General features: G+C 41.7%; 6 protein-coding genes across 8 annotated transcripts; 2 read left to right on the forward strand and 4 right to left on the reverse strand.

Annotated features, from left to right (window-relative positions):
* Positions 1 to 56,457: 56,457 nt before the first annotated feature.
* LOC118237444 (kelch-like protein 29) lies at positions 56,458 to 193,117 on the reverse strand. 3 transcript variants are annotated; one of them, XM_035436157.1, is made up of 14 exons: positions 192,825 to 193,117; positions 182,441 to 182,504; positions 154,416 to 154,724; positions 123,821 to 123,968; positions 118,720 to 119,217; positions 102,943 to 103,081; positions 94,000 to 94,196; positions 90,245 to 90,504; positions 82,035 to 82,233; positions 76,787 to 76,969; positions 75,531 to 75,711; positions 69,117 to 69,310; positions 62,739 to 62,883; positions 56,458 to 57,744 (listed from the first exon to the last, which is right to left on the reverse strand). In XM_035436157.1, the coding sequence occupies exons 3-14, from the start codon at positions 154,680 to 154,682 to the stop codon at positions 57,561 to 57,563; spliced, it is 2,595 nt and encodes an 864-aa protein (XP_035292048.1). In that variant the 5' UTR covers positions 154,683 to 154,724; positions 182,441 to 182,504; positions 192,825 to 193,117; the 3' UTR covers positions 56,458 to 57,560. The 3 variants fall into 3 exon arrangements, with proteins under 3 accessions (XP_035292048.1, XP_035292058.1, XP_035292065.1); XM_035436167.1 differs by having other exon boundaries at positions 192,821 to 193,117; XM_035436174.1 differs by lacking the exons at positions 182,441 to 182,504; positions 192,825 to 193,117 and adding an exon at positions 177,743 to 177,860.
* Positions 193,118 to 200,359: 7,242 nt separating this feature from the next.
* On the reverse strand, positions 200,360 to 208,059 carry LOC118225639 (tribbles homolog 2-like). Its single transcript, XM_035414417.1, has 3 exons — positions 206,619 to 208,059; positions 205,622 to 205,914; positions 200,360 to 203,764 (listed from the first exon to the last, which is right to left on the reverse strand). The coding sequence occupies exons 1-3, from the start codon at positions 206,886 to 206,888 to the stop codon at positions 203,290 to 203,292; spliced, it is 1,038 nt and encodes a 345-aa protein (XP_035270308.1). The 5' UTR covers positions 206,889 to 208,059; the 3' UTR covers positions 200,360 to 203,289.
* Positions 208,060 to 208,607: 548 nt separating this feature from the next.
* Positions 208,608 to 216,995, reverse strand: napba (N-ethylmaleimide-sensitive factor attachment protein, beta a). The gene is made up of 11 exons (XM_035393148.1): positions 216,761 to 216,995; positions 215,410 to 215,489; positions 215,165 to 215,281; positions 214,505 to 214,551; positions 213,916 to 213,993; positions 212,931 to 212,986; positions 212,489 to 212,573; positions 212,295 to 212,399; positions 211,898 to 211,966; positions 211,021 to 211,071; positions 208,608 to 210,620 (listed from the first exon to the last, which is right to left on the reverse strand). Exons 1-11 carry the CDS (start codon positions 216,856 to 216,858, stop codon positions 210,519 to 210,521), a joined length of 888 nt encoding a protein of 295 aa, XP_035249039.1. The 5' UTR covers positions 216,859 to 216,995; the 3' UTR covers positions 208,608 to 210,518.
* A 254-nt stretch (positions 216,996 to 217,249) lies between these two features.
* Positions 217,250 to 231,346, forward strand: mcm8 (minichromosome maintenance 8 homologous recombination repair factor). The gene is made up of 19 exons (XM_035407210.1): positions 217,250 to 217,313; positions 218,059 to 218,353; positions 218,627 to 218,713; positions 219,198 to 219,280; positions 220,290 to 220,439; positions 220,608 to 220,711; positions 221,146 to 221,344; positions 221,987 to 222,072; positions 222,762 to 222,910; positions 224,481 to 224,679; positions 225,106 to 225,136; positions 225,373 to 225,513; positions 225,946 to 226,087; positions 226,886 to 227,081; positions 227,620 to 227,839; positions 227,965 to 228,174; positions 229,506 to 229,582; positions 229,845 to 230,034; positions 230,916 to 231,346. The coding sequence occupies exons 2-19, from the start codon at positions 218,080 to 218,082 to the stop codon at positions 231,006 to 231,008; spliced, it is 2,631 nt and encodes an 876-aa protein (XP_035263101.1). The 5' UTR covers positions 217,250 to 217,313; positions 218,059 to 218,079; the 3' UTR covers positions 231,009 to 231,346.
* Positions 231,347 to 231,867: 521 nt separating this feature from the next.
* crls1 (cardiolipin synthase 1) lies at positions 231,868 to 236,931 on the forward strand. Its single transcript, XM_035392009.1, has 7 exons — positions 231,868 to 233,010; positions 233,227 to 233,364; positions 233,831 to 233,960; positions 234,812 to 234,897; positions 235,305 to 235,373; positions 235,533 to 235,624; positions 236,298 to 236,931. Exons 1-7 carry the CDS (start codon positions 232,336 to 232,338, stop codon positions 236,386 to 236,388), a joined length of 1,281 nt encoding a protein of 426 aa, XP_035247900.1. The 5' UTR covers positions 231,868 to 232,335; the 3' UTR covers positions 236,389 to 236,931.
* A 1,537-nt stretch (positions 236,932 to 238,468) lies between these two features.
* LOC118213219 (leucine-rich repeat neuronal protein 4-like) lies at positions 238,469 to 242,445 on the reverse strand. Its single transcript, XM_035392018.1, has 5 exons — positions 242,271 to 242,445; positions 241,817 to 241,874; positions 240,757 to 240,904; positions 240,153 to 240,234; positions 238,469 to 239,815 (listed from the first exon to the last, which is right to left on the reverse strand). The coding sequence occupies exons 3-5, from the start codon at positions 240,887 to 240,889 to the stop codon at positions 238,750 to 238,752; spliced, it is 1,281 nt and encodes a 426-aa protein (XP_035247909.1). The 5' UTR covers positions 240,890 to 240,904; positions 241,817 to 241,874; positions 242,271 to 242,445; the 3' UTR covers positions 238,469 to 238,749.
* Positions 242,446 to 243,793: the final 1,348 nt, after the last annotated feature.

Raw genomic sequence — 243,793 nt, forward strand, 5'->3', positions numbered from 1 at the left:
GGTAATTTTAACTATATTGGGGTGAAATATAAGCCCATAACCATGTTAAGCCTAGGGGAAATGTAATGTACCTTTACATCACTGAGGGTTTGACTCATTCCTCATAGACATTTACATCTACACCCTCTGAACTCACAGAATTCAGATAAAATTACACATAAAGCTCCTCCTTCATAATTGTCCTGCCTACAGCCTATTATTAATTCTCTCCACTTTTAACAGAGTTAATATATTTTAAACTAAATCTATTTCAGCCAAAATAATAGATCTGTTTTTCATAGTGTACAGTAACTTCTTTAAAAGTAAAGATGTGCATGCCTGATGTTGCATGGAGGGCTGAACACGTCAAAATGAATCAAATAATTACATAAATAAATATGGAATTATGTAAATAAATACAGAAAATAAATAAACAAATAGGTAAATTAAGTCACCTAATGAATTTTCTTTTTCACAATTGCGTGATCATTTTTAATTTCATAATAATGTATTTTTGAGTGACTTCCTTTGTTTATAATGATGATTTTCAGAATGTTTTTTTTTACATTTTTGAACTCCCTTTTTCATTTCAGAATGAGACTTTTCAAAATGGTAAGACTCCCATCAATCGACATGAGCGGGGTCAGTGGTTGCGCACACATTCAGATAAAATCAACAGCACAGCAAATATGGATCTGCCTGTTTAGCAAGTTTAGTTCTTCATAATGTTGCGATGTCTCTTGTGGCTCTGAAGCGCAAAACCAGCACAAAAAAAGCAAAAACAAAAACTAGCAGCCCTGAAGTGCAGATCAATATACGAAAACAAACTTGCGGCCCTGAGGGGCGATGCACTAATGTACAAAAACCAGCAGATTCAGATTCAACATACAGAAACAAAACCCTGCAGCCGTAAGGCTCATGTGCAACATACAAAAACAAAAATATGCACCCCTAAAGTGCAAAACACAAAACATAAAACTAAATATTGTAGCCCTCAAGTGCAAAAAACAAGTATAAAAAAAGAAACCACAAAAGCAAAAACTTGTTTCCCTGAAGAGTGCCAGAAAGATTATTTAATTGTGGAAATGTCTCATATTGATTCCTGTACCATCAAACTTTTGGTGTAGTTTGCATCACTGAACTCCAAAGCAGTCTATACAGTGACATTAAGATAGTCCTAAAGCTTATTAGTTAAAGCCAGGGCAAAGAAACTCCAGTTTCATAGCACAAAAGTTGTTATCAGTTTTTTTTTGTAATGGACCCAAACTTCAACTTTTATATGCTACTGGTTTACTCTGACCATGACAGTCTTGGAATAAAATGGCTCCTATTGCTTGGTGACTCTCCACTTTTAGCAGAGTTAGGACGGAGTGTAGCACAGTGGGTAAGGAACTGGGCTTGTAACCGAAAGGTTGTAGGTTCAATTCCTGGGTAGGACACTGCCGTTGTACCCTTGAGCAAGGTACTTAACCGAAATTGCTTCAGTATATATCCAGCTGTATAAATGGATACAATATAAAAATGCTATGTAAAAGTTGTGTAAGTCGCTCTGGATAAGAGCGTCTGCTAAATGCCTGTAATGTAATGACTAGTATACATTTCAGGGAAAATTTATTTATTTATTTATTTATTTTTTGAGGTGCAAAATGTCACATAAACTTATAATAACTGGAAAAGCCTAAGAAAAATTTAAACTCATTTACATTTTGTGGATGTTTCCAATCAGGCACAGCACTGATCTTCTCTGGCTCAATTGAGACATACTCTGAGAAAATAACATTGCTAAGGTATGTTTTCTTTAAAGAAAGAGCACTTGCTCAACTTAACTTTAAGACCAAGCTTTTATGACATAACTGAAGTGCTGCAGGTGTTTTTCAAATGCAGGTGAAAATACTACCATGTCAAGATACTGTAAAAGAGACAGAAAATGCAATTCTCCAAAGATTTGTTCCATCAGTCATTGTAATGACTCAGGAGTATTACATGATATAATTGTGGTTAAATTCATACTGATAAAATTGTGTACAGAAGCAGTCTTCAGGCAGTCCTTCTCAGCAACAACCACCTGGTTGCAGCCACAGGCTAAATCCGAGGTAGAAACCAGTGGGCACAAGTCAGGGCAGCCCAGGCCTCTTCGGTCCTCAGGAGTGGGTACGCATTCTTACAGGTGTTTGCATTCAACTGCCTGTAGTCAACTGTAGTCGACACTGTAAATGTCCAATCTTACATTTTCACCAAAAACAACAGGGGAGCGTAAGAGCTGCTTTTCTCTCATTTCTTTAACCACTGTTTAACATGAGCCTCTACCACTTCATGTTAGCTAAATATCACTGGCAAACTTGGAGGAATCCTAAATATCGTCCGTTCCTGAGATTTTGTGCTGAATAAATATACCCTAAACCACTCTGTTCAGGCGAAAATATCCCTATATGTCAACAAAAATTTTGACTGCAGCTACTCTGTTGTCTGGTAAGGACTGGGAACTTAAGTTGACTTAATTAACCTCTAACCCCTGCTGAGGTAATCATTTAGAACGCTCTTTTATGATCCTCAACTAATCCCAGAGTCAGTTCTTTTCTTGCTCTAGTGTCATGTTTTTCACGGTCTTTCCCCAGCAGAGAACAAATCTGTTGAATTTTTCGATTTTCCTCGACATCTACCTCAATATATTCCAAATAAAGAATTGATAGTCCATTGACAGCTTTCAATGAAATTCAACCATAGCTTTTCAATACACCATGCTATTTGTCCTTGAAACTCTCCACGATGAAACTTTCGGTTATAGCAGTCGCCACTTACTTTGTATCCAAGAGGCATGGTACCAGCACACTGTCAAAATTAATTTAGACTACTGCACTTCACCTTCTAAACAGGAAGAGGTCTCCCTGTCCCTCAGTTTACCTGACATGGCAAGGTTCTTCACCACCTGATGCTGGGCCCCTCATCACAGGAAGTGATTGTTTCCCTGTTGCCCTGAAATTGGAGGGGCGTCGATATGGTTGCTATCTGGCTGAGTGGGTTGTGAATTAGCAGTAGTACTCTGTGAAGGATACTTCCGATATGGCCCTCACCCTGACATTTGAAGTACTTTGCCAGATAAATCATATCAAGGTTTTCTTTTTTGATAACCCCTTCTGTTAGCCCGTAGTCTCTGAAACCTCAACATTGCCTTTTGCCTTTGCCTTTTCATCAACCTGGAGCTGTTGTTTTGTTGAAGTTTCCAATATTTCAGATATAGATTCTCCTCCTGCCTCCTGCCTTCCGTCAAAACAAAAAAAAAAACTGTTGTGCAGTCCGTGATTGAGGGCAGCCATATGTGTTTTTTTGTTTTTCCAAAATATGTGCGGAGTCTCTATAGTGTCGGTGCAGGGACGATGCTCAATCCTCCCCTTGCCTCTCCCCAGGAGTCCATATATATGTAGTAGCTTTTACACCAGAGGGATCATGACAGCTCAAAGTGCTCTGTAAATCATCTAGTCATTCATAAAATGTCAAACCAGAGAGACCAGAGAAAGGCATGTCTTTCTTCTGGAATACAGATAACATATTAACTACCCCTCCCACTACACTAGACATTGCTTTGGCCTATACTCTCAAACACCCCACTAAACTGGATTGAAATGAAAAAGTCACTTTTTCATTTTCATCAGTTTTGACATTTCAGTATTTTCTACCTGCAATCTATCCGTAAGTGCATTGAACACTTCACGCAGCTCAACTGCTGATATCATATGAAGAGACAGGGAAAAGAAGTTTAAAAAAAATCAGTTTATAAAGTCTTGAGGCATAAAACTTTGATCCTCAGTAGGAGCCTTCCTGTTGCCAATCTTGACTCTTCCTGTATTTGCCACTGTTTTATTTATACCAAAGCAAAAAAATTAACTCCGTGCTCCCACTTACCCACTTAACACCCACTTAACACCTGATTGCTGGATCCCGCCATCAAACTGTAGCACCTTGAATCCGCATATATAGCAAGCGCCCGTCCAACTACAGAGGAAAAACTCAACAAAATCTGGATTTATTAACAAAAAGGATCACAAATAAAGCCGCAATGATTACAGCTCAGAATGTTTAGACAGCTCCATCAGGGTCATAAATCATGCGCAAATATGCATTCTATCCTCTGAAAAGGCACTATTGCATAAGACTAGTTTACACTGACAACGGTTGATTACATTACCATATTAAAGTGCACAGTGCATTCGCTTAAACATAGTATTAATCGCTGGCGCGACATACTGTAGGAACCGCTAAGGCATAAATAAAATAAATAAATAAAGGAAAATAATAAAACACTGTCAAATATGCTTCACCATAGCACAAAAGGCCTCTTACTTGTGCTTGTGGAGCCCTTTGTGCTTTCTGTCACTTAACCAGCTGCCCAGCTCTTTGTGTATAATCAGCTTGAACCAAACTTTATATGGCAAAGTCTAAATGGAGTGCTTGGCACCAAGCACTCATAATTCACATTGTTTCTTTTCAGTAATGCTCACTTGTTTGTTGTTTTTTTCTTCTTCTTTTGTTACCCCCTCACTTGGCCACATTTTGTTTTCCTGATTTCCTAAGTTACTGTAACTGGTCTTTGTTTCATCCAGTCACCTACAAAAGAGAATGGGGTCTTTTATGTGCATAATCAATATGTGGAGCCTTCGCTAATGTCAGCAGAAACCTCTATGGTAAATGTCGGATGGAGTATTTGGAAAAAATACAGACTTTTTTTCAAGTAATACAATATTTGTTTCAATTCTCAAAAATCTTGAGCATTTTCTACTCGCAACACATGTAGTATGTTCTTATTAATTGAAAAGAGGAAACAAGAACAGCACTTATCATTCCAATAACTGACTGTATATTAATGAGGGACCAGTACTTTTTGTGAATAGTAAGGCTATTAGAAATATCAATAGCAGACGAAATAGTACCCTACAATATTAAATGGTTTAGCATCAATACATGTATTGCTAACAGGAAAAAAAGACTCAAAAATACTTATTTCAGTAATCATTATTTGGCAAAAACCATTGTTCAGGATGCACACAGACATGCAATGCAGACAGATTTTCAGTAATTTTGTGTTTTATTTTTACCTATCAATGGCATGTGCATTCTTTGCGTATATGAGTAACCTGGCTTTTTATAACATTTTTGGGGGTTACATTTTCAGCAGTGAAGTGTCAGTTCTGTCCTTGTTATTCTGGGTTTTTACTATGGGCGCGAAGCACGCTGCAGGTGAGAAAATATTCCGGTCACTTGTGACCCGCGTGAATAGCCTCGCATTCCCTCCTCCTTCTGCATCGCTCCTGTCGTCTCTCATCGTGAAATTTCCCATCTCCATCCTCTTAATGCTGTCAGAGAGACAGCTTTGTCTCCATCGATTGAAACAGAGAGGCTGGCGAGAGATCAAAGCCGGAACTGAAAGCACAGTCGCTGCGTCTGTGCAGGGTACGCGTGTCCTTGTTTGTGCGCCCATTTCAGTGGAGTACATGTGTACAGTATCTGAGGTGGTAAAAAATTGCTTGACGGTGTGTGTGAGTGCACGTGCGTGTGTGTTTGAGGGAGTCTGTTGTGTGTGTGTGTGTGTGTGTGTGTGTGTGTATGTGCACATGTGCATGCATTCATGTGTGAGGCAGCATATTTTGTGCATGGTGTGTGTGTGTGTGCATGTGTGTGTTTTCAACACAAGTGTGTGGATTTGCACAGACTTTTTGCTTTTAAGTGTATCAGCGCACAGTTCCAAAAATGTCACAATTCTCAATGGACCCATCCGGTGACCTGACACACCCCACAGACAGGAACACACTCCCACTGAGAGAGAGAGAGAGACTCCATCACTGAGCATTTCCCAGCAGGTGTGTCCAGCCTCCCTCTGTAGTGTGAACTGTTGAGGTCACTTCCTTTACAAATTACCTGCAGCCTTCTAAAATGGTTCCCAGATGTTTTTTTTTTAAGATGACTGTATCATACACTTTTTACTGATTCCCAACAGTCAAATTAAACACTGTGGGCCAGTTTCCCAGACATGAACTAAGCCTAGTCCAAGACTAAAAAGAAAATGAAATTAAGATCTCCACTGAAAAATATTCTTTAGTCAAGGACTCGGCTTAATCGAAGTCAGGGAAACCAGCACTGTAGCAGTTAAATGCATAGTACATGCGTTTGTTGTCACATGTAAATGACTTTTTTTTTAAAAATTCCATATATGAACATACTGTACGTTAGTCTACATTGTTTTAGTTAGGCTACAGAAATTGTTTTTGCTGATTGGGCTCAGAGAGTTCTGCTCTATTCCGTGCTCTGATCAAGTGTAATTACAGTTTGACTTCTCGTATGAGAAAAATGAGAGCTACGGAGGGAGAGGCTGCCCTCCCTTCTTCCATTTCACCTCCAATTAGGCTGAAAGTGAAAGCTACTCCGTACCCCACACTGCTCTTCGTCTCATAATTGACAAGTGAAGCGTTGCTTATTTAATTTCCCCCCTCACATCTGCTGTTGATAAACACTTCACACTTGGGCCAAGGACGAACCCCGTTGACAGACAGTGACAGGAAGCCGACTGTAGAAGGCGGGAATGTCAGAACCGCGCAGAAGCAAGAAACCTGTGCAAACTCTTGGCTCTGCTCCTGTCATTTAAACAGCGTAACATAGGGTGCAAGAATCGCAGCTGTTCAAGGTTTAATATATGCATTTAGCCCTGGCTCAAATTAAGAAGTGAAATGCACGTACCATAACCCTGTTACTTCCTTTAACCTGTAGCAATGTGATCACCACATATTAAAATGTACCCATCACTTTCCTGTTTTGACAGCCTCAAAGCCTTGCAACCTTTAAGAGGTTTGGCATCCCAAACAGCTTCTGGTTTTCATTTGCCTTAATTTATTCAACTTAAAGCAGGGCGATAATCAATTTTGTGAAATTGCTACGCATATTCATATCTACACACACACACACGCACACACACACACACACACACACACACTCGAGCGCACAAACACGGTTGTTCCACGGGAGGATTCTGTCCACAGGGGCCTCTACTCAGATGATGTCATAGTCCACCGCTGTGTTTCGGTTCAGTCGCTGGGGAATGCTCATGTTTTAATTTCTCATCAGCTGCCGGATGAAGGCATAGAGAAACCATAATGGAGGAGGAGGTGACAATGAAGACGTAAAGACTAATTACACGACCATGTCACAGCAAATTTGCCTTGTAATGCTACAAGAATCACTTTTGTACACAAAACGACCACCAAGCCAGGTGTCTCCTAATTGATTTTGTCTGGAAAAGTGGCATAAAAGCAAATAATTAATTACTCAACTCACGGCATCGTGTAGGGCACGCTCAAATCAAGTAAAACCACTTTTCCTGCAAAAATCAATGCGTGTGTGCACGTGTGTCTCACTAAAGACTCGTTCATCCTTGTATAAACGGATACAGCAGAAGAGCTCTGTCCCTAGACTGGGTTCCCAAGGGCAGCTCAGAACAGGTCCTTCCCCCAGCAGGGGAATTGCTGCTGTTCACTGGCTGCGAAAAGTCCAGCACCTTATGAGCACAGTGTGAAGGGCAGCCAGATGGCTGCCAGAGGCTGAGAGGTTTCATAAGTGGAGCCACATAGTGTCACAGTGACTTTTATGTAGGCTTGGACACACACAGAAAGCTGCCATGGTGCCCTGTTTCTTATGTGTCAGGAAAGGAAAATGTCTTGAAGGAGGCCACCGGATAATGAGCCTACCTTGGCCCGGGGAGCAGATGGACAGGGGTTTTGGGAGTATGGAGAGACGGACTGTCAGAGTTTTGGGAAGTGGGGGGTACGAAGGGAACGAGGGATGGGGATTGTGTGGGCGTTTTGGAGGTTGGGGGTGAGGGGATTTTGGGGGTTGTAGGCAGTGTAAGAAAGGGTGGTTCTGCCTGTGACTGATGAGGTGTGCATTGCATAAAGGATCATAAGCATAGTTACTTTAAGCACAGTTGCAGACGTTAAGCACAGTGACTTTAAGCAGAGTCATGGGCTCTATAAATATAGTCATTTTATGGGAGCCCAGTAAGTTACTTCAAACACAATCATTTCTTGCACATAAGCACAGTACAGACAGTCACTGCAAACAGTCATTGTACCATCATAAAGAGCATCTCTACCTTAAATAAGTAAAAATCACAAAACCATGGTCTATGTTATTTGAAATGATTCTATTGAATCATTTCACACAACTAAATTGTTCTATTCAATCATTTCATATAATTTCATACAATGCTTACAAACATTTTCACATATGCAGTCTGCAATTACAAAAAAAAAAACAGTATATGCAAATGGGCAATATAATAAATATCACTAAAAGATGGTCAGTTTCGGTTTGGCAGAGCAGCTTATTCAAATGAATTACCAGTGACTCTCACAAGAAGGAGCCTGACAGTACTTACAATCAGGGGGCCACCTGCAGTGCACTATAATACCACCAGATGGCACACCACTCTCATGAGACTCTCACTCTGAAACGTTCCTTCCACGACGAGTGAAAGTGCGTGTACTGTGTGTGCACGTTGTGAAGATATATCACTGATGATGGATATTCTTTCTCTGGCTTAAGTGGCACGGATTGGGAGAGGAGATTAAATTTTGCTTTTCCTGTGTTAATCTTCTCTGTAGCTTAGGGCAAGTTAACTGAAGCACTGGTGTTCTAAGGGAAATGATCAAAACTATATTGAACTAAAACTCAGAAATCCCAGTGGAGTCACCAGAGCTGTTGAGCAGATGTGTATGTTATTGTTTGGCTTACATTTATTTTATGGAATTTTATGGTTTCATGGTTTTTTTTCCTGAAAGTTCTCATTCCCTGCAGCAAAAGGCCATAGGGGCAGCCTCCTTTTCCACTTTCCATTGGGTTGGTCTTTGGCTTTTCTTCTTCTGGAATGGAGGGAGTGTGGTAATCTCTGAAATGCAGAGCACCCCAGGGTCTGAGCTAATATTTGTTTTTTTACTCTTCTCATATGACTGAGACAATTTGTGTTTCTGTGGCAAAATCCAGTATAGTGCTGTCTGAGGGCTTAGAGTAAATAATCAGCTGTCCCCAAAGAGCGCACCTATTTTAATTACACGCTTTATCAAAAACTGTAACAATGAAAGTAGACTGAATGCATACATAAACACACTCACACACACACACACACACACACACTCACAAACCCCCCCACCCCACCCCACACACACACACGTATGCATGCACACACAAACACACAGACACACACAAGCAGAGCACACAACAGACACACACACACACCGCGCGCACACACACACATGCACACCTACAATTTACCTGAGAGCACAATAAGAAATAATATTGTTCAAAATGCCGACCTTGACAGGTATTTTCATAACACAAACATTTTTTGTAATGTTCCACATGGTTTCAGCAAGAACATTTGGTCTGATTTGCCAGCTTAGTAAAACTGGAACTCAAGCCTGCTAACAGCTTTCTCCTTCATTAGAGAGCACAGCTAACAAACATCCTCCGTGAACAGTACAGATCGCATTGATCAGTCTTTTAACACTCTAACACTATAAAGCACAGCCAGCAGGGTGAAAACCACGGGTTTTAAGCAGACTGCACACTAAAACAGCACATATGGCAGCCATGAGCAAAGAGAAGCAGTGGGCATTCAATCAGTCCACTGGTAAAAAATTATTATATAGTTATATATATACTTCATTGAACCCCATGAGGTAACTTGTCCTCTGCATTTAACCCCTCCTTGCTACTTAGGAGTAGACAGCCTCAGCGCAGTGTCCAGGGACCAAATCCAGTTCTGAGGCCAGTTCCCTGGTCAAGGGCAATGGCAGGAGTATACCTAACCTGAGGAACCCGGAGGAAACCCATGGGGAGAGTACAGGGAGAACATACAATCCCGCAGAAAGCATCCGGGCGGCCGGGACTCAAACTCGGGATCTCTTTCTTCAGAGTCTAACCACTGCGCCATCGTGCATAACTTATGACATTATAAATAGAACCTATTAAAAGTTAACAATTATGGCAATCTAGTCACCTGGAACAGATTTATCAACTAGAGAATAAATCGATGGAGAAGTGTGTTTTCGAGCAGCTGGCAATCTCAGAGCATAAAGACAGAATTTGAAGAAATATAAGTTCAGTATAAAAGCAGAACTGCTAAAGTGGAGATGAGTGTGGAAAAGGGAGGTCAGTGGTGTTGCTGCGTGAGAGGAAGGAGGAAGAGAGGGCAAGGCATGCAGCAGAATTCAACATTTGCTCAGAAGGATGTCGAAGATATCGCAGACAACCGAGATTCTGAAGTGCAAGAGAGCTTTTTGGTGTTTGTTCCAACTAGCTTGCTAGCACTGTTTGATTGATTATCATGACTCTGAACCTGAATATTCAACCTGAATGGTGAAATGCTGCATGCATTCATTAAGCCTGGTAATTCATCAGTTTGGGCTTGGAGGGAGAAAAAGAAATATATCTGGCACTCCGAGACAGGAATTAACAGCAATTGAGGTGAGAAAAGGCCATGGACTGGACAAGCACAGCTATAGACAACTATGCAGGACCTGTTGCTGAAAGAGGAGGAGTCAGGTAGATCATGCGAAAGAGTCATGCCACAGTGCATTGAAAGAACCCAGAAAGATGGAGCTTTGTAAGGAGTCATTTCAGGAGCCTCCATTGAAAATAAATCCTATTCCTCCCTGCAGCTTGTGTCTTGTTCTCTATTATGCCACTCTTAATGATATCCCTCTAAGCTTGCCTGGGAAATGATTATGCCAGCTAACAGCCAATCAGCTTCCAGATTAGTGGCCATTTTGTAGTCACAGGTGCCTCCTGAAGCACTGTGGTGCCAGCTGTGAAGTGAATGTAAAATCAAGCCTGCTACCAGCTTTTTTTTTTTTTTTTACATTATAGAACACAGCTAACCATCTTGCCTCTGTAATATTATCAAGCTTTCCCCCACTATCATGATAGAGCACAGCTAACTGTTTCCCTCCATTAAAATTACAGTGTGTACAGCTGGCGGATTTCCCTTGCTAACATTACAGAGCACTGCTAGCTGCATTCCCCAATTAAGAGAACACACCTATCACCAAGCCCCCAACCCCCCTTACCAAAAGAAAATTTCCTGTTTGTCGTCCTCCCCAAACTTGAAATATGACCTATGCCCTTGCCTACAGTCGATATTCATAATTATCATAAAAACATTACATAATATAATTAAAATAGCCGTGAATATTATATCCAAATTACTTATTAATACTTGGACAAAACATGGCGTGGTTAATTGTTAAACTGAGTACAGATATTCCCTTGGCTCTAAAGCCCAACTGGGCTCTGACTCTGTCACAGTCGACACTTCGTCTCTGATTAGGGCTGCTAAAACTCAGTTGGGTGTTCACAGTCACTTAAAATTACACCACTGTCATAGAAGCTGTCGTCCTATGTCATTTAAGTGATGTTCACTTTTATTGAAACTCCTGCAGACATTCTGCTTAGTGGCTGAGGCCCCTTTCTCTCCTCCAGATGACTCTCGAGGTTCTAGATTGAATCTGTTATTTATCATGATAACATGTTTGTTACAGTGCAGGGCAGCCATTTTTCCTCTTCACATGACAGACAGAGCTGACGGCTGACTCCTGGCATTTGGCCGTCTGCCTCAGGTGACTCCTCGATTGGAAGAGTTTGGTGATGTTCTGACTGTATGTGACACTGTGGAAAGGGCAGAAAATATCCCTCCTGCTCCCTGTGATGTGTGGAGTCCCTATACCAAAGCAACTTATATTCATCTCCCCCCCAGTTGCTTAGAAGACATTTCTCTGCGTGAAAGTGTTCATTCGTTTTCACTGTCCTGGTTCACGGTCAGGAATTTAGCTCTCACGTAGCTCTCTCCACATTTTACTCCGCAGTCAGATATTAGACTGGAATGTGTTGGTCACTCAGAGCCAGCTCAAGTTTGATCTTGTGATGGAAACAGACTGTGTGTGCGTAGAATGTATGCAGAATGCGTTAAGCCTGTCTGGGCAGCCATGTTGGCACGGGGAGCAGCTGTTATGTGCATGTGTTGCGTGTGTGTTTATCTCTCTCCCGCTCTCTCTCTCCCTCTCACTCGCTCTCTCACTCTCCCTCTCTCTTTATTTCTCTCTGTCAATCTCCGTGCATAGGATTTCTCTGTGCACTTTGTACATTTGCTGTCATTTTGTGCTCATTTACTGTTCCGCAATCATGAGAAGTATAGAAGATGGACACAGGCCAGAAATATCTGTCTTCTGTAGCTTTTCCTTAATGCTCGGGAAGAACCTGGAAAATGTATTGTCACATGTCACATTTGTATCGTAAGTTTACATGCATAAGCATCATAAGTCTGTATGAGAATTTTTAACAGCAATTTTCTGCAAATCACGATTCATGGCACACAATTCAATTCCAGAATGATTTTGGCCCATTTACAATGATTTGATTTGGTGTGCTACAATTTTATTCAGCAACTTATTTATCCAAAAATGCAATCTGTGTGAGATACATACCCAGATTAATGCAGAATCCCTCCAGCACTTTCTTGTAAGAGAGCTTAATAATCTTCTAGAATTCATATTTGCATGTCCCAAAAAAATATCAGACATGAGGCTCCCAAAGTTAACCAGTTAATTAACTTGTTAATCTAAAATATTTAACACTTTCTTTTAAACAATGCAGTTGGCACGCTTTCCCATTATTCCAATTTATACCAAGAGTGCAAACCTAAAAACATCTGTGAAAAGTGATGATGGAGACAAATGAGCAAGACCCTGATGAGAAAGAAAAGTTTCATTTACTTTATTATTTTGTTTACAAGCCTGATACTTGAATGGCAAATGACATACTGTATGTTGAAACAGTGAACAAGTCATAAATACATGTATTAGTTCTCTTAGTAACCAAGCAGGCAAATCCTGTAGTCCTGTTTTTGGTAGCCTAAATGTAGGCCTATATAGGTATTACTGTATGGCACCATTTGCACAGAAAACAATGCTACCAAAGTACTGCAGCCTCTATCCTATTTTTTATTTGCTGAGAATTGTACTGTATTAAAAATCACAAAAGCCAAGTGTACAAAAATGTACCTTTTGTTTTCTGAGCACTGTGTTAAAAAAACAAACAAAACATTTTTTTATTTAGTTTAAATTTCCTGCTGCTAGGGTCACTCGGTACTGTTCAAATGCGCACTTGGAGTAAATGATAAGTCTGCTGATTCAAACAGTACCTTTCATAGCCAGAATTTCCATCAACTTAAATCAACATGCATGGCAAGGTAGCCTGCTAAAGTGTTTGCAATCACAAGAGCAGTGGTAACTGAGATTCCAAAATAGACCTTTCTCTTGTTTCAAGGCTTGCATATTTTGTGATTAGTACTAGTGGTGTTAAACAATTTCTGGTTGTCAAATAGCCAATGCAGAAGGCATGGCAGCATTTGACACCTTGATAACTTTATAAATATAGAATACTATAACTTGGTGAAAAAATTACTTAAATACTTATACAGAAAGAATGTTGATTTTGTATGTCTAATCATTATCAGCCACCACTATTCAGTTTTTGCTCTGACCTCAATCGCTGCCTGACCTCAAAAATGGTTACTGTGTAGTATGACAGGCAGGGAACTGGGCTTGTACCCCTGAGGTTGCCGGTTGGATTCCCAGGTAGGGAAATGCAGTTGTAGATGTGAGCATGAAGTATAACGTGAATTGCTTCAGTATGGCGATGTATCAATGGATAATATGTTAAAAAAAAAGAGCTTAAGCGCCACTCAGGCCAATGTGACCTGTCAAGATTCTTATGAGCATACAAATAAAATTTAAAAATCACTTCAGGGAATTCCATTCAAATATGGAACATGGCTGTTTTGCAGTGCTGGAACAGTTTCACTGAATGGTACATTGGACAGCTCGTTTGCACAACGCACAGTGGCAATATAAATTGTAACTATATAACTAAATAACAAAACAAGCCAATTGCTTGGCCAGCTAGCTTTCAGCAGACATTACATAATGTCAGATACTTAGCTTGCCTAGCTAGCTAGAGAACAACCTTTCCTAGCAATGGGCCAGCTAATTACTGCTGGTCCACAATAATAAATTACAGCTCAACCTTAAATGTCACAATTTGCAACTTGCCACGTAATGTTACAATAAAGCCTTTCCAATTTGTTTCCGTGACATTAAAGCAGTATACATTATTCGTGTTCATTTTTAGCCACTGAAATGCTGACCACTTTTCATAACGTGCAAGTCCTTACTACAAGTAATCCATTTTAATTGACCATAGTAAGTTCTGCTAAAAGGGATGATCAATACTTAAGGAGAAAAGGAAGAACAAATCAGGGAAAGGCAAAGGCATGAGGTCTCTGGGGTCGGTGCTTGAAATAATAGCCTGCCAAATAATAGCCAGCGAACCAAATTAAGCAGCAGAGATCTTATGCCACCGATTACACCGATTAAATCAAGCCTGTGCCACAGAAGTTAACTACGTTTTCCAGGCACTCACAGATTTCACGTCTGGGTATCGAGACTATACATCAGCTGTCCTGGATTTCGGACGAGGTGCAAGACACTGTGGGTACCTGTGCTCCATCCCCACCTCAGCTGCAGATTCATCATGACATCCAAGCTAGCTGTGGCTACAGAAATTGCAGTCAGAATGAAAACAGAATATTGAAGGATAATGGTTTCGCACGGCTAATTCAAATCTCAGCAGTCTAATATGGTGGATAGGCAAAATGGTCTCTGACCATCACCCAGGTGTGTGTTGCACATGGAGGTGGATGAGTGTTCCTCCCTACACTTTGAGATAATTAAAGATGGTGTCTATCTATCTATTATTATTATCCATCCATCCATACATTATCTATACCCGCTTATCCTGGTCAGGGTCACGGGGGGTGCTAGAGCCTATTCCAGCGTTCATTGAGCGAGAGGCAGGAATACACCCTGGAAAAGCTGCCAATCTATCACAGGGCACACACACCGTTCACTCACACACTCATACCTATGATACCTACCTGCATGTCTTTGGACTGTGGGAGGAAACCGGAGTACCCGGAGGAAACCCACGTGGACACGAGGAGAACATACAAACTCCAGACAGAAAGGCCCCAAGCCGAGATTCGAACCCACATCCTTCTTACTGTGAGGTGACAGTACTACCCATTGCACCACCGTGCATCATTATTATTGTAACACTTTACAATAAGGTCACATAAATAGGCATTAACTAATGTAGTTGTTAACATGAATTCATGATGTACAGATTAATTAATTAGTTAGTAGTTAACAAATATATTAACTAATGTATTAGTTACAGGATTATTTAGACATTAGCAAAACATAGGATACACTTATAATTAGTTAACTACTAACAAATACATGACCTGTTTTTTAATCCCAACAAGAACTGGTATTAACTAAAGCCGCGTTTCCACCGAAATTACCCGGAACTTTCAGTCCCAGGAACTACTTTACCAGGAACTAAAAGGTTCCTTCAGCCAATGGTTGTCTGCGTTTCCACCGGGGTCTAAAGTACCGCGAAGATTAGGCAAATTAGCCCACTGACGTTGTCGTCGGTCCATCTGTCATATGATTTCTTCTGTAACCCCATACTACCACCGAAGTAGCCTACATTATTTTCTAATAACCGGGACAGCCCGGAGGGGTTTATTCCACTTATATACAACGGGTTACCAACAATGACTATATATGGTTACTTTTGTATTTATTGATTTTCATATATCCTCTCAAACACATTCATTAACAGCAGAAAACATGCACACGTTGTAAACAATTAGCTGTTTTATTACTTTCTCGTCGTCAATTCCATATAGGCTAATCGCAAAATGACAAGAATAGAACGAAAACTCGGACTTGCGTGAAAATGTAAATTAGTAGTGGTACAGCCACCGTTTGCTTTCCTTCGAAGTTACTGGTAGCCGAGCAGCGAAGTGTGCCCTCCAGATGCGAACCATGCACCATAAATGAGTCCATAGTCTTCCTGGTCTTTTCGTGGAATTGAAAAATGGCAGTAAAATTGAGTAAAATTACGGCAGTCTGAAAAAGCTAAAGGGAAGAATTAACCTGTTATTTTACCCGGATAAAAAGTGCGGAAGGTGATTTCCAGTTTGCTTGTACTGTATCACCAATGTTAATTATGCAGAACTACCGCATACCTCACATAACTGTATCAAACGTTTTGAGTCAATTACGACGGGCTAACAAAGAAAATCCGGAAGAAAATATTCAGCAACCGAATTAATCCGTTTGAATGTTTTGGTAGCCTACGTAATATGCTGTCCCAGCACGAATGCTTAGCATTTTATAAAACGAATACTAAAGCAAGAAAAGAACAGAAGAGCACACGTTATAATTCCAAGACGTTGATAGGCTATAACCAAAAGTAGGCTACTGCGCCGCATAACATACAAGTTTGATTTGAAGTTATTATGAAAATAAATTGGTTTGCCGCTGCATATTTTCAAACATGGCGGGTAATGGCGGAAAATAAATACAACACAAACGCTACGAGTACTCGACCAATCAGAAATGTTCAGCGCTGCAAGCTCCACCCAAAAGGTTCCTGTACTTTCGGAAAGTACTACCCCCCGAGCAGGAACGTTTTGGGGGGTAAAACAAAGCCCCCAGAACTAAATTTAGACCCTAGTTCCTGCGGTGGAAACGCACTGAGTTCCTCAAAAGGTTCCTAGTTCCGGGGTATAGTTCCTGCGGTGGAAACGCGGCTTAATATAGTTGTTAACATGAATTAATGATGTAAAAATACATTAGCAAAGCTGTACAGATTAACTTCAGTAGTTAACAACTACATTAGGTAATACCCATTCATTTGACCTTATTGCAAAGTACTACCATTATTATTATTATTATTATTATTATATTGTCCTGTTTTAATACACATTTTTTCCCATTTGAAAGATGATACAGCCAGGTCACCTGAAGCAAATACTTAAACATCCATCGGCGTTGCGGTTGGAAAACAGGTATAGCACTGATTTGGCTTTCACAGAGAAGCAGACTGCCTGCCCGTGGCTGATAACGCTGCTGCACTGTAGCACTCGTTCCTTCACGTCGGCAGTGAAGACCGCACAGCCTCTGTGCTCTGCACCTGCAGTCAGGGACACCTTTGCTTCTCTGTGAATTCAGAACTGCAGGAATGAAATGGCCTGTTATGACATTGCTACAAGATAAAGCCCCGCACAAAGCAACGGCATTAAGTTCTCCGACTTCAGCAAAAAATAAAAGCGTCAGCAAAAATAAAAAGGAGATGGGCCCAAGGACATTTGACATGCCATTATGAATAATGAAAATAATATGAACTTTTATATACAAAGCGTAACCCTGTTTCTTTTCATCTTTGCGGGGGATGGAATTCACATAACCTTTCTGTAAAACATGCATATATGCCCAGTCAGAAGCCATATTAGTGAAATTTTAGTGATGCTATATGGCATAAAGGTAAAACAATAATTATATATATATATACATATATATATATATATATAATTCATATTGGAAATTCTTGTGAATCCACTATTATCACATCTGTATTCTGAGCTCAGGCATTCACTGTAAGATTCTCAGTTTTTAATTATATGAGTCCAATAGGCATCAGAAGTATTCTATAGAGTAAAATACATTTCATTTAATTAGATTTAACACTGAAAATTTGACCATTCAATATCACATACCTGTATTTAATATCACACACCCAATGCACCGGCTCATTGCTTCTTTGTTTGTGGTATGAACTGTAAATTCACTTCGTATTTGACCTCTTTAGAAATCTCAGCCAAAGTGTGTCTGATGCTACAAAACATTAGGAAAATCTCAATAACCATTAATTGTCTACTGCTTTAAAAATGAGTGAATCATAGAAGTGATTCGCAGTCTTATGTTGCAGAGATGCACTGCAGGAACAAAGATTCCACGTTTCATCCAGTAACACTGAGCATGTAAATGACAATTTAAATTACTGAAATCAAAGTTGGACTGCAAGACCCTTTGATGAACACTCTACCGAGGAATTATCTCAAAAGTGCACAGCATCACAGCAACTGTTTTCATGTTGCTTCAAATGACAAATTACCTAATGGATGTTCAATCAATACGACACAAGGAGTCTTGCTCATTTGCATCAGAAAATCAATTGTTTTTCACCCACAACCTGCTTTAGACTACATGTTCCCAAGGGTTAGATTTTCAAAGTCATGTCTTTTCACTTTAATGTCATGCAAATCAGAAATGGGGGGAGACCAGCTTCAGCTACACCATGGGATTATAGCCTCGTGCCCTGGATACTTCTCCTGCCCAGTGAACCAATTATTCTCTTCTTACTAGAGCTCTGTACCGAATGAAACTTTAATTTCTTTATCACCACAGACACCCTCCAGGTATCTTAAGGTCAAAAAGATGAAACAACAAAAAAAAAAATCTTATGAGTGCTCTTTCTTTGCTTTCCTTGGAAATTACAACAAACACAGCCGCAAACAATATTGTCCTGAGAAGAGAAATGAAAAGCTGGAACTTCATAGTTCAACACTCTGTATATATTATTGAAGGGAATGTGAACTACTTTGAATTGAGCCGTGGAAGAATTAATGAGCAGAACAAGTGAATACCGTTTCCCTGCAAGGTGAATAATTGAGTGGTACACAATATATTATTTGATCAGAATTAAGTTCCTATCCGGGAGGCAGGAATAGTGGCAAATTACTCATTTAAACTGAACCAAGAGTTCAGCCCTTGACAGGGTCTCCCATATAAATATACCAAATGACCATGGGATCTATATGAATGTTTGACTTTGTATCACCTATCCCTTTGTATCATATAAACACAAAGAACACAAAAACACCTTTTGGAGCCAAGGTAGGGCTCATTGAACCATGAAATGGGTTCAGCTATTCTGTGCAACAAATTTCTCAAAGCCTTGCACAATTACAATGTTGTGCTGTGGAGAGAATAGTTTGCTGATTGATCAATATGGGCTATTGATCGACAGCACATGGGTGCACCATCCAGTGTGGGGTTCACTCTCACCACCAGACAAAGCTTTAGGGTGATTATATTATATGAGTTGCGGGCTCCTGATTGTTTTTCTCAGATTGGGACCAAATCGTAAGAAAAATGTTAGGTTGCAACGTCACAACTGGCAAGGAATGAGATACCATTACAAACCGATCCGACTGTTCTACGGGCTCCTGGTCATTTTATGATATGTCAAAAACATTTGGCCACAGTCGGTTTGAATTTGTTAGGTGTGAAAGGTCACGTGAGCCGATTCTGTGTTTCTATTTCCATTGACCAATGAGGCGGTGGCTCCGTGTATGACGTTTTGCCTGCTGTGCTTTGCCAACTGTAACGTCATCTGTCATATATATATATATATGCATGTTGAACTTACACAATAGACTGTTCATTAGCTGGTTTGAAATCTAAAAACTCAAGTGGCTAGAGCCTGCCATTAATGTTAATTCACTTTAGCTATCCTGCTTTCTGGGTGGTTGTGGGATCTGAAGGGGTCAATTAGGAGGTTGCATGGTGCCACTCTGAATAGTCGATAGACCACTGAACACATTGTCACTAGCCTTTCTCGCAAAGCTGCATTTATTTTGCATTTTAATTTGTTTTGGTCTCCTCATCTCATTCCTTATTTTGCTAAAAGGAGACGCCTGCCAAGCTAAGTGCAGTATGTGGCCTAAGTCACACCTTAGCTTCAGTGACTAAATCATGTATCACTAACTCAGAGTCTGGGGCATACAACAGGCAGACTCCCTTAAAGGTGATGCTACTGTAATTATTAGACTAAGCAGTCTGTTTCTAGAAAGGTTTGATGCAGCCTAAGGTAGCTTGTTATCACTGAAGGGCAAGCACTAAATGCATGTCAATAACATCCAATTAACTATTTGATACACTCTCCAAGCCTCTATAGCCCCCAGCCTTCCTTGCTTTATTTGGAATTGTAATAGAGAATCTTATTTTAAACAGCAATAAAGAAAATATTTGGCTTTGGCTTGCACCACTCCAGTAGCTAGAAGACAAATTCTCATCAGATGGAAGGATAGTTCTCTGACATTAACACAGTGGATTAAAGACATGATGCACTTCATAAAATTAGAGAAGATACATAGTTAGGGCTTCAGCTGACAAGTATATATCAACATGGCAGCCTATCCTCTCACGTGTTCACTGGATGGACTCTAATAACATTGTTGCTGGGTAGTGGGTTAGTGGTATATGCATGTGGCTCAGAGAAATATAGAAATCTAGACTCTATAGGATACTGTGTCTTTTTACCTGCTGGGTGCTATGCCCTGCCCTCCTCTTGCATTTGCTCATGAGTCATTATTGTCCTGGCCAGTGTGAAGTACTGTTTTAGACCCCTAATAAATGCAATCTAACCTCATTTATAGTCTCTGTTAGTCTTCATGTCTCATTTATTTAATGTTAATGCGGTATTATATGAGTAAATTTACAATCTATTTATTTCTTTTCTGTTTGCTTGGTTCAGGGTTTTTAAAAATGTATTTCCATTTTCATTATCATTTTTTCCTTTTAAATATATTCTATTGTTTTAGGCTGTACATGACCTGACTATGACCAAGGGTGGGGGGATGGGGCAGGGGTTATTCGCATTTACGTGGTTGTGTGGACATTGATGTGATGATGGACAGAAATCTATAGATAAACCTTGTACAAAAATAAAATTAATTCATCTGAGACTGGTGATGGGACCAAGTGGCCAAAACCCGGTTCAATTTTTAAAGCTCACCTCCTCATTTAATCTTGTTCTGATTTAAACGTTGCTCACTAGCACCAGTGGTGTTGGCCACAGCGTAGGTCAATGCTAAGAATAATTTTTTCCCCACAAGACAAAGTAGTCGCAATCAGTGTTTTTTATTCATCTAATGTCCTCCCATGCACCAGTTTGTTGTGTTATTTGGAGAAGATTTGTATATTTTGTGGACAAATCCGGGACAGTTTGTGCCACTGCCAAGTCACTGGATGTCATGCGCTTAGTGGATATAAGGGTCCCCCCTTTCCCTACTGCACAGTCTCTGGCTCCAATTTGTACAACATGTCGGTGCCCAAAAACTGTACTTTCGAGTTTCAAAACGCTTTTCAACAAGCCCACGGAAAGTCAATCGGTGAAGTCTAAATTTAGGAACGGCTAAGCATGTTCACTCAAGTTTCCTAAATATGCATCAATAGCCTAAATATTAATAAAACATACAAATTGAAAAACAAAAGGTATACAATCAATGCTCTACATTTGTCGAAAAATTAAACATTGCTACATGAAGGACATAGCCCGCGGAAGTCCCACCATGTACCCTGCTCCTACTGCCTGGTTGAAGCTAAGTGCAGTCTTGGTTAGTTCTTAGATAGGAAGCCTCTTGGGAAACTAAGGGCCAGATTTGCATACATAATATTTGAAGTGTAAAACGGTGCATATGCAGTCTGCATAAAATTAACATCTTATTTGCTAAGGCTACAGCTAATTAAGCAATCAGCAAATGGGACTGCCTACTAATCGCAATTTTGCATATGAAGCAGAGCTTAAATTGCACAGTTCAAAATACTTGGATGTGGGGAAATTGATATATCTTCTGGCATGCCGTAAGAGCATATCCAGCACTATGGTCAGTGCAGGACAAAATGCGGACTGTAATATTCCAGCTGTGGCTGCAATTGTCAATTTAAATTGTCAACTGAAATGATCCAGATGCGAGACAGTATAATGATGCAAGGCTTGACTATTGGTGGAATGAAATAGGAATGTTGTGTGGGAGATCTAAGTCATCTTTTCTTTCTTCCAGAAGCGTAATTATTTATATGGCTGGGTGTTTGTCACAGCTGGTGCAGGTGTCACTGATTCCATGCTTTTTGTCACTTTTTTGGCAGTTTTGGGTCTTTAGTGCTTTCATGATTCTTTGGCAGTTTTGGATGGTAACTATACCACAACCTCAAGCCTCGCAATGAACTATATCACACACCAAAACCTTACAATGAAGGCTTTCTAACAATATTCTGTTAAAGGCAATGCATTTATTTGTATTTTTTACAAGCGGCAACTGCCCACTGATTTTTTGAAACTTCAAACACTTTTTACTGTTGCAAGAGTTGCACATGCTATTTCAATCAGTTCCCACTGTTGCGCATGAGATCTCTAGATTAATTGAGTACATACAAGATTTCTGCCTCTATGTTCAGTTCTTCGTGATTTTAAACAAGTTTGCCTTGACTACTCAGTGACTTTTGCCAATATTTTCCTTGATAAACACCCAGCTGCATGGCTGCTCATTCTGTACCACTCACGGAGTTGTACTACTGTGATTCTGGTTGCAAAGACTCTCTATTTGTGTCTCCGTCTTACTTGAGCCTTGATTTAGGCCTGCTCTTTACAGGCGAATAAATTTCATGCAAAAATCGACCCTCATTAATTGCGCGAACTTTAGTAAAATCAACAGAATACATAATCAGTCAGACTTTCACTAATATATCTACCTGTTATTTGCGTGATCCTCCCTTAAAAGAATATGCATTAAGGAGAGAAGAGCATGTTGCAGGGACTGACACGCATATTGTGCTTCCAGCCTAAAGTGAAGTGGCTAAATTTTATCCCTTCTTGCCTCCTTGGTTCTTGAACTGACCCGGAAGTTGAATCGAGATCCATCATCTTTAGGGATATTCCAAACCTTTAAATGCTTCTTGAAGGAGCTAGGACAAGGTGCTAGGAGGCTCCTGAAGGATGCTTGAGCAAGGAAACACAAGTGAATCCTTTGCAGAAGTTTTTTTTTTTTTTTTTGGAATGCATGACGTACAAACGATTGACCTGTGGAACCACCACTCCCCATCTGCCATGTCTGTAATTGACATGTCTTCAAACTGACGCTTGATTGAACAAAGATGTTCCATTTGTGTAATACATGTTTACTTGATTCTTCCACCCTCATGTCCTTTCCTTGCATCCTTCCCTTGCTCCCCCAATGAATGAAAATGCAAGGGAAGGATGCATTTGGAAAGAGCCCCTCGTCAAAGTTTTCTATCACGGAAGTCTTCTCACATTTCTGAGTGACGTGTCACATCGGAATTCTGGAATTACAGTAAATTGTTATGTTTGCATACTATGAGATGTTTACTTTGGTCTAGTGTTGATTACATATTAATTAGAGTCTCAATGCAAACTGTAATGTTAGGTTCATATTTGTACAGGCTACTGTGGTTGAAGCGAGTTTCCCCTTGATCACTGCAAAGCGCTTTGAATCGCCAGCCGGCACTCTATAAGTACAAGGGATTATTATTATTATTATTATTATTATTATTATTATTGCATGTGCATCACAGAAAATAGGGGTAGTGTGTAAATGCAAAAAAGAGTAAGAATTAATAGTCCCAGTGCAGTCCATGAAAAGAATGGGCAAATGGCAGTGTTCACAAAAATAACAGCGTGGACAAATTGCTAGAGTGGTTCTCATAGCTATTTCTTCAAAAATGGCCAGAAAAATGTACAAAGCATGCACTCTTACATGCACACACAGCAGTGTTGCTTTGAAACATAATACATCCATTTATAGCACACAATCCAGGCCCAATTATTGTAACTCATACATCCTGGCAAGGTAATTAGTTTCAACTAATATTTTATATAACATAGCCCTATGGCCATTCACTGTACAGTTGTCAGTTTTCAGTTTGACCAGCTTTGATTTTGTCAAATAATATTTTTACAAATGAATCTAATCACGCCTTTTTTCCGCACACAATTTGATGGGTTTGCATTTGTAATGAATACATCTAAAAAAAATACATTTATTTATAGGGCACAGTTAAAGACAAATGTGGATAAATCCAGGTCCTGTTTTAGCAAGCGTATGCAGTGGTGCATGTATAATTATGATTTGCGCATATAAGTAAACTTTTTCTATGCACGAAAACCTTTCTGTTGCGATATTAAGATATATGAGCAGTAGTAAACCGCTTGAAGCAAAGACCCCGCTGCAGTCATCGAATAATTGTGTTAAATGACTCCTGGTACTGTTCTCTGTGGAAATAGAAACATAAACCCTGTTAGCAGAATGAACTGATCTTTATCAGCTTTGAAACGCTGGGAGTTCTCACTGTGGATGTGGAATATTATCAGAAGAAAACAGTAAATCTTTTGTCTCTCGGAAAGAAGGAGTAGGCCAGAGCGGAGAGGCAGAACAATCGAGTACAGAGCACTTTTCAGCAGAATGCCATCACATTGCCTCTAGCTGCATGCTCTCTTAACCCGCCTAGGCTGATTCCAGATAATACATCTCATCCAAAGGGTGATGTCTCCTGCAACACAGTGTCCCCATCACCGAAAAACCGCTTTTCTGCTCAAACCACAGAGAAAGCTGCTCGCTAAACGAAAGCTAATCAAACCCCATGCTACTTACTTTCCACACAGCAGGTGTTTTCTCAGTTTTCTGTTGTAGGCTTGGTTGCAAGGTGTAATGTGTACACATTTCATTTAGCATGATCTAATTATACAGAGCTGAACATTAATCATCTGTTAAGGACTAAAATATTTGAAGCAGTTTTTGTTTCTGGAGAGGACTGCAGAACATGGGTTTGTATGCTTTGTAGAGAGTTGTGTACACCACACCACCTGTCCTGCCACTCTAATTAAAATTCATTACCTGGACAGACATTACCTTATGACAACCACCTGTCAAATACATTTTAGGCTATTGTGCTTAAATAAACATAGCTTTGTTCTCAGAGTCTTTCGGAAAAAGACCCACAGAGGATTTGTCATGCTGTCTTTTTTTTTCCTGTACGCACCTGTTCAGAGTTAATCCCATTTGGGACAAATAATGGAAATGGTTTTTATCATTTCTGAAAGGTCTCGGTGAATAGCCCCATCACATGGCCAGCCTCGGTGAGGTGCATTAGCGGGGTAATGACGGCAGATGGGCTTTGTTATTTTGGCTGAAAGAAAAACTGTTTTTTTTTCCACGTGTTTATCTCAGTCAGCTCAGATGAACTCCTGGCCAGAAAAGTGAAGTATGCTCTATTTAGATTCTGGGAGTCTCGAAATAATGGAAAATGTGCATTTGGGTTATCAGTTTTGTGGAGCACAGACCTGCCCTCTCCTCCAGAGAGTGTACTGCCAACTGCAACTTATTCTTTCATTTTTTGCATAAATGCGATACTGAAATATTCAATGCCTCCCTAGAGCAAATATTTGAGTAATTGCCCCCACATCCCCTCCCCAAGCACTATATGAAACTCCAGTTCATGCTATGTAAATAATGACTCACTGCAATGAGTTCTGAATTCACTCTCACTCACTTTCAGGCAGGGGAATTATTAATTATTAATATTGACGAATTATGTTGTTTTATGCAGGGTTCTTAGGTGCTCCTTCAGTTGCATGATTGAATAATCAAATAATAAAATAACTGGCCTGGTCCCAGTAAATAATGAGAAACATGGTCCCAGTTTCACTGGGCACAAATACAGAGAAGTCAGCCTTGGTTGCAGTTGGCACCATTTCCAAAGAGCACAGCTGGCAAAATGTCTGCCAGTTGCAAGAATACTACTCTGTCCTGAGTAAACCAGAATGTTTTCGTATGTGGAGTGCAGAGGATGTGTCAGTGAGTGCAGGAGAAAGGGCAGGCGGAGGTTATTTTATTTTCATTTATTTTTTTTGGTTCAGGGCACGATAAATGTCAACTGCCCAGGGGAGATTTTGAACCAGTAGGCAAAGGCATGCGTGCACCTAAACACCTGGCAAGTAAAATGTGGTGTTTAAATTCGACAGAAGGTGTTTGTTAAGAAAGGGGAAATAATTGATGATGGTTGCGGGCCGGGCCCACTGTGAGATGCATGCGTAAAGCACGCACTGTTACGCGTGCGGACTCAGGGTTCCCGACTGGAGCTGCAGGAGGAACACCCCCACTGCAACTGGCAAAGGGAGAAGGGGGGGGGCGGATGAAAACACTGTTTAATATTTCCTCTGGCATCGTCGACCCCCCATAAATGTTATATTATCCCTGTGTATCATGCTGGGCAAATAAAGTATCGCTCTGTCTCCACATGCACCTGCCCACTGTGTTGTGTTCTTACAGCTTGTATCTGCGAGGGTCTGCAGGTGGAGACAGGTGTGGTCCTGGCATGGTACTGTTTCCTCTCTGACTGCACACAGAGGGGGCTGGCACAGAACTACTGCACTAACAAAAATGAAGGCCCCTGTGGATAAAAATGCTGCCAACTAACACCACCTTTTAAATTCAGTGTGGTAGACTGGATGTGGCATAGAGGCCAGACACAGACAGGGCACAGACAAGAACAGGCACAGACAGGGCACAGACAGTCACAGACAGGGCACAGACAAGGTACAGACAGGGCACAGACAGCTACAGGCACAGACAGGGCACAAACAGGCACAGACACAGACGGGGCACAGACAGGCACAGACACAGACAGGGCACAGACAGTCACAGGCACAGACATGGCACAGAAGGAGCCAGGCATGCCTATTTTCTGTAAAACCACAGCACAGGAGAATAAACAGTCACCACCGTGAAAAATAAGCTGTAATAAATCAATCCTACTTCCTGAGATTCCCCACAGAAGGAAAGCACACAGAGGAGAAAATCTTTACTGAACACTGACCATGCAGCTTTGCAGCAGTGGGAGGGTGTTTAATAATGGCTGTATCAGAGCACGGAGAGTTCAAATCACAGCCGGGATGTCACTCAATTATGAGGAAGCAAACTGTGTAAAGTTTTAACAGAATTTACTCCACATAAGAAATGTCTGCTAAAAAGTCTGCCTGGTCAACACTGGGGGAAGGCAATACAAGAGGTGCAGAACTGAGGGTTTATGCGGAAAATATGTTGTATCCCAATATACATTATATCAGTATATATAGTAATAGTAAATATTTAACACATTACTATGCTGTAATACATTATAAACAGTATGCATATTTTATATAATAGAAAACACAGTGTGTAGCTAGTATATACAGTACTACAGTATATGTACTACAGTATATGCACTAAATATTAAAATATAAATAATGCTTGCTTTATGCAGGCCCCTTGTTTTGAAAATAACTTGTGAATTGTGATAAAGGTATAATGGAAAATGGCCAGTTCTTGTCCATGAAAGCACACAATGAATCCTAATGCATCATGCATCCTTGGAGTATGTTCTCTCAATATGTTGCTATGTCTGCAATCGATTCTCACCGGAATGCTGATATTAAAGGAAGCAGACAAGCTGTTATGTCTGAATGGATTTTTTTAATGCTTCTTCTTAGTTTGCAGGTCAGTGAGTTGGATGAAAACCATCTCGTTCTTGGGCAGTGCTTGAGCCAATTGTGTATTGCCTGGCCACTTGTGCGTGCTGGCCTGCCAGACGCGCTTGGCACTGGCACGGTCCATATTCGATGCCCGACCATGGGGCTCGTCCATACACTTGAGTAGAACTACCCAGTGGCCTCTCATTAGACTGTTATTAGGCACGCTCTCTTACCTGACTGAATTATTACAGAGCCAGGGTCTCAGAACACTGGCCTATGGGTAACATTGATTGGCTGATTGGCCTTCAGTGTATTGTGCCACAGTTTGTGTGATTGGCAGATTCAGGGGAAACCAGGAGCATGCTAGCCCATATGCGAGGCTTGTGAAATCTCCCGCTGCATTTGGATTGGGTGGTGGGTTGATGACAACAGATGGGCCCAATGAACATGCCCTGCAGTATTTTCTTCATGCCCATATTTATATACAGATCATTCACTGAACTGAGTTTTCCCTCCCTCACAAGCTCCTCTCTTTCCATTGTGATTTGATGTGGTTCTCAACTTTTGGGTTATTTGACAAAAACAAGTAATTCAAACATATCGGGGAGGGGCTATTCCAGATTTATATGCGTACTTTTTAATTAAATGTAATGACCGAAAATAAAGAAATTAAATAGTTATGTAGGTTTATATAATTGCTTGTAAAATATCATAATCCATTGCAGTGATTTTCTGTTGTTTGCAGATTTACAAGCTGCCTTCCTGTTCGCCGCCGTCTCTCTGTCAGGCCTCTGGCCCAGGCAGATATTCTCTCGGGCTGTTAAGCTCCTGCGTTGTCTCTCTGCTGTGAGGTGGGCTGGTAGGAGCAGCTGTGGCTGTTTCGGAGGCGCTGCTTTTCCTCGGCCCAGCCCTGGCGTTTTTGCTGCTGCGGCTCATGTACGACATAATCGTTTCGGATGGGAAAGAGCCGCCTGACCGAACCGCCGCTTTGAAGCCAAACGAGCGGTAATTGGGGGGTGGCGCAGATAGACGCAGGCCCTCCCGCTGCTTCTGCTCTAACTACGCCCTCGGCTGCTCGTCCGTGTCAAATAATAATAATAAGCGTATTAATAAAAAGAGGTGTTGCAGGTACCACTGTTTATGGGGATGTCCTCTGGCAGTCCTCATTTGTTGGGAAAAAAAAACTGTGTTCATTAGCAGCATAAGGTGAAATGAGCGCAGCAGTTTTGTCTGAATGAGTACGACATGCTGTCCTAATTGCATTCATTAAAACCCCGGCAGTCGCTGGGAGTTTCCTGGGTTCGTCGTTCGAATTGCGCTCGCCTTCACGCTCGTTCGGGACTCTGTTGCTACGCGTCAGCCGGCTGAGGATGAGACTGAGCGTGCTCAGGGGCGACGCCACCAATGCTGCGGAATCCCGCATCGGGGGAAAGAGAAATTAAAGACATGACTGACGTGATGTCACCGCGCGTTCCACAGCACAAACCCCTACAGAAGACTCCGCCCTCACTGTTCCACAGCCCCGCCCTATCCATAAAACCCCGCCTTCCCTTGTTTCACAACCCCAACCTCTGCAAGAGACACTGCCCCCACATTTCTTGGTCCTCTGGCCTGACAGGTGTTGTGGGAGGTCTGGCTCGGTGAGCGGTGTGCGGGGGCATAGCCATGTTGCTAAGCGCCAAAGGCTGCGAGCTGTGGCCACTCCACCTGCCTTCTTCCATTAGTGTCCCAGCGGGCAACGTCCTGGCAGGCATCTTGGCTTGGAGTTTGGCAGCAGAAGCCACCATGTGTTGCCCAGCGAATGAACCTCCATCATCGACTCCCGCGTGTTGCCCTGGCCGACAGCCTTTCCCCCCAACCGTCCACCCCGCACCCCACCTTGGCTGACCCCACAGATGCGAGGAATGGACGCCCCCACCACGCTCGCATAAGGGGCGGCAGGTGAACCCATTTCGTTCGCTTTGTCTCTCCGGGGCTCTCTGCGGAATGCCTCGTGGTGAAAGCAGCGGTATCGATCTGGCGCGCTCGTTAAGCGAGTCGGTGGCGGCGGCGGCGGTGGCAGCGGGAGGAACGAGCGAGCAGTACGAATGTGTTTCTTTTCTCGTCCTTTTATAAGAGAAAGACGGCGCAACACAAAACCGCAGTCCGTCGTCCTGGCTGCGACCGCGAGACGCCGTCCTCGAACGAGACCCGTTTGAGGCCTTGCTCGTCTCCTCGCGACGAGAACGGGCCGCGTGCGCTCGCTCAACCAGAATCATCTGCTTCCTCCCGTTTGTTTTAAGAGTCCTGGCTGCATCCGAGGCCCAGACTGTCCGCGGCTTGCGGGGATTTTCACGGAAACAGTAATCCCTGCTCCCCACAGACGGCTCGACCCCAATAAAGTCGCCAAGCTGGCGGGGAAACGCAACTGTCAAGCCACAAGTCTCACAAGTTTCTGCCAGCTTGCACACGCATGGACCCCTGCAGCATTTCTTCGACTGTTCTGGGTGCTTTAAGTTTCCTTTGAGTGATGGGATCACAGAAAATCTTGTGGACCATCCTGGCATACATCCAAACCTATGGAGGCTTACGAGCTTGAAACAAAGGAGAATAAAAATGTGCTTTCAGTTCCAGCTGTGCTGTCTGTGCTTTTTGCTATGTCACAAATATTATCAAGAGTGGCATTTAAAGTGAGGATCAGTAACATTCCTTTATGAATTATATCCAGTGTGATGTAACTATGCACCTCACATATGCATAGAGTTAGCATACATTTAAAACCCACCTTTGGTCTCCCATTTATCAAAATGATTTCAATATGATGCAATCTGCCAGATCCTGCCCCGGTGATGAGCTTTTATGCTAACAGCTCCGCCTCACTACCCAGTTCCCAGCAGGTACAATGCATTAGCACTCAATCTTTCAATTAGACAGCCCTGAGCTCTGCTTCAGCAACCGTCTACAAATTTTGACTGGGGGAACCATGACAACTGCTGACAATGTCATATGCACAACACAAAAGACGTTTTTCCACCGCATGGTACCGGCTCAACTCGACTCGACTCTACTCGATTTTGGTACCAGGTACTTAGTTTTCCACTGCAGACAGTACCCCCGTCAATGTAGCTGGTCGTCATTAGAGACGCCGCATGAAACGCGTTGCTCTGACCAATCAGTGGTCTGCAGTGTTTTCATGTCACCTTTTGGTAAATCCGCAGCACGCTTGGAACCTCGAAGGAGGTGATACCAAAAAAGTACCAGGTACTAGGTACTATCCACAACTTTTGCCCGATGGAAAACCTAAAAAGTCGAGTAGAGTTGAGTCGAGTCGACTTGAGCAGGTACCATGTGGTGGAAAAGCGGCTCAAGATGATGGTACCACATCAAACAAAGAGCTAATTTAAAATGGGAAAGATCTGTCAGCGTGTGAACCTTAATTGGTACTGTTGTAGTATAGATAGAAGGTTCTGGACGACTTTAATAGCCTATAGGTAGGTTTTTAGCCCCTGCTGGTCAATGTTTATGTTAGAAGACTTTGCTTGAGACCAGATCTGGAAGGATCGTGGCGTCCTATCCATGCCAGGTGCTAGGGACAGGGATCCAGGAGACATGGAATGCACAAGTGGGCCTGCAGCCGAGCCTCTCATGACAAATGGCAGGTCTCGAACATGTTCAAGATACCTATGTAATACCCTAGCATGACATCATCAGTCTGCGACTGTAAAATGGTTCATTAATTTTCACGAATCCTAGAACATTCATTACTAATCACAGAATGACATCAAAAGTCAACGACTGTATGTGAAGCTAATTGCAAAATTTGCTCAATATTTAAGGTGCTTTGTATGTAACTACATATGTTTCCTAGAAACAGGACTATGCTTAATTCTGAAGCACCTGATTACATACCGGTTTTCTTACCATACCACTTTTTGAGTGGCTGCAAATGCAATCCTACTCCAGCTGTTATTTATTCATAACTGCCAGCCTCTGATATCAGCTCCTGATAACAAAAGTTGTATAACTTTCTGTTCTTGACACTGTGACTCATTAATAACTGACAATTCCCTAAAAGGTGAACTCATCATTTAATAAAGAGGGCAGCAGCTCAAGCAGAGACGCCCATTTTCATTTCCCAGGCGTATAAATAGTCTCCATTGGATTAGCTCTGTCAGAATCAACTGTCCCCGGCTGACACTGCATGCTCGGGCGAGATTTTGTTTCGAGACAAAAGCCACTTTTGATTCTTGGCTTAACTCGCAAGGGGACGCGTCCGGCCTTATGACATAACTCGCCTCGTCTGCGTTTGAATCTGTCTATTCTTCATCTCCCCAGAGCCTTTTAAGCATTAGGGGGAATCAATGCGCTGCTCGCAGTCACTTAGACTCCCTCGCGTATGAGACCTGGCCTTTCCTGTTAGAATGCTTAGCGGCCCACCGTGCAGGTGCCTGGCTTGCTCTTTACTCGGGAGAAGGACACTCTGCTTATTATTCATGCGGCGGTGCGAGGGGAGACTCAGCGGAGAGTATCCAAATAGCTGCATCTCAATGAGAGAAGCTTTTAAAACTTTATCTCAAATATTAAATATTGCTAAAATGGGTTTCAGTTGGATGAAACTATGTAAAAAAAAAAAAAAAAAAAAAAAAAAAAAGAACCTCAAACTAAAATCACGAAGCTCTGCTCTGGAATTTCGTAACCTTGGCAGTAGGATGTGGGCTGAAGACCCTGACTCTTCAACAGTAGGATGAAGATCCTATTCCTTTAACAGTAGAATATCAATCCTAACCCTTTAACAGTACGATGTAGATCCTAACCCTTTAATAGGGGGAGGTGGATCTTAAGATGGGGGTCTCGATCATAAGAGTGGGATGTGGAATATGTGAAGAGGGATACATATTACCCCTCCACATCATGACAGAGCATTAAACATAAATGCATTCTGTGCATTTAATTATTCCAAAGCACTTTCCCATTCCAAGCAGTGAAATCCCCTCTCTGTTACTATCAACCTGAAATGACTGGTGTTCTCCACATGCTTCAACAATTGCCATGAATTATTAAAGACCTGGTTATGACAGCTCATTTCCCCACCACTTTGGCCCCCCCACTCTATTCTGCAAAAAGACTCCTGATTAAACTTTAACATATCGTAACTCAATTGACCCCTGCTTTCAGGTTCTGAAATGTTAATGACCAAAGGCCTTTTAAAGGTTACCACGATGTATATATGTGCGAGTGCGTGCGTGTATGCTGTGTTTGTCTGCAGATGGATTCGCATGTGCGCACGTGTGCGTCTGAAAGTGCTGGTGTGAATGAAATTTGTTTTTCTGCTCGTGTGTCTATTGTGATTGCATGTTGTTTGTACGCTTGAAGGTGCATGCATGCAAGTGCGTGTGCATATCATATCACTGTGTGCAAGTGTGTGTCTTTGTGTTTATAGTGTGTGTGTATGTGTGTGTGCATGCATGGGTGACTGCATGCCTGCGTGTGTGCATGGGCATGTGTGTGTGTGTGTGTGTGTGTGCATGTGTGTATGTATGGGTGAGAGCATGCTTGCGTGTGTGCGTGTGTGCATGCATGGGTGAGTGCATGCGTGCGTGTGTGCATGGGCATGTTATGTGTGCGTGCGTGTGTGTGAGTGTACGCTTCGGTACTGTCCTGTTCTCCACTCTCAGTGCAGGTGAAAAGTTCACAGGGAAGAGAGGGAAACTTATCATGGCCCTTCATCATCACAGACTGAAAAGCACTCTGTGTTGTTATTGTTATATGCTGCCTCTCCAAGGCAAAGGAAAGGTTACATCAATGCTCAACAGCACCAGCCATAGAAGAGCGGTGATCAATTACTTTATTTTGCATGGTGACATTTAAAAATGAGATCTAATCCTTGAAGGGCACGCACAAGGTGATGATATAAAGAGGCATTTTGTACAGCTTAAAGAGTCAGAAAGGAGCCTGACAGTAAGTAGGCTGTCACAAACAGGACAGAGCACATCCATATTCAACTTTCAAACTCATTGGATTACAGAGCTGAATCCATGACCTGCGATCAAACAGTGAGGTAAGACAGATGAGGTAGTGATGAAAGAGATTAGAGGGGTGCGACAGAAATAGGCTGCACAGTCTTTGCATTGCATGGCTGAACTATGTATGCAGTTGCCATAGACAGACTGCACAATATGGTATCACATTAAATTACATTTATTTGGCAGGCGCTTTCATCCAAAGTGACGTACAATGCTGCATACCAAAGGTCACTGAAACAACTACGAAGCGGGTACTATAAGGCACAAAACTAATTATGTAACAGTTATTCATAGCCATGAACATCAAGTCCAGTTCACACAGTAAGCACAGGCAAGGTCAGAAAGTTATGGTAAGTCAAACTAAAATGTGGCAAGACGACGAGCTGCAACATCAAGAAAAACATACAAGTGCGATGTAAGTGCTGGATGGAGATACAAGTATAACATGAAAGGGCTAGAGGAAAAAGATATAATTGATAAGAGCAATCCTAATTTGGGAGTGCCCTGCAGAGCAGTGATAGTTAGCCCAGGCACAATCTGAAAAGATGAGTCTTAAGACCATGGCAAAAAATGGGCAGGGACCGAATGGTTCATAGAGGAATGGGGAGTACATGTCACCACTGGGTGTGCAGCCCGTGCTAACAGATTGCACCTGTAACACGGCTTATGCAGACCAAGTGCAGTGCTTACACAGCTGATGCAGACAGGGTCCACTACTTCTGCAGGTAGTGGACTTCAGAAAAGGCCACAGAGACCCATTCAAGGAGAGGAGCCACTTTAAAATGATAGGGTGAGGGAAACCCCACTAATCAAAACACTCCATTCCCATGGACAATATGGCTACCATGCACCACCCTTCAGGATTTGACATCTGATCACGGGGCGCATCATTGCACAGAACGAGGGCTTTAGGTAGATGCACCAACAGTTATCTCCATTTTTGGACAGATCAGCGCCTACGTGAGAGTGAAGTGGTCTGAAAGTTCACTCAGCTCTGGTAAGTCATCTGTCAGGTCTCTCCATCTTTTTATAGTTTTGTATTCTCCCGGTCATTTTGAGCCCTGCGGAGCTAGGCTTATCGCTTCATCCCCATCAGCTCTGCAAACATTTAAAGCTCCCGCTTTTAGCTCCGCATTTTTCTTGACCATTTAAAGGAACATTTAGGACATAAATCTGTCCTAAACCCTGTAATTCTGTCATCAAGGCAGCCTTTAATTTGCATCATAATTTGCATCTGAAATAAGGCTGACACTGTGTTTCCTGGAAGTGTCTGATCACAAGGGGCAGAAGTGTGTTGTATGGAGAAGTACTCAGAAAAACTCAGAACTCAGAACTGATAAGGGAAACAGGGATGTGCATTCATAGAGTGTATTAAGGGTCATTCTATAGCTTTGGTCTAATTAGCAACAAGGAGGATGTGCATTCATAGAGTGTATTAAGGGTCATTCTATAGCTTTGGTCTAATTAGCAACAAGGAGGATGTGCATTCATAGAGTGTATTAAGGGTCATTCTATAGCTTTGGTTTAATTAGCAACAAGGAGGGTGTGCATTAATAGATTGTATTAAGGGTCATTCTATAGCTTTGGTCTAATTAGCAACAAGGAGGATGTGCATTCATAGAGTGTATTAAGGGTCATTCTATAGCTTTGGTCTAATTAGCAACAAGAAGGGTGTGCATTAATAGAGTGTATTAAGGGTTATTCTATAGCTTTGGTCTAATTAGCAACAAGGAGGATGTGCATTCATAGAGTGTATTAAGGGTCATTCTATAGCCTTGGTCTAATTAGCAACAAGGAGGATGTGCATTAATAGATTGTATTAAGGGTCATTCTATAGCTTTGGTCTAATTAGCAACAAGGAGGATGTGCATTCATAGAGTGTATTGAGGGTCATTCTATAGCTTTGGTCTAATTAGCAACAAGGAGGATGTGCATTCATAGAGTGTATTAAGGGTCATTCTATAGCTTTGGTCTAATTAGCAACAAGGAGGATGTGCAATGCAACACCATGAATAGTCATAGTAATCTGGAGATGATCAGTCAATGCTGAAGTGTTATCGGTAGTTCTCTCAGTCAGCGGTGTGCTTTATTTGCACGTTATGTTATTAAACCATACATTTTTGTTTTTTTCTGCCATTATGTTCCTACTTGTAAGGATCAACACTGATAAAAAAATCTGTGAAATTTTGAAAACTGAGACTGATCTAGCAAGACAAATGTCATGCAACTTTAGCCATTATATCATGTCACGGCACTAAGTTGGCGTACTAATTCAGTGTGTACATGCAGATTTTTACCAGAAGTCATGTCAAACTCTTGGGAAACTGGTAAAGCTGAGCTAAAGGGCTAAAACTGTAGAGCCAAAGTATCACAGGTAATAAATACAGTTTATAGCAGATGACGCTTGCCTGCTAGCGACAAATCAAACAGCTGTTCTGATGAGCCACATGTCCTCTTATTGGGGTCATTTCACCAATCCCAAGTGTTCCACTGAATTAACTAGCACTCTTTCATAACTGTTGAAATGCACACTTTTAATAACAACGAGAATTACTAATTGACCTAGCGATTGATCGATTGATTGACTGATTGTCTTAATGATGTGTTGTATTGCTCTGTTTTATGGTGTATTTATTCTATTTAGCATTGTCTTTGATGTCTATTGTTTTGTGTTGCGGTAAGACAACCAAATTATCCCCTGGATATCAATAAAGTGTCTTTCTATCTATTTATTGTGAGCAAGAGTTGCCATCAGGGTTGTAATAAGAAGGAAATGATGTAAAAACCACGAAAACACAGTTATTGAATGTGATATCTTGTATTCTGTATGACACTTTCACCTGCTGTGAGGACAGCTGTTCAAAGATATTTAAGAATTTGTTCAAAAAAAGCCATTGCTAATGCACTGCGCCTTTTCCTCTTGTCTCTAGAGCTTCCTTTTATTCCCTGTTTTATAGACTTAGTTGTACAATTCTGAAAAATAAAAAAAAATTAATGCCATTAGGCACCCAAATTGAAAGAAAAGAAATTGTAAAAATGTAAATGGCAAGCCAGCATAATTGTGTTAAAATGCATATTTTGCATTTATTGTGAACAGCTATTTTAGGTGACACGTTACATTGTTAAATGGATATTTCTCACTGGCTGAGGGCAGTCCCTCGCTGATGAGGAAAGCCTACACTAAACAGGAATCTGGAAAGATCGTGAAACCTCTTGATCTCCAGGAGTAGATTGCTAATAGGATCTTAAACCTTGACGCACAAGCGAGAAATGGCTCCAAGAATGGTGCTAAACTCATGGTAGCAGTTTCAAAAGCAAAATTATTGGGGTAAAAATATTATGTGCGCACTTGCCATAACTACAGCTAGCTTAACAAATATCAATGATTATATGAGCAATACTGTCAGAAATTAGTTGGCAAACACTGCAGATGCAGTAAGCAGATACAGATAGTTTTCCAACATGTTGGTGAAGCCTTTAGAATATAGTTGAAATATAACCTGCCTCCCTTTAATAAATAGTTAATAAACAAAGATTTTGGGTGAGAAATTTTCAGACAGTCCCTAGCTCAATCATCTTAACCTGCTACACCAGTTTTCCCTATGGCCAAATCGCTCTTCTCCCTCACGTCAGCTGTTCCTGGGATCCCTCCCCCTCCCCCATCTCTACCTTTAATCCTGTGGCAAGTGGATATTAAAATCAATACAACAACATGGGTGAGCGGTTATGGTATTTGATATGGCTTTAGAATTTTGCATTATACCGCTTTGTAATACCCCTCCACCCTCCCCCCCACCCAACACCCATCTCTCCATCTCTGCAGGAGAGAGGAGCAGAACTCAAAGGCTCCGCTTTTTGTTCTATTCCTGTTTGCATCCATCTCGCTGCTCTGGAGAGCCTTATGATTACTTATGCTATGTGCGCATAAAACACACATCTCATTTCTCAAAGTGCTTGACAGCCACTTACGTGTAATTAAAGTGACATCTAAACTGCCGCATCTGAAGCCTTCCCTCTCCAGTCTCCCGTAATGGGTGAAACTATCATTCTTGCCCTGCTGCGAGGCCATTAATACAAATCTCTTTGCAAAGCACCTGCTGGTTTGACACAAATGGATGATTTTAACGATGGCCGTTCCTGGGCAATTGGTTTATGGCTTCCTAGTGTAAGTTATCATAACAGTCCAATATTCTCTGCAGCTGTAATTGTATTTATTTATTTATATATTTATTTATTTATTTATTTTACTGCCATTCACCATTCTTTGATTGGCAGATTAGCTATAAAATCAAAAGTGAATATTAATTCAGTTTTCAGTCTTAACCATCGATAAGATTTCATTATTTTTAGGACACAAGGACACAAGGAAGAAAACACTTTTTAAATCAACAATATTCCATTTTAAATGTATTACAAGACTTCCCCTCCAACAAACACAACTGAAGAGTTTGGTTATGTGATCAAACCTTTTGGTATCTAGGTGCAGCAATCATAGGCCTGCACATGTAACTAGAGAGGAAAGCATGCACTTGGCCAACCTAAGCCATGAAGCCCTGGAAGTACTGCGCTTGTGGACACAAAGCATTGGAGCTCCCATGAAAGTGAATGGGGAATATCACACTTTTGAAGGCAAAATAAAACTTCCCTGATGGTATTTCGAAGCTCAATTAATGAGCGTTACGTTTCAGATGAAAAGCAGATCGTGAAAATATGTTTATTTTTTAAGGCTAATGCACAGTAAGTAAATTTTAAGAAACATTTCCCCAAAACCTCTGGACCAAAACAACCACTGTTTCACAAACTGCTATGCATGATGAAATTTATGATTTAAAAAAATATACACAATTGACAGAGGTTTTCTTTGGTTGCTAAATCACTTGGTTTTTTTTTTTTTTTGAATTCAATGACCAGCAAGCTCTTTTGCACTAAACATGTGCAGTAGAGGCTGTTTCCCATTACTTCCCACTTCCTAGGCTTCACCACCTGGTCCCCCCTACTCTCTCAAGTTCCAAAGTTTGCTCTATGGAACAAATAAAAACAGTGGTATGCTTTGGGTCACACAGCAGAAATGTGTCACTGTAAATCAGTTTTGAAAGTGGATAAATTAATCTGATTCTATTTGAAATATTTAGATAGCTAAATATGTTCTTTAAAGCTTTTTACACATAGCACTGAAGACACCTTTTGACTGAAAAAGTGTACAGTATGTCAAGTATAAATGTCAAAGTCCCATAAGGGGATACATATGGAATATCGACATGGAACTATTCTGGCTAATGCTAAAACACATGAAGCAAACATTTTTATGTTTTAGATTGACGTCAGTAAGTTTTATGGAGGGAAGAAAGGCCGGACCGTTCTCGTTCCTGTGGGTAGTGAAGACTGTCAGGGCGGCAGCTCAGATGATGAGGTCATATTAAATGTGACAATGGTGCAGGATCAGATGGACAGTGATGAAAGTGAGGGAAGCGAGAAGGAAAATGAGAATTCTGTTCAGCCAGGGACATTAGGACGTGGGTCGCCGTGGAAGACTCTTATTCATGTCCACTATCCAGCCCCGGTCTGGAAAACAACAACCTCCCTCACTGGAGAAGATGGTCGCACCAATCAAATACTTCAGATGTTCACCCCTGAGCGTCTTTTTGAACAGTCAAATCTTCACGTTGTGCAAAAGGACGCAAACTCACCTCTGAATTTCTCTGTGAAGTGATGGAGCATTTTATTGGAACTGTTTAACATACGTACATCTATGGAGTTCCAGAAACACGCATGTGCTGACAGGCAGCCGCATGCATTGACAAGATAGCTGATGTAATGCCAATGAGAACATGGGAGCAAATCAAAGCTAACTTTCATGCACTGGCTCCAAATACAATTATTCTGTAATACATGGGAATCTGGTCACATCTATTCTAATGTTCTGGAGTTGTGCTTTCTTGTTAGGAGGGCAGTTTTGGTACAGATGGAGAATGTCTCCTGTCTATACAGCACTGACAGCCGGTGCCATTTCAGGAAAAGTACAGAGCCTGCTCAAATTTGTTTGTGTGTGCGTGTGCATTCGTGCATGTGTGCGTGTGCCTGTGTGTGTAGGTGTGCGCGCGCGTGCGCGTGTGTGTGTTTTCTTGATTTGAAACTACCCTCTTATATATGTAGTGCAATACAGTGTATGAATACATTTGCATAAGAGTATGCTCATTTATGTGCATGGTTGATTTGATATTGAACCAGTTATAATAATGTATTTAAGGAGCGGGATACTTACCTTCAGTCTCCAGATGCAGACACTGGTGATTACCACTCCAAACACACTGGCCAGAACACCATGAGGACTATATACCACCAACATTGCATCCAACTGCACAAGCACTGCATCCCAAACATTACTTGCAACCATGTGTGCTGTAAAAACAGCAGAAACCTTGTCTCTGGGATACACATGGTAACATCATCTCCCCCCATCTGACACCAGCACTTTGTCTATGAAAATATACAGATATACAAATATACTAACTAGTTTAAACATCAAATGGCTAAACACACAGATGGACAATTCTAGACTTCTCAGTTTGACGGCAGCTCTCTTTGTCATTAACTTTAAGCGTATTTGAAGAAGTTCTAGTAAATTACGCTTTCTGCTTTACAGTATACTCCACAAATTTTCAAGCAAACTTCGGTGGAGCTTGTGATGTATGGGGAATGTACAAAATGGCCTTGAAGGTGAGTTGCGTGTGCATCATGGCTGGCAATGAATATAGCTCTTTATGTTTGCACTGCACACTGCAGCATATGTTCACATGACCCCCATCACATCACATCAGAGAGCCCAGCAGAATGCAAAGATGAAGAGATGACGCATCTTCCAGATCACGACTGCATTATAAGCACCAGTGCGGCAACTAAAAAAAGATCCCAATTAGACATAATGGAGGGAAGTTTTATGAATACAGGAGGAATACAAGTGCTGAGTAGCCGTTACCTGCAATAATTTGCTTGCTTTGGTACAGATGTGCTTTGGTACAGAATGTCCTATGTCTATCTAGCACTGACAGCAGCCTCAATTTCAGGAAAAGCACAGAACCTGCTTGAGGTAGTGTGTGTGTGTGAGTGTGTGTGTGTGTGTCTGTGTGAGTGTGTGCGTGATATGGAGTACCTGAGCTTGGTCTGGGGACACAAAGTCATCTGGGTCTGGGATTCAGTGTATGGCCTTGGGGCAGGATCTGGGTCTTAGCCAAGTCCATGGTCTCAAACGAGCCTAAATTAAAACCAGGGCAATAGTGACCCACATTAAAATGTCAATGAAACACTGCCCTTTAGACTGACAGGAGTTTACTAATTAGGAAACATGAAAATAGAAGATCATTGCTAAGATACACAGTTTTTTGTTCGTTTGTTTACACTGAGCAGGGTGTCTGCCATGCCATGAGTAAGCTCATCTTTAAAAAGTTACATATTAATATGTCCAAAAATACCGGCTGTATAAACAAGGAGGAACTCGAAGAAACTGAGAATATAAATATTTAATCAATATTACTTCTCCACTGGAACCACTTATATTTGTTAAAACAGGTTCCCAAATTCTGCTAGGATAAAAACAGACACGGCAGCTTATCTTTAGATTCTGTTGATCTGCAATGGTATGAAAACACTTTTATAGACCACTAATCAGTGAGCCTGTGCAGGAGAGTGCAAAAGCAGCAGGGCTTTGTTTGCTCAGCGTACATAAAATAATGAAACTAGCTTATAGAGATATATCAGCAAACTCTGCCAACTTAAATGTACCCTCACCAGCTTTGGTAGTGCGCCAGCTTGAAACCATGTAACAATGAATGTATGTATTTTATCCAGCAGTAGCTAAGTTAATTAGCTAGCTAACTAGTCATGTTTTATTTACGCATATGCTGCATACTCAGTGTGGTTTAGCTAGTAGGCCTATTAGATAGCCTAGACAGAAATGAAATATGGATCGCCAGTTCTAGCTTTGTATCCGGTGCAAAGGCCCAATAAATAACTGAATGTACAGATACTTGCCTTAGTGAGTGCCATGTTAAAGTGTACAGATTTTGTGGCCAATGTCTCATGCTAACTACTTCCTTTTTTTCCCCCAGCAAAGATACCGATGCAATTAAAGTAATATTTCATTGTTTTTTGCAACCTTAAACATTTAAAAAAACCTACCACATGTTTACACAAGAGAGTGCAACATTAATGAAACATACCTATAGTAAACTAAAAATTGCAAGGTGGAACTACAGTAGCAAAGAAAACAGGGGAAAACATCACTTGCAGGGTAGTGTAGACAATTTGACTGAAGCAATAATATTCAAAATGCAAAATGGTCAAAGTCAAAAAAAGATAAACTAAAAGTCAAAAGGTTTTGGATCCTCTCCCTGAGAAGGTCCACTGTTTGCTCGGTTGACAATCCCCCACCGGAGCTAAATGGATTTACCACCTCCGGCTGGGCCACAGAAGACTCTCCGAACCCTTGGGGAGAGCCTTGGCAGTAACTTGTTGAGAGAGACAGAAGAGACGAGAAGGCCCCAGACCTATCTAACCACGGAGCGCTCCCGGAACAGATGGCGAATGTGTTCTGAGTCAGTGCGTCCGCCGGGGCAGCTCTCGGTCAAGGCAAAGTGCTGTTCATACATGAGTGACACGGAGGGGAGGCACACGTGGGCGGACATCCGCGCTATACCTTTCTGTTTGTTGTTCAATGATTTATGTAAGACATTTTTCCAGATGGTTTATGGGTCCAGGGTCAGGTTGCCCCTTGGGATGCGGACAGTTTGAGTAGATCTTAAGATGGCCATGATGTCTTTGTGTCTCCATAAGGGATAGACAAAGGGGGGTGGGGGTGGGTCCCAGCTGTATGAAATGCACAGGTACCAGCCACATAGGCCCCTAGTTCTCAAGCAGAGAGTAGCATAGAACCTGGAAAAGGAACCAGGGGCATTTTTTCTTAGGGCTTCTTAAAATAGTTCATTTGCATTCAGGATTTTGTGATGTTACATGTGTACATGTGTTCTGGCACTATTACTCATATAAATCAGGTGAATGCACTTATGTTCACCTACATTGAAATGTACTCCGGAGAAGAATGTAAGGTCGGGCATCATCTTTTGTATGTTGGTAAGGCAGACTCTAAGAAGTTTGAAAAACTATGTGGCAATGGACTAGTATCGGTGTTGAATGCTTCAGTGCACGAGTGCTATGTATCATTAAGTTCATTTATATATTGTGTCGCCATGCAGCCAATTCAATTGAAGGGTACTGTGGGTCCTTGGAAAATAGTGCCTTTGTGGAATATAGAATGTAATATTGCAGTTAGGCCAAAGAATGTTGCTTATCCACGGCTAAAGCAGTTCCCAGTGGAGGCGAATGTTATGGAATGTAAGAGGCGAATGGCGGTAGCTGGGTTATTGTGTTATTAAGGCTTTTCAATATGAATGCTGCTGGGGGTGTTTTGGAAAAATGGGACAAGATGCTCCAAATGCTGATATCCAGTTGGTGGTGAAAGTAACAATGGGGAACTTTAAGCAGGCAGCCATTCATGTTTTTGATGGAGAAGTCACATTTGCAAAACCTAACATACATACTGTAAGGTGGGGCCATTTGTAGACTTGTGCAGTTCACAGTTCAGATAATGTAGACTCAGGGTGTTGCCAGTGATGAAGGAAGTTATGGGTGGAGGTCATGAGCTAAGTATGGTCTATAACACCACAGTCCATACAATTATATTTTAAATATTGATGAGTTGCGCTGTGCAATTAAGGTAGGATCTAGCATGGCACCTGGAAAAAGATGATGTATGTCACATAAGAATGGCATCTTGAAGACGTTGCTCTTGAGTTGTTATTCTGTTTCAATATGATTTGGCTGGAGGGCCCCTTTCCCTCAGCTTCAAGGCATGCAGCTGTGTTTTCAATCAGGAAAATAGGTATAGGTCTTTCGCTCTATTTTCAACTCTGCATGGTCACTGTTGTACAGAGGCAAGAGCCTGTATTTATGTTTATATTACATTACATTTATTTGGCAGATGCTTTTGTCTAAAGCGACGTACAATAAATGCATACCAAAGGTTATTGGAACAACTACAAAACACAGGTCCGACAAGGTCTCGTGATGCTTTCTTTTTTCTTTTTCTTTCTTTTTTGATCGCCTTTAGGTTTATAGACACTAAGTAAATAATTGCAGTCGTGGTTTGAGGCATTAAAACCCTTTTTGTGTTTCTTAAACCGCCTCCTGTGTCTTCTATGCCTGGCACACCCTCACACCAATGTCACCATGGATCAGCACACAGCTGCTTCCATAATTTAGCCACCTTGTTACTGCATGTTGGTTCCACTAGTTTTTGTATGTTTGTGTGCTGCACCTCAGGGCTTTTCAGTTTTTGCACTCTCTATTTGAATATTTTTATGATGTCCTTCAGGGGCATAAGTGCTTTGATGCTGCATCTACAAACCAGGGCCGCAAGTTATCTTTTTTTTGTGTATTCTTTTTGTATTAGTGTTTAGTTACCATAGCATTAAGCTTGCTTACACTCTGCTATAATGATTGTTCTGCTGAACATCAGTGCCAGCAAGATTTTGGTGAGTTTGGACATGTGAGAACATTGGTCACTTGCAGTGATGTCAGTTATCATGATGATTTAGCGATATTTGATTGAAAAAAGTTGCATCCTGCATCTTTAATATGTTGCCCGTTGTCCTTGTTGTAGTGCAAATGAAATGGTATATACGGTATACTACATATTTTGATAGAGACAGTAACTATTCAAGCAAAAATAAAAATAAAAGCATCATCTCTGCAGTTTGGTCAACAGATTGGACAGAATGCAAACGGAAGTACTAAAATGGCAAAAAAAAAACCCCACTATTTTAGAATACTATTACATATGATATGCAAAAAAATGAAAACAGTTCAGTAGATGACAATTTTTTCAAATTCTTCAGACTGCTTTTTTTGTGGGCCAGGTCACATGTAGAGATTTCAAAAGCCTGTCTGAAGATGGAGGAACAATTTCTCATTGTTCTCTCTATTTCCCTCTCTCTGTCAATTGCCTCCAATTTTCTGTTGTTTCCTCGACTCTCCCTTGCTCTGAAACCTGCCTGTTAATTTAGAGGTGAGTGCGGAGCTGTCTGCTGGGCTCTGAGGCTCAGCTCCTGTGATTTATGACTGAATGGCCAAAATTACAGTGGGGCCAGCGGAGCAGGGATATGCCTATGCTGTTTACCCATGCCCGCGCAGGTAAAATTGCTTCCTAGGACCCGAAGTTTTCCCAGGGCTTTCTGGACGGGAGCTATTTTTCTATATAAATTGAATTGACAAAGGCCCCTCATTGACTGAAGATTTTAGAACGTATTACAGTTTATATTGCCTGGCATGCCACAAACTTTTACGACACAGAATTCCAAAAAAAAAAAAAGCCTATGCAAGGCTTCCATTGCCGTGCAATTTGTTACAGAACACAAAAATAACTTCAGGTTATCTGATTTTATCGATTGATAAAGTTTGGGGTCTTCAGTGTGGATGCTGGTCATTACAAAGATGAGAAACAGCAGGTGAATTCATGAAATTATGTCCGATTTACATGTGAAATGCTTGCCCTATTCAAGAATAAGGGTGGGTGTTCTGGCTCGGCACACAATGAGATGCTGTACTGGTGAGCTGAGCTGTTTGCTGAGCCATTCTGAGTGATTCTGACTGATTCTGAGTGATTTGCTAAATTAAAAAAACACATCCTAAACAAACAGACAGCGGAGAACGGGAGTGTGATTGAACTGTGTTTCGGAGCCAGCCGTCAGAACAAATTGGATTTCTGCTGATGCTAGCGAGAACCTCCGCTCACTCAAGGCACTCTGTCACCCATCTGCAACATCTGAATCGCATTAGGATGGATTTCATTCACATTGATCTGCGGGAGGATTTTTCTTTTTTTTTAGATCACAAAACAGTGTTTGAACTGGAGTCCCGGAATTCCTCTTTAATGAAATTGTGAAAAAATATTGTTTATTTAAGGCCTTTCAAATGAATGTCAACACTGGAAATTTGTTATTTGTTAAAAGGTCAGCGATCATAACTTGCTTCATTGGAGCCTGTGTGAGTTCACGGCAAACAGGCATACTCTGGAGGCAGGTCTGGAAGGGATGGACCTCAGTTTAGGTTTACAAATAAAGTGAATTTAAAATAACTCTGACAGGGAGAGAGCCCGGCTCACACAGACACAGTAATTTTAAGAAGAAAACTGTGGATGGTGTTGAATTTAGTAATGCATGAATCAGAAAACAGTAGATAAACAATAAAACAATAAATTGGTTGCCAGTACTGCTATTTGATACAGTAAATGTCATTTGGTCTTATGCATCCGTATTTCACATTAAGCCATACAATATAAAGCCTGTATGTTGTACCCTTTCTGTCAACATACACATGAAGAAACAACACAACAAAAAAATCTCTTTCCCGATGTATAATAATAGAGTGTACTTAATAAATAGCCTCCCGCAGTACAGCACCTCCTTGCAAAATATTTCATAAATCAGGAGTTTTCCAGTGTTTGCCATTAAAGACATAAAGACAAATCACTGCATAAACTCCGCGCTCCACTGTAATCTGATTTATCAGCACCCGGAGCAGCCGTTTCCCTCCTAGCACAGCTCCTCTGTGTGTTCTTAGTGCTCATTATTAACACCAGCTTCACACTTGCGGTTAAAAATGACGCCGCGCGGAAAACCTGGAGGGTGCACGTGCTCGGCCTGGGGGAGGTGCTGTGACTGGAACGGGGGTGGGGAAAATCTTTGGGGGGAAAAGTCTCATTTCTAAACTTATCAGCTAAGGTCATCGAGTTCAGCGCACGAGAACGTGCATGAGCATGTCTAGCCCAATGGTTCCCAAACCTTGACGGTTTCCATTGACAACAGCACCAACCGAACTGGACACTGGGCTAGTGAAATGCACCGTGGCAGATTAAGTGTACATGCAGTTTTTTTGTGCACATGATGGACTACATTTTTAAAAAGAGGTGGGTCACAGAAAATGCACGTGCTCATTAAGTTACATTTGGAATACAGGCTAACCCAATGCCATGACTTGAGAGTTGACAGAATCTGGACTGAACAGATGAGCATGTATGCCAAGGGATTACAATGAGGGCAAATCTATTTTGGGATTTTGTGCCAACTTCTGCTTGTAATTATTAAATTTGCCAAATTTAGAATTTGGCCTGACATTTTTGATAAAGTTGTGAGCTACATCTACACCTGGAGACTGTATCATTTGTCAGAAATGTTTTAGTATGGTCTGATATTGGCGCATGCAGCTGTTTGGAAAAGTAAGCCAGAGTTATTCCTTGGGAAAAAAAAAAACCCAGCACACAAACACTGAGCCCTCTGGGACTGGCGTTGTGTAATCCTGATGTATAGGGTGTGAAAGTGGTTAAGTCCGGCCTTATGACTGCAGGGTAGCAGGTTCGACTCCGAGCCAAAACTGCTGACTGGACAGTGGATAAAACATTGGCTGTGTGCTAGCCTGGATTTCGCAGCCTGCTAAGAGAATAAATAATGTAATGAGACACACTGGTTGCTTGGTGCAGGAAAGTTTACTCCAAGCTCTGGAGGAGAGGTGCTCTCCGGCTTCCACGAGACTGCGGTATCAGCCGTAACTCAGCCCTGTTCCCCAGGGCCAAAAACCTGACCACCAGAAACAAATCCCACACCTATTCATAATTCATAATTCATATTGTTTGTGAGGCCAGGGAAACTCTCTTCCCTGGTTTCGCTCCGGAATTTTCCAGTCAGAATCCGTCACAGAGTCATAATAATCGCACCGCGGCCAGGTAGAGCCGTGATTCTTTCAATGTGCGCGTCAACAGCTGTGATGGCTGGTGACGAATCAATCGAGAGCATGATGAGATTATGCGCATTATGTACTGTTACATGTTGATTTTTACATGGCCGCAGTCCCAGAAGCCATAAAAGATATATTCCACCCATGCTCCACACGATGATTCACAATGCTCAGCTCCTGAAACTTTAATGGTTCTGTGTGCAAACCGCTATTTTAGTGTCCCGTTTTATTGTTTTATTTTTTGTTATCATGTAATCCTCGGATTACAACCGTATCCTCTCGATGAATACATTTTGAATGGCTGAGTTATTTGGATTGTGAGGAGCAGCTGAAATGGAGACATACTGGCTGTATCTTGCTGCTGGGAATGAATTTGCCTTTACAGTAAGCCAAATCAATAGCCTGTCTGGCTAAAGCTTGTCAGACTGCATTTGATTGCTGCGTTGACGGGCCCAGACCCAAACAAGAGACCATAGATCAAGTTCAGCACTTGGGAATCTTGTTAGTTGGGCTGAGGTCATTTCCGTATTCAGGGATATATTTTCAAGAGGGATATACCGGAAAAGCCATGTGGCATGAGGATTTCACTGCCAAGAAGCCCGATGTAAATTACCAATTTCGCCAGATTTACTCGTGAAAAGGTGCAATTAACTGAAACATAATTTTCCTGGTTATGTCCTTGTCTATATCCTGTATAATGTACTGCATATAATACTTTGAGAGAGGTTTTGAAGTGCTGATGTAATCAATGTTGTTTTTTTCCCCTGATTTCATCTCTCAGAGGTCTAATTGGCCATTAAATTTAGGCAAAGATATATGCAATAAAGACCAGACACTCCCTGCAAGACTTCTCCCAATCCATGTATTTATTCAACTGTATTTAGTGCAGTTTAGTTTTGAAGTTCCTCTTCATCTTTTCTCACTAAATAAAAAAAAAGAAAGCATTTTGGCAAAGTCACTTGAGCTGTGTGTGTCCTACGTTCCTTTATGTTCTTAGAAAATGAATAATAATAACAAAAAGCCCCTGCCTGGAATTTTCAAACAACCCAACACAGTGTTTTCATTTATTTAATTGGTATTAGGTTGCCTTTCTGAACAGCTGGGTCAGTGTAAACGATCAGCACTTTCATCCGTTTTCAACAAAGACAACCTGCAGGAAAATAAGTGGCAGCCATTTACATCATTTCCCCAATATGGCATTTTCCCTTTCTTTCTTCTCGATTTTATTGCCGGAATTCCTGTGCGAGAAACTGCTGACCTCATACTTTTAAAAAGAACAACATTTGCACTTCCCTTCTCTTTGCTTTCCCTCTTCTTCAGCGTCTCAGGACAGAGAATGACAGGGCAATAGCCACGCCTTTCATCTTGCACCCTGGACCTCTCTTTTTGAACACACGGCTGTAGTGGGGGGTGCAGGCAACTCTCCTTCCTAAGGCACTGGTTATCAATGTGTGGATGTGCTGTGAGCCTGTATCCAGCCCTAACTGTGCTAATGTGTAATTAGCCTTGCGTTGCCCAGGGTGGCAGGGCTGCAGTTGGCTGCTGGGTGCTCTCCTGTAGCCCCGTGCCCCAGCCGCACAGTACAGCTGGAGCTACAAAGTGTTGCGTCTTTTTTTTTTGTACGAAATAACAACTTGTATTTTAAGGGGAATACATGATTTCTACTTGCAAAAAAATATGAATTCTATGAGCCTGCTAGAAATATGTCTACAGTCATGTCATTCTCTAAGTGCAAGGACAAATGGAATTTTTAAGCCTCTCGAAAATACAATACAGAGGAGTGCTGATAAGTGGACTGAGTAAGTGGTCTGGATGGCAATTTGAACCACTGACCACCTTTAGCAGTATGAAATGGTGTATGTTGCATCTGTCCTTACTAATTCTGCTCTGTGATTGACTATGGGATCCATTTCATCGCCCCTCGCCTTTGTTGTCTGACTGGAAGTACTCTTTTGAGAAACATTCTTTTCAGAAGCACTCCTTTCAGTAAAAAGATTTTTTGATTAACAAAAATATTGAAGGACTCTTTTGATTAACAAAAATATGCAAGTTGTGATTTTACGAGAAAAGTACAAGCGAAAGTACAAGAAGAATACAAACTGTTATTTACGAGGACAAAAAAATTACAATAGTTTTGGCATGAAACCATAACTCCATAGTGCTCTCTCAAGTTGATGGAAGACGATGCGGTTATGAGATACGCTTACAAAGAAAACTGGAAAATCCAAACAAGAAAAGAGATCTGGGTTAAAATTTGTTTAAAAATACGCAGCCTTTTTCAGGACAGTGGAGGGGAGGGAGTGACTGAGTTTCAACCTCAGAGGGCTTTCACACCAGCAAATAATTTATGTTGGCATAAAAAAAATAATAATAATTTTGAATATCAATTTGAGTCTTGAAATTCTGTGCATAATTTTATACAGGCATATTACTTTATAGACCATATCCATCTACCCATATCATTATATAATGGCCAATACCAATCTTCTTTCTTAATAGCCTATGTTTTAATTGACCTTCTGAGATACCATCATTACAATTAGGGCTGCATAGACATCTAGTGCTAGCTCGCTAAAATAATGAGTTGCAAGATTGTGTGCCACATTGTCCAACCTTGCTTCTAAAAACCAGATTTTGACTGATATTGTAGTGGCACTCACAATAGTGGCTAGCTATGCTTATGTGATTCATTGCTATACACAATTACTAACACAGAATTGAAAATTAATTGATATTAAATAATACTCTTTTCTGAACACAGGGTATCACGGTTATGCTTGAATATTCTAAAATTGAAATACAATTAACTAAATCTTACATTGTTGCAAGCATAGCATGTAACAACAAATAATCATAGCAATAGGTACCAGGGAAGCTCAATAAGTGTTTGTAAAATAACGGGAAGGAAGTATTTATTTCTGTAAAAAAGATAAATAATCTTGAACCAGGTTATTCATATAAAGAAACTCATTTGTAGTTCAAATAAAGCCTAAAGAAAAGTAAGTGCCAAACATTAACTCCTCTCTCATTATTATCCCTATTTAAACCTTTCCACATTACAATGGAATTCCCCATTTAAGTCCTTCCATATTACCCTGCATGGGCTGTCTACGATGTATCCAAATGCAAATACAGATCTATTACACTAGAAAGAGAATACTCTATTTATATAAATTATTGAATAGATGTCCATTCTTTGACATACATATTAAATTCAGTAAATATTTCTGCCTGATATTTGGGCATAGAAAGCTGCAAAGATGATCAAAACCCTAGTTCACATTACGATGTCTTGTATTAAAGGATGAAACATCTTTCAAGAGTCCATATGTTCAGCCAGGGTAGATTATTATTTTTGCATGCCTTGTCTATGCTCTCTGGCATACTGAAATGCCCGCAAATAAATAGCCTGTACTTGGCAGGCACACCTGCCACAGATACATAATTCTCTCTGGCATTGCTTTTTATAGTTGAGAGAATGTGAAGGTTTTTTTTATTTTTTCCCATTTTCAGAACTGTATTTAACTGACAACCTTGACTTCAGTAGAACTCCGAGGGACAGATTAACTTTGACCGGTCAAACCTTCGGGGTTAGGTTTTTCAGGAATAATAAAAGGATATGAGTGCAATTAACAAATGGCAAAACATACTCTCTCTTTTAAAATGCAATGTTTAATACAATATGCTTGTATCACAAGGTTGCTTCCAAAGAATGCCCATTATTTCTGTCTCACTGTAATATCGGTGAATCACCTTGAAGCGGTCACACATTATTTTATTATGCCGATACTTAAAAGCAAATATTCTCTGTCGCTTTTTTTGCACAGTGGTAAAGCCCTCAGTTTAAAAAGCAGGGACACCTTGGATGAGCTTCAGTGGAGCGTTATTTCCTCTGTACTGGCGAGGTACAAAAAGTGACATTAAAATGAAAGGGCAGGAAACAAACTGCTTTCCCCCTTTTGAAGCACATTTGATGCTTTTAACCTTTAAGAAGAGACTGGGGCATTCTGAAAGAGAACTGCTCCTCTGTCATTACTGCCTGCTCCCTCTATAGCCTTAGGACCCAACAGAATGGAGAACAGTTCGAGATCTGGGGAAAGAAAACACCGGCGACCAGTGACAGATATTTCTGTGGCGCGCTGACAAGTGAGGTAATAGAATAAAGGTCCCTCCGTGCGGTGTAAAACTGATCACGTTGAAGCGCTGTGCAACATTTGCAACATTTCTGTTTGAGGGCACTGGGAGTTGTGTTATCATTCCGTGGAATATCTGTGCCTGTGTGTGTGCGCGTGTGCATGCGTACGTGTGCATGTGTGTGCATGCATGTGTATGTGTGTGTGTGTGTGTGCGTGCACACTCATCTGTTGATAAAGGTGAGCTTTGGCTGTGCTCAGATGTACAGCACAGAGGATCGCAGGCTGCGAGGCACAAAGTGACTCGGCGTGAACCGAAACATAAAAAGCCATCCCCGCTGCTGCTCCAGGAAGAGCAGAATAATAAACCGCTGAGTAAACGGGCGTGGCCACACGTGTCAACCAGCCTCCAAGCTGGGAGATGGACAGGCGACAAAAATGTCTTTTACAGCAGGGAACAGCATTGCAAAGATAAATACTGTATTTATCATCCTTCAGGGGATCATTACATGAGAGCAAATCAAACCAAACAAAACACTGTGCCACATGCTAAATGACAAACAGAGGAATCAAAACCTGGACCACACAAACACAGGCCCACACAAGGTGGAAGATGTTGGCCACACACAATGGTTTTTCTTTTTGTAAATTAACAATTTTATATTATTAATAACCAATTAATTTCCTAAATAATCTACATCTAAATGTATCAAGTAAATGACATTACACATGACAACCCTTCACACATAACAAAAACTCCTCTGTGCCAAGATTGGATTGTTTGTGTCAAAAGGGCCAGTAACCCATGCAGTAACTACGCACGCATGCATGCACCCCACAATACCCGACTTACACAATACCTGATCAAAAAATTGGAACATTATATTAAACCACGCCGTTTGCACGTCTGTGGCGCACATTGTAAACCCAACAACTATATTAGTTGTCCCCCAAAGTCGACTGGTTTTAATTGCTGTTCAACACTTAATGGCTTCATAAAAACAATCGATGGAACATTTAATTCACCTCACATGGTTTTACGGGTCTAAATGGGCTGCTGGTTTTAAGTCAAAAATGAAAGCCAGCAGAACCGGCAGACCGCAAAGTTCTCCAGGAACCCTGGGGAACCCTAATGTAAAGGAATATGCCCCCACCCAAATATTACCCCTGACCTAGATAAACTGTTCTCTAGACATGATAACATGTTTCCCAGGACAGAACTACTGTCTTTTACTAGGCCAAGGTCCACTCTGTCAAACTCCACACCTGAACAATGTCCTACCACAGCACAGCTTGACACTCTCACACATAAGTGATGAGATTTCTGAGTACATTCGTAACTCACTGGGTAATTGCTAGTAATGGCAAATTTAAATGTCCTAGAAACTTATTCTATTTGAAATAATTTTTTCCACATGCATTCTAGGTTAGTAAAATAAAGGGCTTTAAAAAAATTTTCCTACCACCCTTTTTAATGGACTGTCAAGGGAACAATTTCCTGTCAGAAAAATGAATATTCCGTGAATAAGGAAGACTGTCCCTCTTTCAGTGCACTGTGCTCCTTCCTCCTCAGTGTCTCACGTCCCTGAGCACCCCCCCCGTCCCGGTCCCCGTCCCCGTCTACAGGACTCTCACTGTATGCTCGCAATCTCAGCTATAATCACCCCAATCAGGAGGAAAATCAAGGCCACATCAAAGTAAATCACAAAGAAATTGGTTTCAGAAGTATGAATTAAGGCACACAATAGCAGTGCCAAAACGTGGCTTTATTTGTGGATGGGTGGGGAGTAGGGAGTTGTAAAAGTAAAAGCTGAAAGACGGAGCTGCAATTTATTCTGAAGGCCCCATTTGAAGTGTCTAGTAGGAATTCACATCAATAAATATGTCTGAATGCAGCCAAAGAATTTGTCCCAATTATTGATGTCTGCAGAAGAGTTCATTCTGTCAATCTGAGGGAAGGTGGGGTGGGAGGAAGATTAACAAAAAGGTTGTGGTTCATTTCTCCTCGAAGAAAAACACATCATTTATCAAAGAAATGCACCCTCCTCTAATCCAATTCCTCTGCCCTTTTTGTCGAGGAGAGATCCCAGTAAGGAATGAAACCAGTAGTCCACATTCTCAACTAATTGTGAAGGTTCTGTTTAATTATAAAAAAATACAGTTGATAAACTAATAATGCTGCAATAAATTTTCAGAATTTTTACCACACAATCAATCAATGAAGATTTATTTAGCATGGGGAGGTTTTACAACAGAATTGTCCGGAAGTGCAGGATGCATTGTGACAATCAACAATTCCGGATTTTGCATTACAGACAGTAACATTGTATGAGAACCTTTGCTTCATGTTAACGGTCCCCTTTGTGAAGAGTGAAAATATTCTGGGGCCAGCACCTGTGGGAAGTGGGCTGGAATCTGCCTGTCCTTCAAAGTCATTTCTGTTCAGGAGGGCGTACAGCCTTGAATCAAAAGCCACACAGACATTTAATCACATTTAAGGAGTTCCATTCTCCCGCTTCCATCTACTACCCTTGGTTCTCTGAAGACAATTAAATCTGCTCGCAAATGTGTCGCCCCCTTTTTGAACAAACACGCACAGGCATGCATGCACGCATGACTAGACGCACAGAGACTCGCATACGTGCACACGGCAAGGGCGACTAATTTGCGTGAGTGTGGTATACAAGCAAGAACGAACTTGACAAGCTCCTCAAGCAGACGTCCTCACCTTGTGCTCCTGGCTGCTTTGGGGTGTGTTGCTGTTGCGAGGTAAGACACTGCAGGCAAAACTCACCAGAAACTTTGTTCTCTCCTCTGAAGGTGTGGGCACCTCAATCCATAACTGTGTGGGATGATGATATTTTTTTTGAAAGGACTGGTATTTATAAATCCAAAAAGGTTGTGCATTTGAAATATACTCTGAGTCATTGCCTGTCTGAAAGCTTGGTAAAAATGACTCCTTTACACAATATCATTAATTTCAACCTAATGAGTCTTAACTGTGACAGGGTAATACGGGAGAAGTCAATTTCTCAAAATGCATTTCTCTGGTTTTGAGAATACATTTTTAATTGTGTTTAATTATAACTGAATGAGCCGTGATTGCACCTGAAAAATCTCATTAGAACATGCTAGAATGTACATCCGTTAATTACAGACGAAATGCTGAAAAGATCTGAACAGAAAATGATTTTCTTTTTTACCTGATATGATCTCAGCCTGGAACCCCATAAAAATTCATTAGCTTCAACAGACATACCTGACTTTCGACAAATTGTCAAATCATCCCACAGGGACGACTAACAACACGACGACACAACAGGAAACTCAATTTTAGCACCTCTTAAACAGAGATTAAAAGATTGAAAGTAAAAAGCAAGCTGATCGAATGTTAGAAAAGAACCACCACGAGAGCTGTGAACTTTACAGCTGCAGTCACAGTGTGTACACCCATGGCTTTCCAGCTGCTCTGAATCCATACAGCTCCTGTCAGAGCCGGAATGGCTGGCAGTGTTCACTGTACAGGACATTCTGTTGAAGGGCCTACAGAGGCTGCTGTAGGTTTTACCAACACCCGTTAAGACATAACAGCCGGAGGTAAACGGCAGGCTGAATCCGCCGGGAGGAAACGAGCTGACCATCACCGAGGGATAAGTCTGTGCCTGTCAACCACTTCACATTCAACAGCTGCTGCCGAGTTGCTAAATTGGCTTAAAAAATAAGAATGATTCTTTGTCCACTACTGTGTAGAGATGATTGATAATTTCTGCGGCCAGTGTAATAAGGCTGACTCAAGTGCAGAGTAACTTGAGAACGGTGGCATTGTGCTACCTGCCAGGGCAAGCAGATTAGCCAACCAAAAGGAAGACTTGAAGTTGCAGCAAGTTTGGTTGCGAAGCCGTTATCTCACAAATACAGGAGTCCCTTCCTTTCAGAAGCCATGCAAATTACAGTGGATATCTGCCCGGGCGTCATAGAAAGCCACTCTTGCTGTGATAGATAAGAGCACACTTCTGCAGTGCTGTGTAAACTCGAAACAGCAGCGACTCTCACACTCCACCCGTGCTGCAAATTACTTCAGCCCCTGACAAGCATCTTCATTTTCAACGGCGCCCCTCCCCGAAAGAAGAAGCATCGCGGCTGCCACGCGCCGAACAGATGCTTTTGCTTTTCTGCCCGTAGGCATGGTAACCAGAAGAGGTTGCAGCACTGGCTTTGTCTCACCTCGCACTTGAGGGGGTTCAGACAGATAAACCCATTTGAATTTCTCTCACAGTAAACTCCCTCGCTGCAAGTTTCCAAAATGCACCTTCAAAAGCAACCTCTCCTTTAAATGAGCATTTAAAAAAAAATTAGGACTGAAATAGGGCCAGTGGTTAACACATTGCTCATAAAACAATAGAAGATCAACAAGTGGCAGGCAACAAACTATGGCAAGTGCATGATATCAGTGTTTTCACTGCTTCATTCCATGCCGGTATTTACTGTAACAACCTGATATAGTAAGTAGCTACCAAACCAAACGGAAAACATAAAATAAAATAGAAAAAGCACAGCCAGCATCAACTCATTAAAATTGTTGCTATACTTGGCATATTGTTATGTAATCGATATCTAATTTTAGCATCGTATTCTAGCTTACTAGCTAGCTTACATGTAGGTAACAATAGGTTCTTTAGTTTGGTGACTTAGCGACCAGGAAGCATGTTTGTGGCTAGTGAGAGCTCCGTGAGCTACACTGAAAGTGATAAACAACTTTCCAAAGTTTATCTTCTTGCCGTTAGGGAAGAGACCCAGTTACAAACCAAATTTTTATCAACAACAGCACACATCACACAGCCCCGATCCCCAACAGAGAAAAGAACAAGGAGGGCAGGTCGACTTCAAACCAAAGACACTGCACGAAAAAGAAGACAAACTCAGAGAGAAAGAAGAAATGCTTGTTTGAGAGGTATTATTATACAAGTCTGTCTAAAATTACATAGCATCTCACCCCAAGGATAGGACCAGGGAGGAATTTGCCTGCATGGCCATGCACACATATGCTGCTTTTAATCGAGTGTGTGCTATATGTTTACTGTATTGCGTATGCGTATGTGGGGGGGTGGGAGTACGCACCTGTGCATGAGTGCGTAAGCATATATGCATGCATCACAGGTCAAAGAAAGATGCCACACCTCTTCTAGATTATGCATTACTATTTATTTCACATTTGTCCTTTTTTAGACATTTATTTCTGAGTCTAACTATCAATTTACCTAAAAAAAACATTTATACAGCATCACAGTGAGTTTTTAAAATAAACATTTTCTCCTTCTGTAATTTACAAACTGTCCCCCCCACCCCAGACAAAAAACAAAAAAAACCCTGCAACCCCACTGCAGCCCCCCTCCACCCTTCTGGCCCATGGGGTCAGACATCAAAAATAAAAATAAAATAAACACAACAGACCCCTTTGAACCTCAGGGAATTTGTGCTTTGGCAAGGAGGGGGTGATCCATGTGTTCATGTCCAAATCGGGGGTGCCCCCATCCTGGCCCAAAATGGCCTCACCTGTTTGCTCGAGGTCATTTAATGGGATAAACCTGGTCTGGTCCGTGGCAGCGTCACCATTACGGCTCTCCAGCAGTACATAGAGGAAGCGGCTCCCATTTTGTCTGCAGAGGAGCCCTTACTGTGCGTAACAGGTACATCGAGATGGCTCTCAAACTCGTTTTTATAACCTGCCAACCAACCCCTCCATTTCAACTTGGAGCAGGTTAATTGGTACCTTTACGCTGTGTAACAACAGGCCTGTGATTCGTCTGCAGTCCGTCACTCATTAAGTGGGGAACTTCTACAGTACTTCTCCGTAGAATGCCCTCAACCCTGGAAACTCGGAACCAGCACTAAAGTGGGCTAAGCCAAATAAAAAAGCTGGAGTGTTTTAATGGTACTGACGGCTGGCTGTAAGCCTAGTGGCACTGCTCTGCTCGTAGGTCTGGTAGGAGAAGGTGCACTATATCATACAGCCGAGGCACAGGGAACGCCATAAGGAGACGAGAGGTAACACCCAAGTGTCTGCGTGTGGGAGGGCCCGGCCTGCGTGGGGAGGGGGAGTGGTCCAGTCGTGATAGGGGGCGGAGTCGTCCACTCTGGATGTACGATACGTGAAGCAGAGGGGGACTGAGTAAGCCTCTCGGGATGTCATTCATTTGATGGGGCAAAGTGAGCCACTCTGGACGTGGGTCATGTGACAGAGGCGGAGTCAGCTGCTCTGGATGGGGGTCACGCGACCGGGGCAGAGTCACCCGCTCTGGATGTATTTCTTGATGGTGACGCAGCCGTGGCGGAACAGCGGGCAGGGCATGCCCTGAAGCAGCGTCCACGCATTGCTGCTGGGGTCAAAGGTCTCCATGTTGCCTAGCGCCGGCCCCTCGCTGCTCACCACCCCTCCCGTCGCGTAGATCTTTCCGTCCAGGATCGCCGCGCTGGGTGGGGTGGGAAAAATGCAAGTCTAACATAGCTCATGTAATGTTACAGGTACATAGACATGACAGACATAGCCTTAATGCAGCCAGGAGCAGTAACGTTTACTAATTGATATTACCCTGGGCACTGCAAGAGGAAAAACTAAGTCACTATGCGTGATCGCTAGAACATTTAAACACAAGATATAGTATATTAATACACTATATATAAGATAAAGTCAGCATACTGACATACTATATACTACATTTAATGTATATACATTGACCCATTTAAACACTACTACTATTGGCGAAAGATCAGTGGCAGGTTATGCTGATAGTTACTATAGCCATGAGTAATTTCACTGCAGCAATTAGTCTTCTGCCTTTGTTGCAGACACGCTGGCTTTTCCATTCACACCCACTCAGTTCTACAAAGCAGTAACTGTTTTTTCAGATTTTCACTTTGTAGACCAACTGTAAAACACGGCTACCACAGGTGTGAACGTTCCAAAAATGCAAAACATGGAGATTACCCGAAAATGTAATTTTGAGATTCTGAAAATATTTTTGCGCTTGAAGATGATATCGACTGAATAAATAAGAGTTTGGTGACCCCTTGCACGGTTCTGCTTGAGTGATGGCAGATGAAAAACAATATAAGAAATTCTTCCCGCTATCGATGGAGGGCCTGCATATAAATTCACCAGTCCAGTAGGATGGTGTGGAGCCCTGGAGGGTAATTTTATGCCGCAAAGAGAGTAACACTCTAAAGCATGTGGGATTCGCACCCAGACCAAAGTAGCCTCAGGCCATACTTGGCAGAAAGTTCTGGACCAAATAAATCCCATAAGGGAGCGCAGCTACAAAAGGAAACAGCATGTGAGAAATGTAACACCTCAGAGAAGGGAGTGCAAATTCTCTAGAAAGAACACTTGAAGACTTCCTCTCCATATGCACTCTTGCACCTGGACTATTACAATGTCCTTCTCACTGGTCACCGTGCTTGTGCTGCTCAACCTATACAGTTCACAGAGAATGCAGCCTTGTCTAGGGTTGTCCCAAGCGTGCTCATCTCAAACCCCTACACATCTCACTACACTGGCACCTGGTACTGCTTGCAGCAAATATAAAATCTTGGCACAAGCCTATAGGGCAGTAAATGGAACAGGTCCACCATACTGCAACCAATGTTCAAACCCTACAGCCTAGGCAGATCTCTCCATTCCACAAGCTTCAGGTGATTGGCTCTCCCCTCAAGATGCCTGTCTGGACTGACCACCCAGTGGTGGAGTGAACTTCCCACGGTCGACTTTAGATGTAGACCCACCTCTTTAAACTGCATCTTTGTTTCCATCCCATCTCCACCCCAAGCATGTATACAATTCCTTAATTTAGGGTCTCTGTGTGGTTCCAAGTCACATTATTGTTTCTTCAGTCTTTCACTCAGTGTTATGGATACAATCTAAGTATTCATAATTTGCAATTTGGCTTTCAGTAAGCATAGGTAGCTTGCCCTTGTGCCTTTGTGATGCTGCCTCTATACTTGCTGCTCTGGGAATGTTGTTAGCTCCTATATTTTTAGTTGTTCAGGAAAGAGCATCTGCAACAAATGAATGACATAATGAAACAGCAAATTCCAGATTTTTCTTTTACTGATATGCTGGGTTCAGAGGAGAAAACTCCAAGTTTAGAAAGTAAAAGTACTCCCCAGTATTTTGTTTCAGTCACCTGGATTTGCTAATTAGCTCAATTTTAGAGCCAGGATGCAGCACCAATTAGTGAAATCAGCTGGCTGAGTTCATGGGTGAAAAAAAACACATGGCAGGACATTTACTTTCTGACCCCTGGACTTTCCACCTCCGGCTGGGTTTGAATAGGCCAGCGTTCCTCTGTTTACCACAGTCTTACAGTATTTCCTCCTAACAATGCAACAGCTGTCCAACGGCAACCACTTGCAACCTCTCCTCCAATTACCTTGGGCTCTCTCCCGTAAAACCTTTTGGCTGTTGTGTAAAATAACCACAGGCATACAGTTGAAAGTGTTGGAAGAATATGTGTGCTTCAGAAGCAGTGCGCCTGGTGTGTGGGTGGTTTAGTATTACTCGACAGGAGACACAATTGGTCATTTTCATTTTGGGGTGGAAAAAGAAAAGAAATGGGGGCAATAATTTAAAGAAAGCAAATACAAACACACACTGTATAAATATAAATGCATGCAAATACAAATATATATATATTAATGCAGATCTGAGTTCCTTCTCCCTTTTCTCAAGGCCGATTTGCTTGTTTACTGTTCAGGTTTCTGAGCCTCAGGGAAATTCCCAGACCTGATGATGAGCTTAATGATAACGCCTGCCATTGTGGCTCAGATTCATTGTAAGCCATGTAAAGCCCCTTCAGGAAAATCAGCTATTCTATGATTTTGTCCTGAGTGAACATCCAACACACTCAATTAACGCAAACAGCAGAAGGAGCCTTCTGATTAATAAGGAGAGACTCTGATGTATCTGAGTGTGCATGAATTCAATGCAGCAAGGCACTATGGGTGATGACAAAAGAAAAACGCAATAATAAACAATTACATGCAGGTGTTTTTTTTAAATATGGTTGTGCAGTAATGACAGTTAAGCTGGACAGCATATTTTTTTTAAGTTCATTGCAGCAGCTTCTGCTAAGACAGCAAACTTGTCACCCTGTGAACTGTGAATGTGTTTCCTGATCCTCAGAAAACCTTGAAAACGAACAAATGCTAATCATGGCCTGAATATTTAAAGACAGCATGTCATTTAAATTTTCATAAAAGATTAACCTCATTTATATTCACACTGGCCAATTTTTTTTGTTCATACATGGACTGTCCCTAGACTACAGTAAACTTATCTACCGACATTACATTCTCTCTCCTTATTTAAAAGGGAGCACCAGCTAAAAATATCGGTTAACATATAACATTAATATTTTTCATGTAATACTTTAGCCCATACCAAAAAAAATGTGAAGAAACGCACCCAAGCCCACCCCATGATGTCACCTTGTTCACCATTGTTGAGAATTTATTCAGAAAATATAGTGGAGGCCATCAGATCTGCAGCCTGGGTGAGGGTACTAAGTCAATGTACTTATTAAACCCACATCTTTTTTTGGATGTAAGTTACATTACATTACATTACAGGCATTTAGCAGACGCTCTTATCCAGAGCGACTTACACAACTTTTTACATAGCACTTTACATTGTATCCATTTATACAGCTGGATATATACTGAAGCAATGCAGGTTAAGTACCTTGCTCAAGGGTACAACGGCAGTGTCCTTACCCTGGAATCGAACCTGCGACCTTTCGGTTACAAGCGCAGTTCCTTACCCACTGTGCCACACTCCGTCCGTACTTAAATTTAAGTTAAGAAAACAATCTTGTATTTTGTGCCGTTCAATGTCTTGACTAATGAATAAACTAGTTATATCTATTGGGGGAAAGGGGGCTGGGGGATTAATAGATGAATCAATTCTTCATAAATACAGAGAAAACGAGGGTCTTTGCCATTACACAAGGCTGGCTCATTAAGACTCTTACCCACTATAGAGCCGGAACCAGGCTGGTTCATTAAATCTATTTCTCCCTCTGGAGCTGAAACCAGTCTGACTAGGGCTATGATGAGCCAACTCCATTCCTGCTTGAAAGGGTATTATGCCTTCTTTGGAAAAGCTGCAGAGAGAGCCCTGAAGACAAGTCTACTTTGCTAGGTGCATTTGAAGCCCCTGACATCCCTGACCCAAAACCTTCCATGATATTTTTCCGAAAGCTGCAATGCTGTGCATGTCAGAGGGCAGACAGAGTAGCACAACTTCAGAAAGAGTCTCTCATTTTCCAAGGTTCTAGAACCCAGGCTGGGTGAAATTCTGTGGAATCCCTACCATAACCATGATGAAAGCAGGAGAAGTAGTTTGGCCTGTAGAAACAGCTTTGCAGAGATTATACTGATGTTTATCCTACAACCGATGATCTCAATAGCTTAATTAATTGTATTATTCCTTTTAACATTTTGTTTTTATTTTTAAGCGGAAGTCACGTCATACAGTTGCTTTAGGTTATCACAGGGGTGTAGGAGTGATTCAGAGCCTGGGGTTTTTTTTTTTTAAATTTTTTAATTAAAAAATTTTAATTTTAAATTAAAATGTTTTAATTTAAAAAATGTAAAAAAATTTAAATAAAAAAAACTTAAAAGCTTATTTCTGGAGTTTTTTGAGAACAGAATATACTAATTACTGTAGTTGTAAGAAAGTCTCATGGTTCTCAGGTAAACTGCCATGCAAAAATGCAAAAACTTTTACGATACACCCTGAGAAGTAAACTCGAGTAACATATTTTCTTGACCAGTGTTATTTAATAGGACACCAGGTGAAAAAATGCATAGCTCAATCTGTATAATTGGAATTGATATAGTTAAATTTACCAGTGTAGAATTGTAGGAAAGTGGTGCAATCATTGTTGCAGCAAAGATATCTTTCATGCAGTGATTTTCTTAGAGAGCCAACAAACAACACTAAAAATGCAATAATTGCCTTAAAAATGCTATTATTGATAAGTCAATAACAATTCCCCCATCAGCTAGAATTATTTGATCATATACTGAATGATGCTGATAGCTCCTGCAACTTAGTTGTCTTTAAGGTTGTTTTTCTAAAGAAATGCCTAATGTCTTCCTTTTCACACCCGCTGCATTAGTTTAAGTGAATACAAACACAAGGAGATGAGAATGATGAAGATGAAGGCATTAGAATTGTGCTCTACATAATGTGCCATGTGTAGGATATCTGAAAGATCCACCACATACTGCATACATAGCAGCTCCAAATGACTATGTAAATGATACAGCACATACATACTGATTCAACTGTTCATATTTCATCAAGAAAATGGGTTTTCTTGGTTCTTCACAGAAATGAAAGAAAGACAAGCAGGCTTGTAGATTCTCTTTGCCCTAGTTTGATTCATGCTGCATCAGTTCTTACCTGCAGAACTGCCTAGAGTGGTTCATGTTGGGTCCAGCCTTGATGTTGCCTCTCTCGGGGTCGTAGATGGTGGTGGCTCGGGCGTAGGCTCCGCCCAGTATGTAGATAAGACCGTTAAGAGTCACAGCGGGGGCATATTTGTTATCTATTAACAAAAGAGGAAAAAAATTATAATAAAAAAAGTTCCATTTTAAATATAAAATTGTAATTGCCTTTTTTTTTCAAATAATACATTTTAAAAACACACTCCAAGTACATTTACATATAAACTCCCATATTCATACATGCAGTTATGAACTGCTGCATAGCGCATTCAGCCATTGTATCAAGAAAAGCAGTTACTGCTCAACAATTATGATGGCATGATGACAGAGAGGACAGAGGGTGTTCTATTCTGTGTATTCAGTATCTAAATGGTGGTTTTCACATAAACAGGAGCTGCATGAGTGTCTAAAACGAGGCTTCTTTGAGCGGCTTGGATTACTCCAAACCTTTCAGCTCATAATGAGACTCCGTAGACGTAGAAGGGCCTTTTCATTTAGGTGAGGAACAAACCTCAAAACACAAGATGTGCAGAGTACGAGGACAAAAAAAACAACATTTCAATTTCAAGTATCTCCATCCTGCAACAGACCTGCCAATTATCTCACTGCCTGAATTCAATAAAAAAACAACCCATCAAAGCTCTCTGAGCACTAATGGACACATTTCCTGGTCCTCCACTCTTTGCAAAAAGAGCTAGATGGAAAATTCTCATCTTATAAAAATGACAAAACTATGAGAACCGCTATTGCCTGTGATGTTTAATGAATAAAGTCAGAAATAATAGTAATCCTCGAATCAGAACACACTCACATTATAACTGAACAATTAAGCTCTCCGATACAAGCAAGGCTCTTATGTGCATGTATGTACTCTTCTTAGCATTAAAGCATCTTGGTAACCTTCTCTTGAGCTGTCCATCATACACATTTCCATGACAACTGCATTGCTTTGTAAAATGGCAAGTGTTTGTAATAAAATTCCATCAGCACCAAAAGCTGTAATCTTTTTCAAAATGTGCTCACATAATAACGGGTCAAGTGGACACAATTGCATATTCAATATTTTTGTTACCCTTTTTCATGAAATTAATAATTGCACCACAAGCTCCAATTTCGTCTGCATCATATTAACTTAATGACTTGGACCAGCTGAGGAGCTCTATTGTGGATTACCAATATCTAAGGATTACAATAATATATGCCTTGGACAGGTTGGAGTTCAATCTATTCTTTCTTGTATGAGTAATAACCAGGAAAAATAATTGAATAATTGATGAGACTAATACATAACTGAATGACAATAACTAGCGCTTACTAGTGATTTCACTCTGCAAAAAGAGATATATACTTGTGCATGCTAAATGAATCACAGCATGTTTCAGATTATGATAACCTTAAAACACGTCATCAATTATTCTCCCAGCAGTGGAACTGTCTCACAGATAATTATGATACAGTCCAAACGGGCTCTTTGCCAATATATTTTTTTTATACAGAATCAATCCTCTCGCTTGTTTTAGCCACAAAGAGGAAAGTGACTCTCTCCACATTGCCTTTACAGTTCCCCTGATAGCAGCATGCATACCAAATTTCAGCCATTCTGAGTGCATGGGATTTAAACATATATTTGCGAATGCAAAATAAAATGTGTCAATCCGATGCGTTTGCAATGGCCGTGTCAATCCGACGCACTGGAAATGTCCGTGCAAATCCGACGAATTTGAAATCGCTGTGAAAGGTTGCAGACACATTAACGTGCCGCAGCCAGCCAGGAGAGAATGAAAGGCTTTTCTGATTGTGATGTCATGCTGAAAAATAGATCTTTTTACCCAACACTTCCCCTCGAGATTACCCAAGACGAACTCTAGACAAAAAGCATTACAATATTCAAAACCAGTTTCTTTATTTCGTTTTTTTATTCAAGTGAGGACTTGCTTCAGGTATTTGAGCTGAGCAAATGTATACAACTGCATTATTTAAAACCTTGTTATACCACCAGCAACAAAAAGAAAAAAAATACTGAGGGAAAAAGTGCGACTTACAAACAGAGATACCCAATACCAGAAAAAAGCAAATAAATAAGCATCGGTGTATCTAACAACACCAAAACCTGTCAACAAGAGCTTCTGTGTGAAAGATAAGTGGCTTATCTTTCACAGAACTGATTAAAAGATACAGTGCCTCCCAAAGCATTCCAATTTAGAGAAATACTTTTTTTAATGTAGTCCTTGGTTTACCAATGAAATGTTCCAGTTACCAATAAAGGTTTTAAAAAAAAGGCTTGTAAGTTTGGCAATTTGTTTGTGATTAAGGAAAGAGTTTTTTTGGGCCCATCCTACCTGCAAAGCCAAGTATTTACCGGCAAAATATTTTTGTGGCAGGACTAATTCATGTTAATGTTTTAAGATATAGTGCACATCAATTTTATGAGAAATTTGTCCATTGTTGTTTTTCATCCTTGTTTTATCACCACCATGCTCATTGCCAATGTCAGCCCTTGGTTTTTAACTGGCTGTATAAAGGCAGAGTACAGTATTTTCCATGAATGTCCAAATCAGCAAACAATTGCCCTTGTTTGGTCTAGTAAACATAGTAAACTTTGGCCACATGGTGCTTTTAGGAAACACACACACACACACACACACACACACAGACACACACTCCATAGTTTGAACCCCTTGTATGCAATGCTGACAAGGACCCTAACCCTAACCGCCCCCCCCCCCCCCCCCCACCGCCCCCCCTTTCCCCAACTACACACAATGCCACATCAGCTGGGATCTCCAGCAAGGTGCAGTGTGGTACACAGGCATTGATATCAAGCCCTCAGGTATGCACGCACGCACGCACGCATGCACACACACACCTTACTCCAGCCCTGCTACACCATCAGATGTGCATCCCTTCACTCACTCTCACAGATGGGAGGATTTCTTTCTGAAGATTTTAAGAAAGTCTGAAGGACACACAGGAAGTCTTGCAATGCCACGCTCAGAAAGGTGTGTAATTAACTGAGAATAAGACTTGTAGAGCTTTTTCCCCAATGCAACAGACTGGCGTTAAGTCCTCCAAATACTAACACAAGTCTAGAGCCAAACATCCAAGAATCCAAAAAAATACCCATCAGCCACCCATGTAAACAGTTAAAGACTATATAAACCAGTAAGTAGATAGAGATGTCTTAAAATGCAGTCTTTTTGAGACAGGCACTCTCGTAGTCAACACACATCAGGTAAGAATAAAAAGAGGAAGTGTGAGTTCGAAGCACCCCAACATTAAACAGATCTCTGACCACCGCTCTTAGGCAGCATCAGTCAGCTGTAACCACCCTCAGCATTTGGCTTTATCTCTGCAGGACTGCTGCAGTTCCAGAACCTAAATAATTTTTCTTTTCCAACTCTCCAACAACACAATAAGATCGGGATGCTCCTTCACATCTTCATGGTTCGCTATGTTTATCTGTTTTCTCTAAAATGGAGTAGCCTTCAGAACCACTTTGTCACAGAATCCAAGAGATATCCAAAAGTTTCCATAACTCATTTTTGACCAAAAATGCAGTTACTGCAGTTTGCCTTTGTATGGCAGTATGCTTCATGAGAAATCCCTAGAAAAATTAATGTTGTTAATGATGTTTGTTTTATGATTTAGGAGACACTGTCAATGAGAAGCAGAACTTTATTCAGTGGCCATAGAAACATTCACTAAAATCTCCACAGGCACAGACCCCAGTGAAGCTCTCACATTATTATCAGCCTGGTGCAGTACATTGGTATGGCACACACAGTGCCTCATTTCCAATTAGAACTGAGATATTATTTGTTTACTTGGCAGATACCCTTATCCAGTATGACATACAGCACAGAGCTCTAACTCAGTATCTGTTTTAACAGCTGGATATTCAATTCACGTCACGTCCATCACTCAAGGATAAGAGAGCAGTTCCCCACATGGAAAATGAGCCCGCAGTCTTCTCAGTTTAGTTCTGTGAACATGACAACGCACCTACGTCTGAAAAACACTCCACTTCCTCAGCCTCTTTCAGCTAAGACAGACAGAATCCCTTACAGTAGGGATTTCTGGGTCTCCATAAAACACGTGGGGAGAAATTCAGACACACTCACCATGTAACACGCAGTCAGACTCAGAATTCTTAACAGTGAGGAGGGGCTAGGGTTGCCTGATTGGAGGCTAAGCTCACTTTTAGGTGTTTGCTTGTTTGGAGTATAAACTCACAATTAGCTAGAGGGTGGCTACAGGAGCGGTCAGTTATCCCCCCTTTGCACGGTGGGGGCAGGGTGAGTGCTTCTCGACCGCGAGTACCTCGGGGACCTGGGGAATATTACAGAACAGATACTTTTTAATTTGAGATCCTTCCTAGTCTCACAGGTCTTTTGTTTTTGAGAAGCATTAGCCTCGGTTAATCCTGTCCAAACTGCACCAGGGAAATCCTCGTTTAACATTCCCAAATCCGGGGATAAAGGCAGAGATGAAAAAAAAAAAAAAGCACAGTGATTCGAAATTCTGACCCGAGCTGACCGAAATATTCTTCATCGACTATCACAACACAATGAGATGAGCAGGTTACACACATCCTCCCTCTTCCCTACCCCCTTTCCTCAGGCAACAATACATTATAGTGTTCACATGTTTTCACATATTAACACCATACCATTAATATTTGATGTTTCCCATGTTGATTACACACAAATCTGCATTACAAACAGTGCTTATGGGCCTCTGTATCAGCACGACACATTCAAAGTGTGCGTGTGTGTGTGTGGTAAGTATTTATGTTTAGTATGTGTAAAGCTTGTCCGCTTCTAAGTACGTGCATTTGTAAGTGTGCAGGAATCTGTTTGAGTGTATTCCACCATGTAACATTATCTCAGAAACAAAGAAAGATATTGTCATGTAGAGCCGGATATTACTTTTACCTGCATGTAAAGAATACAGTTTCCACAGTGTACAGCTTCAGAAGTGATTCAATAATGCATTATTGTTTTTCGCTAATAATTCTATTGTCACCTTTTTTAAACATCATTCCCCCCTCTTATTCCCCATTTTTATTTTCTCTCAATTTGGAAATACTGTAGAAAAACCAATCCCATTGGCATTAAAAAACATTCAATCAGCAATTCAGAATACAGGAAACACAAGCACGCGCTCAGACGGAAACACGTGCACCTGGCGGTTCATTCCGAGTTCAGAGGAATGCAGGTGGGAGTTTGCTAACAAGGGCACTGGCGCATAATGAGGCAGCTGATATCCTGCTGACTGAAACCCTCCCTCGCTGTGAGACAAAGAGCAATTATGGACCGCCCCGTGGGGTTGCCGGCCACAGTTGGTGCTGGCTCAGTCAGGATTTGTGTTTGACAAATTTAGACTAATTTGGAAAATGTGTAATATGTCACACGGCACTGCAGTTGGACTTCTAAGATTTAGGTAAAGATTGTCAATGATGTTGGTCCTTCCGTGCGCAGAAGGATGAGACGTACATGTGCATAAATACACTAACCTTCCAATGGGAATAAAAAGCATGGATCCGGAGTTTATTTCGAAGCTCAGGAGCGTGTAGGTGTGGAGTAATGAGCCTTTCATTTTGACATTTTTAAATCAAACTGTAATCAAGATTCTCCACGGGAGGTTGATGCAACCGGCTGATTGCATGTGCGTATGTGTCCTCTAGCTTAGACAGAAGTAAAGTGTACGTGTGTCTAGTTCAGACACAAATGCATGTGTCTATGCGCATGACAGACACAAGCTTGTATTTGCAAGCTTCTAGGTCACACAAACATAAGTGCCCGTTTTACACTTTCAAAGCTTTAGCATCCTGAAAGAAGACCAAGAGAGGAGCACATTTTCAATCGCAGTAAAATTAATTCTCTCAATGCATGTAACAATGAAAGTGGGGCATGGCAAATAGGCCAGCCAAATGTCTCCAAGGACACTCTGAACTGCCAGCTCTGCGCCCTACCCAAAGGACTGGACCCCAAAACCTTACTTTGGACCAATCCTCGGCCTCCCCAACTGTGCTCGAGGCCTCAGCAGTCAATCCATACAACCACACTTAATATTTCAAACTTTTATAGAACGTTTGAGTAAATGGACTGGACTGCATTTATATAGCGCTTTTATCCAAAGCGCTTTACAATTGATGCCTCTCATTTGCCAGAGCAGTTAGGAGTTAGGGGTTAGGTGTCTTGCTCAAGGACACTTCGACATGCCCAGGGCGGGGTTTGAACCAGCAACCCTCCGACTGCCAGACAATCGGTCTTACCTCCTGAGCTATATCGCCCTGAGTAAAAATCAACACTGACCAACGTTTCAACCTTACCGATCATGGGCGACTCGATGAAGCTCCAGGTGTTGGTCTGGGGTTCAAAGGACTGGAGGACGCCGGCGGAGCGCCCCGCCTCATTCACCCCCCCGAACACGTAGATCTTCCCGCCGCACACCGTGGCAGCCGCCGAGTGAACCGGCTTGGGCAGCGGCGAGACCGTCTCCCATTGGTTCGTGATGGTGTCGTACCTGGAACAACCAGCAGACCGTCAGTCAATGCAAGTCAGTTACCTCAATGGCAGCCATTGACCGTGAACTACAGATCATTAGCCGATCACTTACCGTCAGCCAATTACACACAGACAGTCAATGGCAGCCAGGGTAAGCAGGCATATTGATGTTGACATTTACACAATTATAACTGTACCTAGAGCTTGTGGTGCAGGCTTTCCATGCATCACGTGGCTAAAAAGAGACTAAATGGAAAAACCGTAAATTATAAATTGAGAGGTAGAGAGTAAAAAATACTATATTGGGCAACAGAAAATATTTTGTGCAAGTTATTACATCACATAGAATTTTACTAGTGTATTTGTAAATAAGTGAATAAGCAACCAGCACACCCTGGAGCAGCTACATGAATATGAATATTTTATACATCATAGAAACGATTCAAAACACCACTGAAAGGAATCCTTGGCCTGATAAATAGGAGTACAAATGCATACAGGGTTTGAATGATTCACAGTCAAATCAGAGGGGAATCTCCCCCCTCGTTGTCCTACAGAAAAAGCATGAAGGTCAGAACTCCGGCGACTGTGTGATACATCAGATGTGTTTGTGATTACGGGTTGGATAGTGACCCAGATTCCAAACCCAGTTTCAGAAGGAATTAAACCGTGGCACAGTCCCACACAGAGAGCGTGTGACTGGGGAGAGAACTGGGAGGGGTTGATTGTGGAGCAGGCTTACACAGCAGGAGCCTGGTATTACTGCCATATGTCAAATTCCCATACAAACTAGTGTGTTTACCACAGTAAACAATGAGAATAATTGAAATAGCGCAAGATTATGTATCCCAGCATCACTATGATACGCACCATACATAGCTAGCTATAGTATAATTACATTCAAACTATCAAATCAAATCTTATAATTTTTCTCTAAAGGCTGAATTAACAGTCTCAATAATAAATAAATAATAAACAGTCTCCTCAACGGAAAATTCAAGAACTTGTAGGAACTTGTAAGAACTCCCAGAAGTCCTATTTTCACAGGAATCTGGTTAGCTACCCGACTCTCCAGAGTGGACATGAGGCAGGCTGCCATTGAGACAGGAGGCAGTATCATGCCCAGGCAGGGCTGAGGGCACAAGTATCCCAGCATGCTCCACCTGCAAACCTCTGAAAACAGGCCGCGTAAGTAGCCAAAGCGTAAAAGTAAGGACGGGCATTTAAGAGGTCAGCACAATAACAGAGGACTTGACTAGAGGGGGTTTTTGAAGAGAGAATGGTCAATTTAATATTTATTTTTCTATAGATTTATTTATGAGGCAGATGATCCGTTAAATCAATGCAGAAGCGCTGTCAGCATTTGTCGTGAGAATGTGAGCATTCGCACATGGATTTCACACCTACAGCAGCCATGCAGAGTGCAGATTGAGGAATCAACACATCATTATCATAATCATAAAGACTAGCAAATGTACCTGTATTCAATAGGCATGCATATATACTTCTTTGAATGCATACAGTATGTACATACAGGTATGTTCCTGCGTATGTGTGCATATTTGTGTTTCTATGTGTGAATAGTGTGGGAATTGTCACTTTATAGTCCATTTCCTAATAAGTTTTTAATTATGACATGTCAATAGCAGAAATGCTAATAGCTTTTTAATGAATTATTGTCACGTATGTGTGCTGAGGCCAGGCACAAACCTGTATTTAATCAACTAACAAACAGATGAGGAGCGTTTAGTTAAAGAGAAGCAAATTGCTTTCTGGCCGCATTGTTTCTGTAAACACTGCAGAGATACTCACCTTTCAAACCCAAGGCAAACACTAGGGAAAAAACAGTCTACCGTGTTTACTTTCTACTGAATTAAACAAAGGAGATGTGTGTGTGTGTGTGTGCATGTGTGTGTGTGTGTGTATGTACGTGTGTGCATGTGTTTTTGCGTGTGAATCAGAGGTGTGTGTAACTACGCACACATCTAACTATCCAACTGGGGACCAAGGCATTATTTCACATCCACGGTAGAGGACTAGGTAACCAAGTCCCCACTTGAAAAATTGTGTGTGTGCGTTCGTGTGTGTGTGTATATGTGTGTGTGTGTGTGTGTGTGTGTGTGAGAGCTTCTGCGTATGTTGGCTAAGGAGAAAATTCAAAACAATTTAAAAAATGGAATATATGCAATGAGTGCGTTCAGTCACATTCTATGAAATCGTTATTTCCCACTCTTTCTCCATGGCACCTTCAGCTGCTGGGCAATCCTGCATTCCTTGCATGCGTTTGTTTTCCCTGGCTGTACTGGGGCTGCCAGCCATGCGTCTAATTCAATCATGAAGCTACTCTGCCGGCGAGACCACGCCGTTGTTCCTCGCCCGCCCCTGAACGCCTCTCTCTCTCCCGCCTTCACACAAGCCGCTGAACCTGCCCCCAGCACGCTAACCCACCCCCCCGGAAACCTTCTAAGCCCAGCCCCGGCCAGCACAGAACCGGCTAAACCAAGGCGCCCAACGCTCTTTATCCTTCCAGCGACCAACCGAAGACCAGGCAGGGGAAGGATGAGCTGGAGGTGTTGGCTCAGGGGGAGCTGGATTAGCGCAGCGGGGAGCCCTCATGGTGGGTTGTTGGCATAAGAACTTGCTTCGCCAAACCACAGGGGTGCAGAGAAACACAGTGATTAATCCGCAAATAGAAATATTTTCCTCCTTAGCATGCACACCATGTTCTCCTGCAAAACTTCAGAGACTGACTTCGCAGGCCTGCCGTTACCCCGGGTTTCATGGGAGTTCTGTAGCCCCACACAGCCTTTCTTATCAGCAAACACAGAGCAAGACCCCAGTCAGGGTATCTCCTCGCATAGAAACGCTAAGGATCGTCCTAACTTACTCTACAGTCCACGTGCATGAAGGTCCAGGGGGGGCACCCTTTGCATCGTGATGCAAATATGTAAATGGTCTAACCTCTAAGAGGTAACTGGACCTCAGCCATCCTTTGCCCAGGGCCTTTACTGAATGCCTACAACATAGCCTCCACATACAAAAGTGAGCCAGAAGAAACATGAGCCAATGGGAAAAGGTGCAGACTAGGCTTGTGTGCAACTGAAGGGTTTCCATCTGTGCTCCCATCTGGCCGTGCGCTGACCACCCCGTCTAAAAGCCCAGCGCATATGTCCCTCAACCTCATTGCCATGGAAATGGAGCAGACCCTGGTCCAGTGCACCCTCTTGGATATTCTGCGCACAGGAAGTCTGTCTGATCATTTTTTTTTTGTACAGGAAATGTGTTTATGTTCCCTATTGGTGGTTATAAATTCTGTCATTTCTGTTCGCTTTTCTGGAAGTGTGTACCTATTCACTTTTTAGAAAGCAGAAAGTGTGTGTCTGTTCACTTTTCTTTGCACAGGAAAAGCGTGTGCGCTCACTTTTCTGTGTACAGGAAATGCGTGTGCGCTCACTTTTCTGTGTACAGGAAATGTGTGTCCGTCGGATGATTATAAATACAGCTCCGGCTGTAACGGAGCGGGCTGCAGTCCAGAGAGGAGCGCTGATTGGGTGATTTCATGGTCCGGAGCGTGAAACCGACGGAGGAATGGAGGGAGCATGAAATGGAGAGAGGGATGGACGGCGGGCTGTAAATCATGAGTCTGAGGAGGAGGTCAGAGCTGCGGGAGCTGCCAACTGCTTGAATGCGCAGGCACGCCGCAAATCTAACTCTGCCTGAACGTGCATATGGACTGCGCAGCTCCTAATCGCGCTCAGCTATATAACTAATGCTCAGCGCTCCAGCCGACAGGACGAAAGCTATCTGTATCCAAGGTCCTACCAACGCTGCATAAACCAACCGCGCATTTCAGAGACACGGCACTAACGATGCAGACACACACACACTATGAAATAGACACTGTAGCAACCTCTACGTTTGAAAAAAAGAACAAAAAAGTTTTATAGCACCATCACATACCTAAGACTGTGAGCGGGTGATTTTGCATTTAGACTGAGGATATAACACCAGAACAGCCTTTTAAGGGTAAATCCTTCAGCACAGTAAATCATATTATTGTGAGGCTGTATAGAACAGGGAGGAAACGTTAGGAAACCCTACCAAAAGCGCCGTCCTATCTCAGCACTGCGAGGGAGAGAAGCACGATTATAAGACACGCTTTCTCACACGTCTGCGCTTCTGAAAATCTCAATAATTTTTATTTAAAGACGCGAGCGTGCGCCTTATTGTGGAACGATACCAAAAGCTCAGCACTTTCCTTAAAAAAAAAAAAAAATCTATTGAGATGTGCTGAATTACTGCATGTGGGAGGAAGTGTGCAGGACACGCCAGAATATCCATCATAAAATCAGGAGGGGGAAGAATGCGGAGAGCTCAGCACTTTATATTAAAAATAAATAAAAACAAAAAGCACGTTTTCCAGGAGCAGCTCGAGAGCGGATGAGGGAAAGAAGCGGTGCCCCCCCGGGGGAGGGCTCTGACAGTTGTGCGATGTTCAGTCAGCCAGACCGAGCGTCTGATTGGTGCTGACACCGGACATAACAGCATTCGAATGCAGCGAATGGAAAATACCTGGCAAATATATGTCTCTATTTTGACACATAAAAAAAAAAAAAAAACTTCAGTTTTTTTTTTTTTGAGGTATAAATTGTGGCGCTAAAAGTGCTTTCTCATGCAGCGTGAAATATTTTCCAAACGGGCTCACGTCTTGCACAGAAAATATGGGCCCCCGGCAGGAACTGCGAGAGACACACACTGAGCCCGGTGCCCGTTTTTTTTTAAAAAGTTCCTCCTGCGGTACGGTTCTCACTGATTACGACTATTGGATTCACGATGAGAGCACTGAAGGAATGTCACATTCGCTCAAGTTCATTACCCAAAGTTAAGAACAGAGTGCAGTGTGGGTAGAATCTAGGCCACATTATCGTAATGATATAAGGCTATGAAGAGCCTTCGCTGATAGTGGCTCTGCCGTCACAGTGCTTCGCAGAGATGAGCTGAGTGGGGGAGAGATTAGGCTAACAGGGCTAAACAAGAGGGTCACAAGTTCAAATCCCATGTGTGACAATGCTGTGAAATCCGTGAGAAAAGAAGTTTGCTTCAGTAAGAAACCTACCTACATAAATGATGTGTGTACTGGCCAAGTCGTAAAGCACAAAGGTGTTCGTTGAACAAATAAATCAAGGGTGCTGGGTTGATACATCCACACTGTTTGGAGGATGAGCCCCAAGATCTTATATCAAATCCAGACCATGCCAGTGCTGACTGTGCATGGCAGCCAATGAAGGCAACGCACAACTGATGCTTGTATTGCCCAGGAAGGGAGGGTTTCGGTTGGCAGGGATGACAGCGCCTCATCGCTCACAGCTGATCCCTGCGGGTCGAGTGAGCGCCTGCAAGTCTGCATGTTGAGCTTCGCGTTAAGGGCCTGATTTAGTGAGACCTTTAAGCATATCCAATACCTTTTAGCACACCCAAAACTAATAACACAACCAGTGATTGGTGCATGGTAAAAGGTTTAGCACCTTTTGCTTAATGTCTTAGTAAACTGGGCCCGAATAGTCTTGCTCCATCTTATATTGTGCAAGCCTGACTTGTGAACTGTGGTGTGAAAGGAAGTGTTGTGAAAGGAAGCCAATGTCATGAAAAATAAGTACCCCCTTAAAAATAAGTTCCATTCTTCGATCGCCATTGTCATTTTTTGTGTACGTGGTCACAATTTGTTGTTTACTTAAGAAACATTTTCAGTTGGCAGACGTGCTTATTCTGCATGAAAGCATATATTTCAAATGCCGCTTGTCTAATGCTGTTAAACTATTAATAAGCACATTGTCAGTTTGTTAGCTGGATGAGTAGTTGTTATAAGTAAGGTATCCCCTTAATTAAATATAGTCAGCTTTAAATAGGACCATTTTGAATTGGCGCATATACACAGCTAACAAATATACATGCAGGTCTAACATAAGCTAATGATCGCATGGTTGATACTACCAATGCTTTATCAATTGAGCTAACCTACTTACATGATCTAAGAAGGTTAGCTAAATAAACCATTGGTATCATCCTTGCAATCATTAGTTAATAAGCTATCTTTTTGCAAGCTTGGTCAGCCGAATACAGATAGTAGCTGAATACAGATTTGCAGAGTTACGTGAGCTAAAAATGTAACAAACAGTATGGACTTTCGGTCCAGCAGATACGATAAATCGATACTAAATGTATAAATAAACGACGAAGACCTCTCCACGTGGTCCAGACTTCCTGCCACCCCGAGGCCAGCGATGGCGTAGAGTTTCCCGTCATACACCAGGCTGTTGTGGCGACACCGGGGGACGGTCATGCGGGACACCAAGTTCCAGTTGTCCAGCAGCGACATGTAGCACCACACGTCCGACACGGTGACTCCGGACTCCATCCCGCCTGGGGAAGACGGCAACGCAAAACACCGGTCACAGCTCCCTCATTCAAAAGCCCTCCTCACCCACTCAAAAAAGCACTTAAGGTACTTTTCCAATACGCATCACCCATCTGGTTTCCCAATCAAAAATTTAAGTAATTTGCATTTACTAATCCCATAGCACACCCACTCTGTTTACCGATCCAAAATAACACTTAGAACACGCAGCAGTGTACGTGTTAAGAAGCAACGGGAGGGAAACAATGCGTTGTTGTGCGTGCAATCCTTTCCAAATTTATTGCTCTAAAATAATAAAATCTAATTTGGGTCGCAAGCATGTTTATAACGCATCACATATGAAAAAAGACTTTCTTCAGAAGGCTGTCCCAGGTCTGCAGACACTACCTACAGCTACATAAAAATAAACTTAAACTCCAGATGTTGTTATTCAGCGTGGGTGGTTATCTGGCTGCAGAGGCATACATATATAGGTCCCTGAGATATCATAATTAGTCTTGTCTGGGGGACAGGAGAGGGAGGTTACTGGTACCATATAATTTGGCTGACAAAGAAATTAATATTTTAGATCTTACTATAGACAAAACAATGTTGATCAGTGTGCCCCCAACGTTTCTGGTGACCGTGATCAATTACTTTCCTGCATCCCAGAAGCCGTTTCATTTTTCAAAATTTACCTTAAGGTTATCGCGCCGTTGCTGTTTAAAGCCACATCCGCATACGTTATTCAAAACTATTTGCATTTTAATTTGTCGTAATAATTAAAATTGTGTCAACTGTGCACCCCCCCCAAGGGCTTTGTGCTCTTAAAGCGGAATTAACAGTATTCAAAACTATAAGAAGAACAGCGCGTGATTTATGTTCCGTTATCTCTTTATCAAAGCGCATTCGGGAAAGCCTGGGTGAGACGCGGCACTGATGGGGAGCTCTGAGCATAGAGCCTCAGGAGGCGACCGCGCCTCAGGGGGGTTCTGGGAACCGCGGTAGCGGACGGTTCCTCCTGCCGCTCAGCGGGCAGCCTTCCCCCGTCGCTGCACTATAAATAAAAAAGGCCGCGTGTCAAAGGGCGGGTCCGCGCACCTGACAGGTAGATGTTGTCACCGGCGGAGACCACGCTGAAGAGCTCGCGGTCGTAGAAGGGCAGGCTGGCCAGAGGGTACCACTTGTTGTTCTGCGGGTTGAAGCACGTGACGGCCGTCAGGGACCGCTGGTTCATCCCGATCACCTGTCGGCCCCCCACCAGCACGATCACCTCCGCCACACCTGGGGAGAGGCGAGAGGACAAGGGCATTATGGGAAACGGGAGGGGGGAGAAGAGCGGCATTTGGCACAGACACGGTCGAACGACGGAGCTAAAAAGGGATCAAAACAAACACGCTTTTCCACCGGATTGAACAATTTCTTTTCATCACTATTTTTCCATCAATTTCTGAGGACGATAATGAGTAATTCAGACGTGAAGGGGATCCAGGTCAAGGGTTCTCAAACCGTTATCAGTGAAGGAGACTCAGGGGGGCAGTAAGCAAAAAAATGGAATAAGTTCCCCTTCATGAAGGTTTTATTTTCATTTCCATATTTCACAGGTTACACATTTTCGGGCGTTCAGTTAAAATAAATATGGAAATGCGTGTCAGCCCTTCATTTTGTTTTCCTTTGGCACATGAAAACACATGTGCGCTTTAAAGTTTATTTTTCATTTCTAAATAAATTGAAACCCGAAAGGCGCCAAACTGGGTAGAAAATGTGCGCCGCCGGAGACGGAGCTCAGCGGGGGGGCCGCGCGCGTTTTCCGAGTCGCAGCGACAGAGACCCGAAAACCGGGGAACTCTGGAAGCTCCGGGCCTCTCTCTCTCTCCGTCCCTGGAGCCCAGTCAGGCCGCGCCACGCCACGCGGGGGTTAGCTCTTTATCACTTCAGCTTCCGCTGTTTTATTTTTTTCCACACGTACAGTGTCATCCTTTCATTTCTAAATTTACACTTTAAAGAGGTGAAATTTGACCTTTTATACAAGAATATAGGAATGCCAAAAGAAGTAAAAAAAATTTTTTTTTTTTTTTTTTTAAAAGACTCGGTACAGACAATACCCAGGGGAGTCATTAGGAAACCGTGGCCGGTACGCGCTAAAAATCGTCTGGAGATGAAAGGACGGTTTTCCCTGGGCTCAGACACGCGGCACAAACGGGCTGAAATGCCCTCCCACCTTCCCTGGAGCAACCTTCCAAGAACAATGTTCTCCGGAAACAAGGGAAGGCTTCAACGGATTTAAAAAAAACAGCTACAATTGAGGCTTAGCTGAATACACAGCATACATTGAAGTTAAAAAAACAAAAAAACAAATGACCCAGCTTCAAGGAGAGAATGCCACTAGTGTTCTCGAAGAGAGGTTCTCAAAACCAAGAAAGAAATAAAAAAAAATTCCTTTGAGGGATATTTTGTTTACATTAGCAAATTTTATATAATTTCAAATAAAATAAACATGCTCTGGTTTATTCATCCTCTGTAATATTGTTATTAAATATTTATATTGAAGTTAATGGTAACAGTGCATGTCTCGCATAAATCAATGATACGATGACATCACAATTTAGGCACGCTTCCATGTTAGAATGTATTAAATAGCTGCGGCATTGCATGGGCACACAAGCTCACGTTCTCTGTGAGGCACACGCATTCTCTATCTCCCCCTGAATGTGTCTACCACACACATTATATCCCTCTCTCAGCCCACACACGCTGTGTGTGTGTGTGGTCATGTACATACACACATACACACAAACTCCGCTGAAATCCAGGCAAACAGGCACTTCCACTGCCCCTAATGCTACAGACAGAGCAGAGGCTGAGCAGACGGCAGTCACTGCAATGTGAGGGCGCGAGCAGCAGAGAGCAGCTCCAGCTTTCAGTCTCTTCAGGAGGTCAGGACACCTACTGGGAGAGAGGACTTCCATTTCAGCATCTCCGAGCGACAAACACAACCAGACGAGGAATTAGTGCCACCAGGCAGAGAGCCAGAATTACGCCCCCCCCCCCCCCCCCACCATATCCCTGCACTCATCTCTGCAGTAACATCACTGAGACTCCTGCGCGAAGAACCCCCCCCCCCCCCCCACCACCCCTCAGCGAGCCCCTGCTGTGACATCACTAAGACGCCTGCATTAATCCACCCTCTCCCCCCGCGTGCCACCCCTTGCTGTGACATCACCGTGACTCCCGTGCAAATCCATTTAGCTGAAACTCAAAACACTTCACGGCCAGCAAATCACACAGCCACTAATCCTGCAAAAGTTAACCTTGCGTTTTGTGTACCGCACATGCACGGGTGTTTATATCTGTTTCTGTATATGTGTATGTATATATTTACACTACATTGCCCCTTCCTGATTTCCTCTATTATTGTAAATTTGTACCGCCGAATGGTTTCAGATCTTTAGACAAAATAAATTAAATAAATATTACATATTGTATAAACATCCGAAACCATTCAATGTGACAAATATGCAATAATACAGGAAATCGGGAAGGAGGCAAATACTTTTTCACGGCACTGTATGTATGTATGTGTACAACGTCAATGCGAAGGAAATGTATATAATGTGAATATGTATGTTTGAACAGTATGTGTACACAGCAGAAGTGCTCCCTCACTTCTATTTGCCTCACTTTACCTCTCTCTTCTCACCTCTCTCTCCATTTTATTTCCTCTCTCCCCTCCAGCTACGTCTAACTGATGCCAGGGAGACCCCACCATGCGCTCTCAACAGAACAGCAGAAATTCATATTCACAGCTTCTGTATTGAGTTTAACAGGGTGCTCGGTGCACCATTCCCGAGGAGAGTTTAGAGAACACGAGGGTCAGCTCAGCTGAGAGCGTGTGCATGTGCGTGCGTGCATGTGTGATATAGACAGAAGGAGAGAGAATGTGTGTGCTAAGCAGAGAACATATCAGTTTGTGTGGCCATGAGAGAGCAAAACAGAGAAAAAGAGAGTATACGAGTATGTGTCTGTTGATATGTGTATGTGTGCGTGTGTGTGTGTGCGTACGTGTGTGCCTGTACGTGTGTGTGTGCATGTGTGTTTTTCTGAGCGACTATCACAACAAATGAACTAATCTTTATGGCAGGATGTGCTGAATATCAACTGGCCCTCTCTAATAATCTCCCACTTTGTTGTTTGCGGTCCTCGCAGTTAAGAGTCTTGGTTTGTTTGGTAGCGGCTTTCAGTCATTCAGGGAGATTATGTGGATTAGAAGGACATGCTGTTTATGTTTAGCACATAATATATTTTTTATGGCTGATGGTTAAACACATTTTATTGCGGAATTGCTCTGACAGGAATGTCTGAGCAGCAAAAAAAAAGGGACATCAAAAATAGATTTACTTTACACGTGGCGTGAGCCATTACTGCTAAGAGTCTAATTTAGCATGGCCAAACAAGCACACGCAAGACAATGACCGGTGACTGGAGATTACAGCTCTTGCCCCTATTTGCCAAAATGTAACGTTCATTTTCATTTATTATTATCAGTTTCGCTGCAGTCCTCTGCTTAATGTCAATGAGTATTAGACAATGGGGCTGAAGAGTAGTCATTTAGGTAGTGACAGGCTCATAAGGCAAGTCCCTCAATAAAATATGCAGCATATGCTTCACGATATTAATATATGGGAAGATCCTGTACGGGAATTGCATTAATGATACGATGGGGCTATCTGGCCTAGACAAGTGAGCACCAGGTGCACAGGTGAATTCATATTCCCATCACATTCCATTAATAAAGGAATGAATTCATTAATAAGCAAGCATAATGTTACAATATCAGTACCATCCGCATTCTCATCACTTAAATGAATACTGCTGAGTTACGCACATAAGTATGAATACTGATGGGAGAGCACAGAGTACAATGTGAAAATTCATTAATCTAAGAATGAGAACCACCAGCAAGACACAGCAGGAAAATGACACCTGTATTCGTACAAACACGGGCACACACACACACAGGCATCCGCGCACACGCACGCGCACACACATTACTGACAGATATCATGCTGGTTAATGACATGTTAATGACTGCTGTAGCGCACACTTACCCAGTCTTATGCCCGTGCATTCAAATTTCTCAGTGAATACAAGCTATGCCTTATTAAAACTGCGGGTGAGCCTAAGCACTCAAATGCTCCAGCAATGCACAAAGAACGTGTGCGACGGCTATCAAATTCTGCCCCACTGACAGAAATATTTCAACAAGCTATTTAAATAAACATTCAGTTGTGCACTTACGCACAATTATATTTTATCATGTTCATGATCAATTTCCCTTTAGCTGCCCTAAATGCAGAACACAGAGGCATAACACAATTCCCAACTAGCTGCTTTGTTTCACCAATATCTATCCACCAGTAGGTCATGAGTATTCATCACAAATAGTGTGTGAGTGCAGAATAGAGTGTACTGAATCAATGGGATAAATTAAAGGTCCCTGTAAGTCATGATCAATTAGCACCAGGATAGGCTTGGTTTTAAATCCACTGTGCCTTTAACAACAACCAAATACCATCAAAAATAGTTACACTTAAACTACAAATTAAAAAAAATATATACAATTAGATACAATTACAAATGTTTTCATGTAAAACTTGTCGAATCTAAGCAGTTTTATCTATAAATATGTGAGTTATTATGGTTTAATTCTGTCAAAATACATTTATCAACATTTGCTGCCACAGATGTCAACTGTGATGAAGGGCATGGGGAAATATTGTTAAGACTTAAGACATAAAGCACGTTAGATTGAGTGGCAAGAATTGCACTAATGCTCGATAAAAACTCATGTTTCATTTTAATATGTCAATTATGATTTGACAGCAACAGCTTTAATTATTTCAGTATTGCAGTTATTCTTTGATGTCTACAGCGTGTACTCAAGAACTGCAGTAAGGACCTGGGCTCAAGGCCGATTCTGTCCACAAGTGCAGCCTCTTCATTCACCTACAGCAGTGGTAACCAACCCTGTTCCTGGAGATCTACCGTCCTGTTGGTTTTCATTTCAACCCTAATTTGGCACATCTGACTCTACTAATTAGTAGCTCAACAAGTTATGGTTGGAGTGAAAATCTACAGGATGGTAGATCTCCAGGAGCAAGGTTGGTTACTACTGTCCTACAGCAAACAGTTCCAATAGAAGAGCCATCTCATGTAGGTAGGTGAGTGCTTTCATGAAAATGTCCGCAGCTAATTTTCGGCCAGGTTGGAGGAGCGTGTGTGCGTACGGGCAAGTGCAGGTACGTATGCGCGTGTACTTTTGATGCAAATATGCTCGGGCGTGGCGCACCTGCAGAGAGTCTGGGCCGGGTGCGGGGCGTCTGCATCTCTTGGCGGGCGTGCGGCAGCATGTGGTAGCGTTTGGCTTCGTTGACCAGGTCCCTGCAGGCCTCCGAAGACTTTATCAGGTCCTCATTATCCACAACATTCAGCAAGTAACTGGGGTGGATGAAGGGCAACCGTACCACCGCTAACAACTCAGACACGTGCTGGAGAGAGAGAGTGAGGAGGAGTGGAAGACAGAGAAAAGGGAGGGGAGAAGAAAATGAATGGCAGGGAGAAAGAAAGGAGAAGGTAAAACTTGCTCAATCTCCTTTATTTATTTATTTCTTCATTTATTTATCCTTTATTTTCCAGGACAATAGCCCCATTGAGATTGACAGCACCTTTCAAGAGGAACCTGGCAAAGAAAGCAGCATACCAGAATACAAATACAGGGGAATACACAAGACTATTAAAACTGGCAATACAGAAAAACAGTGGCAATACATTAAAACAAATGAAATAGACCTCAGGCTGCCACATGTGAGAACTGATGTTCCTCAGTTTGGTCCAGGAATTAAGCCTTTGAAAGTAGCAAAAGGTAACAGCAGGTTCAATTTACCTGGTTCAATTTTACCTGATGACTTAAAATGTTCCAACACCAAAGGGCATAATACTTAATAGCACTAAGTTCAGAACACACAGGCAAGGCAAGACTTGAAAGCAGCTTGTTAGAGCAAAGCTTATATATTTTTCGAACACTGTGGAGCGAAAGAGAGTGAAAGATAAGGAGTTTTCCTATAATGGTTTTGTAGATGAAAAGATACCATTAAATGAATTTGTGAGGACTTAATAAAGTCTTTGCAGCCCATTCTGAAAACAGCGGTGGATTAGTGACTTGGCAATTTCTAATCAGTAGCAGGATCACCCAGAAATACATTTTTCAGTTCAGTTCAGAATTTATATTTTTAAAATAATAATTAAATAAACTGCTAAATTATACTTATTATACCCTTAACGTTTACACAATAAGGGGTTGGCGGGTGGCAGTTTGGTGCAGAGAATAGCACGGTTGCTCGCAGCATAAAGGCACAGAGTTTGAATACCGGGGCCTTTCTGTGTGGAGCTCTCTTGTCTGGGTGGGTTTCTACCAGGTACTCTGGTATCCTCCCACAGGTTGCCCGTAGGTATGAACGTGCAAGTGAATGATGTGTGACCCTAACCCTAACCCTAACCCCTCCCCCCACCCCCCAATCCTAACCAGGAACAAGTGGTTTAAGAAAATGGATGGATGTCTCAATTAGTCAAAGCATTGGCACACAGACACTCTGATGCACAGGCCATATTCATAACCATATGTTACTGGCTCTATAACATACACATACTGTACTGCAGATAAAGCGTATAATTCTGCAGCAAAAGTTGCGATTCTATTGCCCCGACCAACAGAGGCTTCACAGGCCCATATTTAGACCTGGAGAAACTAACCTTGTTGGTTTTTTGGTAGGCAGAGAGTAATTCAAACACATTCTGTTCAGCCGAGTTTGCAGTTAACATTTGAACAGCCTCCCCTGGTGAGCACAAAGTTTGGGGACTGGATCAGATAGAATAAACTTGAAGGCTTTAAAACTGCAGGAGCAGGACGAGCTCTGCGGAACAGCTGAAGCACTCTCAGATACGATCTACTCAGTAGGATTCTTGAAAAGGATATCTCACCACATGTTCAGCATGGCCCTAAAAGGTAAATCAATATCATTCCAGAAAGAAAGAAAGAAAGACAGAACAATTACAACAGGGGCCCTAAAGACCTTAAGCTTTTCCCCCCAATACAGATAGCACTCAGGAACTCCTCATGGATTTGAGTACACGATATAGGTAAACGTAGATGCTACCGGTGCTTTCTTCTGTTATGAAGCAAGTGAAAATGGCTACTTCCCTCTACAGAGTCCTAGTCTAAGGGACAGTGTCCCAGAGTCCTGTCTCCATTCGGCCTGTTAGATACCAGCGCTTTTCCCTGTTTCCATCTCATTGTGGTTCCCTTGGAAACCCTAGCGGGCATTTACTTTGGTTTGTTGTCACACTGTTGCCTTGGCATTCCCATTATGCTCATAAAGTTCACCAAGGCCTCTTGGCATTCCTACACGTGACACTTGACAGTCGGACAGGCAACGCTATTGAACGTTACACTTCCACGGAAAAAATATAATCCTTCTGGCATCATCTACTGCAGGGGAGGGCAAAAATGGCTTTTATGCCAACTTCTAGCCTTAATTACTTAATTAGCCCTAACGTTTACGCCATCTAACATTTTTATATTTCTTGATGAGCGCATGAATGACAGCCATAGACTGTTCTTGTGTCCCTATATGGAACACATTGCTGTGATGTAATCTATGAGTGAACCGGCGTTTTTGTATACAGCCAATTAGCTCATTTAGCCAGGGTAGCTGGGGGAAACAAAAACCTGCATACACACTGGCCCTCTAGGACCAGAATTTCCCACCCAGATCTACAGTGAACACGAGTAACAGAGCTTTCCCAACGCCCAGGAAACAGGGGCATGCCATTACAGACCAATTCACAGTATGAACACCGTTAATCTGTATCAGAGCAGCACTTTACACAAAGCGAAAAGCCATGCTGCTGGTCATTTCTGAATAAGCTTAGCGGCTAATAATGCATTTTTTTTCAAAAGCTATTCGAAAAGCAAATTATTTAAGTTAGTTCCAGAACCTTGAATCAGCCTTACTAAGGACACCAACTGTGTGTGTGTGTGTGTGTGTGTGTGTGCCTGCCTATTTTTTCATATTGAGAGTGTTGCAGAACTTAGAGTATTCAGTAGTAATATCTGATATCATAGCTGGATATGGTCGCTGCACCTGTATTATTACAGAGAGAGGCCGTTAATAAGGGCTGTTCCACTGGGGGCTCATACAGCAAGCAGCAGCTCAGAGCACCATTTATTCTACGAAACACTCAAGTGTGAGAATTCATCACATCCTCCTTTTTGATTGGTGCAGGTCCGGGTAATTCAAGGATGAATGTCTGCTGTTTAAAGTGGTGCAATCTTCTTATTTAATGGGTACAGGGCTGGGCATTTTAGAGGTGCTAGTCTCTGCATTTCAGGAGTCCAGCTCTACTTATTTAAAGTATTCAATTCTCTAAGGCGTTTATCAGCGACCCATACAGGCAATATAGGTTGATATGATTTACTAAAATGGACTTGCTACAAAAGTAAATAGCAAGAAATACACTGTCATTTGGTAGGGGTATATCCAAACCCAAATACACAATTCATAAAAGCACAGTTAATACATTGTATAGATACTTTTCTTCCCAAGTTGACAAATGATATTCAGAAGATTTTATTTTTTCATTTGTGATTAAATCATGGCAATCCTGTGGAAAAGAACTTAAAAAAGCATTAAATAGAAATGATACAGATGTAGTGCAGATATGAATAGTACCATCTCTGTATATACTATACCAACTGCTTATATGAATACATTATTTGTTGTGCTTGCATCCTTTGTTATCTAGCTAAAGTATTAGTAATTTGTAAGCTAATGGTAGTTTGCTTGCTAGTTATCAAGCAGCTATCTACCCATCTTGGCTTAGATAATTAGCATGCTAACTAATGGCAGTGCACTCTAAAGCCCATACAGTTTTGATGTATTTATTCAAGTTAAAAATCAAAAAGGGGCAGCTGTCACAAAAAAAGTATCTAATTCACACATATCTAGTGTGTACCCTCCTAAATTGCCTTGGGTGCACATTACGGCAATGGGACTGTCACCACACAGGTTTCCAGACTGGTAGAAAAACGGAAATAAAACTTGTTCAAAGAAACCACAAAAATCTTCAGTTCTGACACCTCTAAGCCAACAAAGTGCGGGCATGAGCCTGGCCTGGTCGATCTGCACCAGTGCTGTGCTGAGAAACGGGTATATTAAATCTGTCCATCAAGTGCCTTTTCCTGTGGTGTTAGAGAAGATCAGGACTGTGTGTCTGGGGAGCATTGGCTGCCCTGGCTGGAGTTACACTTTCTTTTAAATGTTAACTCCATCTTCACCTTCACATTAAAAACACATTTCCCCCTCAATTCAGACTGGCAAGCTCCACCGCCATCGTTCACGACAGAATTTTCTAGAAAAGCTGACCCACATGTGGGTCAAGCATGACCCGTTCAGCCTGGTCTCTTTGACTCGGTTTGTTTTGGCTGGGTAATTGCTGCTTTGGTAGCAACAATATGTTCTTCTTAAAAAGCAGGACAGCACTCTTGTGGTGTTTGTGCTGTATGAGTCACATGGGCGATATTAATAGGTGGACAGTGTTTCCTCATAGAGAGGTGTTTCCCGTAGAGAAATCAAAGGAAGTGGATACAGAGGGAAGATGGGAGAGGACCAAAGAGAAAGAGCTGAAATGCACCAATCAAGGTTCAATAATTTATATTCCTGCAGGAGAGCGGCACTCTCTGAGCTTGTTATCTCTGATTGCATGCAGGCACTGTTTGGAAAAGATTTGTTTGATAGGTTGTCTGACTTGGCGTGATTCTATCGTACAAAAATGAGAACGCTTCAAGTGAGGAGCCAGTAGACAAACAAAATTAAGCCTGAAAGACTAAATTCTGGCAATGATACCAGTTTCAAAACCATCTGCAAAACATGAAGGGACATGTATACATGTCTGGAATTCATTTTCTAAATGAAACACTTTTCATGATTACATTTGAATGGAATACAATCGCTGTCCTTCAAGAGTTGCCAAAATCGATTTACACTTGCTTTTGAGATACTTAGAAACATTCACCAGAATATAAACACCCATCCATTTTTTTATGTCATAAAATAACAGGTCGGGGATGTCTGCTTCCTTTAATAATGCAGCATTTGTGATACCGAACAATGTAATCATATTTACTGTAGCCTGTTTACAGCCTTTTGTTTAAACGGGGCTTACTGTCTTTCATTTAAACAATATCTACGGTAGTCTATGTAAAAGGTTTATGTAAAAATGGTCTTGTGTAATATATTTGAACCGTCCACAGTAATCTGTTTAAACAGGTTAATTGGGTCCACTGTACTCTAACAAGAGTTTTCTGTAGTTTAAAAAAGTGCGCTCATCTGAACAACTTCAGTGAATAATTAGATCTGTGATGATGACAAAGTAATTTGAGCCTTCAGTGCTGTGTTAAATGAGACATTGAGACTATGAGGTAGGAAGGCTGTGCTGCCAGTAACAACCCCTCTACTAAAGACAACCAGTAAAATCAATCAAATAAGGGGTATGTTTGGAACTCTGACATTTCAAGGACATGGATCTGCACATATCTCCAAGTATGGTCACTCCAACAGCTAGACACACCTCTCCATTACACTATGGGGACACTTTCTTGGATTCGCTAAAATGCACTTAACGGCATATGCAATTCCATACAACCAGAGGTTTTAAACCCTAAAGCTCTAAAAGAAGGAAAAATCTGGAAAACAGAAAAAGGCGTGGCCTGAAATTGTGGTTCCAGGGCTGGTGGCAGGACCTTTTTTTAAAAAAAACAAAATCTTACAAAAGCTTACAAAATCTTTGCAAAGAATATGTCTGCCTGTTCCCAGATTCGCAATCCCCAGTGCTTTAACAAAATGAATATACAATAAAACATAATGAAGGACAAAAGCTTGCAAATAATTAATAATATAACCAATAACATATAGCATAATCAACAACAGAAGCTTACAAATAATTTAATGAACTGAGGAATATCATCACCATTTAATTTAGAGCTTGCAACATCTTATGAATACAGTGCTTAACTTCAGTCTCTCCACTTTTCTCTGTAGTATTTGGGGCATATGTTATACAGATTTTTTTTTTTTTTTAATAATGGAGGGAAATAAATGTTTGGAAGCCAAATATGTTTTTCCAGAGTAGAAGCTAACAGTATCATTCACCATTAAATGTTCTGTGTTATGTTATTGCGTTCAGTATTCCACACAATAATTTAACAGTTCAGGTATTCTGGTAAAGTGTATTCTAATGTTTGATGGTTATTAAGGAGTTCAGTTTGAGCAGATGCCACACATACATGTAGGTACTGAAGCCTGCACCTGGATAAGTCACTTAGCTATAGCAGTGTCTCTGAAGAAGGGATTCTGAGTAGACCGCATGGTGGGCACATGGGCTGAAATGCATTGCTGCACAGACTTCTTAACCACCCTGGGTGCAAGTTGTTTTGCCGTTCTGGCTCAGGCTTTTCGTCTGGTTTAGTCTTTCATGAACAAAATGGCTTTCTGTTGTGAGTAAATTAAATCATTTTACAAAACAGCTGCGAGTTGTAGCAATATAATCCCAACATAAAGAAGTTAAATATTAGGCTATTTCTGTTACAACATGTTTTACATAACCAAATGAAACCAAGGAAATAAAGCAAATTCATTAACTACTTTATTTTCTATTGCATTACCAGGATGGTAAAAGCCATCTTGAAGTAGCAACAGTCTGTTTTCCCATGGTTTGATATCTTCCTAATGCTGCGCTATGGAGAACATTAGCACACTATAAATTTGCAATTCAAACAAACATATTTAAGCATGAAAACGCAGCTATGATTGATATTACCTGAACACTTAGACACAAGCTACAGTGTCTAATTTTCCTTGACAATAACTATTTCCTTTGTTCTGTGCCATATTGAAATACAGTGAGTAAAGCAGACTATACAGAGATATGGCACCTGTTCTATCTGATAAGGCTTGGTTTGCTTTGATTTAACCACATATCCCTTTAAACACAGTATGTCTGATCGAATCCCGTTGACTGTCTGAGGTACAACATAGTCCAAACCAGAGACTCAGTCAATTTACACAGCCATAATCAGGGAGATGGAGCTACATAAAGAGATAGCCTAATGACACTTCCTGCCATGAACAAATACATTTCCTCTCAAATCCTTTCCTCCTCTTAGTACACACTGCCCAGTAAAGGTTAACACTTCAATCTCCACGGTTACTCTCTCATCCAATCAGGAGTCATTCAGTTTCTCTCTCATCCAATTAAGAGGCATTTGACTACTTTCCCATTAAATCAAGATTCACCCAGCCTCTCATCCTGTCAGGAGTTATTGGGCAGTCCCAGTAGTACCAGCACGGATGGTGCTGCTTCATGAAGCCAAAACACTTCATGAATCATTCATGATAGGGATTATTCAGCCATGCCATCTCTGTTATACCACTCAGCCCGTGATTAAACAGCTCCTGTACGTGACAACAGGAATGCGTGTTTACCAACTGGCAGAATAAGGGCATCAGGATAACAGTACGTGCTACAGCAATTTAGCTTTTAAACAAAAGGCTGTACATTCCAATAGCAAGAGAGAGCCATTGTTCTTGTACCAACAAAAATCGACCAAAGTACTTCACCTTCAGCATATACAGTACCCAGCCGTACAGAAGAAAATAATGTACACTATTACACTATTCAAGCAAACTTGGGTGAGAAGTGTCAGACAATTAAACAATGCAACACCGTGCTCTTGAATCAGTGAGTTCAGTGAAATGATGGTGTTGCAAGAGCAAGCAAGGGTTAGATAAAGGTCAGACAAGCATTACCAAAATTATGAAGTCAAGAAAGATGCAAAGATCATAAATAAGCTTCCCAAAATAAGAAATATAATACAGTACTGCTCTGCTGAAAGAAAGCCCGCAGGAGATGGGGATTTGGTTTTACTGTTTAAATGGAGGATTAAATATTTCATTTCATAGGGGCTTCGCAGCTGTGAAGCTATTCCATCTTCGTGCTGCTCGTCTAACCCGCATATCCCTCCACTGTTCAGAAAAGAGACGTATTCACAGACATGCTCATCATGAGGATTAAAGACCTAGAATTTTTCCCGCAATAACAATGGCTTACGTACGTGATTTTTAAAAAGCCACGTTCATTCAAAGAACCTGCATTGCTGCAGGGAATGTAGTGTTGATGTAGTGTTGAGTGCAGTGACAAGGCAGTCAGAGATGTAGCGCAATGGTAAATGAAGTGACACTGTTCAATGTAGTGATGTAGTGCTCAGAGCAGGGATCCAGTGGTGTTCACTTCAGTGACAGATACAAGGAAGAAGTTTTCAGCCACTCAAATACAGCGGGATGGCATGTACATCAGTGGAAAAAATGGCACAGGTATACACAAATATAAGCGTCACAGCCAATCAGACCACGCAAAAGCGAACCCCCCCCCCCCCCCGTAGCTCACCTGGCCTCGGTTGGTGGGGTCCTTCTTGATCCACTTGATGACGGTCTCGTACACCAGCTCCTCGGCCTTGGTGTTGAGGCTGTCGTTGGACAGGTAGCTGATGAAGTCGTCCTTGGAGATGCGGAGGATCTCGTCCTGGCCGGCCACCTCGGGGAAGTTCTGCAGGGCGTAGGCCTTGGCCATGCTGTGCAGCTCGGTGCACTGCATGGCCTCCGCCATGGCCAGCACCCCCAAGCAGTTCCCCGCCGTCAGCTGCTTCTCTGCATGACACAAGAGCAGGGCGGGCCACTCAAACACTGACACACCCATCCGTACTGTGTGTGCCTGTGCCTGTGCCTGTGCACGAGATAATGTGGTTTGTATGTGTTGTATAAGCGTGTGTGTGTGTGTGTGTGTGTGTGAGTATGTGACAGGGACAGAGATAATGTGTGCTCCTCTGCACGTGCATGTGCCCATGTGCGTATGTGAAAACGTGAGTGTGTGTTTGATGGTGTGTGCACACACCTGCGAGTGTGTGTGTGTGTGCGTGTGTGTGTGAGAGAGAGAGAGGGAGAGCAAGAGGGAGAGTGAGAGAGCGAGCTAGAGCGAGAGAGAGAGAGACAGTTTATTTTGCTCTGACACGGATGTTTGCAGACTGTGCCAGAGCCCAAAGATGGCTGCATTCTGACTCTTCCGCAGAAAGAAAACATTTTCTCCTTTCTTCCCTGCGACTTCTCACCTCCACTGACTGAATCTGCCATGCAGACGGAGCTCACAGCTCACACAGCCCACAGTTTAATAAACACTCAGGACTCGCTGAGGACAGCACACTGCAGGTGCTGAAACATGGTGGCCATTATTCCACATCAGTCGTCACTCCATTAAGAGTCACTTAGGTCACGCGGCTCAGTTCAGGTTTTAATATGGTGATTTGTGAGTGCTTCCGGGTCAAAGTTCCCCAGGCTGAGAGGGGCAGAGGTGCAAAGAAAAACCATGGAGACGAAGAAGAGGGAGACAAACACAGTCCTCACAGCAACATGCTCACTGCTTTTACTGCACACAACGGGCACAGTCCACATACAGGAAGCAAACCGACATGGGCAACGATCAAACACAGGCAATACTGGTTCAACATTCTGGAATTATGGCATTTGAGGAAGAAAGAAAATAGCACCAAGGTTTTCATAACTTCAGCTACTCTGTTCAGAAGCTTTAGGTCAATTGACAAACAGCAAGAAATAATTTTTACAAAACTTTGGCCGCACTCAAAAAAAAAAAAAAAAAAAGTCTAAAAAATATATCATGCTGTTATCAGCGAGAGTGAGGCCATCTTCACAACGATGCCCAGTATTTGCTTGCCAGTGCAGTTAGTTAACAAAATAATTCTGGATTTGGATTTGGATCTATTTATGAACGCTTAACAACTAAATGACGTGCTGTAATATATAATCACTTAACATTCAAGATTTGAACATTCCTTGGATTGTCAGTTATTTGAATTATGTGCTGTAAAAATGGCTTTTTATCAATGATTTTTATACTAATAGTACTAATTATACAAAGCTAATGGCAGAAGAAAATGGCAGGTCAATTTCCAAGCCTGAAATATTCACTAACAAGGGCTTGATGCCCTTTGTTATCTCTGTCACATGGCCTCTGTGTTAATAAAACCGATTAAGTACAATATACTTCAGAGGTTTTTCACTGAGTGTAGATAGCATCTCATGAATATTAGTTGGTACCACTTAAAGAATATTAGGAACTGTGTTTACACAAAGATTATATCCGGTTTTCAAATGTCCCAAACAAATTATATGCAATCATGACCCATGACTTACGTAGGAGAAATCTTTGATAAATCTCATTATATCTCCTTGGTTTTTATGTGCATTGATAATGATGACATTGCATTGCAATTTACTTCCATATTTTGCTGATTCTCTGTCAGAATGCATGAAGGTAGGGGCACAGACTGGGAAAGAAAATCCACACTGCTGTCTTTGACAGCGATAATTGACTGCACGCTCTTAGCAAACATTCCAATTAGTGCTTCTGCAGTGGTTTTGCAAGTGCAAGACTGACCACAAGCTTTTGGTAAACGTGAGTCTCAAAGTCCTCTCAGCTCTCTCAGTTAACGTGACGGTTTGATTGAATTTGACACCGGCTTGTGTTCGGGAATGTGGCCGTGTCATTTTGTGGAAACGGGTAGCCCTAAAGGAACACGTAGCCTTTCAGACCCACTCAAGCGTTGCACATGTGAGGCCCTGGGCTGAAAATGTGACAGAAAGCGTATTCATAAAAGATCCCTTCTTAAAATAAACACGAGGTTAAAAGATTCAGCGCGCTACTATCTCTGGCGAAACAGTATTTTACTCGGTCGGTATTATTCATATACCGATTTTTTAAAAATCACAATAGGTATGCAAGTTAATTGGAGAAGAATTGTCAATCCATGGCTCAGCGATTAATACTGTTTTAATTGAGCTTGCTGCACACGGCAGAAAATACCAGAAGTGAACGGTAAAACGATCAAACAATTTCAGCATATGGCTGTGTTCACTGAAATGCACTGGATTAACAGACATGCAGAGGGTGATTTATAATTACAGCATGTAGCACTAAAAGTGTGGCACCCTATTTTATTGCCATTTCCCCCCTTTGTTTTTTTACTATTTTTTGTTGCTTTTATTTTCTTTTAATTTCAAAATCAACACAGATGTTTTTTAACTCGAGAAAACTGAGCATTCAGCTGCATGAATCACTGCTTTGCTATTTCCAATTATGGGCATTTCACAAAAATCTTCAGTTCTGTTCACAAGGAACAAGGTGTACTTTTACCTCAAGGACCAATAAGGGCTATTTTGTGCCTGACCTCTGGTTCGTTGTTGTTTGACATATTCTATGATTGTTAATGCATTATCCTTATATGCCTAATATTATATGTAACTTTATTATCCCAAAATAGGGAAGCTTGTATTGCACAAAAATAGAGTCATTCAGCAAACATATATAGTCTAATTAAAAATAATATACTATATATAACATACTAATTTCCCTCCCAACCCTCTACTACACACACTACTACCTACACATACATACCACACATGCACTTGCTCATAATAAAAGCAGAAAATGACAATGGTACAATTGGTTACATAACCTTAGTAACTTGTTCCCCATCATCATCATCATCATCATCATCACCTATCAAGCAGTAGCATTAAATTGTTACACTGCATATTACACTGAGTAAATATATATTGCACATAGCCCTAAAAAACCAACTGCATGCATTCATTCAAGCACCTGCTTTGCAGGGGGGTGAGAAGTATCACTGTGGATGCAATTAGCTTTTTTCAGGATGAGGTCTTTACACAGCTGAACAGCTGACATCTAGTCACACCCAATGACCCTGCTCACCATCTTTATCAAGAGCTGCAGCCTAGCTTGGTCTTGGGTACACACGTTAACAAACACACAGATCAGGGCATAGGACAGGATGTTCTGTAAAACAAGAGTTTCTTGAGGAGGTGCTTTTTTGTTAACCACTTTCAATAAAATATTCCTGTTCTTATGCCAAACCAGTCATTCGAATTTGAATACAAGCAAGAATGAGATGGGGAAGGAGAGGGAGAACCAGTGAAAATAGGGAAGAAAGACACACAGAAGGACAGACACAGAGAATGAGAAGGGTGGGGGTTGGACCGAGAGCGAATGAAAAGAGAAAGGAAGACGTGAGCATCTGTTCCAGTGCAATGGCCGCTTTGCGCTCCTACCTAAGAAGGACACGCAGACCTTGCAGAAGGTGTTGAACTGGAACTTGTTGGCGGCCTCCAGGAGAGTTTTGGCATTGGCCGAGTCGATGATGAGCGAGCCCGTGTACACAAACTCCAGCAGCAGCTCCAGAACGTCCGCGCCGATGTTGGTCATTGAGAGCTCCAGCTTCTCTCCCCCTCTCTTCTCCCCCGACAACCTGCCGACAGTGGACAGACAGTCAGACATGCACCTGCTCGCCCACTGCGGCTCCTCTCAAATCAGAGAGAGAGAGAGAGAGAGAGAGAGAGAGAGAGAGAAAGGGAGAGAAGGAGAAAAAGGGGAGAAAAAGAAAGACGGAGAAAATGAGAAAATGAGAAAGAGAGAGAGAGAGAGGGAGAGACAGAACAAACAAAGAAGAAAAATAAAAGCAGGGGGTAGAGTGGAAGAGGAGATAATCACAAACTTCTTTTAGATATATGGGCTAAAAAGACTAAAAGCACAAATGCAAAAAAGCTCCATCTGGAATAAAAGGTTCTCTAAATCAGAAGTTGTGGTAGGTTTGCTCGTGAGCACAGTGGATTAAGGAATAAATTCACACAGAAAATAAAATTCTAATAAAGACAAAGCGGTAAAAAACAAGTGTATTATAGGGAATTGGTTTCTGAGCAGCTTGTGATGCATTTGGCCAGAACTAATCCATATATGACCATTATCCATGAATATCGATGCTAATGCATTAATACTCTCCATAGCACAGAGCCAGGTATTACGGGAAGATTTAAAGTGTAACTTAGTATAATAATATGCTAAATGTAAACTATGAGACTTGGCTGTATGTATATATATATATATATATATATATACATACATATATTTTTTTTTCCCGTACATGACAATGATTGAATCAGTACAGAAGGATAATTCAAAAGGACACAATACTATTTGAGTGTAGATGAGTGTAGAAAGAGGGACAGGAATAAATTAACAAGTGTTGACAAATTGCCTGTGCATAGCATTTGTTTCAGCATTTTCTCCATTGTTTTACCCATCTCCTGACTATTAGATAAAACTCCATCAGCCCTGAGTGGTACAGCTGTACAAATAACCAGGCAGGATGAACGGACACAGACAGACAGACAGACAGACAGACAAACAGGCATATGGTCAGGGAGGGGAGGGGTGGGGCGGGACGGTGGATGTGGGGAGAAAGGGGTCAGTTCTGCCACAGGAAGCCAGCAGCCATCCTTCTGAGGTTTCCATGAGTGGGAGCTGGGTATTTTCTACAAGAGATTCCCGGAACAAAGCACACCAGCCCCTGCTGCCAACCACCCCCCCCCCCCACCAGAGTCTGCATACCAACCCTCATCACCCACCCACCTCCCCCCCCTCCCCCCAGCCTGTGTATGAACAGATATTAGTCATCCAGACTGAGGCGGGGCAAAGGTACAAAAGTAGGAGGAGCTCTCTGGAGGCAGCTGTGAAATCAAGAGTTTCTCCTGAAAAGAAGAAAGAGCCAGATTGTTACTGTCAGACGTGGAGGCCCGACCGACCGACCGACCGACACGGCCCAGAAACAGGACAGAGACGTGAGCTTGGATTAAAGAAGAGGGCAGAAGAAATTTGAATAGCAAAAAATAAAACTGAATATTAAAAGAAAAGAGAAAAATAAGGCAATATACGCTTTTTCTCTGCAGTCAATTAACGGAACTCGAGCCTGGTACAGCAGCAGCAGCTGGCTTTGGCTCACAGCGTGCGCGGAAGAAATTGCTTTTCTGCTTCTAAGAGAGGTGCACAATTATTTTGCATTTGATTTCAGGGTTTCGTTTAAGACTAATAAATAATTTTAAAATGTATGTCCTCGTCAACATGTACAGTATTTTATCAAAAAAACATCAGCATTATTTAAATGATACTGGCTTTCAGTTTCCTTTGGCCTTTCGATGTAAATAATATTTAGATTTAAGCGCATTTAGTCTGCATTCTTACTGCATTCTCAGACTGACAGGTTAATCATAAATGTAAAAAGCTGAAATGGAGTGAAATGGAGTACAGAATATATAACCAGGTATGTGTCCGGTTATATACTGTTTTGGCCGTAAGCAAAAAGCATGCATATTCTCCTCTGCATGCAAATACAGACACACATACACACAAATGCAAGCTCGGGTGCACAAGCGCACATGCTCACACAAAACATGCGATCTCACGCATGCACTTTCACGCAGCCGCACTAGCACAAATGAGCTACTTTCAAGGCCGGTCTCTACCGGCTAGTCCGCCAAGGATCACAAATGTAATATTCAGTATATGCTGGAAACTCTCATAGACAACATTAAGGGCTTCTTCGTGTCTTACAATAAGCCAGAATGCCAGACTAATTCCTGACAAACAGCAATTATATGAGGGTCCCTTACAAAGAGTTCCTGTTCCTGACACGCATTTTGCTCTGAGTGATAAGATGGAAAGCATCTGCAGTGCTTGAAATCAATGGAAAGAGCTCCTTTAAAACTGATGGCACCACATTACCCAACAATTACTCGCCACTACTGGAAATCAATGCACTGATCAATATCAATTAAAAACGAACAAAAACCACCACGCTGACATCCTGCGGTGATATCCTGCTTCGCTTTAAATAGGCAAAATATGATTGCCATATTAGGCATAAATTAAGATGATTTCGAGGCACGGGGTGGAAGGGGGGATTTTAAATTACGGCTCCGTCATGTGGAAAATGAATTTCATTTCTGTGTATCAGACAAGCACCAAGTCGTACAGCCCTATTGTGTTAAAAAATGAGCCTTCTGCAAGTAGAGCGGCCATCTTTCAACAATAAGCAAGACGCAGCCAGAATCCATGTCCTTCCAAAGAATCTCCCGACTGTAAAAATATTAATGTCAGATATTTTTTTTCAGTATTTCATGTCATTGTATATGGTATTTCTAACATAGGAGAAGAGGATTACTCTTCAAGTCTCAATAAATGGTATACGAGATAAACATTTTCCAATATATTGAGAAAAATGAACAAAGAGGCCTGTAAGGCCTTTTACTTGGAGAAATAAACAACTGCCACCATTTAAAATGAGCTATTCAATATATGTTGATGAAGAGCGAGCTTGTTAAAAAAACGGTTAGAATTTGTGAAATAACAACCTGAAAACAATTTAACACATCAGTCGATTAAATCACATTCCCATCAGATGACAGAGTCAAGAACTTTCCTTTCAGAGTGTTCCTATTAAGCGTTAAATATGAATAACTAAAAATCAATACATAGGTTTTGCTTTAAGTTGTAAGCTAGTCACCTACCTCATGGTCTGAAACAAAACCTAATTTACAATACTACCTTTACATAGCTTGCTATTTTAGATTAAAATTACAGTCATGGAAACTGATCTTGGAGTCCAGAATCTGTGAATCATTCTGACACCAGTAAAAACCCTGATATTAAAGAGTCCAGAATCTATGAATGAGTTTAATATAATGAGGGAAAATGTATCTAGACCAGTAGTACTAAAGGGAAGAGAAGATTTAATCTTTTAGCCCTAACATTTGAAACATGGACAAAAATACAAGTCAGCAATCATCTGTCTTTCAGTCTTCCACCTGACAGAATTAAATAACAGCTTGACTTTACTGTAGCTAGTGAAATTACCTGCAAAATCAGTAAAGGAAGGGATCTTGTGTTACGAACCAAAAAAAGCACATTTAGACTGAGAATACATATTAAACTTAAATCCTAAGAGTTGAAATAAATCTACGCCCATAAAAAATGTATAGGGACCATTTATTTTGGGCACATCTCATGCATAGACAGTGCGCTTGATGGCACATTCATCTTCACTTTCAGAAAAGTAACTAGCTGGCTAATGGTGAGATGAATTCAGGTCCTGAACGAATAAAACTGTTTCTCATCAGTGCCTCTCATCAAGGGCAATCCCAGGTCATTCAGGAGGCTCTCAACTTCATTCTGAAAAACAAACTGGCTGAAAGTTTTGGGGAGAATTGGAACAAGCCACTGGTTATCTATAGCTTATTGGTTACACCACAGTGAAAGGCTAACGTAGCGGTCCAAACAAGAGCAGACTTATCAGGTCCAGTTCTCTGAATTATAAAATTTAGAGAAATGCCTTCATCTAGACCAGATAATTGTTTTTTTAATTTTTAATTTTGCAAAGGGGTGCTAAACTTTTATAATAATAAAAAACACCAAATGTTTAAATGTTTCAGACAGCTTTGAACATGAGAGGGAGCCTGATGATTAAAAAAACATCACATTCCTTGGAATTTGAAATTTAACGATGTTTATTACATTTTTCTAATTGACTGCTTTGGTTTGAAAAGGACACAATTAGTTGATGCTATCAAAGTGTAACAGCGTATTCTCTGCAACAGGGATTAGTAACCAGTCATGTGGCAAGCACTACACTACCCCGTTTCAGAGGGAAGTTCATTATAAACAGCCTCATTAAGCTTTTATAATAAAAAGAAATCATTCATTCAAACTTGTAATGCATTTTCTGAGCAAACAAAGAAAGAGCCTTCCTCTGGGATGCAGCCAATATTGATGTGAAATCCACTACAATTCTGATGTGCACCTGTTCATCCGCAGACTCAATTAACCAGATGGTCAGCCACATACTCTTAACACTAAATGTTCTTTTTCTGTCATTGCTGGCACAAAGCTTTCCGATTTCATTGTTTATTTGGAAGATTCCTGAAGAGACATGCGGAAAGACAGAAGATTCATAGCTATCACGGCAAGACAGGGAGATAGCACCAATAATACCAAGGTACCAAGTACTGGGGCTATATAAATATTTTGAATCATATATATAAATCTGTGTACAACACAGAAGTAGAAAAGACAAATGGAATGTTGGAGCCTAACATCTGGTCCATAGAACATCTGTGGTTCAACCATGCTGAACAAGCACAGCAGCGGCTTCCCAGGGCTAAAGCCCTTTGGGTCTCCGAGCAAGTTGCTATTAGCAACACATTTTTGCACAGCTGACAGAAACTCATGTATACCCTTTAATGGTCACGGTACAACACTGCAAGTATATTGCTTCTGACATCTATTTTACAGCATATTTTGTTCATATTTTAGGTTATTGGCACCATTGCAGGGTACCAATTAAGCCCATGTGTCTATTAAGCCCAATTCAAAATTTGGATTTGAATTAAGAAGAAGAAAAAAAAAACTACTTTGTGCTGTTACTTTAATATCTCAACCAATTCACCATCTTGTTATACCCATGACAGTCTTTATTCTAAGCCCATCACACTTATCGTGATTGAATTATCGATGGTCGTGTTCAAATACCTCCTGACAGGCATTCAGAAAGTTGTGAAAAAACTACTTTGAAGATGAACTTTAGAAAATACATCTTGAAGAATTATTATTATTTCATTTTTTTCATATTCACACATACAAGAAATATTGTCTTTTACCTGGTAGACGGTGTTTTCTGTTGGCAGTCACACCTCATGTCACAGTAACAACACAAGGAGCATAATAATTTGTTGTGGTGCAACAACATCATAGAAATCATTTAAATCTTTTTCACATATTTTAATGTACCGGTTTAATTAATACAAAATGTTCACACATTGTATATGTGCAATATAAAAAAAGGCATTTAATGCAGGTGGGCTTAATTGGTACAATCTCACAATAAGCACCCCTCCCACGTAGAATGTATACATAATGAATTCCAGCCTTGCATAGTACTGTAGCCTACTTTTTATTTTAATAGCTTAATTTATTTCAATATATCTTTTAATTAGAATTTATTATTCCCAATTCTTAACCATGAAACAGGTGTTCCAGTTAAGCCCACGATGCTCCTGTTAAGGCCTGTTGATGATATAAATTTATTGAAATGCATGGTAGCATACAATTAACTCATAACAAACACAAGTAAACACAATAAACAATGAACAGAAGTGCTGAGAAGATATGTGATTTATAAAATGGATGAAGATTATAGTTTGAGTCCAGGCATGCTTAATCAAGAGAGCACAATGAGAAACCACTATCTGAGTATTTTGAAGTAGACAGGAAATCACAAACAGTCATGAATAGTCAGGAAGGATGTAAGATGCAAGTTGTAAACTATCTGAAGTGTTAGCTGCAGTAAGTCGGCAGTGTTTTTACTGTACTATGAGGCGTGACTGCCAATAAATAAAATAAAAAGACATATTTTTATCTGAAAATTACTATGTTTTATGATCTAGTATCATGTAGACAAATTAAGACAAAGGAAAATGTCTGCAAATGTGATTTAAAAATCCCCTCCGAAGCAAAGTTTTGATACCTCCACCATGAGATTAAATTTGGAGTACATTATGTAGATACAATTAAATGCTGTTGAACCCCTGGTCAAAGTTTACGTCACAATGAATCTCTGAAGAGATGCTGACCCGATCTCTACATGGCATAAAGTTATACATGACATCTTTCTGCAAATTTCTACACACGATCGCAAAACCTTGGCTGTAACTGGGTCTTTCCGTAAGCCACTGATCCCAAGAAAACCTCAAATTCAGCCACAGAGTATGTAGGAAAGAGAGCTGAAGGTTTTGGAATTGTCGTCACAGTCCACAGACGCATATTACTGAGAAATCTATGCACTAGGACACCTATTTCTGAGCCAGAGGAGTTATGCAAAGTGGAGTAGAGCAAAAAATCTAAAAGCAAGAATAGAAAGACTGTTAGTTGGCTGCAGGGAATGTTTGGAAGCTGTTACAGATATGGCAGAAGAGGTGTTACTAAATACTAACTGAAAGTGTGCCCAAACCTTTGCCTTGCCATGTTCACTTCAGATTATTATCTTAAATCTGTAACACATGCGGATGAATAGTGATCATGACTTAACATTTGCCGTAATCATATTGTGTTTAACTTTGTATTTTGCAGAGGTCTGGCAGCTTCTGTTCACTAAGAGTTTCATTGTAACACACTTTGGTCAGGGGTGCCCAACATTTTGCAATTGCTGATAGAAAAAAAATTCTGCAAAATGTGGAAAAGGTTTGAGGAGATACAGAGTCATTGGCTCTATATTAGTATTATTTGATATAAAAAATTTTCTTTAAAGATGTTATTGTTTTTTATATATAATTTAAGAATAATTCTTTTTTGGGCTTCTTTGACACATCTAGGAGTTTAGCTATTATTAAGGCCAGTATAAACTTTTCACATCTTTCATCACATTTATTCATTTAAAATATTTAGAAAAGTTTCTCAATCATACAAAAGATGGTTTGTATGAAAACATTGTAACAATATGTAGAAAATATCTAAACCTACATTTGCATGGGCTTAACAGACCCAATTACCCTCCATTTTTTGCTTTTTGCATTAACATAGGGATTTAAGTTTCCATTTCTTGCAGGGAAGTCTTATTTGTCAATCCAAATTGAATCACATCCACTCCCTCAGTTCTTTAAGTGCGCAAATTTAGAACTTGCAAAAATGTTTACAAGTTTTAATTAGTAGCAATCCTGCAAATCCTACAGCTTTCACAACACAAAAAGCTAGGCTTCTCCTGAGATTGTTTCTGACAGCACAACATTAAAATTGCATGAGTCACTTCTGAATTAAGATTCACAGATTAACAATTAAGACAAGGCAAGCTTTGTTATTTTAGACATGGGCGGTATTTGTCTGCTCAATCCATAAACTACAACGAAATCGCTTAATATACTTAGAAATATCTTCAGCACTGTTACAACATTGTAATGGAAGAGGTGTGGCAACTGAATCCAAATCGACCAAATCAAAGATATTTTTTTTTTAAGTTCCAGCTGGAATTCTGATAATTTTTTTACAATAAACAAATTAACTAGTAAATAACAATAAATTAATAAACTAAAGCCTTGTGAGGAGATTTAATTTATTGAAAGCAATCTTAATGTTGGACTGCAAAAACAAGCTAAAAATAAACACAACAAAGCATGTTTTTAAGGAAAATTTGCATATATTACAAAGCATTCATTTGTTAATTGAAATATAGATATGTTAAGAAATTGGGACTGCCAGTTTTCACTCTGGTTAAGGTTTACTTGAAACTTCACACATTTATAAATATTTGTCAGCGGTAATCCTTTATATGCAAATTCAAGGCCACACAACATAAAAAAAAAAAAAAAAAAACTGGAAACAGAAGCATGCTGTATTACAGCTAAGCATATTATTGACGTTACTATTATAACATAATTCGCCATCCAAAGCCATTACACAGAAGCAATGTGCTTAATTTAAATAGAGAATGGATAAAATTAGCAGAACTAATTTTGGTGACTAATTGAGCAATATTCTTATGACCAACAAGCGTACAAAACACCATTAGAGATGAGCTACACCTGTCTGCCTGACAGTGATTTCTACCAACACAACTACTGATTCATCTGCTGTGGGAAGCAAATTATGACCTATCGTTGTGTCACTTTCAGCTCTCCCATGATTTTACGCAATAACATCAACCATGGAAAAGAATTAGCAGAGAAGACATTATAATACATCAAATATACATAGACACATTTGCCCAGCAAAATGTGGACTCTCATTAACAGACAGCTCACTTACATGTGAAGAGGGTATGAGTGGAGTAAGATTTTATCAACGTGTCTGATGCATTATTAATTTGTGTTATTAATATATTACATGTCTGTTAGGTTCTGCTATATTAAAAATAAAAATCCCAGTCATGGATCTCTTATCTACCCATTATAATGAAGTTCAGTCCATTTAGTCTACAGAGATAAAGGGGAGAGACATGATTGGAACTTCTCCAATGATGGAATACATTCATTTGAGCACAGAAGGAATGGCTGCTGGCCCTGTGACAGGGACCTCTGTCTTCACAGCCCTGGAAGAGAGGGGGAGGGAAAGAGAGGCGACACAAATGCTTCCTACGAAAAGGAACAGAGCAGATCAACAGCTGGAAAAAGGCAAACCTTTTGACCAGGTCCTTGAAATACAAGCTGCAGGAAGCTAGAACATTTTGGTGGACTTCAAACTCTTTGCCTTCAACAATAATTTTCAGGTCTGTAAACTCTTTCGCTCTGCGTTGCTGGTTCAATTCCTTCAACATCTCTGTAGAACAAAGAAAAACAAAAACACAGAAAGGGCCACGTTCCAATTTAGAGAAAGCCCAGAGTAAAAAGAAGAAACAAGAGACAAGAGAAATAAAACAAGAATAAGCACAGGTGGGTATGTACACACACAGTTTGTGTAAAGTTAGTCTGCATTTTGCACATTAAGAAACAGGCACAAGAGAACAAACTTTTCAGGTCAAAGGTCACAAAGGTACACTGTAAAACACAATAAGTTCAGCAAAATCTGAGGAAACCCACTGCCCCAAACAAACTGTGCAAACCAACTGAAAATATTTCATTTTATGGTACTAAGGCTAATTAAGTTGTCTCGGCACAAATCACATTTGCTATGATCATGTCTTCTTTTAAAATTATTGCCACTTAATTGCTTTAATGTAACATACTGTATCTTTGATTCATATAAAAATTACTTCAATTACTTGAGTCAATACAACTCCAGTTTTAGTTGTATTAACCAAAGTATTTCTTTAAGTCATTTTACATTAGTTTATGCTTTAATTATTTATCTTATACCAACTTTCAGAGTTAAAATTTACCTAGTATATCTATTTAAACGATTTTAGAATGAATACTGCTCACCTCATTCCATGACTTGAACAGGCATTACTGAAATTAATTGAATTATTTGAGTAAATGCATGCTATTTGAGTAAATGGAACTTGACATATTCAAGCTGTCCTGACAATTGCAAGTTTTTCAGTATACTGTTCTTAGATGAGTTCGCAAGGACGGCAGTTATGATTTACAGGATAAGTAGGCAATATAGAAACAGCTGCAAAAAGACAATAAAATGGCAATTATAAGACAGCTTTCATTGGTTAGATATTGTTATATATAGTCTGAGAAGGTACCATTTCAGATTTAATGTTTTGTTTGTTTCCATAAACAGAACACCAGGACACTGCAAACGTGTATTATGCAAGTTGAAACTGAAATTAAGAAGATAAGTAATGTAAAAGCTGTAGCTATAGTGGTACAGAAACGCCAGAAAATGCCACAATGTTTAAGAGACTATTATTTAGCCAAATAGATGGAACCGCCACAAATTTCAATATTATGCTTGAATTATTTTTGTCAATTACATTTATCAGTGTGAAAGCTGAAATGTTATTAATACTATGAATAAAAAAGGATTGGGACATCTTTGGAGTAAGGAAATATCTTCTCAGCTCCTTATTAATTTCCTAAGCACTTGAAATCCAGCCAGCTGCACTTTACCAACAGCCAAAATCAGTGAGAACATGACAACTCTAAACCTTGTCACTTAGCAACACAAAGTGAAAATGTGCCAAACTCTACACCTGAACTCCACACTGGAGACACAGAGTGTTTGGAACAGAACACTGGAACACGACATAGTGTGTTTTGTTTGTAAATTTTTATGTAGATTGATTGCGGTTTTTGGTTGCTCGGGGAGTTTTGCAAACCTTTTTTTCCCCACAATTTTATCAGTCTGTTGAAATCCGGCAACCCTTACAAATCTAAAGGCTTACAACCAAAACAATAAAAAAGTAATTGGAATAAGAACCTGCATCATTTTTAAAGCCTAAGGCAAGCTTAATGCAGTAGACTACAGTCTTTTCACAAGTTCTGATGTTAAAAAAATAATATATAATATAAAATATAAATATACTGTAGAATCCCAAAGACCATATCCAGGCATTTATGCAGAACCGCATACATAAAATTCATCTGCAGTGCATAGTAGCAGTGCCAGTGGTATACTGACTGGATGGGGGAGCTGTGCATAAATGCCTCATTCTGACAGGGAACTAGTGCAAGAAGTGTGATTACATTAAGCATGTCCATTTATACAGCATGATGTATTTACTGAAGAAATTCATGTTTAGTACTTTCCTCGGGGAAAATAACTGTGATGTTCCACTCTGGATTTAACTCTGAAACTGGTGCTATAGCGACAACACCATGCTACCTCTGCAGTGGCATTACGACTTGGTTTGTGCCTCCCACACAGGGCTCGAAATTGCGACCATTTTGGTCTCATATGCTCCCGAAATTTAATCTGTGCGACCTCGAAATATAATTGGGAGCAATTGTGCGAGTGCAAATAATTGTTCTGGTGCAACCTTTTTTTCTTTTCTTTTTCCAGTCGACTGTCTCTTTCTCTGTACATTCGCTAGTTAGTACACTCAGTATGTGCCTTGTGAGCTGACAGTGACCCTTCTAACCAATCGTGAGCTTGACATTCTTACCTTTAATGCTGATTTTAAATTGGTTAATATTAGCCTTCAATAGCCGCGTTTCCACCGCAGGAACTTTACCCCGGAACTAGGAACCTTTTGAGGAACTCAGTGCGTTTCCACCGCAGGAACTACGGTCTAAATTTAGTTCCAGGTTCCTGCTCGGGGGGTAGTACTTTCCAAAAGTACCGGAACCTTTGGGGTGGGGCGCAAGCGCTGAAAATTTATGATTGGTCGACTACTTGCAGTGTTATTTGTTTTATTTCAACCGCCATGTTTAAAAATCTGCAGCCGCAAACCGATTTATTTTCATAATAACTTCAAATCAAACTTGTATGTTATGCGGGGCAGTAGCCTAGTTTTGGTTATAGCCTGCCAACGTCTTGGAATTATAACGTGTGCTCTCCTGTTCTTTTCTTGCTTTAGTATTTGTTTTATAAAATGATAAGCATTCGTGCTGGGACAGCATATTACGTACCAAAACATTCAAACGGATTAATTCGGTTGCTGAATATTTTCTTCCGGATTTTCTTTGTTAGCCCGTTGTAATTGACTCAAAACGTTTGATACAGTTATGTGAGGTATGCGGTAGTTCTGCGTAATTCACATTGGTGATACAGTAAAAGCAAACTGGAAATCACCTTCCACACTTTTTGTCAGGGTAAAATAACAGGTTAATTCTAGTAATCGTCCCTTTAGCTTTTTCAGACTGCCGTAATTTTACTCTGCCATTCTTCAACTCCACAAAAAGACCAGGAAGACTATGGACTAATTTATGGTGCATGGTTCGCATCTGGAGGGCACACTTCGCTGCTCAGCTAGCAGTAACTTTGAAGGAAAGCAAACGGTGGCTGTACCACTGCTAATTTAAATTTTCACGCAAGTCCGAGTTTTCGTTCTATTCTTGCCATTTTGCGATTAGTCTATATGGAATTGACGATGAGAAAGTAATCAAACAGCAAATTGTTTACAACGTGTGCATGTTTTCTGCGTTGTTGCCAGTTATATTGTAAATGTGAATGCATTCTGTCGCCTCGGATGTCAAGACATGAAAGTGAATGTTCGCATAAAAACATAATGAATGTGTTTGAGAGGATATATAAAACAGTTACAAACTGACTATTGGCCTGTTATACCCTATTTGTTGCATAACAACGGTCCAAGTTCAACTACCAAAGACAGTTTTGCTTGACAACGGTAAAATATGCCCAAATGGCTGCAGAAGAGTATTTCAATTCCAGGTGATTAAATCGATAAAAATCAATAAATACAAAAGTAACCATATATAGTCATTGTTGGTAACCCGTTGTATATAAGTGGAATAAACCCCTCCGGGCTGTCCCGGTTATTAGAAAATAATGTAGGCTACTTCGGTGGTAGTATGGGGTTACAGAAGAAATCATAGGACAGATGGACCGACGACAATGTCGCTTTTTCATACGTCAGTGGGCTAATTTGCCTAATCTTCGCGGGACTTTAGACCGCGGTGGAAACGCAGACAACAATGGGCTGAAGGAACCTTTTAGTTCCTTGAAAAGTAGTTCCTGGGACTAAAAGTTTCGGGTACTTTTCGGGTACTAATGTTACATGAAGACAAAAGTTTATGTTCAATTTATTAGCGTTATCGAAAGCTGAAAAGTTGATGCATAACACGCAATTCCTTGAACAGTGGACACATTTTAAGCGTGACAGTTTGACTGTAAACCATACGGTTATATTGTCGTTTTTTATCAATAAAAAATCTATTGCATATATTGTTGGTGCTCCTACATTTTGGTGGGTGCTCCTAACTTTTTGAAGTTGGGAGCACCAGTGCTACCAAGTAAAAAAGTTAATTTCGAGCCCTGCCACAGATGAAAATGACTTCCGGATGCAGGTTTTGGTCCAGTCCAGGTCGATACGATACGATAAACAGGCTAGAGTATGACCAAGACACAGTGTCAACAAGCATAATACCTTGGTTCTATTATAACCTGAACTGGCTCAAACTATTATGACTCATTATGAGTGCTATGACTGTTCCTGCCTTCCTATATACAAGAAACACCCACACACAATGAAACATACACACAAAGCCCCCCCCCCCCACACACACATACACAGACACTGTCATACACACACGCACTCACGCATGTATGCACAAACGCAAGCACACACACGCAGATACACACACAGTGGCAATTTAACACTGACTGGCAGGGCAGAAATTATAACTGAATTACCTTGTGCAAGACACAGATATGAGTTTTCTTTTGTGAGATGCAACATTCACAATGCAATAGTATTTACCAGCTTTTTATTTTGTCAAGCATTATTAAGTTGAAGACATGTTGTAATGACCACAATGATCTTTCTGTCTTGACCTGCATTACGATTACTCATTAAGTAGCACAGGCAAACATATTTTAAAAAAACTATGTGAAATGTATACAAAGTATCATGAATTCACTAAACAGAAATACAGATGCTAAGAAAATGGTATCACCTGCTTTCATATCAGTTAAAGACAAAAAAAAAATTCAGTAGGATTGAACACAGGCCTTAAGTTGACTTTAACCTTCAAATATAATGTCTAAATATAAGCCAGAGCTATAATACTAAATATACACCTATAATTGTAGTTCACATGCAAATTCAGGGCCACATAACAAATAAGACTGAAATCTGAAGCAGAAAAGGTAAAATAAGCATGCAAATTACAGCACAGAATATTATTCACATTATTAGAACATCATTCTCTATCCGAAGCCATTACACAGGAACATTAAAGCAATCCAATTAGATAAAAAAGTATGAAATTAGCAGAACTGATTTTGGCAACTAATTTAGCAGTATTATCATGCCCAATTAGTGGACAAAACACCATTAGTGATGAGCTACACCTGTCTGCCAGTCAGTGATTTCTATCAATACAAGTAGCAATTTATCCGCTGTGTGAAGCAATTTATAACCTGTCTTCCTGTCACTTAAAGTTCTCCAACTATTTTACCCAATGATATCAACTACGTGAAAGAATCGGCAGATAAGACATTATAATACATGAAATATATTGTACATAGACACATTTGCCTAGCAAAGATGGTAGGCTTCTTTTTCAGTTAAACGACAGTTCAGCTGTCTTGCGTATTCTCTGACCAGGAAATTCTGGGGATTTGATCCTTCATAGAGTTGTACAAATACAATGATTCACAGTTCACCATCACCAACGTTTTTATAGTGTTGCGTGGAAAGGTTTCTTTTTTTGCCAACCAACTGGTCAAAAAAAGACAAAAATGCAACAATATTGCCAGAACAGAATTAGTTAAATAATACTAATCAAAACAATGAAATAGTTTTCTGCAGTGTAGGCTTTAAGAAATGACAGCCTAAAACAGACAAACTCAAATAAATAAAAAAATCCAAGGTTAAAACTTCATGATTCATTTTAATCGTGGCCAATTGTTCTCTGTCAGTCTTTTGCAATGCTGGACATGAACAGTACCATTGTCCATCTGTGCAATATTTGGAAATTATTTTTTCGCCTCTGTCCCAGAACTCTCAGGGTATCAATGCAGTGCCTTGTTCGGGTGCCAATAATTTGTAATCAACTAATTTGGACAGTAAAGCTCAGTACTCATCAAATCCTGAAATCTAGAGGCAGTGTTAAGAAGCTTTACAGTCAAGCCTGAACCTTGATCTATCATGGTCCATTGAACCACAATATAGCACAACTTTCTTCTTGGATAATGCATGAAAATCTGTTTGAGTACACCACAAATTGTTAATGAAATTGCTAATATCTCAGATGACATCTGTCCACTGCTAAATTCTGTATACCCCCCCCCCCCCCCCACCACTCACAGAGAATTCCCCAATGTTGTTTATTTCCGACCACATTGATGCTGATGTCTGCAAATGGCAGTCTGCGGTTGCTTTTTGTGCATGTATAGATGTAAATGGCACAAAATAAACTCCATCAGTGCACAGTGTACCAGCAGGGTCGCATACAGTCACACTCCGTCGCTCAAAGACTTTATTTTGTGTGACATTTCATCCACGTCACTCCTTGCTCTGACCCAGTGTAGCCTATTACATCAGCTAATAGCTTTTATGAGGGTCACAACTGATCCCTAATTGTATCATTAGTCAAGTTACCGTGACAATACAACTGACCTATGGGGTTTAGATCAGAATACAAGATAAAATAATTTCAGGTCACATGCTCTAGGTGAACAGGTGTCCCTATTCATGATAGAATATTGCAAACTGAAAATGCTACTATGCAACTGTGACTCCAAATTAAGTTAGTGAAATAATGATCAGCAGAAATACATTAATAATGTTTTACAGTACATACAGGAAATTGCACCCAAACTAAATCAACCTCTGAAGCCTGTGATGTACTGAATATCACTGATCAGCAAGGGTGATGAAAGAGGCAATTCTTTGTGTTATTCCTCAATATGAAAAAGCTGTGAACTGAAGTTTCTGAGCAACGCCCCTTTAAAGCATACAAAATGACATTTGAGGAGGATTTACAACTGTATTACAAGCATGCATTATCAGTCAAATGTTTATACATCAAGGGATGTAAATTCAGTAAATTCTTATTTTAAAAGGTAAATGCTTAACACACTAATTTTGCATGATCCTTTGACGAGTCCAAGCTTAGACACAGCTTACTTGTTTAAACATTTACTGCCATGGATGTCCTCCGCTGTCATTCAGAAGTGAAAAAGTGCATTTCAGGGGTTTACAGCGTATTCACTGTGAAATGAAAAGTCATGAACAGCCAAGATTTCACAGCAAAGCTGAAACTAAATGTGCAAAGAAAAAAAAAATTCTCAAAATAACACCACCAAACAGTGTCATCAGATGCTATTTATTCTGCTGCACTAGATAAGCAAACCCACTAAAATCCCCAAAAACACCTAACGTCTGAGTTATTGAAGAGGAACTGGCTTACAGAAATGTCCTTATAAGCCCTTTCCAAGTATACATTATTTTTTAAAGTGGACATAATTCTTTTTTATCTAAAGTTGCGGATAAGAAACTATTATTCAGGCATTAACTAACATGTGGTGTTGATCTTACTGCATGTCATTTCATATTGCAAGTTAGCAGTTAGTTGTTCTAGCAGGTTCATTTTGTCTCTAGTTTTAATTGGTTCATTTTTAGTTGTTTCTATCAGTTTATTGCAACTTGGATTGCATTGGATAGTCATTGGAGTGCTGCATAGTGGTCAGTTAAGTGCTAAATACTCAGTCTTAGGCATTTTCCCTCCCACTGTCCAGCCACCTGTCCTCTTGCTCTGATACCCTCATGATACCTGCACTCCTTCACCCCAACACTCTTCCATTTATTTCTTCTCCGGTTAACTCCCTACACACTAACCGTTTTTTCCCCTCACCCTTCATGCAGGACCGTGCCACCTGCTTTCTGAAGAAAACCACTCTTGAAACCCACTCCCTCACATCAACGGACCGGACTCTCTGCTCCAAAATCCAGACACTCGAGTGTGCCGTCAAATCAACCCTCTACTTTCCTCACACTGAACAACCTTTCTGAGCCCCGCCAGTCTGCCTTTGGGCCTGGCCTCTTCACAGAAATCGTACTCCTCTGTCAGTGTGACCCTCTACTTTGCTCAGACAGAGGCCTTCCTTTCCTCAGTTCGGATCCTTCTTGACCTCCCTGCTGCATTTGACACAGCTGACCAGAGAATTCTCCAGTATTCCCTGCCTGCAACGGCCCCGGCCCCTGCCTGCCTTGCGTCCCACCTTGCTGGATGTTGCTTCCATGTCACAATATCAACACTCCGTAGCCTCTCTACAGGCATTCCCCAGGGCTCTGACCTCGTCCCCCTCAACTTCCTCCCTGTACACTAAATCTCTTGGCCCTGTCATCACTCGTCATATCGTTGCTATGCCGACGGCACGCAGCTCTCACTTTCCCTCCCACCATCTGACCTACAGGTCTCCGCATCTCAGATCTCAGCCTACCTACAGGTAAATAACATCTTGATCTGGATGGAAAATCAGCACCTACTGCAGAGCTCAACCTGGGAAAGATGGAGATGCTCTACTTCCCTGTCATGTCCTCCCCCCCACATGGCCTCTCTTTCACAAGGGGTAACACCACTCTGTCAGCTTCTTCATGTGACAACAACCTCAGAGTTCAGGCTTTGGTCCTCTTCTGCCTGGACTATTGAAAGTCTCTCCTAACTGACCTCCATGTCTCTGCTACCAGGCCTCAGCAGCATGTCCAGGATGCCGCTGCTCACCTTGTCTACAACCTCCAAAGAACACTCCAATGTCAAAGAACACTCCAAAAGGGAACTGCTCCTTCTTAACTTCAACAGGCCATTGAACTAAATACATCAGCCAGACAGACCCATGCACTCCACAATTACAGCACAGCTGGCTCCACCCCCTTTCAGAGCCTGCCCTTCCCGGGCACGTCTGCTTTCTGTTCTGGTCTCTTGGTGGTGGAATGAGCTTCCCACCGCAGTCAGAACAGCGGAGATGTTGGCCATCTTCTGACACAGAGAGAAGACCCACCTCTTCAAACTGTTCCTCGGCTCCTCTCTAGCACTATTACTCAGCCCTAACACCTGATCAGGAGCATGGGCTTGTAACCCATAGGTTGCAGGTTTTATTACAAAAACAGGACACTGCTGTTGTACCCTTGAGCAAAGGTACTGAACCTGAATTGCTTTAGTATACATGTATGTGGTATAAAATAGACATTATGTAAAAATGCAAAAAGCTGTATGAGTCGATCTGGACAAAAGCAACTGCTACATGCCTGCCTGTTCTCCCCAATACCGTATAGAACAGCCACATTTCACTACACCTATACAATATATAATAGCTGTGCTTCAGCACCCTCTTGCCACATAAAACATGTGTGTTTCAGTTCACCCTTACCACACAAAACAACTGCGATTCAGTAGTGCCTTACTATATAAAATAGGCGTGTTTCAGTAGACCCTTACCATATGAAACAGCATTGTGTATTGTGCTCTCTTGAATTACGGTGTATGCTAAGTATGCTATGGTGATGAGACAGGCTTGACAATGCAAATGGCTACCCCAAATTTTGTTTGACAGCATTGTGTTTCGCACCCTAGGCCATTTTTCTTTGATACAGTGACCCTGGGAAATTGTGTGTTAATGTGCTTCAATATGCTGTCAGTGCAAAATACACAGTTAATTAACATGATTTATTTCGGTAAACATTAGTTCAGAAAAGGTTGATTTATCTTGTGGGAAAGTATGTGGGTTTGCTTTTGGCTTCATAGAGAGAATGAAACATTCACTGCTCAGTTGCATTTAGCACATGTCGATACGGCCATGAATTATTAAGCTGAAGACGTATAGTTGTAATGACCTAGAATGTCCATTTTGTCTTGACCAACCAATATTATATGAATACTCGTTCAGGATTGATTGAGCATCTATGAACAATTATTTGGCCATAGAGACATCTTGAGGGTTCTCAAAAATACCAGACCAATTCATATGTTGAAAGCAGAGAAGACATTGGGATACTAATAAAACAAATTAATAATTATCTGGTAAATATATGCAATACAATTTATATCTGGTGGCACTTTTGAAAAGATAAAGGGGAATAAGCTTACAAACACAATGATACTGGTTCAATTGCCAGGCACAGTTTATGGCCTTTGTCTGGCCAAGGTCAATATAGTAACCAAAACTGCATATGATAAATATTTTGGTGTATCCATGGACAATGTGTTAAATGTAAGTTCTGCATTTTCCCAAAGTAGGGTGTACTGAGCAACTAAATACTTTTTAATTTTAATCTTTATAAATTTGGCACCCAACAACTGCAACCGCACTGCCAATTTGGGAGAGTGTAGATATCCGTGGTTCTCTTACGAAACACGTGGTGTCACCAGCTGTTTCTTTTCACACCGCAGACTACTGCTATGCTTGGAAAGAGTGGAGTCCGAGCTATCCATACACCATAGCATAATGCTTTATCCAAGCCACCCAGCAGTGGGTCAAATACTTTGATTTCATATGGTCCTTCTGTATTAAACCCCACTGTTTACCAAAGTTAGAGCCAGGTGTCCTTTGTAAATGCTTATTACATTTGAAAGGGTTCCCTGAGACAACATTTCAAGTGAAGGTCTCAATATTTTTTGTGGACTTTGTTCTACATAATATCCTGTATCGATCTGGCACTGGTTGCAGTGTGAGACAGCCAGTCTCTATGGCCAGGGTGCCCTTGCTGTCTGGAGTTTGTTAATGTTTTGAAATGTTGATTGAAATGTTCTGCTGTGGCCAGGTGGTCTGCCATAGCGCATTCTTATTAAAAACCCCCAAGCCATTGTATTCTGTGCCTTTTTGTTCCCCAGTGACTAATGTACTGCAGATGTATTTGTGCTGTGTTATAATTCGATGGACAATGCCTGCGTTTGTGTCGTCCTGTCCGTAGGCCGATTTGCGTTATCGCCACCGCCTCCGTCACATTGGAGTAGGCAGAGCCCAAAGCTCAGCTCGGTCTAATTAAAAATGCAAAGCAGTGCATCTTAAAGGAGCACAATAATTAATATGGGCTGTTTCAGAGACTCCTTCAGCATTAAAACCGCCTTATCTTAAACAGGAAGCAATTAACCAAGGCAGTGGCGGAGACGGAGGGCAAATTATCTTAATCTAAACGAGCTGTCTGACTCCCCCGTGTTAATTGCAGGAACAAAAATAATAAAAGGGATGGGATGCATGGAGACAAGGGCAGCTGTCTGCTGGCTTCATGCTAACATCACAAACATGTTAGGACATTAGCGTAGAGCACCTTCACACCCTCTGTCACTTTCAGTTCCGTTACAGCTGCTTGCACACCCAAAGCCTCATCAGGAAAGCCGACTTATTACATACAAATGAGCATTTTCTGCGTTGTATCAAGCAAATAAGCTTTATTTATCAAATTGTATTAAAAGTTAATCCTGGTGTAGATTTCCTGTGAGATTTCCATGGTGTGAAAAAGCCATCTTGATTAATTCGCTCCTTCAGACTACTTATTTCACAATGACTGTTTTGAGTGCTGTCGCAACCTTCTGTCTCCCCCTGCTTTCTGTCAAATTCCCACATCGCAGTCGCACACATTCTATTATTGAACAGCACAAAGGCTTCTTTTTTTGACTGGCCTGAATGTCTGAATTTGGAGCTACGGCCTTGAAGCAAGGATCGTGGTTACCTGATCCTCTGGAAAGTTTCATGAAGGTTGCTGTCTGGCATAGATCGAAAGTCTGCCATCTCTGCAGAATTTTATTTATTTTTTTCCCCAAAAGGTTTTGAAAAATGTTCTTCGGTGGAAAAGGCAGAAGAGCTAAAGAGTTATCTATCATGCTGTAACAAAGTTTTCCATCATAACATAACAGAGTTGCAGCAATTCATAGCAGGCCCTAGTCCTGTGAGTGTTAGCTCTTTGATCTGCAGTGTACGCTTTGTGACAAGCTCCAGGGCATTTCTGCCCTTAGGAGTCTCTACAGTTTGCTCGCTCCGACCTGCAGCATCCGCTGCTCTATACTTTTTCGCGGAATTCATTCAGATACTCGGAACCTGTGCCCAGTCATGTGACCCGATACCGAGCCCCCATTAGCCCGAGATGTTAAGCTTGTCAGTAAGGGTAGCGCTGACAGCCTCATCCACATGATGTTTCACACCGGTTTTAACACGCAATGCCGTATGGCCCAGTGGCTGTCTCTCTATAATAGAGAACAAGGTCTGATAAGAAACCTTGTTCTCTGAGTGACAGTCAAGCAACTAGGCGCTCTCGTTGCTTTGAATAGGTGCGCTTGAAGAAACTTGCAGTACCCCTAGAGCGGTACCACAGCCCTTTGTCAAACAGCCCACTCGGGAAACAAGGGTAATTAGCCAACCTTGGGTTCTCGCCTGCCGAAGCATGTGGTTCACTAGTGTGAAGGAATCGCAGCAACAAAGCGCCATGAAACCAGGCACGCGAAAAATCCACAAAGTGATACAGCGTCCAAATCAACCAATTAACACAGAAATATGTTCCAACAATAACAGCTAGCTGAAAAATAGCATCTTCCATGTTCCACAGTGGCCTCCGTTGTAAACAAACCACCAGACAACCCCTCAACTATATGTGACAAATTCAAGTGTTAGAATGAGCAATTTCTGACACCGCGTTCCGGAGTAATGTCGAATTTCTGACATAAAAAAAGAAGCATCTGCACTGCGAGCGTTGGGAGCGGAGACCAGGGAGCGCGGTTTGGGCACGGGAGGGGTGACTAACCGTCTTTTTCTCCTGTGATTTAAGCGGCGGCGTCTGCGCCGTCGTTGCCGCCGCCGAGCCGCCTATTCCCAGCAGTAGGTTATTTCCACTGATGTCACAGAGCTTGTGATCAGAGGGAGGGGAAGCTAAACATCTTTTGAGCCTGCAGCTCTGTACATCTGACGGTGACATCGCACCCCTTAGCCTCACCCAGCACCAGCTGCACCTCAATCGCATATGATAACCTGCAAGCAGTAACAAAGGGGGGGGGGGGGGGGGGGATTGGGGTATGGATAATTCCAAGTGCCCTGACTGACTGGGGTGGTGGGGCCCAATGTCAGAACCGTTCATGGGGCCCAGAATCCCTGACTGCGCGCCCCTGACTGCAAGCCTTATTTTTTAAATTGCAATTAACAGTCATGTTTTTTTAGTCTGTCTCGCTAAATGTGCGTGGCCAGTTTAGAATTCGAATGAAAATTCTTGTGAATATGGCATTTCTAATAACCATGCGAGGAAGGCAGGCAGAGCAGACAGGGTGAGACAGCCCTTTGTAAAAAATGAAGCCAGGAAAAAGTGAAGGATTTATTCAAAATTGCTCATTGCTTTTATCCTACTTTTGAATTTGACATTTGTTCTCTGAATTTTTTATTTCTGCTTTATATGCTTTGGGTAAGTGAGCCCAGCAAACACACTTATCATTGAAAAGCAATCTTTTCCCAGCCATTGGGTCACTCCGTTGGTATAATGGGTCTGTAGTTAAGGACCCATTCTGCTTCATAACGACTGTGAGGAATGGGTTATTATAAAATAGGGTATTACATACATTCATTTATAATTGATAATAATATTGGTATTCACATTTTGCTTCACATTTTCAATTCATAAAAAAATAGCTTGCCTATAAAGAATATAATATTCTAGGACAAGTATTTTTCAACAACATATACAAATACTGGTTTCAACACTGATAGAGATTCCCTGCTCATACATTCCGTGTACATTAATGTATTTTTCAGCAGTAGCACGGCACTCCTTTCCACCTAATTCTGGGAATATCTGCAAGTGGATTCTCAAGTGGGACGTGCTGTATGGGAGGTTTGAGAACTGATTTAATTTAATTATGGTTCTGGTGGTGAGATGTGGCTCTGAGACTCTTTGCTTGGCTGTAAAATTGATGACTGCTTCAAACTCCTTTGAATGAAAATCATATCAGGAACAATAACCATGCTCTTTAATAACTGGTCTGACACCTGAGGGCTCTGGGTCTGCGCTACAGACAGAATGGCTTCAGTCACAGAATAAAATCAGCATATAATGTATGTACTTTTAGGCTATACACATTAAAATGAAATAAGACCATATGCACACTTTTCACACCTAGTTCTCTATGCTCCTGATACTTCTTCCCCAGGGGAAAAGTCATAAGCATTAAAGCATGCTTATCATTGATCATATCTGCCTCAATGTTCCCATGGCTATTTATGAGTGTTATTCTTCATGCATTTTAACACAGCATATTTAAGTTCAACTGCAAACTGCTATACAGCAACTGTGGGCTAACAGAGATGAAGTCAGGTTCCCGTATCGACAAGGCTGCAGGTTTAAATGCTGGGTGTGGCACTGCGGTAGTAATATTGGCCATGCAGGGAGGCTGGGACCCACACAGGTCCATGTTGTCCACACCCAAACATTTGTAGCACAGTCACAATAAAGACTTGCTCGACTATACATGGTAATGTGAGACATTTACCTCTAACTATGGACATTTAACTATGGATGGACTCATGACTGATTTACTCAAGAAGAGGTCATCAATAGGAAAAATGTGGGGGAATAGTCTGGCTAATTAGAGTCTGTGGTCATTATGGTAACTTCTGCAGGGAACCCTGAAAAGTGCCTGAAAGTCTCAGCACTGTACTGGTATGAGGTAAGCCATACCAACCCACAACTTGATGGATAGCAAACCTGTCACGCTAACTGAATAAACCAAACATCAGCAAAACACTTTATGTGGATGTATCTTATTCCGACACGGGGCTCTAGATCAAAATACTAAAGCGCTCAGCCTGATGTGCTTGAGTAAATATCCGGCTCCATGAATGGAAAATATGACGAATGAGCTATGCTAGCCATCTCTAATACCAAGTGGTTCTGCTAAACAAGCACATCATTTCATGTGAGAGCTGCTCGTAGAACTCCAAGGTAGCTTTACCTGTGGGGGTGCTGCTTCATGCATAAATCTATACACATTTCAGATAGTTTGTATTTTAAATAAATATGCTACAATACTGCAACACCGAATGGTATTCTTAGACACTAGATCTTTGTTAACAGAGAGCTATATTAAGGCTGGGATATGAACCATACGGATAATTACCAAATACTTTTTTTTTAGCAGAACAATCATCATGGAACATCAGCACAAGCACAAAGCTGAGGCTTCCATTTTAAGCTAACCGACTCCACCCACAGCAACAGTGGGAAAGGGTATAATGAGCCAGGATCATTCCAGCTCTATAGAGGGGAAAAGGGTATAATGAGCCTGGCTGGTTCCTGCTCTACAATTGAAAAGGGTGTGATGAACAGAACAATGGTAATTATTAAACGTCTTGACCTTAAATCCCAGGATACTGCATTTCATGCCCATATTTACTTACATAATGCACATATTAATAGTAAAAAGGAGTCTGCTGCAGTATGATGACTGAACTTCCTTTCTCCAAGACTGAAGAACAATTCAAACATGTTCCATTTCAAAACAGACAGCAGACACCGTGTTTGCTTTAGCTGGCCCAGAAAAGCCTGTTAGCGTGCTTTTCGGAATTGTACTTCTGAATATTGCTTTGTGGCTGTATAAAGTTATGACTATGATGCATCTTTATTGGTGAGATAAAAAGGTAGCTCCCTCCCTACAGTGTGCGAAGGAGAAGATGGATGAGAAACATTATTAAAAGTGAATTTTAAAAAGAGAATATATATAAATATATATTGGTTTCATCCTGCCGTCGGAGGCAGAATACCTGCAGGATATGATGCAACACCGAAAAGGAGCCCGTTATTGCTTCATTTCTACTGCTGGGCAGATATTAAAACCTGCCTGGGTCTTATGATTTTTCAAAAACAGACATTCATTTTGAGCGTGTTGTTGGGTTGGTGACTCACATACCTTTGGGGTGCCAGGGGTCCGTGAACTCATACTTCCCCATCCCCACGGTACGTAGCATCTGAGGCCCATTAGTGTTCTCCTGATTGGCTGCGGGGATGGGAGCAGGGGGCGGAACCGTTTGGCCGTTTGTCAGCGGGGCGTTGGCGGGCGGGACGGCGGGCGGCTGCATGGCGGGGTGGGTCATGTGACCGTTGCCCATGGCGGCGGGGTGCGTGACGCGGCAGACGGGGGTGTGTGGAGGCGTGGCGAGGGCAGGGTGGGCCGAGAGGTTCATCACCGCGCTGGCGAGGGTCTGGGGGGGCGGCGGGGGCAGCTGGAAGTGGGCGGTCATGAGCGGGTGCTGCGGGGGCATGGAGGTTGGGATGGCGGGGGTCACGCCCATGATGGGCGACTGGGCGGTCACTCCGGGGGTGTACGCTGGGGGCGGTGCCAGGCCATACGAGTGCCCACGGAGGCCCACCTGGCTGGCTGCTGCTACCGAGGAAACCCATGGTGGACCTGGAGACAGAGCAATCAAAGCACACCTAATCAAGGTACCTGCAGGAGAGAGCCATCAAACACGCAGTGCAGTGCAGTGCAGTGCAGTGCAGTGCAGTGCAGTGCAGTGCAGTGCAGTGCAGTGCAGTGCAGTGCAGTGCAGTGCAGTGCAGTGCAGTGCAGTGCAGTGCAGTGCAGTGCAGTGCAGTGCAGTGCAGTGCAGTGCAGTGCAGTGCAGTTCAGTTCAGTTCAGTTCAGTTCAGTTCAGTTCAGTTCAGTTCAGTTCAGTTCAGTTCAGTTCAGTTCAGTTCAGTTCAGTTCAGTTCAGTTCAGTTCAGTTCAGTTCAGTTCAGTTCAAAATTTTCCAAGCAGGGACAAATACAGTGAATCTGTTCTCAATACCCCCCATATAGTGGGAATACACCAGATCGAAGTATATCTAGACACACAGTCAGGCCCAGAATTATTGGCTAAAAAACTTGCAAATAAAAAAACAATAGAGATAATGTGCAATATGTTCAAACAGATGGAAAAACTATGAACTTAAATTCTAATACAAAAAGATATTTCCTTGAGTAATACCATTTTCTAAAAAACCAAGGGTTTCAAAATTATTGGCACCCCTAAAGATATCTTTAAAGGGAAATTTCACTGCAAAACAACATTAACCTCATTTAACAGATCAAGGCGTAACTGATTAAGTCTCCCTAAGAGGCTGGCCAAATTAATCTGCACCGAAATAGTGGCAGTGGCAGGAGAGAACTTGGTAGAGGTATACATCACAGTGGCGTACCCCTCTACCCTTGCTCATTTTTGAAAAACTACAATGGGTGGGTAATTTAAATTAGGAGATAGCTCCCCCGATATTCCGTACTTTACCGAGCTAACAGACGGTTGCTCAGTATATTCAGTAATCAGTAGTTTTTGCTCGGGGGTTCTCAAAATCATCTGGGGGAAAAGTGCCCGCTGCACACTCAAACATTCTTTAGCTGTCTCTCAGGTGTATCAGGAGGACATTCAGCGTCCCCAATTTTCTCTCACTCTCATCTTGGTAAAAATAAACTTGCAAATGTTAAACCTTTGCAATTTGCCACACTGCAGCGAAGCGGCATTTTCTTTTCAGTAGGACTTAAGCACGAAAGTTAACTGAACTGAACACCATGAACCTACATTTTCTGGAAAAAAAAAAAAACCCAGGGTGGCATTTCCCTTTTAAACAAACTCTCATTCAAACAAAGTGAAATCTGCAATACAATTCTACTTATTTAAATTTCATCTCAATCTTAAGGAACAGTATTGTGGAATTCAAACACTTCCTGTTTCACAAGGATATAAAAATGAGGTGAGAGCATGTTAAATCACTTTGGCATAAATCACCATGGGGAAAGCCAAGGAACTGTCAAACCAAAATTGACAGACGTTTGACTTCCCCATATCTGGGTAAGATGTAAAGAAATACATAAATTAAACATTAAGTTAAACATACTACTCAGCACAGTCAAGGACACGGGGATGGAAGCAAAGAAGAACCCAAGTCCAGCTCAGTTATTTTTTGGGGTCATCAAGTCCCAAAAATGAAGTCACCAATTTGAGTGTCTGGACAGGCAAATGTTATTGGAACTAAGACTGGGACCGGGTGCTGTGGTCAGATGGGACCATTTCTGGCTATGTACACTGTTAGCATGTATGGCATTAAGAGGAATGCATACAAAGAAAAGCACCTCATACCTACCTTCAAACATGGAGATGGATCTTTGATGCTTAGGGGCTGTATTGTTGCCAGTGGTCCAGGGGCTCTTGTTAAGATCAATGGCATAATAAATTCCGCCAAGCATAAGGACATTTTAGCCAAAAACCTGGTTGCCTTTACCAGGAGGCTGGGACTTAGCCATAGGTGGACCTTCCAAGAAGACAATGACCCTGAACAGGCCTCAAATCAACAAGGAAATGGTCAAAATCAATGTTTTGGAATGGCTATCTCAGTCTCCAGACCTTAACTCTATCGAAAACCTGTGGTCTGAATTTAAGAGTATTCAATAAGCGCAAATCTACAAATATCAAGGATCTTGAAAAGTCCTGAATGGAGGAATGGTTCAAGATCCCTCCAAATCTGTTCTCCATCCAATACTAAGGCTCAGTGCCATGGGTGCCAAAAATTCTGGACCTCACTGTATACTCCTGATTCTCTCCCTCTCCCTCACACACACACACACACACAGGACATTATATGTGGCTGCAGACACAGACACACACGTATGGTACTTATATGAAGTATAATGTTCCAGTAATCACACTGATTCTGATTTACAGGAATAGTTGATCTAAATTATTATTTTAATCTAAAAGAAAAGAAAACCTATTCCACATCAGCAAATCATTAAAAAACCTAAAATTCCAATGGACACATTCCCTGACTAAACTATAGCAGTTACATCCTCAAGAAAACTATTCATCAAAAGAAACAAATTTAAGGGTTTATACATATATAAATATGGTCAGGTACCCTCACAGGCTTATAGCATCATCTACAGAGATATAACAAACCACTGCCTTCTCACTCTACTAATTTGCATACATTTACATTAATTTGCATACATTGTGGACAGCCACATTAGAAAGTCGTGAGTTTATGAATCCATACAGAGACATAGCTCCTACTGGAGTTCATATACAGGACTTATTAAAATTATGAATATGTAGCCACATTGGACCCTTGCCCTTAATCAGGTTTCAAACTAAAATAGCTCCTGACACTTCACATAGTGCAAAGGGGCAATTCTGCGACGACGAAGAGAAGAAAATTATAAAATCCCCCAGCATAGCACAGCCTTTAAAATGCTGGTGGGAAGGCTGCTGGTGAAGGCAAACATTGGCATGTGTACAGAGGGCACATTAATATTCCATAATTCATAATGCAATGCAAGCCTGAAGTTAACTCCAAGTTGCATAACTGACTTATTCTGTTTCCAAGGAGTTGTTTTTTTTAAACTTCAATGATGTGCAAAAAAAAAAAAAAACACTTAAAAAGGAGATTGCAATTACATTTGGGAACATTTGGCAACGCTTGTTAGCAATAAAAATGTAAGTTCTTTGAGTGATTATACTCACAATTAGTTCTCATAAAATAAAAAATGAACAATTATTTAATTACATATATTATATAAACTTGCAAGGTCAGACAATTGTCTTAAAATAAATAAATAATACAATTTAATTAGTACCACGAAACACACCCTTGTATAAAAGGTTACTGAAGGAATGCTAACTGCATTAAAATTAATTCAGCTGATTCCAGACATAATTATGCTCTTGAACAGTAATTAAAATGTGGTTATGAACTTAGAGTAGTGGTTGCTTCAGAGGTTAGCTTTTGTCATTTCAATAAATCCATTAAAATTTATTAACATCAATCACGTCGTAATCATCTGGGACTGGGGTACGGTTTTCATTTTTTTTTTAAGTTTAATTGGAGGTAAGGTCATGCATTGGAACCTGTCAAACAAAGATTTAGTTTCAGACATAATTTGCTACTTGAATTAAAGCAACCTTCTGAAAAGGAAAACTGTGGCACAAAAATCAGAAAGTGATCTTTATGTCACATAATGATAGTAGTGTGCAATCTCATCCACAGCATGACTCTGATCTTGGGTAGCTCAATCAGGGAGAAGGTCAGGCTGTATATGTACAATAGGGTTTTGAGAAATCAGCCATACAAACAGCCACCACAGATACACAATGTGTGTTGGGTACTGCAGTCAATTTCCTCAAAAAAATAATCTAGTACAGTACAGTCCTTACCAAAGCTATGGGAAGATTTAAAAAACACTGGAGTGTTAGAGGGATACAATGCTTAACAATTAGAAACAGACCGTTTTTTTTGGGACTTTTAAGGATTGCTCAAAACATGGCTAATTGGCATGAGTATTCTGATACAGGGTAACCAACAAAGAGTGCAAAGAGCCAGATACAGCTAAGCAAAAAGACAATATGACAGAGCTAGACTACAGTTAAACTTGGATTTGCTTTTCCTTGGTGGCGGCAGCTCAAGTTCACCAATAGGATTAAAAGCGACGCAGAATTGGCTTGTATTCTGTTGGACCGGTAAGTAACGTTATCGGCAGTGTGAAGTTGGAGACAATACAGACTTTTTATAGGGCCAGAAACATTCAAATTTAAAGTTCCAATGATAAAAACTACAATTACAGATCTAACATTAACAGCTAGCTACATCAGGTGGGGTAACTTACTTGGTGTGAGTGAGTGGGGTTGAAGACAGAAAATGAAACTTCAGGAAGTAGCTGAAAGCTCCATAATTGTTTCCATCCATTATATAACTTGCTTATTCCTGCTCAAGTTCTCAGGGGGACTGGAGCCTATACCAGAATGCATTGGGTGTGCATTGGACAGGGGACCAATCTATTTCAGAGCACAAAAACTATTCACTCACACATTCATACCTACGGGCAAGAAAGACTCTCCAATTCGCAGAGCGGCAGAGCGGCAAGGTTGTCACCATTGACAGATTTGGGTTCGTTATGAAAAACTTCTGGTCATTTTGGAGGGGAGGGTTCTAACCAAATCCCAACCACCCCCACCCCCAATACATATAGCAAGTAGGCCATACCTGTGCCATCATTTTCCCGGATCTGTTTGGTGGGTGGCTCGTCTGTCTCCCAGGGCGTAGACTGGTTGATAGGCGTCTGACCCCATCGAATCACTGGCGCCAAGATCTGACCTGGGTTGTGACTGTTACCCGGCAACAGTGTGGAGACCTCATTTTAAGAGAGAGAGAAAGACAGGGAGAGAGACACTTAGCCATAGTCCACACAGTTCTTTACTTGTTTAATGCTTCATTGCAGTGTAATTTAATGTCAGGTTGAGAAATCCCTCATATATCTCTTACACAAAAAGATTACGAACAGCAGTGTAACAGCAGAGATAGACTGGACCCCGCTTTGAGGCGTAGGATGCACATGATGTACTAGCTACCACACACTTCCCTGGTACATGAGACTGTGGAAATCATATATTAATTGAGCACTGAAGAAAGCTGATAATGTCCAACATTTCAAGAAAGGAGCAAGTCCCTTCAAAATTATAACCTAAATTAAGGCGGATAATATTTTTGGAACTGTTAACAGCAGAGCCTTTATTTTTAGTCACAAGTTCCATTTTAATCGTATTTGACAACTTTAATAAAGAATGTAATAAAGTTGTTCCAAAAAGGAATGTGGTTTAAAATTACATTGTAACCTGTGACCAATATTTAAATCCAGCTCAACAAATGCATCAAAATGATTTGGAAAATAGTAATCCCTGTCTTAGACTATAGAGGTTTAAAGGCTACCGTGCTCTACCACAGGATTGTCTGATATTATCTGAAAAGGGACAGGATGCATGCAGTTTTCTCTTTTAGCCCAGGACTAAGACACCTGAAGACAATGCTAAGTTAATTAAATGAATCCGGTATCGTACTGCCAGGCTAAAACAAAAGCTGCACCCACACTGGCCCTTTTTGGATAAGACTGGATTCCCTTACTATGGCAGTAAATGCTTATCCTTATCGCCATGGAGACATTGACAGTTATCTATAAAAAATTTTTTTTTTTTTTTTTGTTAATTTTTTTTTTTTTTTTACATTGGCAGACACTTTTATGAATAATCCCTTTTATGACTAATCCAGACAGTGAATAATGTGGCTGTAACTCAATTTATAAAGAATGAAGACATGGTGAAGAGATTTAGTTGTTCAAACAAACATTAGAAATGGGCAAGACACATCATCTAAGGGATTTTGACCATGGTACGATTGTTGGTGCCAGATGTGGTACTTCCATTATCTCAGGAAACAGCTGCCCTCCCAGGATTTTCAGGCACTGCAATCTCTAGAGTTTACGGAGAATGGTGCGATAAACAAAACACATCCTAGCGTGCAGCAGTTTTGTGAGTGAAAACACCTTGTTAACGAGAGAGGTCAGAGGAGAATAGGCAGACTCGTTCAAGCTAACAGAATAGCCACATGCTAACAGCCGTTTACAAAAACGGTGTGCAGAAGCGTGCATGTCTGAAACACAATGTGTCGAATCTCGAAGCGGATGTGCTACAGCAGCAAAAAACCACGCCGGCTTCCACTCCAGTCAGCTAAGAACAGGAATATCAGGCTACACGTGATCACCAAAACTGGACACTTGAAGACTAGGAAAAAAACGTTATCTGGTCTCACCACTCTCGGTTTCTCCTGCAAGGTACAGATGGTAGGGTCAGAATTTAGTGTAAACAGCATGAATCCATGGATCCATCCTGTCTTGTGCCAATGGTGCAGGCTGGTGGTGGGGGTGGTGAATGTTTTCTTGGTGCACATTAGGCCCCTTGATACCAATGGAGTATCATTTGAATGCAACATTAGACCTAAGCACAGCTGCTGACAATGTGCATCCCTGTATGGCCACAGTATACCTTTACAAATGAAAACTTTTAGCAAGATAACGCGCCATGTCCAAAGCACAGATCATCTCAAGCTGGTTCCACAAGCATTTCAGAGACTTCAGTTTACTCCAATGGCCTGCACAGTCCCGAGATTTCAACCGAATAGAGCACCTTCGGGAGGTGGAACGGGAGGTTCGCAGCATGAATGCGCGCCAAAAAAATCTGCAGGAACTGTGTGATGCTGTCGAGTCAGCATACACAAAAATCCCTAAGGAATGTTCCCAGCACCTTGTTGAATCCATGCCACAAAGAGTTCAGGCTGTTCTGGAGGCAAAAGAGGGTCCTACCTCATACTAGGTAGATAAACCCAATAAAGTTGAGAGTGAAAAATATATTGCCTGCAGTTTACTGTCTCAACCAATTCATCAACTTTACATGTCAGTTTTTATAATAAGCTAATCAGATTTATGGTTATTGAATTATGATGGTCATTTACATATACCACCTGGAGGGCATCCTGAAAGTTTGAAACTTTGCTTTAAAAACCAATAGAATACTACCATTTTAGGCATCTTATTTGTTTTCATTGGTAAATGCTGATTTTTAATGTGAAAGTAAGAGAATGATGTTTAGATATTTGTTTGCGACATCAGATCAGTCAAAGGAAACAAAATAGCTTATTTGATGAATAGTTAGAAGTCACACCTCATGTCACAGTAAATACACTACTGACATTACCGAGTGTGGTATTTAAATATTTTTATTGTATATTCATGTCCACTTTTCAAGTTAAATTAAATGTTAAATATTAAATATTTATATTGTATATTTATCTCACTTTCACCTACTCTAATTTAATTATAATTAATCTCTCCTCCCATGTTAAATGTAAAGAACATAATTACCAGTGATCATAATCAATAATAACATTGCATAGTGCTGAAGCCTATTTTTTATTTTAATCACTCAATTGTTAAAATCTCTTAATTTGAAATTATTATTCCCAATTTTAAACCATGAAACATAGCCTTTCCAAATAAGCCCACCATAAACCCTCCCATCATAGAGACAGCTTATAATAAACACAAGTAACTGCAATAAACAAAAGTGTTTTCCTTTCAAGTATGAGATTCCTAAAATGTAAAAAAAAATGTACAATTTGTGTCCATGCATGATAGAGGCATTTCACTGTAACCAAGAGGGCAAAAATAGCAACCTCGTGGTACTATCTGAGCATTTTGACATGGACAGGAAATTATTGAGAAAATGTCATGAAAATGTAAGATATAAATATTAAACTATTGTCACAAAATGCTAGTCAAAGTACATATCAATAATGATTTTACTGTACCATAAGGTGGGGCCACCATAACAGAAAATCCGTATATTTCCTTTTTTTCCTGAAAAGGCATTGTTTGCTTCATGCATAATCTGTTATCATGCATGGAGATCAAGACTATAATTAAAACTAAAATCAGTACTTACAAAAGAAATCGTCTGCGAACCGTAATCTAAAAGTCACCTCTACAGGAAGGTTTTGGCTACCAAAATGCCCACAATGAAATGAAACGTGGAATAGAGTGCAGATAAGTGGGGGGGAAAAGACACTGACAAAACAAAATGTGAAAAGAGGGTTAGACTTTCTATAAGCTCTGTATTTAATCTTTGCAATGTTCTTTACAAATCAGATTACATTTAAATTTGCTGAAATACATGAGAAAATATTTTACATGTATAATTCATGAGGGGGGTTTCTTTGGAACACCTACAGTATAGACGTACTCGGTATGCCAGGTGCCTATTCTGCCCAGGCCAGACTCCATGCATTTCATATTTCTTCATCTCAATTGCCAAGTTTACATATCAAGTCACAAAACTTAAATGAGAGATTAATATTTTGTTTTACTCAAGCTCATCTTCAGTGTCAATATATGTAAAAAATATCTAAACTTAGCTTAGATTTGGGTGGGCTTAATTATATATTAAGTATACTCCTCAAGTATATATAAGGTACAATTATCCCATATATACTTTAGGAAATTTATATGCTGACCCACAGGGCTTGAAACCCCATCCAGAACTAGCACAAACAGGATACAATTCTCTATTATGGGATGTTATTTATTTATATGCCTGTAAATCAACTTGTAAATATCTTTGTTTATTAATCATGTCATCATCATGAACACTTTGCTAATTCACCATATTAACACAAAACATTGTGATAATCATGTGCTGTCCAAACATCAGAAAGAAACTGTGATATGATTGTTTGGGCATATCATCCCCTGCCTGAAGGACCAGAGGAGTCCCTGTTGGGTATTTCCATGGGCAATAACATGTTGTTAACTAAAACCCTCTCTCCCTTGTTGATGCTTTGTCAGATGGTCTGTCGAACCACCTGACTTCCAGCCAGGTTGGCAGAGAATTGACTCAGACCAAAAGGCAAATCCCTGCATGAGCAGAAAAATGTCTCAGCTGGGCACAACCCTTGTGAAACCACAAATCACAATCGCAGCAAAGTAAAGTGGGGCCTTTCGGAGATGAAGCTTCATACATTATCCTGGTTTCCCAAACACAAACCTACTTCCTCTATCTGTGGTCAGGGTCTGTGGACACTGGTCACTTTAATATTTCAATACACAAGAAAATCTGCAGCGCAAATACGTCTGTATTTAAATTCGACATTCTTTGGTCTCTCACAGGAAGGTTGACCTCAGGCTGCACCGTCTTATTTGTCCAACAACTGAACTTGATGAATTCTTACAGACTGATGTGGGAGAATGCAGACATATTCAGAGTGCTTTCATAAGAACTATACCAGTGAAAATGAACTGCACTCTGTGAAATAATGGACATGTGAGACCATTCAAGGCTAGCTCTCTTAATAAGGTGGGTTCTATAACAGATTCAGTAATAAGCACATTTCAGGCACAAAGTCATCGCGCATCAGTGTTGAGTCAATTCTGAAGAACAGCTTGTCGGTGAAAGCACACGGTATTGAATCCTTGGATGAAAGTGGGCTATGAAACAGAATTCCCTAAGGTCATTAATTCGAAAACAGGTTTTTTTTTGACTACTTTTGTGGAAACGTAATTCCAACCTTGAATACGAAGTGCGCTTCTGTGTTAAGGGAAGTTTATTGTTTGACCTCCCTGTACCTGCAGCATGACAGCAATAATATTAATGAGCGGATTCTAACCCTCAAGTGAAATGGAAAGTTTAACAAAGATGGTTTATTCCACACTGGCTGGGATACTATAGGAACATCTGTCACTGAATATGATGCTAAAGGCCCCTTGGGTCACTTAAAGGGTGCTAAGGGAGCCTCTGTCACTGAATGAGGTTTTAGAGTCACTGGGTGGGGTATTACAAATGTCTTAGTCACTTCAGGTATTACAGGGGACTTGGCCACTGGCTGGGGTATTATATGTCAATGTGTGGGGTATTATAGGAGACTCAGGCACTGAATCGGGTGTTAGAGGTACTAAGTGGGGAATTTCAGCCATCTCAGTCACCGAATAGTGGCTCTCTCTCACTGCTGTGCCTTTGTAGTAGCAGAAACAGCAGACCACATCTGAGTGGATGAATCATCATGTAACAGGGATAGGAGGATTGTGGGAGATTTTATAACGTACGCAGAAGGATACAGTCATGTGACGTTTCGTTTCGAGTTGGCGCCTTTGCCGAAGGACCCCCTCGAGCAGAGAGGGAGGGAGAGGGGGCAGTTCTCACGGGGGAAACCGGCTACTGACACGCTTAAATAAAATGGTGTCCCAGGGGAAGATGGAGCACAGAAAGGCGGTGCCATTTGATTTGGAAGGGAAAGTGATGGAGTCTCTCCCTCCAGGAGGAATACTACACTTGTGCTTCCAGTTTCCCTCCATCACAAAGATTCCTTAGTCCAGATACAGGCACACGTGGCAGCACATCCTCCACTCCTCCTCTCAAGGTCCCCCCCCCCAGCGTCCCCTCACTGCCTCCTCCAGTCCGGAGTTCCCCATCCCTCTGGTGTCCCCGTCTTTGCATTGCAGCAGATGGTGCGCCTGTGTCTCAACAGGATGTTGGGCTGGACCAGGAAGAAAGGAAGGAAAGAAGCTTTGGTGGAGTGGCAGCAGAGGGGGTTGGGCTCAGATGCTTGGGAGCTGGCTCAGGATCTCCACGATAAGCGCACGATAAACATTTGGCCGAGGTCACTGCCTCTTCACAGAAATACAGCAAAGCCAATGATCACAGAGGAGGCTAGCAGCTGCAAGCCTTTTTTTCCCCCACAGGTTCTTCTGAAAAGTGTCTGTACACAAGCACCGCAGAGAACAAAACAGGATGAAACGGACGGCATTTCATTCTCATTAATCGCACATCAAATTCCATCTTGTACTGCACACGGTTCAAGAGAGGAATGTTTGTGTGAACACGTCAGCGAACGGAGTAACAATGTGAGGTTGGGAATAGATAATCACGAGATAAAAGTGCAAAAAAACACTCAATCACAGCAGCCTCGGGCAAATTAAATTGATTTTTTACCCAACCGGTAACTTAAAATGAGAAGAAAACACTTGAGAGGGCGAAACACACAATGTCATGTATTGCCATTGGGACAATGAATGAAAAATGACATTAAGAGTTCTAATAATACAAAGATGAAGAGAGTGATGATTTTTAGCTCTCTTCAGCATGTGCTTTTTATCCCGAGGCACAGTTCAACAGCCAAAATGACATTCAAAACATCACATGCCTCAATTCATACCACTGCACTTGGGTTTTTAAAAGTCACACAGTATCACGATGTTTGTAAGAAAAATATATTTTATATAAACATATACATATTCTTAATTTAATTACATTTATATGCAATTAATTTACAAAAATCTTGACTGAAGTTCCATGGCAGAATACTGTCCATTTTCCCCAAGCAGGGGGTGTGGCCTTGTTATGACTGGGCGGGGCGACGGGCGACATAGCTCAGGAGGTAAGACCGATTGTCTGGCAGTCGGAGGGTTGCCGGTTCAAACCCCGCTCTGGGCGTGTCGAAGTGTCCTTGAGCAAGACACCTAACCCCTAACTGCTCTAGCGAATGAGAGGCATCAATTGTAAAGCGCTTTGGATAAAAGCGCTATATAAATGCAGTCCATCTACCATTTACCATGACTTGAATGCAGTTTGTCCCCACCAACCCACAGTGATGCAGCATGTCCTCAGTCTACCCATATACAAGCACATACACTACCACATACAGGGAGCAAGGGCTCATTTATATGGTGCACGTCCTCCGTTTGAGTATTTCTTACAGTGATAAGAATGCATGTGGGTGGATGTCTTATGGAAACAAGGGGAGATTTGCATGCTTGATCTGTATAACGTTATGACTCACTGAGATCAAAAGAGAGCTCTCGCCTTAATGTTACTAGGTCTTGACATAACTTTTCAGTAATGCCAACTCTGGCTCTCACTCATACGCGACCCTGTGTGTAAGTTCCATAAGTTACTGTCGATTCAGCTGTGAGGCCAAATGAAAGCACTTCCCCAAAAAAAGAAAGAAAAAAAAAGAATCTTTCTTGTAATGTCTGTCAACTGTTGCCATCATCATATCCTAATTCCAATTCAATCTGATGGCAAACAAAAGTACTTAGATAATTGTGTGCCTTATGTTCCATCTCGGTATGCTTCGCTATCTATTATAGTATTATGCTATAGAACAATTCCATTCTTTTGAGAAGAATCTTTGCTGTCATAGAATTAAAAACAATGTTACAGACTACAGCATATTAAAGTATAATACAGATATAGTATAGCATGTAATACAGTACATGATGGTGCAGAATACTGCAGTACCACGCATTGCAGTATGGCATACTGTAGTTACATTTTATAGTACTGTGTAATACAGTACAGTATATTGCATGTACCATGCAGTAAGGCACTATAGTATAGTGATAGCCAACAGCCTGGTCCCACACTTCCACTGAGTCTCATATCTGGGATCGGCTCCGACTGAGCACCGCTAATTAGATTCGATTGAGCCGGTAACTGAACCCTGACCTTCACTTCATATGTCTCTGATATTCTTCTATATTCTGGAGTCTTTCTTAAAATAAAACATCTGATGTAGAAAATATCTGTGTACAACATGAAAGATTTAATACAGTTTTTTGGTTAATTGCATATCCAAGAAGTTTGGAATACATATTAGTAATCAATTAAAGATTAAGTAGTTGATTTACCTAATTACCACAGAGCCAAAAAATATTTAAAACAGAGGGTTCATATTGTGTTTAGTGGCAAAATGATTAATTTTTCCCATAGTAAAAGGCTAATTTACCCCTCTGTCCAAGAACACCATTTTAGAAAACATCTATAAAATGTAATCATTGCCTATACAAAAATGCATGTTCCACGTGATAAACAAAGTGGTTATATAAGGAGCAATGACTGCTTAGCCAACATTGTCGATTTCCTGTTCTCTGTAAATCTAGTAACAAGATTTATAATCACCACACTATCCTCATTTTTCCTCCTCTGTGAAACTTCCAATAATGCCTGCACCCTTATCTAGCCCAAATATCAGCTACAACTGTTAAACTTTATATCAGACATGTCACAGTATTGCAGATGGGAAAAAGCAGAGATTATTGAGCTGTCAGTTTTGAATCCTTTAAAGGCTCTATTGATTTTCTGCCACAAAAAGAAAGTTATCCTCTTTTTTTTTTGTTGACCTGGCACTAAAGCTATCTTCTCCAAACACAATCTTCTTGAAAATAACTATAATCATCAATCTACGGTTTTAATTTTGCCTTAGTTGGAGGCAGTAAAGTTCACTTTTCTTTCACAAATAATAAAAAAAAATTCTAGAACGATTCAGCACAAGAAAGAAAAACTCATCTCATCCAACACGATTATTAGGTTAGAGGGAGACTTCACTTCTAATTTCAACTTTCAAGTGCTTTTCTGTACACTCCAGCATAAATTTTCGAAAGCAAGCACAGAAACTCAATTCTCTCAGCTTTTCTATCAGGGTGTGACATCAGGGTTTGATACTCCCTGCCCTAATTCACGAGTGATGAATGGACAGCTGATTTGAAACTTCTTTTCAACAATATCAGTGTTTTTACAATATTTCCACTAGCCTTCACAGCATGCACAGTAATCTTACCTCACCTGTTTCATTGGATAATGTTGAGAAGATAAGGGAAAAAGGTTATCCAACCTAATGTGATCTTGAGTAGTGAATATTTTACATCCAGTTATGCTTGTGATAGTTGGGACTCTTAACTCCTGTTTTCTCTGTGAGATGGTTGCCTCGGTGTTCAGATTTCAATAGCTCCAACAGTAATACCGGAAAATGTATTAGAATGGCATCTATCACTGACAGAAATCTATGCCAGCGGTGAGTTTGGTTAACAATAGTGAAGTCGTCCTTTGATTGACAGGCCACTCATACAATTAAAGACAATGTCACAGCTGAATCGTGTAAAATAAGAATAAAAATTTAGACTATGTAAAACTTTTACCGAAGAAAGGAAAAACATCAACCCCAGTGCCCTCAACTCTCCATCAACTGCGCTAATTGCCTATTCTGCATGAGAGACAGCGAATTAAAACAAAAGAGTCAGTATCTGTATGACAGCCACACAGAGCCAATCCATGCATGACTCTCTCCTCGGGGGATGAATGTCGTTTCCCGCCCATTCCAACTTTGAAGTGGGAACTCAATTCACAGCATGAGCAGAGGAAGAGCGAAAGGTTTAGACTTCCATCTTGCCCCTTGTGTTTGAAATAAATGCATAAAACATGAAAGATGGCTCTGAATTTTGCATGAACAAACCACAGCCCCTCAGCGAAGTGACTTCTGGCATACGTTCCACAGAATTCTTGGGGGTAAAAAAAAAATCCTCCTTTTGAATTCTTGAAGTCAAAAATGAGCAAAACTATTTCAGGTCTGGCATCCACCACCCTTTCACCTACAAACTGATGTGTTTTAGTCTCCAGGATAAAGTGTCTTTGTTCTGATGATAGGGAGGCATTGTGCATGTGCATTTGCTCTTGTGCAACATTTAACCTTACTTTTTGTTCTGAAAAGGAAAAAATGCAACAGAGGTCATGGGCCTTCTCTATGCAAGCAAGAAGTCAGCACTGCTGAAACCAAACATTATGTCTTTATGTGCTTAACTAAGAAGTCTGTGTGCTACTTGCAATCTTTTTTCTGCTATGGTACTGGATGAGCTCAAAAACACAGGGCACCATTTTCTGAACCTCTCCACAGTACATTACATGACATTACATTTATTTGGCAGATGCTTTCATCCAGAGTGACATACAATAAGTGCATACCGAAGGTCATTGGAACAACTATAAACCACAGGTCCGATAAGGTACAATACTCATTATGTAAGTTATGCATAGCCATAAACACAATAAGTCCAGTTCACACAGTAAGCCTAGGTTAGGGCAGAAAGTCATGGTAAATCAAACTAGGAGGCATGACAACGAGCTACAAAATCAAGATAATGATACAATGCAATTTAAGTGCTGGATGGAGGTACCTGGGTTACATGAAAGTGCGACAGGAACAAAGTAGAAGGGTACATGTGATAAGTGATCCTAGATTGGGAATGCCCTGCAGAGCAGTGATAGTAAGTCCAGGTACATTCTGAAGAGATGTGTCACTCAGACTGTACTTTTGTTGCAAAAAAAGTAGAGTCTGTAATTTTGCCCAAAAAGATCTATTCCATACACAGAACTTTGGTGAATAACCTGCAAAATGTATTTTGCCCTACGGATACCCTGCGCTATAATGTAACTAATTTGACATAATAAGCATTGATTAGCATAAAATGAATAACATGACACATATCCACCCCCCCCCCCGCCGCCCGCCCCCAGTACAGATGTTTCATTTCCATAAGGTCTGAACAAAATATGTCAGACTGTATATCATTTCTGTGTCATAAGTTAACATTCACATACAGTAACAGTATTTCAGTTATGAATACAATAGTGGTAAGTACTCATACACTAGATAAAGTATTTAGCTCTCTAATAATTGCATTCTCCGCTTCATAATTTCCTGATTGTAATCATACATAATAAAAATCTTTGGAAATTTCAGATCCTTGCAGAACACACATGCATGCACACACACATACACACAAACAGACACACACACACACACACACTCTCATTATGTGTGAGACACGCTGCATCCCAACAAGTATAACTCAAAGGCATCACCTCCCGCACACATTTGCATCAAAAGATCACCATCACTGCCACTTCTAAGGATGAAAATTAAGAGAAATTACAATTATTATAAATTATATTATAATTATAAAATGATTAGTATTAGGCTATCATTTTCAAAAATGTCTAACAATAATGATGGGCCCCAGTGTTTTTCAATGAACCATGGCTTTACTATGTTTCAATCAGCACGGAATCACATCCGATGTGCTATGAATTACTTACATTAGCTAGCTGAAAAAAGTTTGAAGTTGTCTCTTCAGCTTCTCAACACCAAAGCAGGGATTTGCATACCAGTGATGCATTTCATAGACAGCTCCCAGCATTCGACACAGATTTTTATCTTGCGATATAATACTTCTCAGAAGGGCCCAGAGGTTCAGAGGCGCGAAAGCATCTGCTTCTCAGCCGCCCCGTCGATCACAGGCGCGCGCACACACATCCCCGCCGGGCGGGACCGGGATACCTGTGGTAACGCAGCGATGATTGAAGCCCTCATTAGACACGGCCTACGTTACGAGATCAGATCCGGGCTTTAATGCTCCGCACGTCCGCGAAAGGCCAAACCGCCGCGCTGCTCCGAAAACCCCAGCGTGACCGGTTCACCGCGGCCCCCCTACTGAAGAACTGAAACCCGGTACACAAGATACAGCAGATAACTATGGATTAAAGTGCTGGTGAGAATAATGAACGCATTAATATTCACTGTGTCAGCTCCATTTCTCTTCATCAGCCCTGTCTCAATTTGCCATTTGAAAGCGACGCGAAAAGAACATAATTAAAGAGTCATTAACTCATTATGTCAACTCTAAACTCATTAACAACTCTTTAAGACACATTAGGAAATCCTTTCAAGCAAATGAAAGTTCCCTCTAACCCCACGGTGTGTACAGACAGTACTGTATGTCTGAGAGTGGCGGTGCAGTGTGCAGCTAGGCTGCTTACAGATCTTGGTGTGGTGCAGTCTGCAGCAAGCGTGCACAAAAATATACTTTGATCCCTCGTGATTTGTGCGAGATTTCTTGCTAGATTCAGTTGCTTTTTGAGTTCCCCAGGCATAAAATATCCAGCAAAATGACAAGTGGCAAATTTAGCAACTTCTGCTAGTGATGACTGCCAGAGAGAGAAAGAGAGAAAAAGGCCATTTTACTTTTCTGGAAAACTGCTCATCACTATATAATGCTGAAATAAAACTGTTTCATGTCCATGCTGATACAAGGCAAGCACGAATGTCTACACTCAATGAAGGAGCATTACTACAGATTAAGAGTGCGGGCTCAGAGGGCAGCATTTATTGAATCAATATTCAAGCCAAGGGAAATGGTCATGGTCATATTCCTAAAGGGTCTCCATTCCAACCAGAACTTATGCCACTCACTTGGTTCGACATCCAACCAGCATGGAGTACAATTCTGGATCACTGAGCAAAATTAAAGGGGCAGTCGCTATCTGGCAGGACCACTGTACTGTATGTAGAGGAATGAGCAGACTCTCAAATACTATATCTAATTTACCTGCAGCACAGCCATCACTGATTCAGCATGCAGTTGAGGCATTCAAAAAAAAAGAAAATGGGGGGAAAAACTCAATTTTAAACTTGTCAATGTCCCGGTCAGTCTCCTAAGTCTCGTCTGTGGACAGGTTCGAATTCCCACAGTACAGGTTGCTGTACTGACATTTCCGGTGAAAAAAGTCTTTCATCTATCATTTTTTGGGGTAGTAGTCATGGATTCACTGCTGTCACCTGAGGGCAATGATGTACTTAGGAGAGGCACCGACTTCACCACTCAGCTTAGTGAAGAACTGCTGCACCGCCTCCCACTTAAACGTGAAAACACTACAAATGATGGCAGTACTGAGTGCTGCCAAAATGGGTACAGAGGCCCACAGAGGAGCTCACCAGGCTAAATCTGCTGTTGGGATTTGATTTGTACACCGCTGACAGCATTTTGAACCCGGGAAGAAACACTGACTTTTTACAGGTTGGGAAAATGCCACAGACTGTAACGCTAGGGGATGAAGCTGTTTTGTGATGCTGCAAATACAAATGTGCTTGCAGTCCTTTTCACATTTCCAAACCAGGGCTTTCACTGCCACATCCAAATGCTAAAACAGTGTCTTTTCATAACACTGGCTGCAAGCTAGTAGCTTTATAGCTAGCGATGCTAATTTACTGCTGGAACTTTTGCCATTCTCATTCTCATAAACACCTTCAGGACTTCTGGTCATTTAACCTTCATTTTCATTCTTATGACTGAAAAAGATGGCTTACATAGTGCCTACTTGCATTCCAAAATGTCTCTTTTATTCACTCTGAAAATGTAATTGTGGTGGCCAGACATTATACAGTCGTACAAACAGTAGATAGAGTTGTCATACCAACCACCTCTCAAGAGTGCAAATTTTCCTCCTAGACCACAGCATTTACAGTGTAATGACACAGGTGCACACAATATGAAAGTTGTAACTCAAGAGAAGATGAGATCAGCTGCAGACATCGGAATAACTCAACTTCTTGAATTATTTCCAAAAAAGGAACTGAACAGTCATTATTATGAGACAAAGAAACTGAAAGATAATTCACATTCCAGCAGGAAACCCGTTTATTGACACACCTGTAGAAACGCAGCTGCAGCTGCATCTACGTCATACAGCACAATACAGGACGTGAGTTCGGCTTGAGAATGACAGTAGATTCACCAAGCATCACGCTGGGACACCGGCAAGAGTGGAGTTCATCGCCTCAAATCCCTCCCTTTTCGCAGTACGTTTAAGCAGCTGCACCTCAGCCTGGAGACGGGCTCCGCAGGAGAACGAGCAGCTTGCAAATAAGGGCGCGCTTTCGCACAGGCGCGTCGCTGTATAATCCAGGCATCACAGGAATGTAAACATTTCCACTGCACTGGGAACAAGCTACTCAGCAGAACACGGCGCACCGCAAATAAAACAAAGAGGCGAAATAAACACCGGGCCCTGGCATCCGCGCCGCCGTCTGAGCGATGGGACGAGCGAGGCCCTCGACGGGGGCCGGCTTACCTTGCCCTCAAGATGTTTACGACGTGGATGTTTACGGTCTTATGATAAAACGCGCGCTCGCGTCAGGGACACACATCACCCGTCCCTTCCCTCTGGTTCATGGCCCCATGCCTCTTCATCACCATTCTCTTATGCCCATATAAGTCCCGAAATCCCACTGAGAAGAAAAGTACTGCCGTGGCCCATCAATCAAAATGCCACACTCACTCCTAAGAGCTCCCTCCCCCATAGATATAAAAAAAACACACACAAACCATCCTGTTTTAGTCCTAGGCCACACGTCCTATAGTATATAACGTGTGCACTGGCACTTAAGAATGCATGAATGAATGAATGAAAGAAAAATGTGGCAAACAAGGAACATTAGTTCAGTTTTGAGCCTAAAAGGGCATCTGGCATTAATTGGCAGGTTGAATTATGACGCATGTTCAAGAGAGGACTGGCAGTCTGGAGCAACTTTGGAAGTGCCTTACACTTCCACTGACGGATATTTTAAAGTAGCTCCTGTACCGAACATGGTCTACCCAAAACCCAGTAAATGTTTTTTTTTTTTTTTTTTTATACGATGAAAATAGTAAAATCTTCAACTGAGCGGGACGCTCACTTCACTCACAAACAGTAATTGGACTGTCTAGTTTATAAAGGAGCTGTTTTTATGAGTGATATTTCTCCAGTTCTTCCCTTGTTGGAGATTGGCCACTTTTATTGGTTGCTGTGTAGAGCATACTTAAAGCACTTTCCCAAACTGTCAGTGGCACCGTTGCCAGCAACGCAGAACAATTTGTGGCATACAGGCAGTGCTGCAACACACAGCCAAGCAGACTGTGGGTACAGGAAGTGGAATCCTGTTTGTAGAAGGCTAACTCAAAAAATATATATAAAACAAGGTCTCAGAGAGCCAGCCAACACAGAAATCTGTAATTCTGGAAACACATACAAGAGAAAGAGCAGTTTTCTCCTTGGGATTCTCTAACTACAGAACTAAAAGAAATTGCATGGACTGTGGAGTGTAAAATAATCAGTGGTTTGTGGGCGAGTGCTTCGAAAGAGTGCATACTCTTCAGCTGAAGGTCTTCTGGAGCTGGTAGTACAGCGATTAAGAGGAGCCAGCGGGCAGGCAGGCGGGCGGGCGGGCACATGCAATCACATGCAGAAGAAAGCAAATTACAGTATACATAGCATTATATTTCATGGCAGGCAACTTTACACGACCGCCTTACATGTGTAACCTCTTGTTATGCTTTGCTGACAGGAAAGAGCAATGTTCGTCCAGGCATCCATGTTCATACAATTGTGTACGCACAAACATGTGCCGTGTTGAGGCCACACTGAGAACCCCCCATGCCTTCAGAGCAGTGGAATTCAAGATCCATTTCCCCCCCTCAGCCTTTTTCCCAGCCCCCCTCTCCTATGATGTATGGCATCCATAAATGTGCATTTATTTCCCATCAAACTCATGCAAATGCCTAGTATTTTACTTTTAGCATATTTTCATTTGTTTTCTTTTTTTTTTTTTTTTTTTGCTTTGAGTCATTTATACATCAATATTCACAAACCTTTTAATTTGCAATTCAAATGTAGAATCTGAAATGCATAGACTGGCTGCATATATAAAAAAAAAAAAAAAAAAAAAAAATCAAGTGTGTGGAAACTGCCCTTTCATGCGGTCCTGAGGCAAAACAAGTCATTTTGCTGGTGAGTGCGTGGGCGGGAAGTGTAATGCAGGTAAACTGGTGTAGATTTCAAATGTGTGCTAACAGTAAAATATGAATAATAATGAGAGCATCTCAGCGCCAGACAGCTTCTGGCTAACGTGCTAAGTTTACAATCCCATCATCCTCTTGGGTAGGTACAACCAGCAGGGAAAGTGCCAGGTGGCAAACTAATTACCTTTCAATTTTGCTGCTATACAATTTCCATATCACATTTCCGACCATTTTAGCAGCTCTGGAGTGCAACTGTATTCTGCAGTGAATAGTTAATTTCAAATCCTTTCTAAATGCCACGCATGTGCTTGGAATGTGGGTGTGATCTGGCAGATGCCTCATCTATTCATTTGGCTGAGCTCTCTGACATGATGGGGGTCCTGCGAACAGACGCCCCAGAGTATAAAGACCTCTATTTATCCCATGATGCACCCCTCGACCTCACCTTGAAGTACCGCTTAAGTTATTTTATAAATTTCTCACACATCACAAGCTCCACAGCAGTTTGCCACAGTTTGCCTGTAAATTTGTGGAGAATACTGTAAGGCAGAAACAGAAATTAGCAAAGACTTCTTCAAATACACTTAAAGTTCATGACAAAGCGTTCTGCAGTCAGATTGAGAAGAGCTGTGTTCTAGGACTCTAAAATTAACAACCTGTTCATTTATCCGTTTGATGTTTGAACAAGAGTCTGAGGACAGATGAAGGTAATTAGCTGTAAAAGTGAATTTTCATAGACACTGTGCTCGTATTTGATGGAGGTTGTTACACAGCGACCTTCAGGAAATCCTTCCGCAAGATGCAGATCAGTAGAGCTGATGTTGCTGTGTGTACCCCAGAGACAAAGTTTTCACTGTGCCCATGATAACGAGTTGTGTTTGGGATACAATGATCATTGGTGTTAGTGACAATGTTGGTGGGATCTAGTCCTCATGGTGTTCAGTCCAGTGTGTGTTGGAGTGGTAACCTGCAGTGACTGTATCTGGGAACCGAATCAAAGTGTCCCGCTCCTTAAATACGTTATTTCAACAGGCTTAATACTTAGCACTCAAATGAACATATTCTCATGCAAAACCTCTCACGCATAGATGTACACCACATACATTAGTGGGTAAGTTGTACATCAGCTTCATGCATGCACACAATTTGTTTGAGAGCTAATATATTTGGCAGTCCAAACTGTGTATATTGTTTTTACAAAATCTTACTTCAACTGAATTTTTATAAGACTAAAATTCATGCTGCTAGATTTCCAATTTATTCTGCCAAAATTCCACTGCTGCCACCAAAACTTTTGAAACATGAATGCACTGTTACACTCAAATCAACTTACAATTTGGAAGTCATCACACAGCAATGCTAATCTTTGATAATCCTATCCAGAGTTAGACAATTCCTTCATGTTTTTATATGTTCAAACCAGTTTTCATTCACTTCCCATCCGTCTGAAAAGTTTGAGTGGAGACAGTGGAATGTTCAGATTCTTTGTGACTTTACGTTTGTTCATTTTAAGATTGTCATACGATTCAAGCAAACAACTTTCTTGCCAGCAGAAAGAACCTTTCTTTTAGCTACCATGTTGAAAATGAGACACATTTCATGTGATCTTGTATACCAAAACAATTAATTTTAGACTACAAGTGTAGGCTTCTCAAGAGGATACACAAATTCCACATCTTTAATTAGCTCGTTATTAAGCAGTAAATAAAAAGAAAAATAATTCTCCAAACACAATGAGGACCAGCTGAACCTATCTGTGCTTACACTATAGACGCAGTCTGCTGCATCGTAATGGTAATAATTACTAAGTGTAATGTCCAAGTCATCAATTGCATAGTTGCATTTGCAGCTTTTCTGAAGTATTGCAGCTATTTATGCCAAGCTGTTTGGCAAGAAACTGCATTTCTGTGTTTTTGAGCGATTAGAGAAGTCTAGATTTCTTTTGGTTTGCTAATCAGATGGGCGTGTTTTCACAGCAGTAACATTTATTACAGCTGATTTAGCAACTAAGTAGAAAAGTGCATTCACAGTTGCACTTTTTTAAATTAGCCGTTAGCAGTGCTATTTAAGCAGATCCGTGAAGCAAATCATCTTTAGACAGCATCTTGGAATCCAAGGATTCATTTTGGATTTACTTCTTTACTGGACATACTGGAGTGCTTCAGCATACTTTATAGTTTAATATGGATGCAAACAGCATGGGTCTGTGATTTGTTTAGCAGTTCTAGACATTGGTTAACTTACATTTAGTGCTTTATTGATGTTGCACTTACATTTGCTGGTCTGGGAATATTGCTAGCTAGGTCTTGCACAGCTGCTCACATAAGTCAGGTGGAAGCACTTATGTTCTGCTACATTTCAAGTTTCTCTGGATAAATAGACACAATGTAATGTAATGTATACTTATGAGGAATTAAGATATTGTGCATTCAGAATATGTCTTGTATTGACAGCTAAACATCCTTCCTGGAAACAGAAGGCTTTATTATTACATGGATACTGAGTATTTCAACAGGAATGATTCCATCCTACAGATTTCCTTCATTACATACAAATTATTTCTATCCAAACTGCTTACAGGCAGGCTGCACGGTACTCAAAGTTTAGCATATTGGACCTTGAATGGGCCTATATTGTAATGTGATTATTGAAGCAGTTTTAGCCTCGCATGCACAGTTAAGGATTATACTCCCCTTGATGCTTCCATTAAAAGACCATCAGGGAGATTTGTTATGAAGTTCATTCGGTACACTGCCTATAATGGTACACAAGTTATGGTCAGCCTGGTCACCAAAGGTATATTAACATCAAATCAATGTGTGCATACATGCAAACTAATGGCAATGGGGTCTTTGTCTATGGTGGAAAAATTGAGCGAATGTCCAGAACTTTTTGGAAGCGGTTTTTACACCTGTTTGGACCAATGGGGGAAATCTTGTTTTGAACCATCAATTCTCATTTTCGCATTTCTAATAGTTTGGAAAGGCAAACTATGGAAAGATTGCACAGCATTTATTCTTTACAATCTGCAACCTTCAAGCAGAGTACCAGCAGAACACAATTTCATGTTTACAGAATTTAGTCATATAGGAGTTAATTACAGAATCTGAAAACACCAAGACTAAGTGCCCAGTTGGACACAGTACAGAATTTATTAAGCCCCCTAACAGGGGCTTTCTGTTTACATGTCCAACCAGACACTTTCCCTTGGGTCCATGTGCAAATATTTACATATCCATTCAGGAATAGCTAAAATGAATGGCCATACTCAACTGCAGTGGTTACAGGGAGCTGGTGGAGGCAGAAAAAAAACAAAAAAACACACGCGCACACGCACGCACACATGCACACACTCACACACTCACACACACACATCACTGTCAACTTCATGTGGTCACAAGAATTTGGTTATTTTAAACGGAAAAAAGCTTCAATATTTTAATGTACCCCACCAGACACATTTTAAAATGTTATACATATTCTATATTGAATGATAATCGGTTTAATAAGGCTTTTCCACACAAAAAAATTACCAATAAACTACTGAAAATGGTCTAGTAGCATCTTTACACCTTTACCCACATTGAGAAAGCCAGGATGTATGAACATGCAAATTGAACCCCGCTTGCTGTTGTGGTCCTGGGATATATAGCAGGCAAGACATCCAAATTCAAAATCAATTTCTTCATGAAACCCATTGACACCTGCATGAGGTTCTGCACAAAGATAAATCTTTATAGTAAATGTCACGCTTCCAAGAGGAGCTAACCATTAAAAAACGTTTTTGAGTGGAGGGGACCTTCAAGAATCAAAATACAGCCAAATATTCAAAACATAACCAAATCTGAAGAACATTTAGAAGATCACAACCCAGAGCAATGACAGATTTGCCTCCTTAGGAAAATGATGTGACCAGGGTAGCCAGCAAACTAGACAAGGAAGACATAGCATGTTGTTGTTCCTTTTGGGTGGGGGACATAAGCTTAAAGTACTGATTGGTTTATATTTTATTTTATGGACAGTACTGCATTTGAGTTGACCAGACAATTTAAGTGACACAGTACATTTTCTACACTTCATTTACTAAATTGGACAGTGGTGAATAATATTCTGTTGGCATAGGAAGAAATTGCCAATTGCAGTAGTACTCTGATGTGTCAGCGTTACCATTGTGACTGTCACCACAGAGAAGGACACATATTGTCCAACTCCACAGTAAAAAGAGGCACATTGAAGGAGAAAACCCAGGAAAATCATTCATAGGCATCACCTTGGGTCTTTCCATTCAATATTTATGGAGATTTCATAACCCATTTCACGCACAAAGACATTTAATCGCCAAATTTAAAGAACTTGTTTGGAGCACAGAGTGGGGATGAGGGACTTGTCTCAAATTCAATCATATTGTTTAATGTCTCAGGCCGCCTTGCAGATCAATCCTTCACCACCAAATTAGATTATAATCAAAGCCATACACCTAGTTAATATGAAGACAAATTGATTTTACGGGTCATCATTTCTTCATTACAGCACCGTGACTTAATTCATAAATGCGGTGATGTAATTATGCGCCACATCCTGGCCACAAACTAAAGCCACATCCTTCAGTCCAGTTATTTACTTAATGTCAGAATAAAGAAGGAATGGGTTTATCAGCGAGCCAGCTGAGTCTGTGTAAACATTTCATTAGAAATGCTTCAGCTGGCCAGCGGACATTAAAGTTCATCGCCTTCCATAAATATTCTTACCGTATGCTCCCGAAATGTCACACTGTCTCTCTTTTTGACCTCTTTGAGAGATGGAATCAATTAAACAGCCCCTTGAATTTCATGTAACATTCCATTTTCTCTCACAATTAAATGATTTTGGTTTGTTTGAAAGCCATTAGAGGAAATTATATTGGAGGGAAAACACGCAGGTGAATATACATCTTAAAATAAATTCATCAGAGCCTTTACGCTAATCGTGAAACTGAAGAGGAAGGAAACCTAGAGCTGTTAACACATTGTGAAATCTCAATGAGAAAACTTCATGTACAGTCAAGTTTGAAATACATGTGCTCCCCTGTGATACGAAAGCATACTTGACTCTTGGATTTCTTTGAATTCATGAAAATATGACAAAATTTGTCAAATGTACCCAAATGCCTCAAATGTGAACATATGTGAAACAGACAGGATGGTGCCCTACAATTCCAAACAAGATAAGAGAACAAAATCCCAAAATGTCAAGCAAAAAGCAAATCAAGCAACAGTTATACGATTCTAAGATGGGCCAGACGTTCTCAAAATGTTAATATACATCACTGCCATTCTAAGGAGTCTTTTCATCTCCTCTCTCAATAGGAAACACAGACGGGTAATGAAGTGATATGTCAGTACTATCAAATCAAACATCCGTCTACTTCAGTTAACTTCACTCAAAACTCGGTCCCGAAGGAACAAATGAAAAAAAAAAAAAAAAAAAAAAAAAAACAGCCTGTCTTGTCCTGTCACTCAGGCATTACCCTGATGGGAAGAGTAGGAGTGTGGTTTCAGAATGCAAAGTGGGATACCTTTATGCAGAAATTAATGAAATTAAAGACGAACAAAAGACTGTAGAAGTCTGTTAGATGTGATGCCCTAAAGCTGGGTTTACTGCGGGATACTCATTACTAGCGCGCTATGGCGTTCAGTCCATACCACTAGGAGAACTCCGTCTTCATCGCTCCCAATCCCGTGAGGTACAAAGTGGAGAAACACAATGGGCGGGCGTGGTGGCTACGTAGGCCAGTGGTTCTCAACATTGGTCCTGGAATACATATCTGTATGCTGGTTTGTGTTCCAAGAAATCTCTTCTTTAATAATGAAGGTTTTTGAAAGCATTTGTTTAAATTTGCACAGTGAAGGTTTGACTCATTACCTTTTGCTTTGTCTTTAAACTGGTCATTTCTCACAAATGGTTTAAATTTCAATGACTAGGTGCACACTTTCATGCAACCCCTCTGAGGCAATACCTGAAATGAAAGCATTCTTTCTCTGAGAACTCATCTGGCTGATGAAGTGATGAAGTCCTTAGCTGTATAAGAAATATCATTATTTGTGACATGGACATTTGTTTCTTACATACTGTGGCATTAAGAGGGAAAACCATCATTCATTAGACATTAAGTGCAACCAATGTCACTTCTCGAAAAGCATGGAACTGGTCCAGGGTTGCAATCAGTGTGTCCTTGAATAACAAAAAGCACATACAAGAGGAACTAACAGGATCTTCCTCCTACCATTATGGACTGACTTTTACTCATTGTCAAAACAGTCATAATTCACAATTCACAAAAGAGGCCACAGAGAAGAAGTAGTGTTGAAAAAGCAGTTTTAGGGAAGAAAAAATAAGGAGAAGTCATGTGGGTATTGTTTGTTTCAACTCAGGTTCATAGCTACAAAGTGAGAGGAAATAATAATGGGAACTGTTTCAATTAACAGTTCCCATTCTTAAAATTTTTCACATCACTGTCAAAGTTACTAATGTTTATTGCTTAGCACAACCCTTCATTCCCAATGCATTCATATTGCCAGCATTCTGCTACACAGACAACTTCCTGAATAGACACTTTGGAGTAAAATAAGTTATCACTTGTTGCAGTATCAGCTTGCTTATTTGACGGGAATAAGCAATCATATTCATGAGTAACGCACCAGGGACACCTAGAAAACTAGTACCTGCAGCAGACCTAAGAGCTCTCGACATCAATGAACAGCCAACTTACCGCCAAACGACATGTTTGGTCTAATGCATAAAAACCCATCTCTAGAGTCCCAAAAAAAAAAGACTAAACAACAAAGGCACAAGTTAAAAAGTGCATTTGAGGTTCCCTATAATTAAAGCTGTTATTCCCTGTAGCACAGACCTCATGGGGACTCTAAAGGAAATGAAGAGGAGCAGTTCTTTCAGTGAAACTGCTCAACAGGAATACAGCTCCGCTGTTGTCCTCACCCGCAATGCCATACCGAAACAGGGCTCAAATCTCAGGTGAGAGATTTAAATTTTAATAATATCCCGTTTTTCCATAGAGCTCCCCGCAAACGCAGAGCTAGGCTGTCAGAAATATCACTTTTGCACAGAAGCATTGCTCGAGTTTATTATTCATACCGCTTTTCAGTGTTCTCCTGTCACTCCATTTATTTTTCCAGCTCCTCATCTCAGAAACATGCTAAGGTTGTAACACACCCTCAAAGGAGCCACAACTTTCAAAAAGTTATTAGTTTGGGGCACCTGGACTTGAGAATTCACTGTTCATATTCAATGAGAATATAAAATATATTTGCTTTATTTAAAGACTCCTTCCAAATATGTCATGCATGGTGTTGAATATTGTTCTCAGTGGATACATTTGAAAGAAATTAAGCGTAGAATTTCAGCAGGTATTACATTTCAAATAGAATTTACAAGGGGTAATTCACTGCTAAACATTCCAAAGGTTACAAGTCACTCACAAGACAAAAAATAAACTACTTCCCTAGAATGTACGGTCTCATCTGAAGGCAGAGCATACATCCATTTTGTAAACCGCTTATTCCTGGTCAGGGTTGCACAGGAATCCACACTTCACTGCAACCCTATGCCACCCACGACAGAGCATAGCTTAGTAACGGTGCTCTGGTACTGTCCTGGTGCTCTTAAGTATTGCAATTAAAGGGATAGTTCACTTTAAGGAGGAATACCAAAAAAAGGTCACAAAGAACTATCCTGTTAAAGTTACTCTCAGTACTCCCCTTCTTATTGCTATTCTTCAAGACTTCAAGATTATATTTTTCTTCATAGGCTGCCTCGCTGCCTATGAAGTCAGCCCAATCCAAAGGTAGCGTCCTAACAAGAACCTCAAAAGGCAACAAACCTGACTCACACTTAGTGCATCTGTTCTGTATGGACGGATATTCAATTAACTTTCACTTCATTGGCAACCCAGTAATCAAACACACCACTGATTGGTTGAAATGTACAATGCCATGTCAGCAAATAGTCTTCAAAAGAAAAATATGAAATGCTCTTGCAATGAGCAATATGACCTTTGTAATGTTAAGCATTTTTTTGAATAAAATAGGGTTAATACCATCATATTGGATTTCAGTGCATTGTTTTAGGTCAGGGGTGCCCAATACGTTGACCATGGTGATCGACCATTTTCAAAAATGCATCAGTTAAAATTGCAATTCTTCCCGTTTTCATCCATCTTTCCTACGCCTTTTACCTGATACACTTCACTGACATTAATGTGGCCAATTTGATGCTGCTGAAAATTTGCTGTTTAAGCATGCAAATAAATTATATACACATGACTGTGCATTCAAAATTCTGTGGTATGGTCACATAACCCTGACAGCACAGCAAGTAGCCCCCACCGTGACGTAGCATGGAGGTAGTTTGCCCATGGGAAGATGTTGCGGCTATGTAGGTTACCGCAGAATGAGATTTGTGTCAAAATTATGGACAGTGGTTGCACGCAATTGTGATATTCGGTCTGCTCGAGAAGCGGATCTGTCTCGGCCACACCGGCTGGTGGAGAGAGCACACGTACCTGAGTTGCATTAACTAATCAGTCCAGGTGCTTAAAGGCATGTTCCTCGCCACGGATCAGGGCCGAGACCAAGAGCACACAAAGAGAGAGGGCGAGTCTTATTGAGTTTTGTTTGTCTGTGCACAAAACGAAAGTAAACCAGCGCTCAAAAACTGGAGCTGGTCAGCTGAAAAACGTTTAAGTTGATTGTGCAGGTTCTACAGACTATTTAAACTGATCTAAGTGTTGGAACTCTACTGTTTAGGCTTTTTTAGGTGCTTAATGCTATTCTTCATAGTGTTACTGTTCAGTCTACTCCAAATGCTACTCTGTATTTTCTGGTATCTCAAAGTGCCTTTCTGCAGCACAGGTCACTTTCCTTCGAATAAGGACAGGCTCATTAACAGTGATCACAGCTTGAGGGATATTTCTCTGCAACCCTTAAAAAAGAATACTGATGACTCAGAACAGTTTTTTGAGCTTTGGGAAATACAAAAAAATCACATCTTTTAAATTGCACATAAAGATTATTCAACAGTACACTAGTCAACTGTCACAGTCCTTTTCCTTCAGTATCATGCCAATTCAGCTTCACATAGGTATTTACCAAGGTCTGGTCTTTATGTAAAAAATGTTAACAGATGTTTTAACAGATGACTAGTGCTCTACCTACTGCATGTCGAACATATTTCCACCTTATTTTTGTGGACTAATCAAATGTCAAATGCATGCAAATAGAACCCTCTGGGCAATATTGCCTTTATCTCCGAGATGAGCAGTGACACATGAAGGAATGTCAGGGCATGGATTATTTCTGATAAGGACACTGCTGGAGGACCAATTCTTGAAGTAATCTTGGAAAATGTATTCATAATCATAAACCATACACTGCAGGGCACTGGCAGTCTGCATCTATTTGGACAGTGACACAATCTATGTAGATCTGGCTCTGTACTCCAATGTACTGGACTTCAAATGAACCAATATGAGGGTAAAGTGCAGACGGTCAGCTTTAATTTGAGAGTATTTACATATCGGGTGATAAGTGTAGGAATTAAAGCCCTTTTAATACACAGTCCCCCCATTTTCGGGGAGCAAAGGTAATGAGACAATTGGCTGCTCAGCTGTTTCTTGGCCAGTTATGTGTCGATGCGTCATTAGTTCCTGCACAAGAAAGCTAACAAAAAGGTCTAGAATTGATTCTAGGTGGGCATTTGCATTTGGAGACTGTTGCTGATGTCTCTCAACATGAGAACCAAATAAGCGTCAAAGCAGGCCATCATGAGGCTGACAAATCATAATAAATTGATCAGAGATATAGCCAAAACATTGGGTTTGCCAAAATAAACTGTTTGGTAAATTGCTAAGAAGCAGGAATACATCAGTGCAATACCAACCAACCTGGTAGACCACAGAAGACGATGGAAAACCACTGGTGTGGATGACCCAAAAAAATTACAATCAGGAAGGAAAACCCCTTTTAAGCTGTTGAACAGATCAAGAACACTCTCCAGGACATAGGCATAGATGTTTCAAAGACAACCATAAGATACATCACCAGCACAACCACAGAAGGTTCATTGCAAGGTACACACTATTGGTAAGTCTCAAGAACAGAGACTTACCAATAGTGTGCTAAAAAAGTGCACAAAAAAACTGTAGAGTTCTAAAAAAGTCTTATGGACAGATCAGATGAGTATCAACCTGTACCAAAGTGATGGAATGAGGAAAGTGTGGAAAAAGAAACAAACTGCTCATGATCCAAAGCATATCACTTCATCTGTGAAACATGGTATGGCTCCACCGAAACCTTATGAGTTTTTACTGATGATGTGACTGCTGACGGCAGCAGCAGGATGAATTCTGAAGTGTACAGAAACATCTTATCTGCTCAGTTCCAAACAAATGCCTCAAAACTCATTGGACAGCACATCACCCTGCAGTGGAATCATGACTCCAAATATACTACTAAAGCAATAATAGAGGTTTTAGGGCCAAAAAATGTAATGATCTTGACTGGCTAAATCAATCACCAGATCTGAATCCAAATGAACAAGCGTTTCACTTTCTGAAGACAAGTCTGAAGGCAAAAAGCCCAAAAAACAAACACAGAAATGAAGATGACTCCAGTACAGGCCATGCAGAGCATTACCAGTGAAGATACCCAGTGCCTGGTGATGTCTGTGGGTCACAGACTTCAGGCAGACATCGAGTGCAAAAAATTTGCTACCAAGTACTAAATTTGGCGACTAATATTATGTTTGTCCAATTACTTTTGGGCCCCTAAAAAAAGGGGGGGGGGGAGACTGTATTAAAATGTATATAAAAACTGATGTAATCCTACATAGATCTGCCAATATGGATGTAAATATCCCAAAAATGAAATCTAACTTTCTGCTCTCTGCTGAACTACAGAGCCAAAACGACAAATACTGTGTCACTGTCCAAACACTTATGGACTGCTCTGTAGATATAGATACATAGATATGCATGTATGCATGCATGCATTTATTTATGCATTTATGAATGTATGCATGAATGTATATATATAAGACATGGCTATATGGCTGCTTCTGTCTTCTTTTACACCCTCATACATACTCTGTCACTTACTCTCCTCCTTTTTCATATTCTGTCACTCTGCTCTCACTTTCCTTCCCCACCTCTGCCCTCTCCCAATCTTCCTTTCACCCCCCCATCACTCTCACACTCCATCCTCCTCTTCTCTCCAACTCTCTCTCTCTCTCCCCCCCACATCCCACTCCCTCTCTCATGACATAAGCAGAGATGCGGCCATTCCTCGGGGACAAAGGTTAGTTGACAGCCTGGCTGTTCCTGGGCCAGTGAGAGCAAAATCACATTCACACTACAGGGAATTTAAAGGTCCAAATTGCTTCCAACCAGAAAATCCCCAGATTACAGTCTCAGTGGGAAGCCACTGTGCACATGCCTAAAATGGTTGCAAACCAGACAATGGATGTCCCCCTAAAATGGTTGTTTTTGACTATGCACAATGTTATGGTGTTGAGACAATGCTCATTTTTTACTCGGGCTATTATTAGTTTTTAATGTTTGCAGAATTGACTTTCTACAACTGGCAAGGACTGGATTCACTGCAGTCAGTTAGAACCTGTTCCAAATGAGAACATTTTAAGGATGTTAAATGATTGGTTTTAGAATGTACACATTGCAGTACATACAGGAAGTGAAAACATTACAGAAGTTGTGTTCCAAAATACAGTCTGGGACAAAACCCTTTTGTCCTGTATTTCCATGTGTCCAAACCAAAGTACTGTTGTACAAAGTACACATCATAGATAGTGTACCTGAATGCATGCTCCATTTGACCAAGATTTTGAGTATGCTTCCATGCATGCTCTAGAGGAGAAAATCCCATTATTCTGAAAAAGAAAATCCTCAAAAAAAAAATTTGCAGGCTGCTGGATGGCTAATTCGGTTAAGGCTATGGCGTATGGACGAGCCTCGCACCCTCGGACCAAATCTGGATCGTGCCAGTGCTGACTGTGGCCCATAGCTCCACCGGGTGACATACAATTGGCACCTGCATTGCCATGGGAGGGTTCAGTTGGACAGGCATCTGTGTTCAATCACTCTTGAGCGACCCCTGATAGCCAAAAAAGGCACTTGCAAGACTGTATGTCAAAGGCTCATATGAAAGGTCTTCCTCTGATGCCTCTCAAGAGTGAGTGTAGCATTTGTGACGCAAAAGGAAACAGCTGTTGGACCGCATTCATTTCGGAGAAGGACCACGGCTGCCACAGATACTGGATTACTTGTCTTCGCTGATGATATAACTGGTGATAGCAGCAGCAGAACAAATTGTGAAGTGTACAGAAGCATCCTATCCAATCAAGTTCAACCAATTGCCTTCAAATTGTTTGTACAGTGCTTCATCCAACATCAAGACAACGATCCCAAACATACTCCTACAGCAACAAAGCAGTTTTTTCAAAGAAAAAAACTGGAAAATGCTTAACTGGCCAGTCATTCACCTGATCTGAATCCAACTCAATGTGCATTTCATATGCTGAAGAGAAAACTCAAGGCAACTAGCCACTACAACAAGCAGGAGCTACAGATGACTGCAGTACAGGCCTGGCAGAGCATTACAAGAGAAGATACTCAGAACATACTTCAAACCGTCATGGCATGCAAAGGATATGCGACAAAGAACTAAACATGACTACTTTCATTTATGTAACATTAAATATGTCCTAAATATTATGGTGCCCGTGAAAAGGGGAAGGGGAGGCTATGTACAGAAAATGCTGTAATATCTATATGGTGAAGCCAAAGTGTATAAATGCCCCTATATATATACATGCATGCCCAAAAATAAAAGCTGAGGATGTGCACTTCAACCACATTTGAAAAATCACAAAATAGATTCCACTGATTTGTTTGATTTCAAATCTAAAATTGTGGAGTACAGAGCCAAATCAAGAAAAAATATGTACCAAACATTTTGGAGAACACATTATACATTATACAAAATATACATTTTCAAGGTCAATTTGTATAAATGCTCACATGAACTGAATGCTTATTTAAATGATTACAGCTCAGTATCATTTAAACCACTCATCACAATGGCAGGCAATTGGTCACAAAATTAAAATAACTCATTTTATCTCATGTTATGCGCTCTATGAAGGAAATGAAAAGGGAGGCCTAAGAGAAGCAAGAACAACACAATGATTTTGCGAGAATGAAATCTGTAGGGCAGACAAGTGCTACCTTGAGAACTGCGGACTTCACAAACTCTAATATCGTTGGCATGGGAACAGCTCCAGGAAAGAGGACGTTTTTGATTGCTTAAAAGAGCTTTTTGGCATGCAAAATGCTAAGGATAAAAACTTCGAGTGGCGCTACTCAGGCATGAACACACCTTCAAACGTGACTCCTCAATTCAGTAGACAGACGTGATTAAGAAGCGACACATCAGTGAGGAAATATTTGATAAAAAGATGTTACTTCCTACTGGTTTGTGAATATATGAATCATAGACAGACTACATGATAAAATAAATGACCAAAAGACACAATAAGTGTAATTGGAGTTCCACTGAATTACTGTGATCTAAGTAACATGTAATCAGAGTTCCACTGAATTACTGTGCTCTAAGTAACATGGATTCTGTATGGACTTCCTGTGATAAAAATAGTGTCGCACTTTGACTCACTACTATTATTGGGGGCATACTACTCAGGATTTTTTATTTGAAAATATTATAAAAATAACTATGGTAAGGCATATCTATGATGCACTGGCAATCTCAGTCTTTATACACTTTAGCCAGATTTGTGCACCTTTTACCTGTATTTGTTCTTACAAAACGTGTTCGTGACGTTTCTGGGCGTGTCGCTCTCTTCTGTGTGGGGAAGGGAGGGCGTGGCTTATGCAACTCGATCTTCCATCAAAATGTCTTTACCCCCTATGGGAACTGCTGTTACTGTTTATAGTTGCAAATGAACTAGCTCGTAATTCAGCTGCATTTATATAAATCAGGGGAAATGAATTTGAAACAACATGCATGCAATCTAACTAACGTTACATGTTGCCAACTTCACTAATAAAGCTAACAAAGTTGCTAACAACTTAATGTAATGAAAAGGCTATAGATAACTGAACGAATGAAAAAGTCATTCACTTTACAAGTATATTAGCTAGCTATAATAGACTTATGGCCTGCTAATGTTACTTATTCCACACGCGATTCCTTATTTACATCCCAATTCTAACTAAATGTCCAGGGGGGTATATCAGGAAGCAGGAGTTAGCTGGATAACTGCGAGGGGCAAAACCCATAACAGCACTTTTACAGTTCATGCAGATTTGAGAGAGTTTTACTCAGTGCAGTTATGCAGCTAACTCAGTAATCCTGTTTTGTGTATCACAGGCCTACAATAGCTAGATAAATACCAAACAAGAAAAAATACAAAATAGCTGCACCTGCACTATGAAGTAGCTACTGTACACCGTACCGTAACACTGCCTAATTACTGTTAACATCTATATAGAATCATTCATGTTGCTAAAAATGCTATTTTCCATATCTCTGACCACCTCACCTCTTTACTTGAAATTTTGCTTGTAGCGCTTAAAGGTGTGTCCTCAACGGAGGTGTGGGTTGAGTTGAGGAAGACGGAGGTGTGAGTGGGGTTTACAAACAGAGTCTACAAGGGCCGCAAAATCCAACATAGTATACCTTTAAATATGATGCGGCAGCAGGCACGGAAGTCAGTATGGATGCCTACCATTGAGTTGCAGGTGGTGGAGCCAGGGCCCACACGTTTGCCGGCCAGCTCGTTCCCACAGGTGGTAGCCGTGGCGACGGAGACGGGTGTGGGCAGCAGTGAGGGGATGATGGGAAGGGGGAGGAGCCCCGGCCGGTTGTTGGTGGGGCCCGTGGTGGCCCCGCAGCTGTTGGCGGTGCTGCAGGTCGTGTTGGGGACGGCACAGCGTTCCCGCCGCTCCCACGTGCCGCGGAAGTCCCTCTCAAAGCGGTTATGGTGGCGAGACATCTCCAGGGGGCGCTCTTTGGCTTAGAGGGATCTGGAGCTTGCCTGAAAAAGCATAGGGAGACGTGGGTCACCACACATCTTTCCAAACACCATAAAACCACCATGTCACACCATAGCACCACCACACTGTATGTCTTTCTTGCAGTCTGAGAGAGGGAGAACATGAGAGCATCTCCAATGTGCTGCATTTAATTGGCGGATTCTGGAACTCATAAATGATCAAACCATCAAATTCAAAGCGACACTCTCACAGAGTTAGGGTTATCTCTTACTAGATAAAGAAAAGAAAAAAAACAGCATGATAATTCAAAGACTACTGCACAGCTACTTCAATACAACTAACCTATACAAGAAAAAGAATATGACAGTCACTGCCATTACAGAGAGAAAATAGGTACTGATATTGAATAGCTGTGCAAATCTTATGCACGGCAATGTAGCCCTGTATACTGTCTCTAATGGGGCAGGGACTGTACTTCTTTCTAGAGATTTCTTTCCCCAGTGTAAATGTATGTGGACCTGATAGGCCTGTTGAAGAGCCCTCTTGTGATTGCCACTTTCTGCCTGGAACCTTCATCACAAAAAAATAAAAGACAGACCTTTCATCACTGCGCTGTGAAATATTTTTCAAAAGGTATTGAAGTCCCTAGTTTTTTCTCATTGACGGAGGAGACAGGTAACAATTTGATGGACTGCGCAACCGAAATTGTTTCAGAGTAGTTTTACAGTTCTACAGTTGTGAAGCTGAACTTCAGAGAAGTGAAGTTCCAAGTTTATGAACAGATGCTGAGTACTGAAGCTGTGTTTCAGAGTAGTGATGTTGTTAATGTTCTATAATTGTATGTTTTTGTATTTCTTTTTCTCTTATTAAAAGCCTAACTAGGGACAGGAGTTGGAAACTAGCAATAGCTATAATCTCTGTATGCGGTACATCAGTTACATCAACTTGTTTGTAACAAGTTGAAGTGGTACTATGTTAACTTGCATTGTCCCTACCAAATAAACTAAAAAAAATAAAATAAAAAATAGTGACCAAAGGGTTTCATTTAATTTAAGCGGTGGGAGAAACATTAGCACGAAAGCTGATGAGGCATGTACATTACAGAGACTGCCGGGCACTTACACCCCATGGGGTTTATCACACACACGCACACACACGCACGCACATTTAAAAGTGCATGCTAATCTTTCTTAAGTAAAGTCTCTTCTTAACATCTTCATTCTTTCCCACTGTATATTCCATTATCTTCAAGACAGCAACTGCAGAGAGTGCAGATATCAAACTGAACAATACTGCCCCCCCCCCCCCAAAAAAAATACTGTACTCATACAGTAGCAAACTACATACACCGTGTCAGAAAAAATGCAGTCAGAAAAAACTTTTCCTTTGTAATTAAAATAAATTCCATTTGAGAATGTCATTATGAAAATATAGTTTACCAAAAACAATAAGTATTAAAATGAGAACCTGGAATGAGTCACACATGCCCAAGGGAAGTTAAAGAGACCAATAAATCTTATTACTGCATATATTATATATTATAACATATATCTTATGCATACTACTCCCCCCACCTCACAGCACCCCACATACACTGAATCCTTACACTCACAGACACTCAGGCACAGATAAACACACATTTTTTGTTTGATACACATCAGTGTAAAGAATAAAAAAAAGCCAACACAGACTCATACACACAAACACTTCAAATTTAAAATACAATGGAACGGTGAGCAAAGAAATAGCCGTGGGCTGTGATTTTATTCCAATGGCACGGTAATTTATTCACACGCGGTACGCGATACACGGTTTATATGTGGAAAGCGATACCTTCATGTTCTTTAATCACCACAATCTCAGAGGCAGAGGCCCCGGGAACTATATTTTTTGTCATATTTATAACCTGCAGGAAAGGAACATAACAGATGCCTGCAGACGGCAGATTAATCCGTTTAAAGGAACGTCGGAAATGCAAATCTGTGCGGAAACTTTGAAATAGAGATTATTACCGTTTTATCACAAGAGAAGGAAAAAGACAAGAAAAGAAAAGAAGAAAAGCCGACAGGATGAAAGGCAAGACAGCAGGTGCTGCCGCGAGACGCTACCAGAAGGTCATCATCTTAATCTCGACATTACTGCCAATAGCAAACAGCTCACCGAACTGCAAACGGCCATTAGCAAACAAATCACTATACGCAACAAAATCTGCGTCTAATCAATCATGCTCAGGCAGGTGGTAGCCTAAATACTAATGCTTAAGTCTCTAAGTCAAAAAAGAGCATGGGAAATCAAAACTTTTAAAAAGTGTTGATCTAAAATTAAACTGAGGAAACGTTTGAATTTATTGCTTGGTTAATAGTGAGCCGGTGATTAAATTCTAGATACGGTAAACTGCCCTCTATGAGTTCTATTCACACAGCCAAACTGCAGGCAGACCCTTTTGGTTTTGTAAGACGATATCCCAGAACCCCTGCTCAGAGTAATTTTGTTTGCACTGTATTCACTTGTTTGCACTGTATTCACTGTATTGTAGACAGTATTCAGCATTTTGAGCAAAGCAAATCATGCATGGGTGATTACATCACTTTGACACAGATTTAAAAAAGCACATTTTGCACACAACCCTCAACATAAGGACAGACAGATTGACACATTACACACTATCCTCAAAATGAACATAAGGAGTTAGATGCTTTGCATATAACCCTTAAAATGAACCCAAGTTGTTTAACACATTGAACATTACCCTTAATATAAACCTATTTAGTCTAACACATTCCAGATAGCCCTTAAAATAAAATCAGGTGGTATGACACATCGCACATAACCCACAAAATCAACACAGATGGAACAAAACACTGTGTATAACGCTCCATCACAAATCAACAAAGGCCATTTGAAAAGGAATTTGCATTTACAAACTGAGCCGGACAGTTCCGAACAAACGGTTAATGTGCACCGTCATCTGCATGAGCTGGCACAATACAGCCAACAACAGGGAGAGCCACTCCAGAACCTGCCTGTCGGTACAATTTCGCAAAAAGGACACACACCGCAGCCAAGTCCAGCCCCTTCCCACCCACAAAGGACAAACTCGCACATTCAGGACTCAAATTACCAACCAACACATTGGCTCTCATTTGAATGCAGCCATGAAGACAAAGCGCAGGCGAAGAGCCAGGGGTAACAGGACTGGAGGAGACAGAAGCTACCGGAATGTAAAAATAGAGCACAAAAACAGCTCCAAATGTACACTCCTAGCTTTCTCCCCCTTACTCTCCCATCACGCAGTCAGAGTGGGCCGGCCGCACACACTGTCAAAGCTTTAGCACAAGGCTGGCTATGAATACAGGACCGAAAATTTGTCAGCAACTCTGAATTCCTGCACTTCTCGGGGCATATTTTAAATATCTTTTAAAGGTCCGACTGAACTTGAAAAGCATTACTTGCAGTCGTTTAGGAGTGCGGCACAGAGCACCAGATTACTGTGAGATTTTTATCACCCGATTGCACAGAGAGTGACCCATGTCCAATCTATTCTTTCACTGACTGCAAGATAACCCCGAACAAAATCCAAAATTAAACACTTGTGCTTTGCACACATATCAATTAGACTACTTCAAAGACATGCTACCTTCCCCACCTCTTTGGGGTTTAAGTATTGAGCAGTGGTGAATTACTGAAAGCTTCTATGAGATATTTCTCCTTGTAATTGTAGTTTCATTGTTTATACATTTTTCTTGTACACTCATCCATGTAATACTACAGAACGTTTTGCTGTACTTTCAAATACATTGAAAGCACAACTCCTAGCATCGTACAGCCACACCAACCAGCCACAACACAACTCCACACCACCACTGCAATGCCTAACCACTCACATTACAACTCCAACCCCTAACCACTCAGACGACCACCGCAATTCCTAACTGCTCACATCAGTACTCCAACTCCTAACCACTCCCAACACTATTCTTGACTGCTCACACTGCTGATCCAACTCCTGACCATTCTTAGCACAACTCCTAACTGTTTACACCCATACCCCAACCGGTCACACCACTACCCCTACCTGCTCACGCCACTAATCCAACTCTTAAACACTCATACCATGACTCCTACCCACTTACTGCACTGCTCCAACTCCTAACCACTCACAACACTACTCCTAACTATTCATATCGATGCTCCAACCACTCATGCGCTGTAAAAAAAATTAATGGTGGCTCTATTTAAAATAATAAGTGACCTGGCTGCATTAAAATCTTGAGTTAGGTAGACAGTACATCTTCAGTTCTTCATACTTCTTCTGTATGAACAGTATGAAGAACTAAAGATCAGTTGTTCGCCTAACTCAAGATTTTAATGCAGCCAGGTTACTTGTTATTTTATGAAGAGCCACCTTGACATTTTAACAGTGTACCATTACTCCTATCCAGTCCTAGTACTGCGCCAACTCCTGATCACTCCCAGCACTACTCTTAACTGTTCACATCAATGCTCCAACTATAGAACAGCAATACATCAGCAGCACACTCTGTCCTCAAAGGACTGAACTATAGTGCGAATATAATTAAATGTTCCTAATTCCTATATTAGATTCTGTCCAAAGTCTAATTGAGATGAAGAACCATGTGATACCCCTCCTGAGTAATAAAGCATAAGTTATACTGCATTGATGCCCTAACATTTCCCAACTGAAACAATATAATTAGTCATTCTCTCAAAATACAGAGTGCACACACACTCAAGCTCTAGACTAATGACACGTGCCAAATGAAACCATAACATCCCCTATACTTCCAAAACACACAACAAACAGAACCAGTCATAAGAAAGCAAGTGCACACGCATGCCGTCGCACACGCAAACAGGCTGGGAAAGGGGACTTGCTTTAATCTGGCCCTCTTATGCAAATTGGATTTTAACCCACATCAAAATAAACACATTACAGCGACAGCCCTCAAATCTGCAGAGGGATGGAGGATATAGTAGGAATTTCATGCAAATCCCTCCAAGTCCAGAGCCCTACATGTGTCATCAGCAGTAAACCGTTTTCTCTTAATGGCGCCAACAGCAGACCAGGCACTAACCCAGCATGCTAACGGCAGACAGCGGGCTAATGGCAGATCGGGCACTAGCAGCAGACAGCACACCAGCAGCACATCCCAGCACTAACGGCAGAGAACATTAATGGCAGGCCATGCGCAGGCGGCGTAGCATTTTGCCGGCAGAGGCCGCTAAGAGAAGCAGGCACTAATGGCGGATCTCGCAACAGTCCTAGCGCTAATGGCATGCCGAGCACCGACAGAAGACTGACCTTGCTAAAGAAAAACAGAGCGTGCTAACAAAGGACTGAGCATGTTAACAAAAGACCGAGCATGCTAACAACAGACTGAGCATGCCACTGAGACCCGGTGCTAATGCCAGACCAGGCGCTAACGGCAGGATGTCTTCCTTCCGATGATAAGCAGGCAAAAGACTGAACACTGATGCACGTGACTCATTTACAAATCTTTGAAGAAAAAATATAATTCACATATTTCCGTAAGACCGGTGTGGTTCCATATGGTTCTAGATGACAATCTATTTGATTAACGTCAAAAATGGTCTGAAATAAGATATGAAGGAAAGGATAAAACAGAATCAGCGGGATGCACAACCTGAATATAGACAGCAGGATAGAATAAGGCACAGGTTATAGCCAGGCAGCAGGATAGCATCTTAATGTCTAGTATGAAATTACAGCAAAGGGTTATAAAATCAAACAGAAATGTTGAGAGGCAATGCATAAGGATTTTCACACATGGCTCATTATCTCTGCTAGAGTCACATTTTCAAGTTGCCGCAGTCTTTATCTGACCGAATCTTCCCCCGCTGTGAGAGATGGCACAGAGAGAGGCCTTTCCCTTGGGAGAGGAGGTACAGACAGACGCCTCAGTCTGTCTCTCAGAGGAGGTACAGATGAAGACCTTTCCCCTGTGAGAGGAGGTACAGACAGAGGGCTCAGTCTGTCCCTGTGAGAGGAGGTACAGACAGAGGCCTCAGTCTCAGTGAGAGGAGGTACAAATAGAGGCCTTAGTCTCAGTGAGAGGAGGTATAGACAGAGGGCTCAGTCTGTCCCTGTGAGAGGAGGTACAGACCGAGGCCTCAGTCTCAGTGAGAGTAAGTACAGACAGAGGGCTCAGTCTGTCCCTGTGAGAGGAGGTACAGATGAAGACCTTTCCCCTGTGAGAGGAGCTACAGACAGAGGGCTCAGTCGGTCTCTATGAGAGGAGGCACAGACAGAGACCGTACTCCCTGTGAGAGGAGGCACAGAGAGAGACCTTTCCCCCTGTAAGAGGAGGCACACAGAGAGGTCTTTCCCCTGGGAGAGGAGGCACAGAGAGAGGCCTTTCCCCTGGGAGAGGAGGCACAGAGAAATGCATTTCCCCTGGGAGAGGAGGCAGAGACAGAGGCCTTAATCTCTGTGAGAGGAGTTACAGACAGAAGCCTCGTTTACAATGGCAGTTTTAGTTTCGAGGTTTTCACTACCTTGATCTGACGATACACATTACTCGAATGCATTCGATAGAATGCGCTCCACACAATAGGCATACATTTCCTTGACAGAGGATTTGATCTTTTGTGTTACTTGGTAACCATAGCGATGTATACAGATAGATAAAATGAAAAACAACATGATTTGTCACTTTCCAAGTGTTTACAGTGATGCAAAACATCTGTTCCTCCATTCAAGTTGAACTGCAATCGCCAGCAATAACATAGAGATAAAACATGATTATTATAATAAAATAAACAAAAACTGTCAAATTAACTGCAATGTAATTCAACATCATTTATTTATGACGCAAGGAAAATTATTCTACAGGTAGGTTTTGGCAACCAGTCTTGTACACATTCACAGTTAAAACCAGTTAAGGGTTATCAAAATGTTTCCAATCGTTGCTGCGAGGGGTTTTAAATTAAAACATTTTTGCAATCGCTGGTGTGGATTAGATGGTGTTAAAGAGCTGAAACAGATTTTGAAACAGGTCTAAATGCTAGTGTGTGTGAGGCCCGAGGCCTATCCCCCTGTAAGAGGAGGCACAAACATATACACACACAAAAAACACAGACACGGACACACACACACCCACGCACGCACACGCAAACACAGATATCACATATCATTAGCCGATGTACCATCGCTGTATTCTCTCAAGACTGACAGGAGCTGCACTGTGAGCTCATCCCTGAAAAAGCAATAAGAGTCACAGAAACCAGCCTGCTCTCCCAGATACACAGAACTCTTTATCATGGCATGTCCATTTAAGTAAAAAATGTGCATTAATGAGCATAAAATTCAAATTACAGGAAAGTGCCGGCGTGTGCTGTAAGTGCTTTGGGATTTAGTTAGGATGAGCACAGCATTAGGGGGTTTAGAGAAGGTACAGAAAGTGTTATGGGAGTTAGCAGAGGTAGTGAGAGTGTTACGGGGGTTAGCTCAGGTAGCGATGGTGTTATGGCGTTTAGCCGAGGTACAGATTGTGTTTGAGGGTTAAGCTAAGGTAGCAGGAGCACTGGGGGATTTTGCGCAGGCACCAAGGGTGTTATGGGCTTTCGGGTTACCGCGGCAACGGCATGACGCAGCAACGACATTAGACTGACCTCAGCTTCCGCGGCGGACCCATAACACCTTGGCACACACTCAGAGCGAGACGCTGGCACAATCCCCTGGCACAACTGCCAGGCACAAACAGGCCTCTCTAATGGCGCAGTGCCATTTTGAAAAAAGAAACCACACCTGTCCTCCACTGCATAGTGCCAGTTCGAACTGCAGCGATTGCACAGGGATAAAGAAGAAAGAAAAGAAAAAAAAAAAAACACACTTCATCCACTTTACTGAATACACGGCACAGCACAGCCGTGTGAAGCCTTCGCTTCACGCTACCTGTTAGATCGCACCTAGACAACGGCATTTTTTCAGGGGACAGTGTCTACTCTCAGGCTCATGTCACCCTCAGTACAACACAGGAGGCAGGATTACACCTGCTTTAAGTCCACATAGAAAAGAAAATCGCTGTCTACAAACTCCTATCGTGTAGACCAGTAAAACAGCATCAGACTCAGGACAACGGATGATAAACAGCGGCTACATGTGAAGGATAAAGTGCGAGGCAACTTCATAAGTAAAGCAACAACATGAGGGGATAGAAAACCTAACTTCATAAGAGTCAATGGAGCAGAACCAGGGGAACAGCATGCCATGTCAACTTCCTCTTAGCCCTTCTGACTCAGTCATGTTTCTCCATTCGTGAAATTAACTCCAACTCATTGATTGCTTCTTGAACAAATCCAGTTCAGGCTGCATTGAGCACTTATGAAAACAGCGGCTCTAACAGTTCGACCGAATCTTTCATTCTCGGTACCATACTGCTGATATAAGCAGTTGCAAAGCTCCAGAGGCACAGGTTATTTGCAACAGACTCAATGAATGTATACTGCAATAGCTTCAAACTGATATATACATTGACCAACTCTATGCTGCAGTATCCATACAGTATCTGTTTAAACCTAGTATATGGGCATGGCAATATGTTCTATAGCAATCATTTTTGAATTTTTTGAATTGTATTTGAATAATGTAAGCCTTATGTTGAAGATAAATTTCATATAAAACCACTGGATATTGTAGTTATATCAATCTGTACTGTGAATCTGTGTGTCCTGTATGTATGCATTCAGTTGTGTGTATGTGTGTGCGTATGTATGCATTTGCGAGTATGCTTGTGTGTGTGTGTGTGTCTGAGTGTTGTCTTGGCGTGACAATAATCAACTTGGATCGTAACACTGTCACACAATTAAAACTGTGTTTTGGAAGTACAATCAGTGTGGGAACACAAACTGTTTCTCATGGAACACTGCGATGTTCCAGGCAGTATGATTTGGTCCAATGATTGTGTCATTAAGGCTGCAGGCCTTTGAACAGTGAAAGACTCCCCTTCGTGCAATTGATAGGAGCATCCTTCTTTGATACAAGGGCACACAATGCTTCTTATAGAAGGCCTGAGGTCCTCACTGTTCTCTGCAACGCACAAGCAGCAAAAAAAAAAAAAAAAAAAAAAACCTTGCTGAAATTATAGCAAATTCGCAGCCTCATTTGCATAAAAAACGTCACCGGTCGCAGCAAACGCTCCATTTAGCCCAGTCACCCCCCAGCGCCGAGTTCCGACAGCGTAAAAACGCAAGAAATTAAAAACATGCCCGACTTGGGGGCCGGCTACTTGGCAATAAATTAAATGAGCAAAAGCAAATAACATAAATGAAACGATTTTTGCCTAATTAGATTGCTTGAACTATAAGTGATCCGGGTAATAAACCGTGCGCACAGTACAGTAGTAATCAGGCCTCCACCGCGTCCCGCTGTCGAGAGCGGCTTCTGCCTCGCCGTCGCTCGTGACGGGCCAATCGGCGCCCTCGTCGCGCCCGGCTTTAATATGACGGGGGAGCGAGGGACCGTTCGCTCAGCGCGGCCATGTTTGATGACACTCCGGTGTTAAGATTACAGTCTCGCGGAGACGTGCGGCGACGACACCCAAATGCAGTCGGCGGCTTCAGATCACCGTGGAGTCTGGGCCCGAGATCAGCACGGGTTAGACCCGCGGCGTCGCTTCAGCGCGGAGCCCCGGATCGGATTCTTTCGGCTCACCGAGGACGCCGTTGGGCCGAAGGTGACACAACACCCAACTTTCAACTCTCCCCACAGACGGTTGACTGTTATTTGTTCACCGGGCAGGGCTCAAATGCTTGAAAATTCGAGGAGCACCACAAATCTGTGATGTACGCTTAAAAATAAAAGGTATTCATGAGCGTTGTCAGGCATTCAATACTTGCAAGCGGGAGCAAACTGCTAAGGAGTTGCCAGAAGGCGGCTGCATTGAAGACGCATGGGCGCACCTTTTGTGAGAGGGCATATAAAAGCACCGAGCTGTTGAAGAGATATCAGGCTACAGGGAAGAAGTAGAAGTAGCAGGATATTTTTTTTTTTTTTTTTGCTGTGGTAGAAGGGAGGACACTTGGGATGAAACAAACCCCAAACAAACAACAACAAAAGGAAAACAAACAAGCAAACAAACAAAAACAAAAAAAACACTCAGCCGCAGGTCATCGATTACACACTTGCACTTAGGGACCATTTCCTGCTCTAATGATGCTGTATGAATACGCTCCCAGGGCTGGGAGTGAAAGGGTTAACTCTGCCACTCATAACCCAGTAAACCTGCCATGCCCTGCACTCTGTCTGACCCCGAGCCGAGCAGAGACGTTCCAATGAAAAATTCAGCACCGCGGGGACCCACCATATATAGAAGCAGGTTTAGGCGTGTGTCCCCCCCCCCCACCCAATTCTGTGCAGTGAAAGCGTGGCTTTAAAAGCATGCGACTGTTTGAGGCATGTTTTTTTTAACTACAATTTGGCTTTAGCCAGTGAAGCGAGGGATTGTGGCGTTACACCGGCTGCCTGCACTCTCCCCCCAGTGCAGTCCCCCCCCACACGGTGCGTCGGCCTTGCAGCGGCACGGATATTAAACAAAAGGCGTGCGGCAAAACCAGGTCCCACCGCTGCCACCGACAGCTGCTTCATTACAAATGAAAGGGCCACTTCAGGGGCTAACGTGCTTCTGATTACGCGATCTTGTCAGGGCGGCTTTCAGTTAACTGTACTCTTTTGCTAGCTTGCAACCCTAGAATTGTGTGAGCAGGTTGTAGCAACGTCTGTGTGTACAATCGTAATTAGTAAAAAGGTCGAAATGGGATGGGACAGACACAGAATATGTAGGATTTGAGCTTTTGAGATGAAAGCTGTGAACAGTGAGTGACAACAAATAATAATCAATGATAATGAATTTATCAGACAGGTAAGTACTGAAAGATTGCAATAAAAATAAATGAATTATCATCAAGTCCTCCTATTAAGAATCACACAAAAAGTCTTCCACTGAACCATGTCTGTGTGACCCCAACGTGGACACAGTGGTGTGATAACGATAATGAATTTATCAGACTTGTAGTGAATACAGCAAGGACAGCAGTACTGTGATAAAAAAAATAAAAAGGCAAATTGGGAGAAATCACCAATATGTACTCAAGGTCAAGAATCCAACAATCTTTTTAAATGTCCTTTTTGTCCCACACACAAGATAAGACTAAACGCGTCATCATCTAAATGAGGCATCTCGTTCTATGTGCATCCGTCTTATCTGTTGTTGCAGCAGTGTGTGTCTTAAGGAAATTGCTTTGCGAGCAATAAGCAGTCTGTGCATAAGCCCAGGTTTGTCCAGGTAAAGGGGCCATTTTGTTCATTTTAATTATCCCCCCTGGGTGCTTTCATATACCACTGCCAGCTCGGTAACTGCCCCCAAACACCAACGCACCACCAGCACGCTCGTCAGACTGTGCTACGAGGACAAAAGAGCAGGAGGAGAGAAGCAGATAGAGGCAGAGTGAATAAGCAGAAGAACGTGGGCCAAATTCTCCCAGCATGCATCAGTGTGAAGAGTGAGAATTTTCCAGGCACACATCGGTGGGAAGAGTGAGAATTCTCCCAGCATGCATCGGTGTGACGAGTGAGAATTCCCCCAGGTAGCACCGGTCTGAAAAGTGAGAATTTTCCCAAAACGTCAGAGTGTGACATTTAAGAGTTCAGTATGGCACAGGAATCAAAAACGCCTCTCTCTTTTAAAAAATTACTTTGGAATACCTAATCATATTTACCGGAACTTATTGCCACAATCTCTGCCATCAATTTGAGAGTGTGCACGTGCTGCGAAGTGTGAAGTCAGCCATCACTGCTTATCACACCACTGTGTCCAATTTGGGCTTACACAGACATGAGGAAGAATTCACGTGCTTCTTAATAAGCGGACTTGCAGGTGCCGGACCAAACAGCAGGTGGGTCACCGATGAGACACCGTCACCCCGCCCAACTGAAACTCTCCCACCCCTGGGCAATGCTACAGAGCCAACTGTGCATCGCCCCATGGGGCTGCCAGCCAGTTAGCACTGGCACAGTCCACATTCCATACCAGACACTGGGGCCCATCCATGCAATAGAACAGTACCTTAATAGGATAAACCACCCAGCAGCCAAAGACACGTCTCTCTAAGCCTGTTACAGCTCTCTCTTCAACATAATACATTACAGATGAGCTTTCCAACCTGAGCTTGTAACAGTTAGGGTAGTATCGCTCAACCTAGAGCAAGCTATTTAATCGTAATACCTTAATTAAATGCACAGCAGTATGAATTATTAATGTATCAAACGTAACTGATGTAAAGTCAGCTCATTTGAAAGAGAAGTAATTAAGTGATAGAGCTGCACGTGCAGTGTGGCCTGCAGGGGGCACAGTAACAGAAAGTAAACCTGCAAATTTTCAAATTACTTTCTGTATTTATTTCATAACATTTCTGCAGCAATGACATTTCAAGCAGGTAATCATCAAATTGTTTTCTAGGTCTCCTTTGTTTTTGTGTTTTCTTAGTTTGACTGTTTCTGCGCTCAAACTAGGGTTGGGTAGGATCGCTCGGCAGCCAGGTAACCGAATGACAGGCGCATCGCAGGCTAGCCACATTTACTGTGTTCAGTTATAATTATTTGCATCCCGGTGATAAGCAGCGGCCTCACCTCAGGGACAGGGATCATTCCCCGCGCTCCCGTAACGAGGGTTAAAGTCATATCTTTGCTGATGTCAGATCTCCGAGGAAACGCACCGCGGGTTGCCAGACTGTAAAGCCTTTCCGCACGTGAAATTAGTTTCCAGGCCAGTGATTAGCATTCCTAACAGCACGAGACAAGCCAGAGCGGCACCGGGGCTACAATCCTGTCCCAAATCGGCTACGAATCTACACGAGGATAACAAAGTAATCCCCCCGTAAGGCATAAAAGTAGCTTTCTGTCACACACCCTCGCAGCCTGTGGAAAAGCGATGCAGTCCAAGAAAAGTTTATGCCAAACTGTTCGCAATTCAAACTCTGCAAACAGCAGATGAAAAGCTTTGCTTATTTAGACTGAATCAGCTTAGCAGCACAGTTTACAACATTTGCTCCTTTGTAAAACAACACGGTTCAAAATTTGACGCTAACCATCTGTGTGTGCCTGCGTTTGAGTGTCTGGGTATAATTCTTGTAAATACGATTAAAAGGACTTCCAGAACAGTTTACATTTGCTTCTGTTCATTTCAGGACAGTGGATGGGGAAGTGTTGCCTGAACCTTCTCACGCCACAGTGAAAACAACCCTCTCATTCTTCCCTGCTTCTCACCGGATAAAACGGTACTTCCTACCAGCCAATCAAGTCCATCGGACCGGCTTGTCTCCCATGAGCTGTCCATCTTGGCCCTGACTGTCCCTCATTGCCCTTTCCACTTTCCCTGCTGTCAGTGCAAGCATCCCGGGTCAAACTTCTTATCCTCGATTTTGAACGGCTAATTGCGCCTCTTGGGCGACTCCTTTGCCACCCCTATCAGCACCAGGAGCGCTGCGGCCGAAGCTCACGGACTCCTCCGGAAACACTCGCGGGAGAGCCAGAGGCTACCACACACACCGCAGTTTGTGCGGTTCCGCGTACAGAGCTAGCGGCGATCGGAAGGGCGCCGTATCTCTCCGTCGGGAACCCGGTATATCATTCAGAGGAGCTAATGTAATTCGTGGAGACCTAGCAGACTTAATCCCACCCTACCCTGTCCCCGACTGGATAAAGCCAATCATGCCTCGCTGCAGCTCTCTCCCCCCGTCACACCTTGCTGAAGACTTGCGTCCCTACAAGAACCTAAAAACATGTCAATCTTAACAAGTAACCTATTTTAGTCTTATATTTAGACTTCTAGTGTTATTTATATTACTTTATTACTAAATAAGCCAAAAAGATTGGCAATGAGGGTTAACTCATTTCAAGATTTGCCAATGGGCTAAGACAAGTTCACTTGTCAAGCAAAACGTAATCTAAAACAAGCTGAACAGGGAAAAAAGATTTAAGTCTCATTAAAAGACTAAAACACCTGTTAAAACAGACTTTTTTGCAGTGATATGGCTGAGGCATGTGGCTAGAAGGTACAGCCTGTGGTGAACACCTTCACTAGCTGAGCTACTCAGCTTCCCCAACCTGGGGAAAATCATCAACAGTGATTGGAATGTAAAATAATGGAGCGACAGGCTGAAATAGTGACAACAGCGTACTTTCAAAATATCCCTCAGAACGCGCAGATGTTCATTAAGACTAGATGAAACTTAGTGAAAACCACAGTTAGAACAGGACTAACTGAAAACCGGTTAGCACAAAATGGCTACCACTGATGAAGACCGAGAGAAGATGAGGGAGGAAAGCACGAGCGTTAGGAAAAGTGATGTAGAACATCGGACCGTTCTGTGATTCCGTTCAATAATCTACACCTGCTGTCTGTCACAACAGCCCATTGCCACACCGGAGTACACTCCACAGCACAATTAGCAAAGCTTAAATACATTTCTTTGTCATAGTATGACATTTAAAACTAGTCATCGTCAATAACAAAGCATTCCAGATGGCATTAAGCAAAGTTATTCCAACACGGAGAACAATAAGCGTTTCTATTATATGATAATGAAATCAGAGAGCTCGGTGAAGACACATGACTTAAGACCAAATCCCAGCAGCAATATAATACAATTCTGACTGAAACCTTCAGACCTCGACACAACTTCCAGATCTCTGAGGAATAAAATAATAACAAAGTGCATATCAGCCTTTAAGCTTCACTTAGCAAATAAATTTAATGGCAAAAATAAATTCAGTGTGCCTACCACATCTGCATTTCAAACAGCTCTGGAACTACACTGCATCATCACTCTCACTCACTCCTGGCTGTGCCTATGAAGATGTGTAAGAATTAACAAAGGGAAAATCTAATAAATGACCACAGAACTATTTCAGGACAGCACCACACATGAGACTTTGAAATTACAATGAGATTTTACACGGCAATGGGAAGTCGATATTCAAGTAGTCTCATCTGCAGGGTGTTAATTTCAATTACAACTGCTATTCCAAATCATGGAGAAACATCAGGGTTTTCTGCATGTACAAACTGCCATTCCCACAAATTGGAGAAAATATCATGGATAAAGGAATGGCAAAGGCTATTTCAGCCAATCAAAAACAACATCAGGGTTTTTTTTTTTTTTTTAAATCTGTCATATTTAATCCAGTTTACTTAGTAAAATAGCAGATTGCTAATTCAATTGAGGATTCAACTGATCCTTTAAAATGAGAGGCTCATGCCCAAATCTAGGATTCAGTTGAAACTACAACTGAAACTCCAGTTTTTTGGTATGAAAATGATGTGATCATTCCCAGATTCGATCTGTTGAACTGTAAAAGGGAGAGCTCTCGCACAAAGCATGATGGGATCTGCTAGACTGTAAAATGGAGAGCTCTCCCACAAAGCATGATGGGATCTGCTAGACTGTAAAATGGAGAGCTCTCGCACAAAGCCTGATGGGATCGGCTAGGCAGTAAAATGGAGAGCTCTCCCACAAAGCATGATGGGGTTGGCTGGACTGTAAAAGGAAGATCTCTCCCACAAAGCACGATGGGATTGGCAGGACTGTAAAAGGAAGAGTTCGTCCACAAAGCATGATTGGATCGGCTGGACTGTAAAAGAAAGAGCTCTCCCACAAAGCATGATGGGATAGGTCGGACTGTAAAAGGACGAGTTTTTCTACAAAGCATGATGGGATCGGTCAGACTGTAAAAGGAAGAGTTCTTCTACAAAGCATGATGGCATCGGCTGCACTGTAAAAGGGAGAGCTCTCCCGCTAACTCTGACGTTCCTCTTCCATTTTCCATCATCTTCCCAGACGTGCCCAAACAACACTCCTCTCCATCAGCAAAACACTATAATCACAGCTGGCAGACTAAATTGCTTTCAAAAATGAAGGGGAACACACCTGTCATCAGGAGGTGCTGTTCATCAGAAAAAGCTTAAATTGGATGAAAGGCAACAGTGAAACACTGTGTTAAACTCCGCGAGATTAATGCTCAGGTTTACTCACTATTTGCAATGGGTTTTGTGAAAAACTAGAGCACAGCACATATTATCATGTGAGCATATTTACTGAGCACACTGCCAAAACACCCTAATGATTCAGCCCCGTTAATATCCTAATAATAATTCATCCAATTAAGCCTTATAACAATAGTCCCATGCGTCCCTCATTTTCCTTCTCTCCTACTAAGAGCCAGGAAGGTTAAAATGGACTGCTTAACATCAGGAAAAGAAAAGCGCTTGATTAGAATGGGGAAGGACAAAGGAGTAAAAGATTCAGGGCGCCCGGACCTCCTTGACTCATTACAGCGAGTGACCCCACCCCCAGAGGTAGCCTCTGCATTCATGACTTAAAAAGCAGAGCTGCCACCGATCACTAATGACTGCAGGCTGAGGAGCACTAGCAGAGAAAGCCCGCGCTCACTTTCAATTAGCATTTCAGACGGTGCCGATTGTTCACAGCACAAAGGCACAACTCTGGTCCAAATCAGCAGAGAGCCTAATCCACCCGACAATGGCTCAGGCTACGCCCCTCCACAGCAGACTAACCACACACCACAACTGCACACTGCACAGGCTACCACACACCACAACCACACAGCCTAACCACACACCACAACTGCACACTGCACAGGCTACCACACACCACAACCACACAGCCTAACCACACACCACAACTTCACACTGCACAGGCTACCACACACCACAACCACACAGCCTAACCACACACCACAACTGCACACTGCACAGGCTACCACACACCACAACCACACAGCCTAACCACACACCACAACTGCACACTACACAGCCTACCACACGCCACAACCACACACTGTGCAGCCTACCACACACCACAACCACACACTGCACAGGCTACCACACACCACAACCAGACAGCCTAACCACACACCACAACTGCACACTACACAGCCTACTACACGCCACAACCACACACTGTGCAGCCTACCACACACCACAACCACACACTGCACATCCTACCACACACCCCACAACCGCACACTGCACAGCCTACCACACTCCCCACAACCATACACTGCACAGCTTACCACACCCCCACAACCTCACACTGCACAGCCTACCTCACACCACAACCACACACTGCACAGCCTACCACACACCACAATCGCACACTGCACAGCTTACCACACCCCCACAACCTCACACTGCACAGCCTACCACAAACCACAACCACACACTGCACAGCCTAATACACCTCACAACCACACACTACACAGCCTACCACACATCACAACAACACACACACAGAGAAAGATGCTTTAAATAGGTGTGAAAAACTGATTTTTTTCTGTGAAAAAGAGCAAGTCTTGTTAAGGAGTGCAGGGTTTCCGAATTTGCCAATTCCACACAAGGTCACAGCGTGCAATAGCATAGCATGTCAGCTGCACTTATTGCGTGGAATTTCTAAATTTGGAAACCTTGAACTCCTTAACAAAACATCTACAAACACTTAGTACTGTTGGACTAAACATCAATAAAACTCATTTACAAAACAAGTAGGCAATGATGCAGTTTCAAAGCGTTTCATTGAGCCTTTAAAACTGCACCTTCAAAACTGTTAAACAGGTGTCCTGTAGAGAAAGTCATTCTGTTTTTTGATCTGAGCCAGATGGAATAGTCCACGGAAATATTCAAATGCTCCCATTTGCAGGGACAGGTACACCGCCTCTCCCCACTGTTCAGGCACGGCCAGGTGCATTATCGCACCTGCGGGGCACAACTGCCCCCTACCCCCGAGTGTTTACATTCAATTTCTTCCCAGCACTCTGTCGCTATTGTAAAAACAGCACATCTTGTCACAGTTAATCTCCCTGTCACAGTTACACACTACGATTATCTCCACGGTTAGACTTAGCGTACCTCTTAAACACCCATAAAAAAAAACACGTCAACGGGCCCATCTGATCTCACAATGAAAGCAGCTTTGTTTCCACGCCGGCTGTCATCCCGCGCCCGGTGTCAGAAATGCTACGGAGAAGGGATTTTACCAGCAGCATACTAACATATACCTTTCTCAGCGCTTTGTCATGTCCACCTCTATCGACCGACAAGGCTCAGAAAGACAAAAGCAGTAGCCCCTAAACTGCGAGGCTCTATGTATCAATTAGCATTTGAAGCTCACGCCGAAATGGAACTGGAAATAGATTGGCAGCACTTGAAGAAGAAGAAGAAGAACTGAGGAGAAAACAGAGAAACCGAGAGCAGCGTAAGCATTGCCTTTGGCCTCCACACAACACCCTGCCATCTACTCTGCCATCTTCAGCAAACAGCGAAACCTGGCAAGAAATTCCCTCCTTCAGAAGCACAAGCAAACAGACAGACAGAAAATACCATATGAATGCAACTATGCATTTTCCTCGTATATAGTGTCATATTCCAACAACATTATTTTTTTCAAAACGGAATATTGTCAAATTCCCACCCCCCCCCAATTTAAACACACTGTTTTTGGACTTTATTGGATCTAGCAATAAAAATCCACAAGAAGAGGAGGCCAGATGGTACCGGCTTAAAGTCCACAGCAAACAACCGTATAAAACCAACCAATTGGGAGATAAATATGCATTATGCATAATATTTAGAGTACAGGACTGAAACACAGAAGGATGAATTTATCAAAAGACACATTAAAAGCATAAATTCCAGTGCATCTTGAGAAAATTCCACAGGCTCTTCATCTCAGGTCAATGGGGTATTTACTAAATAATTGCACAAATTATGCAAATTAAGATGGTGACAAACTGCCATTTTAAATATTTCCTGTCGGTATTCATGGCTAATTTTACCATTAGGCTGGGTTCCGAGCTGATCTCATCCCCGGGTTAGATGCACCAGAAGCGTCCCCCCCCCCCCACCCCCCCACCCCCCCACACCCCCCCACTGATTTGAGGCTGTAAAAGCTTCCAAAAAAACCTGAGGGTCACATGGGAATTCTAAATCTGTACTTTGAATCATCAAAGATGAGGAATTTAGAGATATTTTTGGTGGATATTTTATTAATACAGGAACCGTTTCCATCCAATTCCAAGAAGAATATCAGCCGCACCGCCTGAAGCACTCTGCAGTGCACCTCCGGCAGTCTGTGCGGACAGGCACAGGTCAGTAATTTGCGAACAGGGGTCGTATTTCTATTTTCATACCGCCTGGATAACAGTCTTTAAAAAAAAAAAAAAAAAAACTGGAGCTAACAAGATGGCAGCTCACAATCTGAGCCAAGGCTAGCCGAGCGCGGGACAGTAAGCCCACGCAGGTCCGGATCGGCACGGACCGCACAGGGACCGCCGCAAACCGCCACAAACCGCCGCCGGCAGGCAGGGCCTGCAGAACCGTTTCAGCACGAAGCCTTTCCCAGCCGCCAAGGGAGCGCCGCCCAGGCCCTTCAGCGATTGGCCGCATCTCGTGTCAGCGGGCTGCTCGGAGGCCTCTCGTGCCCCATTAAACCCGAGAGAGAGAGAGAGAGAGAGAGAAACCCCGGCTGCTTCCCTTTCATCCGCCTCTCTTACCTGAAGTTCTCTCTCCCCCCCCACGCTCTCTGAATTTCCAATATGATTTGTTTGCACGACAAGGGTGCTTGTGCTGCCAAAGTGGTAAATATAAAGATGACATTAACAACTAACCCTCTTGAGTTTTCCTTTTTTTGGAATCCACTAGGTTGTGAATCAGATTCATGTGCACTCATATTTTGGAAGAAATATTTGCCCCTGAGGAAGAGGTTCTGTGGAGCCAGTATGGAGAAAGTTTGCTTCTATCTGACATTAACAAACAACCCTCTTTAGTTTTTTTTGGAAACCTGGAAGGTATTGAAATTGATTCATTTCAGCTAATGATTTGGGGGGGGGGGGGGGGGTATCATCCCCTGAGGGTGAGGTGATAAAGTGGATCTTCATCCCTAACTCGGCCAGGTTGTAGTGATCACCGTCCTATTCAGCCAGCCAGGGCCTTTTTTTTGTTGTTGCCCATTTCTGCAGCGAGTCGGATCAGAGACAATATGCATCTTTAATGTGTCCCCCCCTTTCTGCTTTTACCTCAACAAGATGCTCTGCCAGAGAGTAATCCCAGCTTCCAGATTTCAAATTTACCTTTACATTTAGGCACTTAGTAGAAGCTCTTAACCATTAGTTACATTTACATTAGAGCGTAACTACAGGTTTAGTCAAGGAGCAGTGCTGATGCACTGGTCGATGAAGCTATCAGGGTCACAACCGATAGCAGTCAATGCGCAGTCTTACAAAGTTAGACACCATAGCAGGAGCAAGAGAGGGAAACGGATAATGCAGTATTATTAGGAAGAAAATGGGTTAGGGGATATAGTTTTTGAACCAAGGCACAGTTTAAATAGGTTTTTAATCTGATGGGCAGTGACTCTTCCCCACTGATTGATTGCAGTGGAGGGCTCATTCCACCACTGAGGAGCCAGGATGGAGAAGAGTCGTGATTGGGAGGAAGGACCCTTTAGGGAGGGTACAATTTATTGGTTGATTTAGTTACCTCAAGCCAGTAATCAATATAGAAATGTGTGTAGAACAAAAAAATATATTGCAGGTGTAATATTATCTTGTAGACCGCATAAATTGTGATTTGATGGCCTCCCCTTTTTCCCCTCTTTCCCTCTCTCTCTCTCACCTAGCCCGATGCCATTGAAGCGACTGCTGATTGGGGGGATGATTGCGGTGCTGATGATCTTGAATGCCGTGTGGCCTGTTTCCCCTTGACTCTAACACACCGGAGTGCAACAATCAGTTAACCCAGAGATAAGGCCCTCTTTCAGAGCCAGAGAACTCCCCCATCTGTAGCCGAATGCATTACGACTTAATAGACTTTTGTAATTGTTTATATTATTTTACAGACTGGGTAAAGTGCATGTTATGTCTGCAGTTGTGGTATTTATAAATATTGTATAAAATTGTATACAATGTTCCTTATGTTGTTTATATGTACAGGATGAATGTGTGATGTGTGATGACTGCTGTTGTTCCGTTTAGCACACAGGATAAATAAGTTGTTTGTTTTTGTGCTACTGGTATTCACTGGATTAAACGTGTGATCTCTAATGTTGTGCTGTTGGCATATTCAGGATCAAATGTGTGATGTCTGTTGTTGAACTGCATGAATGGGATGAAAAGTGTGTGATGTCTGCCGCAGATTTGTGTATGCTGGATAAAAATGTGTGTGATGACTACCTACACCCTAGCAGAAAAACGCAACATGCGACGGCTGGCGCTCGACGATCTCGGCTCGCTCGAAGTTCGAGAGCGCCAACTGCGACAGCACTCCAGCCGCGAGCGTGACCTATTTCTGGAAAACGCTTCAATAGCATTAGCAAAAAGCAATTAACCTTTAAGGCAGCTGTCATTTCCTAGGAGTGAGAAGGGCATAAAAATATTTCTCTTAAATTGGTATTGATTTTGTGGTTAAGACAAAAACAAAAAAAACAACAGTATGTACCACAAAGCGGGGGATGACCTCAAGAGAAAAAAATTTCAGAGACAGAAAAATCAGTACATACCGAGTCAATGGGCACCAGGCTGAACTCAAGCGAACAAATCAAGCGAACACAACACATAAATAGCTTTAATTTCATACCAATAATGAAAAATAAGACAATCCACCAGCTATACTGCAGTTGCAGCCTGTTTCCAGCCATGTCTCAGCCCAATGCTTTTCACTGGGGGGGGGGGGGGGGGGTTGGGTAGGATAAAATATGTGCAGTCCTACTGCCAATCTGCCCAAATCTGCACAGTACAACAGCAGAACACAACTTTGAAAGAGCGCTTTAAAGACAGGCCCAGCTTGGGCAAACTATACAAGCCTTACACTCATTTGTAGAGACAGAAGGGGTTGTTCAGGCATTACAGATTATTTACTTGGCTGTGATCTCCAAAAATGAAATAAAATTACCATGACATGAACAAAGAGAAGCAGTCAGACTAAATCAATTTCCAGATATGCAAATAGCCCACAAGCCCCAGCCATCCTCCAAAAACAAGGCACCAAGCCTACCTTACTTCCTTAACTTAGGCTAATACTCCCAGGCAGCTGGGTTTCATTAGGGATATGAAAGAAAACGGCACATACCAAATTGCGATTATTCTGGTAATTCCTCCTAGCCACTTAAGAGTACACAACGTTAAGCAATCTGACATTTGAAATTTCCTCACAAAAAATGAACCAAACTATACAGTGTCTGAAATATCCAGACACTAGTGGGGAGAAATATAATCTATCCATCACACACACACGGCACAATCGACACCAAGCTTGACAAACCGACTTAAAACCACAATTCAAAAAAATTCATTGATTGCATTATTTGTTTTTTAAAAACTTTTAACTTCTTATACTACAGGAAGTCTCTGATAAATAAATCATTATCGTGGCAGAGGAATTTAGGAGAGACTGCAAGGCTCATTACTGAACGGGACCCCACATGGCTGAGGAATGCACCTTCAAAAGCTTCCAGATAAGCGTTTCCCATCTGGAGCGGAGAGATGGCCCCCCTCCCCCCCCCCTCCTTTCCGCACACTGGGCTACTTCACCACCTGTACCGCACGTGTGCCGCACTAAATAAACCAGCCCGCAGCCTTATGGAAACAACAGACACATTTACACATTATTTTTTTATATCGATTACACTCCAAAAATTTACGGTCGTTTGGGGATACAGAATTTTACGGCGCTGTGAAGGAGGGAAAACAAGGAGTCCGGCAGAAGAGCCGATTCCGTTTCAAAACAAATCAAATGAACGGGCTCAAAACTTTATTCATTAAATGAATTCATATATTGAGTACATCACCTTAACTGTACTTTCGATTTTTAACTTAAACCAGAGTAATGAGTGTTCATGCTGACCTTTTTGTCGCTGTTTTTGTGTGACTGTGCACACAAGTCGATGCAAGGTGACAAGAGATCTCTGCTCTCATCGAAAATAATGTAAACATGTCTACTGCAATGCTTACCATTATGGCCGGAGGACAAATCCCACTTAGACTGAGGAGAAGCTTAAAGGCAGGCGTGGCGACCCCATTCACCACACACAGTTTTCTGGCAGCGACAAGGGCAAGTTTGACATTTTTTGTAGCTTTACCTTGACTAACAGTAAGGTGTTCTAACAGGAAGACTTTCAAACACACCTTCTGTTCCGCGTGCTCCCTTTCAGGGTTACGTCACCTGTAACCGACACCGTTTCTCTGTGGGAAGCCCTCAATGGCTCCCATCAGAGCGTTTCATTGTATAACATTGATGAAAGTGGTACAGTCCTTAACAGAAAGCACACGGTATGGGAGGCAGAATTCATGTGCACCGACTGACCTTCCTTTGCCACTGTCACTCCACTCCAAAACGCACTTCACGCAATCTTGGGTCCACCAGCACCTAGTTCCACACTTTGGGTTTTTAAAGGACGCGACCACTTGAGCCACCGCTTCCAAAACCAAACGGGCGACCGCGCCGAGACAGGACCGTTCCGTAGCGCTCGCTCCGGGGCGAGGTTTACGCCGCAGTGACGCCGCGAAGCGATTTCTCGGGCAAGCGGCGAGTTTTCCACGCTCTCTCCCGAAGAGCCATTTCGGAGCTGTTAATGTACTCGGAGAGTGACGGCTCCGGGACTGACAGCGATAATCCGCCCCAGGTGAATCTGCAGCGTGACAGCTCGCGCCGAGTTTGACTGAGCCGCGTCGCGGCTGTTTTCGCGGAACGGGGTGCAGGGCGCCCGCAGTCCGCGGGCCAATCGCGCCTCCCGACAGACGGAGGCGGCGGGTTCCGGATCGAGCGTGACACTCGGTTTCGCAAGAGGCTGGAGAAAACATCATCTTTCAGAGACCACAGGGGACCGCGGTCAGCGGCGGCGGTATAAGCACGCAGTCAGATGAACGGATAAATCAGATGGCCGTTCCGCACGGCACCGGCTGCCAATCACCGCCTCGGGTGTCCTTATGACATGGGAGAACATGCTTTTACTGAACACAAAGTTCCTTTATCTCAAAAATAACCACCAGTAAAATTTAATAAGAATTTGAGAGCATAAATAATACTCTCCACCATCTTAAGCACTATTGGCGAACAACACACACTGGATTCAATTCAGATAAACATTTGTTTTCTTTATGTTTTTATGTATATTTGAATCAAGGTTCTAGGAAAGAAATTTAAAAAGGTGATTCTGTTCCCTAATTGACCTATTGTTTACAGGTTAGGGACAAGCCCCACGGTCTGGATTTCTGACGTAGTCAGTGCGACGGAAGCCTCGCAGTGCTTCGCACAAACGGCCTTAGCTTCACCTGGGGAGTGAAACTGTCGTTCGGCGTGCTCACGCTCGTGCTGTCGCACACGGGCGAGTCTTCCTGTCAATCGCGCACCCCGAGCAGACTCTGAGCTCTCCCCTGCTGTTCAGAACCGACGGAAAACATTGGCAGCAATCGTAAAGCATTCGCAAACACAACTCGCGAATCGCACTCGATGTGCGTGGCAGTGACAATAATGCGCTGTGGCAGCAATAATGCGTCGATTCGGGCGGATCGCTAGACGGGCCGAGACAATACCCCCCCCCTCCCTCCCCCCACCCCCTCCCGTTTCCTGATCAGAACTAATGCATCACACAGTCTGTGCTGCCACACGCTCATTTGCAATGCAGGGGAAAGTAAACGCGTTTACCAAGCGGTCTCCGAGAGGAAAGAACATGCCCCGAGGCTGCATGCTGTGCCTGTCAGTGCACCCGCACCATCCCGGTTACACACATTTAGTGCCGACACGCATTTAAAAGAGTGGATCTCTGCTGCCTTAGCACTGCGGTTTCATTCCCGGCTTCAATTGAAACAAACAAAACAAAACAAACAAAAAAAAACTCCCAAGAGAAATTCCCCAATCGGGGAACAGAGCACTAACTCCTTCCACAGTAAGGGCAGAGGAGGGAGCAGAGACCAAACTCCTCCCACAATAAGAGGGCGGAGCAGGGAGCAGAGCGCAATCTCCTCCCACAATAAGAGGGCGGAGGAGGGAGCAGAGCACAAACTCCTCCCACAATAAGGGCAGAGGTGGGAGCAGAGCACTAACTCCTCCCACAATAAGGGCAGAGCAGGGAGCAGAGACTAGACTCCTCCAACTGAGAGAAGCTCACAACAGGAAGCAGATATCAGACAGCCTTCAATAGCATTCAAACCTCTGACAGCACTCAGAAAAATCAGTCTCATTGCCCCGTGACTGCATTACCGTGTTCCAGCTGCTCAAATTACGTATTAACCAGCATATTCATGTGTTCATGAAAAAGCTGTCCATATAATTTACAGAAAGCTCATTTCCTAGCAGTAACCATCTGAGAAAATATCTATTGTGTTCTGGCTAGAAGATTCTTACAAAGGAAGAGTCTTTTCACTTGGAGTGTAGCTCCTCATATTCAGGCCCTGTAGTACGCTGCAGTACTGTGCGCAGACCAGCAGGCGACTGTAATTATACATAGTAGTAAGGAGCATGCTGTGCATTTGGTTCAGAATAATAGCGTAGGTGAGATGTCACGTAGGTGTGTGAGCGTGACAGCTCTCACTCTCTCTCTCTTACTCCACTCTCCCCCTTTTTCCCCTTCTCTCTCCATTTCCCTCGCTCACTCCTAAAGCTGCAAGGTCCAGGCTCAGATTACAGGCAGACCCTGATTGAAAGGCTAAGCTCCATATTTAATACTGCGAGTCCACAAGGGACAGTTTAAACAAAGATAATAATCACCAGCGAGATCCCACACCCCACTCTCCTTCCTGTCCATGACAAAGAGTTCCGGAGGTTGTATTAGCATTACCATGACAACCACCGGGCGTGAATATTCATCAGCAGATGGGGCTCAGAACATTGTTTTGGATCCGAATTATTTGCTGTTATGCATATCTATAGTTAGTAGAATCACAAACCAGAAGTTGTAACATCACGCTGCTAATGAATATTCATAGGTACCTGTCTGATGGAGACAATGCTGAGACAGAACTTTAATCCATCTGTTTGCTTCCCCCGATAAATATGCTTATTTTACTCAGTCACTCAGAAGATAAATACCCTCAGCCTTAACTGAACGCTCTGTCAGACGATAAATACTCTGTTTTTACTACTTAGCACTCATGCAGAAGTCACAGAACAGACAAGTGACAACAGCTGATATTTATGTCCCTGAATTCATTTCAAATCCTCGAAAGGTCGCTTTTATTTCACACAGCTTTCTATTTTACACCGTGTGCCAAGTGTGTCAGTACTAAATCAGCACAATCAACTGTTAGCAAAACATGACTCGCTCGCCGGATAACATGAATTTTGTTCATATAAATAATGAATATAAAAAATGAACATTTCTTAAATTCGGTACAACAATACCAACAATGTCAGTGACATGTTGACCTTTAGTTTTGTGTGTGTTCGGTTGACGTTATTCTTCATGAAAGAGTTTGGAGAGACAAACATTTTTTAGTTGAAAGTAAGGAAATATTATTATGTGCAATCAAGATATGTTATTCGTCTCCAGTTCTGGGAAAAATATGTCATCATACTTTAAGCCTAAAGTACAGCAATACCACATGATCACATGATCAGGGCCAGGCTGCCCACCCTATCCTTGGATATCTCATATTGTTAATGACTGCAGGAAATGCTCCTCCATTCAGGAAGATGACCCGAAGTTCAACACCCCCAAGTTACTTGATTAGGGCATGGCAGCCCACCCTATCCCTAAATATGCCATAATCATAATGATTACAGGAAACCCTGCTCCAGTTATATGCAGGCCTCTTTTATCATGGCTGCCAAACATGAATACCCCTGTGGCGAATCGTCAAACCGCACTCTTGAAAGGTGCCGCCAACTTCATAATCCAGTAAAATTAAAATCGCTTTTTCGCTATTCATCTGTTTATCGGCCAGCTTTATCCAGGGCAATTTACACAGCCCGCCGTCTCACATATTATCCATTTACGGCGTCTGGAATTTATTGGAGCGAGCGCGACTCTCCGTGCCATCTCTCTGAACACCCCCAAGAGCTCCCCGTTTCGCTGGCACAAATCACACGCTGAAGTAAAGGGCTCAGGGGCAATAAAACTGCCACAAACAATCTTACGCACGGGATGAGCATAAACACCGCGCTAACCTGTAGCGTTCTGTACACACGGCCACACAGCCCAGCCACTACACAAATAACAATCTAATCAACTGAAAGACGACTGCGGTTTGTAGCGTTCTGTTTCTACGCCGCAAGCCTTAGACCAGTGTACTAAGTTATTTCTTTAAGAACATGTATGGAAATTTCCAGAACCTATTGCTGGGGGTCTTTAAACTGGCTTTACCAAATCTGGCATGACCACAAATCCGGCACCACCACAAATAAGAACACCTGGATTTCCGCAGTAGAGAGTCCAATCCATCAATTAATTCATTGCATTTATATAGCACTTTCCGAACTTCAGAGCGCTCTAAGTGCTTTACAGTGATGAAGGGGAACTCACCTCACCCACCACCAATGCCAATCGGCTTGAGGAAATCCTATGCAGTTTTCATAGTCATGCACACAGAACTATGCAAATGTCTTAATCCACTGCTGTTGTACAATGTAGTTACATTCTACGGACTAGCAAGCAATCAACTCAATACTTTGGATGGCAGTAAGATGCAGCTGCAATGCACTTGTAGGCTTACCTTATACAGCCCCTGGGGGATACTGTTGATGCACATCACAACAAGAAGAGGATGTTCTCTGCTCCTGCCACAAGAGAAATAGGAGAATTAGGGAACAGAATAGGTGAATTTGTGCAGAGAGAGAGAAAAAGAGATACTAATTGTTCTTTTTTTTTACTATGGTGTGAGTGTTGTGGGTCACACTTGTTGCATGTTTTATATGTACTTTCCGAGTTTTTGTGCATTATAGTATTACATGTATTGCTTCAGTAACATGACTGTAACTGCCCTGCCCATAAAGTTAATTGAAATTTTAACTGAAATTGAGAGAGAGCGAGAGAGACACCTGAAGGCGCACAAATGCGCAGATATAAGCATATAAGCACAAAGCCTGTCCAATCAAAAGCCAGTCACCGTTTGCAATTTGAACTCTTTCCACTCCTTTACAACTAAGATGCAATTAAGCAAGCAACGCTGATTGTTCAGGACTTGCCCTTCAGTGGCCCGGTCTCGGATCACGAACGGTGCGACGGAGGAGGTGGAGAGGACGTGTACCGGTAAGCGGCGCTGCGAGTGGGCATCACAAACTGCTATTTCAAAAGCAGGTAGATACAGGGCTGGAGAGCGGCAGGAACATTAGGCGCACGGTGACAAACCACCGCAGCCTCAAAGCAAAACATCATCCAGCCACTTCACAGCTTTCACCTTCTGACACCAATTATTGAAAAACATAACTCATTTTCCACAACTTCCAACATTCAACTCCTGGAAGACAGATAAAAGACCACACCGCATAAAAAAACATAATCACACTCGGTCAACTGTGCAATTATAATTATACTACTACACCCTTGCGATTACACATACTAAACCTCCAAAGACGTGATCATGTTACATATTATGAGAATTTCTTTCATGTCTTTAATGGGTGCTGGACATTTTTTTATTCTTCTGAAAGCGCTGTTAACTGCAGCATCTACACACAGACAGACAACACATTTCAGCATGAGCCTCCTCAGCAATTCAGGACGTGCAAATGTCCAACCAAAATAACAATTCAATTCTAATATCCCAAAACAAATTCCAACCAATAATATAATAATATGTAATACACAAGAAATATACTTTATTTCAGAAAAACCTGAATGCAGAGAAATTAATCATTTCTGGGATGCTTTCCCTTTTTTCTTTTCAAAATAAGTCCTCATTTATGCCTCAATCATGTGTCCCACCTTCCTACTGTTCATAATCCATATGGGGACAGAGCCATAGCCCACATAAAGATATACAACATTACATTAATTATATTCCTTCCAAACATGAAGTACAGTAAGCTTCTATTCATTTTGACAATTAAATGCGTCTATCAGAGCAACTCTGCAGAACAAAAAGTGTTTCTAAGGGATACACTCGCCCAAAAGATAACGATGTTAAAATTTTAATTGAAGACGTTCCAGAACAAAAACTTGTGGGTGGTTGGGGATTTTGAGCGGTATATGGGGGGGGAACAAATGTGCGGAAAACTTTATGCGAAGCCCATGAAAATTGGAGTTGGGAGGGGGAGGGGGAGTTTAAGGAATAGGCTACAATGGCGAATGAAAATCGAAAGCATCTGGCAACCCTGGCTCTGACATGGCATCGCCGGAAAGTGTCGGACACAGCTGGCGCTCGCCGGCGTCGCTCACGGAGGCAGGAAGCGGGGCGGCGCGCGGCACCCGCGATTCGCCGTCCCACGGCCGCTGCGTTTCCGAAGCTCGTCAGGAGCTGCCCAGCCCACCGCAGAAGCCGCGCTCGCGTCACCATTAGCACGGAATCAGCAGGAGACTCAATTGAAGCATTTTTAATTAAGTAACCTGCTTATGGAAGGCAGTCCGGGATTGTTTTAATCAAATTCTGCTTTACGCTCGCATTTCTTCCTCATTCCCCGTCTCTCTTCTTCCCCCATCACCAAGGTCACGTTAGGATAAATGAGTGAATCACACAATGTAACAGAGAGTCATTTCCTGAGCACTTGCATGAGGATAATCTGCTGCGCACAGTCCATTAAAGATTACCTTTCCAACTTCCTAACTGCGCTTCTAAAATAGCGACTCATATTATTTAGAGCCACAAACGCGCTCAGAGGTACACTGACCGTACACAGGGAGCAGTACGGAGCAGCCCGCTTGCCTTTCTTTTGTTGCTTTTCCAATCAAACAGCCAGAAAGTCAAAGAAAACACATTTTGCTGCTTGCTTCCAATTCCCTATATGAATAAACTATTAGCCCGCTGCCGCTAAGGAAAAGCATCTCTCCCAATATAACCAGGACACAGTTAAGACTCTGCGCACCAACTCCAGAGATAAATTACTCTCCTGACTGCCCACCTACTTACTCACAGATGGACTAAGGCATTTTTGGAAAAGGCAGTTACATTTATTATTGCATTTTTCTTGATCAGCGTGCTTTCTCCACATCAGAGACCAACAGAACCCCATGCAGTAGGAGTTGGCTAAATTTTAATTACAAGACAGGCCCTGCTGACTAAATGCGGCAGTTAACGGAAAGACCCACCGCCAAGGAGCACATCCGTTTTGAGATTACTACCCATTACCATCTATTCTTGCATATTCTGCCATTTTGATGTCATTTTAATTAAATACTCCCCATTTTACTCCAGAGTTCAAAAAACCAAGCAAAAAGCACCCGGGAGAAATGGCCCGAGAGAATGAGTTCTATAAGGAAATGTGCACTTTGTTCACATTATTTTTAGCCACATTGGCCTTATTTTGATTTGGAAAAGAGGATTTAAATCTCAATGTGACCTCCTAGTAAAAGGAAGGTTATGATAATATGCCTGTGGAAGAAGAGATATAGTGTACATCTCTTGCATTACTCTCAGGAGAATATCAACATTTCTGCATTTTTCTGAATATTGCAATAAGCAATCCTGCTTTAATCAACCAAGTTTAGGCAATGCCTGAGTAATATCCAGGTCTGTCTGCAAGCGTGTCCTCCCAGACATACACCTATTATATACCTCTAACTGCAGAGAGCGACAGCTATCTTTTAGTCTGCAGTGCAAACAGCATTTCTGAATAACTGAGGTCGTCCTTGTTACTTGGCCGCACCGGCATTACCGTTGTCCTCACTTTGACGTATTTATGTTTATTCAGGTATTGAGCAGGTGCTTTTAGCCAGAGTAGCATACACAGCTTCCCTTCTTTTTCTTGCATACAATTTGGTTATAATGCAGGATATTTTACTGAAGCGATTCAGATTAAGTACCTTGCTCAAGGTTATAAGAGCAGTGCCTACAATACAACTTGAACCTAAAACATGAATTGCAAGCCCGGTTCTCTAACCATTACACCACGCCGTCACCCTAACATAGCTCGGCTTGCTTTGGTACTGTTTGGGTCTGCGGCTCACCTACACAAAGCCACAAGGCGTGTGAATTCAGGTTCACATCAGAACATCACAGAGTAAGTGAAGGGAGTACGAGATTTAAAATAATGTACACGTTGATGTATGCGTAAAAGAGAGGTACTCTTCCTGTAGAGAAGACGTGAGGGATTTTTAATTCTTCATTTTCCCCGTTGCTAAATCCAGAGTCTTCACAGTAAACCTGCCCCATTTCAAAAAGCAGCTGGAGATGGAGACCCTGCTGAGAACTAGAGGCGTCCATGGAGGGAGGGAGGGTTGGGTGTGTGACAGAGTGAGAATGGGCCGTAAAGAAGGAAGGAGGGAGATGTGTGTGTGTGTGTGTGCGTGTGTGTGCGCGCGCCTGTGTGTGTGTAAAACAGAATGCGCATGGATCATACAGGACACTGGATTTGTGTGGCTGAAAAATCATCGAGGCCTAATGATGACCTGCCAGAACAGTAATGGTTCCATTTCACAGAGGGAGATTAAGACATAGTGCCATACATGTAAGCTCTACTGGAAATACTAGGACTTTGAATTTACTAGCATAAGAGCTACAATCACACGTCAGTTTCCGTTGTGAAATGTCCAATTTCGCATCAGCTTCTTGTCTGAATGCCTCAAGAATGACTGAAATACATCTTTAGGCCGCTGTCCAGTGCACCATGTTATCACATGATCATTTTTCACTTTAACCGAGAGCCTTCAGCCGTACGCCCGTACATCACCGTGTGCGTTTTCTCTTGACGTTTGGGACTCCACAGCCTCTGGGTGTTTTTCATCAGTGTTTGCAATTGTATTACACCCATTTAAGCACTTGCACACATTTTATTCACTGCCTAATGCAAATGCCACAGAGCTTTGACACCACCCTTATAATAATTTTGCCCATGTTAATGGCCACGCCAGACCACAGAAGGACACGTGATCATAAGTATTTATGTGACTTGTGGAGTAGTGATTAGGGAACTAAACTGGTAAACGGTACATAGAATAAAGAAGGGCAGGGCCCTGCTATTGCGTCCTTGAGCAAAGGAATCGACCTGGACTGCTTCAGGAAATATGCAGCTATATAAATGGATGGTGTCAAACGCAAGACCAATCACCCTGGCATCTGCCAAGAATAAAACCATAGGTTATTTATCATACCCTGTCCAAAAAATAAATAAATAAATAAATTTTGCTCTACAAAATGACCAAATCCGAGAATCAATGAGATACAAGACTACGCTCGTTCTGCAGAGTTCCCCAGAGTTTAATTAATTGCTGTTGGATAGCCTGCTCCCAACTAATCACCCGTTTCTGGGTGGAACTGAAATTGATGCGTTTGGAAAAACGCAAATTGTGCATAGGTCAGCGACAACTGTACACAAAACTAGAAAATGACAGTGTGAAGTTCGGGTGAACCCTGGGTGGTTAGCCTGTCCAGAAAGCCCCACAAACTCAAGTCCCCACAGCAGGGTTAATGCTAAGAAGAAGCCAAGCCTGATTATTCCTGTCAAGGTCACTTTGGGTTCACAAACTCCCCTGCACGTTATTCTAGTTAAAGTGGAGATGGATGACATTGGGAACAGGAACACCTGGTATAGCACAACCCTACATTCATTAACTTAATGCCACTCCCCCCCCCCCTTTTTTTTTTTTACAACATAACCTTCACCATTAAGACTTGGGTGACACAAGTTATTCACTCCCACAATGAATAACTGTGTCAGCAACTCCAGGTCTTACTAAAAGGCTAATACTAATTCCACTAATGCACAGCTTCAGTTCAACTCAAGCCGCTTCTAGTAAAACCCAGACTAGCTCAAAGTGATGAGCACAGGGAATGTCATTACTGGTCCTGTGATGCCATCCACAGACACACATTACAAAACATCACAATACATTACATTTCTACATCTAGAGTGACTAACACAGACTACATACAACCCATGTATACTGCTAGATAAGTTTCTTGCTCCAGAGTACAACAGCAAAGTCCCAGCTGGGAATCAAACCCACAACCTTTGAGAGACAAACCCAGTTTCCCAATCATTATGCTACACTGCCGCCCACTGACGTAAACCAACTGCCTCCTAGAGGAGTCCTGTTTGTGCCATTAAACCGAATGCAAAATACGAAACAAAGAAGCAGTTATGTTATATAGGAGAGTCCATCCCAAAGCAAACACAGACAGACTGAAAGTCTCATCAGGCCTTATATTTCACTGGGCTGGTTGTTTATGGGCTAAAAACTTTCCAAAATATTTCTATCCAGCAACTTGGCGTCCAAGTTTTTTTTATTTTTACAACATTTTTCCCCCCTCCTCTGATGCACTCACACGCAAGCCAGATACTATATTGCGCCGTACAGTCCACAAAGCACTGCAATTTTGGTTTTGCATCTGGAGAAAATGATTCTTTGTTCCCCCCCCCCCCCCCCCCCCCCTCTTATATACACGCAATGGTAATTTCCCTGTGTGGGATAAGATACTGCAAGAGCACATTTAAATTGTCCAGGCATTTTAATCTATTTCACACAGGCGCAGAGATAGCAGATGGAAAATCAGAATCTGTTATGCAAGCGCACATTTCGACTGATGCAACATTTTCAACTATTCAGTGTATAGGTGTATTTAAAACTGGTGGTACATTTTGAACTATTCAGTATGCGGGTACATTTAAGCTGGCGGTACATTTCGAACTATTCAGTATGCGGGTACATTTAAACCGGTGGCACATTCTTGTTCATCACCCTTCCCGCAGGATGCAGACACAGTGATGAAGTGCGGCCGTGTTTCCTCCGACATTCACGCGGCAGTTACAAGAAGAAAACACAGAAAACGACACCCGTGATCTCACACGCGTAAAGGTCAGAGAAAAGCGAGAGAACAGGCATCTCGATTCCTTAGGGACGTCCCTACCCTGAATATCAGCCATACGGTTCTCCACCAAAATGGCAAAAAAATATCTTTTCTGCTTATTACAATTTCCTTTTATTCATCCTTTTTTAAAACATTTTTCACTTTTTAAACACCGTTACCGGGGACATACATGGCTGCTGATCTGTAACCAAAAATGATCATTTCCCTGTTGCTCTGCTGCCCAGGGCAGCGTTCCCGCTTGTAATGGCTGCCTCCTCACTCTCGGCGTACATGTCTCCAACCATTAAGCTGGAAACGAACTGCATTTTCTTTTTTTACCAACTTTTTTACCCTTACTTCTTTTTTTTCCTTTAGGGCTATGTATGATTGTACTTGTCGGGCCAGCGCCGTTGCTGCAATGTCCTCCGTCGGGCTGAAGAGAGATCAGACTTGCCGACCGCTGCTTCTACCCCACGCTGCAGTCCGCCAGCTGAGCCGCGCGCTCGCCATGCGGTCGCGGTGCCAGAGAAGCGCGGCGTTCGGTCACAGCCGGGCGCGGGCAGGCCGCAGTCGGCCGAGACCTCGCGTTTATCTGCGCTCCGCTCTAAAAAAAAAAAAAAAAAAGACACCGGGAGGGAAAGGACTCGCAGCACGGAGAAGGGGCTAGGAACGCAACCGGCCATTACGAACTGGGGGTGTTAAAAGGCCTCAAATCTGAAAAAACATCACAAACTCCAAGGCGGCAGGCAAAGCCTATCTGGCAAACGCCAGAGATGTTTTCGTCCGGTGGGCTGTTGCATCCGGTCGCCCCCGGTACAGATGTAGGATCGGTCCACCGAGTTGACTCAAGATCACCATTGCAGAGCATTACGGTGCAGACACAGGAACAACTAACAAGGACACCAGAAAGGACAGTACGAACACGCCGTCATCCGTTTTGTTGAAATGGTAACTGTATCCGCACTATGATATCACTTTCTTTTGCTCTAAAAATACTTGCGGTAACAGATACATCTTCAGTTGTACAGTTTACAGCATCAGGAGGGACCGGTGGACAGAAATTATGTGCTGGGAGGGAGAGGTGTGTGTGTGTGTGTGTGTGTGTGTGTGTGTGCGTGTGTGTATACACGTGTTTCAGTAACTGTGTGTCCATGTACGTGTCCATGCAAGAATGCAAATACGCAGGCGCGCGTTTATGTATGCGTGGGCGTGTGCTGCGTATACGTATTTGCGTATGAGCATAAATGCTTTTCAAGGACTAATCATAAAATCTCATCAATAAGCATCTGCAAAGCTCCAGAACTGAAATTGCAGATATTAACTCCACGGACATAGTTCCAGAGAAATGAACCTGCTGGTCCAGTCTTGCGTGTGAGGAGCGAAGCAATCAGGCACCTACAGGTTTATGAACGTCATTTATTTGGAAAGAGAACCATTATTTCTCCCAGGCCTAAGATGCTCAAGCACACAATACCACAAAGCCCTGCAGGCTGTCATTTCTGGTAAATGATGCAAACATACTGCGTTAATTAAATACGTTATTAATATTCCAAGCAGTAGTTTGGTTAAGACAATTATATGATAAAACATAATTAGATATGCCACATTCGGCTTTATGTAACCATTAATTAATAATGGAAAAAATGCAGAGGATTTTGCTGGCCCTAAAAAATGAACTGGGGGGGGGGGGGGGGGTTGGGGCAGACACAATCACAAACGGGGGGGTGGAGGGGGGCGGTGTTGTCAGCAGACTGGGAAACTGGCGCTAGAATAATAGCATCAAAAAAGGTATTCACACCCTGTGCATACAGCACAATTAAACTATTTTACAAAAAAAAACACTAACACTTAAAAGCTAAATTAAGTGGTCCACGGATGGTCGCTGCCCTTAACGACCGCATAGAACATTTTTCCGGCAGCCAGCTATGGAAAAATGTTACCTTCATACAAAACTAATTCCATTTCAGAATGTACATGTCCATAAAACAAGTCCAGAAAGAATGCGGAGCAGTAGCAAAATGGCTTTAAATTAGTTTTCCCCAGACATAACGCAACCAATAGTGAAAATGGTGCTCTGAATTGTAGAAAGATGGGGGACTGGCCTTTTTGCTGCAGGGCTACGCTGGTAAAAGCAGTTTTTGAAATAAAAATGGAAGAAAATGACAGTGAGAGGTAGGCGCAGTGTAAATGTGTTCCGGCTGGCGCTTTTGTCCAAATCCTCCCACTCTTTGGTCTTTTCCCACTAGTCTCGCTGTCACAGTCTGTCCTTTATTAAAGTCAAATATAAAATGCAGTCCTCAGTCTCATTCTCGCTGTAACATACACCTTTCATCCTCGTTGTGAACAGACCATCCAAATCTTAATCCCTACAGTTAAAGGATAATCCCTTCTGCATCTCACTGGACATCATGAGGGTTTTCGGGGGAACCCAACATTTCTGACCTGAGAATCCCCGGATCTCTAAAGCCAAGACCTGGGAAAATGAAAGACTTCAGAAAGGATTTCCTGTTCAATCCGAGATTTCTTTATATTCAGTGCCCGCCACAGTCCTTATTATGAAGAATTGCAGTGTCCGGGTGACACACCCATGAACTCCCATGGCCTGTTCAGACTGTATGACAAGCCCTTAATTGCTTGGGGGCCCTTTCATTAAGAAGTCCTCCTACCAAGACTGCTGATTTGCCATCCAAGTTACATTACTTTAATTACGTCTCGCCAACCAAGCATTCTATCAATTTTACAGTGGGGACACAGCAAAAGAGATCGAACAGCGCAGAGGTTGAAAAGAACAAGTAGAACTGTTACAAATGCGTCTGTACTAGATCGTTTTACTGGTAAGAGCGTGCACTACACGAAGTAGTACAGCTTCACTTATCAACAAAAAGAGCTCTGCAAAAAAAGTCACCCATTAAAGGAGCCAAAAATCACATCGACGCGTGCGAAGAATGGATGAGATGAACTACGTCTCATTTAAACACTTTCTTGTTTTAAAGACAAGGAGGTGTAGCTGAGAAATAACGGTTTTAACTTCAAAGAGATTGCAAACAATAGAAAATTCTGTTGTGAGCTATAAAACAGCTTTCATAGTCTTTAGAAGTTAGCATTTTGTATGCAGACACACGAATGTGTACCCAGTACCTGTAAACAGCAGCTAAAACAGAATGTGTGTACCTCGCCTATTAGTACTCGTGAAACATATCAATACCAATTTTATACGCATAATTTACATCAAAACTAGCTAAGGCTTTCAAATAACATCAAATATGCGAGCGAATAACCGAAGGGGGGTATTCTGTAGCATACAGTGAAGTAGGAAAATAAAGCAGGTGCATTCAAGCACGCTTTTTGTCTTGACTCTTAACGTGCATGCCGGATAACTTCCAGCTGACAGATTCCTCAATTGCAAGGCTATTATTATTTCATAGGCAGACGAATAAACTGAATATGCACAATATGCATATCAAACCATAACGAAAACTGCCTAGATCAGAGCTGCTTGTGAAAGTCGGATATAGTTACGCCAAAAAAATAAATAAAAAAAAAATTACAAACACGGAAAAAAATATGTCACAGTAAATGGTGTTGAGAATTACTAATAATTCATTCATACTATTTAACTACTCCAGCTTACCATTCAAATGATAAAGGGTGACGAAATGAGTTTCACATGTTTAGTCGCAGACTACATAAAGAAAATAGTTAATGTTTTTAAATTTTATATTTTGAAAAATATACATTCATAATATCTTGTCTATTTAAAAAAAAGTAAGAGTAATGACAACCACAGTAGCACACATCTGACACGTCGCGGATAATTCCTATATTATCGTTAATGGACTGAGCGAGACACTGTTTTAATATAACTTTTGCAGCAATCTTACACATCAGTAACAATGTTATGATACATAAGAGCAAGCTTTAGAGCGGGACGATACTCCCTTTCACCCCCAAATGTTTAGGCTCGAGCGCTTGCGCACAACGGGCGCGCACCACACGGTATACCATGCACAAGGGATGTCAATTCACACAGCTTTTACAGCCACACGCATTTGGTCACTGGTCTCCATTTGTGTCTATATCGTTTTACATACGAAAATATTTAGCAGCAATTGCCACCGCTTGCATGTCAGTGTGTTGCACGCACGTCCTTACCTACCTGGCCGCGGCAAAGCTGAAGCCCAATGTTTGTCCTTGTTTTTCTACGGCGCTTTAACTGGAATTCGCTCCTATACAAGAAAAACGCTATTATTTCACTCCATACTGGATAAAAAGTATGGTGTTAGCTTCTAATAGTAACCGCTCTGAGGTCTACAAGTTGGCGTCTATGAATTGATAGAAGTACTTCGCTACTGCAAAACGCTGTCCGTGTTGTGAACAGGAGCTGGTGGATGCCATAGATCGGCTCTTTATTCCCTGTTTGACTGGATTCGCTACTCCAGCGAGAGCGGCTGCTGTAGTCCCGCTCTGCTCCTCCCCTTTCAGACCTGCTGTGCACAGAGTGGCACAGCGCCGTCTGTTGGACACAACCGAGAATCCTGTCCGACGTCATTTCAGTACTTGCCTAAAGGCTTGGACAACTATTACTCCATGAAAAAGGTCATCTGTTCAGCTACATCGAACTTAGAAAATGTAATAGTCTTGTCTCTCTAAAGCAGTTCAAGATTATATCAGATGCACCATCAAGGGGTGCTTTGACCTTGCCAAATAGCAGTCCAGATAATTGTGAGGACACCTCTATAACAAAGTACAAATGTCAATGAAAGGCCTATATATTTTCAGTTAGAAAAGATAGCAATTAATTCATTAGAGATTGATATGTGCAGGGCAATGCCAGCTATTACATTTCACTGGGTTATAAAATGTTATATACAATGGAATAATATATGGACTTTTGTAGGCTACTTCTCCACAGTGCGAGATAAATATTATTCATAATGAAACATGAATACTGCTCTATACTATAATTCATAAGTACACATCTGATGTCCCTGAGAAATGTGTCTTTTGTCAATCTGCAACGGAAGCACTTGAACATGCATTACATAAGTGTGTTGACATCACAAATTTGTGAACAGACTCGCAATTTAATCTAACTGAACATTCTCCAGAGTAACAATATATTGTTTATCAAATTATTATTTATTAGTGAAAATCCATATCTACAAAATTATTTCTTAAAGGATTTCATTGCACTTTTTTTCAAAACAGATTTTAAAATGAATGTATTTAGAAAACCTTGAACATTGAATAACAGACCTCAGAATGAAAATAAATAATAATCTATTAAATTATTTAAACTATTTGAAATGAATGGCAGCCATATTAATACAAACATCCCCCCTGTCTGTCTTAAATATTTCTCTTTTTATATTTATTTTTACATTTGTCTCTTTTATGTCCTTGCTTTCCTAAGTATGTCCTTATTACTTACATTATCCTGTTTATTGGATATTTTTTTCAAATAAGAACAAGGCAGGGGAAAGCTATGCACAACATTGTGCCAATTCACTCACTTCAAGGACGTGAGGATGTAATGTCAACCCTAAGAGAACATTGAATAGCACCAAGAATACACACAACCTTCTGTGAGAACAGCATGCCCAGAACAGACCAGAAACTTAAAAAAGAAAGGTTTAGCCTATGGTTGTATGTGCAGTATTTAAAACCCACATTGATATTTAAAAACCTATCAATCATAACAAGCTAGCGACAAACATATGAAAAGGTACCAGTCATGCCAATCAAATATCTGTCATGCAATCTATATCGTACTAGATTTATGTTAATATCCATATTACAGCATGCAATATTTACCATAGCATTTCAATTCATGCCAACTTCAACAGACCACTGCACGTGTATCTGTATGCTTTTGCAGCACTGAAATGCATCAGGTAATAACACATGCAATATTCTGCTTTCAGAGCTGCAGAATTATTGTTATTTTCCTTGTCAGCATTATTGTTGTACATTGTGCATATTTTACATTTTTTTATTGTATAAATGTAATAACGTGGTTGCAACAGAGTGTTGTAACTGGGGTCAATATAAAGAACATTTTATGCCTATTCTTAATTTGCAGCTTTTTGCTCTCCTTAAAAACACCAAGTATATGGTTCAGGCTTTTACGCACTCAAAAAAAGATGAATGAAAACATTTCACAACCCATTTAATGTACAAAGTAGATCTCCATCAAGGATTTAATGGTAATAAATAAGGTCTCTATACAAGCTTTAAAGCAGATTGAAAGATCTCTTCCTAGGTGGGTGGAAAAAGACATGATTTCTACATAATTTAGTCAAGTGTTCCGGACCGGTCTAAAAATTCTCTTTCTGCACAGCTCAGTCCAGAGTAGCATTTAGCTGTGATCAGCTTCAAACCCCTTCATGTGACGAACATTAGCTGCAATTAGGAAACCGCGCCGTCTGAACTATTTTAGGCTTTGCTGGGGATGTAAGGTGTAGTGGAGAGGATAATTGCGTATTGACAAAGTGGCTAGTGAGGGAAAGCACGGAGAGGATCGACTCTCCCCAATTTTCTCTGACAGCTCGAGCTTCTGATTATACTCTTTCTGACCAGCCTTATAATTTCAGAATCCTTAACAAAATAGGTGACACAAACAGTGAAGTGTTAAACAAAAGAGTATTGTTGAAAATCATGGGTCTCCGCATGCGGTCCCTGCCGTGGAGTCCCATTGGTCGATATTCTCATTTATCTTGCTTCCTCATTCACCCCTTACATGATCCGTACAGCAGGCTGAATAGTGCGTTGCATTATGGGATGCTCCATCCACAGGAACATGTCAAGTGTTAGATAAGTTATCAATACTGTCAATACTTCTAAACCTGCAGCAGAGAATAAGTCTACAAAACACTAGCATACAGCCACAGACAAAGACACATGCAAATCCAGGCATACACACATGCACATGCATGCACACACACACTCATGCAAGTATACACACATACACACACACACACACATACTTTCAAATAATTGCTTTCAGTTAACAGCATTTCAATGTACAAAAATACTATAAGACATCCGACAGCCATTATCTCCTGGTACTAATATGGCTGCTCTCAGAATACATGGCATAATTTGAGTAAGGTGCCAGGAATGAGTTCCCACAAACAGCACATGTGAAGGCACTTAGATGTTTAATTGGCACATGGTTCTTATAACTTGTGTAATGCCTTGCAGAATAACTGAAGCAATGGCTGCCATGTCATACTCATTAAATGAGCCCAGTGAAGGCATATTTATGCAGGATTTTTACCTTGACTATATATATATATATATGTATAACCATGTTTATATATAAAAACCAGTGGTACTGGTAATCTCTGTCTTTATAACTTGCATCAAATTTGTGCACCCTTACCTGTATTTGTTATTATAAAATGTGTTTGGGACGTTTCTGGGTGTGGCACTCTTTTCTGTGTGGGGAGGGGTGGGTGTGGCTACAATGCAGTTTGGGATCAGATCAGGAGTGTTTGTTGCTAGCTAGCTAGCCGCTGCAATGGCCCAGATACAGCAAAGCAAAAAGACAAGCCTACGGGGCTCGTTTGTGAACTAACGAGTTAACCTTGGAATTCCTTTTCCTTGGTGGCGTCAGCTGAAGTTTGCCAAGGGGATGAAAAGCAATGCAGAGATGGCTTGTTTTCTGTTTGACCTGTAAGTAAAGCTAGCATTGCCATCCGTTTTTAGACCAGAATGTCCAGTTTTCAAATAATTTGTATATGTTTTTGTGGTCCTCACTGGACAATGTAATGTTTTAGTATTTACCAGTAGTTTCTAATGAATTAGTGTGTCTGAGGCTCAGTCGAGTACTCGGGGGAGTGAGTGGGGTTGAAGATGGAGGGGGAGACTTCTTTGAAGATTGTAAACACAGGACCACAATAAAGCTAACAAATCCTGCATAGTATACCTTTAAGTGCTCAACCAAACTCAGGAAGGCTGCAGGTTCCATCCAATGACTGACTTGTTGGAGAGACATTAATTCTGTTACTATTACCTTTCTGCTAGGGACTCTGGTATAGATGAATTGGAATGAATGAATAGGACAGAATAATGACTTTTTTTGTCTGTAAGAGGGAAATTGTCCCTGACACAGATTTGTAATAAAAAAATTGGAACTTCCATCATCGTATCACAATTGGTTATGGTAGCACACAAATAAACTGTACAAAGGCGCATTCATTTACGTCAACCAAATGGTGCAGACAATGGCCCCCGCAAAATAATGACAAACTGCTTCTGCCAACTCAAATTATACGCTATATTTTTATATGACTAAATGCGGATGTGGTTCATGTTTATTGAAGGCGAAAATTTGGTGAATGTTTTGTTCTTTTGTGTGGGAGTCTAATGTGTGCTATGACTCATAAGCTTGACAAATATCTGTTTTAATACTTTTGTTTCCTTTTCCAAGGAAGCACCCCTAGAAATACTACTGCCCTCGCTGCATCCACTCACTCATGTATTTCCGAACTGACTCACTCATTCACTCAGACACTCACTCGTACATTTCCTCACTCAAACTCACTCTTTCACTCATTTAGCGTAGTGTGACGCATGTTGAGTCTGATGCCCCGAGAGGCAGTGGAGGAAACAAAATCAGACACTCCGAAACAGAAGTCAGTAACTCAGTTCCAGGAGGGCTAGATAACATGAGAGCTTTTTAAAGCTTTTTAGCTGATTAGCTGCATATGCCAACATCAGTTTACTCATAGGTTAGACCACAGTAAAATGTTTAATATGGGGGCAGAAGAACAGCTTCCAGCTGCCATTCATGAGCTTTTCAAGAAATGTATCAAAAGTATACAGAAGTCAGATCTGGAAATGATTGGGCTCAATTAATTCATTAAGAGCAGAAGTTGGCATGAAATCTCCAATACAGTCCCCCTTGCCTTCCTACTGCTCCATGAGCCAGAGGTGCATGAACACCAGCAGACTCTGCCATTGCCTGGCCATCCCCTGTAGTTCCTTTCCCAGAGGATACTGCTGCCGTAGCAACGCTGCAATCGCCTTGAAATTTGGACAACGTTTAAGCCAATTACAACTTACGTCTGTTTCTGACAGTTAAGGCTCTTCAATCATAGGAATAGAGCATCGTTCATGTTTAACTTGCTGTAGACATAAATCCTCCACCCCACAGAAACATCTGTAGGATGGAGTATTCCACCTCTTCCATCGTTCCTCAGTTCTTCTCTCTCCAAATGCTCAGTGATAAATTCCCTTCTCTATGATGGACCGCTTTTCAGTTTAATGGAGTTATTAAGAAAGCAAGCGTCATTTGACACCTTGTATCTGATGAGGGAATGAGATCATTTCTGGAGCTATTCATTATTTCAGGTGACACAGGTAAAGCTGCCAGTGTCATTTCCTCAAACCCTCGCTCACCAACTCGCATACAGTATATACATATGACCACCCATCCACGCACATGGACAAACCCACCCAGCTCACACAATTATAGAACTACAATTACACCCACTCACAGATGTAGACTAGAGACACATCTACACCGTACACATGTATCTACCCAAACGTGTCCATCCCCCAGGCCATTCAAACACACTCTCTTCAACCACCTCTAAATAGCAAGCCTCACAGTGAATAATGGATTATTGTCAGCTGTAACTGACACATTCATTAAGGTCCAGTGGTGTTTATTGGTGCATTGGTGGCTGTGTTACAGGTAAAACTCTGGGTCTGCTGGTGGCTTTGGTGGTGGCGGGGGTTCTCTGTGTGTCCCTGCCAGGGCCATTTGCTGTGGCTTTAGTCTTCTCTTCCACTCAAATTGTGTGCCGAGCCGCTGAGCCTTGCCGCATGTGTATGCGATGCTCTGGTGGGCTCCAGGAACAAAGGGCCCTCGTCCAGATTATTGCCTCTCGCGCAGATTCAATGACCTTTAACTCGTCTCGATGGTTAATCCCATCCCCTGCGGCGGCCCTCTTTCAGCCTGTCCGCACGCCGCAAGTGCCAGGACCTCGGCACAAAATCAGCGTGGCATCTGCACAGCATGACTCCCTGAAGCAAGCACGAGCTCTTCCACTCTGAGCGATGCAAGCCAAGCTGTTTTTTTTAATTTATTCACGAGCGCCACCTACTGGTCAATCTTGTGTCACTGCAGCAATGCGAAAGTATAACAGACGGCACAAGATCTAGGAAGGGCCACCAGTTCTAGGAAATACTAACACCAAAGTTCAATTTCAGTTTAAGGGTGCGGTAACTGCCTTAGTTCATTAAGAGCACTTCTCCACATATTTAACAGAATGTGAGGATATATTCCCAATCCGCAGGCTTTAATTACAGCACTGTAATTAAAGGCTGAGCGTTTTGTTTTTAGATTGATCCAGTCATTGACCATAGACAATGAGCTCAGCAGTCATTACCGCTAGCTGGCTTCTAAAACTTGGACCTTGGCCCCCCTGCGTATTCTGGTTTTCGATTCAAACACAAGTATAACGACCAAATTAAAACAAGCTGTTAATTATTCTTAATGAGACACTTATAATGTCGATAGTAGGATGATTTACCCGCTTAAGACCACATTATGTCGGAAATAGCTGAGCATGCCATGAAGAATCAATGTCCCATATTCACATCCCAGGATTTTTAATTATTCGGCTTAATGAATGCTTTAATTTTCTACAATGAGAACTTTTATTTAGCCCAATCAACTAAGGCTTTCATTTTCTGCAATGTGTTATTTTTAAACAGTTTACATGTAAACTGACAGGCGACATTTGTGGGAGCCTACTCACCAAATTATGGACTCACTCAGACAAACAACTATTTGTGAAACATAAAGAGCTCAAAGACAAAGGAAATGATGTGGTGTAGATTGAAGGAAAGTTATTCATAGCAATGCAGATACTAAAATGCTGCTTTAGGCATATGAGCATCTCTCATCTTATTGTCTAATAAAGAACCTGTTTTCCAACAAATTTCTCCAGTTTTGAGGACACAATTCACACATTTACCAATGATTTATCATGAAAGACATTACATTGTTGCATAGTTGACACTGCTTTTTCAGTACGGGCACAAACATTTTACAATGCTGTACCCAGGCCACCAAATTTGTTTCCATTCAGTGAGCAGAGCACAGGCCTGAATCTAGATGTCTGGAGGGGTGGAAATTTAGGTTTAGAGATGTTTTGACATAAATGGTCTAGGTTAGCTCAATATAGCTCCGGTTTTACATAGATGTACCTGGCTATACAACTTTTTTTCACCCAACGTCTAGATTTTTAAAATTAGAATGACTTGAGAATGGTTGTCTGGCTTACCATTATTCGCCCAAAGAATATAGAATGAGTTCATGTTAATACTGTGTTCCATCACTGTTCTTTAAGCCATTTTATATTCTTCGTAAATGTGCGTGCTTATAATCACAGTTATTTGTGCTCAAAATAGTACCAAGTCAAATGGATTTCGATCTGAAAAGGCTGAATCACATTGTTTGAGCATGTTCCCATGTGGTGCACTAAGTGCTGAAAGCCATTTAGTCTCTGAATAGGTTAATGATACAGTGATCTATAATCCCATATTAAGAGCTAAATTAAAGGAAATTAACTTGGTGCTTCAATTCTGATGGCACATGAATTTAAGTATGGCTGTTTGCTATGAAGAAAATGTGCAAGAAAGAGCATGCACAATGAAAAGAAATAACCGAGAATGTTTGTAAATACACTGTTCCCAGTTTATTTAACAAAGAAAAGTTCGACAATTCATTATGTCACACACTTTACAAACCCTACAGCAGAAATCTTGTACCATGCAGGTTTATTCCAAAAACAGTCAAAATTACACCTCCAACATCAGCACCAACTTCACAGTCCTCAAAAAAGCAGCTCATCCTGTAAGCTTAAGTTGAGCTGAAATAAACGCAGGTTTCATAAATCCACTGAGAATTTAAGCATCTTTGCTTATATATATTTATATATATATATCTTTTATTGTATAAAGCTTTTCCTGCAGGGCAAGCTATAGCATCCACAGGCCATACGCCATGCTGTACGCACAAGCCACAGACAAAAACCACACACAGATTTCAAGTAACATTTTAATAACCACAGAACTTCTACATGAAACTGGCCAGTACATCACCATTTCACAGAACTTGTGCTGGCAGGAAATTAATATGAGGTACTTTAATGCGTGAAACAGTGTTACCCAGGCCTCTGTTTATTTTAAGCACTGGTACTCTTTCAGATCATACTAAGGCTGTATGTGCACATTAGCCCAATATATGAATGCCACTCTTGAGGAAAAAATGGTTTGTACGATCAGACTCCAGAACAATTACAGTCACGTGCTGGCAATTTTGAACTGCTATTCAGCTTTGAGCTTATTCACTTCTATTGACTGTTCTGTACGTGTGTACTTCTTGCACCAGTGATGTGTATCTTACCATGATACTCAATTCACTAAACCATAACAATTTAGCCTTTGACTTTGAAGTGGTGGATTTAGCCAGAGGCAGGCAGTGTGGAATGCCTATGGTAAACAAGGTCATTGATGTGCATGGGCTTAAAAGCGGATTCTGGTTGGTATTTTCCAACCTACTTCTGACCGCTGTAACCGGCCTCTCAACAGAACTGCTTTACTGGATTTGCCGATTTACTTGGTAACAGCATACGAAGGTGAAGGCCATTACAAACCCAATGCTGTTGGAACGTTAATTAAGCCATCGTTTCTTTTTTTGCCGTTACGAGACTTGGCACGGGGGAAACCACCAGGGATTTTGGGCCCCATGATAAGATCTCACACTGGGCCCCACCACCCCAGAACATTCTATGTTCTAATATTTTTTTTAGGCCCCCTGTCAGTCAGGGCCCTTCGAATCGTCCTAACCTCCCCCCTCTTACGGCACCCCTGACGAGATGTCTTAAAGCACAAAGGAACCCTCTCCTTCTTTAGTTCTGCACCCTTTCAAATCAATCTAACAAAAGCTTATAAGTAAGCTGGAAGATCTAACAATCTTTTAAGTCTGTAATGGTTGAATCCCGGTGGGGTTTCTGCTGCATGAGCACGAATGGGGTGCGTGTATGGCGAGGAAAAATCTGACAGACAGGAAAGGCACGTCTGTAAGGGGGGGGGGGGGGGGTGAAATGCATCTTCACGCTCAATACTGTCTGACCAAACCCTTTCCCTGCGGAGTTCGGAATGCTAAGTTTACGGTTTATCCTTTGCATTGCAATTGCATTTCTACGTGAAAACAAAAACAAAAACGATAGTACGTCAAAACCGGTCTCCCTTTGAATTTCCAAATATTACAATTCACACATTTCTTCGCTTAGGCCACCAAAACAGAACAATTTACCCACACCAGCATTTTTCCAATATTATGGAGAAGGAATACACTGTTGTTGCTGGAGTGGTGAAGATATAATCAGATACACTCAGTGAGACAAAGCACCATGAGGCTCTTTCCTGCACCAATAAATATTTAAATTTTCTTTTATGATATGACATTTAGTTTCTGTTTGTTCTCCACGTTGTATTTGGTGTAGATCCCAGAAGCATGCAAGATTCATCACGTAAGAGACTAGGCGCACTACAAGGAAAACGATCAGAAAACAGATGTATCTCATTTAAACATCTGACAATTTTTACATCATAATTGCCGCCCCCTCGTGGGAACTCGTCTTGCATGCAAATGAAACGGCAAAAGCGATAGGACAGATCGAGCTGTTATTTCTTAAAAGTAATTCCCTTACCTTTAAACCAATATATTACCTTCTGAATTACACAGACACCATTTTGTAAGAGCTTGTGAGGTCTGGTGTCAGTTCGGAACCCTGTATAATCATTCCTGATTAAAGAAAGTGGAGGGATGGTCACACCGGCGAAGTAATTTTAATAGCTACTGCATAAAAGATTGTCATCTGAACAGCAGGGCCGTGGGGCAGGCTGATAAATAAATGACTGCCTACTTTGAAGACAACCTCAAAAAAATAATGCTACAAGCTGAAAATTTAACAAAAAAAAAGGAGAAGTGTGAATTTTGAATAGAAGAACGGCATGAAAAATACCTCCTGGCGGCTACAAAATATTGTGCTTGGGATTTGAGTGCACCGCAAGAAAAGTTGCTTCGCTTAATAATGGAAATAAAAACTCCTGAATGTCAGCCAAAAAAATACGTAACAGTACAATGCCTTTGTTGGTCGATAGACCTCTAGTGTAAAACACAAAGGAGTTTGCCATTGTAGTCCAACAGCTGCAGCTAGTGGGATTTCTGCTGATGCTGACTGATAGGAGAAAATGGCCTACCCCCAATTAGGACTTCAATTCTTTCCTCTTTGTTACCGCCTAATATCAATCTACCCTGAGACCGCCAGTCTTGAAGCTACATTTGCTACATTGCATTAGCTCATCTGAATGTAGTAACCACAGAGTGAGGTTTCATGAACGCCATAAATGTGTGGAGCTGCTGATCACCTGACTTGTACAGACCAATCACAAGGCTTTTCCCCGCACAGCAAAGCGCTACGATTGGTTCAAGTCAGCGAGTCGCTGACAACACATGGAAGCTCTGCCCGTGTTAGGGGCTGGCAAGTTCTTCTCGGGAACGGGCAGAGGAGGATTCTGCCCGTCCGCCGCGCCTTTCAGCGCGAGAACGCGTGCGGTTCCTCCCCGGTGCTCACGTCTGGGACGGTCTGGTCCGAGGCATCCTTGCCTTCGGCGCCGTGGCCGGAACCCGTGGCCAGGTTCTCGGCGGTGAGCCAGGGATGGTCCAGGATGTCGCGGGAGGTGAGGCGCTGGGCGGGGTCCCGGCGGAGGATGCTGCGGATCAGGCAGCGGGCCTTGGGCGACAGGCTCTCCGGCAGGCTGAAGTGCCCGCGCCGGATCTTGCTGAACAGGGAGCCGGGCTCCAGGTCGTGAAAGGGGTAGCGGCCCACCAGCATGGTGTACAGCATCACGCCCAGGCTCCACACGTCCGCCGGCCGGCCCAGGTAGCTCCCGCCGCCGCTCAGGACCTCCGGGCTGACGTAGGCCGGGCAGCCGTGCTTGCTGGAGAGAGAGTCGTCCGCCCCGCACAGCACGCAAGCTTCCTCCAAGCTGTCCAGCATGACCACACTCCTGTGAAAGGAAAAACAAGACCAGGTTAAAAACATAGTATATGGCTGGACCTAACACACATGATCCGGCTGACCAATGGTGTAACTGCATCACTCAGTCAATCAGTCAGTCAGTCAGTCAGTCAGTCACTCGCAGACATTTGCGTTTGTAGGGCTGGCGCTGCCGTTGCGGACCAGCCAAAAATATATTGCCAACACAAATATAGCCAATGGCTGGTATCCCCTTTCTCCTCACCCAATAGTATTTATCAGCGCTTGTTGCCGTGACCCCCACTACACATTCAGGAGTGCGCAGACGAGTGGTTGCCCCCCTCCAAAGCTTGTGATGTCAGTCGCCACTTCTCATACTGCAAGTTTGCAAGTCAGCTTCACACAGACATGAGTCAGAGGAAGATACTTCATGTGCACCTTAACAGGCAGACTTGCAGGCACCCAATACACCACTAGGGGGCACTGATGTGTGAAGAAACATGATTCATCCTGGCCAACTGAAATCCTCCTATCCCTGGCCAATACTAAAATCAGTATGTTGCCCGGTGGGGATGCTGCTGGCATGATCACAGTCTCAATTTTATGCAACACTGTGGGACCCATCCATGCACTAGAAGAGTGGCTCAACAGCACGCCAGAGTCATAACCTTACAGCACTAAGCTTAAACAGCTGATGCTGATGTGAGATAAACAACATGGCCAAAAGTATTCAGACACCTGACATCCAACGTCTCATCCGATCCAAATTATGGGCATTAAAATGGAGTTGGTCCACCCTTTGCTGCTATAACAATCTCCACTCTTCCGGGAAGGCATTATACTAGATGTTGGAGCATTGCTGCACGGATTTGCTTCTATTCAGCCAGGAGAGCATTAGTGAGGTCGGGCAATGATTTGGTGATTATGCCTGGCTTTATTGCTGGCTTTCCAAGTGATGCCAAAGGTGTTGGATGGAGTTGAGGTCAGGGGTCTGTGCAGGCCAGTCAAGTTCTTCCACAGCGTTCTCAACAAAACCATTTCCATATGAACCTTGCAGTGTGACCGGGGGCACTGTCATGCTGAAACAAGAAAGGGCCTTCCCCAAACGGTTGGGGAAGCACAGAATGGTCTAGAACAGGGATCAGCAACTCACGGTCCTTGAGGGCAGAGAACAGCTGGTTTTCCACCCTCCCTTTGCCTGGGAGTCAGGTGTGAAGACAGACTGGCCAATCAGTAGCACTAATTACCCAGGAGAAAAGAAAACCAGAGCTCGATTTGGATTTGAGGGCCAGAGTTGATCCCTGGTCTAGAATGTGATTGTATGCTGCAGCATTAAAATATACCTTCACAGGAACTAAGGGGCCTAGCCAAAACCATGAAAACAGCACCAGACCAAGAGGTGCCCAGATACTGTTGGCCATATAGTGTAGGATGGCCCAACTGTGCAACTCAACAGTTGCATAGATTTACTAGAACCATTCAGATTGCATGATTTTTATAGCCGAAGCCAACATCACAAACTTTAACTTCCCTTTCCAAAGCACTATTGACTACCTGCAAGGGTGCTTGAGAGTGCATACCTGTACTTCCTGTATCTATTTAAAGCTTTCTGTCAACCTTTCAAGCCTGCTCTGGTCTGAACTAAGACAAATAAAATGTTGTGTTAACATGATAACATAAGCTCTTATTTACACGAAAGCCCAGTCACTGCTAAATACTCATTCAAATGAGTTTCTAATATGCTTTTAGACGTGTAGGTATGGTAATGTTAATTGCCGGTTCGAATTTCAAGTACATTACCTCATAAATTACGCCCTTGCAATCCTGCAGAGCCTATTGAGGATAAATTATACTTTTTTTTTTTTTTGCCACCACAAGTGCAACTCACCTGTCCTCATACTTAAAGACGAATTTCCTCAGCTTGACGTCTCTGAGCACAAGTCCATTGTCATGGCAATGCGCTACGGCGGAAGCCATCTGATAGAATAGTCTCGCGGCCTCGTCTTCGCGCAGTTTTTTGCAGGACCGCACAAATGAGTGCATATCACCATGGCTTCGCTCGAAGAATACGTAGGCCTTTGTGTCTCCAAGAAGAATCTCCACAATTTGGTTTATATTTTCGTGCGCAGACAGGCAAAAGTATGCAGCCAATGATTCCTGATACCGAGTGATGTCAAACACCTAAAAAGAAAGAGCGAGGGAGACTGACCTTAATGAGGCGAATACTTCACTTAAAATCGTATAGTCTAATATAGTAAGCATAAATTAAATGTAAACCATCAACAAGATACAGGTGAAATTTCATATTAATTAAAAACAATTATAGAGGATGATTCACATCCCCTTTTGAACTATTTTTCCTGTCTCCTGTGCTGTTGACTGCACTTGAAAGTTACTCTATGTTTGGAGACATTGCATCATGTTTCTGTGGAAGGACGGAATGCAACTGTTGCAAATAATCATGACTTGTGTTATTGACAAACACTGAGAAAATCCTTTGTCAAATCGAACCCATTTGAAAACATACACACAACTACACACACATACTATTTTCTATATAACGTAGCCGTTTCTCAAGATTACATTAGATAGTATTATTTACATTTATTTACCGTGCAATAGGTATATTGTCACCAGGAGTCTTATATTACTTAGTCAAAATGAAATCTAAACACCCACTGTTGCATAAATCCAAGGGCATGGATGTTTCTGCCTTCATTGATGCAACTTGGCTTTACTAAATAGTTTAATCAGACGTGTGTCGCTGCAAAATGATTTAGCTATAGTCCTGTTTATTTACAGTCGGTATAGCTATGCAAGCTATCCGTTCAGCAGATAAACCTTTAGTATTGTACATTATGTGGCATTGGTATTTAAGAACTTACCTTACACACGAGCTCTTCTCCGCTGTGCAGGTGAGCGGCCCTGAAAACGTGGTCTCCCTCGATAAGCTCCAACAATAGGTACTTCCCAATGCGAGAGATGCTGTGCGGAAAATTGGTCGCCTCTGGGGGACTTGGAGATCCTAAATTAGGACTGAAGCTTTGAGTTGGTTCGACGGTTCTCAAAAAAGTCAGTTCTTCGTGGTCGTGGGTCTTATGTCGTGATCTGCCATAACGCGATATGTAAATAGGATTTGACCTCTGTATGTTCATGAGTATTCCGAGGTAAACTTGCTTCTTTCAGAGAAACTGGTCTTCGACTGAAAGGACTCCACACTAGCCGTACGCTAATTTTAACAAAGTGAATCGGAACAGTGTGGTCGCTGTCTGGATCCCCTTCGCTGAGCATCAAGTTAGGTGTGCCAGTTAGTAAATTTAACCTAAACCGACTAGATTGCCAACTGTATGTCCTGCAACAGTCAAGTCGAATGTTAGCAATAATAAAAGTCGCCAGTTTTTAAAAAATACGCTAAAACGCAATTCTACAACATTAAGCTAAATTGGCTATTAAAAACAGCGGGTCAGGCTTGAAGTACTCAAACTGCTATAAAATAGAATTACAGCTTTCGTTGAGTGGACAGCAATCGCTGGCTAACCTTTTGTTTCGCAAATAACGGCATCTACTGTAAGATTCCCGTTACAGATCATGGCTTCTCTGGACAATCAGTATTTTGGCAAGTGGAGATACTGCCAACTTGACACCAACCAGCTAAAGAAGTAACAAGAATCCTGGCTGCAAGAGTGTGATATGCAATCTTGCGACTATTTAGATTGCTTGCATTAGTTGCCTTGCATACAACCTAGACCGCTATAACGCGATATTAGCTAAATGTAGCTAGCTCATTGATTCAGCCTGCAAGCTTCTCCCCGTTGCTGAGCAGCCTGTGCGTTTGCAAGAGGGAGCTATTGCTATCGATAAACCAGCAGCCATCTAGCAATTTACAATGACGAAAACTTGCAAACACGGTCCGCACTTGATTAGTTGTTAAGCGAACTAGTTAATGGTGTTTACGCTGAGGTAAAGGGCCGATATTTGTAGCGCTGACGGGCCTCCCACCAGTTATGTCGATATGAGTAGCGTCGCTAGCTAACGTTACATGTATGCCTAGTCCCTAAACAGAGGGCACAAAACCATGCATATCAACAGTGATTCTTTTTGCCGAAGATTTCTAGCTCCGCAAAATATTACGTGGAACTCAAATTGTACACAGGTGCGAATAAGGGACGGCCGGGTTCCCCAGGCCTACCCTTTCCCTTCAGTAGGACATCATTCCCTCCGGTGCAGCTATTTTTAGTTGCTACTTACGTGGCTGGGAACCTAATCCATTCACTGTTATGTCAGCGGCTGCTTCACATCGGACCCTAATGCACGCACTGACTACAGTGATGCTTCCCCCTCCCAGATCCCACCTCAACGTCACACGAGTACAGAGCTTCTATTGGCCCTTAGTACATGTCCATAAAATGTCAGTGTTTACAAAATGCCAAATTCAGAACAAAAGTTAAGCCTTCATTCTTTCCAAGCTACCCAACGTAACATCACTGAAAAACGCCTTAGTTCAGTCCCCTGTTCGTATCACTGGTATTTCATTAAGCTGGTCGGACAAGTTATTGCTTAATATTATCTGGCTTCCGTCAACGAGATGACTCCACCATGGTACGAGAAATATGTATTTGCCTGCATTAAATTCATAAATACAGATGGATTACCTTTTATGTGCAGTTTAAACATCTGTGCTATCTGCAAAGCAAAACACACTACTTTTATATCAGTTTATAACATTGGGAGTCATTTTTATGATATTCTTGCCCATCCTCTCTATGAAGGTTGACAGCCAGCTCAACATTAGGTCACTCAGACTGGGGAGTACAGTACAATAGAGGACTCTCTATACCCTTTCTGAGACATAATACCATTCAACACACAGAACATCACGGTTGAGATAACCTTTATTTCAGTAAATTTCAGCACAAAACACTGTACAAGAACAAATGCAGAACAGACCAGATTAATTCTGAGATTCCGTGATTGGAAGTAATCCTGATATGCAGGTTCACAGTCCCTTAAGTGGGACTTTGAACACTTTTGTAAGACCTCAAAGTTGTACAAGACACATAACGACACCATGCTTGCCGGTGTGTACACAGAAGGTCAGCTTCAATAATAGGTACACATTCACAACACACTTGACACACATTTAGCACATTAAATGGTAAACACAAATGCACCTGTTAAGCTTTTAACACGGTAACAACATCAAGGGAACAGACAATATTTTTTCCCCATTAGTAACTGTGCAAAAATACTTAAGGATTCCAATAACATTTTTTCCAATCACTTAGCATTAGCAATTGTTAACTGTAATATACAATCCACAAAGCAACAAAACAAAAACCATTCTCAATGATCAGTGAAAGATTGTACCAAAAGTAAGAGAACTGAGAACAAAAGGCAGAAACAGACCTAATAAATACCACCACCTTCAAATTCAGTCCTGGCTTACAACAACCCAATATCCAATATGGTAACTGAGGAGTGGAAATTCTTTCATTAGCTTCTTTTCTTTCACAATTGTTTTTTTTTATATATACTGTGACACTTCACAGTTTTTTTGTATTATTTTGTCTGTAATGGTAACATTTGCTGCCTCTTGAAAACGTCTGTTTTGTAAAAGAGATTTAATTTGCCACAATATGTATAAAGGATAAATAAAATTCCGCTTCCTGACAGAACAGCAAATTATTCACTAGTCACACAGAATATCAGTTTTGCAGACCTGCTTATTATTTTTTTGTTAAATTAAGAAGACAATCCTTTCATATTCACACCTGAAAAATTTTATTTGCACTCTTACTACTGTGTGTTGGTTACAAATAGGCTCCTTCCAGCTAAACAATCAGAACATTAAAATGTCCAATCTCAAATAACATCATATGCCGTACCCCTGCTTCTATATTGGACACACTTACTGATATTCCTTCTAGGGAGCGAACATCTTAATCAATAAAATAGCTTTTCTTTTCATTTCTTTGTATGCTGAACAGACAATTACTTTTCAATCATTTCCAGCTTAAGACATTCCTCTACTTATTCACTTATTTTTAAATCAAAGGACATTTTGATGGGAACATTGGGAAAAGGCTTATTTTTATGACTAGATAAGTTCGGAAACCATTAGTCCACATTGTGTGATATTTTTGAAAAGGCTGGGCCAAACAAACACTTTGCTTTTGTTTTGAATAGCATCTTTAGCCATGTGAAGCTACAAAAAAATTTCAGAAAAAATAAAAACAGAACAGAAATTAGGCAACAAAAACAACCTGTCTTTGTTCAGTTGGTTGCTGCTTCATAACAGAAAGATGACCTTTGTTTTGAGGATACATTTCTAAATAAAAAATACTGCATATGTGCTCTCTGCCTATTGAATAATTACAACTGTACAACCCCCAAGACCTGCCATAGAAGCTTATAAAAACAAAAATAATCAATCATTGCTTTATTAGTGAAAATCCTCAGCATGTGTCATTCTCCTGGAATATCCTTGGCCTGTATTACTGTAAACCTCCTGATAATGCCTATCCTAAAACTGCATTTGAAACCTATTATAAGCCCTAATAAAGACCATGAAATAGAGTAGTATCCTATGGGGAACAGGGAACAGAGAGGGAAAAAATGGAGAGTGTGCCATATATGGTCTCGACTCGATTAAATAATCAGAAACTCAAGGCGAGAGCCAACAGTATTACATTGATATATGGGTATAATATTGCAGCTATTCATACTGAAAATAAAGAAATCTGAACCAGGACTTCAGCATGAAAACAGCAAGTTTTTGCAGCAAGTCACTTCAGATCCCCAGCGTCACCCTGGATGGTCTTTTTGATGCGCAGGAGCATGGTGGTTAGCCACTGGTCCAGTCGAGAGATCGAGTCAAACTCCTTCACCTAATGGGTGGACACAGATACGGAGACAGGAGATCAGCTCACCATTAATTCAGAAGATTAAGATTGTTACAGTTCACCCCTTCACCCCCAAAAATACATGGGCAAACCACCATAGCCACAGCCAGAAAATGGAGTAAATGCTATACCTGCATATGGGTTAAGGCATTATGATCCACTGTATTAATGAGAGTTTTGGGATCTAGAGTTTTGATGCAAGTATTTTACTATTTTGATGCATGTTCTGTGATCCACAGTACTGGTCAATGATATGGTCCACAGTGTTAATGCTGGTGGTATGGACTGCAGTGTTGGTGTTCTGATTCAGTTGAATGTTATGATCAACAGTATTGGGAGTTAGAACAAGAAGTGAGAGTGTACACTGAGAGAAATGGCCACTCACAGCCTCAGTGAAGGCTTCACTGTTCTGCTCCTCGTGAGCTTCCAGAAGTTTCTATGGAGAGAGAAGCCGAGAGTCAGGCCTAAAGCAAGGACAGACCATAGCATAGCACAGCATAAACTCACCTGCCTCAAACTACGGGTGTTCATCTTTAACTACTTAAAAGTTTAAACTAATCTATTTTGTCAATGGCTTCAATTTCCTCTATATTAAAAAAAATTCTAAAATTAATTTCACATCTTCCGACCACCCACATACATACATCTTTCATTCCTTTCCTCTTCAAATGGGTAGCTCTTTAATTAACACAAAAGCTGCACTATGTGCTATACTCTAAAGAAATGACAAGTTTTGTCATACAGTACATTTAAAGTGCATTTAATTAGTGACTGAATCATCTTGATCTGTCATTTTCATTGTCACATTTGAGTCTTCCGATTCTGAAAAATCTGTAAAAATTTCACTCTATTATAAGCCTATTGTAGCATAGATATTTTTAATAGCACAGAAGACAGTCACTGACCCTTGTTCGCCACATGAGTAGAAGGAATTAAGGCCTTTCATAAATTGAACTCATTGTCAAACTAATTATTTAAGTATGGGTCATCAGTAGCCTACACTTTCAGGAAGTTTTCTTTTTCCAGATGGCATGGCTATGGTATAGTGGTTGGTCTCAGCATTTTAAATTTGCTTCTGAAATCCAAGTTCATAATTTTTTTCCCACCAGCCACATGCAACAGTGTGTTCTGAGTAGCATTACAGTATTACTTTCAGTTAACCAAGTATATAATCACTGTACTAAAAATGTTAAAACATTAATTATAAATAAAATACTATGATTCTAAATTTATACGAAAAACAAAATATATATGCAATATACCTTCAGGAGTTTGCACTCTCTAGAGTCAGTGAAGGCAGGAAACATCTCCTCGTACTTCTCCACAGCCAGCTGCCACACACGAAGTAAAGTGAGTGATGCAAGTACACATTTCAAATTTAAAGACCTGCCATCTAATCCAGGAGCTCCCAAAATATAGGCTTGTGAGACACACATAATATTCAATCAAAATTCACAACAGACAGATTAAAAGCAATACTAACAATCATGCACCATGATAGTGTACATGTAGTTATTTAAACTAAGGCTACATTCTTTATTTATCAACCTATGCTTTATTAAGGGGTAAGTAACAGAAGATTTATTTTCTCATTCAGGGCGTGCTGGGCTCAGCAAGTTTGGGAACCCCCTGCTCCAAAACAATAAATACTTTTCTGACCTTTGCGTTCAGTTCATCTACTATGAAGTGGCAGAGTGAAGCTTTGAAGAGGTACTCCTTGGCGCTGTATTTTAGCAATGGGTTATCCATGGTGTTGCTGCCAACCTAAGAGAGAGGGGGAGGGAAGAACATCAGTCAAATCACCGCGGAAACCATCTTTGTTGAAGTCTGCGAGCCGATTGGATGACACAAACCTGCTCATAGATTTCAATGGCTTTCTGGTACTGCTCCAACTGTGCGCTGTATGACGCCACCTTCAGCAGGCACTTATTGGCAGAGCTATGGCAGGTGAAGACCGGGGGGGAGGAGGAGGAGAAAGAGGAGAAGGAAAATATGAAAACCATTAGGTTAAAAATCAAAGTAGGAAACCTGAGGTCCTGACTACTGTTAAGCCCAGCTTAACCTTGCAGGTCACACACACACACACACACCTGCAGCTAAACCCTGTACAGCATGCACTCTCACACAGCCCTGGCTTAATCCTGCACGTCACACATTATCACACACCCAGTCTCTTTAAAATTTTAACGGGAATTTAAATAGCTTGTTCCAGTTTGATTAAGATCTTCTTCCAACTCGGCTTCATGAATGCAAATCTAGTGACTGACCCAAATGACGAAGGCATGAATAATTTACCTGTTAGACTCCTCCCCTTTGTAGTAGTCCGCAGCTTGCTCATAGTGCGCAATCGCCTAAGAACACGAGCCACAGGGAAGACAAATAAGGGAGAGTGGTGTCACTTACAGAAATGCATGCATGGACACACAAACGCACACACAAATAGATACACACATACACACACACCAGAGGGAACTGCGTCATGTACATGCAACAGAAACAGAAGAGACTTCACATCACAAACTCAGGATGAAAATTAGCTTTTGAGCTAACCCAATGTCTGGCTGCACTAATGTGCATGATGTCTTGAGAGCCCAGGCAACCAAAACTTGTCTGAAACTACAACACGTAGCAAAACCACTGCGAACTTATGGCTAACGCGTACTCACATTCAATATGCAGGCTCTCAATTGAAATCAATTTTTAATGCCATCTAAAATATTTAAATTGAGCGCACATATGAAATACTGACTGTCATATTGCCTAAATCATTATGCACACACTGTACACACATACACAGCTGGTAACTGAATTTCAGTGTAATGCTTATATCAACCAAAATAAAGGAGAAAAGCATATTATGGCAGCAGTCATATTCTCTCGATACCTGTCTTTTTGAAATGTCAAGTGGGACCAAACCCATCCTCCTGGTTGCTAATCCACTACATTAATTTAAAAAACAATTAAATAAAAACTGAAATTTTCCTGGGTGGGAAGCTCGTTGTTAAGTTCGTCAAAACTGACATTACAGCATTGACAAACCTTAACAACGTGAGAGAAACATAATTAGGGCAACTACATTTAATATCCATTTTGAATGTTATGATTTTGGAACATAAGACAAGTTTAAATAATTAAAATTACAATACAGTAAATTAATGTACATAATCAATAGCACAGTTTCCACTGTGTATTAGGAAAAGATATTTTTATACTATGGAACATTTAACAGCAGATACCACCAATGGCCAGCTTGCATTCTCCAATTTGAGATGAGCCACACCTTTTCTATGTCGACCAGCTCCGACTCGTACACTTCGGCGATGGTGATGTGGTGCTTGGCGGCGATTGTGAACCTTCCCTGTGACCAGAGACAGCAAGTACATTCATGAATGAGGAATTTACACATTTAATTCAGCTCCTTTCACTCATTTTTAACCATCAATCATCAAGCAGATTGATTATTTAGCCAAAGATTTCTGCCCTTGAGGATAATGGGATAATATAGCATTGCAAGCAGTGTTGCATTTTGCCCTTTTAATTTTTGAAAAATATAACGGGTGAGAAACTAGACCATCCCCAACGTCCCCCCTAGCCCCCCACCCGCCCCTGAACAATGGATCCCCCACCCCAAACATTTTTCAAACATGCATCTATACATTCCTTCCTTCATGAGAGAAGCACAGATTGCCTAAGCTTGAACAGTTTCCCCAGGAGTGAACCAAAAATGCCGAGGGAAACTATTTTCCCCCATTCCAACCAGAGAATACTTTGAATGTCGCATCAAAGCTGTGAACTTCAACCACTGCCCAAAGAAACTGTCATTCTGCAGGACTAAATAGACGTTCTTCTTTTCATAGTTAAAATCTTACCATGTCTGTATAAATATCGATGGCTGCATTTAAACAGTTGATAGCCTCTATTGCGTGCATTAGGGAAGAGGAGGGAAAAGGGTAAATGGAGATATTGAAAGACAGGTCAGGATTAACAGAGAGAGAGAGAAGACAAACATAGCTGGATTATTAGCACCAGTGAGTGTCGTTTAAAGATCAGCCCCTGTATCAGTACGTCTGTGGCTCAAAATTCCAATAAACGACTCAAGTTTACTTCTGTTTTTTTTTTTTTTTTTTTTTAAACCAGGAGTCGTATTATTTATGTTACAGCTAAAATTAAAGGGGATGTGTAAATACAAAATATTACTTATGGATTTGTAATCAGTACTGCAAATGGCACATATACCTTTAAGCTACAGGCTGGGCTTGGCTTTCTAATTCAGACTCAAAGACTAAGATCTTTCTTTAATACAGTAGTGTGACAAAGCCTTCATTATTTAAACAGCAGAACAATGACAAGGAAGCTGCACAGCAAGGGCTGTGTTGATACTGCTATGTCTTAACCTGAGGGCAAGGGTGAGGGTCAGCGAAACGTAAGGGGACAGGTGAGTGTTAGGGTCAGCAATAGGGCCAGAGTCAGAATTAGAGTCAGGGCAGGAGAGAACCAGTCCAGGTGAAACACCTCACACTCTCTCTCACCTTGAGGGTCGGCCTTCTTGTAGGCGTTCCCGGCGTCCACGAAGCTGGTGGCAGCATCGTGCTTGCTCTGCAGCTGCAAATGCAAACGCGCGGCTTGGCAGAAGGCGCTACCCGCAGCTGGGGGGGAAGAGATGAAGGATAATGGCATGAGCCAGCAGCCTTATTAACACATTAACTTGCCATTTCCCCAAGTCTTCAATAATAATTCTGCTCATGACTGATCAGTGGTGAAAGCAGTGACTTACCATTCCAGTTCTTGGCCATCTTGAACATATTGGCTGCACGAGCATACATGTCACATGCCTCCTCTACTTTGTGGTTACCCCTAAACACAACATGGAGGGATGTTATAGATTATGAGTCCTTAATATGTACTATGATCAATTAATAACTCCGAACATCTCACAAAAGCATAGTAGAAGCATCAAATTCATTTTAGCACAGGAAATTGTTTACCATTTTTGTGCCATAGTCACCAAAACTATGTGGACCAGCAGTAAAACACTCCCCTTTTTTGTACTGATCTGAGGTCATTGCACAGAGCCCTAATAAATGACCTTCCAGAATGAACTTAAACACCGTATATGAGTTAACTACTGACAACTGAGAAACGACCAGAACAAGCTTTTTCAACCCACAAGCTTGCTATTGTATCAGAAGTCGTTATTTCCGAAAGCAGTAATGGCATATGTCTATCTGGACATTAGCGCTGGTGGTCTATGAAATATGGTATGTAGTACGCCAAAACAGTAGGCAGCCTACGAACGTTTCCAGTGCATTCCACTTGTTTTGCCAAATTCATGGGCCATTCAGAGCTCCCTCGATGAACCGCATTGCAGTTCATGGCCAGAATGGCCAAAATATCCGATTTCAATGACACCTCGTAGACTGTCGCGCCCAATCCGCGGAATCTTTTGCTGAATCAGCCATCCCTTGGAACCGGGATTCTGGGGTGTTAGGGTGAGGGGAAATATGATCTTGAAAATATATTAATGTGGATTTAAATGACATTACATTACTATCACTTAGCAGACGTTCGTTCATCCATAACGATTTAAAGACAAAAATGCTACCATTGCGTAAAACAAACCCTATAAATAAATAAAAAGTGTCAATCTCTACGCTGACCACGAAATCGATGTCCACTGGAGCTGCCCTGTGGTGCCAATAATCACCACATCCCTTGTCTGCAGCTCTACGGTCGTTCTGTCACAATAACAGGCATACATAGCAAGCTATTATTTAAAAACAAGAATTATTTTAACTGTCTCTCGCATGTTTATACACAGGTCATTTCCCCGATAGAAACCCAAACCAGTAGCACCTTTCTCCGCTTACAGTCTCTGAGGAAAATCACTGGTGAGGCCTTGAGGCCTAACGTTAGCTAGCAACCTCCACATCTGCCAGCTGAATATCACCTAGCTACCTAGACAGCTGGTACATTATACATTTAATTTCTGTTCAACGACACCAGGCTTGCTAGCATGGTGACATTAATGTCTAGATCTGACATTTCAAACATAGCTAGCCATCTCGCTGTCATATTAGCCATTTTCATTTTACAGGCTAGCGCAGGCTACCGCATATTGATCTTACCCAAACATTCCACCTAAGAACGAGCCTGACGACTTTACTTTCTTATCTGCTTCAGCCATTAGCTGGATGGCTTCCTTTTCTTTGCCGGAGTTGTCCATTTGTATAAAGATGTTAGAACGCTGACTGTAAATAAGCACGCAATCGAGCTAACTACCTACTAACACCAACAGCCTAATGTTATCTGATGGAGTCCTCCTGATGATGGATGATCACAGCGCAACATATGCAGCAGAGCTAGGCTTATAATAGGTCTTTTTAGGTATCATCGAGACGGTTTTCATTGGCTACTAATTTCAGGAGGCGGGACTTCACGTCATTAATTCATATTGAGAATGTTGCTTTTCTCTTCGAATACGTAGTGTGACCTACAGGATTGGTGTAAATATTAACTATGGAATATGTACACCAATAGTAAGAAAGTGCGCGTTATATGCAAGACAAACCACTAGTTCCGCTTTAAGGATTGGCGGAAACGGTAGTTACGTAATTGTCGCGCGATGCCTGAAAATATGGATTGAAAATGTCAATAGACCCCTTTCATTGAACTAACCAGGTTGTGTATTAACTCTAACGATTTTCTCATTTTTAGATATGTTAGTACTGTTTTTGTAATCGTAATGTATACGTTTCAATATCTAATAGTGTGCTTAAGAATGCATTTTATTCATACATTAATTCTTCTGATAGTTACTGGTAGTACAGTTGTTAGTAAATATTCTTGCTCATTTACCAGCTGGTGATATAGGCTATTTATTTGTTAATTTAGCGATCCTAGCTGTTAGCTTGTAAATCACAGTTGAACTGCAGTTCGCTTGTTTTTTGTTTTACAAAACCTGTGTGTGGCTTGCCGTAAACCAGCCAGCTGTGTAGCTAGGCAGCGACACTTAAACAGAAATATGAATTGATGCTCTTCATAGACCATTTCCATTGACAGATAAGCATGACAGCATATGGTCTGGAGTATGGAGGTCAGGACCTGGATAAAATGCTATGTTTTAAACAAAGCAGATATCATTCTATAATAATGTACTTTGTTTGATTCATCTCATCTGAATTTTGACACATTATGCAGTCTGATAGCATTATTGTTGAAGATAGCTTTCCACAGAATTCTGAGAGAGCCCATCCAATGTGAACAGCAATGGAGGGTAACTTTATTTCCTGGGCCTAAGCCACACACTGTCTGATGCAAAAGGATGTTTACAGTCAATCAACCTTGAGGTGTTAGGGTGGCCAGATGGGATCCATCTGAGCTTCAGGTTCCACCCATTCAAGACTGTGTCTTTCTCCGTCCACAGGACGTCAGTCAGAAGAGGAAGATGAGTAGAGAGCAGTTTGGAAGAGGGACTTGGAGGGGTGGTGGGGGGCCACAGGGAAATGAGAATGGTGCAAATAGATGGAGGGGGGACAGGGAAGGCAACTGGAGAGGGGGTCGGGGTTCATGGAACAGTGGGAAGGGAGAGAATGAGGGGAGGGGCAGAGGGTGGAGGGGGAGTGCTGGCGGAGGGTGGAGGGGGGGCAATGGGCGGGGCTGGAGTGGACGACCCTGGAGAGGACGGGGGGCTAACCCTCGACCCAACACTTCAGAACGAGGTGAAGCTCGTTTTCAATTGTACTCTCACCCAGCTAACGTATTGCATAGTTATCGTGTTTAAATAAACAAATAGGGGATGAAAATGAGGAAAAAGATTACAGTGACTCCATGTTGTGGAGGTTTAAGTTTTTGTATTAACCAGAATTAAATAATAAATAATTCCTGTCCGAATGAAAAAGACTAAAATAGAACACCAGTGTTGCAAATTTGGTTCATTTCAGGATTTGTATCTAAAATAATACGTTTTGATGTGTTTGTAAATTCATAACCAGGATTTGGGTCACAGCAGCCGAAAACCACACAGACAACACTGGACCACATGTGCCAGTACAAAGGCTGGAGGCTCTATTTCTCTGAAGGTACATGTACTAAAGGACTTTATGTAATACAATATCAGTGCTATCTCTAATTAGATAAATAGATTTGCCTGTAATATATTATCAGTTGTGCTGTTTAATATTCATTGGTTGTTCTGTGATAAAATATAAATTTCTCTTTCTTTTGGTTGATATTCTTTAGTCAATTTGTAATTATTGTTCTTCTCTGTTAATTGATACTCATTTTCAGTTTATTGGGTGTTGTGCAGGTAATATGCCTACTAAATTTACTAAAGAAGGAAGATGCACCAGTTTTGACGTAGCTATCTATATTAAAATCGAGCTAGTTTTTACTCTGAATACATTTTAAAATTGCATGAATACATTCAGGAAATAGAAGAAACTCAAGAAATCTCGAGGTACAGGGGGCAGGAAAGTTTAAAGTGTACGACAATGTCCATTTTATTGTTGTTTTTCTAAAAAATAACACTTGATGTGGATTTTGTCCTTTCTGACTTTTTTTCAGGTTATATTGAAAGTTCTCCATATATCCAGAAGATTCAGGCCTTTGAAGAGTACTTCACATCACGAATTGACCTTTATGATAAAGTATGTAAATTATTTCTCTAACAGAAATTTTTATTTTGTTTATGTGTTAAATATTTAATGTGTTAAATATCGATCTTTTTTAATGATCCTATCCATACAAACAGTATCCCTAAGCCTTCTATGAAAGATTAGATTCTTATTCATTTTGGTCTGCTAAGAAGCAGTACTGACAATGTTATTGAGAAACTGGATATAGAGGGTCATGGAGTTCTTGTACAATAGTAATGCACAATAGGGATGGTCTTTACCTTTGTTTCACCAGGACCAAAAATGGCAGGTGCCTCATTTACCTAACATGTGCTTAGAACTGTTGTCAAATTTGTTCTTATCACAATCATGTGTGTGACTCAGATCACGATGAAGTTGTTCTCCATGTGAACACATTGAAGTTTACCATGAAATATAATTAGCTATATTTGGTAGGAACCAGCGATTTTAGTCTCTTTAACATTAATGGGAAAATACCTCTAGAGAACCAGAGGTCATATTGCTTGAGGGAAAGATGTGTTATTGAGGATATTTGATACTAAAATACAGATAACTGTGCCAGGCATGCTCAAGGGAAAAATATTTATAGATGCATTTTAGTGAAGGACACCATACTTCAGACCTGGGTAAAGGTACCTTGCTGCCTTGCAATAGATTGGTGACCTATCCAGGGTGTATTCTTGCCTCTTACCCAATGCATGCTGGGATAAGCTGTAGTGCCTCTCGCGACCCTGAGCAGGATAAGCGGGTATAGATGATGGATGAATGGATAGAAAGCTACCTTGCACAGTTTGTGATGAAACGTGTGCCTGTGCATGCTTGATAGATGAGTGCTCAGATGTATGAATTTTAATTCATAGAGAGAACCTGTGTTTGTGTGTCACTGCAGTGCTCAGTGCACTGGTCACCCAGCAACCTATGTTTGTTTGTGGGTCACTGCAGTGCTCAGAGCACTGGTATCTGAGAAACCTCTGTTTGTGTGTGTGTCACTGCAGTGTGTCACCCTGTTTCTTTGTACCAGGATGAGATAGAGAGGAAGGGCAGCATCCTGGTGGACTACAAAGACCTGGTCCTGGACCCACAACTCTCCGACGCCCTGCCTGACCTGGCGACGCAGCTGAGAGAAATGCCAGAGAAGATTCTGGACTGTCTGGGCTTGGCTATTCACCAGGTGGGGCTCTTCCTGCAGCCACGCTAGCGCCCTGCCAGTGATGCTTTTCCCACCTCGGTCTCCGCGCGGCCCCTAGGTTTCGGCGTGACTTGGCCTTTGTGACATTCGCTGCTTTCCGGTTTGCTGCTGCTGTGACACTCTGCTCTTTTTCCCTGCGGTGTGTGCCAGGTCCTGACGAAGGACCTGGAGAGACATGCTGCTGAGCTCCAGGGCCAGGAGGGGCTGCCCACTGGCACCCTGCCCATCGTCAGCATACCGCACATCAGTGCCAGGTAATGCATCAGTGCTGGCTAACACATCCAAACATCAGTAGCATGCAACACATCTACACATCAGTGCCAGGTATCACATATACACATCAGTGCCAGGTAACACGTCTACACATCGACACCAAGTAATTTTCCATCCAGGCAGTTGAGCTGTAAGCAAATGTACATGATGTTGACAAGTGATTTGCACCTGTGGACAAATCAGTGCTTTGAACAGCTGTCCTCACCACCATGAGTCAGGACCTTGGTTTAGCGTCTCTTCCAACAGACGGACATCTCATCCGAAAGACACACGCTTCAAAAGCCTCAATGGCTGACGATGTTAAAAGCCCGGTTAAAAGTCCACAGCTGGGCGATAAGAGTATGTGTTGCTCGGCACGGTATATTAGAGTGTGTGTTGCTCGGCAGGGTGTATTAGTGTATGTTTTGATTGGCAGGGTGTATAACTACGAGCCCCTGACGGCCCTGAAGACGCTGCGAGCGAACCTGTACGGGAAGTACGTGGCGCTGAGGGGCACGGTGGTGAGAGTGAGCAATATCAAGCCCCTCTGCAGCCGCATGGCTTTCGGCTGCAACGCCTGTGGAGACGTGCAGTCTCTCCCCTTGACCGACGGAAAATTCGCCACTCCGACCAAGGTACTGCAAACCACCCCCATCGAGCCAAACCACTGTACCTGCATTGCTCTGAGAATGTGAACTACTACTCCTGTACCACTCCACAATGTAGAATAAACCATGAGTGCCAAGCTAAACCGCTACACTTGCATTGCTCTGTGAATATAGACTACTACTCCTGTGCCACCCCACAATGTAGAGTAAACCATGACCACCAAGCTAATCCGCTACACTTACAGCACAAACATACCACCTCACCAAGGTAAAACACTGAACCTATACAATCCATCCAAGGTAAACCACTGCATTAGGTATCGCTTTGAGGTACAAATCAGTTTGTTATTAGTTACATATTTGTTTGATATATGAATAACTCTATAATTAAGTTTTTTGCTTAAAATGTAAATCATTTAGTTCATCATTAGTAAATTTTCGTTGTCATTATTAATACCATATTATCTATATTAATACTGGATGGATGTTTCAACAAGCTGGCCTTGTGCAGGATTTACTGTAGTAAATATTGTAGACGCCTCAGGCAAACCTGTACGGTTTAAAAAAGTTTTAAAAAAAATGTATTAGGATGTGCTGGCTGCTGTAGTCATTTGCTACAAATAGGGGGTCATTACTATGATGAAATGTAACAAGAGTCTTTGTTTCCAGTGTTTGCAGGCAGAATGCCACGGGCGTTCATTTACACCCAACAGAAGCTCGCCCTTCACGCTGACTGTGGACTGGCAGTCTATTAAGTACGCATTTCCACCGCTTGTGTGCTGTTCAGCTCGCAGAGTTTTATACTGCACGCTGTGACACAGCAGTCGGCATCTGGCATCAGGCGTAAGGATTCTGTTCTCGCAAATCTTGAGAGTTTTAGCGAAAAGCCCTCTGGCTATGGGAGCAGAACGCTGTTTTTGCGTTGTGTTTTGAAGGCCCTGCTTTACTTCATAACTGCTTCACGATGCAGTAATGGAATATTGTTTTTATAGGCGGACGCACTTATTGGGATAAGACTGAACATTTTAATTAACACGAAGGTGTAGAATGGTCCTGTTCCCGTGTTTTCGGAGTAAACTTTGAACTGTCCCGTTGTGTTGGTTTTCATGGCGGTGTCCTAGCAACGTTTTATTGAGGTACTCAGGGGTGTTTTAATGAAATTACATAATAACACATTTGGTTCACACCCGGTTTGCCTCTTTATGTCCAGCTATTTTTTGGAAGGATTGGGATGATGTAAACACGTTTTCATAAGTGCTTATTAATTTAATAGCTTATATGACTCATGACCTGAGTAGAGTGAGTGTAATTACAAGACTAATAGTCCAGACATAGAAGGTAATGGACCAAATCTTTATGTTCTGCCCAGTAAACAGACGCTTTGTGTGAGTAAAGATTTCCGTTGACTCAGGGAGTGTTGGTGCGATTTGTCCCTGTGTGTCAGGATTCAGGAGCAGATCTCGGATGACCAGCGGGAGGCGGGGCGAATCCCCCGGACCGTGGAGTGTGAGCTGACCCAGGACCTGGTCGACAGCTGCGTCCCGGGGGACACGGTCACCATCACCGGGGTGGTCAAAGTGTCCAACGAGGAAGGTCCGCTGCCTCTGCTTGTGCTCCACATGACTGATCCCTTACTTATCACTCTGTGACTGCTCCCTTACTTATCACTCTGTGAATCCTCTGTGACTGCTCCCCTACTTATCACGCTGTGAATCCTCTGTGACTGCCCCCCTCCTTATCACTCTGAATCTTCTGTGACTGCACCCCTCCTTATCACTTTGTGAATCCTGTGACTGCTGCTTTCTCCTTTATCACTCTGTGAATCCTCTGTGACTACACCCCTCCTTATCATTTTGTGAATCCTTATGTGACTGCTTATAATTCTCTATGACTGCTCCTCTCCTTATCATTCTGTGAATCCTCTGTGACTGATCCCCTCCTTATCATTCTGTGAATGCTCTGTGACTGCTTCTCTTTTTATCATTCTGTGAATCATATGTGGCTGCTCCTCTCCTTATTATTCTGTGAATCCTCTGTGACTACTCCCCTCTTGATCGCTCTGTGAATGCTATGGGACTGCTCTCGTCTAAACCACTCTGTGCCCAGGCTGTGCTTAACCTCACTATGCTCTCCCCTGCTTACCATTCTGTGACTGCTCTCTTCTAAACCCCTCCGAATATGCACTGCTTAACCGTTCTGTCTTCTTTACCATTCTGTGACATGTCTCAACTCAAGTCTATGGTCAAATGGTCATCTTTCTTTGACCGATCTGTGATCGCATTTCTCTTAACTGCTGAATGACTGCTCTTAACCCCCTGGTTGACAGTTCTCGAGGTAAAATCTTCGTGATTGCTCTTCTCTTAACAACACTGTGTCCACTCCAAAATGGTACTATGTTTGATTACCATATTCCGAGACGTTCATTTTTATTGTTCATTGATGGGACAGAGATACTGTCTCTTCATATATAAAGGGTAATGTCTTTAAATATTTTAAGCCGCGTGGGATATAGAGGTGTACACATAGACTACTCCGGTAGCATATCATTGAGATCAACTGTATCCATAGACCAGGGGGAGATCCGAGGTCATCTGTCTTTAAATTTAGAGCCCCTGCACAACTGAGGTCAGCTGTCTTTATGTAGTCCAGAGGTACAACTGAGGTCATGGTTACAGGATAGGGCCAGGTGGCCTGCAGGGACACCTCCGGCCATCGAGGGGCAGCAGATCTCCTAATTCTTATCCTCTCCTGAATACCTCCCCTAGATAACAGCAGCTGCTTTTTCTTTACAGTTGCTGTCTATTTGCACAAGAGAGCAGTGCATTAATACCTGTGAGCAGCTTGTATGGAACCTTGAACTGAAGTTGTTTCACAAAACAAAGCATGGATGTGTGTGAATGTTTAAATCAAATTGCTTCAGATGATAAAATGTTTCGGTAGTTTTTAAAAGATAAAATACGTATTTATTTGAAGATAAAGGCTTTGTAACCTTTGTGTTGCCTCAGGAAATGACCACTTCTGCATCTTCTATAAAAACAAAATTTGGTTATTTATTTATTCAGCGAGGTGGCATTGAATTATGTATAGTTTTGGGCAGGATTGTAGTGTTAGAGGAGCGAAAGTGGAAGTCAACTCTCTGTCTCTGTCTGTCTATCCCCTTCAGCAAATGGGAAGAATAAAAAGGACAAGTGCATGTTCCTGTTGTACGTGGAGGTGAACTCGGTCAGCAACTCCAAGGGCCAGAAGTCGAAGGAGGCCGTGGAGGTGGAAGCTCAGGGGGCGTCGCTGGAGTTCTCCCTCAAAGACCTCTACGCCATACAAGAGATCCAAGCCCAGGAAGACCTGTTCAAGCTGATAGTCAAGTGAGCCGGGGTGGTCAGGGTCGAGGCTGACCACAGTCACATGGTCAAAGGGGAGGGAGCAGTTGCTGTCGTCACTGTTGCTGTGGTTACAGTCAAGTAGTCGATTGAGGCAAAGTGGTTGTTGTGGTTACTATCATGTCCTCCAGCCCCTTAAAGACAAAGAAGTTCTGAGACTTTATATTCTACACAGGGATGAACTATACCATGAATTAATTCCACAGTAAATATCCTGCTTATGCTACAAAATAATTGCCATTTATGACTTTTTCACAGCTTTTTCACGTTCATTTGATATGCATAAATCATTTTCATTTTCTTTTACACTTGATATATCATGGTCATAAATGGTGAATGTGTTTTGCTCAATGTTATTTTGTCAGTAGCTTCATGAGCCTAACTGTTCTGTGTGTGTCACTTGTCTTACAGTTCTCTTTGTCCAGCCATCTATGGGCATTTGGTAAGAACAGACATGGTTTCACCATACATTTGTTTTGTGCTTATCCTGTGTTTTGTGCTGATGTGTTTATTGTTAGTGTATTGTCAATGAGCTGACCCAATCAAATTCCAATCAACATTGTTGTTATGGTAATGAAGTATTGAAACTTGTAACTTACACGGCCATTTTCTCAGGATGTGCTAGGGCCTTCTGCAGTTCGGGGGTGAGGTATGGCGGTTTGTGTCTCTGATCTCCAGCTGGTGAAGGCGGGACTGGCGCTTGCTCTGTTCGGAGGCTGTCAGAAGTTTGTGGATGATAAGAACCGCATTCCTGTCAGAGGAGACCCTCATATGCTGGTGGTCGGAGACCCAGGACTGGGCAAGAGCCAGATGCTACAGGTAGATGACAAGGATAGTCATGATTATGACATGACAACTTATGTAGTCGTAAAAATAATTAGAATAGTAATAATAATAATTGATATACACTAAATGGGCTGCAAGTGTGTTCTGGCAAAAATGGCTTTTTTATATATATACAGTGAAAAATAGGGTGCAGTAATAATAATAAAATTTTTGTTTAAAACGTGCAAAAGTGCATCACAGACATTAGTTAAAAGCAAAACTGACATTGAACTCTGTCCACTGTGTTGTACACTGTGGGGATATAGCATTTTTCAGGTGTGTATAGTGAGAAAACAGTGCTGTGTGGTGGGCCTGCAGAAACGGTATGACGGATTTACATTGGTTAATAAAGCATCGGGATTGAGTATGGAGACTCTTTCAGGATGGTCATTTACATGAGCGTGCCCTTTGCCATTCACCCCACAGGCGGTGTGTAACGTCGCCCCCCGGGGCATCTACGTCTGCGGGAACACCACCACCACTTCGGGGCTCACCGTGACCCTGTCCCGGGACAGCGGGTCCGGAGACTACGCCTTGGAGGCCGGGGCCTTGGTTTTAGGAGATCAAGGTATTCGCCGAAGCGCTGTTTCCGTATAATAGAGCCGGGGATTCTAAACTTCTTCCCATTGGGGAGATTTTTCTCATGTTTCTTTTGCTGGACACCACAAGATATTTGTCTTCTGCCTCTGGTGATATCCTTCTTCCTGGTCTTCTCCTGTTAACATTACTGCCCATCGACTGGACCCTTCTGAATGTGTACTCAACACTAACTGGAAGTCTTCTTTGCATGTTTTTGCTTAATCTGGCCGCATGTTTGCTTGGCTTTGCACATCTGTGCCTATCTCCTCCTTATTTAACATATTTCTTCCAACTTACTTCACTTACACTACAGGCCAATGGTATTAGGCTACTTATGGTTTAAAAAAAAAAAAAACTTAAAGTAGATAATATTTCAGTCAATTTAACTACCCCTCCATCTCCCTCCCACCCCTCAACCTCCCACTGTGAAAAATGATTGGATAGACTTCCAATAATTTGTGTAACTGATAAAGGAGGCTATTTCAAGGAAATCATGTTTAAGATCATTTTTAAGTAAAGCTCATCTTTTTCTGTTATTTTAGGCAAAAATTTGAATAAAACTTTTATACGTTGGTTTGTTATTCAATAAATGTGCACTGAATTCTCCCCTACCTAATACTTCTGTCCTGTACTGTATGTGTGTCTGTATGTGTGTGTGTACACACACAATATAGTGGCACAATTATGATATATTGAGTATATATTATCTGAACAGTTATTCTTGAAAGAGGACACCAGGTGTATTTTAGCTTATAGAAATGTAATAAGGCAGTTGCATCTCGCTCAGGTGTGTGCTGCATTGATGAGTTCGATAAGATGGGCAGTCAGCACCAGGCCCTGCTGGAGGCCATGGAGCAGCAGAGCATCAGTCTGGCTAAGGCGGGCATCGTCTGCACCCTGCCTGCCCGCACCTCCATCATCGCCGCGGCCAACCCCGTGGGCGGGCACTACAACAAGGGCAAGACCGTCTCCGAGAACCTCAAGTAGGAACCTGCGAATGTTAACCTGTTCCAGTGCTCACCCGTCAGATCGCTAAGCGGTTGTTAAATACAAGAAAATTAACTTACAAGTAACTGGTTCTGTAATGTCGTTAGGTTTATGTAATTAGGTTTACATTAGGGGGCATTTAGCGAACGCTCTTTTTTTACAGAGCACATAGTATCCATTCATACAGCTTGATACATACCGAAGTAACGCAGGTTAAGTACTTGCTCAAGGGTACAATGACAATGTCTTACCTGGGAATCAAACCAGCAACCTTTAGGTGACAAGGCTAGTTTCTGATCCATTTATACTTCATTTCTGCCTTATGTGATGTTGTGTGCCATGCTGTCTTTGAATGCACTGCAACAACATACTGAAGCGCACTGCGTACTGCGTACTGCATGCAGCCTAGCCTCACTGCTGAGTTGGGGAGGGAGGGGAGTCATCTCATTGGTGAAGGTCACAGACCTGCCTTCACCTAATTGTGGACCAGTTGGACTTGGCCCCGGTTACCGTATGCCGATTTGTGCCCTGCAGGATGGGCAGCGCGCTCCTTTCCAGGTTCGACCTGGTCTTCATCCTGCTGGACACGCCCAACGAAGACCACGACCACCTGCTGTCGGAGCACGTGATGGCCATGCGCTCAGGGAGGAAGGGAGCGCTGAGCAGCGCCACGGTCGCCCGCACCTCCACGCAGGACTCCAACGTCTCCCTGCTGGAGGTGGTCTCGGACAAGCCCTTATCCGACCGGCTGAAGGTGAGGTCTTCGTCCGTGGAGGCCTCTTAACTGGGCCAAATGCACCCCTTTTCCACTCCGGGCTAGCCGTTGAGCTGGACGCGCATGTGATTGGTGGGTGTTTGGGGACGGGGCGGGGTTCGCAGGTTCACCCCGGGGAGGCGCTGGACCCCATCCCCCACCAGCTGCTGAGGAAGTACGTGGGCTACGCCCGGCACTACGTGCACCCCACGCTGTCTGCAGAGGCTGCGCAGGTCCTGCAGGATTTCTACCTGGAGCTGCGCAAGCAGAACCAGGCCGCAGACAGCACGCCCATCACCACCCGCCAACTGGAGTCTCTCATACGCCTCACTGAGGTAACACGCAAACACATGCACACACACGCACACATACACACACCCATATGGGTTTTTGCTACCTGGTGACACATGACTAGGAGAGTACGGATGGACACACACACACACACTCACACACCCCCAACCGCAATTTGCTTCATGCCAGCTGCAGTCTCTCACTTGTTGTAAACACACGCCCATACACACTCTCACATTCATACACGTAGGAGATATGGGGTGAACTCTGAACCACAGCTAAGGACATAGTTAAAGCCAGTTGAAATGCGTAGATAGGACACTATGCTTCACATTCAAACTATGTAGCTGATACTCAGTCACCTTCTCTCTGGGGTCTATCACTGTCTCCCCTCCTAATGCCTTAATGCCAGCCTGGCATAACCCTGCACTCCCGTCCATGTCTTATCTCTGCATGCTTCTGCACTGACTCACTCCTGACTCTGCTGTTTTTAACTCATTCATTTATTTCATTTTTTATTTGCCCATTTTCATTTTAATCAAGTAATTTGGTGAGAACTAATTTCCTGGCTAAGAGACATTAATGCTGTAATTAATACATATTAATACACTAATACTTTAAGCGATGCAACAGGCCTTACGAAGTTTGTGCAAGTGTTTAATACAATAAATATAAGAAATGTATATGGAAATGTGGAAAACATTAAGCAGATATTCAGTGCAAAATAATTAACGTACAGGAGTTTGAGTAGTAAATTGTAACAATTATTCAGACACAATTGTTAAAACATCAGAGAAAACACAGCTTCACGTTCATCTTTGACTTGAGTAGTGAAGAACACTTGCACGGTGCATTGAGTCCCACCTCACATCCTGTAACCTTCTTTCATAGACCTTCCTTTGTGTTAGAGAGTGTGTAGTCATGACAGTGTGACTGGTGGTGATGTAAACTTCGAATGAATTGCTTCATTGTTTTCTCTCCAGAATTCCATGTTTCCATAATCTCCAAATTTTTTGCAGAATCTCTGTATGTTTGAAAATCCACCGACTCGCCAAAAAAGTGAACTTCTCATTATGCAAGATCGTCGTAATGATTTCACTATCTTCCCATCTATCAGGAACTGGCATTTTACAGACTTATTTTAATTATTCAACAAAATTCCTTTTTAGATCAAATTGAGTCAGATTTTGCCGCTAAATTTTAAAATTGGAACCTGTCAGTGGATAGAACCTGAATCACTTTTCATACCAATCAGCAGTTAGCTAAATGACATCTGTCAGGACTATACCCTCAGGACGAATGGTCACCATGTACATGCCTGGGAGCCAACGGTCATCTGCGAACTTGGGTTTATCTGCTGTGTCCTCCTTTTAAGGCAAGGGCAAGGCTGGAGCTACGAGAAAAGGCTACCAAAACAGACGCCGAAGAGGTCGTGGAAATCATGAAACACAGGTAGGGACTAGTAGTCTCATTCATTTGTGCTTTTTACGTGTAACAACAAGAATATGGGCAACATTTTCAAAGCGTTCCTAAAAATGCTATCATTTTCCAAATGCAACTACTGTGCATTTATTTTTTGTTTGTATGTCTTATCCGTAATTCACAAACCCTTCATTCATCTTTCTCTGTGTACTCATCTCTCATTTGTACAAGTTGTTGTCCTATTTCCTGTTTCCTACGGCAGCAGCTGCAACTCTGTTTATGTCCACCACAGCATGCTGGACACCTACCAGGACGAGTTTGGGCGGCTGGACTTTGACCGCTCCCAGATGGGGTCGGGCATGAGCAAGCGGTCCCAGGTGAAGAAGTTTGTGGCAGCGCTCAACCAGGTCGCCGAGCGCACCTACAAGACCACGTTTGAGCTCCAGCAGCTGCGCCAGCTCTCCAGGGAGCTCAACATTCAGGTGGCTTCTGCCTCTGGGCTTTTACCCGCAGACTGCTGGGTCATTTTAACCCTATTGTGGCTCAGCGGCCACTTTCAGAGTCTACCCTGCTGAAAATTCCAGCTAAGACCAACTGAGATTCTCTAAGATGGTTTAAAATGGTTTAAGCTGTGTTTTTGACACTTCTAGCTGGTCATAGCTAGCACGTGGCTAGTCAAAGCTGGTCTCTGGCTGGGCAAAGCTGGTCAAAGCTGCTTAAGCTGGTAGAGTAAGCTGGTGGTCAACTGGTGGACTAGCTAACCATATAGGTTGGTCAGCTGGTGAATAGCTGGTTGAGCAGCTAAAAGTGTTGAAAACACAGTTTAAACCAGCTTAACCACTTTAGGGGACACAATTGTACTCTTTAATTTATATATTTATGTACTTATACAATTAAATAATGTTTTTTAGACTTTCATATAAAATCAACCTTGCCTGGCTTATACATCCTTGGTAATACCGAGCTCATTGTCATAATTATTTATATTAAATAGCTGTATGTTTTGTATAGATCCTTCATATACAGTAATGGCATAATGAGTTTTAATTGTTTCCATGTACTAGTGTGCTCTATATTGGGTCTGTAGTGGATATTGAAAAAAATCTAATCAAAGGTCATTTTGGGGGTGGCCTTGAGGGGACAAAGTTTGGGAACCAATTAGAATGAATGTATGGTGGCATTGTACACATGTAGGCATGTCTGTATAAAATCGCAATTGTGTGTTACCCAGTACCTGGTCAATATTACCTGAAATGTATAATCCATTTCCATCATAGTGTGTTTTATTTGGAAAGTTGTTATGATTTTGTGGATTGAGAGCCCTGGGAAAGTGAAACTGGTTTTCTTGTCTGGTTTATTTCAGGTTGCAGATTTTGAAGGTTTTATCAGTTCTCTGAATGAGCAGGGCTACCTTCTGAAGAAGGGTTCAAAGGTTTACCAGCTTCAAACCATCTGAATGAACATGACCACGGTCAACACTTCCATCAGAATGAACATGGTCAACACCTCCATCAGAATGAACATGACCACGGTCAATACCTCCATCTGAATGAACATGACCACGGTCAGCACCTCCATCTGAATGAACATGACCACGGTCAACGCCCCATCTGAATAAGCACGACCATGGTCGAAGTTTCAGTGAGCATGGAAAGGATGACTGGATCTCAGCTAACTGTATTTATTAAAAAGCAAAGCAAAACTGTCAGTGGGTTACATGTTCTATTTTTCTTCTTCCACTGACAACTTGTAAAGTTATTTTATTACACATTTTGTCATTTTAAAATTCAACTATCAGCCTGTATTACTATTATTTAATTTAAAAACTCCTGTTGTTTGTTTTCTTTTTTTACTTTGTGACTAACTGTTTAAGCTTTGAATGCTTAAGAATGAAATAATAAAATCACAAGGCAATCCAGAGTGAATCACTGTGTATGTATATGTGTGTGTGTATATATACAGTACCTGTAAAAAGTTTGGACACACCTGCTTATCTGCTTAAACCAGTTTTTTCATGATTAAAAATGCTTTAAACTGTATAAACTTGTCTATAAACACTTAATATTTCATTATATGATATATGTACTTATATAAGCAGATAATCATAAGTGAATTGCATTCAAAATTTTATTTTAATTTTAAAATGAAAATTGAAATCTTGTAATATATATATATATATATACATATATATGGAAAAAATATATATATTTTTTTTTTTGTAAAAATTAGCGCAGGCATTTACAGTGCATTGAAAATATATTGAATTAATATAACCTGTCACTGTCCCACAATGCATCTGTGGTCTGAATTTCGACTGTCACTTTTCTTCGTTCATTTCCGCGTCAAAGTAGTTCTGTTTTCATGCTCGTTGTTGATATTGGCAGAATGTACGAGTCTTTAATCGCCTACTGCTCATCCGTAGTTTCAATCGAGCCGTACGATTTCCAGTTAAAATTCGCCTGTGGAAAAGATAACCCGCGATCAGTGAGGATTGAAAATAGGAAAATAAGGTGGAAATCGCTTCTATGGTCCTGTACTGTACTGTCGTAAAATTGTAGTTAAAACGGAATGCGGCAATGTGGCACACGTTTGGAAGTGGGACGTTCTTATGTATCTCGATGAGTGGGACAGAAAGTGATTTGGATTTGGAAATTGGGAAATGTAAGTGGAAAAAATAAAGAAATATATCAAATGTTGATCCCAGGGGAGGGGGTAGTTGGAAAAGGTGTAGCCGGTTATATTACTACTCCGACAGCTAGCTAACGGTTAGATTGTTGGCTGCGATGTTCCTGGCAGTTTGCAAAAACAGCTTGATAACTTGTGCGAAAGGGCACGTACTCTCTTTTCCGAACAGTTGTTTTACGTCTACAGCAGTGTCCCGGTGCTCAAATGTTTGGAAAGACGCTGCAACGTCCTGGGGCCATAAAACATCAGTGAAGACCCTGCGAACAGAGAAAAAATGGTTACAGAGATTGAAAACCTCATTCTGTTCTTTGGGGCAGTGGCCCAGCTTAATGCACTTTCCTGCAGACAAACTACGTGCTCGCCGATCAACGATTAATACTGGGCTTACTGGATTTGGGAAGGGCCGGTCTACACCCGTCGTGTCCACACTTGTACAGCCAGCACAACCCGAGGGTGTCTGTCAAACTCAGGAAAAGGAAACTCATTGCAATAACATACACGTAAGTGCACTCCGTAGGTTAAGAGGAAGAAACCTAAGCCATGCACCACTTTCGCTGGATTTCAGACATGTGTTGTGTATCAGCGAAGCACCTGTAAATCCAGTTGTACTTCAACAAGAGCGCAGAAGCTATAGTAACCTTTCCCCTGGAAAGCCATCATCTGACGAACAGGAGGTCGACTCTAAACAGGACTCGAAAAGGGAAAATGTTACACCCACGCAAGGAGACATCCCACCGGCGGCTAATGAAGGATCGTTTCATTTTAAAGAGTTGGTAAGTGTACTCTCTGAGTACCCATGCATTTGAAAATATGTTTACTCGGTTTCGAAATTGACCAATCTGAACGGTATATCATCGCCAAGGTCAAATACACATTTGTTTGGAATACAAAGTGTGTTCATAATACTTTTTATTCATTAACATCAAATGGTGTTTTTGATCCTAGGACGTTTTTAATATTAATTTTTTGTTGGCTTGTTTTGTTTTTAGTATGAGAATCCGTGGACAATTCCAAATTTCCTGTGTATGGCCAGGATCGCACTGGCACCGGTTCTTGGCTACTTGATCGTGGAGCAGTATTTTCACATCTCTCTAGGCCTTTTTGCTCTCGCTGGAGCAACTGATTTGGTGAGTTATAGTGAACTTGTGAATTCTGGGTAATAATAAGGTGTGTGTTAAGATTTCCTGAATGGTAGATTCCGGCACCTGGATGTTACAGGTCAAGACTAGCTCAAAGACATGACTTGAAGAGTAGTAATTGTACTTATTTTGTATTTCCCCATTATTAAACTTGTAAGAAATTATCCAGGGGCTGTATCTTATAGACTGAAATTAAATTTTGTTATTGAGAAGTCCATCTTAATTGGCCAAGGCTACACCTTGCAGAGCCAAGTGCATTGTGCTCAACTAATTGAATATTAGTTGAAAGTAACTGGTAAAACTGGTGCACAGACTTTATTTTTAAAGCTCAATGTAAATGTGTGTTTTGATATCACATGTATGGCTGCCACAGGTCAGTCCAAAAAGTCCTGAGCATTGTTCCCAGGTAGTTGCATTGTGGGATATGTCATTATGTGTTGTGTTCTGTTTACAGCTGGATGGTTATATCGCACGTAACTGGGCCAATCAAAAGTCTGTTTTAGGCAGTGCTCTCGATCCATTGGCTGACAAAATCCTCATCAGTGTGCTGTACATCAGTCTGACCTATGCCCATCTCATCCCAGGTAAAAGTCACAAACGAGTATTTGCCTGGGAATTTTCCAGCTGGGCTCAGGCAGTGTTCCTCAAATGATAAAAGGCGACTTGGTTACATTCCTATTGTGTGCCTCAAGATTAAAATAACCAGCAATATGACACTTAGAGTTTTTGCCCGGTGCTACATGTTTTGTGCCAAAGGGTTAAGGTGTGTGGCCAGTTTCTCTCTCTCACATCTCAGGACAGAGAGTCTGACCCACATCTGAAACCTGACCAGAAGGATTTCGTAGTCAACTGCATTTAGGCCTAGGTCTTATGATAAAGACATTTTCAGTGTCCACGTTAATTAAGGTCATTGACAACTTTGGGATTGTCTTTGTCCTGTCGTAAGCACAAAAGCCAAATTGGAATTTTTCAAAGATTCGGCTTTTCATCAACAATTTATAAGATATTTTGCTTAGAAAGATTAGCTTAGAAATTGGTCGTTTATTAAGAACAGGAATCTAAATGAAATTTTTTCAAGATTGTTCTCACCAGGGAAGTTTTTAAAAACCAGTTCATATGGAGTAGATAAAAGTGCTTCCTCAGATGTACAGCTAAAACCTTTCTGAAAAAGCTGATGGGAATAGGGCCAACTTGGCAGGTGGAAGGTTGAATTTGTGACATGTCCCTCCTCCGATGCATATCTGCAGTGACTAAGACAAATGAGTCTAGGGTACCCTCACATGGTAATACTGGATAGTCTAAATTAACACCCTTTTGACTAATGTTTGAGGTTTTATCTCAGATTTTTTTTTTTTCAAATTCATCACTTTTCATGTGGTTGCTGTTTGTGATTGTAGTCATAATTCACAAGATGCTTACGTTGACTGTTTTTCAGCGCCACTCACAGCGCTGGTTATCTCGCGAGACGTAGCTCTGATCGCGGCGGTCTTCTACGTTCGCTACAAAACAGTCCCACCTCCGGCAAGTATACATACTGATAAACTGCTAAATTGCAGCTGTTTGTGATTGGCCTCTCTAATTGGATTTCATGGCAGGAATTGCCACTCCTAAAGTTTGAGCCACACCAGGTTTTGCTAGATGTTAGTAAGTACACTGAGTGGACACCAGCCATTGGTGGTGCGCTAGCCGCCTTATGGTAAGACCTGTAGTAGCCCAAACAGCTATGTGTTATGGGTGTTATGTATATTTGATGAATTCCATGTATGGGAGGCATTTGTAGTTTCTAGGAGTGTTCTGTATATTTCTGGAATTACCCCTGCAGGGGTGTTTGTAATCTCCAACAGAAAGGTGATTTCATGTCATGTGTGTCATTTGTGTGTGTGGAAATAGCACGTTTAATTGTGTACTTGTCCTCTTATAACCCACAGATAACTCTCAGCAAATTCTTCAACCCCTGCTATGCCACAGCCCAGCTGAAGCCTACACTTATCAGCAAGGTAAAGGACTCATTTCATTTGGAGCTGGCTTGGTCTCATGAACTTCATTTGAACATGGATTATACCCAAGTAAAACCCAGTACCATCAATTGATGAACATACACCAGGAAATAAACTGCCAGTCTGTTTGAAGGGTGTGGCTTTTGTATTGATTGACAGGTGAACACGGCGATTCAGCTCGTCCTGGTGGCGGCATCATTGGCCTCTCCAGTGTTCCACTACACAGACAGCGTGTTCCTCCAGGCACTATGGTGAGTACAAACCAGGAGCCCGCCCATTACCCTTTATCTGACCCCTACCACAGGCTACAGGGCCATGGCTAGCACCTTAGTGCAGTGAAGCATATCTAAGTCAATACTCCATATTAGTGATCAGTGTACAAGCCATGTTGTTAAATAATCAAATGTAACGTCTTGAATAGATTTATTTTCTGGTACCAATGCACACTTTGGCTAGTATTTTCAATTCATGTATGAGCTGTGGTGGTCATATGCAGTTGTACACAGTAAAATGTCCAGTGTTAATTCAATTTCAATAGCTAATATGAGTCCAGTACTGAACGTTTTACTGTGTATTGCACCTTAGCAGTGGGTGTATAGACCACTTGTGCTGAAAGTCTCTTAATTTAAGTACAGTATGCTATTACTTGTCACTGACAAGTATGTTTATTTAAACTTTCAAATGTAGCATTTAGTAAAAACATTTTGAGGTTTAGTTTTTGTGACTGCATGTTCTTGGGTCCTCAGAGTGAACCTACAGCAGTATGTTTGCTGTCTTTGTACAAATGTGCTGCATAGAATATAATTTCGTTTAAGAAAATGTAAAAACACAGCAATGCAGATGAATTTGAAATGCAAGCACATGTAAATAAATGTTGCATTCAACCAAATGAGCGTAAAAGTGTTGTGCCGATGCTGTTTGCAGGGTTATCACAGCCTTGACGACCACAGCTTCAGGTTACAGCTACTACCATTACGGAAAAAAGACCGTTGAAGTTCTGAACAACACAAAGTGATGTTGCCACGGAAATTGTAGCAACTCTGGAGGAACAGCAAGGGGGCAGGCGACTTTGGATAATCAAGTTGTGTAAATACTCAAACAGATTTGGAATTTAATTCCATCATTAAATTCATGAAAGTCCTTTTTGTAGTGTAAATGGAATCAATGCATTAGGGGATGTGGATTTTAAGGGTATTTTCACAATCATAGACATGATGCCTTTCCAGACTGGCTAAGGCAGAACATTATCAACAGCAAAACAATTTTATATCACAGTGAACCAATTGTAAACAAATTACTGATCTGAATAATAAAAAATGTGGGCAGTTGTCTTTTATTTTTCTCTCCGATACAATATATTTGACTTTACCTCTGACAGAGGTAATATACTGTACATTTTCTTTTACAATGATTATGACCGTGAGATGATTTTTAAGCATATAAATGTCTTTGCATTTTGTTCCACGTGAGATGGGACCAGTATATTCTAGACATTAATGGTGCTTTTTAATGTCATTGCACTGAAGGACACCAGTCAATAAATGAACAGTAACAATGATCCCAATGAAATATTTTGTACGGGTGAACTCACTGGCCAGCCCTGTTTGAGACAAGATGAGAGTCGTTCTTGTGTCTTCATTAAACTAGAGGAGCAAGTTTCAGCGAAGACTGGAATAAGTCTGGTCTCACAAACTCATCCTAGCTCAACCTAAAAGGCAGAACATCAATCATGGATCCCCATGACGTGCAACAAGAGAAACAAATCAGTCCAAGACTCTTGAGACTTTACAGAATCAAATCCCGGATCCATCGGGATTTAATCAGTGAAAGGTCATAATATACAGGCCAGTGTGTCGGTTTCAATGGGCTGTTCTTTGACCTCTTAATTTAGGTTCTTACATATTGTAATAATGGCTCTGATGGGTAACATAGATTGTAGATATTGCACAGTGGTTATATTTGAGTCCAAGCACACCTCTCCAGCTCGTATTTTTGAGCAGGTGTGGTATGTGTAGAGCCCACTTTAGAAAAGCTAAAATACAATACCCTTACAGAACAGTGTATATACTAATGGTAGGGTTTCTGAACTATTTAATCTAAAAGATAATCTGAAATCTTCAGTAGTGACTTAAAAAAAATACAATTATGAGCACTGCTCAATATACATACACAATATAAAACGAAAGGAAGCAGAACTTTTTAGCCATTAGCCTTAAGAAGGCCGTTATCAAATGTGACGTTTATTTTATGAAAGTATACAACTGCTGTACCTGTTCAGGTTAGGTTTCTGGCTCAAGTATAGAACAGCAGTGACAGATGTGGAATTTGCACTTACAGTACAACCAACTGCTTAAAAGACCAGTTCCCTCTTCTCTAGATCCAGTGTTGGGCAAAATACTTGGAAAATGTAATGAGGTACTGATTACAAATAACATGACTAAAAATGTAATTAGTAACGCCATCTGTTGGACTACTCAAAAGGTGGATTACTTCAAGTTTCCTTAGCCAAGCTTATTCTAGAATAAATGTGTCTGGAAATACATTAGTTTGTGTGCGTGTGTGTCTGTGTGTGTGAAACAGATGGCCTCTGTCTCATGTCAATGTGAGAGATGTAAACAAGCTAATGAGTCTTTTAATTTACATGATCTGGAGTTTTCCCAACCATAAGACATTGGGGAAAGCATTTTATTTCATATATCATAAATAAGGAATTTTAGTCTCCCCTTTTCATGCAGACTTGTAATGCTTGGCAGAACTTCAATGCTTAACCTTCCACAGTAAACCCCAGTGTATGTCTCTTTTATCCTCTGTCTTGTTAGAAGAAAATTCTCTTGGAAGATTCCAGAAGCACCATCTTTAAGTGCCTGGAAAATTTAATAGTGGAAAATGTTATGCGTGAAAAGAGGTGTTCCAACCTGAAGCCCAAATTATTTTAAAACATATGGATGAATGCAATGGAATAATTTAAATAATTCCTTAAATGCTCAGAAATAGCATTGAATAGCTGTATGAATGTACTAGTGTCTTATTATGTATTTTATTAACATATTCTATAAATATTTATGTAAACGTCAACTCTTGAATGAAAACTGATGTTTTTTTTTTTTTTTAAAGTTTCTTTTTGTTCTTTCTCTGAATCTTTAGTTACCTCAAACAACATAGTATGAATGTGATTAGTCAAAAAATGAATGAAAAACTAAGCAAATGTGCTTGAAGCTAATATAGGTTAAATTACGTTCCTGGTAAAATGATGGCACAAATGTACATTTCCAAAACAGGAGAACTGTTGTGCATACTACCCGCTTGCATACTTGGTGGTACATACTACCAAGTGCAAGAGTACACAGCATTGAAGGTATGTTTATGTGAGCTAGTCCTATACCTTCAATATGTCTGCTGTCTCCTGTGGGTGGTAGTAGGCTGGGTTTCGGATGGAAATTAGGCTTGTGTTACGCTGGTTTTCCAGCGGCGGTTTCCTGCAGTGGCGGCACAGGCAGACGGCGAGCACCAGCGCCAGCACCGCCAAGCCCGCCACCGCTGCAGCCAGGTAGTAGGTGACGGCCGCAGTGCCCTTGGAGGTTTTGAGCACCGTGCACCGCGGGCGGGAGGGGCCCGCGAGGTTCTTGGCAACCACGCACACCGAGTACGCCCGGCTCTCCCCCAGGGCCGTCAGCCTGAACCTCCTGAACGTGGGCTCCAGGGCGTGGCTGGTGAGAGCCCCGCTCGCTTCCTCCCGCACCTGCAGCTCGTACCCGGAGACGGAGGAGTACGGCGCGCACCAGCGCACCTCCGCCGAGCTGTCCGTCACGTCCTGGGCGTCCACGGCGAGAGGGGGTGCCGGAGTGACCGAGTTGAGGGTCAGGCCCGGGCACATGCAGCTTCCCTGGGAAACCAACAGGCAGGGCAGCTGCAGGTGGGCGCAAGGGTCGTGCACGCATTTGGGCATGTCCCTCCTCCCCTTCTTCATCTCCTCCTCCTCCTCCTCCTCGTGCTTGTCATCGCTGTAATCCGTGTTGTTCTGGCTGTTGAATGCAGGCATCTTTGGGGACGTGATGGAAGGCATTTGGGTTGTGGTTGCTTCCCCATTTAGCGATGGAGAATTTGTCTCTTTGTCATTGTCTTTGTGCGGGTTTATTTTATCTACAGTTAAAGTGACAGTAGGGATGCTGTTGGTTGCAGCACTTAAACTGGTTGCTGCTGTGGTGAGCATGGCGGTTTTGCTGGTCGCTGCTGTGATCAAGCTGGCACTTCTATTGGTCGCTGATGCGGAGAGTATGGTGGTTGTGTTGGTTGCTTCCGTGGTCAAGATGGTGTTTATATCAGACTCAGTGAGCGTTGGGTCTGTATTGGCTGGCGCCATGGTAAGCATCACCATGTCCAGTGATGGTGTCATCATTGGTATTGTGTTGGTGGGAGGTGTAGATGACCATGAATCTTCATGGCTGCAATTAGACAGAGCACACCTGCTTTTTAACACGTAATTAATGAACTCCCATGTCATTCGCTGATCGATACCTGTTGATAGACAGTTGCATTTTTATCTTCAATAATGGTAAATCCCTATTATCTCAGACTACACTCCAATATTAAAATTGGGACACTAACAACATGCACTACACTAAAGACGAGACTCTATTAGTGTAGACATATTATATTCATTATGTTGAATTCCTGACTGAATATCTTCAGTGATTTACCTCAAGGTTTTCTATTACTTATCACAATGTGATTAGGAATCTGCACCCTTTACAATTCACAGATTAATACTGTAGTTCTTACCTTACATCTTCAGTAATGGAGAGAGGTGTGCTGCTTGAGATATTTTCGGTCTGATTTCTCAAACTCATAGAATCACTGGAGTCTGTGATAAATGATAAGTAGTTAAGGTCATCCTTTCACAGAACACAGGCAACACAAATTTAATCATTGCCAGCTGTTGAGTAGAATAGAACCTTGTGTGTGTGTGTGTGTGTGTGTGTATGAATGCACAGTAATGTGCAAAGGTCAGAGACCACCCTTTTGTTTATTCAATTTACAGTAAAATCAGCCACTCATCATGTGGAGGTTTTTGCCTAATTTTATGTTAAATATGTTTGCTGCATTATTGTCTGACACTGAAAAAGAAATAACTCATACTTAATGGCTTTTTGTCTTCACTAGAAAACAAATAAAGGAAAGGGTGGTCTCTGACATTTGCACAGTACTGTATGCATGTACAGTATGTATGTAACCAATCAGGGTAATTCATTTATTTAATAAATGACACCCAGGATGTGAAAGTTGATGATTTTGTCTGTGCTCAGGCCTCGAGAGAACCTTGAAAGCCAAAGTGGTTTTGAACTTCTGGTCTGGCTGAGTAACCCCCAACATTATTAATAGATACCTGGTAGAGTGCCAGTGATGGTGGTGGTGTCGATAACAGTGAAGTTAAATTGTGGGATCTGTTCGTCTCCTCGTTGACAGCCTCCCCTCCAGAACACACTGAGGCTGAGAATGCAGATGAGGAGCAGTGGCATATTGTCCCTTTCTCTCTATAGAAAAAAAAAACGGAGGGTAAGAATATTAACTTTAAAATTCAATTTTTGAAACGTCAGTGCCTTTGCAAAAAGACCACTCTCACATGATGCAAATCTTAAAATATTGTCTTAAAGCATAACAATTTTAGACAGAAATAGAAAATAAAACATATTAATATTCACTGATCAGTGTATTCAAGCAGATACGTACTGATAAAAATGACCAATTCTAAGCTCTTGTTAACACATACAATGAGGGAAATAACAGGATACTCTCAAAAATTTTAACGCTGTGCAATTAATTGGGAGAGATTTTACACGCTTATCACAAGGATACCACTCTTGTCTGGAGCAAATTTCAGTGAGAAAACAAATGCATAAATTGGGGTTATGAGCAACAGTAACCCTGTGTTTTATTCAGATATTTTAAATTAGTCTTTTTTTAAATCCATAAAGCAACAATATTTGTGTGTGAGGAGAATTTGGTATTTGTCTTTTGGAAGCAATGTTTTAAGTATGTAAGAAACACAAGATTTACATTTTAACCAGTTAGTAGTCCATCTATTTGGCAGACTGCCTGTGAACTTGAAGTGAACACCCATTACAGAATGGAAACACCATTTCAGACATACTTTCTTGTGTTTATAAATGATGTTACCCACTTAAAATCAAAAGGAAATTGTATTTTCTAGTTCAGAAATTTGGAAAAGCTATATATACATCTTTATCTTGTGGCTATTGAGCACTTTAAATTCAATTTAAACACAAGAAAGGTAATTGCACAGGGTCCCTAAGATATCTTTAATGTTCTATATGTCAGATATTATAAAGACTGCTCCTGAACATCTATCAGATTACCACGATCTCTAACGTTGCATATTTCCCACTATACCCCAGCCCCCTCAGATAAGGCGCATGTTTATTTACCGTTGCCTTGGCCACACTGTTAGCTTATGGCTCCTTTTCTGGATATGAAGATGTGTATCTGGAGCCAATGAGAACAGGGCATGTGACATCTCCCGTTTCCATTAGTTTACCTTCAGACACACATTGAAGCTTTGATAATGTTCCAATGAGGCTGGATAGACTCAACAGCCTAAAATGGTTTATTCTTGTGTATTCACATTGTAGGATCCTTTCTCCTCAAAGGCTGACAGCTGCAATTATGACATTCTTCTTATTGGATGCTGGTCTCTCTCTCTCTATCTCTCTCATTGTTTTTATTTATCTTTTTGTCCTGTCTTCACTCTCACCCTCTCTTTAGTTTACTTTTTTGCCCCCCTCCCTCCCTTCTCCTGTATGTCAGTCCTGCATCTGCGGCCTGCTCTCTCACACAGTACTCACCTATACGAAACCTGAGATAAAAAAAACTGACGCTTACTTCTCAGATGGCAGTGTTGGATATTCCTCCACGCAGGCGACTGCGCTGGATACACTGTGCAGGTGACTGTGCCAGAGACGCTGTGCCTGCAGATGGCTGTGCTGGTGATATTCAGCGCGCAGGTGGCTGTGCGGGAGATGCTGAGCGTGACGGACTGCACTAGGAATTCTCTGACCGTTTCCCCGCCTTCCCGTACCGGTTTATACCAGGCAGGGAGTCTCCGCTGGAATGCGGTGGGAGTCCATTTGGGAAGTTGGGCATCGAGTTTCAGCTGTTCTCCTCACAGGAGGCATGCAGCTTGGGGTGTACAATTGTACAGTTGGCGACGTGTTTCCACGGTAATATGAACAAGCAGCGTGAGACATTTTACCTATTACATGTGACATGTTAGACGCATTCCACACAGACTACCTGAACACTAGGCAGGTGCCGGTCTATAATGCTTTATTTCACTATTTGTGTGTGTGTGTGTGCGTGTATGCACCTTATTTATCTAATGTGCATCAGCCTCACACTAATAGCCAGGATGAAGCTTGTTACTGCAGACCTCCACCCTCCCTCACTCTCCCCTGTTTTGATCATGAACAGACTGCCCCTAGATTTCCCCCTGACAGCTGGACAGATAAGAATAACCTTAATTCCAGTGAAACGCAGATGAATATACAAGCCATTTTTGCTGTAAAATTATTTTTAGGACCCATTACAGAGCTATGCTTCCCTCTCATTCACATCATACACTGGATAATTAGGGCGGTTAACCACAAATCAGTGTAGACTCATCAATTAACCAATCAGCAGGAACAGAGATGTAGCATCATGGTTTTTTCTTGCTTCAGGCAGAAATCACCCCTAAGCATTGACACATGACCTGCTACTACACAACTACACAAATCCTAATCTTAACCATTATTAAGACAATGGCTAAAATGATTTCAGGCCAGCACTTGTTTTAACTGTACTAGTGGTGAGCGTTTGCAGCTGACTACAACTTTGAATGACTTATCTTATTTCAGGCAGGCTGCAGGTTGCTTTTTTATTTTTAAATTGAGCTGGTATTTTTGCTTTTTTTCTGAAAATGGTTGATAACACAAAGTTGAAACTGAAAGATGGACTATATTGTTTACACCTCCTCAGTGACTAGATAAATAGGACCCTTCATTTTCTGGGACCTGGATGCAATGCTATCCAACAAACTGCATCAGATGAATGGAAAGTCCAATATAACACATTGACAGTGGAAGCCTCAACCACAGTGGAAAGAATGTCTGTGACCAAACGTGCGGTAATATCCACCTGATAGTATGCAGTGTGTACACAGATGGATATAGCCACTGGATTGCAGCTTTGCTATTTTGCACAATCTACAGGTTTTTGTCACACACAATCACTGAAAGTCCAGTGAATTAAACCAGTGATGCTCCAGTTTAAACCCCAAAATATTACCATAGACACACATTTACTTTCCCAGAATTATGAACAACATTGCATTTCATGAGTTCAACTTTACAAGCATCCTCAAAGAT

This window comes from Anguilla anguilla, chromosome 1, assembly GCF_013347855.1.
Source record: "Anguilla anguilla isolate fAngAng1 chromosome 1, fAngAng1.pri, whole genome shotgun sequence".
In the NCBI taxonomy this organism is placed as follows: domain Eukaryota; kingdom Metazoa; phylum Chordata; class Actinopteri; order Anguilliformes; family Anguillidae; genus Anguilla; species Anguilla anguilla.

Excerpts from the sequence above, each read along its gene's own strand:
- LOC118237444 (XM_035436157.1), bottom strand. The coding sequence starts at position 154,682 with ATGTCTCGCCACCATAACCGCTTTGAGAGGGACTTCCGCGGCACGTGG. Across the intron at positions 94,197-102,942 it reads TTCAAGGACCTGGTCAAAAG|GTTGTCGGGGGAGAAGAGAG; the intron begins GTTTGCCTTTTT and ends CACTGTCGGCAG. Across the intron at positions 75,712-76,786 it reads TGACAACATCTACCTGTCAG|GCGGGATGGAGTCCGGAGTC; the intron begins GTGCGCGGACCC and ends CGTCTTCCCCAG.
- LOC118225639 (XM_035414417.1), bottom strand. The coding sequence starts at position 206,888 with ATGAACATACAGAGGTCAAATCCTATTTACATATCGCGTTATGGCAGA. Across the intron at positions 205,915-206,618 it reads GAGAAGAGCTCGTGTGTAAG|GTGTTTGACATCACTCGGTA; the intron begins GTAAGTTCTTAA and ends CTTTCTTTTTAG. Across the intron at positions 203,765-205,621 it reads GTCTTTAAGTATGAGGACAG|GAGTGTGGTCATGCTGGACA; the intron begins GTGAGTTGCACT and ends TTCCTTTCACAG.
- napba (XM_035393148.1), bottom strand. The coding sequence starts at position 216,858 with ATGGACAACTCCGGCAAAGAAAAGGAAGCCATCCAGCTAATGGCTGAA. Across the intron at positions 214,552-215,164 it reads CAAGAAGGCCGACCCTCAAG|AGGCTATCAACTGTTTAAAT; the intron begins GTGAGAGAGAGT and ends TGCACGCAATAG. Across the intron at positions 211,072-211,897 it reads GAGAGTGCAAACTCCTGAAG|AAACTTCTGGAAGCTCACGA; the intron begins GTATATTGCATA and ends CTCTCTCCATAG.
- mcm8 (XM_035407210.1), top strand. The coding sequence starts at position 218,080 with ATGAGTAGAGAGCAGTTTGGAAGAGGGACTTGGAGGGGTGGTGGGGGG. Across the intron at positions 218,714-219,197 it reads GAGGCTCTATTTCTCTGAAG|GTTATATTGAAAGTTCTCCA; the intron begins GTACATGTACTA and ends ACTTTTTTTCAG. Across the intron at positions 230,035-230,915 it reads CCAGGGAGCTCAACATTCAG|GTTGCAGATTTTGAAGGTTT; the intron begins GTGGCTTCTGCC and ends GGTTTATTTCAG.
- crls1 (XM_035392009.1), top strand. The coding sequence starts at position 232,336 with ATGTTCCTGGCAGTTTGCAAAAACAGCTTGATAACTTGTGCGAAAGGG. Across the intron at positions 233,961-234,811 it reads CTATGCCCATCTCATCCCAG|CGCCACTCACAGCGCTGGTT; the intron begins GTAAAAGTCACA and ends ACTGTTTTTCAG. Across the intron at positions 235,374-235,532 it reads AGCCTACACTTATCAGCAAG|GTGAACACGGCGATTCAGCT; the intron begins GTAAAGGACTCA and ends ATTGATTGACAG.
- LOC118213219 (XM_035392018.1), bottom strand. The coding sequence starts at position 240,889 with ATGCCACTGCTCCTCATCTGCATTCTCAGCCTCAGTGTGTTCTGGAGG. Across the intron at positions 240,235-240,756 it reads CATCACTGGCACTCTACCAG|ACTCCAGTGATTCTATGAGT; the intron begins GTATCTATTAAT and ends CATTTATCACAG. Across the intron at positions 239,816-240,152 it reads TCCATTACTGAAGATGTAAG|CCATGAAGATTCATGGTCAT; the intron begins GTAAGAACTACA and ends GTCTAATTGCAG.